At 41.1% G+C, this 288,358-nt stretch overlaps 8 protein-coding genes and 2 long non-coding RNA genes across 19 annotated transcripts in view; 8 read left to right on the top strand and 2 right to left on the bottom strand.

Annotated features, from left to right (window-relative positions):
* Window positions 1-9,954, bottom strand: part of sar1b (secretion associated, Ras related GTPase 1B) — a 15,108-nt gene extending 5,154 nt beyond the window's left edge. The window contains exons 1-5 of the mRNA XM_034683795.1: window positions 9,654-9,954; window positions 5,993-6,068; window positions 4,323-4,442; window positions 3,891-3,956; window positions 3,531-3,634 (exon numbers count right to left, since the gene is read on the bottom strand). Of these exons, the coding sequence (XP_034539686.1) occupies window positions 3,531-3,634; window positions 3,891-3,956; window positions 4,323-4,442; window positions 5,993-6,050 (348 nt within the window). The 5' untranslated portion in view covers window positions 6,051-6,068; window positions 9,654-9,954. The remainder of the gene's footprint in view (window positions 1-3,530; window positions 3,635-3,890; window positions 3,957-4,322; window positions 4,443-5,992; window positions 6,069-9,653) is intronic.
* Window positions 9,955-10,973: 1,019 nt separating this feature from the next.
* On the top strand, window positions 10,974-40,555 carry sec24a (SEC24 homolog A, COPII coat complex component). 2 transcript variants are annotated; one of them, XM_034683343.1, is made up of 23 exons: window positions 10,974-11,373; window positions 13,897-14,511; window positions 18,632-18,787; window positions 19,865-19,927; window positions 20,777-20,943; window positions 21,863-22,050; window positions 22,282-22,384; window positions 23,816-23,939; window positions 25,599-25,708; window positions 26,022-26,134; window positions 26,382-26,500; window positions 26,734-26,789; window positions 27,071-27,277; window positions 27,723-27,846; window positions 28,111-28,269; window positions 31,133-31,306; window positions 31,396-31,506; window positions 35,336-35,511; window positions 35,866-36,003; window positions 36,229-36,333; window positions 36,582-36,674; window positions 36,891-36,994; window positions 38,931-39,275. In XM_034683343.1, exons 1-23 carry the CDS (start codon window positions 11,313-11,315, stop codon window positions 39,043-39,045), a joined length of 3,381 nt encoding a protein of 1,126 aa, XP_034539234.1. In that variant the 5' UTR covers window positions 10,974-11,312; the 3' UTR covers window positions 39,046-39,275. The 2 variants fall into 2 exon arrangements, with proteins under 2 accessions (XP_034539234.1, XP_034539233.1); XM_034683342.1 differs by having other exon boundaries at window positions 10,975-11,373; window positions 23,813-23,939; window positions 38,931-40,555.
* Window positions 40,556-53,704: 13,149 nt separating this feature from the next.
* Window positions 53,705-60,096, top strand: camlg (calcium modulating ligand). Its single transcript, XM_034684138.1, has 4 exons — window positions 53,705-54,027; window positions 56,330-56,793; window positions 57,270-57,335; window positions 58,890-60,096. The coding sequence occupies exons 1-4, from the start codon at window positions 53,877-53,879 to the stop codon at window positions 59,079-59,081; spliced, it is 873 nt and encodes a 290-aa protein (XP_034540029.1). The 5' UTR covers window positions 53,705-53,876; the 3' UTR covers window positions 59,082-60,096.
* A 4,902-nt stretch (window positions 60,097-64,998) lies between these two features.
* ddx46 (DEAD (Asp-Glu-Ala-Asp) box polypeptide 46) lies at window positions 64,999-87,807 on the top strand. The gene is made up of 23 exons (XM_034683318.1): window positions 64,999-65,173; window positions 65,417-65,581; window positions 66,166-66,288; window positions 67,273-67,360; window positions 67,451-67,619; window positions 67,753-67,991; window positions 69,228-69,338; window positions 69,475-69,640; window positions 73,315-73,435; window positions 74,959-75,134; window positions 75,225-75,346; window positions 77,401-77,479; window positions 78,540-78,622; window positions 79,720-79,884; window positions 80,097-80,259; window positions 83,556-83,749; window positions 83,846-83,983; window positions 84,352-84,501; window positions 84,706-84,933; window positions 85,868-86,086; window positions 86,792-86,936; window positions 87,078-87,151; window positions 87,353-87,807. Exons 1-23 carry the CDS (start codon window positions 65,157-65,159, stop codon window positions 87,398-87,400), a joined length of 3,183 nt encoding a protein of 1,060 aa, XP_034539209.1. The 5' UTR covers window positions 64,999-65,156; the 3' UTR covers window positions 87,401-87,807.
* A 320-nt stretch (window positions 87,808-88,127) lies between these two features.
* c5h5orf24 (chromosome 5 C5orf24 homolog) lies at window positions 88,128-96,462 on the top strand. 4 transcript variants are annotated; one of them, XR_004631230.1, is made up of 4 exons: window positions 88,128-88,378; window positions 91,424-93,371; window positions 94,943-95,045; window positions 95,698-96,462. XR_004631230.1 is itself a non-coding variant. In XM_034683320.1 (2 exons), exon 2 carries the CDS (start codon window positions 91,430-91,432, stop codon window positions 92,048-92,050), a length of 621 nt encoding a protein of 206 aa, XP_034539211.1. In that variant the 5' UTR covers window positions 88,174-88,378; window positions 91,427-91,429; the 3' UTR covers window positions 92,051-92,624. The 4 variants fall into 4 exon arrangements, 2 of the variants coding, with proteins under 2 accessions (XP_034539211.1, XP_034539210.1); XR_004631229.1 differs by having other exon boundaries at window positions 94,943-96,462; XM_034683320.1 differs by lacking the exons at window positions 94,943-95,045; window positions 95,698-96,462 and having other exon boundaries at window positions 88,174-88,378; window positions 91,427-92,624.
* Window positions 96,463-101,974: 5,512 nt separating this feature from the next.
* On the top strand, window positions 101,975-107,918 carry txndc15 (thioredoxin domain containing 15). Its single transcript, XM_034683834.1, has 6 exons — window positions 101,975-102,177; window positions 102,713-103,029; window positions 105,510-105,656; window positions 106,058-106,221; window positions 106,453-106,583; window positions 107,612-107,918. The coding sequence occupies exons 1-6, from the start codon at window positions 102,063-102,065 to the stop codon at window positions 107,806-107,808; spliced, it is 1,071 nt and encodes a 356-aa protein (XP_034539725.1). The 5' UTR covers window positions 101,975-102,062; the 3' UTR covers window positions 107,809-107,918.
* Window positions 107,919-108,529: 611 nt separating this feature from the next.
* Window positions 108,530-129,606, top strand: LOC117812862 (pterin-4-alpha-carbinolamine dehydratase 2-like). The gene is made up of 4 exons (XM_034683835.1): window positions 108,530-108,832; window positions 109,864-109,995; window positions 126,825-126,905; window positions 129,292-129,606. Exons 1-4 carry the CDS (start codon window positions 108,716-108,718, stop codon window positions 129,385-129,387), a joined length of 426 nt encoding a protein of 141 aa, XP_034539726.1. The 5' UTR covers window positions 108,530-108,715; the 3' UTR covers window positions 129,388-129,606.
* Window positions 129,607-148,147: 18,541 nt separating this feature from the next.
* pitx1 (paired-like homeodomain 1) lies at window positions 148,148-162,677 on the bottom strand. 6 transcript variants are annotated; one of them, XM_034682958.1, is made up of 4 exons: window positions 162,409-162,677; window positions 159,513-159,567; window positions 153,151-153,353; window positions 148,148-149,399 (listed from the first exon to the last, which is right to left on the bottom strand). In XM_034682958.1, exons 2-4 carry the CDS (start codon window positions 159,556-159,558, stop codon window positions 148,851-148,853), a joined length of 798 nt encoding a protein of 265 aa, XP_034538849.1. In that variant the 5' UTR covers window positions 159,559-159,567; window positions 162,409-162,677; the 3' UTR covers window positions 148,148-148,850. The 6 variants fall into 6 exon arrangements, with proteins under 6 accessions (XP_034538849.1, XP_034538850.1, XP_034538848.1 ...); XM_034682959.1 differs by having other exon boundaries at window positions 162,415-162,677; XM_034682957.1 differs by lacking the exon at window positions 162,409-162,677 and adding an exon at window positions 160,585-160,720.
* LOC117812283 lies at window positions 162,267-180,424 on the top strand. Its single transcript, XR_004631179.1, has 3 exons — window positions 162,267-162,584; window positions 162,667-162,762; window positions 180,287-180,424. It is a non-coding gene; the product is annotated as an uncharacterized LOC117812283 (long non-coding RNA).
* A 92,477-nt stretch (window positions 180,425-272,901) lies between these two features.
* On the top strand, window positions 272,902-274,344 carry LOC117813316. Its single transcript, XR_004631391.1, has 3 exons — window positions 272,902-273,133; window positions 273,554-273,708; window positions 274,270-274,344. It is a non-coding gene; the product is annotated as an uncharacterized LOC117813316 (long non-coding RNA).
* The last annotated feature ends 14,014 nt before the right edge of the window (window positions 274,345-288,358 follow it).

Below are 288,358 nucleotides of genomic sequence, written 5' to 3'. Positions count from 1 at the left end.
TTTACATTTTAGAGCACAGTTTACCAAGACAAATTCCTTGTGTGTTCAAGCATACCTGGCCAATAAAGCTGATTCTGATCTTACAGCCATGCAGTAAGTCTTTGCAATTTTCTCCTCTGAATCTCACACCTCTACACATGTATGTCTAACATATGTTGCTAATGGTTTCTTCTTCTTTTGCAATGTTATGCAGTTAGCATTCTTCTTTTGTTTTCAATGCTGTTAGCATTATCCTTTTTTTTATTTAATTCAGTTAACAGTTTTTTGGTGCGCTACAGCCACCGTCTGACTTTTTCATGTTTTATAAATGAATCAACTTCAAATCAGAGATGTACATTTCAAGTATTATTTGTGATTGATCTTTGGAAATGTTAACAATCAATTATTGATTAATGAGTTTTTTCCACTGGATCAAATTTTCCTTTACAACACAATGTATATAACTGACAGTATTAAATATCTACGGATCGTATTGAGGTGTTCAAAATGTTAAACACGCTGAATATCAACGTGTGGAGCAGGCTTATAATCTCTGCGGACATACAGTCATAAAAGTGAAGGCTCAGACTTCAACAAGGGAACTGAACAGAAACATATTTCAGACTCACAGTGTCCAGTTTTCTGTCTACTTGTTCTTATTGAGAAAAATAAGCATGTGAACGTGGTCAGGTGTCAGCCGGGAGCACAACCGGGTCAGAATCAGTCCGGTGACGAAGGAGAAAAAAAAGCGCTCGTGGAGACTGGTCACTCAGCTGCAGCCCCCAGCTGAGCGTTTCCGCTGTGAGCAACACCATCAGTCAGCTGGTTCACATCGAAGCATGCTTTAAACTTAAAACACCTCCCTGAATAGTGAACCAAATATAAGACCACATGATGTTTGTGCCTTGTGATAGAAAATCCAAACAAAAATATGTGTTTGAGTAAGTTCTTAACAATCATTTAATCCATACTTGATTAATTGTGGACATCCCTTGTTCAAATATTTGAAATAATAACCCATCGCTACCTAACAGATGTGCAAAACTATTACCAGACAGTGTATAGACTTCCATCAGCTACATAGAGAACAATGGCTTCAAGGAAAAGGTTGAGGCGTAAAAAGACGTTGCTCGATTTAAAAAAGGACCAATATCCACAGTGTCTGCCTTTCAATCACTCTCTATACTGAAAAAGTTTCATGCACCATATAAGTTGTTCATCTATACAACTGTCACATAAATATTGTGCTGAGGTTTTTTTCTGTTTGTCTTTCCTTCCAATTTAAAAAAAACATTTTTACACTATAAGATCCTTTTCTCTTCTTTGGCTGTTAAACAGAGAATGAACTGCACATTAGCTTTTACTTCAAATTTGCTTCTTAATAACCTTTAACAACCTGCTAATCCCACATTATCCAACATTCTGGATACAAGAAAAAAAAACAATCTGCCTGTGCTAACATTGGTTTTGCTCATTTTGATGTCATTTTTTGGAGTATCCTCTGACTTGTATCCCCAAATCTGTGGAATCTAAGGGGTGCAGCTCGCGCGGCTGGAAGTGAAGCTTTCACAAAAACTCCTCCCCCTGGTAACTGGCTGCAGTATCATTCAAAAACTCTGTCTCCCCCATTCATTTGACTGGGGCTGTGGTCAAACTTTAAAAAATAAATACACGTCATACGAATGTTTCTCCCATCCGTATGCTGTGGTGATATGTAGTTATTATTTGACTGTTTTGTGTTCAAGGCCTCTTTTTTCTGAAAAGACACTTTTTCGTAGTTATTAGAGGTTAAAAAACAGGGTTTTACTTTCGGGTTTGCTTTGATTGACAGCTGCCGTAGATGGAAACTCCATAGGATCTCGTGACGGTACGCTGAAGGGCAGAGCTAGTTTCTGTGGCAACACAGAAATTACCGTGGCAACCATGGTGGCAACACAGAAATTCTCTACAGCACAGACTCTGACTGCACAATGGCTGCGCATTGGAATGGGTTTTTTTTGGCTTCAAAACTGTACAACGGGAAAAGCAGAGCAAGGCTGTCTACTTTTTTTTTTACAGTCTATGGTTAAAACGCAAGTTATGGTCTGGCCACTCTTTTTCTTTTTTTTTTTAACTTATAGAACAATTTATACAGGATAGGCTCACAGCTGCCCCATGCAACAATACCAAGTGAGGATAACGTAAGGTAATGACGTCACCACTCAACATAAATCATGATGACCCAAGAGACAGAGATCCAACACTCAACTTTTGCTAGCACTGTAGACACAATGGGCCTCATTCATGTGTGTCGGGGCGCAGGGGTCACAGACAAACTTGCCATGTCCGATGCAGATGATGGCAAATATTTAATATCATAGACTGCACACTGATTAACCTGCCAACTGTTTTTAATTAACTCCAACTGTGTTCCAAAGTTACTATCGTTAACGAGAAATAATGAAAACGAGAGGTGAAAAAACATTTTCGTTAACTGAAATAAAAATAAAAATAGAAACGAGGCTTCACCAAAAAACAAAAACTAGCTGGAACTGTATTGTGAGTTTACAAAACTAACTAAAATGAACTAAAATTATAGAGAAAATGTGTTTAGTTTTCGTCTTTGCCAATCTATCTCATACATAAACTCAGTGTTTCGAGTGGATATAATAAAGTTTGAGACTGATCTGGTGAACGTCTCTGCTCTCTGCATCTGCAAGGGAGCGCAATAACTGCGAGGCAGAGCTGCAGGAGGAGTAAGTCGAGACAAACTCTCACTCTCTTAAGTTAATCAGCGTTCCTGTGTGTGTGAATGCCCAACAAGCAAGATGTGTTTCCTATAATTATAATGAGCGGAGAACTGACTTTTCCCGTCCATAGGCATTCACAAAGGCATTCATGCCAAAGGCATGAAAAATGTTAAAGTATAATAACCTTGCTGTGTTCATTTTGCAACCCGTAGCCTGGGTATGAAATCACACACACACACACACACACACACACACACACACACACACACACACACACACACACACACACACACACACACACACACACACACACACACACACACACACACACACACACACACACACACACACACACACACACGTAATAGGAAGAAATCAGCTGACAGCATTTTACAGGATCGATAGAGAGCGAAACTTAAAATTTCATTGTAGGTGTCATATCTAATTTAACGATCTAAATATGAATCTGTGAGCCTCGGTTTTTCTGCCTGAAAATGCACTGTACCTATACGAGCTAATTCTCCACCACAGACAGATTTACTTTGCTCCACACTGACATGAAAACTTGCGCACATGGACTGAGACCTGCCGTGGGGGTTTGAGTGTATTCTCTGCCTACGTTCAAATTAATAGATGCAGACCTTTGCGTGGAAATGGTCGTACACCCTGTTTTCGGTCGTACGCATGTTTGATAAATGAGGGCCCAGAACACCAAGCATTTGACTGACTTGAATTTGTTCGTTTTTCTAATTTTCTCCAGCTCTGAATGCAAAATACATGTTTTACAGTGTTGCAGTGACATGGCATGTAGCCGGCACTTACATCAAGTTCTGCTTTTGATTCAGCCAACCTGACATGGTCTGCACAGTCTACAAGGAAGACGATGCCGTTAATGGCAGGGAGGTAGTTTTTCCAAACTCGGCGGGCTGTGTAAACAAACAGACACAAAAACAAACAATTAAGTTTTACAGTCCTGTCCGTCTAAACATTTTGCACTAACAGCTGTGATATATCATATTACCGCAGCAAGTCAATGTGTTATTCCACACATGTAGATAATGTATGTGGCCTGAAGGAAACTTTCTTATATCACTGTACATTTATCTCTAGATCACAACAGAAGGTGGTATTGGACCTTAACTTACATGTGGCCACCATTCAAAAACATTCAAATACACACACCTTGTGCGTGGCCTCCAAGGTCAAAGGTGGTAAAAGTCATGCCAGCGATCGTCAGCTCTTCTGAGGCTGAAGGTAGAGAACAAAATGTAAAAGTCAGTAAGTAAAGAATAAACAGACAGATGTTATTGTTTCTCCCTTTCCTTTATTCCTTATATCACACATCGTTTTCCTCACAAATAAAGGAAATAAAACAAACACACAATCATATCAAGTATTTTAAAATCTGCAGCGTGAATAGCTCAATAATAAATGGTGTCTTTGCCAAAGTATACACAATATTTGACACAGTTTGGAGTACAGCTCATACCCATTCAAGAGTAGTTTAAAAGTTGCAAATATATACATGCATGTGAATAACCTGCTTGATATGTTCTTGCACGCATGGCTTTTAACAACTAAGAGAATGTGTGTGGGAGAGTGGCAACAACTCACTTGGATGTAAAGTTGGCACATGCTGTCCCAATCTGTCATCTTTGAGCATGTGCAGAAGCGTCGTTTTTCCAGCATTATCCAGGCCAAGAAATACTAACTTGCCGCATTTCTTGTACAGTCCTGAAACAGGGCCAGAAGCATTTAAGGATACAAACCTGGACACGAGAAATCAACCTTTTCAGATGTGCTGACTCTCAAATCACACAAACCTGGTGTTTCACATTTTCAAATAAGAAAACAACATTTGAACACTAACAACACAAGTTAAAACAGGCTCTTGTCTTAGATGTGAGTGAAGCTGGAATCTACTGAGGAATGGTCCTACTGATAAATGACACACTCAGGTCTCTCCTTCAAAGGCAGCCTGACGGGATCTCAGTCTTATCGGCAGCTGTGTTGGATTGGTGAATTGACTAACAGACATAATAGAGAGACGGTGTAAATAAAGCTTGTGACCAGATTACAAGGCTCTGTGTTCACCACTCTCTGAGTCAGCACAGTGATACCCGGTGAATTTATGATTTTTTTTCGGAGTCAGCTCTGACTAACGTCGCCATTACTCACAGCAGTACAATGCTACCTGTCTGACAGGTAGAACAGGACCGACGGCTTCACAGGACGAGCTCTGACACAGAAACTAGTGCAGCACACCTCTGGGAGAGGAGCAGCTGCTACATCTAACAAGACTTTCTACCAGACTTCAGTTGGATACAACAATGGGGTGTAAAATCATGTTATGCTTCTTTCAGAGGTTTTTTCTTTGTTTTATTTGTGCTCACGCAACATTTTATTACTTGTAACAGTCAGATTACCTCTGGTTAAGGTAGCATGTTATTAGTAATTTCACAAAACCTTAACATCTGACAACAAAACAAGAACAATATCTTGATGAGGACAACCACATCATGGCAGAGTTATGAGTGCTGTTCAGTGTCATTCATGCTACTCCACCAGAAACACTTAGAAATGAACATTAATATTAAGTCTACCTTCAAACGCCCAATAGCCTTCATAACCTATGCCAATAATAGGGATGGGCATTTCAATAATCACTGTTTTGAGCTACAGAAAAGCATTGAAGATTCATTGATTTTATTTGTTTCTCACGAGCTAAACCGCAGTAGAAACTGATAGAAAGGTGAACGGGCCTTGTGATGATACAGTTATGAAACAGAGTTAACTAACAAGGGCTTAAACTCAGGGGGTAACTAAACCTTAGGTGTCAAGTAGCATTTTTCAAGTTGCCTTCTCAACTAAACCACCAGAATATTTGAGTTTCAGATTTGACTCAGCAGGGCACAATGTAGACCAACACACGCAGAGAAACTCCTCCTCCTTTCAGCTCCTGTGACAGTGGGGAGGAACACAAGTCTGCTGTTGTGGACTTCTCTTTATGACCCCGCCCTTAACTTAAAAACTTCAGCAGAGGTGCAACACAGACCAGTACTAGGGACAGGTCTGAACCCAGAAGACATAAATGAGACTCTCACTACATTTTCATCTGTTGATCATAATACAGATGATTGTGAAAATAGCTTTATAGTTTACACTATGGCACCAACACTTTGATTTATAAGACTAACCTTTAACACTTAAGCATTCAAATATGTTACAGTAATGTTAAAAAGCATTCAACACTGAATTACAAGTGTCTGATCACCAATACTCACCTAAAAACTGTAGCATGCTATTGAAACTGCTATAAAGGTATTCAAAAACGAAGGACATATCTGGAGCTGTTGGGTCCTGAAAGAAAAGAACATCATGTTGTTTTGTCTGAAACACCAAAAACTGAAAAAACATCCTGTTAGCTCAGTTTCTTCTACTGCTTTCCTATTGGCTGTTCATATGCAAGTTGAGTTTATCTTATATTTTGGGTTGACCCATAGTTTCCTTTTCTTACTGATGGATGTTGAAGGAGAGCTTTTCAGGGGCTTCATCTGCTCGCCCTGACAGTATCTGATATCCTCAGCATGAACACAATACTTAAATGAAACTGCTGAAACAGCAAATCTGTGAATTGATCTTGCAGGTTGTATTTGTTTTCATTCACATTCTAAAGTCACAGGATGATATATGAATAAGATTTCACTTTTCACATAATGTTAGTTTTGACATTTGAAACCTTGCCAATAGGGACGAGCACCTTTAATCGACTTACCGATCAGATGTCAATGGTGTCACTAGGCGGTTAAAACTAAAACATTTGAAGCAACCAGCTGTCATCTGCCGGCTCTCTGGCTCAGTGAATTGCATGTGCCATAATGCCACAATAATTTACAACCCACACATAGACAAGCACAGATGACAGACAGCATATTGCAGCATGGCGCATTTTGGCAGTGTTTTGATGCAGAGCTTTCGTACCTTTAGACCATCGACTGTATAAAAAATGGACGTTGTCTCCGTTACATCACCCATCTGTTTCTGAAGTGCTGTTTTGAGGCCAATTGTCGACGGCAGCCATATTGCTGCTGTCGAGCGATTGTAACGTAAAGAGGCGTGGTTTGAGCCTCCTCACCAACAGCTGCAGTGTTCCCGCCTGTCAATCAAGTCAGCTGTGCCTCTCATTGGAAGACTCGTAATCTAAATATCTTCGAAATTACCGCGTTAGAAAAAATTCACCCCCATACAGTGTGTGCCGATCGAGAAATTAGCTATCCAGACTACACTCGTCTTTTGAACCAGACTGTAAACATGTTTATTTCTGCTGTAAAGATCGTCTTCTTTGAATTGGTGTGTCTGTGGTTTCCAGTACTTCTGGAGCCAGCCTCATGCGGATCCTCTGCGAATTGCAGTTTTTAGCACTTCCGCATTGGACTCATATTTTTAGACCGGAGGTTGCCGCTTGCTTTAGACCAGTCGGTTAATTTAAATACATCTGTGAAAAAGTCTACGACATGAGTGGCCTATGAACACACCTACTTGGTGAGACAGTGACGATGAGGATACACTGGCACATTTATGTTCATGTTTTCTGTTTCGCCAACACATTTTTTCCAGAAATATGTGGTCGTACTAAATGGTTTATTATTCATGTTCATTACATAGTGAGCTAGTTCAGAGGAAAATAGCTCAAAGGACAGATTAATCAATGTATCTCACAACAGGAGACTAACAGTGCAATCAATAGAAAACAACAAACACATAGTATCAGCACTGAGCTCCAGGAATCCGCAGATTGCCTCAATCTGTCTCTGTCAGTCTTTCTGATGATAAGAATAATGACTTGCATTCTATAGCCAATGATAAGCTTATTCCAGCAGGAGTCCCAGCTCCGTAACAGAACACATGCCACAGCTTGTTGCTAGCTTTGTTCATTTGTGGTTTTAGTTCACACAAGCTCCTTTTCCCCTCCATTAAGAGACATGTGATCAGCAGTTTCAGCGACAGCCACGGATATGAAAATGCAAAGTTCCTCTTACTGTTACCAAAGGATAAGCTTATAGTTATCTTCATTTGTTTTCTGAATCATAAAAGATGCTGTTTGTCAGATTGGACACACTGTTCTGGTTTCCATATTGTTGTCATTTCCTAAACTCGCTCTGTGACCGTCACAGAGGAAGGTAAGCTTGTGCTGACCTTTTGCCTTTGTTACGTAACATGCAAACAACACTGAGGCTAAAGTATATGGCAGGTATAAAGTTCAAGACCACGCAAATACAGCTGAACTACACGTCAGCTGTTGCTACACTCCAGTCGCATACGCTTACACGCCTGCCCCGGATGAAACCGGTGTTACAGATTGATCCTCCAGCATGTGGCAAGATGCAGCTGTGAGTGTGAAACAGTTTGACAGTGACTGAAAGCAGTTATAGAAGAGATGGGTGTTTGATTAGAAACTGGGATTATGTAAAGACTTTTTAAGGCAGCAAGGAGGAGTTTGTTTAGAAATGCCATCAAAGAGAAATTGAATGAGACTCCTGCCGTCAGTTGAAGCTCCCAGCTTTTTACTGCACGTTCAGGCTTTCACAACAAGGATTGTATTTGAAAGACTACGATTGTCCATACTCATGCTACAAAGTTACATTTGAAAGTTTACTATTACAACTCAACTCTCAAATTAGCTAACTAGCCAGCAGAAACCTGGTACAAACAAATGGTTGTGGTTCCTTCCGGCAGTGCAAACATGCAAGATATGAGATGAATTCATCATTATATTGGTCAAAGCAGCCATCTTATTCTAAATAGAGATCTCTAGATAATAATTGTAAATTAACTCTTTATCATGGGAGAACTAGCACAGTTATCTCACGGTAAAGAGATAAATAAGTCTCCACAAACAATTGAAATCAACTTGTTATCATGGGAGAACAGAGCTTTAGGCCTCTGTAAATTACACTCAAAATGATGTCCGATTTTAAAAAAGTTTAGGCACAGCACTGTTTAAGAAATGTGTTCTCTCGTTATTATTATTGTTGTTGTGCTTCTTATTTGTTTAGAAGTGTCTCTAAGGTTTGTTTGCTTTAGTGGTGCATATGTTACCTAAAGACAATTCGGTGACTGTTGTTCTACATTTTAAAAGAGCTTTTAGACAGATATCGTGAATTAAGCGTGTAGTCGATGTAAAAACCTTGAAAGCATGAAGCTGACTGTGGACAGAGTCCGACTGTGGACAGGGCACAGGGTCTGACTGTGGACAGGGTCTGACTGTGGACAGGGTCTGACTGTGGACAGGGTCTGACTGTGGACAGGGTCTGACAGGGTGACAGGGTCTGACTGTGGACAGGGCACAGGGTCTGACTGTGGACAGGGCACAGGGTCTGACTCTTCTGTCAGTCACAGCCGCTGTCAACGTAGCGGCGAATTAGCTCTCCTTTACCTTCACGGCTTAGTTACACAAATGGTTGGTCTTTGCCATTATTGAACACGATAGTGAATACCAACAGAACCCAGATAATAGAATAACACGTAGTCGAGCATGATTCGAACAACATGGTCCACTGAAAGCGTTTGTCTGAAGCTCTGGTGAGACTGGCTAGCAGGCTGGTTAGCAGGCAGCAACTAGCTACGTGTCATCTCGTCTAACGGGCGACGTTTCATCAAGGAGCTAGCAGCGAGTCAACAGTTAGCTCGACGCCTGACCGACGTCCTAAATAGAACGAAAGGTTGAGATTAGGGAAGTTCATCAATCCAGACAATGGACGTGAATTCCAGTATTAGATGTAATATCTGGATCAGATAACATCCAGGTCGAGTCTCTTTCATATTAACCAAGTTAGCCAACTTGGTGTTAGCAATGCTAACGTAGCCTCGTCAGGAGCCGAGATGCCGAGTCTTCACAAAGAGCCTTTTCTGCTCATTTATTCTAAAATGTTACAAAACACTTACCCGTTGTTCAGGTGTAGACTGATAAGCCGAATGTGTTCACTCTAATGGTCATATAAATGGGTCCCGTGGTCGGAAAAAGAGAGCCTGTGAACTGCCAGGTCTTCCTCTCCTGTTTCGTGTTTTGTTACTAAGCCACGACACTGCAATGGCTGTCCAACAACTCCCCAAACTCTGCCCAGACTCTGCCCTGCCGCTTCCTGTTTATGTTTCTCTCTCTTCTGTCCGGCTAGGGAACAGCTTTCAACCTCAACCTGCAGCCTGCTGTCTCTCTGTTTCCACTCTTTCCATTCAATGGAACACATGCAGGCTCTGCTAAGAGTTTAGAATACACGGACTATGAAAGTGATGAGCAAAGAACGTGCTTGAAATGGTCTTATATTTCATTCATACCTTTTGTAATATTTCCCTTTAGTTAGTTAGTCAATTGTAGACTATTAATTTTATTTTCATATTGTTCATTATATTTTATTTATATCTCGTAATGATTTTTTCCATTTATCCTTTTCAATTTTATGCCCTGTTATGCAAAGGGTGTTCACCTTATTATTTCAATAACACAAAGTTTGTTAATGCTTTGTGAGGAGCTTTTAGATGGTTATCAAACAGATTGAAAGTAATATCAATACCCCTATATGTAAAAAAAAAAGTTAAATAAAACAAGATCATCAGCATATACATTGATTATTTAGATTAGATTATGTCTGTGTGATATTTTTTTAAAGCCTGACTCAGTTGCCACAGGGTAGGTTTCAGGCAAAGTTATTGACACCGTGTTGCAGAAATAGCCTATTTTACATTTTGATAAAATCTTTAAGAATTTACTTTAAAAAAAAAAAATGTTTCTTGAAGACACTAAATTCACATGTATGGGAAAGAGTAGCAATAAGAAGTACCACTTTGTCAACACGGGTCGCCAAAATCAACAGAAAGTTTGTTACAGGAGCTTTAATGATTGTAGCATTAACAAAAAAGTAAGTTGAAACAAACCTGTTCATTGAATTTTCTGTTCAATATTACATTTTGTTAATTGTGACTGCTTCAAGCTTGGTATCTTGTATTTTTTCTATTAGCTGTGTAGTCATGAGACTCAACTTTTTAGGTTCCATTAATAGGGGTGGGAATCACAATGTAATTAAAAAAAAGAATACAATTTATAAGTAAAGCATAGCGTTGAAAGTTATCTAATTTATTGTCTTTTTTATTTTGAGTTGTCAATTTCATGCCATTTGCATTTTTGATCAATGAAAAGGGTCTCCTCAACTCTTGTTTCCAGTACATCGGAAAAACCTGAGCACCAGAGGAAATGCCACGTGTACACACTGCGCATGCCCGACGCTTTTGACGTTGATCCTGCTGGGTGATCCCAACTTCCGGTGAAAGAGGAGAAGTGTTTCACACGGTTACTCTCACAAGGCCTGTCGTTACTCACCCGCAGGTACTTGACGGGGTTTCGGTAGAAGCCATGGCCCTGTGATCACCATCGGGAAATCTAATTCACTTTGTAAAGATACTAGGCGACTTGTCTATTGGTGCCGACTTGACCAAACGCAACATCGTCAGAGCCACAGGTTTAAACGTTAGCTAGGAGGCTAGCTACAGACGCAGCTAGCTATTCGCCAACCAAGCACCTTTAAATTAGACTCTGGTGTCTGTTTCAAGATGTCAACGGCGGGGTTCAACTCTCAGAATGGGACGGGGACAGGACAGGCATACGCCAATGGTAAGTAGTGTAAAACATATTTAAAGTTCGTCCGGGGCGAATAGCGTATCATAAGTATCCTCGTTTAGACATCCATGAAGTATCAAGCTAACATTAGCAGCAGTTATTGGTTCATGACTCTGGAACTGTTTGCTAACCATTAGCCAGCTTGCTGTCTTGTTAACGTTAATACTGTGATTTAGGGTAGAAGACTCAGCTGTCAGGTAGCGTCACTGCGGGTAATCTTGAGCCTTATTTCCTGCTGTCTTAACATGACAAGATTAGCTGTTAGCCAAACGATACGCTAACACTATTTACCTGCCCTGGCAAACCAACAGGTGAGTAACACAGTAGTATTTCTTTAATAGGATTGTCCCCCATGTTAATGAGCATAACGGTAACTAAGCAGTGTCGTCGTCCCCCCCCCCCCCCCCCCCCCCCCCCGTCACTTTGCTCGGTTAGCTTCAGCTGTCCCCTCCGTATTTAAACAAGCTTTAACTCGTCCCTGAAGATCTTTCCAGTTCCTCTCCTTGTGAATCAACTCTTCTGCGTATTGTGTAGTTACATCACTGGAGTGCACTACAGGGTTTCAAGCAGGAGAAATGGCTCATTGATTGTTTTCGTGTATAATGCTACTGTACATGTGGCACATTGGGAATGATCCAGATAGATCACAGCATTGCTTTCTTCAGCCAGGCTTAGACAATCACTTCCATCTCTACCAGGTTCCCCAGAACACTGAAGAAACCAGTTTGAACACAATCGGGTTGAGATGACAAAAGTTACAAATAGCCACAATGATACACAAATAATCAAACCTAGTATGACCCAAATAATCAAACATAGTTGGCCTCACTGACTTTGTATCAGTGAGGCCACGTTATCATGGGCCCATACTAAAGACTGCAGTCATCCAGTTGTCTTTGGTTGTCTTCCAAATACTCACTTGTGAGGTACACTTTGTTTTGTCCTGAACAGCTTAACTGACTGAACAGGATTAAAATGATGTAGATTCTGTGGTAATAATTGCATTATGTCACTTCCCCTTAAGATCACACATTCAAACTGGAGTGATCAGTTAATCTCAAAACCAGTGCTAGATCAAATCACAGCAGTCCTCAAATTGACTTCAATTGTATGTGTTTTTTCTTTCAGCAGGTTTCCTCCCTGGAATTAGACATTTTACGTTCTTACATTTAAAGAAACACTGTGTTGATTTATGATTTACCAAGAGATTCTTTCTGATTGGACACGAGCTGTAACTGACTAGATATAAGCTTTAGTTCTTAAACATCCCTGCTCACAGGAAGGAAGGAGATTTGAGGTGGATTATGTTCCTTGCTCATTCAGAAGAGTTGTTTTCTAATCCCTTCTCACTCTGCTGAGTTGGCTCTGCTTTCGCTCAGGTAGTAAAGGACTAAATGGATATGAGTGAGGGAATCGGTTGAGGGTGCAGACTTCTACAAATAAAGCATGTTGTTATTTATGTAACACATTCTGTCTTTTATACCTACTGACTGCTAGAAACGTATCTGAGATCTGTTCTTAGTAGATCTTGCATCATGTACTATTTCAAAAAGATAATGTCTTGTATTAATAATTTTTCTGACACCATGTTTTTTTTTCATAATGGCATTTTGTTTTAAGGAAATTGAGACAAAAACATCCCACATCTTGGTCCAAAGATTTAGTGATGTTCAGATGCGGCTGTGCAGTGAGATCAGACTTTGCTCAGAGCCCAGCACTCATGGTCTCTCAGAGCAGCCTCTGGTGAATTAGATCCAGGCAAAGAGATTAGACTCTAGGCTGTTAGCTCATTGGTCATTTGGTGGATCTGAGTAGTTTTCACTCAGTGCTGTCACTGCCAATACTGTGCCATCTGTTTTTCATTTAACTTTTTGAACTGTGCTTCAGATTTAAACCCAAGGATTTACCTTCATTGAAAGGAAGACAGCGAAAATGCTTTGCAGACGTGGAAACTCCAACACTGCTTACTTTATCCATGTGGGAAGCTAATAGCTTGGCTGCTTAGCTTTTAAGCTAAGGCTGTTTGTACAGAAGAGTTCCTTAATGGTTCTGGTCAAGCATGATATGACAGTAGCCCAGAGAGGATCAGTCCTTGTGCAAAGTGATTTTCTAAAGTTTTTATTAAGTGTTTTTTGGGGGGCTTTTTTGCCTTTATTAGATAGGATAGCTGGAGATAAACAGGAAATGTAGGGAGGAGAGAGTGGGGGGAAGACGTGCAATAAATGGTAGAGGCTGGGAGTCGAACCTGCAACCCCTGCGATGTGGACTATAGCAGCCTCTGTATATGGGGCACGCTTAGACCGCAAGGCCAACAGTGCCCCGCAAATTTACATTTTTGTCAACCGATACAAAAAAAAGGAGTATAACAGCCTTTGTTCTTCTTCCCACTGTGACAGCAGTACTGATTTGATTGGTTAGCCATTATTAGGTTTTTCTTAAAGCAATATGTTATCACTAAACAAACATGGACCTGTTGGATCTCAAACATGCCTGTTGATTTTTCTTTCTCTCCTTCAGGTCCATCACAGAATCCAGTCGCCCTGCAGCAGCTGCCTGGGGTCAACTATGGCATGACTCACCAACCCACCTACAATCCAATGCAGGCCAAAGTTCCCGCACCCCCTGGCCCTGGACTGTATCCCACTGGGCCATACCAGCCTGTCCCCCCAGTCAGCTCTTACCAGTCTGGCCTACTACCTGCTTCCTACCCATCTCCCCCAGGCCAGCAACTGTTAACCAGACCTCCAATGGCAGGTCCGCCATCCCATACTCCTCCCCAGTCTGCCAGCCCAGGCCCTGGTCCAAGGCTGCCCCCTGCACAGGCCACACCTCCTCCACCTGCTGTGTCATCTAGTAGCTACTACCAAACCCCTCAGCAGCCACAGCCCATGGCCCCAACATGGAATTACAACACAGCTCCTCCACCAATGGGGCCACCTTCTTCAATGAACACACCTCCTCGCGGCCTTGCAGCTAATCACGTGAGCCCTGCTACAAGCTCAATAGCACCACCACCTCCAATGTCATCAGCAGCTTATAGCTCGGCACCACCAGCCCATGTGTCTCACAGTACCACTCAGCCCCCAGGTCCTGGGATGCCCCCCACATCTCTGCATGGATACATCCAGCCAGGTAGGACTGCAAGAGCTCCATCCAAGGCCAATTGTACCATCCAGATGCACAATATTGTTTGGCTTTTAAATGAAGGGTGAATTAATTACACAAGGAAGAGGGTACAGTTTACAGACATGATGCAGGCACTCCCTGGGTCACACCCAGAAAAAGATGAATCATCTGTTCAGTGCTACTAAAACCAGACCTCGGAACTTTAGCAAATTAATTCTAAGTCCCCCATCACTTAACTGTTGCAGTTAATGAGAAAAAAAAAAGTACAACACCCACCACTGTTCCCTTCCAACTACTTCTCCAAAACACATTTACTTTGCCCTGTCTCTTTACCCCATCATTGTCCTTTTCCAGCGGCATGTCCTGCAGATATGCATATCTAAACACTGATATGTTGAAGCTGGACATTGCCCTCTACTTCTGCACTGAACATGTGGGCTGGTGGCTGCCTCTGGCTCCCTCCCTGACACTGAAAGTTATCCACTGTGAATTTGTTCAAAGTTCAAATGAGATCTTTATTGTTTCTAATGTGAATCTTGAGTCAGAGTATGACACATCATTTAGATCAGAGTTGAATCCATTACTGGGGAAGTTTGTATCATTGAAATGGATTATTTTTCAGCATCCTGGTAATAGTTTAATAGAGTTCTAAAACAGTACCTTCCTTGTGTTTGGGACATTTTGAAAAATGTGGGTTTTCATGTTCCCTGTGATGATTTAGGGGTGTCATATGTAAATGTTGGGCCTTAGTTCAATCATAAAGTATCTATAACTTGGTATATCTAAAGCAATCCAACAGATCTTCTGTTGAGAAAGTTATAAGAGCATTATGAAAGTTTGTTGTATAAGGTTTGATTTGTCATAGCATTTCGTTAACCAGACTTTTTTTTCAAAGCAACTATACTTCTGCGTAAAAGCAGAGGTCACATGATCTCTCTGTTATCAACACGTCTCTCAATCCTATGGTCAGATTTGCTTGTAAATTGCCGTTTATACTCGCAGCCCCAACAAGAAGCGTATGTCTGTGTGGAGCTGACCTTTCCCCCAGCAGCACCATCAACTCCTATCTTCCCAGCACAATGCTGACAGTGAAAGCAGCAGCTAATCAAGACAAGTTATGAGATATTTCTGGAGATGTGAACCCTGTTGACTAGTTTCTTCTTTCAATTGCCCCTCAGGTCACAAGCAGCTCTAAATAAAATGTCACACATTGCACCACCAGACATAAAATATGTTGTGAACACATTTGGCTGTATTAAAGTTGTCTATGGTTTTGTCCCTGCTATCAAATGTAGTGTTTAGTAAGCAACATGTTTCAGAAGACATCTGACATTTTGCAGAGCCACTGAAATTCATTAATAAGTGCATTGGACACATATACTGTATAAAATATTGACGTAGTATCCATGAAGTCACCTATCTGTTTCTGAAGAGCTGTTTTGAGGCCAATCAGTGACGGCAGCCATATTGCTTCTGTCGAGCCAGTGTGATGTAAAGAGGCGGAGTTTGAGCCTCCTAGCCAACAGCTAGTGTTCCCGCAGGCAGCTGTGCCTCTCATTGGGAGACTTGTAATCTCAATATCTTCGAAATTGCCACGTTAGAAAAAAAATCACCCTCCTCACAGTGAGAGCATATCGAGAAATGAGCTATCCAGACTACACTTGTCTTTTGAACCAGGCTGTAAACAGGTTGCCGCTTGATTGGACAATGTGAATGAAGGAGTACGATCATTGGGGCCCGAGCACTGACATGCAGTGGCAGCGAAGCCCTATTGTATGTCGAAGAATCGCTAGGATTCTTCCACCGCTTCAAAGCCAAATTTGCATGCCTCAACGTGGCCCAGAACTCACCAAAATGTGTCCCAAAGTCAGTCATGGCGTAAAATTTAGGAATTCATTGCTTTTGGGCCAATATTGCTCCATAGAGCCCCCTAATGACTTAAAAGGCCAGACACTCAAAGCTACTTTCACCTACATGCCTGAATTATTTTTTGCATACCTACCATCCCAAGAGCTACAAAAAAGTCCCAGGGCGTCATTGTGAAATCCTAACAGGAAGCGCAGAAATCTGAGTTGAATGTCTGATTTTGGCGATTTGCAGGGCACGTACTAAAGAGATCTAGCCCTAGGGTTTTTCTCTAATCCAATCCCAACAAGGCATAATCCAAAGTAGACATATGGACGAGTTAAAGTTATCAGAAAACGTTTGCCAAATATGAAAAATGGGGGCATGGCAGGTACATCAAACTCTTATGTCTCCCCATAAGCAGGAAATTGATTTTTGGGGGCTTTAAAATGCTCACAATCTCACCAATGGTGATTGGGCTACAATCATCGGCCATGCATCCCCTTTAAACATTTTTGGGCTCTCGTCCAAAAAAAATAAAAAATCTGCTCCACAGCGCCCCCTAATGGGTTAAAAAAACGGGTAAAATACCCCTGCCCATAGAGTTTTTTTAAGCTACATGCACGATGTCAGACATGCTCATTCAGGGCATCAGGACGCACAAAAAAGCCTCTTGCACCCATTGCCTAAAACCAACAGGGAGCCTTATTAAGGCCCGAGCACTGACACTCAGTGGCGGCGAGGCCCTATTGTATCCCGAAGGATCGCTAGGATTCTTCCGCCGCTTGAAAGCCAAATTCGCATGCCTCAACGTGGCCCAAAACTCACCAAAATTTGTCCCAAAGTCATCCAATTCATAAATGTTTAGGCTTCTTTATACAGGAATTGTAAACATTTGAGGTATACCTCCCGTGCCCACAAGATATTGTGGGTAATCAGGGTTTTCACTGTTTTTGGCACCTTGCCAAATCTTTAAGGATATTAAAACCTTAATATCTCTTAGATACAATGTTAGATCAGGACCAAACATTACATGTGTGATAACTGTCCCATGCTTAATGCGTCTGTATGCAAATATTAATCTGTATCCTTTTTGGCCCCCTACTGGCAACAGGAAGTCACATTTCTTACTTTGTGATGAAACGCTTCTTCTGTTTTAAACAGTTCTTTTTCAAATGTGCTCAGAAATTACCTTTACACCTTCATGAAGCATAACAGGTCAGACTGTGACCTGTCGTTAAAGGGTGTGTCTCTGGCAACACCCCAAACTTAGATGTCTCGCCATGACACAGAGATACTTATAGCTCCTTCATACGGTGATCAATCTGTTTCAAATTGCATAAACATGATCAGGATCCAACCCTCAACACATCTATGGGCTCATTTATCTGCTACAGCCATAGCACCACAAACAGGAAATACATGGTACTGACATTTACATTCAATACCCGATCTCTTCCAATTTTTGCAAATGTCATCATGGTCCCAGCCTGAACTAACTTAAAGTTGACAGCAGCCCCATTCAAATGAATGGGGTAGAGATAGTTTTTGACCTATACTGCAGCCAGTCACTAGGGGGAGCAGTTTTTGTTGCGGCCTTACTTCGAGCCGAGCAAGATGACGTCCATTTTATATAGTCTATGGTTTTATCTCATTCCAGTAAGTTTTATTTTAAGAGAGAACATTATTTGTCTTTATAATTTGTGCCTTAATTCCGAACACAAAATTCCCAATGTAATCTGCATTTATTTCATTATTGTTTGAGTCAGGACTCATTTGGTTGGTCTGTCCTCAGAGAGGACATGTGTGACATGTGTCACTGTCACTGTTCTGACATGGTGGTTTAATAGTGCCATCAGCTGTTGTCACCTCTACTTAGAGCTTATAACGTTACACATCAGTGTTGCTTCATATCTCTTCTACATTATATGTGCTAACACCAGAGTCAGGTCTTGTTTCACATGCCACAGTAATGTTGACATAATTACTGATGTCATGACTCTGCCTCAAATATCGTCACAGATGTGTTGTAAGTGAAAGTTGATCATCAGTTGACACGAAATAAGAGCAAAACAAGAAACAAGCACTTTGATTTGTGATTGATCTCTATGTTTTTGTTTAGGAACAAATACAGTTTTGTGTTCAAGCCTTTGAAATCCAAGGGTTTGCTGTTTTCTCCCTGAGGTGTATTGTTGATTTGTTTAAGATGAATTGATAACTATATTTAAATGAACTAGTCAGTGCAATACCAACAAGAATCTGTTTATTGTTTCTTTTTCAGGCACTGCTCCTCCACCCATGAACCCCATGGCTCCTCAAACATACCAACCAAACAGAGTTCCCTATAGCACCCCACCTACAGGCCCACCAACAATGAAACCTGCACCACCTCCCACTGGACCCCCAATGGCAAACGCCACTTCTCCTCCCCCAGATGGTTAGTTTGTTGACAGTTTTTATCTCTGAGCAGTAGATTTTCTGGCTTTTTCCTCAGGCTGGGAAACCGGTACAGACAAAAGCTCATGAGTGTGTTCCAAATCTAAATGCTTTTATAACCATTGCCTCATTTGCACTGGTGATTTATTTTCAAGACCTTCAAATCAACACAGCAGGAAAATAAAGAATAGATGTTTTTTCCATAAAACAACATGAAGTGTTTGTACATCAGGGATCAGACAGGAATATGTTTTCGAAGTCATAACACAACGTTTTTCCAACAAGTATGGCAAGTATAGTGTGATGTTAAAGGGACATCTTTTCTTTCGGAGTCCGTGCTGATTGTAAAATAATGATATTGTATCACTTTGGCTCTTTAACTGTATGTCCTTGATCATAAGCCAGCCTTCTTTGTAATGATCACCTTCCAACGTTTCCCCCTCATGCCAGCTCAGTGTGGGGGGGCTGTTAACAGCTCTCTCTCCCCCACTGAGCCCGACAACCAGGAGGGAGATATTGAATGTCCAGGTGTGGCCAAAACTGCCAGTAGCTGTTAGATATTGTGTCAGTCCTGTCCTCACTGTGCTGTTGTTCATTGTATCCAGGGATGCACTGCTCTGATTTTTTCCTTTAATTAAAATAAAGGATGAAACCCAGCAGAACGAGCAGACTACTAGTTTGTAGTGTTTTGAAATCGATGCAGAAAATAGGAAAATTAGCCCAAATTCATGACTCTGATCTGGAATATTACATGCGCCCAAGTTTCTGTGTCTTCTTGAATGAAGCAACCTTATCAGTGCATTCCTGGAAACATATTCTTTCTTGTTGTTATTAGTACGCCTTCCGCTCTCAGACATCCCTTCCCATCTTTTCTCATATAACCTCAAATATTTCTTTGGAAAACCACATACAAATCACCATCATCCATGTCGCCTTTAGTGCTGTTGTTTTGCTTCAGTGGTCCTTTGTGTCCATATTTTTCTGTAGCTCCAACTGCTCCATATCCATCGCCTGTGGACATAAAGCTCAAAGTGTCTGAGAATATTTATTTCATACATGTATGTTTTCTTTCAAACAGGAACTGTGACTGACAATGGCCCACAAGCACCAAACAGCTACAATCATGTTGACAACAAACTGGGTAAGACCGTTTTCTGCCACATGTCAGATTCTTTCCACACTAGAGACATATGTACAATCTAGCCTCACAAAATATGGTTTCATTAAAGCAGCTATACACTTTTGCAGCAGTTTTTCTCTTTTTTTACCTTTTATTTCAGTCTTTCATAATGTAATTCCTTCTTACAAGCATTTGAGTAGATTGTGACCAATACGCTTCTTCTGTAGTGATTACCTGAAACACAACATCACAGTGATACAGTCTGCCCAAAGCCCTCAACAGGCTGTTTGTTGTGGTATATTACCATTAACAGATATTTAATTTGTATTGTTTTGAAGGATATTTCATGATTTCCATCTCATCAAAACTCCAGTGAATGAATGAAACAAGGAACCAATCCCACTAACAAATACTGTTCGTGTATCTCCAGCCTAACATATACTTTGTACCAGTGTCTTTGATGTCCACACACAAATATATGATCTAAATCAGAATTCAGCAACATGAATAGTGAATATCAAGTTACACGCGGTCATGCCTCTGTAGTAATGAGTAATACATGGCTGAATAGAGTCTTCACCAAAAGTCATATTTACTAACACTTTGCTACAACTGTTGGAATAAATTAGGGACTGTACCCCCCTGAAGTTGACCTCCATATTTATGACTTGTTTTTGTCAATAAAGTCATGTTTAAAAGCCTGAGGCACAGAATGTCCCAGAAAGAGCAAGGAAATAAAACCATGTGGAGAGATGAATTTAAACAATTTGATTTAATAAACGAAGAGACAGAAAATCCTTCATCCTTGCTTCCTTAGGACTGGCTTTCTCATATAAAGTGAACCCATGTCTGTTCTCTTTTCTCCTACAGCTGGCCCACCCCAGCCTGGATCACCTGGTCGGCACTTGGGCCACTACCCCTCTCTCCCCCCTGGGTACCAGAACACATCGGCCCCCCATAATGCTGCACCACCCATGCATCCTGCAATGCAGGCCGCCACACAGCCTTACACTCAAACACCTCAGCCATACCAGCAGGTAAGAAAGAGGTCACAGCCACGTGCTGCTGAGGTGTTTTAAATCATTTTGAACTAACTATTTGAAGGGTTAGGGCAGTGATTTTCAACCACTGTGCTGTGGAACACTTGTGTGCTGTGACAGATCATCACGTGTGCTATTGGACATTTTCCAATTTCACTAAATTAGTCCAAAAGAAATATTATTCATATACTGCAAACAATTTGCCATGAAGTACGTCTGTGCCTGCAGTGTAGTGACTGGTAGAGAAATTCAGTACTCGTCCATGTACTGACCTGCGCTACCCACCCACTGGGTGGCAATAAAGCACACTAATGACCTTGTTAGTTTAAAACAATAGAATTAATGATGCAAGAGGTGTATTTGATAAGACGTAGGTGTACAACAACGATGGATAAATAATATTAAAAAAGGAAAAAATGTAACTTCAAACTGGGCCCTGGACAAAATTCGAACCTGGATGAAGAGCGTAATATGGGTGGTGGAAAAGGCAACTTTTATGAGAAAAACTACATCAGTGTCTGCGAGAGCTCTCAAAGCTAGCTACTTAGTAGCTGAACTTGTAGCCAAATCAAAAAAGCCACACACTGTGGCAGATACATTAATACTACCTGCAAAAGCCATTGTAAACGAGATGCTTTCCCCTAACCCAGTTAAAGAAGTAGCCAAAGTCCCTCATTTGTTTTTTTTTGTAAACAAATGATGAAAAATATCCACTTTAGTTGTGGTTGTGCTTCAGCTGTGTTATGAAAAAATCTTTATAAAATGTTAAATTATCATAACCATTTGACACTAAATGGAGCAGGTTCAGAGACAGTGATTATCATCAAACCAGACTGCACCAGTATATCAGAACATAGATGGCTAAAGGTGCTTAATGATGCTAGCTGTTTACACTTGATATTGTCTGCCATCTCAGCCACCTGTTGGCCCAGGGCCGGCCCAGCTGAGCCCGTCCCTGGCGGCCATGAGCCTCCAGTCCAGCACCCCAGAAGCCCTGAGAGTGGTCAACCTGCTGCAGGAGAGGAACCTGCTGCCACCAAGCCCCATCCCTGCCCCAACACCCTGCCTTCCACAAGACCTACAGAAGATTAACTGCAACCCAGAGTAAGCCATGACCAATCACAATCTACAGATTACACCAATACATGAAATATTCTTTAAACTGATATTATTCTGATCTGATAAAACCTAACTTGATAGTTTCATGCAAATGAAGCTTATTCATTTACTGCATTGAATTTTAAACGATTGCTTTCAGTGAAGAACCAACTGAACAACTACCCTTGAATTCAGTTCCCGTATACAATGAACTTCTGTGCTTATTTTTCTTCACAGAGTTTTCCGTTGTACACTAACCAGCATCCCACAGACCCAGTCTCTGCTCAATAAAGCCAAGATGCCTATGGGCCTGCTGCTGCACCCATTCAAAGACCTCTCGGTAACACTTGAGTTCAATATTTCATGTGAACAAATTTATATATTACTACATGTACTCAAACTGAAATGTCCTTTTAATAGTCTGCTATCTGCTAACCCCTTATTTTATGGTTCATGCGCATGTGAAAACTGGTTTATTAGGTTGAGGAAAAGAATGGAGAGGAACGTTGTAAACACAACTAAACTTTTCCCTGAGGGAAAGCAAATTTGTGGTAGTTTGTGCTTAACAAGGTTTCTAACTGGTTTAAGGAAGTGACAGAGAAAGGGGTGTAGCCAGGGAACATTTTATTTAACATAATATGTGGCATTAGTGTGAAACGCATCCAAAAAATGCAAAATCAGTTGACCTTAAATCCCATTGTTCTCTGATTGTATCTCACTATTATGACTGACTTGTTCCAGAAAGTTGTTATATTTAAACCCTGCAACAGTCAAAATATAGAAAAGTTGGTAATTATGTTTCTTTTCTTCTCTTGACCATACCTGAGCGAGTGTTTGAACCTGCATGCTCCAGTCAGAGTGCTCAGGTCAACGCACCAGGTGCTTCTTGATGTCCCAAGAGCAAGGCTAAAAACATGAGTTGACAGAGCTTTCGCGGTGGCTGCTCCCACACTGTGGAACAGTCTGCCTCTGAATATAAGGACAGCTCAGACTACTGAGAGTTTTAAACTGTTACTTAAAACGCACCTCTTTGCATTGGCTTTTAATACCTGTTGAGCGAGACATCCAACTTTTTATTTTGCTTTTATTTATTGTGGCTTTTTCTTGTACCATCTATTGTTTTTTTTTTTAAATATCTACTCCTATAAATTATTTTAACTATTTGTTTTTATTGATTGTGTTTCTAAGCTAGTACAGCACTTTGGTCCAGCACTGCGGTTGTTTTAAAATGTGCTATATAAATTAAGTTTGACTTGACTTGACTGGGCAGCCAGGGATAACTTTAAGCAAGCACTCAGTGCTGCTTTTAATGTGGAGGGGGTCACTGTTAAAGCTCTTAGCAGAACATATGGTCATAGTTTCTGAATTTGTTTCATTGCATTAAAGTGAAGAAAGGTGTTGCTGGTAGAAATGATGCTTGTATATGCTCAACAGAACTCTGTCCTGAATGATTTGAAAGAACATCAACAGCCTCATTCTAATAATTATGTCACTTGGATAAAGATCAAATAACCACATAGGACTGTTAGCATCTAAACACTGAGAATCCCCTTAATGCCTCAGAGTAGTATTTGACTAAATAGGCCTCTGGGTAAAACCTGTCAGAACATTTTCATGTTTTTTCACTGTGTTACTTGAGGACACAGACGTTGTGCAACAAAAATGTCTTTATTGAAAGGCCAATGGTTGCAAACTGGAGAATGAGTTAGCCTGAGCCTGGAGGCACCTCTCACACAGTGCCTGTTTTGTTCTGTGGTTTTTCTTGCAGCAGCTTCCTGTGGTGACATCCAGCACCATCGTCAGGTGTCGATCCTGCAGAACATACATCAATCCCTTTGTCTCCTTCCTGGACCAGAGGAGGTGGAAGTGTAACCTGTGCTACCGGGTTAATGATGGTAAGGAAGAGGGGAGAAGCGAGGAAAGATGGATGATCAACTGAAAGGGCTTCAGTCAGGTAGAACAGTGGAGACGGTTAGCAAGCATCCAGTGTAGTATATCCCAGTCACAATGAAGTATCAGTGGTGTAGTAGCAGTTTTCTGTCAAGTAACAATGAAGATAATAAAGTGAAAAATCGGTTCATTCTGAAGCTGATTGTTAGAACTTCAGATTCCTATTTGAAGTTCCACCTCAATTTAGAAACACTCACCCTCAGTATACACAGGCTGCACTGCATCGCGTTACGTCAGTGCCGCACACTGTGCAGCCAATACGTTCTCATCCTAGTCCATGCTCATGTGTACACAGTGAGCGCAATCTGTGGTTGTTGTTTTAGCATCTTATCTGTGTTTTATAGGGATGTACGGATACACTCAACCCACAATTAATATTCATTCGCATCCCGATATTTGGTTCACGATACGATTAACTCACGATTCTCTAGGGTTTTTCAAGAAAACTGGATTGAAGTCAAAATTTAAATAAATATTATTTATTTCAATTCTCAGATATGGACAGTTGGGATATATATTTTCTCTTATATTTCTTTGTAAACAAAGTAATCTTTTTTCATTTTTAAGGTGTGTTTTAACTCAAATAAAACCACTGCGCACTTTTTTTTCGCAATTTGCAAAAAACTCAAATGACCATACAAAAATACCTTGTTCGAAAATTTCAGAACAATTATAGAGAAATGGAAAGTGAATGATTCCCAAATAAAAGTATGAAATATTAAAACAAATAAGGTCAATCTCTTTAAATCAGGGATTTAACTTTCAAGTATTTTCTGTGATCGACCTTTGGAAATGTTAACGATCAATTATCGTTTAATCATTTAAAAAACTTGAACGTCTGAACAGAAACATATTTCAGAGTCACAGTGTCCAGTTTTCTTCTTGAGAAAAATAAGTATGTGAACGTGGTCAGGTGTCAGCAGGGAGTGCAACCCGGTCATAATCAGTCCGGGCGTTAGAGAAAGAAAGCGCTCATGGAGACCTGTCACTCAGCTGCAGCCCCCAGCTGAAACATGCTTTAAACTTAAAACACCTCCACTCAGTGAGTGACGAGAGAGCAGACAAGAGACTTCGTGATGTTGAACAAGTGGAGTATAATGCAGATAGCGCCTTCTACTGTTTAAAAATAATATCCCGTTACTACTTTTGTTGAATTGATTTTAATCCATCCTTATTTGGATCTATTTTTTTTACCGTCTTGCGATATATCCTTACATCCCTAGTGTTTTATATGCAATATAACAACATTCTCATGCTGCTGCCCTCTGTTTTAAATCACATCTACATTTTACATGGTTGTATTAAAGAAAAAGAAAGAAGGCCGGTGATCTATTATGTTATGGTTTAGTTTGCTGGTTATGTACAGATTATAGGATACAAAGGAAATAAACTGATGCAGTACAAGTATCCCTCGTTTGGTGCACGTACTCCTCCACAAACCCTGTGATCTTCATCCATATGACAACCATTCTAGTCGCTGCATTAGTAACCATCCTGCCACTTACATTTGTTTTTACGCTCATGAATGTGAATTGAGTCAGAAAGTACATAGAGTACTATTCATTACTATGACCTCACTGCGTGTTTTGTGTGTCTGTATGTAGTTCCAGAGGAGTTTATGTACAACCCAGTCAGCAGATCATACGGAGAGCCACACAAAAGACCAGAAGTCCAGAACGCCACCATCGAATTTATTGCTCCTTCAGAATACATGGTGGGTTCATCGGCATGACTGTTTATTATCTGAGTTATCTACATGTGAAGTTTATTCTCAATGAATAAGTTATTTTTATTCAAGTGTAATGTGTACAGAAATGTGTGTGTGTGTGTGTGTGTGTGTGTGTGTGTGTGTGTGTGTGTGTGTGTGTGTGTGTGTGTGTGTGTGTGTGTGTGTGTGTGTGTGTGTGTGTGTGTGTGTGTGTGTGTGTGTGTGTGTGTGTGTGTGTGTGTGTGTGTGTGTGTGTGTGTGTGTGTTATTGTTTCTCTGACCTTTACTTAAGTTCAATGTGTTTCCCTTATCTCCCCAGCTGAGGCCACCGCAGCCTGCTGTTTACCTCTTTGTTCTGGATGTATCCCACAATGCAGTGGAGACGGGCTACCTGAATGTGTTCTGTCAGTCATTGCTCGACAACATTAATGCGTATGTGCTTTTCAACTTTCTTTAGGCTGGATGTCCAAAATCAATGTCAAAATGTATTCAGCCAGAGTTGGTCGCTATGTAAATATCTCTGCCAGTAACTTGTAAAATTATGTGTCACAATAACATTCATTAGAAACAGCCAAACCTCACTCTGCAGGGTTGAAATGAGGCTTTGTAAATAAGTTAAAAGAGCGCTCCGGTCACCAGAGTGCAAGCTACATTTTGAGCATGTGTTCGTGTCCTTCAGGCTTCCTGGAGACTCGCGGACAAAGGTAGGCTTCATCACCTTTGACAGTACCATCCACTTCTACAACCTCCAGGAGGGACTTTCCCAGCCGCAGATGCTCATCGTTTCCGACATTGAAGGTGAGACGCAGCTGACGGCAAAGACAACACGCTTATTACTGCTGCAGTTTCAGACCAGCTGTATGCAAAGCTCCTCAGACACTCAGATGTGATAAATACATGAGAAAATAAGCGTCAAGCAGATGATTTCATTGTAACTGCAGTTCTAAAACATATTCTGTTATTATAAGGGTAATAAGACTGTTTATGCAATGTTCTTTTTGTTTGAATTATGCTTTTTATGTGCTCCACAGATATCTTTTTACCAACACCAGACAGCCTTCTAGTAAACCTCAATGAATGCAAAGAGGTAAGAAGCAAAATTACAAAACCTCCTAATTTTGTCTTTTGAATTTTTAATCCCAGATTAAGACATTTATTTTCCTTTTTTAACAGTAGAGAAAAATAAATTGATAAAATCAGCATTTTAAAACCTTGAGGTCACACTGCTGAGTAACAGAACACTTGAACCACTCCGACTTTTGGCTCTGACTTCTGTATAAATTGAGGAAACTTTAAATGACAGCCAATTTTTTTCTTCAGGGACTAATTATTCTTTGCAAAAACGAGACTCACTCCTTGTGTTTTTAGCTTGTGCAAGATCTGCTTAAGAGCCTACCAACTTTATTTGAGAAGACCATGGAGACCCAGTCTGCGCTGGGTTCAGCTCTGCAAGCAGCCTTCAAGTTGCTGTCGCCAACCGGAGGGCGATTGTCTGTGTTCCAGACTCAGCTGCCTAACCTCGGTGCAGGGGCGCTCCAGTCCAGAGAGGACCCCAACCAGCGGGCATCTGCCAAGGTTGGAACTTTGGTGATGAGTTTGTTGGGCATAAGTGTGAAAAAAGATCTGTCAGCAGCATTATGTGACTAGAAAACAGCAAATGTCACTGCAGATGTTTCATAGTTTTGATTTATCTAAAGCTTGGATGGAACCTGTTGGCAACAGAATGATGATGAACCTCTGAGTGCTTCATGAAATATCCCATTAGAGGGTTTGACTGGTCACACATCATCAATAACTTGTTGAATTTGAGCCCGTATATAAGACATGGAAAGTCAGAATTCTCTTCCCAGGAAGTCATACAGTAACTAAGAGTGGTCATTTATGCCAACATCAAACTGCATGGAAGAACCTCTAACAAATGAGGCATAGTTTTCAAGTTCATGTTGTGTTACAGATTTAATATCAGAGTGATAGTCGTAAGTTCTGATTCTAGTTAAAGTTCCCGTCTGTTGGGTTTCAGGACATCCAGCACTTATCCCCAGCAACAGACTTCTACAAGAAGCTGGCTCTGGACTGCTCCGGCCAGCAGGTGGCGGTGGATCTGTTCCTGCTCAGCTCTCAGTACTGCGACCTGGCATCTCTTGGTAAGCTTGACAGAAGACTACGGCTAAATGGAAGCAAAGAAGGAGGAAAGGCTGACTGGAGCTTCTATTCAGTACAGCACAGACTACTTTTACTAGAAGAATCAAGAATTGAGTTTCTGTTTTTCACTTTGGTTTTACAACTAAAAACTAAATCATTTACACTTCAAGTTTGCCTATTGTGTTTTCTACAAACTTAAGTAATGTAACAGATTAAACAATCAGCATCTCATTGCTGCCTCAACTGTACTCTCATGTGTCTCCCAGGCTGCATATCCAGATACTCTGCAGGAAGCATTTACTACTACCCCTCGTACCACCACCAGCACAACCCTGCTCAGGTGGAGTGTTTCCAGAAGGATCTGAAGAGATACTTAACCAGGAAGATCGGCTTTGAGGCCGTCATGAGGATACGCTGCACGAAAGGTTGAGCATTGACATGAATGTGCTTCAGAAATTGTTTTCAGAGAAATAGTCACGGTTTCACGATTATCCCAATTATTATGCATTCAATTTACCAACAATTTTTGATGGTCCTTCCTCAGAACATTTAGAGTGAAAAACACGTTATCGTGTTCTGTAGTATTCTTCTGCACCAATGTGTCATGAAACTGTCTGAAATGGGGATGATTTCATTTAAAGGATTAGTGTCTGCTACTTCCTGAATGAATACCAAATGTCATATTCTAGAAGATTTAAAGTGTCATTATTCACATGTTAATCTGATGCTTGTAAAGACAGAGTGACGTTTGATGTTCAGCTGAACTTTACTCTCATTTTACAGAATCATGAATTATCCACATTTTAACTAGGGATGCACACCAAAAAATGAGGAAACCAAGGCCGAAAACCTAAAGAAATTATTATGCCAATTTTTAGTACCATTGCAGTTATAGCTGACTGTTTACTAACCTCACTAAAATCAAGGATCTCATTGAACATATCAGACAACGAGGGTGCATGCCCCTCATCTGGTTCAGAGAGACCAGTCCTTTTTTCTGCACTCTGTTCTTCTCCTTCTTGCGCTGTGCGCCTCTCCGTCTCCAAGCGGGTTCTCCGCATCCATTGCGGCCTGGATCATTTCTCGTGTACTGCTTCATTCCCACATCCAAGTAATGATCTTTATAACACGGATCAAGTACAGTTGCCATGGCCACTGTTTCGGCCATGTTGTTTCAGTGATAAGTCTTTCGGCACTTTTGGTCAATTTTCGGCTGAAAATTTTCGGTAGACGAATTTTCAGTGTATCCCTAATTTTAACATAATAGTCTGTTCCAGTTTATTCATTACAGACCTTTGTGTCTTTCAATACCATTCACAGGTCTGAAAACGGTTATTAATATGACGAGCTGTTTACATGAGCTGGGTGTAGCCTGTCAGGTTATTATGAGCTCTCACCTCTGTGTCTACCTCAGTCAGTATTAAGGCAATAACCAATTTAGGTTACTTTATTTTAAATGTGCTATTATCAATATATAATCCTCTTCAATACTCATGCATGTGGAAGCTTTTTGATAGCATGATGATGCACTCTTACCGAGGCGTGTGTGCAAGCTAAATATTTAATTAATAATTAAACGGACCATATTTACACTCCGACGTGTGGGAGAGAGAGAGGGAGAACGGACAGTGAATATAAATATGGACATAAGATGTGAATCAAAAATAAGACATCAGATCATGGAGTCAGTTGTTGCTCTGTATAACTAGTATAACTGTATGACTAACACCATCAGTGTATGAAATAAACTTCAGTCTGAAGTAGGTGTGTTCATTTTAAGTATTTTCCGTGATCGATTTATGGAAATGTTAACGATCAATTATTGATTAATCAATAAAAAAAAAACATTGAGTTTTCTTAAGTCAAAAACAATGCCAAATACTTTGTTTTCCCCCTAAATTATATTTTCCACAGCAACAAATTACTTAGAACTGACAGTATTGACTACAGGTACAACATGTTAACATGTTTAACACACTGAATATCAACGATCAGGCTCATAAAAATATTCTCCGCGGACATAGCCTCATAATGTGAAGGCTCATAATACTAAAAGAAAAGTACTTCAGACTCACAGTGTCCAGTTTTCTGTCTACTCGTTCTTATTGAGAAAAATAAACGTGTACGCGGTCAGGTGTCAGCCGGGAGTGCAACCAGATAATAATCAGTCCGGCTGCAGAAAAGCTCAGCCGGCTCTGATGTTGCTGCTCTGCAAACATAGCCTTCTCGCAATTCCCACTAGTCTGTTGGCTTTGTATCTAAAGGTGGGAAAATGTTCTGTTTAACGTTGTCAATCTTCGTGTCCGTGTCGTTGTTGGCAGCAGTTGCGTACTGATCCTCTTTAAAAAGCGCTCGTGGAGACCTGAGACTGTGAGCAACACCTTTAACAGCTGATTCACATGAAACATGCTTTAAACTTAAAACACTTCCCTGAAAACTGAATGTTATATGAGACCACATGTTGTTTGTTCCACGTGATAGAAAATCCAAACAAAAAAACGTGTTAGAATAATTTCTTAGCAATCAATTAATCGATACTTGATTAGTTGTTGACATCCCTAATCTGAAATCTCTGTCAGCAGACACAAACATTTACAGCTGGTTGAACGAGAACTCAGAGATCAGCGTGTTATGTTTTAATTTTCAGACACAGGTGTCATAGGGACGACCTCACCTGTAGAGAATAAAGGATAAGCACTCTGCAGAATGTTTCTTTAGCCCCTCTATCTTATTGTGCCGTTTTAGCAGCACCTTTTCAGCTTCACTGGACTGATTTGAATAAAACGCTGCCAACACGTCGATGTAATGTTGTTACAGTTAAAAATGTGACGGTTAATAATCTAGACATCCCTGAACAGGATTAGGTTGTTTTTCAGAGTTTTCTTGAAGCTTTCTTGTTATTGTTCCACTTGTTGTGATTCCTGAAAGAAAGGGAATGTACTGTATTTATTTGTATTTTTTTTATGTTAAGTGTTGTATCATTTTTAGTTAGAAACACTTGCTTTCTGCAAAGTTAAAAGTAACAGTCAAAGTTTAAAAATAAGACAAATGATAATACAACACATATGTAGCGGTTTTGAGTCGGCACATGGAGATACTCTTGATATTTGTACCCTTTATCTCATTTTGAACTTGTAAACCAAAGTCCTGGGTATTCTGAGGAAAACACGATATCTCTCGAGTTCAGGCAAATACATTTAGTTGATGGGATTTATTGTTTGTTTTAAGTATTAGAGTTTGTGTACATTGTCTTTTTTAATCGATTTCTCTACCTCTGCTTCTTCGTAGGTCTCTCCATCCACACGTTCCATGGAAACTTCTTTGTGCGATCTACAGACCTGCTATCCCTGCCCAACGTGAACCCTGATGCTGGCTTTGCAGTTCAGATGTCCATTGAGGAAAACTTGGATGACATGCAGGTTGTCTCCTTCCAGGCTGCCCTGTTGTACACATCCAGCAAAGGTGAACACGCAAACAAAAACAGGCAGCTTTTGCAAAAATTAGTTATCATTTCTGTCTCTTTTGTTGATTTAACATGTTTTCTCTTACAGGAGAGAGAAGGATCCGTGTCCACACTCTGTGTCTACCTGTGGTCAATTCTCTGTCAGACATCTTTGCCGGGGCTGACGTTCAAGCCATCAGCGGACTGCTGGCATGCATGGGTACATACTACACTCCAACATGATTTAAAAAGGTTCAAAAACAGGGTCAAGCCTTTATTTGCAGAGAGATTTTTTGGCAAAGATCCAAGTGGTGGTATGATAAATCATTTTCTGAGAGGGACATATCACATGAAATGACAGGGACATCAACGCTTGGACTTAAGGCTAAATATCTGATTTTATATAAAAAAAAAAAAAAAATGTTCCGGTGCATGCTGGATTTGCATATTGGATATTATGCATTTATTAACTTTAGGTAGGCATACACTACCAGTCTAAAGTTTGGACACACCTTCTCATTCAATGGTTTTTATTTATGTTAATTATTTTCAACATTGTAGATTAATACCGAAGACATCAAATCTATGAAATAATCTGGTTTAACCATAATCTGGATTACAACAGTAGTCAAATAGGGCTATCCATTGTGTACTAACCCTACCTCTGAACAACACAACTGATGGTCTCAAACACATTAAGAAGGCAAGTCATTCTACAGATGAACTCTTGACAAGGCTCATGTTAATTAGAAACCATTCCAGGAGACCACTTCATGAAGCAGACTGAGAGAATACCAAGAGTGTGCAAAGCTGTCGCGAAAGAAAAAGGGGGCTACTTTACAGAATCTGTTCTTTCATAGTTTTGATGTCTTCAGTATTAATCTAGTGTTTCAAATAATTACAATAAATACAAACTATGGAATGGGAAGGTGTTTCCTAACCTTTGACTGGTCGTGTACCTGCAAAAGCATCAAATCAAAATGTGCAACTAAAGTTCTTAGAGTGACAGAGAGATTGCAAACTGGCAGGTGTCGTTCTCTACCGTCATGTCAGGGCCCCGCCCTTAAGTGCAGTGTTGATGATTGTTTTCTGTCTAAAGTCTGTTTGAAAAGATGAGATTTCATTACAGTTGAAAAAGGATTTTTCAGAAGTGTATTTAAAAGACAATATTTGACGATTTTGGAGGCAAAATGATGATCAAACGTGAGAATGTGAGACGATTTGAAGACCGATTACAAGAAAGGTGGGCTGGGCCCTGACATGCTGGTAGAGAACGACACCTGCTGCTGTTTCAGGAGAGACACGCAGTGACATAGTGCTGCAGTCCACCAGCTACGGATCATGAAATGCGGTCCCCTACATTCTCTATTTCAGTGCTACTGATTTGCTCTTAATGAGATCAGATAAAGAATAATTACTACAGAGGAACCAGTTTGGACCTTTGCTGTCAGTGTCCTTAGACTCTGAAATGATTCCTCATTGTTCATCTTAACAGTATTTTTAATGGCTCCATACAAAGTGACTGTAAGCTTTTCTCCCACTCTGCTATTATTAGCACTGACAGATGGAGATGAGTGGTGACAGCTGTGGTTGCGAAGTAACCATTGAATTTTGAGCAGTCAGATCGGTCTTCGCTCATTTCAAATTCAGTCAGGGAACAGACGCTGATATCTCAATTCCTTCAAAATAAAGCTCAGAAAAGGCTGTCACTGTTGTAACGCATCTGAAGAGTCACATCTGTTTCAACCCTTCATTATGAACTCCACATCAGTAGTCTTAAAGCCTCAGAGAAATAAAACATGAAAACATGTACATTTAAATTCCACACTCAAAAGGACATTTATTTAATAAAGTGTTATCATTCGACTAGGGATGACCACAATTAATCGATTATCGATTAATTGATTGTTAAGAAATTACTCGAAACACAAACATCATGTGGTCTCATATTACACTCAGCTATCAGGGAGGTGTTTTAAGTTTAAAGCATGTTTCGATGTGAATCAGCTGTTAAAGGTGTTGCGCACAGCGGAGACGCTCAGCTGGCGGCTGCTGCTGTGCGTCAGGTCTCCACGTGCGCTTTTTAAAAGAGGATCAATACAAAACTGCTGCAAACAACAACATGGACACAAAGGTTGACAGCTTTAAACAGGATATTTCCACCTTTGGATACAAAGGCAACAGACAGGTGGGAAATTCTGGTACGCTACGTTTACAGACCAACAACATCAGAGCCGTCTGGGCTTTTCTCCAGCGGGACTGATTATGACCTGACGTTCAGAAAACTGAACACTGTGAGTCTGAAGTACTTTTCCGTTTGTATAATGAGCCTTCACTTTATAAGATTATGTCCACGGAGAATATTTTAATGAGACTGATCGTTGATATTCTGCGTGTCAAACATATACCCGTATTCAATACAGTCAGTTATATGCATTTTGTTGCTGTAGAAAATAAAATTTAGGGAGAAAACAACGTATTTGGCATTGTTTTTGACGTAAGAATAATAAAGTTTTTTTTTTATCAATTAATCGATAATTGATCGTTAACATTTCCAAAAATCGATCACGGAAAATACTTAAAATGTACATCCCTACATTCGACACATGATGAGACAGCTTTCTTGTTTTGAGGTAAAGATGCAGGGCGTAAAATTAACTTTTTACCTCATCAGCCATTGGCTAGTGATCTCCAAAAATTTACCGGCCAAAAATATTTTTCACTGGCAAAATTAAAAAATAATGCATACATTTTTATTATGAAAATCCAATTAAGAATCACTTAAAGAATGCAGTTAGGTGCAGATAAAATAAGATTATTGCTATTTTATTAGGTTACACTTAATTTCAAGGTGATTACTGCATCATCATGTATTAGAAATATTCAAAAGTGCAACCTTTTACATTGACTGAGTGAGCCAAATGTCTGTCTCACAGCTTTACATTCCTTTTAACCCGCAGGAAAAGGGAAAATAATTTTAAAAAACATCAACTGGGATTGAGTCTAAATGAAATGAACTCCATTTAGCTGTCAGTTCCTCTTCTTGATCGTCTCCTGCCTCTTTGTTTATCCTTTTTGTTTGTGGTGGTTTCATGCTGGGAATGTGTCGCCACATCTTCCTCGAAACGCTCTTCCCGCCGGGCTTCTTCGAGCAAAGGGAATGAATAGAACTCCAGTAGCTGACGTCACACCGTTCCCAACGTACCAAATCACAACACAAGCACAGCTCGTCGCGAGGGTCAAAATAGCATGACAGTTGGCAGAAATGGGCGAAAGTATGAAAACAAAACCTCACATGCAATACAACATTTTCCATCTGCCTCAGGCGGGTGTGTGTTTTTGTTTTACATGCCAAACTAATTTTTTACCCACTATTGGCGCTTGGAGGATGTTCATTTTACACCCTGTACAGATGTATGCAAAGTCTAAGCCTTTATATCAACACTGTTTTGCTTTCCAATCTTCATTTCTTAAATGCATTATTTGTTTTAAAATATTCTTAATTTTCAGTGTCATAAGTTCATGCACAGAGCAGTTACATTTTTAGATTTTTTTCTGTCTCGCCTTTAGACACTTGTGATGTGGGATTTATACGAAACTAATGCTTCTCTCAGATTAAGGCAAGGCAGCTTTATTTGTATAGCACATTTCATACACGAGGGCAACTCAATGTGCTTTACATTAGAACATTAAAAGCATTGGAAACATTCAGACAGGCATAAAAGAACATAATTAAAATGACAAATATAATAAAACAGAAAAGAAAAGGAAAATTTGAAATATATTAAAATACAATTAAAATGTGCATTTAAAGTGAGTTAAAATGAGCTAAGATAGGAAGGCAGTGGCAAATAAAAAAGCCTTAGTCTTTGATTTAAAAGAGGTGAGAGTTGGAGCGGACCTACAGCTTTCAACCAACCATGAGAGGTTTTTGTTTACAGATAAACTAGACAAATATAAAACCACAGCAAGGACTGTTGAAGTTTTTCATTCAATAATCCTTGTATGATTCCTTCTCCTGAAAACTGCACATGTCCCCCTCCCTGCAGCCGTGGACCGCTCTGTGACAGCAAGTCTGAGTGACGCCAGAGACGCCATGACCAACGCTTCCATTGACTCTCTGTCGTCATACCGACAGTCTGTGTTGACAATCCAGCAGCCCGGTTTGCTGGCGCCGGTCTGCCTTAGACTCTTCCCCCTCTACATCCTCGCCCTGCTCAAACAGGTGAGCCTTTGTTTATGCATAGATAGTCGGTTTATTTTTCAAATGAACACAGAACATCAATTATCAAACTATGCAGCCTTTTCTGGCGTGTGGACACTTTTTACTCCCAGGATCATTTATCTGTTCCACCTTTATTGGCCTTTTTTTCATTTGCCTTCAATGGATAGGACAGCTGAAGAGAGACAGGAAATGTGGAGAGTAGATGGTGGGGGATGACATGCAGCAAATGGTCAAGGCTGGGAGTTGAACCTGCAACCTCTGCGACGAGGACTCTGTATATGGGGTGAACAGGCCAATGGCGCCCCTCTATGACCTTTAATGATCCAGCATCATGTGTTTTTTGTTAACCTGCAGAAAGCCTTCAGGACGGGCACCAGCACCAGGCTCGATGACCGCGTGTTTGCAATGTGTCAGCTGAAATACCAGCCACTGGCCTACGCCATGCTGATGATCCACCCTGCTCTGTACCGCATCGATGATCTGACAGACGAGGTAAGGAGGATGATATTTGCCCTTAGCATCCTCACTCCAGCTGATAAGGAGAGAGTTGTTTGAATGCAGAGATAAAAGAGGCATTCTTTTTCCTTTTCAGCCAAAAGATATGTTTTCTTTCTTCCTTCTGGAGGGCTGAAGTGAAACAGTTGTCCTAATGATTTGTTGAACTCTTCATATTTGACTGTGTAATCTTCTCTTTTCTGCTGTTTCCTGCGTCCTCAGGGAGCTCTGAACATCAACGAGCGGACCATCCCTCAGCCCAGGCTGCTGCAGCTGTCCGTAGAGAAGCTGAGCAGGGAAGCTGCTTTCCTCATGGATGCTGGAACAGTATGAAACTTTACACCATTATACAAAAATCTGCACTTTGAACAAGCTTAGAGAAATACAAACCCAATGTCTCCTGAGGAAAAGCGTCAGATGTTTCCTGATGACATTGATGAATCTTGATTATGTTAGAAGATTACCTCCCAATATAGCAGTGGATTGGTATGTGAACTAAGTGTGAATATTATCTTGTTGAGTGTGTAAAAAATATGTTAACCTGTCATTTAACATCATTTATTCTGTCCCAAAAGGTGATGTATTTATGGATTGGACGAAACTGCAACCCCACCTTCCTCACACAAGTCCTGGGAGTTCCCAGCTACACTGCTGTGCCTGATAACCTGGTATGAAGCCTCAGAGGCTTAATGAACCACTGTTTCTACCTGAACTGCTCAGATTTCACTCCTCCACTTTCCCTTCAATTTGCATCTGTGCACCAGGATTTACCTACAGCGCCTCTGAGGATGGCACAATAGTCACATCTGTAAAGATCTGTGTTTTGATTATGTCCCCCTCCTGGTGGAAAATAATAACCTGGCTGTCGTTCTCTCCTCTCTTAGTATCTGCTCCCAGAGCTGGACACTGCCGAGTCACAGAGAACCAGAGCTTTCATTGGCTGGCTGAGGGATCAGAAGCCATTCTTCCCCTCCCTGCAAATCATTAGGTGGGCATCACACAACATCCTGTACAAGAGAATACATATGCAAGACTATTTGTATTGCAGCAGATACTCTGCTTTGTTGTTATTATCCAAAGAGTGATCCTCACTCAGAAGAAAAGTCACATTTTTATCGGCCAGACACGTCCTTTATTCCAAACCTTTTCATGAACTCTGATATACTAGATGTTTGCCGCACATTGTATGGGTGAATGCCATGTCGGCAAGAGCTAGAGCCATCACCTGCAGCCATCATGCTGCAAACATGCTGCCACAGCACTAAAACAAATTACACTACTGACAAAAAAGTTAGGGAAAGCGAACTTTGGGGTGAAATATATGTAAAATGTGAAAAGTTCATGATACAATGATATCATGAAAACAGGGCATTTAAGTAGAAGCATGTCATGGTCTTTCTTCATTTCAAGCAATTGATTAAAAAAAAAGCTAACAACAGTGGAGGGTATACCACAACAACAAAGTCAGTGTCTCAGTAAATCATTATGTGACCTTGAGATCAATCACAGCTTGAAGTGATCTTATGCTGTTCACTCCTGAGGTGCTCCTCTCTTCTTGAAGGTCATTCAGGTCCTGGGGTTACAACCCTCTACACAGAGCGTGATGAAGAATACGGTTTAAATACAAACCAGAACATTTAGTGGATTCATGGATCAGACACTTGTTAGAGAACAGCATGTTAAACGATAAGTACTGAAGCGTTGAACAGTTGGACGTGTGCATTCAAAAGTTTAGAGAAGGTCTAACTAAGTTCACCTGTAAAGGTCAAAGTGCATTAAGGGTGCATTCTGAAATTGTATCTAATAGCTGTATATCCTGATCTTTGTGTGAGTAGTGTGTAGGGTTTTCCGGTAAATTTCCATGGGAAGTTAAGCTGGGGAATTTTGGAAATATTCCAAATTGGAAACTTTGCATAGGAATGGGAATGAACTGGGAATTTAGAGTAATTTAATGGAAAGGTATCATATCCAAGCATAAATATTTGTTTTCTTATAACAGACATCCATCCAAAATAATACGATTAAAATACATTTATTCGTAAGTAGAACTTTATCAAGTGTTAAATATTTTATTGAACAATCAATTCAGATCAGAACAAAAACATGAATGTTAAGTTAAATATTACTTATCCCCCCGACCCAACCCATTCAAAAGTTAACAACAATACAATCCCAACAAAGTCCCATTCAACATGCAAATGAAAAAGCATATTCCCTCAAGCTTCTTAAGCCTAGCCTCTGCAGGATTCTAAACATCATCTGTGCATATGATGGAGGAATGCATAGTGCATGTAGGCATTGTCTCAAAAGCCCTGCAGAAAGCAGTGTGCTATGTGCGTGTGATTGAGGAATGGTTGTTTTTGTCAGGATTATGCTAAAATGTATTTTCCACAACTATATTTAAGTTCCTGATTAAGAGCTGACCTTCAATTTAGTCAATTCCTGGTTTATTACCGTTCATTCCCATGGAAAGTTCCCAACTTTGAAAATTCCTGGCATTGTGTCTCTTATACAGGTGATGTAATGTAAAAACCATTACCCCGGTAAAATTATATATATTCATTTTTAGTGTTCTCTTCTTTAAGTCTACAACTATCTCATGACCCGCAGAAATGATAGTGAGGCCCACATTGGGGTCGATACCCCAAGGTTGATAATCACTGATATGAATGAAATTTAAAATATGAAAAATAGAGCAGAAAAATATGAAAAACAATTGTATTGGATGTTGTGATTTTTGAAGTATGGTAAGCATAGTCTACTTGTATTGTGCATCATAAACAGAACCCCAAATCCAAAGATAGTGAAAGGTACAGTCTACTAAAAACACCTTGTTTTTCTTTTGGCAACACTTTCTAAAATCTGGCAACTAAATCTGACGTTTGCTGTACTGATGTACTGCCTCTGTACCTGTACTCTCTCAGGGACGAGAGTCAACGGAAAGCCAGCTTTATGCAGAACATGATCGAGGACCGAACAGAGTCGGCCCTGTCCTACTACGAGTTCCTGCTTCACATCCAACAGCAAATCTCCAAATAACCTTCAGTGGAACTGTGCAAAGAAGGGGACACTGAAGTGAGGACGTGCATTGGTTTGTGTGGCCTGTACGTATGTATGAATGTTGTGTGAAAGCAGTGGGAGACAGGCTGAAGGATGCCTCTTGCTCAGTCTTCAGCGGGGGGGCACCATGTCTGAGCCGAACTGATGCCACGAGTCACCCAAAATAAACGCTGTGATGGACAGTCCAAGACAAACTGTCAAAGAATCCACTCTGATGCTTACTCATCTCTTTTTACCCCATCCAAACAACACATCTGAAGACAGCAAAAACAAAAAACCCATGATGATGAAGAGGAGGATGATGATTATATTGTCAATGATGGAATGAATCAGTGTTTATTCTCATAGAACAATGCTATCTTACTGAGGTATGGTTCAGATACTGTTCAGGCTAACAGATGTATGATGTGTTGTTTTGTTCAAAAAGCACGGTCGTGTGTGCGTGTGTGTGTGTGCATGTGTGTGTGCGTGCGTGCGTGCGTGCGTGCGCGTGTGTGCGCGTGTGTGTGTGTGCGCGCGTGTGTGTGTGTGTGTGTGTGTGTGTGTGTGTGTGTGTGTGTGTGTGTGTGTGTGTGTGTGTGTGTGTGTGTGTGTGTGTGTGTGTGTGTGTGTGTGTGTGTGAGAATAGGTCTATGAGGATGTTTAATACGTTTGTGCTCAAAGACTGTTAGTGGGTGTCACCAGGAGTATTTGTACACAGAACACCTGAGCTCTAACAACACTCTGTTGTCCCTGAATGACAGAACATGTGCTTTTTTATTTCTCAGTCATTATAATTGTGTGTCGAACAAATCCGTAAACTCTGTCCCCAAAAGGCCGAAATGTTAAAGTGGTTTGAAGGTGGATCTACCTTGCCGTCGTCACTGCCTTGAATGTGTGGATTCAGCCGCGGGATGTTGTTTCCATTAGTCTGATCTGTCCTTTCAAACTCTCATCTCTTCAGAACTTCTCTGATGACGTCCCTGTTCTGTCCGTTTGTTTCCTTTCTTTTCTTTCTGATAATTAATAATTTATGAGACTCCCAATCTGATTAAATTCTATAATTGCCTTGTTTGGGAACTCACTTTTTATTATTAAACCTCTGTTCAAATACAGACTCTATATATGAAATATTTTAATATAATAGGATATGGGAAATTCTTTAACAGACATAACAAAGCCATTGTGATCTTTTAATCATGCTTATTGATACTTGTATATTGAAAAGACTGCATTATATAAAGGTGAAGACATGCTGATGATTTTAGTATAAACGTTAAGGTGAAATGACGCTAAGAAAATAAAATGTTTGGGACTTTTTAAATGTAGTTTTGTGTTTTGGTGGATGAACAGCGGCTGATTTTTCAATGAAAAAGAAGACTTCAAAGAGAATACGGACAGTTAAAGTCAATGTTTCCTCCTGACTGGGCTGAAAATAATGACGGAAAATTTGCTCTGATTTCATACAGTTTGTAATCTATGTAAAATATAAAGAAGATGTACTTAAGAAGACACTTGATTAAGTCTTTATACTCAAGATTGTTTTGTTTTTTTTCATAAAAAAGTGATTAACTTAAGAATAGTCTGTTTTTTTATATAGTCATCACAGAGGTGGAGACTTGGGTCAAATGACTTGAACTTGGGCCACGAATGGAAAATGTATGCAAATAAGCAAGATGGTCCCTCTGCTCTTCAGAGTTGAGGAGACGTCATCTATGATCCCAAAAAGAATGTCGTATTTGAATTTGTCAGACCACAGGAAAGTTTTTGGTGATATAAAAAAGGCTCAGAGGTTATTTTCATTCGAAGCTTCTATGAAATGACACTGAGACAATATTTTGATGCATTTTGTCTTCGGGGGGATATTTTTTTGATCAAATTTCTTGAATTGTTCATTTGATTCAAATGCACTTTTTAATACTTAGTAAGTTTAACATGAATAAAATGACAGTCGCTTGTTCCGTCATCTGTCTGCCAAAAAGTTTAGGGTTAAAACATTTTGACTGAACATAATAATAACTGGAATTTATAAAGCGCCTTTCAGGAAACCCAAGGTGGCTTTACAGGGTCAGGTAGGGGGTCTGGGGGGTAGGTGGGGATATCTAATGGGGGAAGGCCTTGAAGAAAAGGTGCGCTTTGACTGCTTTTTTAAAACTGTCCAGGGTTGGGGCGCTGCGTGTGTTGGGAGGGAGAGGGAGAGTTCCACAGAGTAGGGGCTGCCACACTGAAGGCTCTGTCCCCAAAAATCCTCAGCTCAGTCCGAGGAATGGAGAGGAGACCCGGGTCCGAAGACCGTAGGTTCCGGGATGGAGTGTGTTGGTAGAGGAGGTTAGCCAGGTATTGGGGGGGGGAAGGGCATGCAGGGATTTGTAAGTGAGGAGAGGGAGTTTATATGTGATGGGGTACTTAACAGGGAGCCAGTGGAGGTGAATGAGACTGAGGGTTATGTGCTGCCTGGCCTTAGTGTGCATGAGAACCCTGGCAGCTGAGTTCTGCACATATTGGAGCCTGTCCAGGGCATTGCTGGGTACCCCGAACAGGACTTCATTGCAGTAATCCAGCCGGGAGGTTATGAAAGCATGGACGAGGGTCTCGGCAGCTGACTCGGAGAGAGATGGACGCAGACTTGATGTGTGACTGGAAGTGGGTGGAGTCAAGAAGACAACCATGTTGAGGACTTCAGGAGATGGAACAGCCATCCACATGGAGGAGGAGATCTCCAATCTTCTTGAGCAGTGGCTTGGGGGCCACAACCATGAGCTCCGTCTTTTTACTGTTGAGTTTGAGAAGTTTAGTTGTCAACCATATAGGCCTAGACTACCGGGGGAAGTGGCGCACTAACACACTGGGATCCTAGCTCACCCCCTTCCCCCCAACCCCCTCATCACTTACTTTAACTCTCCCTGTCCCATTAAAGTTACTAACCATAGACCTTTCTGGAGTCCCTGAGCTCCCTTGTCTCGTAGGTTCCTCTGAGCTGCCGTAGACGTCCTCCTGCTGTGGACGTTCCAGACTCCAGCTGATACGGACGTGCTGGACTCCAGCGGCAACAGCTTCTACTACTCGTCTCATCACTATCACCGCTCCCTCTCTCTCTCTTATTCTCCTCTATCCCTCTTTCCAGACCAAACTGGGTCAAAGCAGATGGCTGTCTAACATGAGTCTGGTTCTGCTCGAGGTTTCTGCCTGTTAAAGGAAGTTTGTCCTCTCCGCTGTAACTAGCTAAATACTGTGAGGTGTAATGCTCATGGTGGATTAAGGTGGGGTCAGACTGAGTCTTATCCTGTCTTGGTGCTGGGTCTCTTCATAATTTGACATAGAGTGGTCTAGACCTGCTATGTTTGTAAAAGCGTCTTGGGATAATGTTTGCTTTGATTTGGCGCGATACGAATAAAGATTGATTGATTTAAAAAAAAGAGCTTAAAATGGCCAAGAGGAGAGTTAATGAAATGTCAGCAGTAAAAATACTTAAACAATCAGATGCTTTGTTTTAAAACTGATGTCAAAGGTGTTGCTTTTTGCACTCATTGACCCAGTCACATGTTCATTATGAACTTTGCTTATATATCCAAGAGGCAGTATTAAATCAGGTTATGTTCTTTACAGAAAAGGGAAGTATCTTGAATCAAACAGTGACCAGCAGCCAGCAATGTGAAGTGTCTCCATGCAGAGGTGCTAAATCCAAAAACAGTAACGCATGAGTTCCTGGTTTTATACACTATCTCCATTATACTCTCTGAGACTTCTGCACAAAACACAACGGGTTGCTGAGATTGAAGGCAGATCCAGTTCTGCAGGGAGTTAACATGTCAACCTCTGTATCAATCTTATCAGTACACTGTTTGATTTTAAAGCTCTTTGCCCCTTTGACTGTGAAGGCTTTTGACTTCACTTTTTTTGTTGTTCAGGCACAACGGGTTATGATTTAATTCAGACCTTTACAGTTCTGGATTGTGTCACAATTTTGTACTCCAGCATTCATGCCATACTACATTATAGGTTATTTTAATCCATTATTAGTTTTAAAATCATCACAAATAAAAAATCAAACATTTTAATTTAGAATAAAATCTATTACTTTGACCTCACACATCTGACAGCAGACTTATTTTTTGTGCTCTATCAGTCCAAAAAAGATAAACTAACACATTTGGTAGATAAAAGCTGACAATGCACTTGTTACTGCACAATTTTGCACGCTCAGTACATAGGTGTTATCGTGACTGTTTATGGTTGTTGTGAATCTTAGCAGCACCGCAGCGCTGATGGTAATGTACCTAAAGCTGTGGAACCCTAAATAAAATCTGCAAAATTGAGTAATGGATAGCCCTAGATAAACACACATCTATACTTGGGATGAAAATTTTAGGTATTCTCCATAGTCAATCTTGAGAAATGTTAATGAACAATTATAAATGACTTGTTCATAATAGATATAATTATTTATGGAGAAAACAATACTAAAGTAAATGCATTGTTTTTTCAACTATCCTACAATCTTTATATTTAAAAAAGGTGTTTTTCTTGGATCATTTTCAGGGGATTCTTTTACTCGAATAACTTTGGGAATAAAAGTTATGGTTGTCTAACACGAAGGAAAGATCTGCAGAAACATGTAACTAACTTATCTTCTTGAAAAAGAAAACAACACTTGCAGCTTCAATCAGAGAAAATAGAAATATAAGAGGTTTCCAAACACCTACAACAGAACATAAAATAATTCTTTACACAGATGACATATTACTCCTATTAAAAGACCCCCAATCCTCCCTCCCAAAATGCTTTAATATGATCGCATCATTTTCAAAAAAATCTGGATAATCTGTTAACTGGTCCAAGTACACAATCTTACCAAACAAATTAGAAGAAAAAAAAGTAGCAGCACTAGCTTCCAATCACCAACTCAGAACAGGGAATATCAAATACTTGGGCATTAATATCTCCCCCAAACTGTCTGATTTGTTTAATCTAAACTTCTCACCTCTCCTACTAACAGTCGAACAGGACCTACGCCGCTGGTCTAACCTCCCTTTATCACTATTAGAAAGAATATCATCAGTAAAAATGTCTATCCTTCCTAAAATCAATTATTTATTCACAATGATTCCAGTCACACCAAATAACTCCTGGTTCAAATCAATTAACTCGGCAATAACCAAATTCTACTGGAAAAATAAAACACCAAGAATAAAACTTACTACTCTACAAAAACCCAAAGCTCAAGGCGGACTTGAATCTCCTGACTTTGAGCTTTACCATCTATCAAGCCAATTGAAATATTTGATACAATGGCACAGAAAATGTAATTCCTCCTGGCTTGATACAGAACAAGCACTCTGTGGGAACCTTCAACTAGCCGACCTTCCATTTATCACACAAAATATAAAACAACACCAGTGTTTCAAAAGTATAACAATAGCAACGACCGTCAAAGCTTGGTGGAAAGCTGTTAAAATCACCAAGTCTCAACAAATTGCCCCATCCCTCCGCTCTCCCATCTGGAAAAACCCTGATTTCTCTTTTAAAAAGAAACCACTCCACTTCCCCAACTGGGTGAAAAAGGGCATCACACACCTTCAGCACATTACGGAGGAAAACACTCTCATCAGCCTCACCAAACTAGTCCAGAAATTTAGTATCACCCCAAACTTCTTAGAATACATACAACTACAATCTATAGGGACCCCAATCCTAAATAGCATTGTTAACTCGCCGGATGACTCCATTCCAATTGACAGAATCTTAAATATCTTAAGCAAAAAAAAGAGCATGTCAAAAATATACGCAATCTTAAACCAGTCCGACACCTCTGTGTCATTACCGATATCAAAATGGGAGTCAGAGCTCTCAATAACAACAAACTGTGACTTCTGGAATCAAATCTGTATATACAACTTCAATAAAAGCATTAGCAAAAACTTACAACTTATCCAGTATAAAACCATCCATAGGACACACTACACTGTGGCAAAACTACACAAAATGGGATTATCAGAAACAGACAAATGCACCAACTGTATTCAAGATACAACAGACACATATCCCCATGCATTTTGGACCTGCACACCGGTCCGCCAATTCTAGCAACAAGTCATCAACAGATTGTCAACCATGCTCAACTGCAACATCCAGCTGTGCCCAACCGCTCGGCTGATCTGACCCAAGTGGTTTCATCTGCACCAGTGGTGGTCTTGTTACACAAATAGAACACAGCACGGCGGCAACCCTCTGCGACCCAAGCTTCAGTAATGATTGTGGACACTAAGGGTTGCTTAATCATTAGTATCACCCCACGGATTTTTTTTTTGGCATCATGGTGAGATGGTCCCTCTCCATCTAAGTGTGTTAGGTCTCTCTCTCCTTCTCTCTCCCTGTCCCTTTGTATATTCTTATGTAATCTTTCTTTCACTTTCTCTTATTTTTTTTTTATTTTTTTTTGGCCCACCTAGGTGTGCACGCCCTCTTTTACAGAACATGATATTAGCTGCCAATAAAAGATAGGCCATGGTGATGGTTGCATGCACACAGTCACAAGCACAATATGCTGCAAGAATAAATTGCATGAATATTTGACAGTTTGTGACAAACATGACACAAACCAGAAATATATATGCAGACAAGAGAAAAGAAGAAAAAAAAGAGAAAAAAAAGACATATGGTTGGGGGTGCAGGTTGGGTGGGCGGGTTTTATATGGGGGGGGGGGGGGGGCAGTTTGTGGTGCAATAGTGCACTATGGCTCTCCCCCCTCTCTCCCGCCTCCCTTCCTGTGTGCAGCTGTGGGGGTGTTATTACGGCAGCCATTGGGGTGTCCCTCCATGCCCCCGCGGCCTGGTCCCTCAGTCCCCCTCGGCCCTGGTGGATCCTTTGGCTCTGTCTTGGGGGGCTGTGGAGGCGGTGTTGTGGAGATGTTCCCTGGGGGGGCTATGGGATCTCTCCCCCCTCGCCGCCCTTTCCTCCTGCCGGGTGACCTGGGGGTCGCCCTGGGTATCCCGGCGGCACCTGTTTGCTTCCGGTCTGGGTCCCTAGCTTGTCCCCTGGCCTGGGTCACCCGCAGCGCGTTGGGTCCTTTGGTCTGACTGCTCTCTCGGCCCGGGTGCCGGGCTGAACCACTCGGCTGATCTGACCCAAGCAGTACCATCTGCACCAGTGGTGGTCTTGTTACACAAATAGAACACAGCACTGCGGCAACCCTCTGCCACCCAAGCTTCAGTAATGATTGTGGACACTAAGGGTTGCTTAATCATTAGTATCACCGCACGGTGTTTTTGGCGTCATGGTGAGATGGTCCCTCTCCATCTAAGTGTCTTAGGTCTCTCTCTCCTTCTCCTTTTGTATATCTTTGTGTATTCCTTTTTTAATTTTATTTTATTTTTTTGGTCCACCGAGGTGTTCACGCCCTCTTTTACAGAACATGATATTAGCTGTCAATAAAAGATAGGCCAGAGTTCTAAGAGGGATGGTGATGGTTGCATGCACACAGTCACAAGCACAGAAGAAAAATGTTTTCTTCCTTTTCTTTTGCTGCAAGAATAAATTGCATTAATATTTGACAGTTTGTGACAAAATGACGCAAAACAGAAATATATATGCAGACAGGAGAAGAAGAGAAAGGGGAAAAAAAGGAAAAGAAAACAAAATTTAGTAAGAGGCGAGAGGCTTCCATACAGTAAAGAAGATCTAGTGGAGCAGAAAATGTACAATATTCTAAAACACTGACACACAAAATAATGTTCATTGTTACTCTTCTGTCACTGCTTCCTTCACACCTTTGCTTTTTTTTTTTTTACTTCAAAGTGCTGCTTACCAAGGGTCCTAATGGGGCACCCTGTAAGGCAGGAGTTCCCAAACTTTTTGGCCCACGACCCCCAAAGTATAGGTGCCAAAGACCCCACTGTCCCTCGTAGTGATTAAATGTAGCTTCATACTTAATCTAGCTAGTCTGCAGAAAAGTAGTCCCCTTAGGGTGTAGTACCTGCTTCCTGTCAGGAACAGGATGAGGCCTTTCTGAGTGTGACATTGTCAAGACGTACTGTATTATGGATCTATAAATATATGTCATTTGATGCTTATAATATGTGCACTTCCACACAAGAGGCATGGGAGCGTGACCTTAAAACCACTTTTACCACCCCAGATTGGGCCTCTATATGGAGGTCTGGCATTCAGTCTTCCAAATGTGTTAAATACAAGATCTTATGCAGAGCCTATGTTACACCGGTAAGACTCTCAAAGATGTCTAACAATGCCTCTGCTTTATGTTGGCATAACTGTGGCCATAGTGGCTCATTAATACATTTGCTATGGGAGTGTCTAAGGACTGTTAAGTCCTTGTGGTCAGAAATGCATGCCGTCATGACAGGAATTTTGTATACTGTTCTTCCCTTCTCCCCTTCAGTTTGCATTTTGGGCTATAAGCCCCAGACTAACACTAGCCCTGCTGTCCCACGCCTGTGGGCCCTTGGGTGCCTTTCAATTAAAAGACTGATTCTTCTTAACTGGAAGGAGCGAAAGCCAGCATGCTTCATGAAGGACTCATGGCTGGAGGACTACCTTGTCCTGCTAAATATGGAGAGAGCTGCTGGTCTCTTAAAAGACTTTGATCGAGGTCTGAGTGGGCTCTGGGACATTTTCAGGAGAGGTCTGGGTTAAGAGTTTTGTACTGTAACTATGTGTGTTCCTGGTCCTCTGCAAGGTGACTGTTCCTTATTTTTATTTACCTGCTGCTGTTATAACTGCTATTCAGCCTCCTAGGTGTTTTGTTATGTACCTGAACTCACCCTTCATGAATTGGTTATGAATTATCATGTACCCCCCCCCCCTCCCAACCCCCACCAGTGTCATGTTCAGTGTCATGGTGTCTTCTATTATATATTATTTTTTCTTTCCGTTTATGTTTTGCCTTATGACTCTGCGTACTTGCACTTTTGAAAAATCTAAATTAAAGAAAAAAAAAAGAAAAATAGTCCCCAACATGCACATGTGTCTGTGTTTCCTGTACTGTAATGAATTAACCGGCTGTTACTGATGCTTTTGATAATTAACTGTAAACTAACCCTAACTCTAACCCAAGCAGCAACCTCCGGTCTCAAAATTTGAAGCCCATGCGGAAGTGTTATAAACTGCAGTTCATCGAGCGTCCACATGAGGCTGGCTGCAAAAACACCAGAAACCACATAAACACCCATTCAAAGAAGACGATCTTTACAGCAGAAATAAACATGTTTACAGCCTGGTTCAAAAAATGGCTTGGGTCTAAGTAGATCATTTCTCTATCAGCAACCACTGTATGGGGGGGATTTTTTCCTTACACAACGGTTCAGAAGATATTAAGATTGGGAGTTTTTGCCCAAATAAGGACATGACTGACTTGACTGACAGGCGGGAACACATAGCTGTTGGCTAGGAGGCTCAAACCCTGCCTCTTTACCTCACATTTCGGCTGGTTGAGTTCCTCATTCCCAATATGGCTGCCGCCGCCGATTGGCTTCAGAACAGCGCTCAGGAACAGATGGGTGACGTTATGGAGACTACGTCCATTATTTATACAGTCTAACCCTAACCTTAGGAGTCATCTAAAGAAAGTCAAATCTCATGAAAAAAAATGTATTTGCAAGGTTTATTGCTTTAACACTTTTATCCCCTCTAAATTAATCACCAAACTCACAGATCTAGGCATCAGTTCTTCCATCTGCAACTGGTTACTGGATTTTCTGACCAACAGGCCCCAACATGTTCAGAATCAGAATCAGCTTTATTCGCCAAGTATGCTTGAACACACAAGGAATTTGACTTTAGTAAACTGTGCTCTCTTTGTACAAGGCATAAGAATAGGAATAAGAATAAGAACTACAATAAAAAATAAAATAAAAATATAATAACAATAACCTTAGCTATAAATACAAAGAAACAACAAATAGGCTTGACTAATATGTACAGGCTAAAATAATATGATAAAGTGCAGTGGTGAGTAGCAGAGGTAGTTTTACATTATAAAAATAGAAGTTAAATAGTACAAAAAAATAGAAATATGGAATTCTGCTTGGAGAATTGTTGCATTGTGTATCTACATGTATATTTACAGAGAGTATTTATCTGACAGGTATGACACTGTTATGGTTTAGTGTTCATCAGAGTGACAGCCTGGGGGAAGAAACTGTTCTTATGGCGGGTTGTTTTGGCGCACAGTGATCTGTAGCGCCTGCCGGAGGGGAGGAGTTTGAAGAATTTGCGTCCAGGGTGTGAGGGGTCAGCGGTGATGCTACCTGTCCGTTTCCTGGCCCGGGACCGGTACAAGTCCTGGATGGGGGGCAGGTCGACACCGATGATTTTTTCTGCAGTCCTTATAGTCCGCTGCAGTCTGTGTTTGTCTAGTTTGGTTGCAGAGCCAAACCAGACAGTGATGGAGGTACACAGAACAGACTGGATGATGGAGGTGTAGAACATGATCAGCAGCTCCTGGGGCAGGTTGAACTTCCTGAGCTGATGCAGGAAGTACATCCTCTGCTGGGCCTTTTTTCTGATTGTGTCTATGTGGGAGGTCCACCTCAGGTCCCGGGAAATAGTGGATCCCAGGAACCTGAAAGAGTCCACAGTAGACACAGTGCTGTTCAGGATGGTGAGGGGGGGGGGCTTCTCCTGAAGTCCACTGTCATCTCTACCGTCTTGAGCGGGTTCAGCTCCAGATGGTTCTGACTACACCAGAGAGCCAGCTGTTCCACCTCCTGTCTGCAAGCAGACTCGTCTCCGTCCTGGATGAGACCGATGACGGTGGTGTCGTCTGCGAACTTCAGTAGTTTCACAGAGGGGTCTCCTGAGGTGCAGTCATGTAGTGTGGTGTAGAGGGAGAAGAGCAGTGGGGAGATAACACATCCCTGTGGGGCGCCAGTGCTGATGGTCCGGGTGCTGGATTTGATGCTCCCCAGCCTCACCTGCTGTCTCCTGTCCGTCAGGAAGTTGGTGATCCACTGACAGATGGAGGCCGGCACTGTGAGCTGGGTGAGTTTCTGGTGCAGGATGTCTGGTATGATGGTGTTGAACGCAGAGCTGAAGTCCACAAACAGGATCCTAGCGTAGGTCCTGGGAGAGTCCAGGTGATGCAGGATGTAGTTCAGACCCATGTTGACTGCATCCTCCACCGACCTGTTTGCCCGGTAGGCCAACTGCAGGGGGTCCAGCAGGGGGCCTGTGATGTCCTTCAGGTGGCTCAACACTAGTCTCTCGAAGGACTTCATGACCACAGACGTCAGGGCGACGGGCCTGTAGTCATTGAGTCCTGTGATGGTGGGTTTCTTTGGGACTGGGATGATGGTGGAGCTTTTGAAGCATGAGGGCACTTCACACAGCTCCAGCGATGTGTTGAAGATCTTTGTGAAGATGGGGGCCAGCTGCTCAGCACAGACTCTCAGGCAGGAGGGGGACACGCCGTCTGGTCCTGGAGCCTTCTTGGTCTTTTGTCTCTGGAAGAGCTGGATTACCTCATCTTCACAGATCGTCAGCGCAGGTGGGGGGTCAGAGGGGGGTGGGGAGGGGCTTGTGGGGGGGCCAGGTAAATCAGAGTGTTCGGGTGTGGGGTGTGAAAACCTGCAGTAGAAGCTGTTCAGGTCGTCAGCTAGTCTTTTGTTACCTTCAGGGTGGGGGGAGGGTCTCCTGTAGCTTGTAACTTCACGCAGGCCTCTCCAAACTTCTGAGGGGTCGTTGGCAGAGAAGTTCTGTTTTAACTTCTCAGTGTAGCTCCTCTTAGCTACACTGATTTCCCTCGTCAGTTTGTTTCTGGCCTGCTTGAACAGGTCCCGGTCCCCACTCCTGTAGGCCTCTTCTTTGGCCTGACGCAGCTTCCTCAGTTGAGGTGTGAACCAGGGCTTGTTGTTGTTGTATGTGCGGAAGGTCCTGGTCTGCACACACATGTTCTCACAGAAGCTGATGTATGAAGTCACAGTGTCAGTGAGTTCATTGAGGTTTCCTGATGCAGCTTCAAAAACACTCCAATCAGTGCAATCAAAGCAGGCTTGTAACTCCTGCTTTGACTCCTCCGTCCACTTCTTCACAGTCCTAACTACAGGCTTAGCCGTTTTTAACTTCTGCCTGTCGGTCGGGATGAGATGAATCAGACAGTGATCAGATAGTCCTAAAGCTGCACGGGGGACAGAGCGATATGAGTCCTTCGGTTAGACAATCACTGCTCCTCCACCCTCACACTAAACACTGGAGTACCACAATGCCGTGTGATGAGTCCATTTCTGTACCCCCTCTTCACCCATGACTGCAGGCCTGTACATGGTTCTAACACCATTGTTAAGTTTGCAGATGACACCACAGTGATTGGCCTCATTAAGAAAAATGATGAGTCAGCCTACAGGGAGGAAGTGGATCGCCTGGCTGTGTGCTGCACCGAGAACAACCTGCTGCTCAACAGTAAGAAGACTAAGGAACTCATCATGGACTTCAGGAAGATTGCAGACACACACTCATCCATCCACATCAACGCTGCTGCGGGGGAGCGTGTGACCGGCTTCAAATTTCTTGGGATCCACATCTCACAGGACCTCACCTGGACAACCAACTGCTCCAATCTGGTCAAAAAGGCTCACCAGCGTCTCTTTTTCCTGAGGACTCTGAGGAAAGACCACCTCTCTTCAGAAATCCTGGTGAACTTCTACTGCTGCACCATCGAGAGCATCCAAAACAACTGCATTACAGTTTGGTATACAGGAACTGCTCTGTCTTGGACCGAAAGGCGTTGCAGAAGGTGGTGAAAACCGCCCAATGCATCACTGGAGCCTCACTTTCTGCCATTGGGGACACCTACAGGGAGTGCTGTCTCAGGAGAGCTGGGAACATCATAAAAGACTCCTGTTACCCAGCTGATGGTCTGTTTAACCTTCTGCCCTCTGGGAGGCGCTACAGGAGCCTAAGAACCAAAACCACTAGGTTCAGGAACAGCTTCTTCCCCACATCTGACTCTCTGTTGAACTGTGTCCCCCGACGCCCCACCCCCCTTCACTCACATATACACAAAAACACACTCACTAACGACCTCAGGACTGAACCACCACTGCACCACTAACTGCACTTTCCATCCTGTACATTAATTCATTCATCTATACCTCACACACTGTGAAATGTATATACTGTAAAAATAATGTTAGAAAAATAATGTGAATCTCCTATAACACTTTGCACTACTCTACTGTATAGTCTAATGTATATCATAACCATAGTAACAGCCTGTTCATAGCCTGTACTGTACATACCTGTAGCAATAGTCAATACACTGTAAGACATTTCAAGCTGGTTTAACTTGGAAATGTAAGTTCCCCTGCTTCCTTGAAAATGTAAGTTCATTCAACTTCAAAACTAGCTTTGTCTTAAATCCAAAATTAAAGTTCAAAAAGTTGATAATGTAACTATTATAGTAACTATTAGTAACTATAAAGTACTAGTTGTCACAATATTGTATTTTAAGTTATGTATGTTAATTAACTTTCATATTTCATTGATTGAACTTTATACTGCAAGTTAAAACAATGAATTATATAGTTTAATTGCAGTTATAACACTTGTCTTATTTAGTTGAACAAACACACATTTCTCTGTTGTTTCAATGTATATTTCAAGTTTTTCTTGAGGTAAAACAACTTGACTATTTTGTTTTTATTTCTGTTTCTATTTTTCTTAACTTAGCTGCATCAGTTATTTTGACAAATGATTGTAAGTATGTATACCAGTAGGCTATGTTAAAATCCACGAACCACCAACATCGTGGTTTTCAAGCTAGCATTATTGACCATGCAAACTAGCTAGTATCAGGTAAAACAGAGATAGCTTCAGAAAGAAAATACGTTTTTTACGATTTTTTTTGTCATATGATACAAATGTTAAAGGAACCAAACCAAAAAGGTTTCTGGGCAGGATGGTGGACGAAGAAGAATTGGCTTAACCTAATAGTCTCCAACCTTTCCATTCACTAAACTATCAACAACACTACATGCATACTCCAACAGCAGGTTGCCAGCCTATCACAGAGCTAACACAGAGAGACAGACAACCATTCACGCACACACTCACACCTACGGGCAGTTTAAAGTGATCAATCAACCTGGTGAGCATGTTTTTGGACTGTGGGAGGAAGCTGGAGTGCCCGGAGAGAACCAACGCATGCACAGGGAGAACATGCAAACTCCACACAGAAAGGCTACTGCCCGGCCAGGGATTTGAACCACGAACCTTCTAGCTTGGGGCAACAGCACTACCAATTATTATTATCTATATTATGTAGATACATATTATATTATATTTATTATTTATTCATAACTCTGTATATTCTGTATTATTTAATTTACTGCTAAAGCACTTCTGGTTAGATGCTATCTATATTTCATTGCTTGTACCTGTGACATGCCCAATGACAATAAATCTAATCTAGTCTAATCTAATCTAATCTAATCTAATCTAGATGAGTAGCTTTTTAAAAAATATATTTACAGTAATGGCATTATACGGAATTTTAGATTACTTAAAAAAATGAACAAATCTCGTAACCCCAAGTCAGTATCTGGCGACCCCCCAGGGGTCCCGGCCCCCACTTTGGAAGCCCCTGCTGTAAGGGACATGCGCTTGTTTTTTGGAGCCAGTGTGAGGTCACTTTAAATATATCACACTGTGGGGTGACGTCATCATTGTGCGTCCTCTTTTCTGACAACGCTCAGTCATGTTTACCATTTAATTCAGTGGGTTGGGGCTTTTGTATCACCGACAGCGAGCTGTAGAATCTGTTTGATGTGCTGTGAGTTGAATTTGTAGCACTTCTAGTTAACGCGGAATTTTTCTCAACATGGAGTCTGTAGAGGCCAGCGAGGAGAAGGCAGCTTCTCTGTCAGCGGCGCAGAGGAGGGCAGAGATCCGGAGGAAGAAGCTGCTCATGAATTCAGAGGACCGCATGAAGAGAATAGTGGGCTTCACTAAGACCGAGTCTGAGATGAACGGTATGTCGTGATGAAATCCGCATTTTACACCACAGTGCTGTGGAAAGGTCCTCACTATCATCTGCTCCTGTTTGAGCTGAGTCAGCACACTGCCTTTGTCCACCAGCCGTGTCACTTAGATAGAGCCAGCTGAGGCTGACCAGGAATCAAACCAGCAACTACCCATGTCTCACTGGAGCTCTACTGGCCTAGGACTGTATTATTAATCTGAAAAAAAAAACCAAACAATATTTCAGTAAAGGTGAAGGCGTAACTGTTAATAATAGGCGGTTTCTCAGTCATAATAGCAACTTAAATGTCTTTGGGGTTTCCTCAAACCAGCAAATACGATATGCTACCCACAGGGGCGTCGCCAGGAATTCTGGGCCCCCTGTAAAGATATCTCAGTGGGCCCCATCACCACAGCCAACCCTACAAAATATAACACTGATGCTATAATACTGGTTTATTTACATTAAACACAAATATATGCTATCCTGGTTAACTGACTCAATCTAAGCTACATATCATTATTATTATTATTATTTTTTTTTTTACAATTTCTCCAAATGTAACTGCACAATATTGACCTTCAGACTGTCCACCTCTGTAAACAAGATTATTTGAAGCCAAGTTAATTGTTGAATAACAACAAAGGGGCATTATTTGGTATAATCTAAGTCAAATGAAAACCTCAAAACCTACAGTTTACTTTCAATCAGATTCAGCCACACTTGATGCTGTGAAAATATGACAATTCCCCACTTTAAGCATGAGACGCGCATCTCATGGAGCTGGAAAGATATTCCAAAAAGGAATTCTTAATGTTTGTTCATTTATTCAGAAAATTTTAGTTATCTTATTGCAGTTATAACAAAACAAAAGAAAAGCGTAGTAGAAAACACATTTCATTTCAGGCCCATTAGGCGCCCCCCTCCCCACTTGGGCCCTAGGTAGTCAGTCCCACTTTTCCCCCCAACTACAACGCCCCTGGCTACCCAGGATCCTGCATGACTGTGATGATCATGTTTCATCATTACAGGCTTCAAGACTCTCAACTAATTCTGTTTACAAGCTTCTATTGGAAGAAAACCACGATACACCTGCTCCTGAGGTGCAGGAATCTTTGGACCCTTTTTAATAAGTCCAAACTAGTCTGAAAGCTCCTGTGAGGAGCCAAGGGACCAAACTCTAAACTCTCCTCCTCTGTTTTAACCATCTCATGTCTCTCTCACTGTTAATCTGCTGGTGATTGTACACAGACAAACTCCCCGTGTGGGGGCTGTATGCTTGGGCAGGCACTCAGTGAGTGGTAAAAATTAGTGATGGCGAGATGAAGCTTCTTGAAGTATTCAGGCTTTCCATCCAATTGGTTCACTCATGGGCCGAAGCTTCATGGTGCTCCATTTGCTCTACTGCGCCATCAAGTGGACAATAAATTTAAAATAAGCGCAGTGATTATAATGACACCATCCCTTTGGTGTGTGAAGCTTTGAATTGAATAAGTGAATGATGTTTGTGATGCCAACACATAAATAATGAACTTCTTAATATGGTGTCTGTCTTTATGATACAATGGCCGGGTCAAAAGGGAAAGTGGAAACAAATTGGGGATAAGGTTGTGACTGTGCGCTGCCCCTTATATTTCGAATTGCGCACCAAACCCGCAAACTGGTTCCTGAATCAGTCACGTGGTACAGGCGGCTCGCGAGGCTTCGAACGTCATCATTTTTCGGCCCCTCCCCTCAATGAAGTATGCCTCGATACCTTTTTATATACAGTCTATGCTCGATACGCGCTTCACGGAAACGCCCCTTCATATACTCGACACACGCTTCGAAGCTTCGGCACATCTCTAACATCACTAGTAAAAATAACTGCAAAGAAATCCATCACCTCTGTCCTGATGGGCTCAGTGGCCTCTGTAGGTCAAATAGAGGCATCAGTAATCATGTCTGTTTCATACCTGAACAAAAAAACCCTCACAAGCTCCCCCCATTTCTAAAACACATGATTACTCAATTTTGGCATTTTAGAAATCTTTAGTTCCGGTTCTTGTCTCCATGTCAGAGTTTCAAACACGATGTAAAAGCTTTTCCAGATCCCACAAATACTTTCTTTAAATATCTTGGTTGATTGAGAATCTCCACTCGGACGGAAAGGTTGAATCTTTTTCTAGGTCTTCCACAGAGATTATTGAACTGTTCTGAGACTTTATCAGGAACTTTTTCTTGAAAATATTTTCCTTCTGAAATAACTTAGACATCCATTGCATTGTACTATAATGTGACGTCATCAATGTTTTTGTTGTGGACATTCTCAGCTGGAGCTCCCCGGCATCCCGCAGAGCCTCGCTTTCACCTTGATCTCAACAGGACAGAGCCGTGGGCCTCATCTTCATCTTCCCCGAGACCGCCTTCCTTCCTGCCAGAGGTTTCGGGGGCCAGGAGTCGTTCCCGCAGTGCCACCCCAGAGAGGAGGGGCTCACCCCTACCAGGCTGCAGTGAGCCACACGCAGGCTCCCTAGAAGATGATATCGGAGGAGTCCGACAGAGACAGAGAGGAGAGCGGGCATCAGAGGATATCAGTAACTCCCCACGACGAGGCCTCCAGAAGTACCTGTCTCGTTTTGATGATGCCATGAAACTGCGAGGTCAGCTGGCCAATGAAAAGTCGGCCCAGGACGGAGGGTCTGAACCTGAGGAGTTTGATCCTTTCAGAGCCTTCAGGCTCACCGGCAGCATCCTCCTCGCTCTGTTTGTCAGGGTGTTTGTCTGCAAGTATCTGGTGAGTCTGCTGTGAAGCTGTTCGGACCCTAAAGTAATTCCTCTTTAATATCAGAGAGTATGAAACGTCACCACTGACAGGAGTCATCTTTTTATCTACTCTTGTATCGAAATCCAAACTTATTTAAAGCCCTTGTGTTGAGTTTGATTCTTATTTTGTAACTGGTGACTTTCAGTTTGATGCATTTGATGCTGTAGAAAAATCAGCAGCAGGGTTTGTTCATATTCTGCTCTTTGGTGTAAACCAACAAACTCCTACATTAACATGATGTATTCAACTTTTTCCTCTTCCCTTGAATTAAACTTTCTTTAAAGCATCAGTCGTCATAACATAACGATAAGTACTCCTACAAAGTGGCATGTCTCATGTTCTGCATGAGTTCATTGTTGTTGCCTCATCCCAGGGTGCTTCTCATAACAGATACTCTGCTCCCTGTAGTATGATGTCATTGTAACGTGCCTCTCCTTTTCTTCCAGTCAATATTTGCTCCATTCCTGACCCTGGAACTGGCCTACATGGGGTTGTCCAAATATTTTCCAAAGGTGAGTTTTTGAAATATGTGTTGTATTTCCTTCCCCCTCGTAATAGACCTCATGTATGTATTATGGTGATAGTGTTATCTGGATGCAGATGTCCATATTTCAGCCAAGATGACAGAGAAGTGCTGTCCTCCTGCAGAGGTAATACGGAGCTGTCAGTGTTGATGTTTCAAAGTTCAGGGGGAATTTTACGATTTTTGGTCAGTTAAAGGTTGCTCACAGGTTTTGGTAAAAACTGATGCCAACATGGTTCACGTTGCTCTGATCAATCAATCACTCAGTCTTTATTTGTATAGCACCAAATCACAACAAACGTTATCTCATGATCCTTTTATAAACAGAGCAGGTCTAGACCACTCTATGTCAAATTATGAACAGAGACCCAACACCAAGACAGGATAAGACTCAGTCTGACCCCACCTTAATCCACCATGAGCATTACACCTCACAGTATTTAGCTAGTTACAGCGGAGAGGAAAAACTTCCTCTAACAGGCAGAAACCTCGAGCAGAACCAGACTCTTGTTAGACAGACATCTGCCTCGACCGAGTTGGTTCTGGAAAGAGGGTCCAAAGGCTCTGCAGGCGGCTGTCAGTGACTTCCTGTCTGCCAACTCCAACTTTCAGTAAACAACTTTTTACATTGCTCCTGTTATTTGAATAAGACAACAGAGATTTAACATTTTAATATCTTTAATTCAAGAGCTCTGTTTTGGTGTATTTTAAACTTCGGACAAACCCGAGGCAAGCTGCTTGAAACGTTTTCCTCTCTCCAGCTGTTCAGATCAGACCTTCGTGAGGACTCTTTAACGGTGCTGCAGAATGAAAGGATTAGTGATATCTGGACTTTAAAAAGGCAGACGACACCGTCAGTGACAAATCTGATGATTTCTGACATGTCTGACACTGGATGGGACAATTTTCAACATGCTAATGAAACAAACTTTATTGCGTTTTCTACAGTAAATGTATTAAATGGTTGTCAGATCGGTGCTAAGAGACAAACAGAATGAGATGTGTCATCAGAATACACTACCTGTACTTGTGCCGGACATGATATGTACAGAGATAGAAGGTACCGATTTGTCTAAAGCAGGGGTTCCCAAACTTTTCAGACTGGGACCCCCAAAGTATAGGTGCCAAAGTTAACTTTTGTCATTCAGCTTTTTATTGCATTTTCTTTCAGTATTTCTTTGTTCACCACAAGTTAACAAATGATGTAGAAGTAACACAAAACCAACAAAGAGAAAAACAAAATTAATGAATACAAAAAATATAATAATAAGAATAATAAGAATAATAAGAATAATAAGAATAATAAGAATAATAATAAATAACAGTTCAAACAAAAAGGAAGATAAACATAAGAAAACATTCTGGAAAACATTTCACAACCCCCCATTTGTGTCTCCTGACCCCCCAGGGGGTCCCGACTTACACTTTAGGAACCCCTGGTCTACAGTGTGCCAAAACCCGCACAAACCAAACTTCCTCTCAGTTGCAGCAGAGTTGAATTAAAGCAAACATACAATAAGAAAACGATGGTTTCTTCCTCCAGGTGGAAAAGAAGGCCCAGACCACTGTGCTGACTGCCGCCCTGCTGCTGTCCGGCATCCCCGCTGAGGTCATCAACCGCTCCATGGACACCTACAGACGGATGGGAGACGTCTTTGCCGACCTCTGCGTTTACTTCTTCACCTTCATCCTTTCACATGAGATCCTGCTTCTCGTTGGCTCAGAGACTCCCTGATGGTCCAGAGGGATGTCAGTAGCTCTGCCTCTTCCTTATTTCTAGCCCTTTCTCTGTCTCCCATAGCAACAAGGCATGGTCATTTACATTGGCTGATGTGAGCTTGTTGTTGTTGACGGTCTGGAAACGTCCCGGCTGCCTTACGATCGGGGCAGTGCATCAGATTGGACGATTGTTCATTAATCATGATCCTGATAAGGCTATGCTACGTGTAATTGTGGACTTTCTGCTATTTGTTACAGATTTCAGCTCCTGCTCTTTATTTTATTTTGTGTGACAAATGTGCAGTTGCACCTATCATACTAGGTCGTATTTATTTTCAGATTTAGCATGGAACAAAGTAAATGTCTTATTAAAGAGAACTAAATAGTTCTTCATTCACTACTTTCAAACAGATTTAACATGAGACAATGGAGCGTGAGAATCCAGAGGGGCGTGCAGTAGTATGATCACTCATTAGCTGCAGTTGGACTTACTTTAGCACTCGTCTTCTCTTTCACTTCATTTCAATGCTCAAAGAAAGCAGGATTTGTTTTCAATTACTCACTCATGTGCGGGGCACAATTAGCAAATAGATACGAGGTCTTTGTGTCAACAGGGGTCACCAAAGTTCAATCAAATCCAGGAGCTTTAAATTTTTTATTTTGAAATATCGCCAAATGACCCTCTGGACTTTTACTAGTCCTTGTCTTCTGTGTCTGAAGAATGAGGAAGATTAAAACGGTAATGAGTGTCCCTTGGTTCATGTGACTTACAGCCTTAAGCACAATAGTACCACATCATAGTCCTTTCTGTTAGCTTCTTAGAGCTCACACATTAGCCGCCCGGACCTTTCCTCCTTCTGTTGCTCTCTGTCATCCAGTGCGCCGAAGGGTCCACCCTGTTAGAAAGTAGTTCCCTTCTTTCATTGGAGCTTTGGAGACGCTAAAAGCATTTATCCCTGAATGTGAAGTGTATGACTTTGCACGGCTATTAGCTGAGATCTGCAGTAAACTGAAATAAATGATTGATGGAGTGTTTGGTTTGTACTGGAATGCATTGTCACTGCAGACTAACATGAGGCAGTGAGAGTTTGTATGCGTATTTGTGATGAGTAACTCTGCTGTTGTGTCTTGTTATAGTTTGTTGAAGCCTTGATCATGCATACTTTATATTTATTGTTATATATATATATATATATATATATATATATATATATATATATATATATATATATATATATATATATATATATGTATATATACTCTGTTCTGTGCTGTGAAGTCCTCTCTCCAGACTTTTAATATCATCCGAATTAATTTAATGGTGTGAATCTTTCTTTCCTCATACATGAGTTGGCGTGGTTTATCTTCTGACCTGTCTGGCCTACTTGGTTGTTTTTAATGATGTTTACAGAATACCTGTTTTTAATGGCTCCTACAGTAACCTAATATTTCAACTTGAGTAACAAAATGTGTGGACATGATAGTAGTATCTGCTTATAAACATACAGAGGGATTAGCAACCAGAAACTTCATACCAAATAAATACTACCCGTGTGAATGAAAAGAGCTTATTTGGCCTCTTCCTTTTTAACAACTCAATTACTATAAATGTCTCAATAGGGGCAAAATAGAAATACCTGCATGCCCCCTGTGTTCCCAAACAGGGACACTGGAACACATCCTGAGGTGCTGGGCGAGGGTCGGTATCGATGGAGGCACATCTAGGTCCTGAAATCCATTGCAGAGGCAATCAGCAAGGGGATCAAGGACAGCCGATACAACCAAGCTACAGCCAAGGCCATTCACTTTGTTAAGGAAGGACAGAGGCCACGGAGAACATCAAGGAACTGCTCTTCTGGTTTGCTCTTCGCGGCCCGACACTGGGTGATGACAGTTGAGCTGGAGAGGCAGCTGAAAATTCCACCACACATCACCCAGTCCAGACTGACATCATCTTGGTCTCGGAAGACACAAGACAACTGATCCTACTGGAGCTAACAGTGCCCTTGAGGGAAAGTATGGAGGAGGCTCATGAGAGGAAGAGGGAGAAGTACCAGGAGCTGGTGGAGGACTGTCGGAGGAATGGGTGGAAGACCAGGTGCATGCAAGTGGAAGAGGGCAGTCTGGGATTTGCCAGTCAATCCCTGAGCAAGGCCTACAGCACACTGGGCATTACAGGAGCCAACTGGAGAAGAGCCATCAACAACACCGTGGAAGCAGCAGAAAAAGCATCCAGATGGCTCTGGTTAAAGAGGGGAGAGCAGTGGGGACAGTAGAACGCCACTTGGACACAGGCCGGGGTCTGACCAGCCTCGGTTGGGTTGCCTGGAGGAGAGTGTGTGTTGCAAGACCCGAAACACCCAGTGATTCCAGGAAACAACACTGACGATGTGTCCAAGGTCGTGCATCAGAAGATGTTTCTTAAACTCTGACATGGATAGTCTGAAATTGTAAAGACTTTAAATTTAGGTATGAATTATATTGATATGTGAAAACATTGTGAAAAACATACAACAGTAATAATAGAAATTGTTTACTTTTATAGCACTTTTTAAAATAGGTGACAGTGTTTCACAACAGACAATAAGAGCAAAGCAGCAATGACAGCAAATGGCAAAACGCCAAGAGTAAAATCAAGTGGAATATTAAAATAAATCTGCCTCCCCTGAAGGGTTCTATCATAGGCCAGTGGCTTTGATGTTTTTTTTCATAGTACATGTGAAAACAAAAACCGGCTCCTCTTTCTGCCTCCAGTACATTTTAGACCAGTATTCGGTTCTGCTACCAAATCAGACATGAGAAGACTGCAACAAACAGACTGCAGAGAGGATATTCGGCGCCCCCCTGCCCTCCCTCTAGGATCTGTACTCCTCCAGAATGAAGAAAAGGGCAGGAAAATCCTGACAGACCCCTCTCACCCGGGTCACCACCTCTTTGACCTGCTGTCCTCTGGCCGGCGCTTCAGAACTCTGAGAACCAGAACATCCCGGCACCTTCAGCTTCCTCCCTCAAACTGTATCCCTCATAAACAATCACACTGTGGATCAGGGGTTCCCAAAGTGTGGGTCGGGACCCCCTGGGGGGTTGCGAGACACAAATGGGGGGTCGTGAGATGTCTTCCAGAATGTTTTTTTTAAGTTATCTAAAAATAGTACATTTTACCCATTAAAGTAGAAAATATCCACAAAAAAGGTAATTAACTTAAAATAAAACCTTGCAAATAGAAATGTAGTGAGTTTTCTGCCTTTCTTTTTGCCAGATGACTCCTAAGTTTAGGGTTAGTGAACAGTTAATTGTCAAAAGCATCAGTAGCAGCAGGTTAATTCATAACAGCACAGGAAACACAGACACATGCTCATATACAGTGGATAGCAAAAGTCTACACACCCCTGTTAAAATGCCAGGTTTTGTGATGTAAAAAAATGAAACCAAGATAAATGATGTCAGAACTTTTTCCACCTTTAATGTGACCTATAACGTGCACATTTTAAAAAATCTTTTAGGGGGAAGAATAGAAAATAAAAAGCTAAAATAATGTGGTTCCATAAGTGTTCACACCCTCTTATAACTGAGGATGTGGCTGTGTTCAGAACTAACCAATCACATTCAAACTCATGACAAATAGTAGTCAGTATACACCTGTCATAATTTAAAGTGACTTTGATTAATCCCAATAAAGATCAGCTGTTCTAAGAGGAGTTTCATGACATGTCCTCAGTTCATCTTACAGCAAAAGCCATGGTCCACAGAGAGCTTCCAAAGCATCAGAGGGATCTCATTGTTGAAAGGTATCAGTCAGGAGAAGGGTACAAACATGTTCCAAGGCATTAGATATACCATGGACCACAGTGAAGACCGTCATCATCAAGTGGACAAAATATGGAACAACAGTGACATTACCAAGAACTGGACCTCCCTCCAAAACTGATGAAAAGACCAGAAGAAAACTTACGGTGGCCCTGAGAGCTCACAGCACTGCAACTTAAGAAAACACATGCAAAAAGACAAAACACAAGCAAATTAAGAAAACATCTTCATCAATTTGACAACACATGCATAGCATTTAGAAAAACGCGCTGCAAAGACCACAACACAACACATTAGAAAAACACGCTGCAAAACGCGTTCCAAAGAGCGTGTTTTTCTAATGTGTTGTGTTGTGGTCTTTGCAGCGCGTTTTCTAATGTGTTGTGTTGTGGTCTTCGCAGTGCTTTTATCTAAATGCTGCGCATATGTTGTCAAATTGATGAAGATGTTTTTTTAATTTGCTTGTGTTTTGTCTTTTGGCATGTGTTTTCTTATGTTGCCTCTGTGAGCTCTCAGGGCCACCGTAAAAACTGGTCAGGGAGGCTTCCAAGAGGCCTACAGCAACATTAAAGGAGCTGCTGGGATTTCTGACTAGAACTGTTTAGGGAAGTTTGAACAGTTACAAAAACCAGTCAGTTTTAACACAAAACCTCCAGGCCGCCATTGCAAAGATGAAGATGAAGAGGAATTTCCTCTTTCACAACGAAACCAAAGCATACATCAAAATCAACGAAAGCATGGCTTTACCAGAAGAAGATTAAAGTTTTGGAATGGCCCAGCCAGAGTCCAGACCTGAATCCATTTGAATATCTGTGGGGTGGTCTGAAGAGGGCTGTGCACAGGAGATGCCCTCACTATCTGATGGATTTGGAGCTTTTTTGTAAAGAAGAATGAGCAAATATCACCACATCAAGATGTGCCATGCTAACTCCTACAAAAGAACAGAGTGCTGAAATGAAATCAAAAGGTGCTTCAACAATTATTAGTTAAAGGGTGTGTACACTTATGCAACCACATTATTTTAGTTTTTCATTTTTTTATTCTTCCCTTTAAAAGATAAAAAAGAAATTCTGTGAAATTGTTCATGTTATAGGTCACATTAAAGGTGGAAAAAGTTCTGACATGATTTATCTTGGTCTCATTTTTTTTACATCACAAAACCTGACATTTTAACAGGGGTGTGTAGACTTTTGCTATCCGCTGTAGGTAGGTTCATTTTCTGCAAACCAGCTAAATGAAGCCGTATTAAATCACTTTGAGGGACAGTGGGGATCGCAAGTTTTTGGTACCTCCATTTTTGGGGTCCTGGGCTGAAAAGTTTGGGAACCCCTGCTGTAAACCACTAAAGACTCCTGTTACAGATCACATACATGTGCAATACTTGATTTCTGGTGCAATATCTCAATAACCACGTGCAATATTGTAATTATTCCATAACATATTTTATTATTATATTCATCCACTAAAATGTGCACTCTGGCTGAGGCTAAGTTAACTTATTCATGTCTTAAGTACTTCTATACCTTTCTTTACACAGATAGTATTTTTTATTTTTACTTAGAATTTTTAAGGTTAGTTTTTTGGTTTCTATATTTATTGACCTTACTGTCTTGTTGTGTCCTTACTGTATTGTTGTTAAGTACCAGTGTTCCAATAATCATGATAAATTCCTTGTGTGTGCGAGCTCACTTGGCAATAAAGATTTCTTGATTCTTGATTGACGTGTGAAATTATTTATTTAGTTATTTCATCAATTGATTCATTTTGATAAGTTATTGTTTTAGTTTTATTTTTGTTGTATATTTGTGTATTTTTATTTTATCTATTATGTATTATTATTATTATTATAATTATTATAATTATTATTATTATATATTTTTTATTGTCATTATTAGTATCAGTCATTTATTTGTTACTATTATATACATATCTTACTTAGTTGCCTAATTTCAGTTTACTGTTTTGTTATTTGTTTTCATGTTTGCATGATGTGAATGTTACCTGAAGTAAAACACCCGGTGCAGTAGGTGGCGGTATGCACCTTTTTAATTCGGTTGTGATCCGCCAGTAAATCGAGAGAAGAAGAATAATAATTGATTGTTATTCCGACCTCCCGCCATGGGGGGCGCCCCTCACTGTTTCCACCCTGAGTGTATGTGTGTTGAAGTGTCGCGGCTTTCTTACGTGGAGTTTCAAAGACACAAACAAGTGTTCAGCACACGGAGGGCTGCTGCTATCTGGAACCTTAAGAAGACTTTTACAATACGTGACTTCTCACAAAGCAATGGGACGCGAGTCAAGGTATATCAGGAAATTTACAACGACGTGGTTCATTTAGCTTTCAGTCAAACTGACCGTGACGAACTAATGTGGCGGCTAACCGGGCTACCTTCAGTTAGCATGCTCGCTACGATAATGTGAACGCACACAGCCAACATGTCACATCCAGCTATAGTCACATCACACAGCACCACAGTATCACCCACAGGTGTGTAGTGTCCTGTTTAATGAGCTGTAATGATGATTGTCCTGTTTGAACCTCAGACACTACAGGAAGCGCTCTGCGTCACGGGGACGCTCAGGGACCAGATCCAAGAGTCGCTCTCCGGACAAACGCTCCAAAAAGGACGACCGAGACCGGAACAGGAGGGAGCGCTCCAGGAGCCGGGAACGCCGCAGGTCCCGGTCCAGAGACAGAAAAAGAGCCAGGTGGGGGTTTAAGTAATTTCGTATGTACAGCCTGTGAGTGCCAAATACATAGACTACAGCAGAACCAAACGGTGGAATCCAAAGACTGCCAGCTTCATGTGGACTGGTTTACACTGAACAATAGCACTGAAGGGGGTTTGGCTCTTTGTGTTCCAGCTGAGCTCTCAGGAGAACACCAACCATATTCTGTTCCTAGTAATGTCAGCTGTACGCAGACAACATCAGGGTATCTTTAGACTCTGAGATGTCCTGCAGGTTAACTGAGTATTGTTGTGTTTCTGCAGCAACATCAGAACCAGATCATGCGGCATGTTTAAGCTTTGGCACCATGGCACCATGATCACACCAGACATCAACAGATTTACTGTTGGATGTCATTATATGGCATCCAACAATAAATCTGTTGATGGTGTCATGGTGCCAAAGCATAATAATCCAAAGGCGGAACTCGAAGTGGATTGGTCTAAAAATCTCACTGAAGAAAAGCGCTTACTTCAGTTCATCGTGGAGGGAAACTGTGAACTGTTTGCAGAATGAAATATCCATGATTTTAGTGTTCTGTAACCCATTCCTTTGCCGTCCAGGCGCTCCAGGAGCAGAGACAGGAGGAGGACAAGGAGCCGAGAGAGGAGGAGGTCAGGCAGCAGGAGCCGAGCCCGGAGGTCCCGATCTGCTAGCCCCAGCAAGAGCAGGAGGCCAGATGAAAAGTAACGCCACTGAGATTTATTTTTTATAATCCAAACTCCTGGTGGCATCGTGTTTGATTCCTTAAGAAATGCACCCCCTTTTGTGCTACTTTAAAAATTTTTTTTTTATCTAAATCAATAATTAATAGAGACCAAACATTAAATATAGATTAATCAATTAATAATAATAATAATAATAATAATAGTAATAGTAATAGATAAATAAAAAGGAAGAAAAATAGAATTAAGAAAAAACGATATAAAGGTGATACTGCTATTTCTACTAATATTAACAATCATCACGAATAGTATTAATAATGAAAATCATTAACATTAACACCATCATATACAAATTACATAAAAAAGAAATACATAAATAAAATAGTGATAATAATAATAATAGTAAATCAAGAAAAAATAAAAAAAGGGGAGGAGTTCAGTTGGCAAGCAAGAAATTGAGCATATATAAATAAAGAGATACAATACTAATGATACTATTAATAATAATAGTAATAAAAACAAGTGTAGTAATAATAATAATAATAATAATAGTAGTTAGTTTGATATATAGAAAAATGTAAAATAAGTAAATAAAAAGTATTATAACCAAGTACTAAATAATTACAATAGTAACAATAATAACGACACTAATAGCAACGTTTACTTTGTTTTTATCTACACAGACTGACACAGTGTCACACACACTTTACGTAAAGAAAACAAACACAGCGGACTAAGACAGTGTTCTATTAAGAATACCTTGTATCTTAGCTGCACATTGTTTTGAGAGGGAGACATTCGGTTTTTTTTTTTACCTCTATGAAAACTTATCTCAAATGTTTGGACTGAAACATCATAAGCCAACATCAAGGAAGAGTGGGAAATATGATTTTTAACCTGGTTTTGAAGTTCTTCCAAACACTTTGTTCTCAGAGCTACTGAAGAAACAACAACAATAATCTTAGCATGCTGAATTCTCTGTCCTCTCTGTTTCCTTCTCTACAGGCCAAGGAGCAAAGAGAAAGACAACGTTGATCCTGTGTCCGACAAGAAGAAGGTTAAAGAAGAGAAAGAGGATGAGAAGGTTGAGGATGTAAGTTCAGTTCATTAAGTTACTCTGAATTATAAGAAGTGTTAAATAAAGAGAGGCATTTTTTCACACCTTCCCTCTCTATCCATGCAGCAAGACTTTGACCAGAACAAGCTGGAGGAGGAGATGAGGAAGAGGAAGGAGCGTGTTGAGAAATGGAGGGAAGAGCAGAGGAAGAAAGCTATTGAAAACATCGGAGAGATCAAGAAGGAACTGGAGGAGATGAAGCAGGGCAAGAAGTGGAGTCTGGAGGATGACGATGGTGAAGGAGCAAAAAATCAATATTTACATTCAACATATGTGCCTGATAATAATTAAATCATCCAATTCAAGTTTTTATATCATCGAACCCATCAGTTCTCCTGAGAAGTATAACAATAGTGTCTTCATTTCAGATGATGAAGAGGACGTTTCAGCTCCAATGGAAGCTGATGATGACGAAGACGGCGAGGGTAAAGGTGAGAAGATGGAGAAGGACATAAAGGAGGAGAAGCTGGAGGAAGGGGAGAAGAATGAGACTCCCATGGAGCAGCAGGCTGAGGAGGATGATGTGGATCCTCTGGACGCTTACATGGAGGAGGTGAAACAGGAGGTGAAGAAGTTCAACATGGGAGGCGTCAAAGGAAATGACAAGGTGACTTTGAGGACAAATACTGCATCACTTAAGCTCTTTAGTCTTTTCTTTGTTACTACATGTCATTTTCACCAACGGCCTTAAGGCTGCTGCTTATTGTCCAAAGCTTTACATAATAACACATCATAACTTCTAGCTTCTATTTAAATCCTATTCAAAATGACCCAATCCTGTCACCATCATGAACTGATTACAGGAGAGTTTGTATTGTTTAGTTGTTTGTACTGCAGGGCTGTAGGAGCCCAGTTACTTTCCACACTCCTTAGACCAAGCATCAGTAAAAACTAGTGGTGCAACGGATCATCGTTGATCCGTGATCTGTATGGATGCCTCTCCACGGTTCGGCACGGACGTGGTCTGCAGATTGGTTGATGGAAAAAAAAAAAAAAGTTGCACACTCGCTCGTCAAGCACAGCAGTAGTCATAGCAAGTGAAGGAGCAGAAGAACTTGAAAACCCCCCTGCATATTGTAAGTCACAAGCATTTTGGTTTCCCTGCAAATTACAGCGAATGCTGAATGTGCTTGAGCCACGTTCTGAAATTCCGTCACGCACCCACTTCAGCAAGACGATTGTGCCAAGTCTGTATGAGCAGGAGAAGACAAAATTGTGGAGGAATTATCCCGGTTATCGTCTGTTGCGCTCACCACAGACGGGTGGACTTCCAGGGCAACAGAAAGCTACATTATTATGAGTGCTCATTTCATCACAGCAGAGTGGGAGATGAGGAGCCCTGTGCTGCAGACACGCCCCCCTCTATGAAAGTCATACAAGCACAAATCTGGCGCAGGTACTGACTGAAGCAGTGGCTGAGTGGAAGCTAGAGAGACCCAATAATAATATCCCAGTCACAACAGATAATGCTAAAAACCAAACAAATGCAGTGAATGATGCAGGATGGGGCCCACAGATAGGGTGCTTTGCACATGTAGTTAATTTTGAGTTGAATGTTGTTTTTATTTAATGGGCAAAAGTTTACAAGTGTTTTACAAAATAAATGGAGGACAAGGTTATATTTGTCTTGTCATCTCTCTTTTTTTTTTTTTTTTTTTTGCTGATCCGAAAAATGATCCGATCTGTGACTCAAAAACGTGATACGATCCACACCGTAGGTTTTTTGATCCGTTGCACCCCTAGTAAAAACTGCATTTTTATCATCCAGAATAAGTGCATTTGAAGTTGCTCTACAAATGTAGATGCTATCTTTGTTGAAGTCTTATTCTAATGTCTTCAACAGAAAGGAGCAATGACAGTTACCAAAGTGGTGACGGTTGTTAAAACCAAGAAGGGGCCTAACACCCATAAGAAGAAGGGGGAGCTGATGGAGAATGACCAGGATGCCATGGAAGTACGTTCCTGTGATTTGATTGAATTATTATGTTTGTGAGATTCTGATTCACCTGCAATTCCACATGTTGGGCTTTTCTTTCAACCCTTGAATAGTTTCACTCCACACGTTGCTTTCTACCAAATTTGTTCAACAGTACTCGTCAGAAGAGGAGGAGGTGGATCTGCAGACGGCACTGACCGGCTTCCAGACCAAACAGAGGAAGATCCTAGAGCCTGTGGATCACGGGAAGATCCAGTATGAGTCATATCGCAAAAACTTCTATGTAGAGGTCCCTGAGCTCGCCAGGATGTCACAGGAGGGTCAGTAAACCAAACACATGAAAATGAAATTCAATGTTTTGATTTGTTATGAGCTTTTTTGGGGGGATATTCTACAAAACATGCTGTAAAACTCTATTTGCTTACAGGATATCTATGGATAGACACAGCATTTCAGAACAACAGCTCTTGTTTATTTTTTATAAGTGCTTCATACATCCTCTGCAAAACTTTGCCCAGCAATATTCTAGTGCAATATTTAACATTGACCAATTTCAAGTTATGTTCAAGCTAGGGATGTACATTTTAAGTATTTTCTTTGATTGATCAATTATCGATTAATCAATAAAAAAAAACATTATTATTCTTATGTCAAAAACAAAGCCAAATACGTTTGTTCCCCCTAAATTATATTTTCTACAGCAACAAAATGCATATAACTGACAGTATTGCATACGGGTACAACATGTTGACATGTTTAACACTGATTATCAACGATCAGGCTCATAGAAATATTCTCTGGGTCAGTGTTGTAGTCGAGTCCCCAAATCCGAGTCCGAGTCGAGTCCTAAGTCCTCTGTGTTTGAGTCCGAGTCCAAGTCACCAGAGAAAAATCCGAGTCCGAGTCCTCATGACTTGACTCCAAGTCCAAGTCGAGTCCTCACCAAAAATATTATATATTACAAGGAGGGCAGCCGTTTGAATCCAAACTACTGACTGTTAGACTGGCTGTGTGGACCTGGTCTGGCTGTGTGGGACCTTTTGGATGTGTAGGAAACACATTTCTTTCATTAACATTAGTGTTGGAGCTATTTCCATCATTTTCTGCCATAAATATAAATTATTCTAATATATGCATTATTATTTTACTTTATGTCATTTATTAGTTGTTGTTTATATTAAGGGCAATGTCATGTGCATTATTAATATTTTATTTTAGTAAGCATTTTGATAGTGTGATTGTTTTCACCTTGATGGGCAGGTAAGATAGGAGGGGCAGACACAGGGAGAGGTGAATGTTATTTATTTATTTTTTTTACCAGAAGACATTAGAGCACGAGGACGCTACAAACTGTTTGATATCATATTAAACAAGATCGTTTTATCATCAGAGAATCTGCAGTTTTTCCTGGACATTTGAAATGTGTCTGATCCTGTACGATCCGCTCTCCCCCAGCGCTGTGGCCGGTTTGATTTTCAGTTTTGATTTTAGTAAATTGACGAGGTCTAACTGCCACTGCAGTGAGATTCTGATGAAATCCGGCCGGTGTGTGTGGAGATTAATTTATGAATGAAGTCACAGCGCCGTGTGTCGCGCTTCAGTTGATGAGAGGACGCGCTCAGAGATTCTGCTGCACTGGGATCACGGCTGGTGTCCAATAAACTAACAATAAATCAAACAACTTAATAACATTGGTTTAGTTGTTTTAGTCGCTTATATTACCGTTATACTAACATAGTAAAGTAATGAACGGTCTCAAGAAACTTAAGCATCTCTCTCACTTTTGGGTTCATCCTGGACAGATGTCTGTTAAAGTTTGAGCTGGTCTCTTTCCTTGATGGGTCTCTTAAATCTCCAACATGTCTCTCTGCTCTCGCTGCATTTACTGTGAAATCTTTGAGTGAAAAATGAACGGCTGGTAGCGTCTTTTAATCCTGGCAGACGTCACGTAAATGCGCAGGCAGGCGAACTCTGGTGCCAGCCCTCACTCTGAACGGAATACATTTTATGAAACATACAAAATCTAACATGAACATTAAAACAGTCTGGATCAATATAGAAGCCCGAGTCCTCCTCTCTATCATCCGGGTCCTTTTGCAGTCAATGCTCGAGTCCGACCCCAAGTCCGAGTCCTGCAAAACGTGACTCGACTCGGACTCGAGTCCGAGTCCAGTCATGAGTCATCAGTGCTCGAGTCCAAGTCCAAGTCACGAGTCCTGCAAAACGTGACTCGACTCGGACTCGAGTCCGAGTCCTGTACTCGAGTATTACAACACTGCTCTGGGTACATAATATTATAATGTGAAGGCTCATAATACTAACAGAAAAGTACTTCAGACTCACGGTGTCCAGTTTCCTGTCTACTCGCTCTTGTTGAGAAAAATAAACGTGTGTATTCGGTCAGGTGTCAGCCCGGAGCGCAACCGGGTCGTAATCAGTCCAGCGGCAGAAAAATGTAAAGGTGGGGAAATGTTCTGTTTAAAGTCTTTGTGTCGTTGTTGGCAGCAGTTGCGTATTGATCCTCTTTAATAAGCGGAGACCTGACGCACAGCCGCAGCCGCAGCCGCCAGCTGAGCGTCTCCTCTGTGCAACACCTAAACAACTGATTCACATCGAAACATGCATCAAACTTAAACCAAATAGACAAAAAATACCAAGTATTGTCACTTTTCAGCATATCTTACACACAGCGTTTTTTTGACCGACGTCTGCCTTGTCAAAACCGAACCATTTTTAGGCTAAGGACGTGGACCCACGTCTCGCTATTAAATCATCTGCTGAGACGCGAGACTCCCGCATATTTCCTCCATGTGAGGCCATGTTGTGTTTTAGTTGCCACTGATTCATGTGACTGAATCCTGTCTGCTGATTGGCTTCTGAGTAGGGATGGCCACAATTAATCGACTATCGATTAATTGATTAAGATATTAATCGAAACACGCATTTATGTTATCAATTTTCCGTCACGTGGAACAAACATCACGTGGTCTCATATTACACTCATCTATCAGGGAGGTGTTTTAAGTTTAAAGCATGTTTGGATGTGAATCAGCTGTTAAAGGTGTTGCGTACAGTGGAGACGCTCAGCTGGCGGCTGCGGCTGTGCGTCAGGTCTGCACGTACGCTTTTTAAAAGAGGATCAATACAAGACTGCTGCCAACAACGACACGGACACAAATGTTGACAACTTTAAACAGGACATTTCCCACCTTTGGATACAAAAGCAACAGACAGGTGGGGAATTCAGGTACGCTATGTTTGCAGACCAGCAACATCAGATCCATCTGGGCTTTTCTGCAGCTGGACTGATTCTGACCCGGTTGCGCTCCCGGCTGACACCTGATCAAATACACGTTTATTTTTCTCAATAAGAACGAGTAGACAGAAAACTGGACACTGAGTCTGAAGTACTTTTCTGTTAGTAGTCTCAGCCTTCACTTAAAAAGATTATGTCCGCATAAAATGTTTTAATGAGCCTGATCGTTGATATTCTGCGTGTCAAACGTGTGCCCGTATTCAATCCCGTCAGTTATATGCATTTTGTTGCTGTAGAAAATACAATTTAGGGGGAAAACAACCTATTTGGCATTGTTTTTTAAGTAAGAATAATAATGTTTTTTTTATCAATTAATCGATAATTGATCATTAACTTTTCCAAAAATCGATCATGGAAAATACTTAAAATGTACATACCTACTTCTGAGGCATGCATTCGGCGAATGAGGACTTTCAGAGAGGGGGAGATGGGTGTCTTTGGGACTTTCATGCAGCTCTCATTTGCCGTCTATGCACTGCACGTTTGTTTTCTTTCGAGACAGTAGTACTCGATGATTTAAAATTGCACATCATTGGCAACATTTACGATACTATCTTAGGCGATATGTATCACCCACCGCTACTCTCAGCAGTTTAAAGCAACAAATGCAGCTTTCTGTAAGCAAACACTCTCATTAATCATCTTACATCTTTCTTTTGTTGGTTTTAACCAACACAGACGTGAACGCATTCAGACTGGAACTGGAAGGCATTACTGTCAAAGGAAAGGGCTGTCCAAAACCAATCAAGACCTGGGTGCAGTGTGGGGTGTCCATGAAGATCCTCAGTGCAATGAAAAGGTGAGTCTGACTGCCTTTTGATTCTAGTAATTTAGGATCGAAGGCGTTTTTCAACTAGAGGAACTTTACCCCTGAACTACTTCCGTTTCGACGGGTGGATCCAGGATCAAAATTTTCCTGGGAATGCAAACTAGTTTAATTTTTATTAAGATTTCAAAATATCCTCATCAGATATTTAATGATCGTCTAAAGACGTTTATGAGGGATGCATCCGGCTGAAAGTTGGCAGTTAGCAGGGTCACTGTTTAAACCAAAACACCGGTCGATCTCTGCCACGGCTTTTTGAGTTCAAAAGGATTTTAAAGCCGTGTTGAAACGTCTTTGCTACTCGCGCTTATCTCCTCTCACGTGTTGATTCAGTGAATCCATCTGTGATGAAATATAGCACCATCTAAAACAGACCAGCTGAGTCTCTTCATGCTAACAGGCTAACTGTTGTGTTGCTCATAATGATACCTGCCTGTCCGTCTGCTTCTATGGTGTCATCTGTGATGAATGGCATTCGTCTTTGTTTAACTGCCCTCTACTGGTCTGGTGGTGTAGTGCATTTTACCATACATCACTGGTAAATGGTAAATGGACTTGTACTTATATAGCACTTTCCTAGTCTTTCTGACCACTCAAAGTGCTTTTACACTACTCTTCACATTCAACCATTCAAACCCATTCACTCACTGATGGTAGAGGCTGCTATGTAGTGAAGGACCATCAGTGTTAACTAATCTCATTCGTTCACTTTCACACACCTCTGACAACAGAGGGAGCAATTTGGGGTTCAGTGTCTTGCTCAAGGACACTTCGGCATGTCACTGCCGGAGCTGGGATTGAACCACCAACCTTCCAATTGATAGACGACCGACTCTACCCACTGAGCCACATCCGCCCACCGACTCTACCCACTGAGCCACAGCCGCCCACCGACTCTACCCACTGAGCCACAGCCGCCCACTGGCCTGAATTACACAATCTACCCGAGACTTCAGCCCGCGGTCGAAACACAGACAACAATGGGGGCACAGGAACCGTTTAGTTCAGGGGAAAGTAGTTCTGCAGGGCTAAAAGACCCCAGAACTCTTGGTCCAAATGCACCTAATGCTGCTGTGAAGAAAGCAGTTTAATAAAACAGTACTGATTTGGTTTTGTTACATATTTAGCTGAAGTTTCATGTGAGGAGAAACAATCGTACCAAGTCTTGCTTTACTCATTTCTTTTCTATATATATTCTTGTTGAAATTCTTGTACTGAACACCTTCTTGTTTGCTGCTGTAATTTCCCCATTGGGGGATGAATAAAGGAGTATCTTATCTTATATTATCTTTATTAAGACTTTAATAATCTGGTGGCCAACTGTGTCCGTTCAATGACAAGAATAAAATCTTAAAAACTGTAATCATATATATTCTTTTAAGCTGCCCCTTGAAAATTTGACAGCATTTTTAAATTAAGTCCAGCAGGAGACCTGAGCTGTTCATAACACACCTGCGTCTTCTCAGAGTTGATTGTCTTCTTCCATACGTACCCAGGCACAGCTATGACAAGCCCACACCCATCCAGGCCCAGGCCATCCCTGCTGTCATGTCAGGCAGAGACCTCATCGGTATCGCTAAAACCGGCAGTGGGAAAACCATAGCCTTCCTGCTGCCCATGTTTAGACACATCATGGACCAGAGACCACTGGAGGAGTCTGAGGGACCCATCTGTAAGGATTTCTACCTGTGTTGGGCATCATTCTTTTTACCTGCCTTGATGCTCAGAATAAGAGATCATGTTTTCCCTTCCTCTCCCACAGCTGTCATCATGACTCCGACCAGGGAATTGGCTCTGCAGATCACCAAGGAGTGCAAGAAGTTCTCCAAACCTCTCGGGCTCAGAGTGGTGTGTGTTTATGGAGGCACAGGTATCAGCGAACAGGTAAACACACTCTAATGTCCCCAGCTCATTGTATGGCACAAAGCGATTTAATGATGCGACCTTAAAGCCTGCTTAGAGGTAAATACATCACATTCATTGAATGGCATTGTCATAGTGGATAGCAGACCAGAAGGCCTTTGTAGATCACTGTGCATGTGATATTCGTGTATTAAAGTTTTAAAATGACACAGCTGGACTTCGGGTATGTTTGCCCTCCTGAACACAGCGTGCCAGGCTCTTCTGAGAATAACAGTATCCTCTGAATCTCACTTTAAACACAGCGTACTGTATTTGTGTAATACTTCAGAAACATAAAAACAACAGATTGACAGTTTCTGTCCCTCCAGTAAAATGACAGACAACAGTTCTGACACTTTGTAACACAGACTTTTGGAAGAATTGCTCTGCTGTTACCTTTCATGTTGAGATTGTCTATGACCCTGGAAGCTGAGCAGCTGAACAGTTTAAAAACGCATCCATTTGATTTGGGTGTTTAAATTGAAGTTTAACATTTGGAAAGAAGCTTTTTAGTTAGCTTCTCATCTTTTTAAAGGTGTGCAGGTTGACCTTATTCTAGAGCTGGGCGATATTGAAAATGATGTTATCACGATAAAATGTTTCATATCAGTCGATATAGATAATTATCACTATAAATATCAAATCATTATCTCATTTAAACTTAAAGTCAGATTTTTGCTCCTGAGTGAAAGTTGAAGAAACCAGACAGTTTGTTAGTTTGTATCTGGATTTAGCTTTCTGCTGAACTTCTTGAATCCATCATTTCTGATGGTACTAACAGGAAGCAGGTCTTTAGTGTAAGATGAGATTTTGGTGGAGTTTTAGTTTGTAGATAATTTTTCTCAGGTTGAGGTTATTTCCATAATTTGATTTAAATTTACAACAACATTTTTGTTTATTTTTATTTATTTAACCTTTATTTTGCCAGGTAAGTCAATTGAGCCAGGTAAGTCAATTGAGCCAATTCTCATTTATATAATGGGCGAATAATAAATATATATATATATATATATATATATATATATGTGTGTGTGTAAAATTGTATACTGTGCATCAGCTTATAGTGTTGTTTTGAGTAGTGCACGCCCCTTTAAGATCACTCAGGGTTACAGGCGGAGTGATAATTTCCCACTGTACGGTACGATTGTTCTTGAGTCTGTTGGGACAGTTGAGGTTTTTTTTTTAATCTTTTCTGACCATTGTGGATCTGTGGTGGAGGGAGGAGGGAGGCAGGCAGAGGATTCAAGAGGTTACAGGATACTGTGGACCAAGGCACCAAAAAAAATACATAAAGAAATAAAGAGGTAAATAAATGAAGAGAAAGTAAAAGAAAAGACAGCAAAAAGAAAGAATAAGGAAGATTAAATAAACTAAAGTAGTGAATGCATCACGGTTATTCAGTGTTCAGTTGTCCTACGGTCACGGTGGACATTAAACGTGTTCACAGCAGAAGTTGTCTCTGTGCTCTTCCTTTACCCACATCCTGAAAGTAGATTTAATGAAGTGGATGAAGTTAATAGTTAACACAGAGTCGACTCAGTGTCAGACTAACGACTCTGCATTGAGCTGCTAGGTTTTCAGTTTTCTTCAGTGTCGCTGTCGCTCGTTTCAGCTGTGTTTATGCTCCGCTCCAAACGTCTTTAAATCCCGCTTACCTCTCACCCTGCAACATGATTGGCTGTTCAATGCAGTCTTCCTCTTCTGTCTAATGTTGGGTGGCAACTAGTGTTTAAGGCTCATCAGTGCCCCTCCTTTTTAAGTGGCTGGGGGTGTAATTACAGGTTTATTTATATCCAATTTTTATTGAACATTTTTTATATTTATATCGAGAAAGATTATATCATGATAATTATCATTATCGAATTATCGCCCAGCACTACCTTATTCTACCCTGAGAGTCCCACATCTCTGACCCAGCTGTAATATTTTGTTCAGATTTGAATGAGGAAAGGGAATGTGTTGAACAAAAATAAATCCTTCTGTTTATTCTGATTTATTTTGCACTCACCCCGTCAGATGTTTTCGTCTTCTTCCAGATAGCTGAGCTGAAGAGAGGAGCTGAGATCATCGTGTGCACACCCGGCAGAATGATCGACATGTTGGGGGCCAACAGCGGTGAGTTCACACACCATGACCAGCTCACCTTATTCTGCTCATGAGCATTTTTCATGCCTTGAAAGCGTTGATTACCATGCATGGGATTAATGTAACAATGTGATAAAAGCACAATGAACCAAGTCAGTACCACTTACTAAACTGTCCACATTATTTGACCACCTTTGGGATCAGTCATTTCTACAAGGCAGCGATGTGTTTCCTGAAGATCAGGGGGAGTGCAGGTAGGTGGACCTGGTGCTGCCTCTGTGGTTCCTCAAACTCCAAGCAAGAGATGATTTCATTGTTGTATCACAGGCGCATCGTGTATTCAGTGCAGTCAATGATTATATCCTGCATGCTCAGGTGTTGTTTCAGTACGTCTGCCATAATAAATAAAAGTAACCTGCTTAAAGATGTAAAATACTCAGATGCATCCTGTATTTAAAGCACAAAGAGTTATTTTCCTGTTATTCAAACTGGTAACAAATCTATCATTTATGTCAGTCAACCTTTGTATTTCTTATTTGTGGCTTGTATGACTTCCAGGAATAAATATCTTTTAAGAGTCGAGTAAACTTCTGAGCAAGGAAAACTGGAGCTATGTTTTGAATATGGTTGTTTAATTTGCTCCATTCAGTAAATATTTAATGAAAAGTTATTGTGATAGAAGGTTTTCTTGTGGTTCCACACATGCGAGGTAATCTGTAATATGTTTCCCTTGTAGGTGAAAAGGCGCTTGGTCAGATAATGCTTGATGGGGCTCCATCTCTTGTTTTGTATCTAGAGGCTGTTTTCTGACTTTTACAGGTCCCTCGTGCCCCTGAGATGGTACGCAAGACCAAAGACGACCAAAGAAATATATATTTTAAAGTGTAGATGAATTAAAAACTCTGGACACTTGAAAGTAGTGCTAATGTGCAAAAGTCAGAAAGCCTTTTCTTGTCAAGTAATGTCAAGTAGTCCTAAGAAAGGTTTTGTGTTTGGTAGATTGCTCTAATGTTTTCTAAGAAGGCAGGATGTGTTTGAGAACTAACTTTTCTTAACTCCACTTATCATGCTCCTCTCCCTCGGTGTTTAGGTCGAGTCACCAACCTGCGCAGAGTTACGTATGTGGTTCTGGATGAAGCAGACAGGATGTTTGACATGGGCTTTGAGCCACAGGTGGGTGTCACCCCCAGTTATACTTCATTTTCATTTATTTACTGACTTTATTCTTTATTCTGTTCTTAAGCCACAGCTGTTAATCAGGGAAGCTGAATGTGTTATCTTACTGGCATCAAGAACAATCTTCATGTCAACAGTTACTTATTCAAAAACTGAAGTCAGTGACATTTCTTTTTTTTTATCAATCTTTATTTGTATAGCGCCAAATCCCAACAAATGTTCTCCTCAGACTCTTTCCAAACAGAGCAGGTCTAGACTGTACTTTATGTTCTATTATTAACAAAGACCCAACATCAAGACAGAATAAGATCCAGTCCCATCTTACAGGCAGGACTCAGTCTGACCTCATCTTAATCCACCATGAGCAGAGCACTTTGCAGCTTTTAGCAAGTTACAGTGGCAAGGACAAACTTCCTTTAACAGGCAGAAACCTCCAGCAGGACCAGGCTCATGTTAGACACACATCTGCTGAGACCGTGTTGGAGAGAGGGATAGAGGGAGATGAGAGAGAGAGAGAGAGACGATAGTGGGGAGAAGGATAGTAGTAGCTGGAGTCTGGCACCTCCACAGCAGCAGAGATCCAGAGGAACCTACGAGACAAGGGAGCTCAGGGACTCCAGAAAGGTCTATGGTTAGTACCTTTTAATGGGACAGGAAGAGTTCAAGTAAGTGACAGGCAGTCAGAGGAGAGAGAGGGAAAGACAGGATCCCAGTATGTCAGTTCCCCTGGCAGTCTAAGCCTATAGCAGCATAACTAAGAGCTGGTCCAAGCCTGATCCAGTTCTAACTATGAGCTTTACCAAAAAGGAAAGTTTGAAGCCTACTCTTAAAAGTAGAGAGGGTGTACGCCTCCCGGATCCTGACTGGTAGATGATTCCAAAGGAGAGTGGCCTGATAACTGAAGGTTCTACCTCCCATACTACTTTTAGAGACTTTAGGTACGACCAGCAGGCCTGCATGTTGGGAGCGTAGTGTTCTAGAGGGTTAATAGGGCACAGAGCTTTCTGGTGCCCAGTAAAACAGAGAAACACAACAATAAACCCGTAAGTCGCACTTTCACTAACCCCCAAGCCACATATGGTTCCTCCCACCAGGTGATGCGTATTGTGGACAATGTGCGTCCAGATCGTCAGACAGTCATGTTTTCAGCCACCTTCCCCAGAGCGATGGAGGCCCTGGCTCGGAGGATTCTGGCCAAGCCCATTGAGGTCCAAGTAGGAGGCCGCAGTGTGGTCTGCTCAGATGTAGAACAGCACGTGGTAAATCATCTACATTTAAACTCTGTCTCATTGAAGTACTTAGATGAGGTTTCACTCTGCTTTTTCTTTGTAAATTGATTCCAGTACAAACTTTTACTTAGCCTCTCTTCTATTGTTTCATTTAATGTTGTACTTGAAACCCTGTCCAGATCTGACATCGCTCACTGTCTCAACCTCCTATCGTTCCCTGGTCTTTTGCTTTCTTTCGTTAGCTGGTGATCGATGAGGACAAGAAGTTCCTGAAGCTGCTGGAGATTCTGGGTCACTACCAGGAGAAGGGCTCAGTCATCATCTTTGTGGACAAACAGGAGCATGCAGACGCACTGCTGAAAGACCTGATGAAAGCCTCGTATCCCTGCATGTCCCTGCATGGAGGTAAGGGGCCACATTGATTGCACAGATTTGATCTGAGTGACACTTAAATACATCTAAAAGTTTCCTTTGGTAATGCAGAGTCCAAAAATCCCTAAAGAACTGAGGATAATCTGTTTAAAGAAGCAACACGTCTACTCAGCAGCCTGAATCAGAGACGATTCATTTTGAGCGTTTGATCCTGGTTGACCCAATTAAGAAAAATCTTATCGCTGCTGTGTCAAGCCAGGAAAACTGGCTTGACACATTTATTTTCAGTAGTGGTGTCTTGTTACTTGTTCAGACTTTTGGAGAGCATTCTTCAAAATCTGAAAGCTCATTAATTTATTTGATTTATCTAAAAAGGGGCCATGTACAATATTTTTCACCACTTGATGCATTGTACCAGAGTTAGCTTAAAGCTAATTTACATCTGCAGTCCCTTGGCAGGTCACAATTAAAACATCACATTGTTAAAGCACTAATGTATTTCAAGTTAAAAGTATTAAATGCAGTGTTGAGCGCCCTCTTGCTGACTTTTCAGTTTGGGTTTAAAGCTGTTGAGAGAATTACAGTTCTTAAAGGTGACATATCATGCAAAATCGACTTTTTAATGGTTCTCCACCTGAAATATGTGTCCCTGGCATGTCTACAAACCCCCCGAGAATGAAAAAAATCCATTCTGCCCCTGTTCTGATTTCTCCACCTTTCTGTAAATGTGTGCTGAAACGAGCCGTTTCAGTTTTCGGAAATAACGGAAGTCAGAGCTCGGAGCTTGTGCAGCCCATAGACTGTATAAAATACTACTCAAGTCAGTTTTTCATTCCCTGCACACGTGTGTGCTAACAAGGAGCTTAGGAGGGAGGCATGCTAGTTGTAGGCTGTCTTAATAAACACAAAGGTCGGTTTTACTCCCCACGTCTGCAGATTTGAAGATCTAGATAGATAGATAGATCTTTATTTGTCCTTAAAAAGGAGATTTGTTGCCACCGTCTGTACAGGAATACATGTATGAACACAATAACCATAAAATAGTGGGTTATTTTTATTTTTCATGGAATAGTGCTAGCGCTAGTTAGCATAGCCACATAGCTACATGTTCGTAACTGTGTACCAAGACACACGTCAACATACTGACAAATAAAACAACAAGAAACACTAAATCTGAGACCAATGGTTCAGAAAGGTCCTGCTGCAGGCGCCTCTCCGTCAGGACCAGATTCAGAGGGTTGAAGTAACGCAGGTCTGTAAGCAGCCGTGTATATTCAGCCAACATGTAAACATTAGATCAACGTGCTGGACAGCCGAGGCCACATCCACTTCCTGAGGGGGCGTGGTCAGAGAGCTCATTCTCATTTAAAGGCACAGACACAGAAAACAGCCTGTTCTGAGCAGGACTGAAAAAGAGGGGTTTACAGGCAGACCAAAATCTGATTTCAAAATGTTTTTTTGAGCATAAACTTTAAAGACATGTTTTGGGGACCTCTTATACCAATATATATTGATGAAAAGGAGCATAATATGTCACCTTTGATATCCTCAGGTAAGGTGTTCCACTGAGTTGTGGCTTTCACAGGAAAAGCTGAGCAGTACTTGGGCAGTATGGCGAAAGGGTAAATAGCAATTTCTAAAAGAAGATATCCTGGTGGATTTAATGGAGTCGACTGAGCGGAAGTTGATAAACTGATGCAATGGAGGCGGGGCCAAACCATTTAAAATCTTATACACGAGACACAAATTTGAAAACAATCTAAAATTCTCTAAGCCCAATTGCTGTTTCTCCAGGATCCTACTGTGGCTCACTAACTATTTCAATCTTCTCAGCCTTAATAACAATGTCAGCGTCTATGGGCTGCATACTGGTTTAAGAGAAAAAGATGCTCATGTTTAATATTTTGTAACAAACATTGAGGTATTATAACGACAAACGCTATATAGATTTAAAGTTCACATTTTTACGCAGACAAATAGTCAGTTGATTCCTGATTGAAGTCAAAAGTATGAATGTTTCAGTCCCGTCAAACTGCAAAGATAAGATAAGATAAGATACTCCTTTATTTGTCCCACAACGGGGAAATTCATGGAGTTACAGCAGCAAACAAGAAGGTGTACAGAACAAGAATTTCAACAAGAATATATATAGAAAAGAAATGTCCATCAGAGACGACAGCTTGGCCATAATCCTCCTGTCAGTAACCACCTCCACAGGGTCCAAGACTGAGCTGGCCTTCTTTACCAGTTAGTTTAATCTTGCTCTCCTGTATCCTGTCCACCCACAGCAGGTGAAATCCTTCCACTGTGGCGTTTGTGTCCGGTGTTAGCTCTGTTAGCATGATGCTACTCTGCCAGTATTCCCTCTGGTGCTGGGTTAGCTAGTCCACCTTATCGTAGATAGATATTACAGAATATATATATCTATATATGGTATTAAAAAACAGAGTTTCTGTGGATCCTTAGAAAGTCTTAAATCAGGTTTTCAAAATTAAAGTCCTTTACACGTCTTTAAAAGTCTTATATTCAGTTTCAGATGGTACCTTTGATGCCTGAATACTTAATCAGATCTACATCGTCTAGTATGATAAAAGGTTGTTTTGTGGATTTTCTTGTCCACGTGACTAAATGTATTGAATTCAATTAAATTGAGCTCAAAGTTTTTAATATCAAAAACAATGAAGTAGGACTAGTTAAACCCAAATGCATAAAAAAAAATGCTATTTCATAGTGTAATAAATGTCCTGAAGTGAGCCAACCTGCATATTATTTATTTTTGGAGTCTACTGTAGCTGGTTAATCTGTAGAGTCCTGATGTGGACTTCACTGTAAGCTGTGTTTTCAGCCACCCATCAGTCAAAGCTTTACAGTGCTGTTGTTTCAGTTGATCTAGATCTTGAACTTCCAAAATTGAAAATAGATCAATAAATAATTCTAGGATCGTAAAATACCAAATTTAAAGCATATCTGGGGACCCTGCTGAGACTGCTGCCCCTGCGACCCAGATAAGCGATGGAAGATAGACAGATGGATTGTTGAAAATGTTCAGTGTAAATATATATTTTTTCTGACTAATCCCTGGGGGTGGGGCCAAACAAAGATCATGATGTGACTTACAAAGTATTTCAAATCGCTTTTGAACTTTGGATTTAGAGTTAAATATACCACCCCTGTGTTCTTTGGTCGTGCAAAAACACTGACTTTTTCTTCTGTTCGGTCTTAAAGCCTTAAAAATGATCCTGCCATAGCACTGACCCAATATGAATGTTTCCACCGAGGATGTGTGGAGCATTTTGTCTGTAATGAACCCTTTTCTTTTGTCTTCTTAGGAATCGACCAGTACGACAGAGACAGCATCATCAATGACTTTAAGAATGGAGCTTGTCGCCTGATGGTGGCCACCTCTGTGGCAGCCAGAGGCCTGGATGTCAAGCAGCTGATTCTTGTCATCAATTACAACTGTCCTAACCACTACGAAGACTACGTGCACAGGGCGGGGCGCACAGGCCGAGCAGGCAACAAGGTGGGTTACTGAAACTAGATTTTTGTTGTGCAGAGTGAGACTGCTCTACTTTGTTTGAGCTTTCTATTGTCTGATGTGTCCTGCTGTGTTTTCCAGGGCTACGCCTACACCTTTATTACAGAGGATCAGGTTCGTTATGCTGGGGATATCCTCAAAGCCTTGGAGCTGTCTGGCGCTTCTGTCCCACCTGAACTGGAGCAGCTTTGGGCTTCTTTCAAAGACCAGCAGAAAGCGGTCTGTATTAAAGCTTCTGGTTTAAGAGCTTAGTTGCATTAAGGGTTAATTTCTTTAATTCCTGAAATTTCCCAAAATGTTGTTCTCCAGAATTTGTGCTTTGTGGTGCCAGGAAGTGAGGCTGTTCTTTGACTTGATAGTTACTTATTTATGATGTATATGTACACTTTTATCAGTTTCACTTTTCTTGTGTTATGAATAATTATTTAAAAAAAAAAAGTCTATATCTCAAATAAATCACAGAGATTTGAGCAGTGTGTAAATAAATAGCTTAATGATCGATAAAACCATGGGGACATACGAACACCCTCGCACTGCTTTGAGAATGATCCATTCTTCTCTTTTCTCTTCTCACCATCGTCCTGCAGGAAGGAAAGGTCATAAAGAGCAGCAGCGGCTTCTCAGGAAAAGGCTTCAAGTTTGATGAGACTGAGCATGCCTTGGCCAACGAGAGGAAGAAGTTGCAGAAAGCTGCTCTTGGACTTCAGGACTCTGATGATGAGGACGGAGCTCTGGATGTGAGGAACAATTTTATTAAATATCTCATTACAGAAATAAAAAAGTCTCAAACTGGAGAAATGTTTGTTGGACTTTGTGATCACAACTGTTCCTCTGCATTATTTTAAAGATGTATTTTTTGTTGTCTTACCTTCAGAACAACTAAAAACCTTCCTCATCAGTTCAGAGGTATTATTAAAAACTCATCATGTGTCCCTCTTCAGATTGAGGAGCAGATCGAGAGCATGTTCAACTCCAAGAAGAGGGTGAAGGATCTGTCTGCACCGGGGGCAACCCCAGGCGCTACAGGAGTAGTTGCAGCGGCAACATCAGTTCCTGGAGGGCTGCCAGGCCTCGGACCAACATCTGCCGGAAACATCCAGAAACTGGAGATGGCTAAGAGGCTGGCGCTCAAGATCAACGCTCAGAAGAACCTGGGTGCTGAGGCTCAGGTTGGTCAGACGGGTGAAATGTGTTGTGCAGAAGAGGAAAGACCATGGGGGGAGTCAATCACTCTTAGACATGAACCAAAATAGAAGCAGTTGTATAATTGAGTCATTCATTTATTTATTTGTAGCATTTTTCATACAAGTCTCTCAAAAGTTACAGTTTTAAAGATGCAAGTTAAAACGTATTCTATTATTTTACACAGAGCAGTGTAGGAGCAGTACGGCAGGCATGTCAGCTCTACGTTACAAAGTGTTCAGTGTTCTTAATCTCAGAGGTTTGTACCTTCAAATGATCTACAGTCTCCTGCTCTCCAAAACAAAACAAAAATTAGTTAGGAAGTGCAAACACTACATGAAGACTATTTTTTAAATAAGTAAAACACACCAGAGGAATACAAGCTGATTCAATCCTCTCTCTAATAAGACCTGTGGCTTTCAGATACCTTTCATTTGGGCTATAGGGACAAGAGATGAGCTAACACTAACTTGGCCTCAACTTTTTTGTCTGTTCACATCAGAAGCTTTAAGTCTGTTATTTGCATAACTTAAAAAAGGATGTGACGTGATCAGCTCCCAGTGTCGAGCTGACAACTTGTGCTAATGGAGAGCTACATATGATGTGCATGTAAAGCGTGAGTCGCGTGTGGGCCTGTGGTCTGGCACTGAGCTGAAAAAAAAACAGAGCAAACGTTCAGATCTTCTCACTGAGCAGCCACATTGTTCTGACTGACTAAATGTTGAGTTGGGTTCATCCTCAGAGACCATCAATTCCATTTAGAGTCTTTGAGTTAAGATCTCTCTCCCTTTTTCTGACTTGCACTTTAAAGTTTTTGTCTTATCTGCTTTCTTTGATCATCTTTTCATGCATTTCAAGTGTTCCATCCTTTTTTCTACACATCTTCAAATGAAGACTGACTGGTCATGTCACTTTGTTCAGGATGTGATGCAGCAGGCCACCAATGCCATCCTGCGAGGCGGGACCATCATGACACCCTCTGTATCAGCAAAAACCATTGCAGAGCAGCTGGCGGAGAAGATCAATGCCAAACTGAACTACACACCTGTGGAGAAGCTGGAAGAAGAGCGGCAGGCGGCTGAGCAGGCCGAGACCGTTAAGAGATACGAAGAGGAGCTGGAGATCAATGACTTCCCTCAGGTGAGCAGAGCACAGTGGACAGCTGTACAGTCCTGTTTGGCATTCTCTCTTCTCTGAGCTTCAGAAAGATTATCACGCTGCCCTGTTCTCTGTCAGGATGGATCTGCTCATGTGGGGGCTTGGGAGAACAGGAAGATTGTATTTGAATGTATTTGTGCTTTGCATTAAAGGAAGCATGAAATAACCGATCTGCTTCATCAGGACTGTGGAAGTGGTCAGATCACATGTATAAACAACACAAGTAAACAATCTCAGAAGTCATCAGACAAACTTTTCCTTATTTAGAAGAGAGGTCAAAAGAATGAGACGTGACCGTGTTCTGGCTGAGCCCCTCTTCATACTAAAAACATGCAAACAGCAGTTTCAGCTCCAGGTCTTGTTTGTTTCATTTGGAGTGATAAGGTGCATTTCGACCAAGATTTCCGGGGTCTTTTTGCCCCCAGAACTACTTTCCCTTGAACTAAAAGGTTCCTTTACCCACATTGTTGTCTGCATTTCGACCGTGGGCTGAAGTCCCGGGTAGATTGTGTAAATCAGGCCAGTGACATATGGAGAAAAAAAAATGCACTACATCACCAGACCAGTAGAGGGCAGTAAAAACAAAGAGGAATGCTATTAACCACAGATGACACCATAGAAGCAGATGGACAGGCAGGTATTATTATTGTGTTCAGAGAGACCTTTAAAATGATTGTCAATCCTCAGACTGCCAGGTGGAAGGTGACATCTAAAGAAGCTCTGCAGAGGATCGGTGAATACTCGGAGGCTGCCATCACCATCAGAGGAACATATTTCCCTCCAGGCAAAGAGCCCAAAGAGGGAGAGCGCAAGATCTACCTCGCTATCGAGAGTATGTTTCAGGAGAGCTCCTACTTTCCTTTTTATTTCTGTATTTTTCTTCTTCTTAGCTGTGAATTCACTTTGATAAAGTTCTGTTTCCTTGTGTCTGATGGTACCGCTTCACTTTGTATTAATGCTGTTTATTTCATAGGTGCAAATGAACTGGCTGTGCAGAAAGCCAAAACAGAAATTACGCGCCTGATCAAGGAGGAGCTCATCAGATTAGTAAGTATCATCTGCAATTCGATTCATGAACCAGAACTAGAAACCTGATCAAATCCAGCTCAAATAGGGGCCTCTCCCAGGTTTCTCTGGCACTAGATTTTTCCACTGGTTACATAAATACTTTGCAGATTTGTTACTAAGAAAATGTCAATCATTTAAAATGTTGCTCATTGCTTTCCTCCCTTCTTTGTTCCTTTCCAGCAAAATTCCTACCAGCCAACGAGCAAAGGTCGATACAAGGTGTTGTAAAGGAAGCAGAAGAAGAAGAAGCAAGGCTCGCTGGAAGAGTATCCATTGCTCAACAGTCTCCTCCCCAGTTTCAACAAATTGGCTTAATATTTTAATCCATATTTTTATAGTGTTTCCTTCAATGACACAAGTGAAGTCAGTCTATTTTTCATAGTGTCCCCTATTCTTTTTTTTTGTTTTTACAGATTATAAGAATGAAAATGTGGATTTAGACTCCCAGTATCTTTATAACCACCACAGTTCCACACTGAGCAATCGGCTTTATGTTTTTACATCTGTTTTCTTTCATGGTGTTTTTGTGTGGTCAGATTTCATCCTGTAAATCTAAGAGTAACGACAGAAGAGAAGAGATCTTCAATTTAAAGATGTTTTCACTTTTCCTCACAATAAAATGGAAATGGACTTAATTGTTTATCTGTTTCTTTTAACAAATGAACAGATACTGTGTTCCCTCAATGACTGCTTTAATAATTGAACAGCTTTCGATTGTATATTATTCATCAGTGCGGGTAAGTGCTGTGTGCTGAACATTCAGACAGGATGAAGTCTAATTTAAGAGATGAATTCAGAACAAAGCAGCTCTCTGCTCTTTGCATTAAAATACATAGTTGCTCTAGCTTAAAGTGAAGAGGCATTGCTGAATGTGAAATAGGCTGAGCAGTGAAAGAAGAACAACCTCTTCTCATCCCCTGTGTGGTGCACTGCGCATGCTCAGACTGGGCTCCTGTCTTATTAATTTTTAATGGAAAATGGCTGCGTTTCTAATCCAAACCTCTGGAGCTGAGGGATAAAACCTGGTCCAGCCGAGCAGTCACCGTCTACCTGCCGGTCCCATCGGAGCCGCCGGGTGCGCGGGGAGACCTTCGCGAGCCGAGCATCTGGATCTCTTTGGAAGAAATGGATCGACTCACGCTTTGAGGGATGAAAGATCATTTTTCTCCTTAACCCTTTCCACTCTGAGATCTGCGAACAATCGAGGTACAGTAACCTTAGTGCTTGTGTTGGCGGCAGTAGGGTGGATTTGGATGTGTAATACGCTTCTTTTTGTGCGCTCTGTCATCTTTTATCTGCGTACTTTTCCGCTCTTTGGTCTTTCTGCAGATCCATTATTCACGCAGAAACCTGATCCATTCAGCAGTTTGTGTTACAAATGTACAAAGGAGAAAAGTGACACGGTGATTGTTGTCTAATGTCTTCACGCTGAGATGCGGGATCCATGTGCATGTCATTTTGTGAATGAGTGTTTCTGCAGACTGTGTAGTGGAATAGTAAGTAACACACCTCACATCCAGCCTCATGTTGGGTATGAGCACTGTACAGATGAATGTAACAGCAGTGATCATGTTACACTTACAGATGGGGATGTACTGTGTATATAAAACTATGACAGAGAAGCCATCCTTTCACTGCCTCAGGTCAGAGGTCAGTGTGAGCTGCACACCATCAGCTGATTCAGGATCTCGTTCAAAGGCACATGGTATGGAAGTCCTCAACATAAGTGCATCCATACATGTTACTTTCTCTGTATTCCCTCGATAAGGAGTTGGTTTCTGCTGTCTTGATGTCAGACAATCATAGCACCTATCCTCTAAGCCGGGGTTCCCAAAGTGTGGGTCGGGACCCCCTGGGGAGTCGCGAGACACAAATGGGGGATCGTGAAATGTCTTCCATAATTTTTTTTTAAAGTTATCTAAAAATAGTACATTTTACCCATTACAGTAAATAATAATAATAATAATAATAATAATAATAATATTAATAATATTAATATTAATGTATTATTATTAATAATAATAATAATAATAATAATAATACAGACAAAAATAGTAGCTAAACTTGAAATAAAACCTTGAAAATATAAAGTGTAATGAGTTTTCTGCCTCTCTTTGTTTCCAGATGACTCCTAAGTTTAGAGTTAGTGAACAGTTCATTATCAAAAGCATCAGTAGCAGCAGGTTTACTCATAACATCACAGGAAACACAGACACATGCTCATATAGGTAGGGTCATTTTCTGCAGACCAGCTAAATGAAGCCACATTAAATCACTTTTAGGGGCAGTGGGGGTCACAAGTCTTTGGCACCAATATTTTGGGGGTCACAGGCTGAAAAGTTTGGGAACCCCTGCTCTAAGTTACAGAAGCACAAAACAAACACAGAGGGTTTTAAATCTCTTCTTTGGTGTGAGCAATGGCAGCGTGGCATGTTGTAGTCTAGTCAGAAAATAGTCCAACATGGATGCATGTCTGTTATGTGCTTCCATATTCCTTCAATGATTTTATGTCACTGATTGTTTTTATTCAACCTTTATTTTACAAAATCTGTTTTAAAAAGAAGTCCTGGAGGAGACTCACACATAAAACCACAACACATTGTAACAAGCAGGAGCTGCATCGATCAACAACACAGCATTAAAAGGTGCAGACACCGGTCAGATGAGCCTTTTCTTTTACAATCTTTCAAGTTAAGATTATAATCTAGGTTATGGTTTCACTGTAGCTCAGACCAAGATGAAGGAGCAAAACACACACAGGAGTGCAGTCCGTGAAGTATGGACCTGCAGTCTCAGACCTCATACAAGACACAATGATATGTGCAGAGACCCAAAGCAGAGACAAACCATAAGGCAGCAGGTACGGGGCGGCTGTGGCTCAGTGGGTAGAGATGGTCTTCTCTCAATCAGGTTGGTGGTTCGACCCCTGCTGAAGTGTCCTTGAGCAAGACACTGAAGCTCCTCTTGGAGCTTTGCAGTTGATGCAACTTTCAAGAATATAAATGAATAAATAAAAAAATGAATAGATAAATAAATAAATAAATAAATACATAAATAAATAAATAAATGAATGAATAAACAAATAGATGAATACATAAATACACAAATAGATAAATAAATAAATAAATAAATACATAGATGGATAGATTAATAAATAAATTAATAATAATAGTAATAATAATTTGAATAATGATAAATAATTGAGTCAAGTGTAATAGCTTTTAACATTGTTTTATCACTACCCCTCATAGTACTTGGCAGCTTAGAGATGCACTCAGCAGCTCTGCTCCTGTCGCCCTGATTGGAGGACAGGATGTCGTTCTTCTTCTCCCTCCCAGTGATAGTTTTGGCGCAGTAGCTTCTCAGGCTGCTCTCAAATGTGTGCACTGTAACGGTCATTGTTTACCGACTCTCAAGCCAGCCTGAGACGGGAACTGATGTTTTTGCCACACTGTCAACAGGCAGAGGGGGAATGTGCTTGGTTGAAATCGATTGATTCTATATGTGTGATCAGGTTGTCTCTAGCATTGCTTTGGCTACTGAAAATGAACGACCGATATCGGGAGGTGTTTACAGATCAGAATCTAGTATTTAACACAGCTGGATGATAACAGAAAACACATGAATACATGACAGAAGGTCAAATCATCTCATTGTGAGAGAAGACTTGAACTTTCTCATGGAGATCATGAACACAATACAGGAGAATATTTCCTGATATAGAACCTTAAAGGGAAAGGTTGGATGTTTTAATAGACTTCTAAACTTCTTTTTGCAACCATTGGATTGAAGGCACTTTTACATTGGCTTCACTGCAGGTGTTGTCACTTCTTCTCTCACAGTTTATCTGTGAAACTCAAAAATACTGCACTTCAAAATATCTAAGATCTAAACTCCTGTGTCACTAACTGAAATATAGCGGAACCATCTGGGACTGTCTCCACACAATGGATGAGACCACCTGTGAAGTGCCAGACCTGGGCTTTCTCTAAACTGGGTTTCTGGTTAGCCTGAAGCTTGTAAAATGAAGACATCCTCTAACTTCTCCTGTGGATTCAGTAATGAGGTCTTTACTTGCATTTAATGAGACCTGGCAGAGCTCTAGTCAGAGGCATCAGAGGCGTGTGTGTGTGTGTGTGTGTGTGTGTGTGTGTGTGTGTGTGTGTGTGTGTGTGTGTGTGTGTGTGTGTGTGTGTGTGTGTGTGTGTGTGTGTAATAATAACACAGTTGTGACTTGTTTCTGTTTTCCAGCAGAAGATGATGCGCCAGGTGACGAGCAGTGACTTCTGCATGAGCAGCAGGCCGTCGTGCCTTGCAGAGGACGGCCACCATCCCGCCGCCCACTATGAGCTGTGCACCTCCCAGCCCAACAAGTTCTACTCCCCCCCTCCATCTGCCCTCCAGATGACGCTGGCTCCCATGGCCTTGCCAACACAGAGCCACAAGCCAATGGTGTGCCAGAGACAGGAAGTGCTCGGGGGTGGTGTCCGCTCATCTGGAAAAATACCCGGAATTAAAGGCACAGATCAAGCACTAGAAGAAAGCAAGAAGAAGAGCAAGGCTGTCGGGAAGACTGGCAGACGTGGGAGACCTTTGGGAACCACCAAGCTGGCCGGGTACAGAACCAGCACAGGGAGGCCACTTGGCACCACCAGAGCTGCCGGGTTCAAGACGAGCCCTGGAAGGCCTCTGGGTACAACCAGAGCGGCTGGGTACAAAGTGAGCCCCGGGCGGCCTCCTGGCAGCATCAAGGGTCTCTCTCGCCTCAACAAACTGACATGTGGAAGTATCTGCAGTGGAGCGGCTTTCCCCTACCCGATAGCACACAAGGAAATCCTCTGTGAACCCTCCTGTAAAGAGAAGACAGCTAATGAGTGAAAGCTGCACTCATCCTCCAATCAGAGACTCCAGTGGACAGGTTTTCTGACATACTCTGGGCTGATTGTGTGATTTGTGCCAGTCAGCTGCGAGACCATGAGGAGGAGGTTTTCTATTATTCATCTCTGTGTCTTCTGAGCGCCTGCCACCTGATATGATACTGTTAGTTTTCAGTGCTGAAGATCTAAAGTGATATTCATTTCACTTTTCTGTGTCTGTATACCAAGAACCAAGAAACAGAGGTTCACTGAGTTTATATCTCACCATGAGCGTGTTTGTTCATGACACATGTGTTTCAGTGTGCTTTATGTAGCATTTTAACGCTGTTGAATGATTGGGAAGATGTTTTATTTCACCATAAACGAAGGAGACCATCATCAGACGATTTTTAGCCGAGATTTGTGAAATCCACAGGGTTGCTTTGCAGCGTTAAAAACCAACACACTACTTGAATTTCATACAATCTGACATTGCTGACCATATTTTGCTCTTCAATCAAACATATCCAAAGCGATAGAAGAGGACGAGGGGGAACAATAAACAGTCCCTCCAGGATTTCGCGGGATTTCTTTGTGATTGTCGCGGCCCAAAAAGCCTGAATTTGCGACAGCTTTTTGAAAAAATTGCGGTGAAAGTTGCGATTATTTTTTTTTGCTTTTTTCCCCCAATAACATCTCAGGGGCAAGTAAATATGCTAAATTACAGTTGTTTTTAGAAAGCATTCTTGATGTGGCCACTGACTGTATTTTGATTCTCTTGATTCACAGAAAAATGCCATGAAAGGACTGTGTGCACATTTACGACGGTCCCTGAATCGCAGCGACTGATGCACAGTCAGTTCACGCACTCTGAAATTAATCTACATCTTTGATGACAAGGAGTTGATCCAAACTTACTGAATGTGTCTGATGTTTCACCAAACTGGATTAAATCAAGCTGTAGATGCCGAGCTTTCTACGGTAACCACGGCAACAACGTCAAACATCAAATAGTAAACAGACGTCCCCCGGTTGTGTCTTTGTCACTAACGCACACCCGGGGTAAAAATCATCAATGAAGATGAGACAGATGCATGTAGGTGAGGAGAGCTGGTTCATAAAGCACACCTGCTGCAGGTAGAGACCAAGCTAACACTGAGCCCCTCAATCTATAAATAATAACGTTGTCATGGTCACTTGTCCTGCCTGCTGTCCTCTCTCTTCACCCGTTCTCTGTGCGTGTTTTGTTGTTGAAAAGTGCCGATCAAGTGAGGACTTACGTTTATGTTCCAAGGATGTCAAGTTGATGACAAAACCGATGACGTGCAGGGGCTGAGATTGAGGTAATTGGTCAAATTTGCGGGAAAGTTGCGGTGATTGTAAAAAATTGCAGGGCCGCGAAAAAATCGCGCTGATTGGTTGAATTTGGGTCCCTGGAGGGACTGAATAACAATTGATGGAAACAGAATGCTATATGTAGCACCTTTTACGTGTCACATTTGTAAAATAAGAGACATCTCATGTCGGGTTGAAACTTTTCATTTAAGGATCCTGCTTTGGGGCAGGGTTGGGGTGGGGGCGGGTCTAGTGCCTTGCTTAGTGGCACTTGGAAGATGGATGTACAGATAATCCTGCAGGCGTACGTCAGCTACAAAACTGAAATTCAATGAATCCAACTTTTTCCACTCAGTTCAAGATTCAACACGAAACTCTGAATGTCACCTTGCATAATCATGTCTTCATGTTATTTGCATGCAAATGTCATCAAAGCGACTAAGTCAACTTGCAGATTGTTGTGACTAATGACACTGTTATACAAGTCTGAAGCATTTTATTTGTCTTTTTACTAAAGATAAAAAACGTACAAAAATGCATAAACATCACCAGCAACTCAGTCCAGCTCTCGCTTCCTTCAAACTTCAAAAGTCTGACCGCTGTGGGCCGTGGTGGCCCGGTTTACTCTGAACACTGCTTGTGCTCTGCTGCTCTGCTGCGTCCTGAAGCTCTCTGCTGCAGACCAATCATTCACATCTCAAAACTGTACTTCTCGCTGATGGTGTCCCCATGGACACATGAAATTCGTCGCCTTTCTTTTCTTTGATTTGTGCGCTTTTGAAGGCCTTCATCAGTCAGCAGCTGAAAAACTTTGCTAAACCAAATGTGTTCTTCGATCTGATCTGAGGTCACGTTTAAACGAGGGAGATTAAAGTGAAAACAAATGTAAAAACAAACATTGAAATTATGACCAAGCAGCATTTATTCCAGCTTTTGACATGTGACTGTTGTTGATCCTTGGTGCTCCACATGTTGTTCAGCTCACTCAGAGATTGAATCCCGAGACCCAGCCGTACTTTAACGTGTTCTTTAAACAGGCAGATTTCACGACAGTTAATAAACAAATCAAAATGTGACATTTCAAAAACGAAACCCTGCCTGATGAGTTCAGTCTTCTACTTTGTGAATGTGTTAATGAACATATAATACAGAGAGAGGCAATAATATTGCCCTTCTTGTAGATTTGTCCCATTGTGGGGAAAGTCTGCTCCTTAAAGTAAAACAGTGAATTTAATGTGCAGTTCATCAAAACCCGCTGTTGGAGGGTTTGCTGATAGCAGGGCCCAAACGTTTTTCTATAATGTCACATCTTCCTCATGAAAACGAGCAGATTGGTATTAATGTGATCTTATTTGTAACATGAATGTGTTGCTGAATGCTCTTACAGGAACTGATGAGACCGTTTGTTTTGCACTGATACTGTAAGTCTTTAAGGAAGCGTTGATTTGTCTAATACGACAGAAGCTCAAAAACATGTTTGGATTTTCACTTTGAGGCTGAAAATGGGACCAAAGGGGACCAAATGGGACCATCACCATCAGGACTGTCGCTCACTGAAGGCCCCTGTTTTATCTTGCAGGTCATGTGTGGTGGAAAACCTTCAGACAGGGGGCGCTGTTTCTCCAACAAAAGCTGTAAGAGTCCCATGCTGAGCCGAGGGAATCAGTGGGACATACTGCGATGTAAGAGCTGATGCTTAGATTTGTTTTGTTCCTACATTTAAGATGAATGACTTCAGACTCTCAAGGGTTCTTCACTCAACACAGAGTCTCATTAGGTCTGTCTTTATGTTGCTGTTTATTATTGATACACTACCACAGATCAGAACTCTTCTGTTTGAGGAGCATGTTTGTGAAATGTTACATGATGTTGTTAAAGACGGTTGCAGAGAGATGAAAGACAGCACAGAGACAGAGGTCAGTTCTCAACACGCTCCAGCACCTCACAAACTGTGGATCGGTGAATGTCAGATCTCCTGTACATCCTTCACTGAGAGTCTCTGAGACGCTGTGTCACTGTATCGTTTTTATTATTCAAAGTTTGGATCTGAAACTAGCTCCTGATAAACTCTGAGTGTTTGACTCATCACACACAGACACTTCAAACTCTGTGAGGACAGACAGAGTGAAGCTTCACTGAGTTGCTCTCTCATGACTCAATCTGAATCTAGTTTAATTTGGTGCAATAATCTGTGGTTTGTGTCGTACTGTGAACACTTTGATACCTTCACTTTTTATCATGGTTGTATTTTTATACTTGTGTACGAGGCCCTCTGCCTCTTGTTGTGTTGATGTGTGTGTGGTGTTAACAGAGCTTACTCATCATCTGTCACAGAGAAACATGGCCGTCACCCTCCTTTACCAAAGAACATCACATTATCTAACTGTACCAGCTACTATGCTGTTTGATTTCTGAGATTCACAAAAACAACTCAAACATGGAGGTGATTGAAGATGTGGGTGAAGAAGCACCTGGAGACCACGACCCTCTGAAAGATGGTATGATTGTTTGCATATGAAGAAAGTAAACTGTCTCCTCAAAGGGATTCAAATGTCAGTGTCTTGAATGAATTTTAAACATTGATGATGTAAACATGGTTGATTATATTTCATCATATTTATGTCTGTCTGTTTCTCTACTTTGAAAGTAGATCTCTTCTTTGTATGAGACTCTCCTGTCACCGTCTTTGATATTTTGCTGTTTTCATTAATGAGGGTTAGCTCACGTGAAGTCTGGCTGTGACTCACTCTGAAGCCTGATGGGTAAACCCTCCCTCATTGATGTCTCTGTTATTCTTTTGCTGCGATATCTGAAGTCAGCGCTGACATAAGGCACAGGACGTGTTCGATTATTATGGGTTTGCTTCTTTATCTCCATGGAGTCTTTTCTTTCCTCTGCCATCTTCAGCTTTGAGTCAACACATGGTCTGTTGTCTGTAGGTAATGATTTCAAATATTACCTCACATTTGGAGTGTTTTTAAGAAGCCCAGTTATTGGCCAAGCCTGTAAAGCTTTGTATTATCACGTTTTATTCCTGCATGATTGTTGTGGAATGTTGAAAAGTTGTGTAATAAAACTCAAAGTAATGCGTTCTGCTGACTCATGGTCCTGAGAGGTTTTTCTTTGAGAGAACAGCAGGTAAAGGATGACATGGTGTTATTATTCAGGGAAAGAGAGATGAGGAGCACATTTTCAAAGATAATGTGTTAGACTGTTAAAAGATGACAAGTCAGCTGCATTCAGTTATCATTGAGGTATTATTTTACACAGACTTTTTCAAGAGCTTGTTTAAAATGACTCTATGTAAAGATGGAATCTAAAGAAAGATGAGACCTAGAATAGTTTCCATGAGGTAGTGTATTACCTCTCTCATAGCAGTTCATTTTACATTTCTTCATGGAGTTTGTTCAAACGTAAAAGGTTTGTGTGATTTAGTAATAATACATACAGTACAACACAAAGAGGTGCAGTAAAGACAGCAGCATGTACTAAAGAGTAAATTAAAGCTATACACAAAGCCAGCCCTAACCAACTTGATGCCCTAGGCAAGATTTCAACTAGTGCCCCTTATATTGTAGCCAACTCCACCAACAATCACATCACATATACAGTGGATATCAAAGTCTACACCCCCCTGTTAGAATGTCAGGTTTTGTGATGTAAAAAACTGAGACCAAGATAAATCATGTCAGAACTTTTTCCACCTTTAATGTGACCTATAACATGAACAATTCAACTGAAAACAAAAAATCATTTAGGGGGAAAAATAAAAGTAAAAATCTAAAATAATGTGGTTGCATAAGTGTACACACCCTTTAACTAATAATTGTTTGAAGCACCTTTTGATTTTATTACAGCACTGTTTCTTTTGTAGGAGTCTATTAGCATGGCACATCTTGACGTGGTGATATTTGCCCATTCTTCTGTATAAAAATGCTCCAAATCCATCAGATAGTGAGGGCATCTCCTGTGCACAGCCCTCTTCAGACCACCCCACAGATATTCAACTGGATTCAGGTCTGGACTCAGGTCTGGACTCTGGCTGGGCCATTCTAAAACTTGAATCTTCTTCTGGTGAAGCCATGCTTTTGTTGATTTGGATGTATGCTTTGGTTTGTTGTCGTGTTGAAAGGTGAAATTCCTCTTCATCTTCATCTTTCTAACGGAGGCCTGGAGGTTTTGTGTTAAACTGACTAGTGTTTGGAACTGTTCATACTTCCCTCCACCTTGACTAAGGCCCTGGTTCCAGCTGAAGAAAAACAGGCCCAAAGCATGATGCTGCCCCCACTATGCTTCTCTGTGGGTCTGGTGTTCTTTATGTGATGTGCAGTGTTGTTTTTATGACAAACATACCTTTTGGTGGGCTTGGATGTTTTTCTTCATAAAGGCTTCCGTCTTGCCACCCTGCCCATAGCAGAAACATATGAAGAATAGGAGAGATGTTATCACATGTAGCCAGTATTAGTCAGAAATCCCTGCAGCTCCTTTAATGTTGCTGTAGACCTCTTGGAAGCCCCCCGGAACAGTTTTCTTCTGGTCTTTTCATCAGTTTTGGGGGGAGGTCCAGTTCTTGGTAATGTCACTGTTGTTCCATATTTTCTCCACTTGATGGTGACGGTCTTCACTGTGGTCCATGGTATATCTAATGCCTTGGAACATGTTTGTACCCTTCTCCTGACTGATACCTTTCAACAATGAGATCCCTCTGCTGCTTTGGAAGCTCTCTGTGGACCATGGCTTTTGCTGTAAGATGAACTGAGGACATGTCATGAAACTCCTCCTAGAACAGCTGATCTTTATTGGGATTAATCAAAGTCACTTTAAATTATGACAGGTGTATACTGACTACTATTTGTCATGAGTTTGAATGTGATTGTTTATTCTGAACACAGCCACATCCCCAGTTATAAGACAGTGTGTATACTTATGCAACCACATTATTTGAGTTATTTATTTTTTATTCTTCCCCCTAAAATATTATAATTTTTTGTTCAGTTGAATTGTTCATGTTATAGGTCACATAAAAGGTGGAAAAAGTTCTGACATGATTTATCTTGGTCTCATTTTTACATCATAAAACCTGGAATTTTGACAGGGGTGTGTAGACTTTTGATATCCATTGTATATAATCATATGCAAGTCACAATGGACATCTTTTTGGTGCAGTTTATACATCTAGTACTTTTCCTTATGTTTCTGTACTTTCACATGAGCTGAATGAAGGACTAACTTTCAGCTGAGAATTTTACACTATTAAATGAACTGTATATACTTCATAACAGCTGATCTGACTACAAATAAGTGAAAAGAAAAATGCATAGTGGGTCAGTTTTAGAGCCTGTTATTCATTGAAAACATTTATTACATTTTTATGATGCAAACAACAGCAAGTCCCACTCTTGTTGGAACAGCTCATCACATAGTCATGAGGGAACGAAATAGACACAGAGGGACAGGGACAGAAAAAACGTGTATTAAGCGCAATTCCGTTGTTTCTGTTAAAAAAGAAAAGAAATACATGACAATCAGCTTTTATTGTAAATTTTGGCATCTTTCCCACTCCTGTGGTTCTCTCTGGAGTATCAGTCATCAAAAATCAAAAGAACAAGGCATGCATAATAGTTTCTCATAATGCACATAGATCAAAGGATACCACTTATTAAAACAAAATCCATGTTTAGGTTCCATTTTAGCTTTTTAGTTTCTATTCTTCCCCCTAAAATATTTTAATTTTTTGTTCAGTTGAATTGTTCATGTTATAGGTCACATTAAAGGTGGAAAAAGTTCTGACATAATTCATCTTGGTCACATTTTTTTACATCACAAAACCTGACATTTTAACAGGGGTGTGTAGACTTTTGAGATCCACTGTACATTTAAAAGCAGAAGCAAAATTCTTATTGACACTTTCTATCTAATTAAGCTAACAGCTTTCAAAGTGTAAAGAAAACAACAAAAACAAAACGAAAACAAATAAATCATAAACACTTATAACCTTCAAAAACTGCTTTGGAAATCTATTTTTTTTTTAAACCAAAATTGAATCACAAGCTTTTAAATGTATACTGTTATCACTCCTCAATTTAACCCCAAATTGTCTTTTTCCTTTAGCTTCAAATTTTCTTCTTCTGTCATTCAGGCTGCATACGGCGCCCTCAATGGATGGCATTTGCCTATACTGCCTATGCCACAAGCCGGCCCTGGCTATACAAATAGTCATTATGTAGATATGGTTTTATTAAAAGTCACCATTTTTTTTACTTCAGTTGACACACATCTCTGTTCTAAACAAACCTACACATAAACAGACGTTTAATCAAACATGCTGCGTGTGATAACTCTAAATCAAACCTCACCAAATAGATGGATGAGCTCTCAATACACAGAATATGTCATTATGTCAATGACTTCCTGCGATACGAACAGAACAAAATTAAACTCTAAAATAAACGAAAGCCACCGTGTTTCATTTCTGCAGTGTAGAAACACTCCAACATGTGCTGCAGAGCACTCAGGAGTCACTCTGAACCCTCCTATCTGCTGGGCCTGAGATAGAAGCATCAAAAACATTATGTCTGAATATGTGTCCACGACTGACCAAGATTTCTCATTGTACCCATATCCACATTAGTCCATGGTCCCTGTTCTGCTTATATCCTTGAATGCAACTGCTATAATAACACATCCATCCACTTCAGCTCTGATACCACCGTCCAGTCAGACTCTCTTTACTGAGAGCCTGTCAACAATGTTTAAATCTGTCTGATAGATCTGCATGTACCTGCTCCACTGCCATAAGTGTTGCTCTTTTGTTCCTGTTTTATGTGTTGTATTCTGATCCAGTCTGACTTGACGACAGTCTCAGATATTCAGCTCTGGTTGTGGACTCTGCTTGAGGAGATCTTCACCAGCTCCTTACCCAGAACAGCCTGATGTTTATCCTTCACCTCTGACACAGCTGCTGCCACCTCCTTAAAAGAGCTCAGAGGACAAACATTATCTTTGGAAGTGGCTGTAGATTCAGACATGACAAGGAGGGGTAGTTGTTGAGGAAATGGAGATGATCTTCTGAGTGTGACAGCTTCTCCAGCTCAGTCTCTTTCCTCCGCCGATCAGTGGTCTCCTGCTGCAGCTTCTCCTCCAGCTCTGAGGCTTGATTCACTTGAGCTCTGGAGGTGTTGCTCACAGTAAGAGGCCATACACACCAGACTGGACTTTAGGGCTTTCAGCATCTTTCTGAAACAGTAATCACAGGCCACGTGGTGGTCCTTCAGAAGAACCAGATGGATTGAACCACTCCATCTTTCTTGGTCCAGATGAATCATTTGCTGTGCCGTTTGTCCTCTGAAATAGATGGTGAATATCAAAAAGTTTCACTTTCTGCTCCACATAAAAGAAGAAAGAAAGAAAGAAAGAAAGAAAGAAAGAAAGAAAGAAAGAAAGAAAGAAAGAAAGAAAGAAAGAAAGAAAAACAACAATCCTTGTAATAGGGCCTTACCGTCACTGCGTGTTGGTGCAGGCCCTAATAACACATACCAGTTTAATTGCAGCCTAAAAGTCAACATAATGAACTTAATATTATTTAGTGAGAACTGTAAAGTAATCAAACGTATCTACAAATACAGAAGAAAAGGGATTTTTAACATCTCTGATGGAACATGATAATCCATAAATATTCATCCAAAAAAAAAATGATGAAGAGATTTACTATCCATCCCCCTTTCTTCTGTCTTAAGATTAAATTCTCTTTATATCCTGTAGCCAGTTAGCATTTAAGAAATTTTAAAATCATCAACATAACATTATGTTTTTCCATTGATCAATAATACCTATACTAACAAGATAATAATAATAATAATAATAATAATAATAATAATAATAATAATAATAATAATAATAATAATAATAATGCATTGTATTTATAGGCGCCTTTCTTGACACTCAAGGTCACCTTACATCATTAAAACAAACAAAGTTTAAGTAACAAACAGTAAATAAAATACAATTTAAAAAGTTTTAAGTGAATGGACAGTGGAGTTGTGGTCAGATGCAGTAAGCCAGTTTAAAGAAATGAGTTTTGAGTTTGGATTTGAAATGTTGGAGTGAGTCAGTGTTATGGAGGTCAGGTGGGAGAGAGTTCATGGTAACAAGGCGAGCAGGGGGGACAGTGAGGTGGATGGAGGAGGAAGATCTGAGGGTGCGGACGGGTGTGGCAGTCTGGAGAAGGTCAGAGAGATATGGAGGGGTGAGGTTGTGTATGGCTTTAAAGGTGAGGAGATAGCATTGACAGCTAAAAAGAAGTACAGATGCAAGGCTGCAGGCGAAGGAACATTTAAAAATCAGGCATTTTTAATATTATTAAAAATAAATAAAAAGAGAGCCAGGGCCTTTCTTGTAAATGTATTATTTTATTCCTCCTCCTAGACGCTCTTTTCTGGTCATATTTTACATGACGTCACGGCGCCTCTGTGTAACTAAACGTACATTTTATTTCTCTGGATAATTCCATTACATAAAAAATAACTCAGCACAAAATGATTTCAATAAAAAGCCAATAAAATTAACTCAATAGATCCAACCGGAAGCATAATTGTGATGTGTTACATTTATATTCCTCCGCCACTCTGTAGGTCGGAACGTTGTTTCCTGTGAGCCGGAACGAAGCTCACATCTCAACATGTCGTGAAAAGTGTTATTGAATGTTCCCAGCTTTACTTAAAAATATGACGGAGATTCTGATTAGACTCTATATTCCGTATTCTTTATTATTTTTGTCGTATCACTCTGAGCTGGTGAGGTTTTCATCCGCACAAGGTAAGGGGCTGACTTAGCTGAGCAGCGCTAACTGACAGGTAGCCATCAGGCTTATCAAGAGCTAGCAGGTTAGCATAGTGACTGATTCTATTTCATGTTAATATATAATCATTCTTATGTTGTGTTAACGTTTCCAGGTGAACCTTGTTTATTGCTCAAAGTATTACCGGTTGTTGTACAGCAATAGAGATGTGGTGACAACACCTCCGTAGTGAGTTTATGATGCATTGGAACCTGAAGCAGGCTCTAAAGTGGGCTGCTAATGATGCACTGAACATAAAGCAGCATCAGAACGACCTTTAAAACGCAGTGAGGACGACCAACGTGTGATTTAAAACACGTTAAGACATCTCAGTGCTACCTCCTTGAGACTCAACCAGCTGTTTTCATGATGGGCGACTGTAAGCTCTTTTAAATGAGATTACAACAGCCTCAACATGTCTGTAGTGCACTGCAGCTGTCACTATCACAATGAAAGGTTCAGGTAGCTGTGGGGGAAATGTCTTGTGTCCTGAGCTTTTGACTTTTCCTTCAGATTACGATGAGTCCCTGGAGCTCACCCTGTCACACAGTGCTGTGTCTGACTTGGAGAACAGTCCCAAGTTTGTGGAGTCAGAGGACCTGGACTCTCTGCCAAAGAGGCAGTTCAAAACAGCTGAGATTGCAGATGCTGTGATGGGGACTGAAGCTCCCATTGATCCATCTGACATTGAGTCCCTCTTTCCCAAGAATGTGAAAGACTTCGAGTCAGGGTTCTCCCCACCTTGTGATGAGAGCAGTGCACAGTGTGGTTCCCCTGCTCTGGCTGCTGGAGCATCACAGGAGGAGAGGAGCGCTGAGTCAACACAGCAGGTCAGTCACTGTAACATAGATACCAGTAATTATCCCTCCTAGGCGGATAAACATTTATTTACTATGTGGAGTTTTTGTTAAATGCCCCGTTAACCATTGAAAAGCTAAAAACAAACAGGACAGTCTGATGTGTGAAAAAGTTTTACAGTTAGAAGTAGCGAGTGACCGTATGACCATCACAGAGACCACCACTCGTTTTGGAAATCTGACATTAGTTTTTAGCTCCAAACTCCAAACAGACCCTAAAGATGGACACTCTTGTTTCTGTTTTCACTGAGCAATCAATCAATCAATCAATCAATCAATCAATCAATCAATCAATCAATCAATTAATCAATCAATCAATCAATCAATCTTTATTTGTATAGCGCCGAATCACAACAAACGTTATCTCAAGACTCTTTTACAAACAGAGCAGGTCTAGACCACTCTATGTCAAATTATGAACAGAGACCCAACACCAAGACAGGATAAGACTCAGTCTGACCCCACCTTAATCCACCATGAGCATTGCACCTCACAGTATTTAGCTAGTTACAGTGGAGAGGACAAACTTCCTTTAACAGGCAGAAACCTCGAGCTGAACCAGACTCATGTTAGACAGCCATCTGCCTCGACCAAGTTGGGTCTGGAAAGAGGGATAGAGGAGAATAAGAGAGAGAGGGAGCGTTGATAGTAATGAGACAAGTAGTAGTAGCTGTTGCCTCTGGAGTCCAGCACGTCCGTATCAGCTGGAGTCTGGTACGTCCACAGCAGGAGGACGTCTACGGCAGCTCAGAGGAATCTACGAGACAATGGAGCTCAGGGACTCCAGAAAGGTCTATGGTTAGTAACTTTAATGGGACAGGGAGAGTTAAAGTAAGTGATGAGGGGGTTGGGGGAAGGGGTTGAGATAGGATCCCAGTGTGTCAGTTGCCAGGGGGGCAGTCTAAAGGCTGATTTATACTTCTGCGTTGAATCAACGGCGTAGCTTACGCCGTAGGTCCGCGTAGCTCCCGTACCTACGCAGAGGCCTACGCACATAGCCGACATGCACCTCCTCCAAAATGTAACTACGCGTAGAGCCGACACGGACCGCAAGCTCTGTGATTGGTCCGCTCGACGGCTTTGTCTTTCCCGCATTCACAGCACTTCCGGGATCGGCCACACATCGGCCGTGTATTTCATCTCCTCCTCTCTATTCTTCATGTAATCATGTCTGTATGATAAACAGCAACATGTATCAGCTGTAGATTAACAGAACACGCTCTGAATCTCTGTGGAAAAGTAAACAGAGATCGTAGCAGGACCGGAAGAAGGCGACCGGCTATCAGAGAGACCGCACTGCCCTCAGGCGTTTCGGCGGAGAATTGCTGCGCGACACGAACACACCGACGCACAAGTATGTGGGGCTCATGTCCGCGTCAGCCCCTGCTGCGTAGGGGCTACGCAGAAGTATAAATCAGCCTTAAGCCTATAGCAGCATAACTAAGAGCTGGTCCAAGCCTGATCCAGCTCTAACTATGAGCTTTATCAAAAAGGAAAGTTTGAAGCCTACTCTTAAAAGTAGAGAGGGTGTCTGCCTCCCGGACCCTGACTGGTAGATGATTCCAAAGGAGAGGGGCCTGATAACTGAAGGTTCTACCTCCCATACTACTTTTAGAGACTTTAGGTAGGACCAGCAGGCCTGCATGTTGGGAGCGTAGTGTTCTAGATGGTAATAGGGCACAATGAGCTCTTTAAGATATGAAGGTGTCTGATCATTAAGAGCTTTGTAGGTCAGAAGAAGGATTTTAAATTCTAGTCTAGATTTTATGGGGAGTCAGTGTAGAGAAGCTAAAACTGGAGAGATGTGCTCTCTCTCTTCTAGTCAGTACTCGAGCTGCAGCATTTTGAACCAGCTGAAGAGTCTTTAGAGACTTCTTAGGGGAGCCTGATGAAAGGGCATTACAGCGTTACTGTTTCTGTTTTTATTTAATCAGTTTTGTCAAAGAGACATTTCAGGGTAGGAAGAAAATAAATAAATGAAGAATAGTTTTGTGCTTCTTTGTTCTTTTTCAGAAAATAGTGTTATAGAGTGTTTTGTCATGGTCTGAAAATATATTTTCTTTTTCTACCGTCAAAATAAAGTCAAAGGCTAAAATCATTGAAAATGTCCAAACACAACCTTAAGTCTGCATTTAGATCACACTAAATGTCTCAGTCATTCTCTGGTCACAGCTGTTCTCATATAATACCTCATTTAGTATGTGTTAAGGTTTTGTCTAAATGTTTGGCAAACCAAGACGTTTTAAGAAGTCGCCATGTTAGAATAATGATCATGATGATGTGCTGCTGAGATATCAGAAACCAAATCACTGATAGAGTCATTGAAGCAGGTTTGATGTTTCCATGCTTGGTTGTATACGTCCCAGCTCTTCCTGTAAAACAAACAAAGAGCTGAGTGCAGGATTAGCAACAGCAGTGCAGAAGCTGACTTCTTCTTCAATGTTCACTTTCAGCTCACTCTTGAGATGGTTCATGCAGAAGTCACACAAACAGAGGAGCAGAACACGACAGAGGCCGCCAAGACGTACAAGGTGAACTGTGACAAGAGGAACACCACAGGAATGGACATGTTCACTGTGCAGGTCCTCAATGCTTCACAGGTAATCATGCTGCCTTCTGAGACTTTCTCAGATGTATTCAAACCTTTGGAATGATGTGTTGTAGATTTGTTACAATAACCTGAGACAGAAACAGAAAAAGGCAAATCCATAAAATCACAAATAAGGCTGGACAAACAGAAGATGTGCACATGTTCTTATTCTGTGTTTCTTCTTTAGATCTTAAGTTGTTGTGTTTTGAATGAATTTGGAGTTTATGGTTCCAGTATTTGTTGAATTTGAGCCTTAGTGTAATCCTTAATACCTTCTCTATAAATGCAACAGAGTTTTAAGGCATCTTTCTTTTTAAACGTTGGATCTGATAACTCCTGTTTGTTTTTTCTGTATTATTTTGGGAAAGCTGACTCCGTCCCTCAGTTTGTATTTTCTCTTCTCTCTCTCAGGATCTGATGGAGTTCCTGAATGCTAACAGCACAGAGTGCTCTGTGGTGCTGTTCTTCACTACCTGGTGCCAGTTTTCAGCCAGCCTGGCACCTCACTTCAACGCCCTGCCCAGAGTCTTTCCCAGCATGCACTTCCTGGCGCTGGATGCTTCACAGCACAGCAGGTGAATGGTCATTTTGACTTGCACTATGATGTGTGTGTTACTCCACTAAAAGGACATTAAGTTTCCTGTTTTTTAAACCTTTTGGAGTCTTTTGTTTTGTTATCATTAGCATGTGTCTGGTGGAATTGAACCTGCATATAAATACAGTCTATAAAGATATATAATTAACTGTAAAAATTAATCATCAAGTTTTTGTTTCCTGCCCTTCTCAATCTATCCACCTTCCACCAGCCTGTCCACGCGGTTCGGGACTGTGGCAGTACCCAACATCCTGCTTTTCCAGGGGGCCAAACCCATGGCTCGCTTCAACCACACTGACAGAACACTGGACACACTCACCTCCTTCATCGCCAACCAAACAGGTAGAAACAGAGGAAACAGGACTTTTTCAAAGACATCATAAATGTGTTCAATCATTTATTGATGGTCCGAGACCAAGGGCTCACACTGCTGCTGGCCAACTTTAGATTTATCTATCCCGTTAAAGCTAGGGTTGGTAGTCACAGAAAACTAGCATGAATTTGAATGTAGCATTTCCTCAGGACTCCGTCTAACCCCTCCCCCCCTCCCCTCGGAGCTCCTCGGAGCTCCTCCTCCGCTCACATGCACTAGTGCCACTGATTGGCGACCATATGATGGTGACTGATTCAAAACCGGTCCTCAGCACATGGTTTGTGTTTTGCACTACGTCAACTCATGTCTCACTCAGTGGTAAGAAAACACCAAAACATTCTCATAGTGAAAGTTAAAAACACAAACAAACATGAAATGTACACTCTGCAGGAGGCGGGCAGAACGGCAGGACAGGATTTGATTGGTTTCATCATTTGGCTCCTGATGGCAGGGATTGGTTAGTGTTTTCCCAGGTTTACTCCGGCTGTAGATAGCAGCTTTTTTTACCTCTTTTTTAAGAACACATTATGTATTGATTACCATCGGGACAGAGAGATCATTTTAACCAGTATAACAAAAAGTGGATCTAAATCTGACTACCAACCCCAGCTTTAATATCTGCAGGTGTTGACTTAATCGTGATCATTCTGACAAGAGTAGAAATGTACCTTATTTCAGAGATAACTCCTGTTTACTGGTTTTGCGTCCTTTACCTCCAAACTCAGTAGTTCTTGGTCCATACCTCCCATGTGGTTCTAGATAGCTCTTGAGGTCTAAAGACATATTTCTGGTCTGGGTAAAAACAGATCCTTGGCCTGTTTATCTGAGTTACTGTCATGTTTTTCTTGTAGCATGTAAAGTTGTGTGTAGCCTCCTGGCTTTCATATGGAAACACTCTAAATTGAAACAGAATACCAGTTTAGAAGTTAAAGTCTATTGCTCTAAACCACACTTCAACACTGCTCATCACATTGCTTGTTTGCTTTACGTGGTCCAGGATTTGAAGCCGGCCCTGAAGGAAGCGTGCTGGATGCAGACCTTCTCGGCCCCCTCCCCAGCGTCCCAGTGACCAGCATTGACTGGCTGCTGGTCTTCTCTATCCTCTTCATCACTGGCTTCACCCTGTATGCCATCCTGCGGACGGACAGCATCCGCTGGCTCATACCGGGACAGGAGCACGAGCATCAGGACTGAAAGCACACATGGACTGCTAACAGCTGGACGTATTGATTTTATTTGTCATTAAAATTAACAGTTGCTTATTTGCTTTTGTTTCTAATGTTTGATTAAAAAATGATAACTTATGTGGGCTTGTGTGATTTACAATAAATAATATAATTATTTGTAACCATTAACATTGGAGGGACCTTTTCCATGTGTGTAGTTTGACTCCTCTCTGTACACACACTCCCCTCAGCCATAATCCTCAAAGACAAGCAGAGCCGGAGGAGAGGTTATCACTCATTCAAAGAGTATTCCTAGTCTTCAGCTGACAGAAAATACTACACGCAAAAATAAACACAAATATAACTTTGTTATCAGGTCAACAAGGATACATTTATGAATCGTATTTATCAATTTAGTCACACAGCCAAAAGGGCTTTACATAGGAACAAACTGATTTAAAATACAAACAAAAATTGAAACCAATACTTAAAAAAATAAACTTGTATGTGTGTGAAATCAAACCTTTTTTTATTTGGTCTTTGTGGATGGACCTGGTTTGCAAGGCTTCCGTTAAAGTGAATGAAACTCAAGAGTATGATGGACATCAATCAATCGTTATTTGTATTGTACCAAATCACAACAATTATGAACAGAGACCCAACACCAAGACCGGATAAGACTCAGTCTTACCCATAGACTGTAGGTCTTACCCCACCCCAGAAAAAAACTTCCTATAACAGGCAGAAACCTCGAGCAGAACCAGACTCATGTTAGACAGCCATCTGCCTCGACATGGATAGGCTCCCGTCGAAAACAGCATTTTAATCAGGCACTGAGCTAAACAGCTACAGTACACTCTGAGAGAACAGAGGTAGTTCACGGGTCACAGAGCAGAGGTGGTGGCGGTTGTAGGGCAGGCGACAGAGGGCTGGTTATGTCGGGGTTAATGTTTAGCCTGAGGACGGGCAGGTCGTGGCCCTGCAGCCGTCTCTCAGGGCTCAGGAGTCTGCTGCTGCTGCCTCCTCTCTCCGGGAACAACTCGTCCAACATGGTGAGTGCTGGCTGACAATGCATTATAGCATTAGCATTGATTTACTCAAACGTATTAGCATTAGCACCTTATCTGTTTCTTTCTGGGGTTCGGTCTATATGATCATACTCTCATGCCAGAAACAACTGTGCTACCAGTGTGTCCTCAAACAGCGCAGACGCGCTGCGCTCATGTCGGGAATAACGTGCACCAAACTCCCTCTGAGGGACGCTGAATTAAAAGCTTAACTTTATAATGCTCTAAAGATACACCCTTTAGTCACAACTTGTTCAATGTCCCTGAACGTTTCTGAGCTGGTCTTTAATTCGGCGTTCGTAGTTTGACAGATAAACTCTACTAAACAACTCCTCGGCCTTTGGGACTTTTTTTCTCTAAGCTGCATAAAGTGATAAAAAGTAGGCTTAACATGAATGACGTGCAGCTAGAGATGTCCTGTTGAAAACACATGAGTTTTCACATTTCAGACAATTGTTTATAATAATTACATCACATATGAGTTATAGTAAATAGCAACAAGTATTGAAATGAATGCATGTAAGTGTTGTTTGTTGTTTGAACGTGCTGCTGGTGGATTGATCATTACACCGTTTTAAAGATTATTGAAGCCATATAACTTAAACTTGTGAGGACTCATTGCCAGCTGGTAACTTATTATGTGTGTCAGTGGTCAGTGTATGGCTGGTGCCAGGCTGCCACCATGCGGACTCAGCAATAACGGCACCTTTTGCTGCTGCTGAAGGTACCATACGAATATACGAAGCACATCTGAAGCTTCATTGTGCTTTCATTTATAAGCAGAACCAGCACATTTAAATCAAATTCATATTAAAAAAAAGAATAAAATCAGGAAATGAACATGCTGAAGTAATGATAATACAAAGAAAGAGGTTGAAATGTGTTTGATGGATCACAGCAGGAGAACAAGTTCTGATTCATCCAGTGTAATGATGGGGATAAGAAAATACAGACACGGGTAGTAAAAAGGGGAAAACAAGGTTCAAGTCGAAATGATTTTTTTTGTGTGTCTTCAGTCTTCAGATGCACACTGGCTCGCTCCTGCAGACCGGGATCAGATGGTGATGGAGCTCAGGGCCACAGGCTGGGTGGAGGTGGAGGATCGTGATGCCATCTTCAAAGAGCTGCACTTTAAAACCTTTAATCAGGTATGTGTGTGTGTATTTATATAAAAAAATATTCATTCATAAGAATTGCATTTGCTCACTTCAGTGTTTGACAACACAACATATACGATACACTTATTCATAAAATAGAGTACACTCTTTCCATGAACAAACAGGAGCAGGAAGAAGAAGAACGTATAATACCTGCCCCTCCCCTTTATCATAACATGATCTACCACTAAACCAGAAGGCTGACCCTTCAGTAATCACCTTCTCTTTTCACTAAACATCAAACGTAACAATGAACACTGAAACAATCAAATACAGATTTACTGGATGAGTTTGTAGTTTCTCATTATTTCACCTTTTAACATTCTTTTAACTGTAAAATATTAGAGCAGCATTTTATATCATCATCCAGACATTTCCAAAGTTTAACTCTTCAAACTGAAACACACATTTGCTTTAAAGCTGGGGTTGGTAGTCTCGGAAAACTAGCATGAATTTGAAAGTAGCATTTCCTCAGGACTCCGTCTAACCCAAGCGGCAAACTCCGGTCTCAAACGATGAAGCCAATGCGGAAGTGCTATAAACTGCAGTACATCGAGAATCCGCTTGAGGCTGGCTGCAGAAACACCGGAAACTACATAGATATGAATGGGAAAAAGACGATCTTTGCAGCATTAATAAACATGTTTACAGCCTGGTTCAAAAAACGGCTTGGCCCTATGAAGCTAATCTGTGAATTTTTTTCTAACGTGACGGTTCAGAAGATATTAGGATTACGAGTTTTGCCCAAATAAGGACATGACTGACGTGACTCCCGGTCGGGAACACACAGCCATTGGCTAAGAGGCTCACACTACGTCACACTCTGCCTGGTTGAGTTCCGCATTACCAATATGGCTGCTGCCGTCGATTTGCTTCAAAACAGCTCTCAGGAGCAGATGGGTGACGTCACGGATACTACGTCCATATTTTATACAGTCTATGGTCTAACCCCTCCCCTCCTCCCCTCTGAGCTCCTCCAAAACGACGCCCCCCCGCTCACATGCACGAGTGCCGCTGATTTGCGACCATATGATGGTGACTGATTCAAAACCGGTCTTCACCAAAACATTCTCATAGTGAAAGTTAAAAACACAAACAAACATGGCTGCTGTTAGCCCTCACAACTGTCATGCTAACATTATCCAGTTGTCCTGGTGACACGATATCAGGAGAAAGTTATAAGACATATAAAACTGTAACAGCTCTACTGTTTGTTACACATGTTCAGTGTAGAGGTTCTTAATTCCTACAGTGTTGACAGTCAGTGAAGGCATCAGGAGAGGTGTAGAGTGTGCAAGCTGGAGAGAGGAGAGACAAGAGGAGAAGTTCTTCATTCATTCAAACATTGATTGTTGTTTTGTTGGTTGGCATGGTTACGGCCGACAGTGACCGGTTATTAAAGATCAACGTGTTCACGAATCGGCTCGTCATCCCTACAGCGTCCACACGGACGCTACAACATTTTCTGTAGGACTTACTGAATGTCATTAATTCTTTTGCTTGTCAGAGCCCCCGTGGTGAGAGCTTTTTAGACTCTGATCCGAACTACAGTACTGAGCAAAGCACCTCATCGGGTCAGAGGGGACAGGCCCGAGGTCGAGCGAGAGGGGCGGTCAGTAGAGTCAGGGGAAGCAGAGGCAGGGGACGGGGATGGGGAGTGAGCGCCGGGGAAATGTACGCGCAGGAGGCTGGCAGAACGGCAGGACAGGATTTGAATGGTTTAAAATTTGGGGACCCAAAAAACGGTGATTGGTTGGTGTTTTCCCAGGTTTACTCCGGCTGTAGATAGCAGTTTTTTTTACCTCTTTTTTAAGAACACATTATGTATTGATTGCCATCAGGACATGAAGATCATTTTAACCAGTATAACAAAAAGTGGATCCAAATCTGACCACCAACCCCAGCTTTAATGTCGTGCGTGTGTATGAACTTTTAAATTTGCGTCTATGATCGTCCTCATGAGATGTAAACACTAAGAGCTTCTGTAAGTTTTCAGGTACTAATTTGTTTCTGGCTTTAAACATAAATAATAATGTTTTAAAGGGAACAAAATCTTTACATTTCAACTCATGTGAGCTGATATCAAACTGTTCTCTGACATTCACCTTATTTATAAGTCTGATAGCTCTTTTCTGTAACACACACAAAGGGTTAATATTACTCATAAAAGTGTTGCCCCACACCTCCGAGCAATAACTGAAATATGGAAGAACAAGTGAACAGTACAAAATATGAAGATAAGCAGAATCCAAACTGTCCTTGGCCCTGCCTAAAACACCAACACATTTACACACTTTCCTCTACATATAATCTATATGTGGTTTCCAAGTCAGTTTATTATCTATTATCACTCCCAGAAATTTAGCTTCTGACACTATTATGCTATCAAAGTTACACCCTAACACACAAGTAGGTGGGGATGTGGTATCAGGTCCTTGGTTTGGTGTAGGGGTTCAGACCGGGGTTATAGGCATAGATTTGATGGGGGCAAGGCTTACAGTTAGGATAATCAGTTAAGAGTGGAAATACTCAATCTTTCTTCTTTGTGAGCATATGTACTATGTATGCATAGTCTTGGTATTAGAACATTGTGCAAATTTAAACATTCTCTCAGTGATCTGGCTGCCAGTTAAACACCGGAGAACAGGGGAGATTAAGACGCAGAGATCAAAGCACAGTCGGAAGGATTTTTAAGTGTTGAATAATATTTGATGTTTTAAAAGCTTAATATAATAAGCAAAAAGGGTAAATAATGTAACTTTATTATTATGTTTTAATTGTATCTTTATTTGGAATGGACAGGTAGATACAAAAGTATAACAACATTAGTATAAGTAAAAATAAATGTCTTTCCAGTTTTGTTTGTTTTGTGTCCATAAAAAACTCAACATCAGCCATCCTTGAATAAGAGTCCAAGGAAGGTAAGGTCATAGACCATGGATCAGATTTTGTTCATCCATTATGGTGTCCACACTTCACTGATAACTTTATATCTTAAATTCTTGAATCAAACAATAAGTGATCACTGGAATCCCAATAAGGACCAGTTCAGCCTCATGCAGCTCGTCAGAGTGTGTGTTACAGTGTGTTTTACAGAGTGTGTCCAGCTGCTTCAGATGGCTGGATCGAGTCTTAAAAAAACAAACCTGTAGACTCTTTCTGTTCTGTAGAAATCTGAATGTGGGGTGTGTGCTGACTGGAGGTATATTTGATTGGGTTCAGGATACAGACCAGCAGGCTGACAGCCTCTTCTCTAACCATAGGAAACACATTCATCTGTGTTTATGAGCTGAGTGGTTGCAGGTGTAGCACGAAGCAGGTTTCCTTCCAGTTGTTTTATTATGATTGTGGAATTAACTCATGCCTTCATAGAATGAGACTGATGACTATTGAAAGGTATTATTCACTCTCTATATGTGGCCACCTGTTAAAGCCGTGTCATGTGATTGAAAACTTAAAATAAGTATATGTATTTCATCCCTGCTGCCCCTACAGACATGTTTATTTGTGGCAGAGGTCGATGGAGCTGATGTTTTGATTTACAGATGATGGAAAAAATCAATTAATTATATAGTGCGCTCCTTTGGTTCTGCTGCAGGTGTCTTCCCTCTGGGTCTGTCCCTCTCTAAGGTCCTGCCTACAGCATGTTCTCATTGGCAAGCTTCTTTTTTATTGGCTGAGTTGCCCTTGTGTATGAAATGTGCTATACAAATAAAGTTGCCTTGCCTTGCCTTGCCTAGACGTCTCAGGACTGTGTGATGTAACTGTGATGAAAGTATAACTGGTTAATATGGGCGCCGTTTGTAAAGTTGTTTCTCCACATTTAGCTCCAAATCATCATAAAAATGTAGAGATATTTTAAAAGTCACTTTTTTAAAAAAAAATCACATTTAGAGGAATATTTGTGATCTTCTTCACATTTAACTTTGTTGTGAAAAATATATTAAGCTAAAATCATTGTTAAATCTTAATATTAAATCTAAATCTAAATGTTAGATATAAATGTTAAATCTAAATCTTAAATATAAATATAAATATGAAAATTAAATGTTGCTCTGTGATCCTAAATATTTAGCTAATATGCAAATTCAAACTGCCGCCTAGCAGATCTATCAAAATAAAAGCTTCATAAAGCGATACAGACTTAGCAATAGCAACTTAGCTTGTCCGTACCATAGACTGGGTCAGTCCTGTCTCTGAGCATTGTGAATTCTCTTTATAGCCTACAAAACTGCCTATCCAGCTTATATACGACAGGCAGTCCGGCTATAACCTGTAGGAGTCAGTACTAACAGACTGTGGTTAAGATATCTGTATCACTTTATGATGCTTTTATTTTGGTACCCATAGCGCCCAATACAAATTCACACTGCCGCCGAGCGAAAATACCAAAATAAAAGCATCATGAAGTGATACAGATATCCCAACCATAGCCGGTCAGTACTGATTCCTACGGGTTATAGCCGGTCTGCCCGCTGTAATAATGCTGGATAGGCAGTTTTGTTTCACAACAAAATTAAATATTTAGAATGCCAAACATAGACTGTATAGATAATGGACGTAGTCTCCGTGACGTCACCCATCTGTTCCTGAGCGCTGTTTTGAAACCATTCGTCGCCGGCCGCCATATTGGAAATGTTGAACTCATCCAGACTTAGTGTGAGGTAAAGAGTTTGAGCCTCCTAGCCAACAGCTATGTGGTCCCGCCTGTTGATCAAGTCAGTCATGTCCTTATTTGGGCAAAAACTGGCAATCTTAATATCTTCTGAACCGTTGCTTTAGAAAAAAAATCCTGTTACAGTGTGTGCTGACAGAGATGTTTATTTCTGCTGTAAAGATCATCTTCTTTGAATGGGTGTGTATGTGGTTTTGGTGTTTCTGCAGCCAGCCTCATGTGGACGCTTGATGAACTGCAGTTTATAACACTTACGCATGGGCTTCATATTTAATATATTTTCACAACAAAATTAAATGTGAAGAAGATCAAAAATATTCCTCTAAATTTGATAAAAAAGTGACTTTAAAAAATGCACTCTGTTTTGATGAAGTTTTGGAGCTAAATGTGGAGAAATGTTGCTGTTATTTTCAGTGTGCACAACTTTACAAACGGTGACCCCTAGGTTAAGTGTTAACCTCTGGTTTGATTAAACATTTGTTGAAGCTATTTAAACAAAGTCTTGTTTTAGAGTTTGAAATATTCCAAATTATAAATTTAGACAGAACATTTTTCACTTTTTTTTACTGTTGATACGTATCACTTCCACATATCAGTTATTGATCTCATGATTTCCTGATAATCACTGTCAGTTTTTTCCCAAAAAACAATATCAGCCAACTCGTACTTTGTAGAGTTGTTTTGGTGGTAAAGACTACATAAGTGTTTATTTCCATTTCTACATGAGTGTAACACAAGCTCATCAGGATTGTTGTTTCCACTAACACGGAGGATGGATCACTGAGGTGCAGATTTGATGATAGAATAAGGCATGTTCAGTGACCTTCCTAACAGTATCACACTGAGACTTATTTGACACTTCACATTACGTCTGCGTCTTCTAAGGGAAACAGAAACACTCACATGCAGGCACGCAGCTCTCCATTTTTCTCAGCACTGTCTCTGTGAAGTAAACTGCAGCATCTCAAGGCCACTTAGCGGACTTCTTCTAATCCCGTCGTTAGTTGTTTTAGCCCGTAAAATAGTCTGTTTTTACACATCCCCGCATTTGAAGTCAGGGGGCGGGTGCTGACCTCCCCCATCTGCTCCTTCTGGCTCTAAAGCCTCTCCTCTTACTCTGACACGTCAGGCTGCATTACCCTGAGACACACCAGGCCTCCAGTTGGCATTAATTGGGGTTTCGATCAGAATGATTTCTTTCACAAACAATCAAATTGGTTAAAATGTTTCATCTGGTTCACAAACCACTAACAACCCCATCTTTCCTTCTGGTGGATGTTTTTTTTTTTTTTTGAGCTCTTTGCCACCCTCTTTTCCCCATCGCTCTCTCTCTCTCTTCTCTCTCTCTCTTCTCTCTCTCTCTCTCTCTCTCTCTCTCTCTCTCTGTCTGTCTCTCTGTCTCTCTGTCTCTCTCTGTCTCTCTCTGTCTCTCTCTGTCTCTGTCTGTCTCTCATTCCCACTCTGTGCCCCATGTTATTGGGGAATGAGCTCATGTTGTTCCAATTTGACATGCTGGCAATCCTCTCTGCTGTCTTTTCACCATCTTTGACTCTTTGTCCTCTTTGGTGCATGAAAAACAAACTCCAGCTTGTTTTTCATCGCTCTTCTTAAAGAGCTTTTACTGGGAAGGGTCGGGGGAGAAGGGGAGACATGCTGGCTGATCTCCATTCGCCACTTATCTCTCCATGATGGGCTCCAGGAAATCAGATCCCTGAGAGTTTTATAATGACATTTTGAAAATCATTTCTATGCGAGTTAAAACACTTCCTCACTGTGGCCTCTAGGGGGCGGTAGAGTCGTGTCTATTACTGTGAATGCACAGTGGCAGTCTGTTGAAGTGGAGCTGAATACAAGAGGCACTGAGCCTCTGCTAGCTTTAGATTAACGTAAAAGAAAAGGACAGCTGGATTTGCTTTTTTGGTTTGATTACAGCAAGTGGAAAGTGTTGTGATGCTGCTGTGACCCGCTCTGTAATTTATCTGCGGCATGTGGGTAAACCATCGTCAGCTGGAGTTATTTTCCTCATCTAAGCCAGTAATATTTGATCGAATTTGAGAGGTTAAATCCTCTCCTTGGACTCTCTTCGGCCAGTGCGAATCACTGCAATCATGTGGAAACGTGTGTGTGTGTGTGTGTGTGTGTGTGTGTGTGTGTGTGTGTGTGTGTGTGTGTGTGTGTGTGTGTGTGTGTGTGTGTGTGTGTGTGTGTGTGTGTGTGTGTGTGTCTGTGTGTCTGTGTGTGTCTGTGTGTCTGTGTGTCTTTAATACTGTAAATTTGGTTCTGAGTTGTACTTGTTTTGTAGGTTGCAGTCACTGATACTGTTGACCAGCTTCATGCTCTGTATGTTTACAGATGACCATCTGCTTTACATTTCAGCGGATGCAGTGGAATCATACATGCAACATATTTGAAATGGGTGGCTTGAAGATGCAGTTTGTGAAGGGGAAGTGAGCTGTGCATGCTCAACTGTTGTGTCTAGTTAGCTGAAAGTGACAAGAATGGCATTCCCTCTTTCCCCACAAATATTCTCTCATGCAGCGATTGGGAGAAAATCCCTCAGAGGCTGCTCGAGGGATGGAGACATTGCGGGTTGCTGTACAGTGAATAAGCCACTCCTTTACTAATTGAGGTAAATGTCTGTGTATTCAGTGCAATATTTTTTTTTATTGATAGTTAAAGGGAAGTCCACCAGAGTAGCTTTCATCAGGTTTTGCAGATGTGGATAGGTGATGTTGTTTTTTGTGAAGTGTTGGAATGATGAGTGTGTTGACTGAAAGTGGAGCGACAGAAACACTGACGTTCATTGAAATGCCAAACATGAAGATCTGCTGCTTTTCTCTGCTTCATGTGACAACATGTTACATTTTTAGGACCAGAAAAAGACATCATAAAGAATCATGGGGAATTGTCATGGATACCAACTTGCTCCTTTTAAAACTTAAAATATTAGATTATTTTACTAATTGTTCAACAGATCAGCAGGTATAATACTAACAAGTAAAATAACTATAATCACCTTTTTAGGATTACTGATCTACTGAGTGAACCTGGTTTACTTTCCAAAATTTCAAGTACAGGAAATATTTGTGCTGTGCAGAAACTTTGTCTCTAGTGGTTTAGCTAATATATTACTATGGCAACAAAATGTCATCAGAGTTAATTTGACACAGTGTTTACAAAGAAAATGATTAGGTAATTAAAACCAAGTGTTCAACATCAATCCCCCCACTGTCTGCTAAACGTGTAATGCATTAAACTCAGTCATGTTAAGTGAATTAAGACCCAGGTGGTGTTCTCTTGGTAAAGACTTTATTGCTGTGTCAACATTTTGTGCTTATAAAAAAGTGAGTAGATGTCAATTCACAATGACTTGAAATGAAAGGCACTCTTGTTAATATTAAAAGGACAGGGAGGTGTTTTAGTCGGCATCGCCAAACTCAACAGGAGCGCACAAATACCACAGACAGATGGTGATGGGAGGTAGCTAACCCCACACACTCGCTTCAGGAACTGTTTTTAGTGACCCTACAAACCTGACAGTAATTAGTGTCAAATACACCTGTCCAAAAAATAAATAACAAACAAGGCTGTTTGAAGAAAAAAAAAAAGCACATTTAAAGTCATAACTGAGCATGAAAGTAAAGACAAAAACGAATTTGACACAAACAATGAGCTTCAGCTGGAGTTCCCCACAGACAACAAAACACATTACAAAAAAAAGCTGCAGCGTCCACTCAGCTCCTGGACTTAAGTTCCAATTTAGAGCCTGAGGACAGTGCTGCTGTGTTTCCGCAGCCCCCTCTGCTCCCGGCGCTTCGCTCTCTGAGTTTGATCCCCCTTTTTATATTCAGTGAGGGGCTCCCTCTCCTCCAAAGCTCCCTCAAGCCTCGGCCTCTCGTTACGGGCCTCGCTCTGCTTGTGTTCAATAAGTTGTCCTACAACTAAACCTGAGCCCTTGGGTAAACCCAAGTCTCAGAGCCGTCCCCCTCCTGCTTTACACACACACACACACACACACACACACACACACACACACACACACACACACACACACACACACACACACACACACACACACACACACACACACACATACCTACCTATAAGCCCTTGTCTTGTCAAAACTCTAACAAAAAACTGTGACTGCTGATACCTGGATTTTTTGGGTGTAATACTATCATTAAATAAAAAGAATAATATGGAAAATTCTACTTTAAAGAATTAATAAACACATTTGTACTGACATAAATACAAAGCATCAGCCTAAATATTTGTGAGGTTGTAGAAGGTCAAGTGGTTTTTAAAGAACTGCCAAAGAATGTCATCAGCTGACAGTGTTGGTGTTGTAAAAAATGCTGCTTCAGTGTCAGTTTGATATCAAGTTTTGGCAGGAACACAGAAAACGGGTTATTTTCCAGCATGAAGATGTTGAAACTTGTTGAAGATAATTCATGTCACTTGTATTTACACACACACACACGTATACGTAACAACCCTACACAAACACTCACACTGTATCTCTTACTCTCAGCGAGAGGTTAATCGGCTCAGCGGTGTTCAGTTCCCACCTCCATCTCCAAACTGGAACTTTCCCTGGGAACTGGAGGCGTCCTGCATTGATCTGGTCATGTGAAAAATGGCTGGAGGGAAGCGGCGAGGTGTGGCGCCTGAACGGAGGTGGTTGGATAATCTGGCTATCAGTCGGTGGGTAAGCTAAGACGGCTCTGACGTCTGCTGCCTTTTGACGAGCTCGCTGTCTTTTTAAGCCCTGCCTGGTTACGCTGCAGTTAATGACAGGGTCTGCATAAGTCGGCCTTAACACCATGCTCGAGCATTACATGACACGCTTTACATAAATAGAAGCTGACTTGCATGAACATTGCTAACACAGGATATTAGTCACTTAATGAGTGCTCACAACGTGCATGGCCTTAGTCAGAGTATCAAATGGAAGCTCCTCCGTGTTAACTTGAGAAGATTATGATCTTACACACACACAGCAGAGCTCTCGACATGGAATCACTTGGCTGCTTCTCTTCATCATTTTCAATATTTTGCTTTAAGTTACACGTCAACTTAGCGGGCAGCCTTGTCCGACCAACTGGAAGCCTGTGGAGAGCAGTTTTGGAAAGAAGAGTATTGAGACATAAGAGGTGTGGTCATCATCATCATCATCTTCACAACCACCACCACTGCTGTGCAATTCACAGCGTTCTCGAGGAGTGAAGGTTTCATCGCGGGGTAATCATCGGGTAGTCCTGGTGGTGTGTAATGGAGGAGAGTCTTCATGTGTGTGTCGGCACATAGCTGAATATATCCCAAGTGTGCGATATGTGCACTCATACATGGATGAGCGTACATGTGTGAGTCTGTCGGAGGCTAGTTAAGAGTAGGCACAATCTGCATGCACTTAGTGCTGGCAGAGCAGAGCAGGCGTTTCTAAGCCCCTGGACCAGGCGGTGGTGGAAAACCGATCTGTAAATAACAGACACATGTGTTTGAAACCGAGTCCTGTACTCCAGCCCATGGCCGCAAAGAGAGAGAGAAACACTACTCTGGTCGGACGTCAAATTGTCTCATCCAGTGTTGTATGACAATCACGCTGTAATAGCACCAAACCGGCCCCTCAGAAGCGGGTATGTGGAGAAAGGGGCATAGTGGGAGTCTGCCGACGGGTGTTTCTGATTATTTAAGATTGAGGCCTGGGTAATGTCATGTCAAATTAGCAGAGTCTGACAGCTACAGCTTGTTGGTCCAGTTGGCGAGAATGCTCAGCTGGATGGAAGGATGGATGGATGGATGGATGAATGGATGGATGGATGGATGGATGGATGGATGGGTGGATGACTGACTGACCTTGTGGCTGGAGAACTGTGGCCCGTTCATTACAAATGGTGTATACAAAGCCCTCTGAGAGGCAGAGTCCTTGACCTCTGTTGACATAAGACCTCAGCGTGGGGTTTCCTTGTTTGGCCCAAGTGGAGGCTGTTGAGTTGACCTACGAGTGACTGACAGGCGTAGCACCTCCACTTCGCTAGCATTGTCTCCCACTGCTCTCTTTACTGCCCCCCAGGGACCTCCACCTGTGGGAGTGGGCCAATGTAGGGCATCAATATTCAGGCTTTTAAAGGATTTCAAGCCTTTTGGACATCCAACTCCAATTCATTGGCAGAGGGAGATTACTGCTTCTCTCATGTTGTCGCTCCCCACAAAGATTCTTTTCTAAGGGTTCATGTTGCATCAGGCTAAACTTCACATCTTCTGTTTCACATTCTGCTTTCCTACAAATCATATTTTACTCTCTGGTCCATTTGCACATCAGTTTGAGTCTGCTTTATTGTCTTACTTTGTTCCCTGTAATAAAAGTTCCATTGTTAAAAGTATAATTCTGCAAACATTTGGAATTTTTTGAAACAAATGTTACTGCAGCGGTGTGGATTACAGACCCTTCAAAACATGACAGGTAGCAGGATCCCCTGTGTGTTAAGAGGGAAATAAGTCCACAAGTCCCACATGCTGGTCAAGGTAAGGAGCCTGAAAACAGTTTCCTTCTCCAGTGGGAATAAATATATTTTTTTACAGCAATATGCAACCTTATTTTCTGGCAGACATATGGCCCAGCCATAATTTGGGCAACATTGGGTCTGCTGACATATCCTTACTCTGCCAATAACTTCATGAAGAACCTGACAGATCTGTATTTTCCTTATACAGAGCTTCACTTGGTGTTCAGTAGTCGACATAAACACATAACATAACCAGACACAACTCAAACAGAACTGTTTCATAAATGATTCCTCTTATTTAGGTATTTTGATAATTATAATGGAATATTTTACGTCCATGCAGATATATCTTCCGTGAGTCAAAGCTGATCCTTTCATATTGGTCTGGCTCAAGAGTCAAATATTCTATCCTCTGCAGAGTGCCCTCTAATGGAGAAACAAGGTTCAGTTTTCCAACATACATGATAACATATCAAGGATGAAAACGTATAAAAGTAAACAGCAGCAACATATGACAACAATACCAATCAAAGTCACCACAAAAAGCAGCTCTGGAATTACATCATCATTTTATGGGGACCATTTTATGGTGCTGGCATTGGCTAGAACTGAATACCTCATGGTTTAGCAGATATCTTTAACATCACTATGTGAACAGAAACACACTGCCTGTCATCATCATCATGGTCCAACTCTGTGACCTGAGTGGACTGTGTTCCCCTGCAAAGTCTCTTAACAATAAGAATACAAATACTAATGTTAGCTCCAGGTCCACTGCACCACAGTATTAGCCCCTGTTTCCAGCATGCTAACTAACATCATGTGTTCTGAGGGTATCTCTGCCTGTCCTCTGTATTTTGTTGTACAACAGTAGAGAGGTCCGTAATGAGCCAATTAGCTTTAATATACTTAAGCCATTGACGGTATACTAATTTGGATAACATGCCTCCATCTTCTCCCGCTTTAAGATGTGAAGCTGAAACACGACCTTGATCAGAATCAGAGTTCCCGGGGAGGAAAATTCAGTCATTACAGAGCTCTTATAAACAGTATGTAAGAGAGTCAAAATATGAATAGAAGAAGGAATAAAACAAGATATAAATACAAATAAAATAAGATCAAATAAAAATAGAATACAGATCAAATAAAATAGAATACAAAAAAATTAAGTATATATAGAAGCGCAGAATAGTTAGAGTAACCTATGTACAAGAGTGCTGGGAATGAATGAGGTATATACAAGGATGTTAAGGTGGCAGGGATATTGCACAGTGTATTGCAGGGTTATTGTACAGTTATTGCACAGAGTACAGGTTATTGTAAGGTTATGGTAAGGTTATTGTACAGTTATTGCACAGAGTACAGGTTATTGTAAGGTTATTGTAAGGTTATTGTACAGTTATTGCACAGTTATTGCAAAGGGTACAGGTTATTGTAAGGTTATTGTACAGTAATTGCAAAGGGTTCAGGTTATTGTAAGGTTATTGTACAGTTTTTGCACAGAGTATAGGTTATGGTAAGGTTATTGTAAGGTTATTGTACAGTTATTGCACAGAGTACAGGTTATTGTAAGGTTATTGTACAGTTATTGCACAGAGTACAGGTTATGGTAAGGTTATTGTAAGGTTATTGTACAGTTATTGCACAGAGTACAGGTTATTGTAAGGTTATTGTACAGTTATTGCACAGAGTATAGGTTATGGTAAGGTTATTGTAAAGTTATTGTACAGTTATTGCACAGAGTACAGGTTATTGTAAGGTTATTGTACAGTTAATGTACAGTTATTGCACAGAGTATAGGTTATTGTTCAGTGATCAGAGGGTGGAGTTGTCTGATGGCCACAGTCAGGAATGACCTTCTGTGGCGTTCTGTGGTGCATTTAGGAAAAATGGTGATGGGCGCTGACACATTAAACTGGTGGAGCCAAGGCGCGTACAGAAGCGATCTGGCTGGTGGACTAATGAAACTGAAGTCCCACCCCTTCTGCTAACCAGAGCACACGTTAACCTCACTGGTCAAAGGTTGAAAACCCTTCATGTCCGTGCAGAGAGGAGCAGAATAGATTTCTGCAATGATTTGAGGCAGACACTCATGGCTATGTAAAGTTTGATGTTTGATGTTTATTACGGGCTCTCGCTGGTATCTTGAAAGAAAGCTGCGGTTTTCTGTATTCGTCAACAGAGCTGTCAATCAGTCAACTTTTTAACATCAAATGACAGATTAAAACTAAACTCAGAAAAAAGATTGTTTTCCCCCTAAATACTATTTTCCACAGCAACAAAATGCATAGAACTGACGGGATTGAATACGGGTATATGTTTGACACGCAGATTATCAACGATCAGGCTCATAAAAATATTATCCGCGGACATAATCTTATAAAGTGAAGGTTGAGACTACTAATAGAAAATTACTTCAGACTCGCAGTGTCCAGTTTTCTGTCTACTCGTTCTTATTGAGAAAAATAAACGTGTGTATTTGATCAGGTGTCAACTGGGAGCGCAACTGGGTCATAATCAGTCCCGCTGCAGAAAAGCCCAGACGGCTCTGAAGTTGCTGATCTGTAAACGTAGTGTACCTGAATTTCCCACCTGTCTGTTGCCTTCGTATCCAAAGGTGGGAAATGTCCTGTTTATAGTAGTGAACCTTCGTGTCTGTGTCGTTGTTGGCGGCAGTTTTGTATTGATCCTCTTTTTAAAAAGCGCACGGGGAGACCTGACGCGCAGCCGCAGCCCCCAGCAGAGCATCTCCGCTGTGCACAACACCTTTAACAGCTGATTCACATCCAAACATGCTTTAAACTTAAAACACCTCCCTGATAGCTGAGTGTAATATGAGACCACGTGATGTTTGTTCCACGTGACGGAAAATTGATAACAAAAATGTGTGTTTCGAGTAATTTCTTAACAATCAATGAATCGATAATCGATTAATTGTGGTCATCCCTAGAACCAACCAATCAAATTAAAGCACAAGTATTAAAGGGAGGTCACTATGTAAAACCTGCAGGTTCCATGTCTTTGTATGCATAAAATACACTTTTCTTCAGCATATCTGAAATATAGGACGGTGAGCTTAGGTTCTGTTTCAGAGGCCAGGCTGAAAAGAGACATTTGGAGGGAATATTGTATGTTTGTAACCTAGAGATCTGCAGGAATCCTCCTGAATCCCTCTACCTGTCACCCAGTGTACCTCAGCTGAGGATTATCCAGAGCTAAGAGAGAAAAGGAGAGGTAGAGACAAAACAGAGAACGCAGAGAGAACGAGGGTGGGGGGCATGTTCAAACAACACCTGACATGACAGGCTGCTTAGCCATCTCCATTAGAGCCAATGAGAAGTGAGAAAAAGCAGACCGCCTCAGACTCCAAATTGGTGCCAGTGGGGTCAAGTTGCAGGAATATGCCAATTACTTAAATTGATCAGGCGACTGTTTCCTTGATAACCAATTTGATCAAGCTGCTGCTCGTGTTACAGCCGCCACGCTGCACGGCCACTGAACAGGACAAACGCTAAAAAGGCTTAACGCAATTTCTCCAGCAGAGTAATTCTGTTTCGTCATGTCGGGTGATGGACGTGTCCAAAGCCCCGGCCTGTAAACAATGGCTGTTCAGTTGATTTAATTAGACAGGGAGGAAGTATTTAGGGGCTTAATTGAGATTGCTGAGGGAAATTGCTCTAAAATAGCTCTCCCTGATTATTTTCCCCTCTTCACTGTGGGCATGACGAGGGATTTCACTCTCGTCTTTGTAGATAATTAGAATAACTATAATCACTCCCTGGATGGCCTGTGATTGGAGAGAGACACATGTCAAAGTCCAAATATGAAGAGTGTGTGTGTGTCTGCATGCTGTGGGCTGAGGGGGTGTGGAAATATGAACATACATGCCTTCATGAGTGGGTCTGTGTGCACATAAAGGCCGTCTCGTAGTCCCTGTGCTGCACACTGTGTGTCTGTGGCTCAGAAACTGCTGTTCAGTCGTTCGTAAGGCTGCAGAAATAAGTCCAGTAATCCAGAACTCAAGTAACAGATAATTGGCAAATATTTAGCATATCATTTAATCTTCTTGATTCATTTTGTAATTATAATTTATGATGATATTGAGATTCATTTTCAGACGAAACAAAGACACGTGATCATTACATTTTTGATGAGCACTTTCCTCTTATCTTTCATGTTGTAGAACCAATAAGTCATTGATTTGTGTTTTATAAACTCTGACCTCATCAGTAAAAGTTGACATAATGGGAACAGTATAACTTTGTTTCCGTTTTCTACATCAACATATTGCTCCTGGAGATGCCATGTGTCAGCTGGGCTTGTTTATATCCAGGTAGTAGAGCATTGTAGCATTACAGCAGCAGACATTAACGGACCTACAGCTGCAGCTGCTGGCAGGTGGCAGCCCTACAGCTCAGGCACAATATATTACCAGCGTTTCAGGCCTATTGTAATAAAAACATGACTCAGTTATTTGACTGACTAGTAATTCTGGTAAAGACTAGCAAGAGTGACGACGTTAAATAAGAATAATAAGAATAATAAGAAGAAGAATAATAAGAATAATAAGAATAATGATGATAATAATAATGTTAAGTGGGACACTCAAAGGCACTTTATAGATCATAAAAGCAGATATTAAAGGACCCAATAGAAACAAACAAGAAACAGTGAATAAAGCAACATTAAAGCTGTAAAGGTGAGTTTTGAGCCAGGATTTGAAGGTGGGTAGGTAGACCTGGGTAGGTCAGTACAGTCACAGATCTGTTTGGGGAGGGAGTTCCAGAGGGAGGGGGCAGCTATAGAGTACACTCTGTCACCCCCGGTTTGGTGCTTGGTCCGGAGGTTTTCATGGGAGGAGCAGAGACCACGGGGGGAGGGTGTGAGGGTGAAGCAGGGCAGTGAGAGAGTAGAGGGCCAGGTGATGGAGGGCTTTGTAAGTCAGGAAGAGTAGTTTGGGGGGCAGGGAGTCAGTGGAGGTTTCGGAGGACAGGGGTGATGTGATGTTTAATCAGTTAGTCACCTATCATTGGTTAAACTCTCTGTGGCAACATTTCACCTCATATCTAATATTCATAGAGACTATATGCTATTATACAGTGGTGATCATTATCTTTATTAAGTGTGTGTGTGTGTGTGTGTGTGTGTGTGTGTGTGTGTGTGTGTGTGTGTGTGTGTTTATGTGTATGTGTCTGACTATTTCCCTATACTGTAAAAGTTTCTTTTGTCATTGCAGACAAAGCTTAAGGAGCCTTTAGATGACCTTACTGTTTTTGCAAATAGCACTTTACATGTACACAGAAATGATGTCCAATGAAACTGTTACTGTCAAATGTAAAATGAAGATATAATGCACATCATGAGAGGATCTTATCTTGTAAAGCGTACTTTACTGTCCCACACAGGTCATAAAAATGACCCTAAAATGGGAGGTGGTTTGCTGTCTTTTTTAAAACGTTTTTGCACTATGATGAAACTTCTCTTTTTCCCCATCCATGTGTTATAAATGAGGTCAGAATAGACTCGAGAGTCACTCAAACAAATCCATAATGAAGCTTTGGTCATAGACGTGCTGGTTTTTAGCTGAAACCAGAATCTTCCTGATTTGTTTTGACGTTTGCTGGTTTGTGTCTCTGCAGGCATTTGGCTTCATGTCCCGTGTGGCTCTGCAGGCAGAGAAGATGAACCACCACCCAGAATGGTTCAATGTTTATAATAAGGTAATAACTTGCTCCAAATTGTGGTGATAAAAAAAGACATGTTTGTTGCTGCATTATTTTAGTATCTGTTACAGAAATCACAACTTGAAGAATGGAGCGGTGTAATTATGGCTATGTGATTGAGTTCCTGTTATATATCTGCAATGCCACACTGGATTTATGACAAATTATAGACACACCTAAATCCATCGACCGTGGATGAAGTCCGATTTTTTCATGTCAAACTATCATTGCTGGTTCTGGAGAGCTTTGTTACACACTCAGTTTGTCACATACAGAAAAATGTAGCTTCATGCTATAATCCCGCCGTTTCTCTTGTGGAAAGCTCTGCAAATATCTCTACCTCCACAAAGCCCCCCACAACCCCAACACTCGAGCACTCTCTCACTTTCTCTGACTCAGAACTAAAGTAGCGGTTGATATGACAAACTGAGTCCCTGAAAATCTCTCCGCATTAGGCTGCAGCCACTGAGTTAGTGTGTGGTGGACCGGGCCGCTCTAACAGGAATGCTGCTCCTAATCCACTCTTTATTAAAGTGGCTGCAGCACTGTGCTACAGGTCTCTGGGCCCCCGCAGCACTTTCCACCAGACACTTTCTCACAAATCCCACTCTGAGTGGGCTTCAGCCTCACTAAATACATGATCTATGCTGAGCTTCTGCTAATATTCTATTAATTTGTCTGCATGCTCGGATCTGTTGTCTTGGCTCTCAGTTTTTAGATGTGAGTTTACAAACATTCAGCTGGACTCCAGAGTGGCTCTGCAGGGAGTTAGCTCATTGGCTGAATCAAACGTCAGTGGATGGAGCCAGACAACATCCACTCATTATTTCAATTACCTCTGAACGCAGCCTGTGGGAGAGAGATTCTGAGTCTGAGAGTTTATCAAGAATTATCTTTTTTTAAATTGATCTTTTAGAAATTAGCATTTTTATTTTTTTAGGCAAAAAAATTAAAAAGCTGGTGACAGCGGAAAATGTGGGGGAGATGGAGAGGGGAAAACCTGCTGAAATTGAGATAAAAATATTGATTGAAATCTTATTGTATACATGAAGTACAGACAGGAAGTCAGAATAAGCCTAGTTTACCATAAAACTGGACTACATAGGGAACTGCGAGCTTGTGCTTCCTGAAGAAAATCAAACAGAAAATAAACAAACAAAAGAAAAACTGTCAGAACTTTTGTGCCTTCATGCATCGTGTTCACTGGCTGAGTCTGACTTGAAGTGTGTCACAGAAACAGCCACAACAAGAACAACTCAACATGTAAAGCTTTATTTTTTTTGTAAAATATGTTGTCCTAAGGCGTTTCCTAACATGAATAGCCCCAAATCTGCTCAAATATAAAGATGAAATGAAGCTGAAAATCACTCCAACAAACAGATTTTACAAAGTCAGATTTACAAAACATACAAAACATGGCAACCTTACGACTCCTGAGAAACAGACCTGACAGTGGTTTGAAAGAAGAGGGAAAAAGGAGAAGTAACTCACAAGTCTTTCTGTTCCTTTAGAGTCTCTCTGTGAAAGTGTTCTTCGGAGCATCTTTCACAGACTAAAGTGATGCTGCTTGCCTATTTATCTCAGTCAGCTTGCTCCAAGGTACGGGCCCCAAAGAAAAAACTCCACCCTCTAACTCCACGTACATTTATATTTGATGTTCATTACAGAAAAATGTGTTCTTTTTAACCTCTTTTAATATAAAGGGATGTTAGCTACTGCTCCCACAGGCACATGTATTTGCTTCTACTGAAAACAACAGATGTGATACTCCAGAGAATATTATCTTGGATGACTTGATCTTCATGATGGAAAGCTGAAGTTGTATTTTGGAGAACAGCAGCTGTAGTCAGATTTAGAAGGTATCCCAGCAATAGTCTGCAGTCACGGCACAACAGAAACCTGAAACAGAGATTTGTGTATGAAACAATGTTGACAGAAATGTCTCCTTCAGTGATATCTGCTTCTGATACTGATGAACACACTCTTCACTTAGAGGAACATATACGATACGATGTACTTTATTGTCCCTGTAGGGAAATTTGTCTTTGACATCAGTGCTGCACATGTTACCTGCTCCTTCAAAAATCACCACAATGACACAAGAACACATAAATAAATCAGAAACAATACAATGAATAGTCCACATTAATACAACACACAGCATACTCTTAAAGAGAGAACACCATAACACTGTCCCAACCCTAACAGTGTTATGGTGTTGTACATTTATGAGAGTCTGACTGACTGCACCAACATTCAGTTTTAGATCTCCCTGAACTTTTGAACTCTGTTGTATTTTTTGAGTCAAAGATGTGTGAAGCACTGATAATCATCATCAAGCTGTTTTGTTTCTTATTGTAATAATGTGTGCGTGTTCTCACAGGTCCAGATTACACTGACGACCCACGACTGTGGAGGGCTTTCTAAACGGGACATCAAACTGGCCAAGTTTATCGACAAAATTTCACTGTCCATGTAATGTTCCTGTCATTATTCAGAGAGTTTCTTCTGTTAAATGAACAACCTTTGACTGTCATAATTATTCCTTTACAGAATCTGTTTATTACTGATCCATCAAACTCTTGTCTAGAACACAATCTGTTAAAAGTAATCATATTTTTCTGTAATGTATGAATGTTGTTTGTGCTTTATTTTGTACAAACGTTCAGTAAGAATAAAACTGATTTTGTCAAACAGAGTTGGATCTGTAATTGATTTATAATGACGTAGAACTCTGCTCGTCCTCCTCATGTCCAGGTTTGTAGTAATCCCTGCTGTGTTTTCCCTTCAGGGCTCCATCACTGAGAGACTCTCAGAGGTCTATTTAAGTGTTTATTTTCACACCGGGAATTAAGATGGTCTGTCTTTAGTGATCCAGAGGACACGTTCAGTCCTGGATCACACCACATTTCCTCCTCTCAGACACGGAGAGTGGAGTGAAATGAAGAAGAGTTTACGGTCAGAAAGAAGGGATTCATTTGATGTAGGTTGGATGAGGCTGACAGGCTGCCGTGTTTTCCTGACATCAGGAGATGTTCAGCAAAGAGAACAGAGTGATAAAAGCTGGTCCAGAGGGAACGCTCTGCTAGTCTGTGTTACTACACGTCTCTCTCTTCATCTTCTCTTGTTCTTTTTGCTTTGAACCTGGAGATGAAAACTAAAGTTTGTCTCTTCTTCAGTGGCGGCTCTGGGGAGGGGCCAACAGGGGCCAGTGCCCCTGTAAAACTAAACCTGGACCCCCCTGTGGCCCCCCCTTCACACCAAAATAATATTATACAATAAAAAAAGCTTCGGTATTGCGCCGATGTTACAGGCGGAACACATGCGTGTGGCACCTGGTTCCAGTCTCTTAGAGCACTAAGGGACTCATGTTCAGTGTAAACAGCCAAACAGCTGCTGTCAGTCTGCATTTTGATATAGTACACAGTATTAGGGCTGAACTATTTTGGACTTCTGTTAAGATAAAGGCAAGGTCTCTTTTTTTCTCTGCTGCCGGACTGATTATGACCCGCGTGCGTTCCTCGCTGACACCTGACCACGTAAACATGCTTTTTTTTCTCGATAAAAACAAGCAGACAGAAAACTGGACACTGTGAGTCTTAAATATGATTCTGTTCAGTTGTCCTGTTGCAGTAAATCCACATGTTGTCTGGGTCTTCACTAACTCTGCCTCTGCAGAGATTATTTATAAGCCAGCTCCACATGTTGTCTGGGTCTTCACTGACTGAGATTATTTATAAGCCTGCTCCACATGTTGATATTCAGCGTGTTGATTATTTTGTACGCCTCAATATGATGGGTTCTTCTGCTGAGGCCATTTTTAAAGATGTCAACAACAAAACAACAAATCAAAACTCAGCGTGGCTGAAGTTGTTTTCTTCATCCCCCGCTCGCATGTGTCTCGTTCTTCAGAGATTTTTGGCCGTCGGCAAACCAGCTGAAAGGTGCATTACGGCCACCTTACTGCATGGTTGTGTCTGTGTACATGAAACTTTTTTTTTTTCTTCAATCACAGCCTTTGCGATTTTTAAAATTGCATTCTATTACATTGCGATGTCGGTTTGAATTCGATTAATTGTTCAGCCCTAGTACACAGTAGTATATTTGTCTAGTATATAGGGATGCACTGATGTTTTGCCAGTTTGTTCTCAGCCAGTCCTCGCCCTTCTCAGTCTCTTTTGTCTGGGTTGAATGTGTCCCTCTGACGACACCCTTGGCCCAGTAAAATTGGTCTAGAACCGCCACTGCTCTTCTTTCCCTTATTGATTAATTAATTTAGATTTTTAAGGTTAAAATAAATCATAAGATCCACCTGTGGAGATATCCAAATGATTCATCTGGAAACAGTTTGGAGAAATAAATGTGGCCAGAAAGTTTGGAAACATCATGTAAATGTCTTTTATACTGGTATCATGGATTATATAATAATGATAATAATAATTATACCTGGAATTTATATAGCGCCTTTCAAGAAACCCAAGGTGGCTTCACAGGGTCAGGTAGGGGGTCTGGGGGGTAGGTGGGGATATCTATTGGGGAAAGGCCTTGAGGAAAAGGTGCATTTTGCCTGCCTTCTTAAAAGTGTCCAGGGTTGGGGCGCTGCGGATGTCGGGAGGAAGAGAGAGTTCCACAGAGTAGGGGCTGCCACACTGAAGGCTCTGTCCCCAAAAGTCCTCAGCTCAGTCCGGGGGATAGAGACCATAGGTTCTGGGATGGAGTGTGTTGGTGGAGGAGGTCAGCCAGGTATTGGGGGGGAAAGGGCATGCAGGGATTTGTAAGTGTGGAAGAAGAGCTTATAGGTGATGCAGTACTTAACAGGGAGCCAGTGGAGGTGCATGAGAGTGGGGGTGATGTGCTGCTAGGCCTTAGTGTGCATGAAAACCCTGGCAGCTGAGTTCTGCACATATTGGAGCCTGTCCAGGGCATTGCTGGGAACCCGAACAGGACTTCATTGCAGCAATCCAACCGGGAGGTTATGAATGCATGGACGAGGGTCTCGGCAGCTGAATCGGAGAGAGATGGACACAGACGGGAGATGTTCTTCAGGTGGTAGAAGGCAGACTTGGTGACTGATTTGATGTGTGACTGGAAGGAGAGGGTGGAGTCAAGAATGACACCCAGACTTCAGGAGATGGGGAGATGGAACAGCCATCCACGTGGAGGAGGAGATCTCCAACCTTCCTGAGCAGTGGCTCCAGGTTTTTATGGCGTGGAGGCAGTTGACCAGAGACTGAGGGGGAAGCTGGGTGGATGGTGAGATGCTGAGATAGAGCAGAGTATTATCTCTTTCAATATATTTATTCTTAAATAAAGATTTCACAATACACAAAAACCCCACAAAGAAAATAAACCCATAATGCTCCCACAGAAAACATTATCAAAGCTGGGTGGATGGTGAGGTGCTGAGATAGAGCAGAGTATCATCAGCGCAACAGTGGAAATTAAGATCGAAGTGCTGAATGATCTGATTAAGTGGGAGCATGGAGATGGTGAAGAGTAGGGGACCGAGCACAGAGCCTTGGGGGACACCTTGGTTGACAGGGGCCGGGGGGGAGGATGAGCCGCTGATGCTGACAACCCCCCCCCCACACACACACATGAAAAGATCCATACCATCCCTGCTCTGTCACACCCCATCATCTCATCCCGAACTCTCTCTCTTGACTGCTGCTGGCATTATAATGCATAATATACTGTATTATAATAATAATATAATGTAATAAATAATAATTATCTTGCTATATTATATTATGTTATATTACATTATTATTCTAACTACAACTCATGGTCATATTACATACCCATAATATTTTTATTTATTGCTTAATTTGTCATTAACAACCATAATCACACCATGTCAACCTGTCACTACTGAAATGTTTTAACACTGCCTGTAAGTACTTCTGTTTAATTTAAATTCCACTGTAACATTGTATATATCTAAATTGTATTCTAGCTTTATTTATCTATTTTTATTTTACTTATTTTATTTCATTTTATTTTTATTTTTACTTATTTTTACTTATTGAAACTTCTTCTTGATTGTACTTATGTCTGGGTTGCTGTAACAACTGAATTTCCCCCCCGGGGGATCAATAAAGTAATATCTTATCTTATCTTAAATACTGCAAAGTGCTCTGCTCATGGTGGATTAAGATGAGATCAGACTGAGTTCTGTCTGTAAGATGGGACTGGATCTGATCCTGTCTTGATGTTGGGTCTTTGTTAATGATAGAACATAGAGTACATACAGTCTAGACCTGCTCTGATTGGAAAGAGTCTGAGGAGAACATTGTTTGGTCTTCAAGGTTTTATCAGTAAGTTTAATTTGTGTTTTGGTTAATGTCTCAGGTGTGATGTCAGTGTGCGAATGACTTGGCTACAAAGGCACATTGTTGCTCTCTAAATTTGTTGGTTGTGATTTTTAGATAACTTCCAGTGATGGGCAGAGAAATCCTTCTTTAATTTGCTTTATCCTATTAAAAACTCAAGATGCATGATCACCAGACTAGATACAGTTTCTTTAAGATCAGGGGGGTTGACGTAATGGATGTGTGCATGCAGGCCCATCTCTGTTTCTGATACTTTCCTCTGAAATCAACATGACAACCATTACAGTGATCCCTCATATCCTAGAGAAAATGTGTTTTCCTTTTCACAAAAAAAACCCTCGACTGACAACTTGTCTCTGTAATAGAAGAAGACAGCGTGAAACAGCCATTTATCTGCAAAACAGACAACAATGTGTTTCTGCTCACCCAGATGAGAAGAGGCTGGCTTCGTCCAGCAGTTAGCGGGTGTATTTGATCAAATAACTAAAGTCATACAAACGTCTCTGCTAATGTTAAGCTCCTCGCTGCTTTCTGGCATTGACCGCACACTGTGATTACTATCAGCGGTGTGTCTGTAGAGAATCCCACAACAGACGAGCCCACATGCTAAACGCTGGCCTGTGCACTCCCCCCTCCAAAAACTCCAAAAGCAGACTTAAGTTAAGATTGACTTTCTAAGACCTTGTTATCTTTATTTGGCAGTATCACATTACAACTACTGGTCTGCACATCAACCCATCCCCACACGGCCAGGGAGTGTGTTTAACGCTCTAGATGGAAATATGGGCTGCTATCACGAACTGAGGCTACTTGGAAAAAGTCCACAGAGCGTCTCTGCTGCTCAAGGGTTCTTCATGAAACCTTCTCTGTGCCTTTTTCTTCCCCCTCTGTTGCTCAATGTCGGTCAGAAGACATTTATTTGAGATAATTATTTTTTCCATCTCAAGGTCTGCACAAAAAAGGAAAGGATCCCTCACTCTGTTCCTTTCCACTCCTCTCTTAGTTTGTCTGTTCCCTCTGTAATCTCTCACCCCCTCCCTGCTCTCTCTCTCTTCTTTCTTCTCCATTCCCTCCCCTGACTGCCTGTCTCCCTCTGGTTCTCCAGCTTTTGTGTGTGTGTGTGTGTGTGTGTGTGTGTGTGTGTGTGTGTGTGTGTGTGTGTGTGTGTGTGTGTGTGTGTGTGTGTGTGTGTGTGTGTGTGTGTGTGTGTGTGTGTGCTGGACTGCTGGCAGTGCAGAATTAGTAGGTGAAGCTGAGAGCGGATTAAGGAGTCAGGATCCAGGGAGCTCACTAATGGGAGGTGCTGGCCTGGTTGCCTGCTGCTTCTGTCCATCAGCTGAGGCCAATTACCTGAAGGGGGCCACATCTGGCCTGGTTTGGCCTGACTCTGCCTTTGCAGGAACGGCTGTCTGGTCACTTGAAAGTCCCCCCCTCTTCTTCTCTTCATAATAAAGATGAGAGTGGGCTTGCAGTTTGAGAGGCCTGCAGGCCTGGAAACAACCATTTAATCTAGGACATGATTGTATGAAAGTAATCAACAGTGAGCGCATCATTTCATACCATTTCATCTTTCTGCAGCAGCTTGCAGATCCTCTTCCTATCCTTTAAGGCTTTTACATGAAAGCTCTCGTGATGAGTTTTTAGCTGGCTACAAAACAGACTGAATTAACACTAGTGCCTCTATATGACCTACAGAAGCCAACCAGACCATGAACAAGAACAGGGATTATTTGTATTAGGTTCAATGTAACGCCTGTAAACGCTGCAAAAGCCAGTTTGATTTCCAGACTTCCTGGAATGCATCAGAAATGAGAATCTGATCTCCATTCAGCAAACAAACATTACAAAAGTTGTTTCTTCTCCTCTTGAGGACAGACCTGACAAAGCTCCACTTTTTACTTTTCACAAATCTTCATAATGATGATATTTCAGCAAACTTAAGACCGGTACATTTTAAATGAATCCACTCCCAACGACGTTTCTTTTACAGGTTCAAACGGCTTAAGTAAGCAGGATAAAAGCATCTTTGTGTCCTCTGTTGAACTGAGACCTACTGCTTACAGATGAAGAGGCGCTCCTCCATGGGATGTAATGGACTAAGAGATTAGAGCATTTATGTTGCAGATGTTAACGCAGCACAAAAAAGGAAGTCTTGGCTGGAAGTTGCTGGCTACACCAGAATGATTGAAAGGTTAGCATCCATTGCCCCATACATTCATCGCCTTCTGTCGATGATAGACTACGGTTGCCAACAAGTTCAGAGATTTCAGAAACAGCAAAATATGGTAATGCAATGATTGGACAAACATTCATATTAATACCTAGAATGACAATGGCATTTATTGAATGGACAGCGTCACTTAATTTCTGTCCATTGTGAGCTCTGTAGCCACAGTCTGCCTCCATGGGCGCTGACATAGTGCACTGGTGCAGCCAAGGCATGAGCTGAAGCAACCTGGCTGGTAGCGTTATGGGACTGATGTCACACCCATGATGCTAACTAATGCATGCACTAAACTTACTGATAAAACCTCAAAGATCCCTCAGGTGGGTACAGTCCATGGCAGCACAGATTCATGTGATGATGTGAAGCAGACACAGGAAAATGATCTTGTGGTAGAGTTCTCATTTATGATCATAGCTGTGAATTATGACTCCGATCCATTCTTTGTGTCAGGGCATGACTGACTTGATCGACAGGCAGGCAAACTGTAGCTGTTAGCGAGGAGGCTCAAGGCCCACCTCTTTACCTCACACTCGCTCAGCAGAAGTTAGGTTGAGGTCAGCATTTCCAATATGGCACCCACTGACGATTGGCTTCAAAACAGCGCTTTGGGAACAGATGGGTGACATCACGGAGACTACGTCCATTATTTACACAGTCTATGGTTTAGACACATTAAATACAAGAAAAGGGAAAACAAAAAACAAAAATCACAATTATTATTATTTCACATTTATCAGAGAAGCAGTTCTGCCTTTATCCAAGTTCCCTCATTTGATCATTCTCTGTTTTCTCCTTCAATAACTCAGGTGTGTTCTCATCATGTTTGATTAGAGACACGGAGATAATGTCTTAACAAAATTGTTTGAACTGATCTTTTCTAACTTCTTGAGTAATATGCACCTGCAAAGAGTTCCACCCAACCATGGCTCTGCACTGTTCTCTGTATCATACCTGGATGAACCTTTGGTAGCATGAACCTTGTTTCTGTTGCACATCTGGTTTGATACTTATGTTGAGCAAACTGAGAGAATAATGTTTCATACAATAACTTTGGTGTCTGTGTCTCAACTAGCCACCACGGACCGCTTTATTTTGCGCTATTTGTTATTTTTTAAAATCTTACATTGAGACATTTAACCAAATTATAAACCAGTAATCAAGCTGCGACAGTTGTCTGATGGCATCTGGAGGCAAAGGTTTTAAAGCCCTTCTCACAGCTGACACACTTCTGCCCATTTGACTTAAAGCATGATCAATTTGTTTCAACCATGCCAGGTAGTTGTCTCCTGTACTTGTGCAATGGGAGTGTAGTATACATTTAATTTCAGTGTTGGTTCAGATCCTTCACACAGAAAGCATTATTCTTCACTGTGCCACCCAGGCACAGACACACACAGACAAACTTGGCCGCCAAGTCACTTTAGTTCAGCGCAGCACAGCCACTAATCCCAAAATGACTGTCATGTGTCATCTTTGTCAGAATTACAGCGGTACTGAAACACAGTGTTGGCAGTAAATAGATCATTTTCTTAGGACTCGTATAATTATGATAATTGATGCTGTTGTACTTTGGCTTGCAACAGCATGCAGTTATTGGCCTTTAAGATATGTGATCTACTATTTGGTAATAAATCTTCTGCTCCATAAATCAAAGCACATCTCTCTGTAGCACTGAGTGGAGTATGCTTGTCACAGTGGTTTAAATGAAAACAGTCACTTGTCCTTGACCTAATTTCATATAAAATGTATTCATAAAAGAGGATCATTAGTGACAGCGGGTATGCACAGCTCATGTGATTTGAATTACTTTGTTCAATAATGTCATAAGATACTTGGAGATGTTATTATGTTTTCTAATAGTCAACAGTTTCCATCAAAAAAGATCAAAACAAACAATGTTTGTTCATTTTCATCTCTTTCTCACTTCAGTGCTGAGACTATGGTTCAAGATGTAAGTCATGATCACAAGGACATACTTTCCCTCCCTGCATTAAGGCCAATTTACTTCCTTAAAATGTTGGGAACTGTAGCTTTAGCAACATTTACTGAAACTGGGATCAACAGCCTCTTTGTTGGGAACTGTTTTAAGCCTTTGATATACATTTTACAACTGAACACTGCAGCATCATTTAATACTAGTGTCTACCCTTGTATTAGTAAATATGTCTGCTGCTTCTTCACCTGCAGATTACAGATTTTATATACCTGCTTAACAAAGCACACAATAAAACCCCACAAATGTTCATTTCACTGAACACTAAATCAGTTCTTTAAATAGTGGAGGCCCTCCAACACCCCACACAACCACACCCTCCTTTCCCACCACACTTCTAATTGGGCCGTACAACATCAATAGTGGAGGACCCAACAACAAACACATATATAAAGAGACAACACAGCTATCATTCTGTTGACATTTTTTCACAGTTATGTTCACTAATCACCAAAAAGTTACAATGCGCTTCTTTTATAAACATAGAAAGACCTTTCACTAAAAACAAACATATCCCTCCCCCACACTTAGAGATGGTACAACCAGGAAGTATAAAAAGGAATGAGAACTAGGTCAGGAGCTATTGCCAAAACACCAGAGAGGAGATTAGCAACAGTGCTAAATTGTGTGTGTCAGCACCTATGGTCAGAACTAGCTACCTAGCTTTCTTTCCACACAGCACACACAGGTTATGGTGCTGGCTCACCTATTGGTTAGTGAGTCAGAACCATCATTAAAATACATGTAACACATTTTAGAGGAAATCTCCCTCTGCTCTGAAGAAGTGTTCATAGCAGCCTTTTCTGAAGTAGTCATTGATTAGTATAACTTCAGCTAGCTATTAGCATAGCACTGAACAGTGGGCATACAATGCTGGTAACGGCTCACAGACAGTTCCTTCTGTCTTTCCTCTTATATACTCACCTCAGCTTATTTGAACCGGCATAACCTGCTCACCATGTGACATTGTTTTAGTGACACGTGATTGTGTTGCTAAAATATTCAGTGAATGAGAAGGTTATGGAAAATCATCATTAGTCAACACAGTGACCGCCTCTATTAAACTGAAGGGGGAAACTGTTGTGCCCTCAGATGGCTTGAAGGCTGTGACTCTCACCGCTCACTCTTTCTCCCTGACTCTGTCAGTGGGCATGAAAACATGCTCTGATGAGGGACGCTATGCTACAATGGCTACATTTCCATGAGACTTTTAATTCCTCCTTAATTCAGAATTAAAATTAAATCCTCTTTAAAAAGATTAAAAATGGGGTTGCTGGTGGCTTAGCGGTCTAAGCACCCCATGTACAGAGGCTGCAGTCCTAGTCGCAGGGGTCGCCGGTTCGATTCCCAGCCAGTCGACCATTTCCTGCATGTCTTCCCCCACTCTCTACTCCCCACATTTCCTGTCTCTCTTCAGCTGTACTATCTAATAAAGGCAAAAAGGCCAAAAACATAACTTTAAAAAAAAAAAAAAAAAAAAAAAAAAGATTAAAAATGACTTTGTAAACACCTAATTCAGAATGAAAATGACCATTCTGAATTAAACTTAAATCTGAAGTAAGTGTCTGGTTTATTCTGATTTTAAATCTGAATTGAATAATTCCTCGATCATGTATACGTTCATTCCACTTTAAATTGATTCCGGTCGTTCTGAGCGTGCTTGTTCCCTTGTCCTGTCGCGATGACGCACATATTCTGCGCTGGCGGGCTCATATTTCAGGCTGAGGTAGCGCAGCCGTTGCACTAACCAGCTTTGATTTGCCAAAGTACAGTCTTCCGCCTCCCTTCTCCGGTCCTCTATCTCTCTTCTCCTCCTCAGCTGACGAAAGTGAAGCAGTATGTTTGTGTCCAGCTGCTTATTTAAAACTCTAATCAAAATCAAAGTGAAAATTGTACTTATGGTGTGGTCTTCCATGTTGTAACCGAAAATGAAAGAAGCAGGAACTGGAGTCTGTTTTCTTCCGGTAGACGTAAATACGTCACGCCCGCCCCTGTCGGTTCAACACGTTTTTCATGTAAACCTCAATTCGGAATTACTATTTGCATGTAAACACGAAGGAGAATAATTGAATTCCGAATTACTTAATTCTGAATAATTAACTCTGAATTAAAAAACATCATGTAACCATGGCCACTGTTATTATGTTTGTTGACATACTGTAGCTGTAAAAAATACTGAAGTTTGGCTCAGTGAACTATATCCTAAAGATTTACGTGTGTATCTTTATGTATTCAGTGTAATACTTGCATGACTTTTGTTTTGCACCACAAACAAATGATAATAAGGAAGATGTTTCATTTCAATGATCAAGTTCACTTCATGACTTCACGTAACAGTAAAGACTCCAACTGGAAAGGACGTCTATTTACTGCTGAAAAGTCTTCTTTTATGAAAGCTTGAAGGCTTGTGTCTGCCAGTAAAACACTGTACAGTTCTAAGATTTGAAATGGAGTTTGCTGGAGATGTCGTTTTGTCACATTTACCTAGTTTTAACTCATGAAAGTTGAGTATAAATGTATAAGTCTAAGGGCTAAGACTTGAATGAATTAATCTGTGTTCACAGGAGAGGTTAAAAACTGCAGAAATAGTCTCAGGTGTGAGACTGAAGTTTCCAGTAGTATCCAGTAAAAAAGGATTGGGCCTCGAGGTCGATGGGAGACATGAGCCAGCCCAGTTTCACTCGTCAGTGAGGATTGGAAATGGAGTGTTCTGCTGCTGGACAGGTAACACTGATGACCCTGTTGCAGAATTGTATCATTTGTCCATGTGAACATGCCACAGACACCACTGCCAGCTGTTTAAATCCTCAGATATGAGGCTCCCAAAAAGGTGCCTGAAGGTTGAGACAGTGTTATCTGAAATGTAAAAGAGCAGCAATATATGAAAATATCACAAAGACTGTAAAACAAAGCTGAAATGACTCCTCCGCTATGTGTCTATCTGTTGTGTATCTGTTCTTTGTACAACTCGTTTATATCCATAATTTTTTACAGACACATTTCTTTATTGCTTTGTATTTTTGTAATGTATTTGAATTTAAATGATATTTAGATTTTCCTTTTTTGTCTCACCACGTCCTTGACAAATAAACTTAACAAGTTAAGGCTGATTTATACTTCTGCATCGAATTGATGGCGTAGCCTACGCTGGAGGTCCGCGTAGCTCCCTTACCTACGCACATAGCTGACGTGCACCTCCTCCAAAATGTAACTACCTGTATAATCAACACGGACCGCCAGCCCTGTGATTGGTCCACTTGGCGGCATTGTATTTCCCACATTTACAGCACTTCTGGGATCCCCGGTCATCGGCTGTGTATTTCATCTCCTCCTCTCTATTCTTCATGTCATCATGTCTGTATGATAAACAGCAACATGTATCAGCTGTAGATTAACATAACACGCTCTGAATCTCTGTGGAAAAGTAAACAGAGATCAGATTCAGGGGCTGAAGCTCTGATTAATGGCTTCTGCTATAACGCTCTATTCGACCGGGACGTAAACCAGCACAGATGACACACGGAATCTTGCAGCGTTGTGCGGTTTGTCAGGATTTTGGTTTAGAAAATGGAGATGAAGTTGTGTGTATCTGGTTAAACTGGTATATAACCTCAGCCTGAGTGATGTGTTACAAGCAAAGGCATGTGGCTGTTAACCTGCAAGGAGGACTGAAGGCTAGTTCTGCTAATGTTAGCCCCTCTTGGAAAACCATTGTTTACCTTCTGACTCTGAGATCCCGTGTTTAGCCGTGTTAAGAACATTCTGCTCAATTTTGACTGTTGCCTGAGTTTTTTTCAATCTTTCAACCCGTTAGTCAGAATTAAACATCCGTTTAAACTTTAAATTACTAGGAGTCAGAACTAGTTTACACACAAATAACAAAAGTAAAATGTGATGTTTAATATCACATTACAAAACCAGCATCACTAACATACTACTGAAGTCACCTATGCTTCTCCTGGAAGACTCTCCCCTACATACCTGGAGAATAATTAGACTTTTTGTCCTCTTGAAAGAGGAGAAGGTCTGATCAGTTTCTTGATTTCCATGTTTGGAATCAGTAGCCTAGCCTGAAATATGTATATGGACATACTTTAGTAAAATAGTCAGTGACTCTAAAAAGTTGCTATTGAAGCTTCTTAGATTCCTGCCTCCCAATATTGAAAGTGCTAATCGGTGTCTTTATTCATTGTAAGAATACAAGGTGACCCTCTCAGATATAAATAAAAGCATATATGTTCTGTAATCAGAAGTCTTTTGGTGCTTGGATCAGTGTTGTATCATTCACCTGTTGCCATTGTCAAACATTTGTAACCCATAATAGTCTGTCTGAACCACCGTGGCTCTTGACGCATGACCCAAAAACATGAGCAGTGTCTTCATGGTGTGAGCTGTTTGGTCACCTCTGTTCAGTTACAAACTGGAGAGGGTGGATGCAATAACCCAAAGAGTGTTTTCAATGACAAAAAGCCAAACATGCAACATCTTGAGTCACTGTTTGTGATGTTGAGTGTCATGGCAACAGTAATCCAAAAGCAATCAAATATGAGCAGGAGTTCAGGATTCAGCTTGTTGGTCCACTTCAGTGTGAAGGTGGTTTTGTTCTCTGCAGGTTTGAGAATTTAAAAACCTCCAAACTAAAAGAGCTCATTTTCCCACCCAGGACTTCATCTTGCAGCTGCTGGGGACCAACATTTAATACAAATAGAACATTTTTATAGCATGCTGAATTATTTGGGACTTTTTTTCCCTCTGCTCTTAGCAACCATTACAGTAATTGATTGAGGGCTGCATTAAAGTTGGCCTGCTGAGACTTGAAACACACATGAAGTAGATATACTTGTATGTAAAAGTCATCTATCAGAGTGAGTCTGCTCTTATTCATTCAAAGGTCTGCACTCAGTTAGAATTAAAGCAGACAAGATGTTCAAGAGCAATGGTTTCCTGGAAGACTAAAAATTCATCCATGATGCTGCAAACTTGTAGCAAAGTACTGTTGAGTACCTGATGTCTTTATATAGTGATGTGAGTTTGGAAGCTGCCTTAACACAGAGATGCAATCATAGAGACTGATGCTGCTCTAATAGACCCCAGAAGCTACTGTTTGATTGCAGACTCAGTCTTTTTATATTACAGAGTCTAGGTAGTGCTTCTGAATAAACTACAGGTTAAGATCTAAAAATAGGGCCTTGCTGTGTTTACAGGATGGAGCAGGTGCAAGGCGGGCTTAAGGATCACCTGTTGAGACCTGGTGGTGGCAGCAGCAGCAGAAAACACAGAGAATGAGCAGCATTGTTTTCATGGTGGAGGAAAGGCCTCGGTTTAACAGTGCTTGTTTTCTCAATATGGTACACCAGAGGGGTGGGGTTGTCTAGTCAGCAGCCTGGACTGTTGACAATGCAGTTCCATCACCTCCCATTGTGAGATGTGAAGCCAAGATACCGCCGAGGCTTGCACAGAAGTGATGGTGGGCTGGTGGAGCCGGGGGATTCACTAACCAACACACACACATTTAACTTCCAGATCAAACATCCGAGATCCCTCAGGTCAGGACGGTCCACAGCCAAACAGATTCCTGTGTTTACTGGAAATAGACACTCACAGTCGTGGAGAGTTCAACAACTCGTAATGTTTTGTCTCGCTGTTCCTCCTCTGCTCTGTAAATGCTGCAGAAACTGCGTTTGTCTGAACAGCTGTCCATCTTTTTATTATTTGACACATTGTCCATCTGTTTCAGTGGAGGAGGCGGGACTTAAGAATTGTACTGCAGCCAGTCACCTGGGGGAGCTCTAGACGTTCTGGCCAAGCGGAAAACTCCGGTCTCAAACGATGAAGCCAATGCGGAAGTGATATAAACTGCAATACATCGAAAATCCGCTTGAGGCTGGCTGCAGAAACACCGGAAACCACATAGATATGAATGGGAAAAAGACGATCTTTGCAGCATTAATAAACATGTTTACAGCCTGGTTCAAAAAACAGCTTGGCCCTATGAAGCTAATCTCTCTAATGGCACACACTGTACGGGGAGTGAATTTTTTTCTAACGTGACGGTTCAGAAGATATTAGGATTACGAGTTTTGCCCAAATAAGGACATGACTGACGTGACTCCCGGTCGGGAACACACAGCCATTGGCTAAGAGGCTCACACTACGTCACACTCTGCCTGGTTGAGTTCCGCATTACCAATATGGCTGCTGCCGTCGATTTGCTTCAAAACAGCTCTCAGGAACAGATGGGTGACGTCACGGATACTACGTCCATATTTTATACAGTCTATGGTGACATATCATGCAAAATCAACTTTTTAATGGTTCTCTACCTGAAATATGTTTCCCTGGCATGTCTGCAAACCCCCTGAAAATGAAAAGAATCCATTCTGCCCCTGATTTGATTTCTCCACCTTTCTATAAATGTGTGCTGAAACCAGCCGTTTCAGTTTTCAGTGTTTTTGTTACGTCACAACAATATCTTTAACGGAAGTCAGAGCTCGGAGCTTGTTCAGCCCATAGACTGTATAAAATGAAACTCAATCCCTCCTCAGTTTTTCATTCCCTGCACACATGTGTGCTAACAAGGAGCTTAGGAGGGAGGCATGCTAGTTGTAGGCTGTCTTAATAAACACAAAGGTCGGTTTTACTCCCCACGTCTGCAGATTTGAAGATGTGTGGATGATTTTTATTTTCCATGGAAAAGTGCTAGCGCTAGTTAGCATAGCCACATAGCTACATGTTCGTTGCTGTGTACTAAGACACACGTCAACATACTGACAAATAAAACAACAAGAAACACTAAATCAGTGACCAATGGTTCAGAAAGGTCCTGCTGCAGGCGCCTCACCGTCAGGATCAGATTCTGGATCAGATTCAGAGGGTTGAAGTAACGCGGGTCTGTAAGCAGCTGTGTATATTCAGCCAACATGTAAACATTAGATCAACGTGCTGGACAGCCGAGGCCACATCCACTTCCTGAGGGGGCGTGGTCAGAGAGCTCATTCTCATTTAAAGGCACAGACACAGAAAACAGCGTGTTCTGAGCAGGGCTGAAAAAGAGGGGTTTACAGGCAGACCAAAATCTGATTTCAAAGTGTTTTTTGAGCAATAAACTTTAAAGACATGTTTTGGGGACCTCTATAAATTGCTGAATAAGAGCGTAATATGTCACCTTTAATATCTTCGCGTTAGAAAAAAAATCACCCAGTGTGTGCCGATCGAGAAATTAGCTATCCAGACTACACTCGTCTTTTGAACCAGGCTGTAAACATGTTCATTTCTGCTGTACAGATCGTCTTTTTTGAATTTGTGTATATGTGGTTTCTGGTACTTCCAGAGCCAGTCTCAAGTGGATCCTCGATGAACTGCAGATTTTAGCACTTCCGCATTGGACTCTGCCGCCTGGATCTCTCCCAACTTCCTGTCATGGCTCTTCTTTGCCAGAAGCTCGAACCTTGGCTGATGAATAGGGCCTGTCGCACGTTTACTGCCACCTTCTGCTCTGGAGAGGTACTGCAGATGGGATTCCTACCTAAACCCTTTAGGTTGTGTTAACATAAAGCAATCTTGTAGTTTTAAGGATTTTGCATGTCATGTTAAAACTACATGATTTAAAAATGATTAACCACTAAACATGAATTAATGTAATAGAAGCTACATGTTATACTTATGTTGATAAAACAGACACCCATTTTTTGACCTTCTGCAGCTTGATGTCCTTCTCTGAAACAGTTTTTTCCCTGTGAAGTTTGCCCCTCTCTCTCCTACTCTCTCTGCCCCCTTCTCTCTCTCTCTCTCTCTCTCTCTCTCTCTCTCTCTCTCTTTCTCTCACAACCACAAGCTCGCCTTTAATTGTTTTCAGTTAATAACTTTAAGAAGAGAAGTGTTTCTGACTTGTTGAACACACCAGCAGCAAAGCATACGTGTTACACAATGGTTCCCTTTTCCACTCTCATAATTCCGTGGAGGGGGAAGAGAAAAGCTGGTTCAAATATTTACCTTTAAAGCAACGTGTTGAACTTTGCCCCCCAGCAACAGGCGCGTGCACGTTGCTGCGCGCTCCTATTTAGAACTGGAGACTGGAATTATGGGAAACATTTACGACGCGCTTTATTTTTGTTCCCTATCACCACGCGCCTCCAGTGCGGTTTGGCCCCTCGTCAAACATTTCCAAATCAAAGCGCAGTTACAGTACAGACAGTGCGCATGCCCGCGTTGAGTAAACGTCTTCTATGAACGCGGGCGTGCCCAAGGAAAGAATTTGAGGCCGCGCGCGGTGTTGGTGTGACTGTTGTGACTTGTTATGAATGAAGAACCTCAGCGACAAGAGCTTCAGCAGACCAGTGACAGCCGGAGAGGGAACTGAGAAAATATGTCTAATATCTTTTTAATGATAGTTTGAACTGCAATATTTATATTTACATATAAATATGTAAATATTTACATATAAATAAATAAATAAACGTAGAGCCTATCATATGTAGCTGTTGGCCTACATAAAAACTCACCGTCACAGGCACACTAAAGTTAAATATTTGATCGATATCGTTTTGCCATTAAAAACATTCTCGGAGTTGCAGACAAACATGTAAACTAACATTTAAAAACTGAATTTCAACATTTAAAAAATGACAACGTGTGACTGACTCACTGTGAGCTTAAGTTATATTTGAGATATTTTATAGAAACATAAAACATATAACATATAAATACATTCATAGAACACCCGCAGCGCTTAGTTTGCGCTGAGTGTTACAGTGAAATAGGTTGTACTACAGTAAAGTTGAAGCCACTCATTTAGAGTCTGAATGATCTGTGTCAAAATAACTCACTGTTGCCTACCAATACACAACAATGATAATTCAATGAGAAGGTCTATAATGTTAAGGTACATTATTTCTGTTAGAGGGACTTTTGTAGATTCACTGTTAGAAACGAGAATAAAAACAGAATGTCCAATCAAAACCTGTAGAGACTGGAATTGAAAATTATTATATTATAAGAAATATTTCAAAGCCACTGAAGGACTTCTCCAGAAGGAACCTCAAATTGGACATGCTTCGTTTCCAGTGAAATATCTAGGAATATTTCAGAACCATTGTAAAAAAATAAATGCACCAAAAACACCCAAACAAGGGTGAACTCAGCATCAGAGTAGACCAACACTGGATCATAGAGTATAATATTATTAATCATCATCTTAGCATCTTAACTCCTAAGAATCCCAATCAACCTTTGATAGTCAGACATATGATGGAGCGGTAGAGGTGAATGTTTCAAACAGCCATTTTTAGGTTTCACATACACACTTCAGACTATTGAGGTAAAATAATAATAATAATAATAATAATAATAATAATAATAATAATAATAATAATAATAATAATATGACTTTAACAGGTATATTCTAAAAGATATATTGCACGGCTGTGCTAAGTATTTAATTCTGATTGGAGATTGAACAGTCTGTTATTGTTCGAGAGCAGATATTCATTTTACATTACCCCTGATAACTATTTGTTACAAACAAATCGCCATGCCATCAAAAGAAACTAACTGTTACCAGCCCTGCATATAGCAGTTATGTCATCGCGATGAATTTTGAAAATGAAGTAACCTGTGAACAGTTTCTAAATGAAAATCAAAAAGAACTAACGTTTCTATTAATCACAGGTTTGGAAATGTAAGAAATGCATTAACTGAGTCACTGTAAGGAACACAAAGCATTCTAACTTGAGGAAATGACGTTTTGAATTAATATCTTATGATACAAATAATAATTCTGCTGGAGTCATGAACTGATGCATTTTTCATAACGTATTTTTTATGTTGTGTTTCGTGTAAATGGTCCAAAGTGTGATCTTAACACCCAGCTGCTCCGTCAGAGAGCACTATCAGTCCAAACATCACCTCCGCTGCATTCTGCTGCGCGCTAATATCAGCGGAACGGTGGGTAATATAGATATGGGGATTTCTGCAGGTGTCAGGGAACAAGATATGGTATTGATTTAATTCCCGGTGTTTGCACTGACAACGAAGCACGAGATTTTTAGAAGCAGTTAAGTTTAAGGTGTTTTACCCATTTTGCGACAATAAATCCATAACTTCAAAGCATAAAAAAACCAACACAGCTGCCATAAATGTAGGTACAGCTCCCCTTTCCGCTGGATTCAGGAGATCCACGCTTACACCTGCACCTGCGCTTACAGCGTGTTCACGCGTGAATGTAGACCAATTAAGATGTCATGTTTGTAAATGAGAACATTTTTACCTGGTGAACCTTCAGACTGTGGGACTCCGCATGTAACTGCATACTGCAGTTTTTTGACAATAAAGAATACTTTGTATACTTTGAAGACTGTTAGTGTGCTGCTATGATTTTAGGTGAATGTTGATCAAATAAAATCTCCATAAACCTGCTTGAATATGCAACATAAAAACATACATAAAACACACCAGGGGTACACGTGGTGTGTTTTAGCGTTGAAACAGCGTTTACAATTATTCATAAACACAATTCTAAAATAAAATAAGGCAACAGACAAGGACTACGTGGAGTCTCATAAATTAAAGGTTGAGTTTTTGAAGTTTGATGAATATATCTGAACAGTCTGCAGATGAATGATCTATTTTGCCCCTCTTCTTGAGGAACATGAACACAGCGCCACTCCGTAACATATACCGAAAATAAAGGTCTCTTTTCCTGGAGTTTATTCAAACAAACATGTTACCATAAACACATGAGGACTTTGAATCACCTTTCTGTATACAGTTTAGTCTGACAAAGTCTTACATTATCGTACAAAACACGATGCACTCAAGTTAAACATGCGGGCTGTTCTAATTCAAACAAGAAACATTTCAAAATAAAAGTCTCTGAGTGGGAGGGGGCAGAGGGGGCAGAGGGGCCGCTGGCACCCCGCATAGACGGTAAATAGAAAGCACACAGAAGCAATATAACACATTTACAGAATGGACTAAATATTTTTTCCTCCTATGAGTCTGGATTCGTGATATGCTCGACAATTATATTTTTTAATCATTGATTTGGTCGAGGGATGCCCCGCCCCCTCCTTCCGGGCTGGTCTTCAAAAGTAAGCAAGCACATAAAGAGCAAAAAAACATCCCATTAAGCCTGTATATATTTACATTATATATTTACAATGCAGCAATGTAACACGTCTTCATCATTAGAAAATCCAAAAATCTGGACATTTGAATTGCTGTGCAAGTTCACTGGTAAACACATAAAACCCGCATAATCCATTTAAGATGTTTGCAACTGATCCAGTTCGTTGTCTCTGAATCTTTCCCCAATCCGCAGGTCGCCTTGAGCTCTGTCACGTGTCCGTGTCTCACATAGATTTATTCAGATCTGTTGAATTACAGCCGGCCCGTCAGCTGTTGTACTGACACGCGTTCAGGCTCGATCCCGGACTCTGCAGGCCGCTGTATCCAAAGGTCGGGTGCTGTTTGGATTTGAGTCTGAGCGTGGCCAGGCTCGAGTTGCATGTGTCCCGGTAAACGCTGTACGGGGAGCCGGGAGGCCCGTACGGACACGCGGAGGACGACATAGCAGAGTTGATCCCGGAAGTGCCGATCCCGTTCAGGTTGCTGATGTTGTTGAGGCCCGGGGTGGGCATACCAGGCACGGCTGAGTGTCCCATCCCGGACGCCATAGTCATGGAGGAGATGGAGTTCGGAGCGGAGAACATGGACTGCGAGGTGAGGGGGCTCATGGAGTTGAAGAAGGTGAAGTTCTTGGTGGAGAGGGGCGCGGGGGTGAGGCCTTTGTTGGTCCAGTTGTTGTAGGTGTAGGCCGGATACATGTCGTCGTAGGGCTGCATGAGGCCGCTGAACTGCGGCAGGTAGCTGTTCTTGCACAGGTCCATCTGCTGGTTCCGCTCGCGCTTCCTCCATTTGGCCCGCCGGTTTTTGAACCAGACCTGCAGGAGACAGGCACAGTTAGGGATCAGGACTGAGGAGGTACGGTGCACCAAAATACACCAAACGTGTCCCTAATTATTTGGTTGACTTGTGGTTATGAAATAAGAGACACTAAATGGTAACAGAGTGTCGCACTATGACTGTTATATCTATATTATAATGTAGTCATATACACAGTTTCATTTCGCGTAACGCAGGGACAGTCAACTGCATTAAATAGAACATTCTGGACCTTCTGGACCTTCTGGCCGAAAGCTGTGCAGAAATAAAGGTGGTGTTGGTGCCTGCAGGGTGTGCTGCTGTTATACCGCAGAACACTTCAGATATGACATCATGTACGCTTTTAAAAACGAACAAACATCTAAATAAGTGATCATTAGTTTTCAGTCCAAGTTCCGTTTACACTGTGTTAACACTTGAATTGAAATCACGTCGAGGCGCCTTTAAAACCCTGAACAGAACATTTAATATATAAAGGTGAAGTTTGCATTATTGATGGACAGCTCTTTGATACCACATCTGTTTAATGTTCTCAGATGTCTAAAGGTTTGTTTACAGCAGTCTGTAAAACACACATCACTGTTTATTTACCTCATGGTCAAATTGAAATATTTCTATTTATAAATGCTAAAAAAACAGTTTCTTTTGAAAAGAGAAAATAACACTTTCTCAGAGGGAGTCCTATCCCCTGTTTGACAGCTCCTAATCCTTCAGTGTTGTGCAGGAGATTCATCCTGCCTCTTCTCTTTCTTTAATGAACCCATGAAACTAGCTTGGTCTAAATTGTTTTTGCCTTCAGTAATCTGGATGCAGATTTGAAGTTCTGAAATAAAATGAAAATAACAACAGTCATCAAAAATCTAAACTTCTGCCACCCTCTTCTTTTCATTTCCTCAAGATCAGGAATAGATTGGAAAATGAACAATTCAGCTGAAGATGAAATTAAACTACTAGTCTCTTTCTTTCTTTCTTTCTTTCTTTCTTTCTTTCTTTCTTTCTTTCTTTCTTTCTTTCTTTCTTTCTTTCTTATTTCTGTCTGTCCGTCTGTCTGCTCTTTAGGCCCTTTATGGGGGAACATCTGGAGGATTCTTGTGGTCTGTATTTGAAGTACAGAGTGTTTCCCAGTGCTGGGTGTTTGTCGTTTATAGACTGTATAACTGTTAAATTAAGATGTGTGAAATTTGCTCTGTCAGAACAGAAACATGAATTATATTATTATATTAGAATATATTATAAGGACAAATATTTAGAGAAAAATAAAACATAAAGTTAAATTAAAATATATATATATATTTCATAAAATATTGATGTTTTTAATTTAATATTTCACAAGACATTCAAAACTGTTGAAGAAAAAACGTTGCAGTTTAATTACTGTAAGTTAGAGAGATAATAAACAGTGTGAAATGAATTCTCTTTGATTCAAACGGTTTAAAATGACTGAAATAATGAGAGAATATTTTCTTATATATTTGTTTCTAACTAACTTGTTAACGTCGATCATTTTTTCCTCATGTGGAATGAACAAATAATTGTGTGTGAAATATTTCACAGTTTCAGAACAGAAATCTTAAATTAAAAGGAACGGATTCAAAGCTTGATTCAGCCTCACAGAGAAGAACGAATCCTCGAGTTCCTCTCCTCTTATTTAAAAGCTCCACCAGTCTGCACTCTGCGGGTCATTTTTAATTCATAGTAAAAACAGTTTACAAGTGCTCTCATCCGCCGGTTCCCGCAGCCTATTTATAGCCGAGCAGAGAGCAGGGGGCTGCGGACGCACCGTCCACAGAGACATGAGTGATGTGAAGGAGCTGAAACACACGGGCTGCGTTTCAGGCAAAGCACCGCCTCTGCTCGTGTGATCTTTAGCTTCCTGTGGCGAGCATAAATACAACTGAATAGTCCGGACCAGTTGTCATATTAGTTTACAATAAAATAAAAACTAAATGAATAAACAAACACTATCCCGGCTGACTCATCAGAATCAGAATCAGAATCAGAATCAGCTTTATTCGCCAAGTATGCTTGAGCACACAAGGAATTTGACTTTAGTAAACTGTGCTCTCTTTGTACAAGGCATAAGAATAGGAATAAGAATAAGAACTACAATAAAAAATAAAATAAAAATATAATAACAATAACCTTAGCTATAAATACAAAGAAACAACAAATAGGCTTGAGGCAAATGGGCTCCATCTAAAGTCATATTCAAAATAAGTGGACACGTCTGATTACGGGCTCTCTGTCAGCTTGATTAAACACAGGGGACATCTGAGGGTCAACTCCAAACACTTCACAATGTCAAACATGTTACTGAAAACTCAGAAAAATGACATCAATCAAAAAGACTTCTCTGTGCCATGGAGCGCGCGTAAAAACGTTTCACACAACTACTCACAAAACTCTTTTTGGATGCTATACGGTTTAGTTCCAAAAACAGAATCCTCCTTATTCTCAGACTTTCCCCTTTTCTCTGTTCTCTAAATAACTTCCTGCATTTTTATATGATAGGATTTAACATGACAGGCCGCAGGGCGCCACTCGCCGTTGATGAAAACCTATGTGTGTGTTTGTGTGTGTGTGTGTGTGTGTGTGTGTGTGTGTGTGTGTGTGTGTGTGTGTGTGTGTGTGTGTGTGTGGTGATGTATCCATAATCTATACTCACTTGGTGTAAAAATCAGCTTAATGCGTCAGCTGCGTCTCAGCCCTCTTACAATCATAACGTCTCTTCTGACTACAAATTAAATCACATACTCTCATCTACGCTCCCTGAATAAATACAAAACTGTACTGTTGTTCCTTTTTCAATGATCCAGCTACATTTGTCTGCATGAACAGTCTCCTCCGCGGGGACAAATAAGGGTCCAGAATAGTGATGATGTCATCAACAGATGAATCCCCCATTGGCTCCATTAGCAGCGCGGATACACCCTTAACAAGGATGTCAGTTCCAACAAATACAGTTGCAGACAGCTCCCCTCTGCTAGGTTCTTATAAAATATTACCTGCTTCAAATGTGCAGTTTTGATAGACTCAGAGTTGTTCGCTGTGTTGAAGATTACACATATTTATAAATGGGGGGATTTGGGAAACACAGTAGCTGTCAGTCAGGGATGACTGCAACTTCATATCTGTTAACGACAGAGTGTTGTCCCTCTGCATCGTGTCTGAATTTGATCAAACTCTTTGCTGAATTGTTTCAGGTCACCGCAGACATTCACCTCCACCATGTTGGAGTGAAACGTTTGAGAAAAAGTGACACGTAGGAAAATATATTTAATCTGCTTCAAATATTAAAATGTAGCCTAGATGAAGGATAAAGTATTCAGACAGATTTGGTGTTTGAATCCTGGTTGTCTAATAAAGATACCCCTGTAGGTAAATCAGTGTCAGTTTTGCATTGAAATCAGTGGACGTTATGACATAAATCTAGTTCACGTATCATACTCAATGTGACCGTAACATTCAGCAGTTGATTCCAATTTGTGAGTTATAATATTAATTTTACATTTTCATGATATAGTTCAGAATTCACGAGTGCGATATTTTGTATTTTCATTTTTTCTACCACATTGTTTAAAATAACATTACTAATTAGGTTGATACCTCTTGTAATTACTTTATTCATTTGGGGAAATTGCTAATCAATTTTACCACACAGGATTGTTCTATTTTTTTGAAAACTCCTTCTTTACGCACGCATTGCGCACTCTTTCCGCTCACTTCACGCACGGCCTGTTGGCCTCTTACCCGGACTCTGGCCTCGGTCAGGTTCGTCCACACGGCTATTTCCTCCCTGGTGCTCATGTCCGGGTAGCGGTTCCTCTGGAAAGTTGCTTCAAGCTCCTGCAGCTGCTGGCTGGTAAAGTGAGTCCGCTGCCGCCTCTGCTTCTTCTTCTTGGGATCGTCCGCATTCCCGTCATCGCTCCTTTGTTCAGCGCTCCTCTCCTTCTCTGTGGATCATATGTCAGAAGGAAATGACTCTATGTTAGGGCAATAATATTATCCTGGTTTATAAACAAATAGTAGACTTTATTTTCATGGAAGAAGTTCGTTATTTTGCTGGCTTTTGCATTTTATTTTAAAGGTTAGCACTAATTAATTTGGTCCACAGCAGCAGAAAGGCCTACCTTCTTAAAATAAGCAAAGTCAGAGCCATAAATAACTCGGGTAAAAAACTTTTTTTCCCCATAAACAATAAGCACCAGAGGAGGAGTGACAGATTAAGCCAAATATTTACAAACATGTCCGGGACATTACATGGATTCTTTCAAACACACTTAGATCTGCCTCGCAGTGCGCTAACAGATCAATATGACTGTCTTTACGACGAGGCCTGCCGACTCTTATCTGCTAACTGCTATCTTGTATTCTTCTTGTCCTAACAAGATTGCCTCGTTAAACTGAAGGGTCAGCACGTGCAAAGGTTAATCACGAAATGGGGAAAAGTCTCCTGAGTGTTTGCCAAAATAAAACCTAACTTAAAGCCATAAAACAGCTTCTAATACTGGCCACATACACACACACACACACACACACACACACACACACACACACACACACACACACACACACACACACACACACACACACACACACACACACGGAGACAAAGTGACAGAGTGCCTCTTTTCTTTTTCGTGTGAGATGGTTCAGAGAAAGGTGTTCAATGAGAGCACTAATGTGGCAAAGTTAAAGAACAAACATCCTTCACAGGAATTGTAAATACCGACCTTGTGTCTCTAAGTTTAGATTAGTGCACGCGGGCCAAATATTTATGGTTTTGTTTTAATGCATCCACTGACAGCAGGCCGGGCTGCTCTGCACATTTTCTCCTGACAGACCTCAGTATCCTGCCAAGTGTTTGCTTCAGCAGCGTAATAAAATATTGGGTGTAACTGCAACAACGCGGGACTATTTTCCTCTACTTTTAATAAATGCGCTTTCAGCTTCAAGCTGATGTCGATCCACATTACAGCATTTCAGCAGGTTTGATGCGTTTCGTCCGTGCACAGCTGGCACCAAAATACACGCAATGAAATGACTTCTGGTATGAGAATAAGCGAGCACTGACTTTGAAATAACAAAAAGATGACTCCTTTTCCTGCCTCTGGTAACCCTCCCGTACACTCATAGAGACGTAAAATAAAGTGCACCCGAAAGAAAGTCGAGCTACTAAAAGCATTCTGACTGTGTACCTGCCAGCTCTGTGTCTGAAGACTCGCTGCTTGAGTTCTCTAAAGTTTCTCGGCTGCTGTTGGAAGTTCTCGGTAAATGAAACGCGGGGCCCACGTCTCGGGGCTGCGGTGCTCTCACGGCCTCTGCGACTCTGTCCAAATTCATCCCACCTTGAAGAGAAGGATGCGTACAATGAGGAATCGGGGTGAATCCTGGTGTGCACAAAACCTTTTTTCCTCAACAACAAAAAAAAATCACCCGTTGCCAGACACACACCGCGACATGGGAGCATGAGCCACGCAGGGAGAGTTTTCACCACAACTTGCTCGTCCACACTCAATGAAGATTTTGAAAAATGAGTAAAGAGCTCCTTGTTCCTCCTCAGTGACAAGCCTGTGCGCGCTCTCCTTCTCTGCGCTGCAGGGAACAGCCTCTGCCCGCTGTGACCGAGAGGGAGCTTCGGCTCACACAACAGACCCACCCATCTAACCTCCCCAAAATGAGCGAGTCCCACCCACTGAGCCTGCCCGCTGCAAGAAAAGATCCACCCAGACAAGATAGTTTGACGTCAAGCTCAAACAAGTGCAAAACCGTGCTGTTACTCATTGGTTCGCTGGCTTTGACTCAAGAAAATCATCAAAGTTCTTACATTTATTTGCAAAGATCGCGTAAAAAGCGACCGAGCTGAGAACAATGGCCTGTTCGTACAACAGAGCAAACGGTCGTAGAGTGGATTTCCATCGAAGGAAGACTTTTAAAGACTCGGGATCAGCCTGGAAAATTCAACACAGACATTTTTTTACAGTGTCCATTTATTTTTTCAGTCCTCGGGGGCGCGCAATGCAGCGCTGTGCTGCCTGGAAGTAAAATGGGCCATTTATTCCTGCAGGCATGTTTGAAATTCACTTGTACAGTGCCACTAGGTGCACTTACACACACAGCGTGCGTGCGCACACACACTCACACACAGACTACCCCACACAATGTATATCTCGGATATGTACTGAGCTGAATAAACATTTGCCATCTAACGCGGGCCTGCCCAGTTTCTGTGTTCTCTCGGTGAAAAGTGCCCGATGATGTGGAGATTATTGTGTGTATGAATGACCCGCACTGTAAACTGTCGCTCTATCAGCTCATTGTTTCACCACAAATAAACAGCCAGGGCTAATAAAAACAGGCAGGTCACAGCTTTCGTTACTTAACAAATACTGTACCTGAACTGTTTTCTGAAGCAGAGCAAACACTGTGAAGGTTTCCTCTCAATACATTAGTGAACATTAATCTGCAGTAAATCTGTCTGCCCTCACAGCCACCGGGTTAGAATCAAAGTAGATACAAGATTATCTAACCTTCCTCTACATGGCTCAGGGGTCAGACTGAACTGCAGCATCCAAACCTTTCAGCACAAATCCCTTTATTTTTGATCTGACCACAGATAACTTCAGTGCAGCTGCTGAAGGTTGGCGCTGACGGACGCACAAATGTCAGCCAGGGGTAGACAGAGCGGCCGTGCACCGAGTCAGACAGTATCAAGGCTATTTTCAGATCAACCAATTAAACTTTGTGGTGTCTTTCAGATGCAACTCAAATAAAAAAAAATCTGGGCAGATCAAAGTTTTCTGCGCAGATTATAATCTGTCATTTCTGATTGCCTGACGCACAGCGCAGATCAAGGAACGGGTTCTCCGTTTGTGTGGAGAGCTGCAGAGCTTCCTCCAGATGTTGATTTGTTAATCTGAGTGCATGCTGCACTGGGGTAATGGAATCTTGTAGTGATGCAGGAACTGCTACATCAATTATTTTCTTTTTTCTTTTTGTCTAAAAACGTGTAATAGTCTTTGAGTCGCACCAGGTGAGGCCGATTTGTTCATCATTATGCTTTAATCTAAAACCAGTTTTTATTCTTTGATTAAAAAGATACATCTTTCTTTGTCTTCAAGTTATCAACTCCATTTGGGCACATCTGCTCATTAGGTCTTACGGTTTGTCCAAAAGGATCTCTGTGTGGTCCAAGGTGTGTTTTCAGTGCGCATGTTTTTAGTCAACTTCATAAAACAAGTTTAAAGTCGTCTGTTGTACAAGTTAAAAGACTGAACTCGCTTGTATACTTAACACGCTGTTTCGTAAACGAGGCATATTTTCTTTGAATATATATTTTTTGTGGTTAAAATTGTATTGAATAGTGCTTAATAAATAAGAGCATAATTATTATAGAATGAGAGAAGTCCATTAACAACGACAAAATAAATCCGTCGAGATCGAGGAAAACCAGATCTGGGCGCCAGTTAGAAAATAAAAAGTGAAGTTTTTAACTTTAAAAGAAAGTCCAAAACATAGCTGAGGTCAAATTCAGAAAGAGTTGAAGTACAGCTAACTGGCTTCGAGTCTCTCCTGCAACCTGAGCCCAGCTGACCTGCCTGCTCGCGGTGCCTAGGCTACATGTGTGTCAGGTAAAACGCGCACCAGCTCAGACCTCTCCGTCTGGGCCCCGGCCTGTCAGCGGCGCCAGTCTCGAGCGTCTTGGGCCTTTGTGTGTCAGAGACTTCTGTCATGAGATCCCCGTCCGACCGGAAAACTCCCCTGAAGGCCTTTTCAACAGACATGTGTCCCAGAAACCGCGTTGACTGTTTCCATCTTTATCTTTGGGGCCTTTTTCTGCGTTCACGTGTTGGGGTTTACAGGAGGCTCTTTAATATTCGCTACACATAAGTGAGTCCGTGTTCACTCTGCATAATGAAGCGATCGGAGCAGCTAGAATTTGAATGCAGTTGTTTAATGCAAAGTCGTGTCCCTATTAGACTCTCCAGCTCCAGTGCGCATCATGGTGGCCTGTTGCAGACATGTGAGACCTGTAACAAGTTTGACCCTCTATTAAAGTTCTCTGAAGTGACACTACGCAGGACACCGCTCTCCAAAACCACCCCACGGCCTTCCTTCTGAGCGCGTAAAATGGCTTGAGGGAGAGGTTTTGCGCATAAAACGCACACATTCACCTGCAGCAGGAGACCTAGACACTCGTGATGTGCGGGAGTGACCTCGAGGACCTACTCATAACATCCTGTTAGCAGGTGGTATTTACTATGCAGATTGTGAAACTGGAAATCAGTCTCTTCTGCTTTGGGGTTAGTGGGTATCAGGAGTGCGCTGATCTGGGCTACTTATTAACGTCAAGTCAAGATTTGGAAGAGAGATGTTACCCCAAAAACATGGAGGCCGATGTTGAAAAAAGAGCCTTTCCAAACTTAATATGAACATGAAATCAGCATCAAATCAACATAAGACACCACTATCAGGAATCTGGCCCTTGACTAGCAGACAGGAATATTACAGGGTTTCCAGCACATGGAGACCTTCCTGTGTCAGTTCTCCGGCTGATATTCTGGGCTGATAGATGGTGGTAATCTAAATACCCAGCCTCCTCAGCCTGCATCCCGGCCCACGTCCCGCTCCTCCTCCGCTCTTGGAGGGCACTTGCGTGTGATGGATGACTTAAAAAGCCTTTCCATCCGGCAGGACAGGTTAAAGGCTAGCTGCAGTGCAAACATTCATATTTTTCCGCCAAGAAGTGAAAATAAACTCCGTGAACGCCGTCAATCACACACCAAACACGCAGAAATCCGGCCCCGCTGTGTGTTTTTCTCTCTCTCATACATGTAAAGCAACAGAGCAAAGTCAAGCTAGTCCACCCAGGGACCCAGAAACAAAGCATTCAGAAAATTAAAGGGTGGCAGAGCGGCAGCGGAGATGTAACAGGACACGGATGGTAACCGGAGTCGGACGGAGCTGATTGTTTCCATGGTGACGGATTCTCTGCTCGGTCCAAGGCCTGTTTGTCCTGCGCGTGACAACCAACGGACGACCCTCCAGAGGGGCCGGGTGTAAATAAAACAACAACAGCCTTTAAAACACAGGGAGACTGTTTTAGACTATTGCGTAACAAAACCAAAAACGGTCCCGTTTCCTTCAATGAGCCTCATCATACTGCAGATTCACAGGCCGGCGATGTGATGAGGACACACACATTTAGAAACAAATAAAGGACTTATATCTGAGGAGGAATGATCCTTAAAGGTACATTTGATAAACACTGGATTTATTCCTGAAGGATAAACGTCACACACATGCTGATTTAAATGCGTCCATATAAAGTAAACAACTTGATCACACGTGTGGGTAATAAATAAACTCTAACAGCTTGAATGTTCTCATACATTTTGTCTTTCTATCATTTGACCTTTCAAGTTTATCTGAACTGTTTGAATAATCTGACATTTGAACTGAAGCTGTTCTTTCATCAGCTGATTATAATTTTTCGTTCGTTTAAAATTCATTTTAACTTTTTTTCCACCTCTCGTGCATGGCAGCCATTCAGACGAATATTTCTCTAACTTTCTCCACTCCAGTTCACCATCTCTCTTCGGTCCCTGATTAGATCCAGGTTTTAAAAAGCCGTCGTTATTTTGTGTTATGCAAAAAAACCAAAGACATAAATTCGACTTGTTGGATATTTTTTAGGTCTTTTAAGCAGAGCATATCATCGCTCAGTTTGTTGTTTACCGCTCTTTGTTTTTAAAACTAGAAAACAACCCAGCAGCAGGAAATAATGACCAGAAAACAGACAGGACCAAGCAGAGTCCTCATGTGCAGCTGTAACTGCCACCGAGCTCTGCTTTCATTTGGTTTCCGCACGGTTATATTTGCTTTACATCTCCTGATATTTCCCCATGTCAGTATATACTAAATGTCACGCGCATTAATAAACACTAGTCCACACAAATGTGCGTAATAAAGCAGAATTTGAACACGCAGTCCTGACATTGCGCAAGATGGAGATCAATCGCTCTTTACATAGTTTCTAGTTTTGCAAATCAGACAATGAAAAACTGGATTTGACATTTTCTCAAAGGCAGTATGAATATAATAAGACTCACCTGGGTCCCCACATGAAATCCCGTTCTTCGACAGATTCAGTTCCATTCCAGTTTTCTGGAAAACAGAAGATACTTTCATAAAACATGAGAAAACAATTTAAATGTTATCTTTTTAACTAACTGTTGTGAGAATTAAATTCAACGATTCTGACTGATACATGACGAGATGCAAAGTTTATTCAAATACAATACTCCCGTTATAATTTGCACCCTAAAATGTCTTATACGTATCTGCAGTTATTTTTTCAATGTTTTCTAAATTGCTGATTTTTATTTGTATGAAGATTAAGAATAAGAGATGATTATGCTTGGTAATTCCAATAAAGCCCAAACTATGAATAACTGTCTCAGCGTGCTGAGCTTCCCCTGTATGAGTCTTCATTTTTGAGCCGTCATGTTGTTTTCATATGAAACGCTTTTACGCAGCTCTGCATGATTTAGGCCCTCTGTATCTTTAACACAACTTCAGAGGTTACCTTTGCCATGACAGTATGTGTAAACACACACACACACACACACACACACACACACACACACACACACACACACACACACACACACACACACAGTTTCTCTTATCTACAGGAATCTCTTTGCTGTTCTCTGTCCTCACTAAATTTCCTCTCTGCTCTCCGTGTTCTCACGCTTCATGCTGCAGTCCTGCACTTCAGGCTCATTTTGGTGCATTAAAGCTTCAGTCAGGGATTAATGCACGACTAACACTGAAATATTGTGGTAGGCTGCCTCTGTCCGACAAAGATGTTTTCCAGATTAGCTCTGACTCAGTTATTTTCCCTTCAAAAGCTGCTGCAGTTGTGCGTAAAACTGCATCCACTCTCCGGCCTCCACGGTCACTGCACCTCTGTTAGCTCACAACACGCACTGCTTAATACACTACGCGCTTGTCAACATTAATTTTCTCTATCATATAAAATACAGGCTTATGTGATTAGATTCTGCATCAGCTAACGCGTAAAAGGCTCAAAGCCCGATGCCAGCCAGCCTTCAGACGGTGTCCCTGACCTGAAAGCTAAAATCCAGCTACCTGACACGAGCTGCGTGTTTGACTCACCAGTTGCTTCCCAGCGGAGGAAGACGACAGGAGAAAAAAAGAATAAAGCCTCAGAGTTTCTCCATGCAGGTGTTCAGTAAATCCACTTTACACGTCGGCTGCGCGTAAACTCTGCGTCCGCGGTAATCAGCGCATTGGTCGCGTCTCTGCGGCTGCCTTGGTTTTCTTCGCAGACGCTCTGCAGCACGCCTCGCGGTGACGTCACTACACCGCCCCTCTCCCCCATCACCACCGTCGCTATCCATCTCCCACCGCCCCAGTTGTCATCCTCTTTATCCCCATGCATCTTCAGTCTCCTCTTCATCACTCTGCTCCAGAAAAATCAACCGTAATCATTTTTAATCCACATCATATTCTCCTACCATGACGTCATTTACATACATAATGTTTTTTCTTTCGGTTTTCCATCTAAAAAAATAAATGTAACTCACGCCGCGGCAGTGACGAGCAGAATAACTATCTAAAAACATAATAACGCATTCTGGAGCTCAGATTATAATTTAAAAACCTTTCTCATGGAAACCTATTCGTACTTCCTCCTCTATATAAAAACAAAAGAGGCTCCTTGTTACACGTTTGAGCTTCAAAGTAATTATAAGTCATCTTTTGTGTGTGCAATTTAAGAAAATAAAAGCCCTTTAGTAAAAGCTCCACAGGTCAGTAAACTGTACCGGGCTTAAGAATGGTTCAGTGTCAGTCCTGGTCTGACGTCTTACTCAGTCCGTTGTGTGAAACAGATTCGTCTGATACATACTAAAAAATGTTACTAATGTATGTAAACATTTTAAATGTTATTCATCACCCTTGTCACAGAGTTTAACGTCGGGTTCATTTTGTTTTTCGCCACAGGAAACATCCCCCTCTGATCCCCAGTCTGCTGTACATTTCTTTATTGCGCCTGTATTTCTCTCACAGAAAGCCTTTACGCATTATTCTATCAGATTCACCAGAAAATTAATGTATGACTTTTCTAAAATGAATTGATTCAGAATAAAATATTACATAGGCCGATATAATTTGATCCTGTAGTACTTGTTAATGTATGGTTAATACAATAATGAATTGTTCAACTTCTTATAATCATAGCAGTTCCAAGGAGCGCTTTTTTCTTGCTATTTGTGTAATATGAATTGAAATTATTTTACTGTAATTATTATATTTGTGCTGTGACTTAAATTCATATTGCTAAATCAGTTTGAACGTATTAACAATAATATAAAATATCATAAACCCTAGAAAAGAATGAATATATTCGTCAAAACACAAAACGGAGCAGAGATGAAAACCTCGAGGTTTGTGTGTGTATGTGTGTGTGTTTGAGCCGCTGTGGCGCAGAAGCGGATAAAGAAACAAATACACAAAATACACCGACACAAAACATTTCTTTAAACCTTTGAGCCAGAGCAAATAAACTGATGATCGGGGTCAGCTCTTCAGCCAGCAGTGCGCGGGGTGCTGTTCCACCTAAGGCCTAAAAAGGCGAAGTAGCAGAGCGGCAGGCCGCCCGAGCTGATTAAAGATTTAAACCTGAAGGCTGAGAGGATCACTGAAGAAGATAAATAACTGACACGGAGAAAACACAAATTATGCACCAAATATTCATATGGAATTAATATTGCTTCAAATACATTTCAAAGCATCTGGAGGTGTAGTGTTCATGTTATCAGCGTCAGTGCTGCAGACTGGATCTTTAAAAACAGAAACTACAGGCCTGATGTGAAAACTGCTCTGTGGCAGAGCTGACTCTTCCAGCCACACATACTTCAGACTACGAGCTCCTTCTTTTGGCCTGAGACTTTGGAGAAAGTGTGAAATGTGTCCCACCCTTACACTTTTCCTTTTGAGCTCGGCAAAGAGTCGCGCACGAGGCAAAGCCCGGCTCTGAGAGAGGGATCCTGGAGGGATTACAGCGGAGCTGCGGGCCTCCCTCCAGGACACGGACAGACCTCCTTCCCATGGTGCATCACGCAGACAGAGAGGGTTCTCTTCCCCAGGCTCAGGTCAGCTTTTACATTTTTTTTAGATCGCACCGGGTCACCTCTATACCAAAGTGAACATGTCGATGAATGTTTGCACATACAGGTGATCCGCCATAACCAGGCCTGACTGCACAAAACTCAGATCCTGACTCTGTTTGGATTTTTCTTCAAGTCGGCTGCTGGATTTGATTCCGAGCAGGTAACATTGAGATTCATTTGTCTAAAATATGCATCAATATTTAGCTAAAACCTCTTTACTCAAACTATATTCTGAACCACTCTTTATTGCACTCATTTAATTAAGTTGTGTGGCTCTTATGATAATTAGAAACAGTTCTGCTCTTGAAGTTTCTGTAGGAATAATTTAGTTTAATCTTTTCTTAAAATTGCACATTACTAATCAAACTGGACAATAAAGTTAGAATTTGTGATGTGAAGGCAACTAGTCTGCAGCATCGGCTCAATGAGAGCGAGGCCTCATCTTACAGCATGCAACTGTGTCCACACAAAGTTATAATAATAGTTAATACTGGCCTCTGTAATGGTCTACCTGGGAGGCCTGCATTGCTAAATCATGACACACACACACACACACACACACACACACACACACACACACACACACACACACACACACACACACACACACACACACACTGCCTGTCTGTGTAATTAGGCAGTAGGCAGGCAGGCGGGCAGGTAGGAGAATGCTGTGATTACTCAACGAGTGACTCGAGGAGTTAAGTAGTGCCCTCAAGGTGAGGCCTCATCTCTCCTGTGCAAATAGGTGGAGGGATTATTTAGCCCGTTTGGAGTGTGTGTGTCTGTGTGAAGGGCGAGGAGGTGTGTGTCTGTGGCCAGGGCCTGTCTGATGGTCACCCCGCAGCGTAAATAGTCATTCCAACATAACAGGAGGGCTGATGCTCTCCGGGAGGACAGAGGTGGAAAACAACATCACACCCTTTTGGTGGAGAGGGCTTCGGCTGGATGGGCAAGTGTGGGGACATATTTCACTCACAGTATGTGGAGTCATGTGCTGATTTAAAACAAGGTCTCAACAATCCTGTAACCTATTGGCTCTCATCACAGTTGTCGGTGCTGTTGTTGACATGCATTTCAGATGCCTGCCAGACTGAGACGATATTTGTAAAACCTGCTATGGATTATCTTCTATATTTGTCTTTGATGTGTTTTTATTATTTTTGCATGTCTGTGCTGTTCCAGAGTTTGCCTCTTTGAGGATGTCAACGTTTTTGAAGTCTTAGTCTTTCACAGTGGTATAGACTACAGACTCTGGGAGCTACAGACAAAGTTTGGGTGGCTTCCAATGTAACTAACGGTCAGCAGCAAAGGACTTCCTGCAATGACTTCCTTTTCCGTGTGCTGCTCATGGCTAAATCCCAAACTCCACACTCACAAACTCCAGCACGTCCTTGGTAGGTGTGTGAGTGCTTTTCATGCTGTCCCACTGTTACATCATCAAGTGTGTGAGCTCTCCTAAGTGGACTCTAGATGTGGGCTGCAGTGTGGTGCAGTGGTTAGAGCTGGGTTCCCTAAGGGCACTCTGGCTTCCCCTGCAGTCAGAAGACATGCCCTTTAGGTTAATTGGTCACTCTTGATTGCTGGAAGGTCGGAGTGTGTTTGGTTGTCAAAGGTTTGCCCTGTGATAGGCTGGCAACTTGTCCTGCTCAGGAATCTCAAGTCTCTAAACAATGTCCTTTATCGTATGGGCTGCTTACTGCTAACAAACTGATCCTCCTATTTGGAAGAAGAAAGAAGCACCTACTCTCAAACTGTGGTTAACAGAGATGACGGAAACACTTGATTTAGAGAGAATTAGATTTATTCTTAAAAACATTATCAGGAATTTGAAAACATTTGGCACCCACTGATCTCCTTTTTTGCTGATATAATCAACTTGATGTCTACATTGTCAGGTAGCACTGATTGGGAGGGTTGAGGGAGGGGTGAGGATGGGATAAGTTCTTGTTCAACAGTTAACTTGATGCTCTGATGCAGACAGTTTTGCCTGATGAAAAGGAATGAATAATCCAAATCAGTGATACTGTAGATTGTGAGATCAGGCCTTTGAATTGTACCGTTATATGAAAATTTAATGCATTGTGGAGATCTTGTTTTCCTTAATAAACATATTGAAACACAGAGTGTACACGGCCTCTCGCCCAGTGACAGCTGGGAGAGGCTCCAGCCCCCTGTGGCCCCATGCTGGATAAGCGATATAAGTAATGGATGGATGAACAAACAAACACTGTGATGTAAGACTCTTAACTGGAGATTGACTCTTTTTTGGTTATTTAATAGCACATCACGTTTCCAACATCATGTGATTAATGACAGTGTGTCCCATCCTCCATTTGACTCTGACTCCAGCTCTAACAGACTAACACACAGAATGCACTGCATGCTCACTGAAGTGCTTGAGCGTTCAGTGCTGGGGCCTTAGGTGGATTGTACTGATGTTTACGGTCTGAGAAGCGACCTGAGAAACCAGAATGGAGCTGGAGTATAGAGATGAGATCAAAGAGGGGAGTGTTAGCTCTACTTTGGTGTGGTGGTCCTTTTTGTAAAGATAATAAAGCATATGACAGGACAGCTGATACAGTCCAGCTTTTTTAATCTCCACACGGACTGTCTTCCTGCATACAACCAATGTCCACCGGAAGACCAGGTGATACTCACACAAATAGAAACATGTCACATTCCAAAGAATCTGTGTTCATATACAGAGAGAGTTTACAGACACAAGATTCTCCGCTGCTTGGACCTGTTTAACAGACATTTAAAGAGGCTCATCTTTTTCTCTTTAACCAGTGACAATCCAGTGCAGTACGGGCACAATCAAGCCGAGCTAGTGGCGTTAGCATGTGAGGCCTGTTTTTGCTGAGTGAGGAGCAGAGCAGTGCTTTTGAACTGTGCGTGGTCCAGACTCTGTCGAATCAATCAGGAGGGTTTTTTTGAGCTTGACACTGGGCAGCTCCACAGGATGGAGAGAAAGCCTTCTGTGACTTTGCTGCCACTTTTCTAACTTGTAGCAGAACCAGAGAGTCCTCGAGCCAAACAGCCAACCAGAGTTCAGACTGAAACACAACAGCCATGATATTTACTGCAGAAAGTTTCCACTACTATGGATATTCATCTTCAAAACATGCGAGTGCACCAGGATGAAGTCACCCTCTCATCACAGGAGCGATTATGAGGAGTGGATGCTTCCCAGTTGTAGTTTTTCTCTTTAAGCAGCTCTCCCCCTTGAAGTGTGTTAGAAACACAGATGTCACAGTTTCCAATCAGCAGTGAAATTAGTGATGTTTTGATTGCACCGGGCTCGGAGATTACCAGCGTAAACAGGTCTGCTGCATAGATCATCGTTTCAAGAGGAGGCATCATCCTTTTTTCCACTTTATACAAACTCGGCGGGGCTCTGCAGCTTAGTGCTGATGAGAAACGGACGTCCAGCTTCCACATTTTTATTTAAGCATCAACATAGTGTGGGCTGAAGTGAGGTTTCTCTTTGGTAGAACATTTTAACGGACGACCACCGAAACCGACCGCTTTGGCGTGTCACACGGTCTTCACAGGGCCTCAAACTTCTGGTAATCACTTTCTTTGACTTAATAGTAAAAACAGAGGACACATTCTCGGATTTCTCAGACTGAACTTTACACTTCATTTCATTATTTTAAACTGATTTACCAAAACATTAATACTCACTGGATTGTTTTTGTTCTCTAGAGTTGAAATGCAGAACTCTAAAGTTTAGAGTCATCTGAAGACACCAGATGCAAAAATAATTTCATTTTTAACTCTTGTTTTACTTTAACCCGTCTCCATTCATTCATCTTCCATAATGTTTTTGGAGGATGTTTCTGGGCGTGTTGCGGGTGATCTACTATGATTGCGTGCGCAAATGATAACAAGTGCAAAAGTGGAACGGACCGCCCTTAAATGAAGATTTTGCATGTGCTAAATCGGCTGTCACCATGGATAGTTTTGGAGAGCAGAGTGGCCGTAAATGAAAAATGAAGTTTGAAGCCATGGAGTTGGAGGTTTTAGTGGAGGACGCAAATAAACACATCGGTGAACTCCATCAGAGACATCTCAGCGTTTTTGGGAGGCCTGTGAAAAGGTGAATGCTGTGAGAAAAAACAAAAGATCTGCCGATGAAATAAAAAGAAGATGGCAAGATATCTGCAGAAGAAAAAAATTCCCTTAATAAAATCTCTTATATTGGACACATTTAATTAGTTCAAAACCAGGGCCAGAAAAGTTAGGCGTCACTTTGATGAAGACTGTCGTCTCACTGACGCAGAGAGCAACTTTCAGGTGAACGTTTTTAATGCCTGTCTTGATATCATCATCCAGCAACTGTCCCAAAGATTCACCAGCTTAAATGGAACTATGAACATGTTTGAGGCAATTCACCCCAACACACTGCTGCAAGCACGAGATGAGGAGTTACACCAAGCTGCCTGGAGACTTAATGAGCACTACAGTCGGGACATCGCCCCCAGCTTTCCTGGCCTACTGCTTTCTTTTAGAACCTCTTTCAGGGACCAGATACCAAAGCAAAAGTCTGTTAGGGATCTGGCAAAAATGTTCACTGTCAACCTGCCAGCAGTGAGGTTTGCGCCCTCCTGTTATTTTTTACTCTTCCCGTCACAGTTGCACCTTCTGAGCGCTCATTGTCCAAGTTAAAACTAATTCAAAACCCCTTGATGAGCACGGTGGGACAGGAGACACTGAGTGGACATGTCATGTTATCTATTGAGAATGAGAGAGCAAAGAAAATGGACATACAGCGCATCATGGACAAGTCCGCGGAGCTTAAGGCTCGTCCAAACAGTGGTGAGATGGCCGAGTACTCCATATTGATTTTCTGGTTGTATGTGAAGATGTGGGCCACTGTGCCAATTTGACTAAACTTTATAGCTGTTGATACAGTGGCCTCATTAGTTGAAAAAGTTAAAGTGGGTGTCAGAATGATGCAGTCGCTATCCGTGGTGCTGAACTGCTTTGAATTTGTGTTGTTTTATTATTTTTTTATTACAAGAAAATGCAGTGTTGCAAGGAGTTTCTCCATGGGTGATATGGCATGGCTCCTCTTTGTGACAGCCATTTGTGCGTAACGCTGTGCCAGTTTGCACCTGCCTTTCAAACGTGCTAAATATAGACGCAAAAACACCGCCCGCTATCTGCTTCAGGTTTGATAAACACACGTGTGCTAAATGATTACATTTGCATCTCCTCCTCCCAGTATTTTGCCGGTTCTGATGATCTACATGTATTCTGAATATTCATGAAGGCAAACACACTAAATGGATAGCGAGTGCTATTTTGCTCATTGGCAGACCTAATCCTGGGTGCTCCCGGTTAGTACGTCAGCTTTGCGTGCGCTATCAAGTTTGCACATGCTTTTATACACGCAAACCTTTAGTAGATTGGGCCCAAAGTGTTTAAAGACTTTTTAAAAATGCCTGACAGCAGATGAAGAGACGAGCCCAGGTTCTGCTTCTTAAGAATCCATCCATGAAAGAAAACCCTGAGAGGAGGAGATGTGGATTAATTTATCAGACGCTCTGCTGTCCCTGCTGAGGGAACAAAACAAGGATCAAAGACCACACGTCTTTGAGCTTTGAACATTTCATCAATGGTAAGTTGAAGCAAACACAGAGTATTTTAATTCATGTATGTATAGTGGATGTCGTTCTGACATGATTGGTGTGCGTGGACCGATGTAAACAACTCCAGCAGTAACTTGTTGACACCGCTAGCTAACCAGGTAATGCTAGCTTAGTAATAACGTCTGTTTTCACAGCCCGATATTTTTATCCTGACAGTCTGGAGATAAAGTGGTCTGAGGTAAGGTGAAGAGAAGGTTCATCGTGTGGAGGCTTGACGGTGAACCTTAGCCAGGGAGAGATGGTTTAACACGTCTGCATGAATGATATCAGTCACCTTTGCTCTAATGAGGAAGAATTTCTCACCCTACAGCCCTCAAACTGCAACGTCACTGACCCGGCCTGAACCAAACACATTTATCTGTCGGTACATTTATTGGATTTCACCCTGGTGGCAATATAAAGGGAAGGATTCTTGTTTAGATGTAAACATTACCAACTTAAGGTTCTGCTGATATACATATGCCCTATTCTGAAGAGACGGACGATTAACAAGCTGCAGCTCCACAGAGCATTCAATGGAAGCTTCTTTTTACTCTTTATGACCTCCATGCTGCTCACATGACTGAAAACCACAAATTGGGAAGAAGTTTGACTGGTTGTGCAGTTTTTAAATCATGCTAAGACAAGCAGATTTATTGTCATATAAATACACACCACAGTGGCTTTTCCTCTAAAGATAGAAATGTAAAACCTTAAATATAAAAATGTTTTGCAGGTGTTTGTGCAGCCTGCTCTCTGTCATATCATATTCAGCCAACTTAAAGCTCAGAGACGACAGCAGCAGCAGCAGTAGCAGCAGCAGCAGCAGGGACAGAGGATACAGATGAGTCCTCATGGATTCATTCCAGCAGGAGTTCAAGTCCAGAGGCAGAGGTCTTAACCAATAAACCATCTCTACTCTCTGTACAGTGAGATTTAAGCTGTGGATATTTCTCCCACAATGAGGTTTCCATATCTGTTTATCCCTTCAATCCACCTGCTTCTATAAATGATAAAGACTAATCCAGAATTCAGAAGCACCTTGAGCTACATAAAGCACTTGGTGTTAAAATATCTGTGACATCCCAAATGAGATTAAAGTTTTGATCTTCACTCGCCGAGGGAGTTTGTGGGATATGATGTCTGGTTGTTGCTGTATTCCTCACACATCCTCAGTGGTACTCACTTAAGAGACGTTTTCAATATTGGTTTCTTTAAAATGAGCCTTTAAAGAAATCTACCCAGGTTTTTTTGCGGTCCTTGAATTTGATCGATTGTTTTATTTACCGTCTCTCTCCAACATCTGGATTCTGGCCTCTGGAGCGACACCGCACTGAACAAGCTTGGCTGTGGTTCGCCGAGCTCGGAGATTTATGGCAGAGGCTTATAGTACTCGGCTGTGTTTGGGATAGCTTTGCCCCGAGCTGTCCCACTAAGATCACTATGCTCTCTCCTCCCCTGACTCCCCTTTTGGTCCAACCTCTGGCTCACCGAGGAACACTGTCTCCCCCTCCTTCCCCCTCAGTCTGCTTCTGTCACCAGTGAGGGACAATAAATCTGCAAGGTCATGTGGCTGCTCTGATTACAAGATAATGTTGACTGTTTGGTTTTGAGCTCAACTTGGCTGTGTGGTTTTTCACATTTCGGTGATTTAAGTGATCTATAAGTGATACAAACAGATGAGTTTCTCACCATAGCTGAAAATGATTATCTACGAACAGATTAAACTTATTTTGTGCATATGTCTAGAGCTCTACATCCTAAAAGAAATCAAGAAACCAAACCCAAATGTCCTCAGATGTTAATTGTAACGGCTTCTTTTATATTTCCCTGTAAAGGATAACTTGTCGCTGCACATGGCCTCTGTCGAAGAAGCAAAAGCTGAGGCTGAGATTTCATTCATGTTATAAACGTTGGTTTCTTCTAACACTGACAACGATCTTTTTCTAAAACTGGAAGAAATAAATAGGAAGAAAATAAAATGGTGAAAATAAGATAAAGATAGGGATACCACTCAGGTAAAATATACGTCTGCAACAAGCAGTTCATTAGCTTAGTATTGAGGCAGGATGAAAGAATCTGCCAATAGCAATTTGAAAGCTACAAATGGAAGCATTATAATTTATTTGATTGACATGAACAAAATGCAAAATTAGAAGAATTCAATTGTATTTCAGAGGGTTGCTGGTTTAGCTTAGCATTTCAAGCTTGTAGCCTATATACAGAGGCTATTCTACCTGTCTCAGCAGCTACAGGATTGAGTCCAAACATGGCCCTTAGTCACTGGTCATCCTTCACTCGCTCCTCCTAGAATTTCCTGTCTCTCTTCGGATGTCCAGTCAAATAAAGTCAAATTACCCCAAAAGATGTCTTTCAAAAAGCTCATCAAAGCGCAGCAAGCAACCGGGTTGGCTTCTGATTCAACAAAGTTTCCCTATGGAGAAAGAAGTACTTAATCACGGAAGTCCTTCTATGAATCAAACATTCTCTATTCTGACGATTCTGTAACAGACAAAAGGGTGAGGATTTGTGAGAGATTGTGATGCAAACATGGAGATCTTGTTTCCTCTGGACAGAACCAGGTCAGCAGCTTTCTCCAGTATCTAGTCCTTATGATAAGCTAACCTGTGCTGACTGGATCCTGGCTTTTAAATCCAAGCAGAAGGGGGCACGGTTAATCAAAAATGTAATGTCAAAACCTGTTATAGTCCAACGTTCCACTTCCCTGCTGCAACGGTAAGGGTCCCTAAGTCCAGTTGTAGGAGAGAAAGTGTGGATCTATGGTGTGGCAGCAATCACCTCAGGGTGTCGATCAATCAATCAATCAATCAATCAATCAATCAATCAATCAATCAATCAATCAATCAATCAATCAATCAATCTTTATTTGTATAGCGCCAAATCACAACAAACGTTATCTCAAGACTCTTTTACAAACATAGGAGGTCTAGACCACTCTATGTCAAATTATGAACAGAGACCCAACTTCAAGACAGGGTAAGACTCAGTCTGACCCCACCTTAATCCATCATGAGCATTGCACATCGCAGTATTTAGCTAGTTACAGTGGTGAGGAAAACTTCCTTTTAACAGGCAGAAACCTTGAGCTGAACCAGACTCATGTTAGACAGCCATCTGCCTCGACCGAGTTGGGTCTGGAAAGACAGATAGATGGGAGTAAGAGAGAGAGGTGATAGTGATGAGACGAGTCGTAGAAGCTGTTGCCGCTGGAGTCCAGCACATCCGTATCAGCTGGAGTCCAGATTGTCCACAGCAGGAGGACGTCTACGGCAGCTCAGAGGAATCTACGAGACAAGGGAGCTCAGGGACTCCAGAAAGGTCTATGGTTAGTAACTTTAATGGGACAGGGAGAGTTAAAGTAAGTGATGAGGGGGTTGGGGGGAAGCGGGTGAGCTAGGATCCCAGTGTGTCAGTGTGCCAGTTCCCCCGGCAGTCTAGGCCTATAGCAGCATGACAAAAGCTGGTCCAAGCCTGATCCAGCTCTAACTATAAGCTTTATCAAAAAGGAAAGTTTTAAGTCTACTCTTAAAAGTGGAGAGGGTGTCTGCCTCCCGGACCCTGACTGGTAGATGATTCCAAAGGAGAGGGGCCTGATAACTGAAGGTTCTACCTCCCACACTACTTTTAGAGATTTTAGGTACAACTAACAAGCCTGCATGTTGGGAGTGTAGAGTTCTAGAGGGGTAATAGGGCACTATGAGCTCTTTAAGATACAAGGGTGCCTGATTTTTTTTTAAAAACACAATTATGATGTTCAGGTGAGAGTGGGGAATAAACATGCTGAGTCCAGGGCTTAGTTTGTATCTTTATCCAAGTTGACTGGCATACAAATTAGAGCTGAACTTCTTTACACTGTTGCCTGAAGGTGTGTGGTTCTAAATAGAAAGTAACAAAACATACTATTTAGCAACTCTGGCATATATATATATCTCACACAGCAGCTAGTAAAACACAGAGCTTATTCTCTAACGTACAGCACGTTAGCTATTAGCTTTAAACAACACGAAATTAACAATAAGACTGTATCAATCAATCAATCAATCAATCAATCAATCAATCAATCAATCAATCAGTCAACCAGTCAACCAATCAATCAATCAATCAATCAATCAATCAATCAATCAATCAATCAATCAATCAATCTTTATTTGTATAGCGCCAAATCACAACAAACGTTATCTCAAGACTCTTTTACAAACAGAGCAGGTCTAGACCACTCTATGTCAAATTATGAACAGAGACCCAACACCAAGACAGGATAAGACTCAGTCTGAGTAAGAGAAAGAGGTGAGAGTGATGAGACGAGTAGTAGAAGCTGTTGCCACTGGAGTCCAGTACGTCCGTATCAGCTGGAGTCCAGATCGTCCGCAGGACGAGGACGTCAGGAGGACGTCTACGGAAGCTCAGAGGAATCTACAAGACAATGGAGCTCAGGGACTCCAGAAAGGTCTATGGTTAGTAACTTTAATGGGACAGGAAGAGTTAAAGTAAGTGATGGGGGGGTTGGGGGGAAGTGGGTGAGATAGGATCCCAGTGTGTCAGTTCCCCCGGCAGTCTAAGCCTATAGCAGCATAACTAAGAGCTGGTCCAAGCCTGACCCAGCTCTAACTATAAGCTTTATCAAAAAGGAAAGTTTGAAGCCTACTCTTAAAAGTGGAGAGGGTGTCTGCCTCCCGGACCCTGACTGGTAGATGATTCCAAAGGAGAGGGGCCTGATAACTGAAGGTTCTACCTCCCATACTACTTTTAGAGATTTTAGGTACAACTAGCAAGCCTGCATGTTGGGAGCGTAGAGTTGCTGAGTTAGCTGAGTTAGCTGAAGAAACTGTTGAAACCAGTTCAGGAAGATCAATGGGTGAAAAACAGTCTAGGTATACATCTGGCTTTAACGCCATTTCAATGATCCCGCTGTTGGTAAAGGGTCCTACACTAGTTAAAGGTAAGAGGTTACTAATTTGATCTCTAATGTTTAAGATTTTATCATTAAAGAAGCTCATAAAGTCATCGCTGCTGAGGGCTAAAGGAATACATGGCTCAGTGGAGCTATGACTGTCTGTCAGCCTGGCTACAGTGCTGAAGAGGAACCTAGGGTTGTTTTTATTCTCTTCTATTAGAGAGGAGTAATAGGCAGCTCGAGCATGCCTGTACATCGATGTAATTGAATCATCGTGTAATTCAATGCAGAATGTCTACAGAAATAAATGGCAAGTACATAAGTACGAAAGAAATGCAGTATTCTGGCTGAAATAAACTGTTATGCTATCAATTAGCGATTAGCTCAAATCACGTTAGATGCATATAACCAAAACATCAAACACACAAAATTGCACATAGTTAGCATGAACAATGCAAAACATGAAACTCCAATAATTACTTACTTACGTGTATCATGGACATACACACGGTAGAAAAAGTCCGTCACTGACAGCTTTAGTCTAAATGCTGCATCTAAACTTGTCCAAGCATGTCTCCCTGCCATAGACTGTATAAAATATGGACGTAGTATCCGTGACGTCACCCATCTGCTCCTGAGAGCTGTTTGGAAGCCAATCGACGGCAGCAGCCATATTGGAAATGTTGAACTCAACCAGGCAGAGTGTGACGTAATGTGAGCCTCCGAGCCAACAGCTATGTGTTCCCGACCGGGAGTCACGTCAGTCATGTCCTTATTTGGGCAAAAACTCGTAATCTTAATATCTTCTGAACCATCACGTTGGAAAAAACATTCACCCCTCGTACAGTGTGTGCCATTAGAGAGATTAGCTTCATAGGGCCAAGCTGTTTTTTGAACCAGGCTGTAAACATGTTTATTAATGCTGCAAAGATCGTCATTTTCCAATTCATGTCTATGTGGTTTCCGGTGTTTCTGCGGCCAGCCTCAAAAGGATTCTTGATGTATTGCAGTTTATAACACTTTCGCATTGGCTTCATCGTTTGAGACCGGAGGTTGCCGCTTGCTCCCTTCCTGCGGTGCTCCAGGGATATGTTGTGAGATGCTGCATTCACTGCGCAGCTGGTTGTTCGCTTCATTGTATTTCCTCTTGTTTTTTTTGTTCTTCCATAAACTAACATTGAAGGCGGTGCTGCTTTGGGTGTTTATCCCACAGGACAGGGCAGCAACATATTCTTTGCCAAGAAGGCAAAGGGCGAGTATGTCCCTCCATACCCTATCTCTGATTGGTTACTGGTATCCTTACCAAACCAATCAATGAAGTCAAGAACAAGTACTAGCTAATAAGAGAGAGTTGGGCAGGCCATGCCTTCGTCATCCTTGAAAAAAGGCAGCGTACTGCTGAGTGAAAGGATTTAGAAGTAGGCATACATGACATAGTCTGTCAAAGAATTGAGTATACGCGGTATACCTGCATATGCCCTCCTCTACACCACTGGCGGAGATGCAGTTGAAGCAGGTTTTTAGCCTCTAGGCTCACAGCTACACGGTACCCACCTGTTAGACAAGCCTCTGATTGTGCAAATGTATGGATGACTGTTACTCTTTCTACGATCTCAATGGACGTGCTATAGAAAATTCAACCTCTTTGCAGTGTGTACAAATAAAGAAATGAACTCTACACCACGAGGAGGGATTTTGAACCAGGCTGTAAACATGTTTCACTATGCTGTAGAAAAGGACGTTTTAACATGACCCTTCATAAGGAGCCTCAAGTGGACACTCAAGGAACTGCAGTTCTGTGCACTTCTGCATTCGCTTATTTTTTCCAACCCAGAAGTTGCTGCAAGCTTATTCGTTGATCATTGATAATTTCACATGCAGAGCACAAAATATGTCTGCAAAGCATTTAAATACATATGAGAATAATTGAACCTTCGTTCAGACAGAATCTGATGAGACACAGGGTCTTATTCTCAAGAGAGATCAGATTCTGAGACACGTTGAAAAGCTTTTTCAGTAGAGTTAATGATAAAGTGGAGTAATGTTTGTATTGGTACCGGAGGTCAGGGTGACTTTTTGAGCATCACAATGAGTATCTTGTACTCACTCTCTGTTTCTTCAGTCTCTGTCCACCACTGCTCCTCTTCCTCACCTCCCTCCCCTCTTTGCTACTGCCTGTCTGCCGCTCTGTAACGGTTCTTAGGATCAGTTTGAATAAAATAAAGATGTAGGTAGGTTTGGCTCATGACCTCCACCTACCTGACATTAGCAGGCTTTTAAACATTTTGAAGCACGTGACAACATTCAGTCGGTGCATGCTCTGTGTGGCATGTTGTATAGCTCTGCAGATTCTCAGCACCATGCTCTGACTGAACAGGCAGCAAAACATAGGGCATGAGAACTGCTAAAGGTTACTTAAGGAGGAAGGCTGCTCCAGCGTCTGCACAGGGCCTGCCTGATACATGTGTATATAAACCTACTGACAGCAGGATGGAAAAACAACTTGGCAGAGAGAGAGAGAATGGAAAGTAGAGTAAAGAGTAAACCAGGAAAAGACAGAGAGAGTGTCCAATCGGACCCGCCCAGGTTTCGACCTGTAGCTCTCTTTGTATTCCCCTGCCACAAAGATTTATTATGCAAACATTACCATTCCCAAAAATACATATTGAAACAAATTTTGGACAAACAAGGCAGACAAAGTGAGCGTCCTACGCTGTCACGGGAGTTTGGAACTCAGGGCGAGGCGGCGAAGCAGCCAGGAGAGCAGCAAGTGCATTAATAGTCTCGCTTCAGGAGCCGTGAAAAGGTGAGCAGGCTGGGGCGGCGATATGGGCCGTCACACAAGAGTGAAGGACTGTCAGAGGAGAAACAAAACGGAGGGAGGAATGATTAAGAGGCTGCCACGGCCTCCCTGCCTGTCAGTGTACCTGCCTGCTCCGTGGAACCAGGCTGAGAAAAGGCCTGAACCCAGAGAGTGTAAACAGTTGTAAACGCACTCCCATGTTCAACTCAGATATACACACATATCTGTACACTCATACAGCTGTTTGTCCTCACAGAGCATGCCCTCACTGCAGGTTTCAGGTCAGTCACTGTCTGGGCTGTTTGGAGCTACAGGTCTACACTGACAGATACTTTGATCATGACTGATCTTGTCCTCCGGTCTTCTGGTGCACGTGGTTGCACTTCAGGTTTACTGTGATCTGCATTTTCACAAATACAGGTTGTTCAAGCTCTGAAAACACTGGAACAATTGTGGTTGGACTGCTTCTACTTTTTATACAACCCGCTCCAGTGGTCCAAACCCGTCCTCTGGTGATTTGGAAGTGACATTAAACGGTAAAATAAAATCCCTGCATGGATTTGAAATGCTGTTGTTTTCCTGTTGGAGAGCATGAGTTGTGTTTTTTCTGGAAGAATATCTGACGCCTTTCACATGAACAACAGGTGACATGGTATAAAAATCAATAAAGTAAATTCAGAGGGCTCTCAGTGGCGATGTACTTGGCGAATAAAAATGACAGGAGCGGCTGTGGCTCAGTTGTAACGTTGGTTGGTCTCCCCATTGGATGGTTGGTGGTTGATATCCCTGCAGACTACATGATGAGGTGTCCTTGAGAAAGACCCTGAACCCAGAATTGCTCCCTGCAGCATAGCCATCAGCTTGTGAATGGGTGTGTGTAGGATTGTATATTGCTCATGGGCACTTTGTGTAGCAGCCTCTCCCATCCGTGTGAGTGAGTGACTGTGATATGTAATGTAATACGTTTTTTCAGAGGTCTGAAAAAATGTATTACAGACTGAAGAATTCAGTATTAGTGCATTTCATTTTACCATTTAAACTCTTTCACTCAGGAGGGAAGAGTTTGAGACCAACAGTTGAGGGTAATTATTTTAACTGATCTAATTTTCAAAGTAAGGGATGATGTGAAAATGATAGGTGGTTCTGCCGATTAGAAACCCTGATATGAAGAAAAGAGCCTCTGCATCTTGCTCACCCTGTACAGATTCAAAGGCTTTGTTCATACCTGTGCAGGTATTTTTTTACACTTTATTTTTTCATTTTCTTGTACAGACGTTAACAAAGATTTAACACGATTAAAATTAAGGTTTCAAGATGGAGCATTTAAAAAAATCTGTTTGTTTGTATTAATTTGGACAGGAAAAAAAATAGATTTTGGAAAACTGGCTTCTTTACCTCAACCTGCACAAGGCAGTTCTCTATATGCATTACACATTCATGTTTACAAGTAAACCTCCCTGTTCTTTATCATTATACTACGGCGTGCGGCGAATGAATTAATCACACTGAATAGTTTATAATTCGCCACTCCTTGCACAGTTTAAAAAACCTTGTTTTCATTTGCCCCCCCTCAAGAACCTGCTCAATACCAGAGACTGTATAAATAATAGACGTAGTATCCCTGACGTCACCCATCTGTTACTGAAGCGCTGTTTTGAGGCCAATCGTCAGTGGGAGCCATATTGGAAATGTTGAACTCAACCTAACTGCTGTTGAGCGAGTGTGAGGTAAAGAGGCGGACTTTGAGCCTCCTCGCTAACAGCTACAGTGTTCTCGCCTGTCAGTGAAGTCAGTCATGTCCTTAAAAGGGCACAAGTCGTAATCTTAATATCTGTTGAACTGTTGCGTTATAAAATAAATCACCCCGTACAGTGTGAGCGGATAGAGAAATGAGCTCTTCAGACTGAAGCCGTTTTTTTGTACCAGGCTGTAAACATGTTTATTTCTGCTGTAAAGATCGTCTTCTTTGAATGGGTGTGTATGTGGTTTCCGGTGTTTCTGCAGCCAGCATCAAGTGGACGCTCGATGAACTGCAGTTTATAACACTTCCGCATGGGCTTCATATTTTGAGACCAGAGGTTGCCACTTGCTCAATACACATACTGTTCTTCTATGGGGTTTGATGTACGAACTGATAACACATTATCACCCCTTACTGGCCTGCTATGCTTTTGTGGGTGTTTTCAGCTGTTCCTGCGTTGTTGTGTGGACGGAGATATTTATAAACACCTGGTTTATAAAGTTTTTGCCACAGTGTCAACAAGCAGAGGTAAAACGTGTCAGAACTGCTCTGATTGATTGGATATGATGTGGTGATCAGGTTTTCCTGAGAATTAATTCACGTTTGGTCCAGTCAGAATGACTTATTCCCAAGCGGCAACCTCCAGTCTCAAAATATGAAGCCCATGCGGAAGTGTTATAAACTGCAATTCATGGAGCATCCACTTGAGGCTGGCTGCAGAAACACCAGAAACCACATACACACCCATTCAAAGAAGACGATCTTTACAGCAGAAATAAACATGTTTACAGCCTGGTTCAAAAACCGTTTAGGTCTGAAGAGCTCATGTCTCTATCGGCACACACTGTACAAGGTTGAGTTTTTTCTGGCACTACGGTTCAGAAGACATTAAGATTACGAGTTTTTGGCCACACAAGGACATGACTGACTTGACTGACAGGCTTCACAACAGCGCTCAGGCTAAGAAGGGTGACGTCAATGATATTATGTCCATTATTTATACAGTTTATGCTTTTCTACACCGCCTTGTAATGAAAGCTGGATAATATCAAACAGAATGTGATTAATATCTATGTTTTACAATGTTTTGATTAAAAGCACATACTGAAGCGATATCTTTAAGCAGCAGAAAGAAAGAAGAAACATACTTTATTAATCCCCATGGGGGAAATTACATTTTTTCACTCATGTTATTTTTTTGGACATGCTACACAGTTTTTGGTATATACATACAATCATGCACACACATGCAGTGGACATGTACTTAGGGAGAGATGTCAGAGTGAGGATGCTGCCATCAACCAGCGCACCCCAAGCAGTTCAGTGCCTTGCTCAAGGGCACCTTGGCAGTGCCCAGGCAAGTGAACAGGCACCTGTCCAGCCACCAGTCCACTTGCCAAGCTTCGTTCATACTGGGACTCAAACCGACGACCCTTCGGTTCCCAAGCCAAGTCCCTATGGACTGAGCTACTGCCGCCCCCCAAGAACTAATTTGCAATGTAATATAGGATCCATCACAACTTGGTTAGGATTGGGAAAAGTATGGTTTATGCTCGAATGAAACGGTAACATTGACTCCAGACAGTCTTCTGGGTGAAATAACTTTCTGTCAGGGAGCTCTGAGATGTGCCAGGTAAACGTTGACTGACACAAGAATGCTTTCGTGTTACTGGCTCTAAGACACATTTTAGTTATGGTTCTTGGAAATTCGTGCCACCTGGAAAAAAGTGAACTAGTTTAACAATACTGCACATATTCTTAGGGTTTGACCTCAACCCCACCTCTTTGTCTCAATGTTTGCTCTAGATTAGATGGACGCTAGTTGGTTTCCAATCTTTGGGCTTCATGATGTCTCCTCAGAAGCCAGTGTGTGATGCCACTGAGAGTACATTACACAGTCTGTGGTCAAAACAGTATCCTGCATTTTAGTCAACTGGGTTCACATGTCCTTTGCAGGGTTTAAATATTTGTTTCCAATCCAGTTGAATACCTGGTGGTCTGAAGAGGGCTGTGCACAGGAGATGCCCTCGCTATCTGATGGATTAGGAGCTTTTTGTAAAGAAGAATGGACAAATATTGCCACTTTAAGATGTGTTACAATTATTAGTCAAGGGGTGTGTACACTTGCATATGCAACCATATTCTTTTATTTTTGAATTTTTTATTCTTCCCCCTAAAAGATTTTATTTGTTTTGAATTGAATTGTTCATGTTATAGGTCACATTAAAGGTGGAAAAAGTTCTGACATGATTTATCTTGGTCTCAATTGTTTACATCACAAAATCTGGAATTTTAACAGGGCTGTGTAGACTTTTGATATCCACTGTATGTATTATGTAGCTTGTTTGTCTATCAATAAAAAGACAACCACATTATTGAATTTATCTCAAAGCATTGCGCTTCCAATTCAATACATATGCTCGAAGCTGAACATGATTTAAACTCATATTTATACACACACGTACACACACACTCTGCTCCACCCCAGGCTCACATCCTCCCTCAGAAAAAAGTGATGTATGTGTTTTTCAGAAAGGACACGCTGGTGAAACTTAACATGCCTCCTCTCTTGTCTTTCTTTCTCAGACTGAAGGTATTCAGGAGGGAGAGGACAACGTCGCCCCGCCGGACAATTTACTGCCCTTCTCTGGGAATTCCACATGATCCAGGTATGGGAGAGTGGGGAAGAAAGCCGGAGCAGTGAACTCACTCTGGCAGTTTTATCTTGATCGGCAGATAAAACACTATCTACTGCTTTAAAGACGAACAGGAGAGTCTTTAGCGAGAAGCACTTTAGCTCCTTCTCACGTTCTGGCTTCTGATAGAAAAATCGTACAAACACTGCGTCATTAAAAAGGCCAATAAAAGTGCACTGAGGTCTGCAGCTTCTTCTGAAGACTTCTCTTTACTACAGTGACACACTTGTGGGGAAATAAAAACCTTTATTTCAAGCTCATCAATCATAATGTCTCAAATACCAAACTTCTGCTCTGTGAGGGGGATATCAGGAAGTCAAAATAAGAGTTATAACTTATATGAGGATTAACCTCTTCATGAAGATGAAGGACCAACCTATTAATGACTGTATTTTATGAAGCATATTTAGTATGACTGTTTACATAAAGTGTAAAGATATTTGATAAAATTAAATATTTCTTCATAACCTCTGTGACAAAATCCATAAAAGTAATTTCAACCCTCTTTAAACAAACAGGATGCCATGATCAATGTGAAAAACAAAGCACTGGGGAGTGTATTTTGTATTTACTCAAGCATTTCCACATTTATCCAAGATATTCAAATTTAACAAAAAACAAAAAAGAAAATCTGACAGAGGCAGCTAGTTTCATCCTGTCTCTTTCTTCTCTTTCTTTCCCATGCTGTTCTCTTTCACTGAGCCAGACACGCAGACACAGGTATGGATTGACACAGGTATATACACTGTTCAAACACACACACACACACACACACACACACACACACACACACACACACACACACACACACACACACACACACACACACACACACACACACACACACAGTAGCCTGACCCAGCAGACCCGGTTCATGAGGAGTCAGGGAGGAGGAGGAGGAGGACGATGAACTGCTGGGACTCTGGTTATCCTCAGTCAGGAAATCGAGTTTTCCCACAGCAGCGCACGCAAGCGTCTTCACATGACTCCCCGTGTAACTCAGCATTCAGCTCCCCCGTCTCTGCTGCTCTGTCAGTCTTATCTGATGATGGAGTTTTCAGTTCAAAGTGACGATCATCGTAAAGTACAATCACTGTCCACAAACAGGGGAACAGAAAGTGTCTGACTTTACAGTTTTCTCTTGATGCTTTACAATAAATCAGATCAACAGCTATAAAGGCACAAAAAGCTGATCATATGACCTGAGTCTCTTTATTGGTGTCCAGTGCAATACAGTGATCACTTCTTAATTCCATTTTGTAGTCTTTTGAAAAACATAACATGCCGCCTCCTTATTTCTGAACTCCTTGCTGATTTAAAGTAATTTTTAGGGCAAGTTCACCTTCAATAGATCGGTCAGCTGACGAAAGACAGCAAAAGAGGGAGTAGAGAGTGGGGGATGACATGCAGCAAACGAGTCGAACCAGCGACCGCTGTAACCTCAGTGCATGGGGCGCTATAATATCATAATGATGATGTCAATGTCAAGGGAAAGGGCAGACCAAGAAAAAATGTCAGCACTTGCAATAGGTTCTAAACTTTTATGGCAAAATTGACAGCAGCTCAAAGAAACAAACGCGCTTTAGCCCTAGACTTTCATCAGCTTCTCACCAACAAGGGTGTGTGTCTCATTTATAAGCGTTTATCACCAGGTGCTAAACCCAAAAAAAAAACACAACATAACATAATAACACAAAATTATATAAAGTAGCAACTTGTGTAAACAGGAAGTAACAAACAGTGTTAAAGCTAGGGTTGGTAGTCTCGGAAAACTAGCATGAATTTGAATTTAGCATGTCTTCAGGACTCCGTCTAACCCCTCCCCCCTCCCCTCAGAGCTCCTCCAAAACGACGCCCCCCCGCTCACATGCACGAGTGCCACTGACTTGCGACCATATGATGGTGACTGATTCAAAACCGGTCCTCACCAAAACATTCTCATAGTGAAAGTTAAAATCACAAACAAACATGGCTGCTGTTAGTACTCACAACTGTCATTCTAGCATTATCCAGTTGTACCAGTGACACGATATCAGGAGAAAAGTTATAACACATATATAATACTGTAACAGCTCTACTGTTTGTTAAACGTGTTCAGTGTAGATGTTCTTAATTCCTACAGTGTTGACGGTCAGTGAAGGCATCAGGAGAGGTGTAGAGTGTGTGAGCGGGAGAGAGGAGAGACAAGAGGAGAAGTTCTTCATTCATTGAAACATTGATTGTTGTTTTGTTTGTTGGCGTGGTTACGGCCGACAGTGACCGGTTATTAAGATCAACGTGTTCACGAATCGGCTCGTCATCCCTACAGCGTCCGGACAGACGCTACAATACATCTACATTTCAGAACGGCAGGACAGGATTTGATTGGTTTAAAATTTGGGGACCCAAAAAACGGTGATTGGTTGGTGTTTTCCCAGGTTTACTCCGGCTGTAGAAAGCAGCTTTTTTTTTTCCTCTTTTTTAAGAACACATTATGTATTGATTGCCATCGGGACAGAAAAATCATTTTAACCAGTATAACAAAAAGTGGATCTAAATCTGATTACCACCCCAGCTTTAAATCATAATCAGCATCATAACAACACTGGAGCTGGAAGTAAAGAAATACATAAATGAAACAGTTAGTCAAAGTACAAGCCTCTGTGGTCACTGTAGACTGCACAAAGAAAAATAGTGAAAAAAATGGTCAAACTAAAAAACAGTTTGTTATAAAACCAACCGGATCCATAAAACCAAAAACATATGACCAAGAAATATCAAAATCAGGTCAATAAAACACCTTATTGCTGTTCCAGACTCAAGAATGCACAAAACACACAACGATCACCAAAAAATCCCAACCCCACAACCTCTCCAATGTGAGTCATCAAAATACAAATAAATAAATATTACAAGAAACAGGAGAAAGAAACCTCCTCATTTAAGTCTATAGGAGACTCTGTCTGCAGGTAGACCCAGGGGGTGTCCACCTAGTTATGTTTCTGCTCTTGACTCCCCTGTATATATTTCAGTCAGACAACTCACGTTTACTTAAGATAAAGTTTATTGCAGCATACAGTATTGTGTTTGGCGTATGGGTTCCAAACCTCATTACTCAGCATAGATAATTTAAATGCAGACATTTAGGAGCAATGAGATAGGACTAACCCCCTCGGAGCCTGGAGGTGGATGCCGGGGAGGAGGTGGGTACAAAGTTTGCACACAGCACTGAGCAGGACAGCAGGAGCACTTGCAAAGCAGAGGCAGAGACAAGGAGACTTGCAGCTTAAATAGACTGCCAATGAGAGGATGTTGAGATCAGCTGATAGAGCGGGTGATGACGTGTCAGTATGAATGAGCGCAGCTCGAGTTGTCTGCCTGAGCTAGCTTGCAGGCGGCGCTCCATATAATCAAAGCAGATATGAGAAGAGATAAAAGGTTAATAAATGTTATTCATTCGTGTGTGTGCACAGTCATTCTTCATGCGACCCCTGCAAAAGTCTGCCTCAGTTTGGGCACCCCAGACAAAAAGTCTTGCTCCGCCCCGGGTTCTGTTTCAGAGCTTCACTTGCATAGGTTTGTGTCCAGTTAATGTGACGTCAAAGATGCCGTGAAGAACTTTTAGTTTTGTTGGTTCTGGCTGGGATGTGCCTCTTTTTTCTGCTGACCTTGTCCCGTAAATGCCATGGTAGTTATTTTGGTGAAAAATCTCACCCTACTTCCTTATAACAGTCTTCTATATCGCTCATTGTGAAGGTTTGCTATTGGAAATGTTAAGAAAAGATGGTTTTCAGCTTGCAGTCAAGCCGCCTGTCTGACACCAGCCCTTCGTAGTGGTTTCAGGCGTGAAAATGACCACATAGAAAGTGTCAGTCCTTTTGCTGATGGTCTTGTTTGCTTTACTATGGCATCACTGTTTACATCAGTCAGTTTCACAGTCAGATAAAAACTCCTCAAAGGAGCTTTAAAGCTGCAGTAGGACATCCTGAGAGAGACTATGACTATGATGGTCAGGGATTTCTCTGTATGTATGCTGACCTTGTAAGTACCCCAGAACAATAAAGCCATATCCAACCCAAATATACAAACATGTTTATGATTTATTTTAAGGGCCAGAATACCATCATTAAACTTGAAAAATCACAGCTACTCCTGGTTCAAGGCAGATGAATTCAGCAGGTTCTTTTCCACCAGTTTGCCAAGATTTCAGAGACCACAGACAAGGAAAATAAGTTCTTGGGGCAACATCAGGACTCCTGTGTGTCAATGCTGCCACATGTGAAGGTACACATCCTGCAGGAGGGGGTCCTACACCTTGAAGACCACATGGACCATGTACAGTTTTCATTTCAGAGTGAATACAACTATGACATCACATGTAGTACTTTTTAAGGGTTATACATTATGTAAGTGACACTCAAGTTCATTCGTATTCCATCATATTTCTCTTCTACAGCTTGTATAAAATACAAGATGTTGTGTCCATCCATCCATTCCTTTTCCTCCGCTTATCCGGGGTTGGGTCTCGGGGGTAGCAGTCCAAGCAAATTGACCCAGACATCCCTCTCCCCAGCAACACTTTCCAGCTCCTCCTGGGGAATCCCGTGGCAATCCCAGACCAGGCGGGAGATCCTCCAGAGACCAAAGAAGTTTTTTTTGTGGATGCATTGGAAGACCAAACTGAACCATAAACATGAGGATAAGTAAGGGATAACGTCTTTTTCCCATAACGACCTGCTAACCATACATTATCCCTCTTACTACCCTGCTACTAACTTCAGATACAAACACGTTGTTAAAATCATTGATTAAAGATGATTTTATTGATTTAAATGATTTCTGTTTACAGTTTTTAAAAATAGTCCCAGTGATTCCTCGTCAGTGATCGTTCCATGGTGATGGATTCTTCTCTGCCTGTTGCGGTGGATTGAACATGAAACTGTCCTCATTCAGCTCTCCTTCTTCTCTGAGCTCTGTGGTTCACACACCTTTAAAAAGAAACTAATGTCACAACTTTGAACCCTGCTGCTATCATCACCACCGCTCATGGTTTAACTTTCTTTGTAGAGATCGCTAACCTAAAGTTTCTCTCACCTGCTCCGCTCCTTCATCATATTGATGGACAGGATCCAATATGAAAACGTCCGTAGCTTGCTGATTTAGCATGCTAACTGAAGCTAATGTTTTAGCCACATTGTTTAACAATATGATGCTAACGTTTTTTACCTCACCTTACGGTCTATGGTGTCAACAAGCAGAAGCTAAATGTGTCTGAACTCTTTTCTGTGAATTGATTTGACATGACGTGTGATCAGTTTGTCTCCGTTGTTGCTCATGTTAGTGAAAGTTAATAACCGTTGTCAAGGAGTTTTGACCAATCAGAATTAAGCATCTTACACAACTGGAAGATCAGTAAGACAGCAGGGTAATAACACCAAATAACACACTTCAAACCCAAGTAAAGAGCTGTCACATCATGAAACAGATTTCTCCTCCAGTAGTGATTTTTGCTCACTTGAACGTCGAGCAGGGCTTCAGATCAGAAAATGCTTGTATGTTTTGTTGAAGGTGGTGTAGATAAACGATGGATAAACAACACAATAATTCAGTTGGCTGAGTTGTTGAGACGGCACGGTGGCAAATGCTAGAAAAATACACAGAATAAGGTACGAGTCCTAAAGTCAGTGAACTTCATGAGTGATGGCATTTTGACGCTAACATCTAGTTTTCTGATGTTAGCTAAGATTAGCCAACATGGTGTATTGGTTACAGCAGACCTGTATGGATTTGACTGATCATGGAGGCGTGTGTTGTTGCTTATGAATGAATCTTTTGTCAGAGAAAGATTGAGTTACTCCATTTGTCTAGCTTTAAATATAATTACTCTTCCTTACCCAAATAAAATAAAAAGCCATTTAAGCCTCATAATTACACATAAACATGGGTAAACAACATTACTGAAGGCAAATAAACAAATTAAAGTAACCTGTGTTTACTCTGCACTACATTCCCCGATCGTCCCACCTCTCAGTGTCTCTATCCACAAGTTCTTTTCGTCCCTGCACTTCATGCATTTGTTATTTGGGATTGTCTTTTAGTTCTGTCCTCCCTGTCTCTGTCTCTGTCTCTGTCTCTGTGGTCAGGATCATCCAACATCTGATATCTGTGTCCCAATGTTTAGTGACAGTGAAACACTAAAGATACTCTCAGTAAAGCAGGCGGTGGTGGCTTGTTTTTAGACTTTACATCCTTGTGTTTTGAACTGCTCTGAAGTTAGAATTTATCCGCTGATTCAGTGAGGGTATGCACCTGCCTCCGTTACAAACAGTCAGTGTCTTCCAGGTAAAAACAGTCATTGATCAGTGTCGAACTATAGAGAGCTTCTATTTTTGGACTGACGCTGCTGGCAAAAACCCCACATATTCAGCAGAGCAGGCTCACAACATATAAAGTAGCATTAAAACACCATGCTCTGCGGTTTGGAGGTGCATTAAAACCTTAAATATGACAAATAGAACCTGATTTTAAAAGCACAATTAAGTCATATCTGAATTGTAATAACCCCTGTGTCCTCCATGTTGGTCACGTTATATGAGGTCATGCACTGACACTTTCTCTCTGCCGATCGTCATGTCTTTCTCTCTTTTCCTGTCCTCTGAAATGTCTTCCCACTTAATGCGGAGCAGCCTGAGATAGTGAATTACCTAAAGCTGAGCCTCAGGCTTTAAAACAGCAGGTAAAATGTCAGGACACTGACTTGTTTTTCATGACACTACTGTAGTGGCTATTTGACTTGGTCAACTTAACATAACTCAAAACTTAAATCAAAAAAGCATCCATGGGGCACGGGGAGTGTGGATCGTACACAGTGTCCAAAAAATTGTCCAATGTCCAGCCAAGCATTCAGTATTTTGGTGGTTTATTGTACAGCTCAAAAAAGGCTTCTCTCACACAAAAGGGAACGTCTCTAAGCCTTCAAATCTCCCAGTAAAAAAACATTCGCCTCCCCCGGTGCCTGTCCTATCTTACCTGCTCATCTATTTACACGTCACCCAGTGCAAAAACTATCAACCTATAAAAGTGAGTTACGAAATATGCTAATCACCCCTATGACGTCAAACTTAATCCTATAAATACCTTAAATGAAATAACAATACATTTATTGATTTATAATAAAAATAATCAAATATACGAAACAATGTAAATAGTTCCAACAACTACCTTTAATGCAGCAGTGGAAAGTTACATCCTCTCATTTACTGTTCAGGCAAATCAGTTCACCTGTGCAGTATTTTTCTGCAGCTTTAATCACCTGTACAAGTGAAGTACTGTTTTTCTGTGTGGCACTGAATTAAAATCCTATTATTTAAAAAAAAATGACATATCATGCAAAATCGACTTTTTAATGGTTCTCTACCTGAAATATGTTTCCCTGGCATGTCTACAAACCCCCCGGAAATGAAAAGAATCCATTCTGCCCCTGTTCTGATTTCTCCACCTTTCTGTAAATGTGTGCTGAAATGAGCCGTTACAGATCTCAGTGTTTTTGTTACGTCACAACGACATCCGGTCTGTAACAGGAAGTCAGAGCTCGGAGCTTGTTCAGCCCATAGACTGTATAAAATACAACTCAACCCCTCCTCTGTTTTTCATTCCCTGCACACATGTGTGCTAACAAGGAGCTTAGGAGGGAGGCATGCTAGTTGTAGGCTGTCTTAATAAACACAAAGGTCGGTTTTACTCCCCACGTCTGCAGATTTGAAGATCTAGTGGATGATTTTTATTTATCATGGAAAAGTGCTAGCGCTAGTTAGCATATCCACATAGCTACATGTTTGTAGCTGTGTACCAAGACACACGTCAACATACTGACAAATAAAACAACAAGAAACACTAAATCTGTGACCAATGGTTCAGAAAGGTCCTGCTGCAGGCGCCTCTCCGTCAGGACCAGATTCAGAGGGTTGAAGTAACGCAGGTCTGTAAGCAGCCGTGTATATTCAGCCAACATGTAAACATTAGATCAACGTGCTGGACAGCCGAGGCCACATCCACTTTCTGAGGGGGCGTGGTCAGAGGGAAAACAGAGTGTTCTGAACAGGGCTGAAGAAGGGGGTTTTTCAGGCATGCCAAAATCTGATTTCAAATTGCTTTTTTGAGCATAAACTTTAAAGACATGTTTTGGGGACCTTTTAGACCAATATATATTGATGAAAAAAGCGTAATATGTCACCTTTAACAGACAAAGTGGTTGTTACGTCCACTGGTTCCTAACTCTCCAAAGATCAAAAGATAAATTAGAAGAGTTTTTATAACTTTAATGGGACATGAACCAAGGATGCAGCAGGGTTTTGATATAAGATTTATTGTTAAATATTTTTGTTAGATATACAGAGTCACAGCAAATCTTTGCTATTTGTAAGCGTTGGATAATTGGACCTTTTTAAGCGTCTGTTTTTATATGAAACTACCTTACAAGTTCCGAAGGAAACTCGGTTTCTGATCAAGACATTTGAAATGTGTTTAAAGCTAGAGTTGGTATTCATGGAAAACTAGCATGAATTTGAATGTAGCATTTCCTCAGGACTCCGTCTAACCCCCCCCCTCCCCCCTTCCCCTCGGAGCTCCTCCAAAACAACTCTCCCACTCACATGCACAAGCGCCGCTGATTCTCGACCATATGATGGTGACTGATTCAAAACCGGTCCTCAGCACATGGTTTGTGTTTTGCACTATGTCAACTCATGTCTCACTCAGCGGTAAGAAAACACCAAAACACTCTCATAGTGAAAGTTAAAAACACAAACAAACATGAAATGTACGCTCTGCAGGAGGCGGGCAGAACGGCAGGACGGGATTTGATTGGTTTCATCATTTGGCTCCTGATGGCAGGGATTGGTTGGTGTTTTCCCAGGTTTACTCCGGCTGTAGATAGCAGCATTTTTTACCTCTTTTTTTAAGAACACATTATGTATTGATAAAAATAATTTCAACCAGTACAACAAAAAGTGGATCTAAACTCACTCCCAACCCTAGCTATAAGGACCAAAACAGTTTTAATATGAGCAAGTCATGAGCCACAAGGGTTTGTAATCACTTCTTTAATTTATAACCTTTACACTTGTAAGCTTTTGTGTGTTTTTCAAAGTTGATTTAAAAGTTGCCTTTTTAGAAAGCACAGCTGGAGAGAGACAGGAACCATGGGGAGTAAAGAGTGGGCCATGACGCGCAGCGGTTGAGGCTGGGAGTTGAACCAGCGGTGGCTGCAAAGACGATTATAGCCTCTAAAAATGAGGCAAATGCTTCAACGCTGAGATACACTGCCAGCCAAACGTTACACTATGAAGAACCTCATACAGCTGTAAGTTCAGGAGAAAACAACAATGTAACGTATAGAGCTGCAGAAAAACCACAGCACAAATAACCTGATGTTCATGAACAGTGCAAGAGAACGTAACTTTCCACTAACGTTAGTTTGTTCAAGCCGGTGATTATCCTGAGAACTTCGCTGTAATGAGTGAACGAGGACCAGATTTACTGTAAAATAACAGATATGCTCTCACATCTTTGGAATCTTTTTACAGTCACACCCACGGAATTATTACACCATGTTCCTAATTACTGTGTGGGGACATCCAACATGGCCGCCACATTAATATCACCTGTCAGGCCTCTAAATGACCCCCAGTTTTTCAAAGAGAGCTCAAAGTTTGTTTTCGGGTCCACAGAGAAAAATTCATCTCTGAATAATCAAGGATAAAACCTGGAACATGGGGAAGGTAAAAGTTGCAGACTAGAGACGCTGACGGTGGGAGAGCGGTGGGAGAGCGGTGGGAGGAGGAGGGTGTGTCAGGTGAGAGCCTTTCTCAGGTAGGTCTGCCCAAACATGACGGCTTGTTTACCTGTCAGGTTGTTGCTTTTGTCTGGGCCTCCCACGAGAGACAAAAGAGACAAGGCTTTAGCTCCTCTGCAAGACGGACCACCAGTGTAGTGTGTGTCTTTTTGTGTGTGTGTGTGTGTGTGTGTGTGTGCGTGTGCGTGTGTGTGTGTCTTTGTGTGGGTGTGTGTGTGTCTTCACATCTCACGACCCTCACGTGTTTCTGTATGTGTGTGTGAGTTGTGTTGTACACATGCGTACTTTGCAATTGTGCTCTTCCATGCATGCGCAGGTGTTTGCACATGCGTGTGTGTGACCATGAGCGCCTGTTGTGTTTGTTTCTGGGCGGGTTTGTGTACAAATGCAAACATGTGTGACTAATTCGTTTTCGGGAGCAGCCGGCAATGTTCACAGTAGACGTCTGAGGAATTGGGTTGAGGGTGAGAGGTGTGTGTATGTTTGTGTGTATGGGTGTGTGTTTCTTTGTGTCTGTCTAAATATGTGAGGGTATTTGTGTGTTGTAATTTGAGTGCTGTCATTCAAAGAGGTGCATTCATTATGGAGTCTTCCCATTGACTTACTGTAGAGGACAGTATACAGTGTCAAACCTGATGGACGTAATGTTCAGACGGTTCATTCAGAAACTGTTTGACATGAGAGCAGAAAATTCCCTTCACAGGCTCCAAATGATTTCCATGTCTGAGCTTTCCCCCACACTGTAAGGAACAGAAAACAAACAAGATGAACTCTTAACAGTTTATAAGATTAGGTCAGACACACTCCAATGTCACCGAAGGGAAATTTGTCTGGACTTAGTAATAAAAATCATGCATACACTCCATCATACTCCATCAAAACACAGCAGCAATCTAAGGTTAACAATGCTGAAACACCATCTGACAGTAGAAACATATTGACATGTTGTATGACCTCCTGGCACGTCCTTCATTACCTGTTATTCAGAGTCTTAACAGACGTGGGCTCAAATGAATGTTGATAGTGGATCAGCCCGGTCTGAGGGACCCTGAATCTTCTCCCAGATGGTAAAATCTGAAAATCTGGGTGAACTATGCGTCAGATGCTATTTTCTGTGCCTGTCTAACAGACTGCTCATAGGTTGTTTGGAGGTATGGGTGTTTTGGAGCTGTGTGAACAACATGGGTTATCTGTGAACAGGAGTGCAACAGGAGTGCAGCGCCACCAGAAGCAGAAGTCTGAAACTCACATCAGCCCAAAAATTTACCCATAATTTATATTTAAAGAAGCAAACACTCTATTGACCTGAATTAAAGACAGGTTCTTTTCCTCAAAGCACATCAGAGAGAAAGTGGGCTTGTCATATATTCAGTGTTTAGTCGTTAAATGTCTGTTTTTTTTTTAGAACAGACGGCCCCACTTATCGGAACAAGGATCAAGGTTCACTTTATTGTCATTCAGTCATGTTAAAAACACGAAGGAACGAAAACACATCACTCAGGTCCAGCAGCATACAGAATAGATAACAAGCTAAAAAAAAATAGACTCTATGAATAAATAAATACATAACCTAAAAGCCTACAGTAAGTAAATATAAAAACATAGTTTAAAAAAACAGCGAGAAAGTGCAGTAATATGTGCATGAAGTCACAGCAGTGAAGTGGAGAGATCAGACCTAGAGAGAAAGAGAGTTCACAAGTCTCACAGCGACTGTAACCCTCTTGACTGAGCCCAGCTGTCGCTCACCAATACGATGCCAGAGGGATGAAAGACAAAGAGACACGGCACAGAAGTGCTCAACAAGTTAACTGTTAACTGTTATCAATGCAGCAGAGACGTCAAACAACCCTCAAACCAGTTGTTACAGCAACCCAGACATAAGTACAATCAAGAACAAGTTTTAATAAGTAAAATTAAATTAAATTAAATTGATAAATCAAGTTAAAATAAAACTTAGATATATACAATGTGACAAGTGGAATTTCGATTAAATAGCAGTAAGTACAGGCAGTATTAAAAATGGTTCAGTAGTGATGGGTTGACATGGTGTGATTATAGCTGGTGATGACAGATAAGCAATAAATAAAAATAAATAAATATGGGTATGTAATATGACCGTGAGATGTAGTGAACAATAATAATGTAATATAAAATAATATAATATAGCAAGATAATTATATAATATAGTATATTATGTTACGTTTATTCTATTTTAATATTATTTTTCCTGTTTTTTTATCATCATTATTGTTTTATTTTATTATTTATTTATGTATGTATGTATGTATGTATGTATGTATGTATGTATGTATGTATGTATGTATGTATGTATGTATGTATGTATGTATGTATGTATACATACATACATACATATATAAATTATTATTATTGATTTTATTTAGATTTTTTTTGTAGTTGTTGAATGGCCTTGTAATGGATGGTGGTTTGGAAAGGGAGTTGACATTCAGATGTGACAACTGATGTTTATTCTATATTTTTATACCTTATCTTGTATATCACACTGTCTGTCTAAAATGTTTAAAATCTTCTATGGATAAAGTTCGTATGAACAACAAGAACAAAAAAACTTCCACTTAACCCAGATAGTTTTGGATGGCATACTTACACTGACTCCAGAGGGTTTAACTATCATAGAGAGATTAAAGTATGTGTCACTGTGTGCAATTTAGATGAAAGAAAAACAAGATTTATTACATTTCGTAATACTGGAAAATTATTTCATTTCATTTCAGTTTAATTTGTAGAGCATGTTTCATACAAGTGATCACTGAGTGTGCTTTACAGGGATTACAAGGGATAAAAACAAATGAACAATCAATAAGGAACCATAAATAAATGAAAAGAGAAATAAATTCAAAACACGTTTACAAAATGACCTTTCACCAAACCATTCAGCGCACACACACACACACACACACACACACACACACACACACACACACACACACACACACACACACACACACAAACACACACACACTAAGACTAAATACCAAAAGCACAAGGGAAAAGCAGCTGTAAAGACCGGTCTTGAAAGTAAGTTTCCACAGACCTCAGATCAGCAGGCAGCCGAGTGACTAAATGCACGTTCACCTGCTTTAGTTTTTGACTTCATTCAGGAGGCCGTGTGACCTGAGGGATCTGGTCAGCTTGCAGTCAGTGAGCATGTCAGATAGTGAGGTGTCGTAGCATTCAGAGCGTTATTTATTTATTTAAACATTAATCCAGTTTTCATATTCAGACATTAAATTGGATTTTCATATAATCAGAGTCTTTTAAAACATTTTTTTTAAATTCACATCCATTTAAGACAAGCAGGTATTAAGGATACAAGTATTTATTTAATTTTAACGCAGAAGCACACATACAGTAAAACAGTTCTGGAAGTAAAACAAGACTATAATTCCCCCACCCCCCAGCACATCCTGGAACACAGGGTACCACTCCTCTGCCTTTGATTTTCTCTTCTATGTAGTATTCAGTAAAGTTTGAAGTTTACCTAAATACATCAATGCTGGATCCAAGACGCAGAAATTTGTTCCTAGACCCTCTGAGTGACTATTTAATTTTTTCTAAATGTAAGAAGTGCAATAAGTCACACAGGCACAGGGATGCCGGTGGGCTCGATGACTTCCAATGCAGTAGTATTCTTCTGCGTACATGCAGTGTTATAAAAGCAATAATGTCTTTATGTCTTCTTCTCAATGTGCAGTTATCTTCATCTGTAATACTAAATATAGCTGCAGCTGCACTTGGTCGAAGTTCAATATCAAGAGTATTGAAGATCACACCCCAGTAAGATGAAAAAGCAGGACAAAACATGTGAGTTAAATTCATAATCAGAGTCTTAACATGAAAATCCTCATGTACACAGAGGCGCAAAGCACAAAAGAATAAATAAAATAGGGTGAGACTTTAAAACAGACAAACAAACCAACCAAAATAAACAACATGCTTTTCTTTTTTTCTGTCCATTATTAAAAATACATTTAAAAAGTCGACTTCTAAGTTACAGTCACAGCAGCCAGTTTGTATAAGGCCCCCATGTTAACATGTGGGTCAACAGAGAACATGTCACCCTCTCAGCAGCAGCGAGTGGAGCCGCAGCTCTTCATAAGGATGTGGGCGTCTCAGTAGTATCCGTCTGCCTGTTGGACCTTCATCCATTGAATCAAACAGCACAGTGGCACAGTGTTGCCTTCAAATGAAGGAGAAATTACAAAACTTTACTCAGGGTTTTAAAGAATGATGTAAATGTGCTGCATGACACGATGTCAGGCGGGTTTTTAAAACTGTAATGAAGGAATGACTGACACATATTAGCTTTCAGGAAAAAAAAAGCCCATGATTGAATCAACTTTTATCAGCATTTTGAATTCTCTCTTGATCCAAATAATCCAGGCTATTCCCCCCCAAAAAAGAACATGTTGCTAACTAGTAATAACTTAACTTGCGAGGAAGTCTTGGCTCAAACCTTGCTAATATGTGGAGCTCTGGACATCTTTTTCTTTTTTTGGGGAGTTTCAGAGAAATATATCCCATCTCTGTTAGCTCATCGCTCTTTGTCCTGTCCTTGTCTAAAGTTAAAACTCCCTGAAATCAATCTGTCTCTTTTAAAATGGACTAGAACGCACATTTTGAAAGAAACAGCTTTTACTTAAGCTTCAAATGCTTTAGAAATCTGCAAAATTCTCCAAGGCGAAGCTTCATTTGTCATCTTCAAACAAACGTTTAACTCTGAACTGATAAGAAGAAGTGTTTTTAAATGAACAGTGACTGAGTTTGGTCCATTTTCAAGCCTCTCTGTTTGAGTGTGTGTACCTTACAGCTTTACCTCCTGTCTGCTGCTCTCTCTCTCTCTCTCTTTCTCTGTGTGTGTGTTCTTGTGTGTAATGCCAGTGTGTTTGACAGAGTGTCTACCTGTGTGGCAGAAGGTAAGCCAGGTAATCTCTGTTTGTCTCAGTCTGAGGACTATAATGCTGTGACTCATTCCTCCAACGGGTGAGCTTAGACCAAAAGCACTCCATCTATCACAGAACCCAACAGTCGCCACTGTCATTTACCCAACTAATCCCTGAATGCCAAATTAATATGTTAAGTATAGTGTGATTAAATGATGTGAAAGATGGACTGTAGACTCTGAATGTTTAGTCAGTGTTCTCATCTGTGGCGAGTGAGGCCGACTTTATCGCCGTAATCCTGCAGACTCGGGTTCTTTCTTTCATGCCGGGCTGTGTGGGCGATGCTGCGGTGTCTCTGTTCTCTTGGTATTTGTTGATGAGATGTGGCACTTTATTCTTTCAGTCCTGATAGTTGTTGTTGGCAACTCTAACAATGTAGTTTGTCTTCTGTTTAATCTTAACAAAGTGCTTGTTGTGCGGCACAGAGTTTAACCCTATGCCGGTTTGGATCTGCATATTTTAGTCTCTTACCCTCTTTGGCTTTCAGAGTTTGTGCCTCACAATCTTCTGCTGAGTGTTTTCAGTCATATCTTTGGAGACTCAAACTGGAGTGAAACTGTAAAGTATAAAACCACAAATACCAAACAGACAGACACATAAACTATCACTATCACCGCACCCTCTCTCTCTTATTCTGCTCTATCCCTCTTTCCAGACCCAACTGGGTCAAGGCAGATGGCTGTCTAACATGAGTCTGGTCCTGCTCGAGGTTTCTGCCTGTTAAAGGAAGTTTTTCCCTCTCTGCTGTAACTAGTTAAATACTGTGAGGTGCAATGCTCATGGTGGATTAAGGTGGGGTCAGATAAGATAAGATAAGATTTTGCTTTATTGAAATTCGGTTGTTGCAGCAACCCAGACATAAGTACAATCAAGAATACGTTTAAATATGTAATAATAAAAATAGATAAATAAAGAGAATAAAAATGTAAGATATATACAAATGTTACAAGTTAATTAAACAGTGGTAATTACAGGCCGTATTAAAAACAGTTTAAGTAGTAACAGGTTGACATGGTGAGATTATGGTTTGGTTATGACAGATTAAGCAATCTAATAAATAAATAAATACATATGGGTATATAATATGATTGTTAGTTGCAGTAAACAATAATAATGTAATATGACATAATATAATATTAATCATTATATAATATAATGTAATATGCAAGACTTTAAGAGTGAGTCTTACCTTGTTTGGTGTTGGGTCTCTGTTCATGTCATAATTTGACATAGAGTGGTCTAGACCTGCTCTGTTTGTAAAAGAGTCTTCAGATAACGTTTGCTGCGATTTGGTGTTATACAAATAAAGATAGATAGATAGATAGATAGATAGATAGATAGATAGATAGAAAGATAGATAGATAGATAGATAGATAGATAGATAGATAGATAGATAGATAGATAGATAGATAGATAGATAGATAGATAGATAGATAGATAGATAGATAGATAGAAAGAAAGATAGATAGATAGATAGATAGATAGATAGATAGATAGATAGATAGATAGATAGATAGATAGATAGATAGATAGATATTTTATAGTGTAGTTTTTGATGATATCTCTGTCTCCCACAAATGATTTACAATGTCAAATACAGTTCGTTGGGATGGCGTGATGGCCTGGTTTATGTTTTGAATCAGTTTTTGTTGTTTTTTTCTGAAATGACAGATTGAATCATCACTCTTAATTAAATTATCTACAAACAGCCAATATTAATATTGATTGACAATTGACGATTGAAAATGTTTTTTTTTAAAAGCGGAGCACGGACTGTGTTTGGAATTATCTGCTCTAAATATTGTGTCAGCATGTTGAAATTTAAACATTAGGACGTCAAACGATACTTCTTGAAATCCTGATTAATCGCTGGATTTCATTAGTTAAAGCTGGGGTTGGTAGTCAGATTTAGATCCACTTTTTGTTATACTGGTTAAAATGATCTTTATGTCCTGATAGTAATCAATACATAATGTGTTCTTAACAAAGAGGTAAAAAAAGCTGCTATCTACAGCCGGAGTAAACCTGGGAAAACACCAACCAATCCCTGCCATCAGGAGCCAAATGATGAAACCAATCAAATCCTGTCCTGCCGTTCTGCCCGCCTCCTGCAGAGCGTACATTTCATGTTTGTTTGTGTTTTTAACTTTCACTATGAGAATGTTTTGGTGTTTTCTTACTGCCGAGTGAGACATGAGTTGACGTAGTGCAACCCATCATTATCATTTGTTTGCACTTGGGCACTGACAAGGTCTCTGTTCAGGAAGAACTTCTTTAAATACAGTTAACGGGTCTCTCTCTCACCTTCAAGTTCTTATGATGTAGAAACTAGGGCTGCAACTAACGATTATTTTTGGTGTCGACTAATCTCTCAATTATTTTTTCGATTAGTCACGATTATTTGGCTCAAGTATTTTGGATTGCTTCAGTCTGCACACCTATCAATTCAACATGTTGTCAGTCTCTGACAACATAATTTCCAAACAAAATCTAAACAATGACACGTGAAACATGTAAATACCTTATTGAATTAATAGTAATCTGCTTCAAAACAGACAAATTGGACGGATTTATACTACACAGAATGCACGCTAGTATTAACAGGAACAGACAAGAGACGAGTAAAGACAAGCTACTCTAGCTTCCTCTTAGTATGCAACAGCTCCGGTATTCCAACAGATAAACGTACGACACAAACGTCATAGTTACGTTAAGTATTTATATTTGAAGGTGACATATCACGCTTTTTTCATCAATATATATTGGTCTAAGAGGTCCCCAAAACATGTCTTTAAAGTTTATGCTCAAAAAAACACTTTGAAATCAGATTTTGGCATGCCTGAAAAACCCTCGGTAACACTTTATATTAACTACACACTTTTAAGCATTAGTTAAGCATTAATTAAGCATTAATTAATACTTAACTCATCATCTGTAAAGCATTGTTCATACATTAATACTCATTTATATATCATGTACAAACACAGTTACAAATGTTTTATTATTCATGAATATGACTCTATAATGTGTTAACTAACTCTTTGTTCATACTTTATAAATGATGGATTCACCAATTACAAATGAGCTATTATGGTCATTATAAACCAGTTATAAGCACATTTACAGGTTATGATTTTAACATTCAGTAAGGGTTAGTGAACACCTTATTACATAGCAAATTATGATTAATTAAGGTAGTTACAAAGGACTTATAAGCTGCTTGTTCATGGTTTTGTGAGCTGATCAAAAGTGAGGACTTTTTATGCTTTACAAAGAATTCATTAATGAGATTTAAGACCAGCAGCACCTTAAAACACAGAAGTCACAGATATTCAACAGAATAAGGAAACCGACACACACATGGACTTAAACTTGTATTTATGTATTAAAACAACCTCTGTATAAAACGGTGTTTATCAAAATAACTCTTCATATGAACTTTAAATACTCTCCAACTGAAAAAGAAAATCTCTCAAACTTAAAGTGCTCACAGTGGAAAAACTCAAATAAAATATAACATATTAAATATATAAAAAGACAGTAACATTTAAACTCTGGCTGTATAAAACCATTTGTAAACACAAGTTAAAATGCATCTGCAAAACTGAACAATAACTTGACTTCTGTGTTTTAAGGTGCTGCTGGTCTTAAATCTCATTAATGAATTCTTTGTAAAGCATAAAAAGTCCTCACTTTTGATCAGCTCACAAAACCATGAACAAGCAGCTTATAAGTCCTTTGTGACTACCTTAATTAATCATAATTTGCTATGTAATAAGGTGTTCACTAACCCTTACTGAATGTTAGAATCATAACCTGTAAATGTGCTTATAACTGGTTTATAATGACCATAATAGCTCATTTGTATTTGGTGAATCCATCATTTATAAAGTATGAACAAAGAGTTAGTTAACACATTATAGAGAGTCATATTCATGAATATTAAAACATTTATAACTGTGTTTGTACATGATATATAAATGAGTATTAATGTATGAACAATGCTTTACAGATGATGAGTTAAGTATTAATTAATGCTTAACTAATGCTTAAAAGTGTGTAGTTAAAATAAAGTGTTACCAAACCCCCTTCTTCAGCCCTGCTCAGAACAGGCTGTTTTCTCACTGACCACGCCCCCTTAGAAAGTGGATGAGGCCTCGGCTCTCCGGCACGTTGATCTAATGTTTACATGTTGGCTGAATATACACGGCTGCTCACAGATAGTGTTACTTCAACCCTCTGAATCTGATCCAGAATCTGATCCTGAAGGAGTGGCGCCTGCAGCAGGACCTTTCTGAAGGATTGGTCACAGATTTAGTGTTTCTTGTTGTTGTATTTGTCAGTATGTTGACGTGTGTCTTGGTACACAGCTACGAACATGTAGCTATGTGGCTATGCTAACTAGTGCTAGCACTTTTCCATGACAAATAAAAATCATCCACTAGATCTTCAAATCTGCAGACGTGGGGAGTAAAACCGACCTTTGTGTTTATTAAGACAGCCTACAACTAGCATGCCTCCTTCCTAAGCTCCTTGTTAGCACACACGTGTGCAGGGAATGAAAAACAGAGGAGGGGTTGAGTTGTATTTTATACAGTCTATGGGCTGAACAAGCTCCGAGCTCTGACTCCGTTACAGACCGGATGTTGTTGTGACGTAACAAAAACACGGAAGTCTGAAACGGCTCGTTTCACACACATTTACAGAAAGGTGGAGAAATCAGAACAGGGGCAGAATGGATTCTTTTCATTTTCGGGGGGTTTGTAGACATGCCAGGGACACATATTTCAGGTAGAGAACCATTAAAAAGTCGATTTTGCATGATATGTCACCTTTAAGGCGGCTGACTAAAGCACAAAGTAAACAGTGATTGAAAATGAAAGATGTACGAGCTATAACTCGTGAACTCATCCATTAGCGGTATTTTGAAGACACCACGGCTCCAGGATGTTTGTGTTGAAGGTGTTGATGTGTTGCCGTAGTGCTGCCGTGGAATGAGAGATGCACTTCACCTGTTTCTCTGCTTTGATTTGGATCATACTTTCACAAACTTTGGACATTTTGGGTCAGGTTTTTCAAGTCTCATCGTCTGTGCGTTCCACCATAGTTCATGTTTTCTTCTTCTCTCTGTGTCCATGCAGAATGTAAACAGTGGGAGCGATACACCCCCCTGTACTTTTGGTTATGCACTGCAGCTACAAATGAGCATGTGATTTTAACATACAACAATAACAATTAACAACAATACTATGACGCGTAAACGCTACATTTACCGCGTCTACCACTTTTTATAGTCGACGTAGTCGAATATGTCAACTAATCGTTGCAGCCCTAGTATAAACCATATGAATTGAAGACTCAGGCCATAAATCCAATACCCCGGTGTCTAGCTGCAATCCACCCTGATCACTTCCTGGAACAATTATCATTCCTTCACTTAAAATATCTTGCGCCTGAATATAATTCTTGTTATGTTTGACATCAGAGATGAACTGGAAAACAAATAAGTTGGACATACCTGTGAGGTGTTTCCTGTTTCCTAAAAGCTTGGCTGTGTTTATACCCTGATATGTAATTCACACAGCACAGCAGGTGCTTTGATGGCTCTCTTATATTCAGCTGGTGCAGTCTGACAGAGAATCGGCAGGACATCAGGACCCTGATACTGAAGTAGGAAAAGATGGTAGTCTTAGTTCCTTATGTACTGTAGTTGAATTTATAAGCAGGTGGCTTGGTTTGTGTATAAATATAATATTGTGAAGTATTTTTTACAATAAACAGAGTCTTAGATTCTCGTACATTTATATCCCATCTCCAGACGAGAATATCAATGTTAGACAGTTTTGCAAAACCATGACCCTAATGTTCTTAAGTCTCAATTTTAAATCTGAACTCTCCTCAAACTGAGCTACAAATCCTAACTTTGTAAGTTTTAATATTCATTTCCTGAATTTTCCCCTTCGGGATGAATAAAGTACATTCTATTAAATAAGATATAAATATGAATAAATTAAAAAAAATAAAGATCAAATAAAGATCAAATAAAATACAGTAAAATGAAATGAAATTAAAAAAAATAATAAAATAATAGTAATTAAGTATATACAGAAGCGCAAAATATACTTCTTGTTATTAAAACCAGAAACATAAATTATGAATCACACTGACACAACAAAACCTGACCTGCAGTACAACCCTGTCAAATATCCTTATCTCTTTACTTTCCACCCTGTTTTTTAACAGAGCACTGCATTAGCAGAGACTGTTAGCATTAGATCAACAGTGTGTGGTGTATCTTTATCCAGTATAAATGTCCTTCTTGCAGGAGGATGTGGGGATGAAATCAGCCTGAATGACCCACCATCTGAGAATGTTTCACATTAAGTTTCCTTATTTCTTTTACCCGCTGTGTCTATTGACTCTCTCCATCTTCCCCTTCTCCTCAGTCACCTTCTCCCATATTTCTCTGTCTCACTCCTCATATCTCTTCTTCCATCTACCTCCTTCCCCCCCGTCTAACCCTCCATCCCCTCCTTTTGTTTTATAAAACCAGCTGCTGCTCCCTCTCTCTCTTGGGTTGTTGAGCTGAGTGCTGAGGATGAAGAAGCTCAATCCAGCTGGACATATTTCACAGGGACAGTTAGAGATAGTCGAGAGGGAGATAATATAGACATTTGGGGAGAGAGGATATTAGAGTGAGAGGGTAAGAAACGTGGTAAAAATTAAAGATGAGTATAATAATGGGTAAAAATCAGGAAAAGTGGCGAGGCATGGAGGCCTAGAGACGTATTTCAGGCTGTAGTGGGGGTCTGTGGAGGCGGCTTTGATCTGGCCTACACATTGTGTGTAAGTGTGTGTTTGTGTGTGACTGGCCTGTGAGCGGGGCTCATCGCCAGAGGCCAGGGCTGCAGGATTAGGGAGCAGCTCTCTTCAGGCACCGAAAGCAGAAAAACTTCCCTTCCTTAGGTTGTCTCTTTAACAAAAGGAAATGTAAAATGTAAAAAAAAGACTTTAAAATCTTTAAACTAATCCATCCTAAAGTCAAAGACAGTGTTTTATTTGGGCATATAAACCTCAATTTCATTTATGTATTTGTAGTGTTGACGTGACTCACTTATTTTGACTGAATATGTTTTACAGCTACTTTTAAACAAGTCTTTTATAACAAAGAAAATATTAAATAGACACTCAGTTTTTAATCACAATTCCAGAAACTGATGCTCCATGTCTCAACACTGCACACACAGAGAGTTAACTACTTCTGCAAAACTCCACAGACCTCTTACAAAATGAAAACAGTGCTCACTCTTCTCAAAACTGATTCCTGTATGTGTGTTGTTATGGAGAACCTTAACACATCACAGTAGTATATGTCTACAGAGCATCACATGAAAACTGGTGGGAAAAATTGAAAACACTACCATCAGAAGTGTTCATATGTTTTAGCTTCATGAGGCCATGTTGAATATTCAAATGCATAAAAGTGTGTGGAAATCTTTTCTTGTTTTCGTGCTTTGTAACAGTTAGTGTCATGGAACAGCATTTACTGAATCATACCACATGTGTGCAACACAAATTTGACCCATTATATGTAGTATGTTAATTTCACCTGTGGAAGTTCAAAGAGATACACTGCAAAGGAAATCAGATACAAAAAAGAAATGAAAGAAATATGTATTTGTACTGTGATCCAAAATATTCAGCTGAACTGACAAACAACAAAAGTGCCAAATTCATGACTCAGATCTGTAACCTCTGATCCGAGTCAGGTAAGAGGACATCCTTCACATTGGCTGGGACGTCCAGCCTGACCAAGCAGCAGCGGTAAAGACGCCTTGCTTGGCATCCATCCTTGTGTGGACGCCATCACATGCCTCCTCCACAAGTGCGGATGTTGCATTTTGAAGGCCATTGCTTCCAGGTGAACAAAATGTGCAACAGGATGCAATATATGCTCAGCTTGCAACACTGAATCAGACTGATGTTTAATTCTTAAAGACCTAGACCATCTTTGGGGGTGCCAGACTCTCCTGAGTTTATTTTGAATATGCTGAATGAGATAAATGTGGTGTCAATGGAAAGCTGGGGATGTCTGCTGTAACTGAGTTTTTAAAGCTTGTTGACAGCATTAGCGGTTCAACAGTTATCAAACATTTAAGAACAAGTAGCCGCCCCCGGCTGTCTCGGTCTTTGAGGGCTGCGTGAGACTTTCAAGTTTTCAGAACTGTGTGCATATAGTTCCATGTTTGTGTGAATAAAACAGGAATAAACTGTAAATACTTAACCTGCTTAATGCTAAATCCTAGAATCTGTCGAGTCACATGTCTTTCACCTTTGGAGGAGCTTGATTAAGTCTGAGAAATAATCCTGATGTCATTAAAGTCTGGGGTTTGATTTGCAAAGGTGTAGTCATTCAGTTGGAATGTAGAGCAGCTTAATTGAACAAATGCTCTTGGTTGCATCGTGGGGAATGTAGGATTCAATGATTCTGAGAACTTGACCAGTGATGGGAAGTTAAAGCCAGGATATTAAAGCTCTGCTGCAACCGTTTTTCTATTCCTGTTTAAAATCCTTTCCCTTCCAAATGAAAGAAATACATTTTTGTACGATACTTACATTACTGTACTGACATTACAATTACCACATTTGTTTCTGTACACTTGGGAAGCTGGTAGCTTTATTTAAGAAAATGTAGGCTAGGCTTAAATAAGCATTGTGCTTCTGCCAAGGCCTTTTCAGTCATCACTAGATGCACTACTGGTGCTTTATTGAAAGTGTCTGTACTGTAACAAATATTGTGTTTTGCATGATGACTGAATAGAACAATACTACTACTACTACTACACTGTAAACATGCCTCGCTAACATGCTGCTATGCATGGCTGTGTCCAGAGAGAAAGCTCTGCAGACCCCCACTGACTACCTGACTGTCAGCCTGGTGGTCGCTGACCTCCTGGTGGCCACACTGGTCATTTTGCGAGGTGTAAAGAGCAGGTGTGATGTAGTGTTAGGTGGATGGCATCACTCCATCATGAAGTGGTAATGGAGTTCATGAGAGGGAAGGACAATTGTAAAAAAGATCAAATTCATCCCTAATAACTTGATCCCTGAAGAGGATATCTACCTTTTTAAAATCCTGATTCTTGCCTGTAAAAAGGCCATCACAAGAAACTGGTTAAAAAGTGATCCTCCAAGTCCAGCACAGTGGTTGGCCATGGAAGAATTATAATCCATGGAAGAACTGACTCATTACCTGCGGACTAAAGCACGGACCCATGATCAGTGCTGGAATAAATGGACTGATTACCAGAATAAAAAGACAGGTGGTGATAACTGCGGTGCGGAAAAGACTTCATAAAAAAACTCAACATAGATATTGAGAAGGAGCCCCTTACTATAATTATGTTTGTCTGTGTATAATTTGTTGTGCCTTATGTTTATTAATATTGGAAAAAAGCAAATAAAAGTAAAGAAAAAAGATCAAATCCAATATGGTCTAGATTAGAACGTAAAAACACGAACTACAGAGATGTTATCATCTCAGTAGTTTGTGTTTTTACACGAACGTTACACAATAAGATGATGTTTGCATGATGATGACTCGCTCTACTACACATACACTTTAATCTTTTTGCTGGTGTTCATTTTTTTGTCTGAGTCCACAGCAGTCATTCAAATGTTATCTATAAATATAATCTCTAAAAAGAGTTAAACTCAGTGATTTCAGTGAAATAGTACTCACTGTAGTTCTGGGGACTACTTTCAGAGGCAGATTGATAGAAGTGTGTTGACGCTGTGACTTTTCTATAGAAGTGTATTGCATTCACATGAGAAAAAATGCTCTGTTTTTCTGGAATAATGACATACTGCTATAATAAAATCCCACTAACACCTGAACGCCACACAAAAAGTAAACATGCCCGGGTGTTCAGTTTAATCCAGTTTTATTTTGGTTTGGGTTTAAGACATCGGGAGATACGAGTGTCTCTAAGTAACATACACTACCAGTCAAAAGTGTGGACACACCTTCTTATTCAATGGTTTTTATTATTTTTATTATTTTCAACATTGTAGATTAATACTGAAGACATCAAAACTATGGAATAATCTGGTTTTGCCATAATCTGGATTACAACAGTAGTCAAATAGGGCTATCCATTGTGTACTAACCCTACCTCTGAACAACACAACTGATGGTCTCAAACACATTAAGAAGGCAAGTCATTCTACAAATGAACTCTTGACAAGGCTCATGTTCATTAGAAACCATTCCAGGAGACCACTTCATGAAGCAGACTGAGAGAATACCAAGAGTGTGCAAAGCTGTCATGAAGGAAAAAGGGGGCTACTTTACAGAATCTAAAATCTAAAACAGATTCTGCTTTGTTTAACACTTTTTGGTTCATTCAATAATTCCATATATGTTCTTTCATAGTTTTGATGTCTTCAGTATTAATCTACATTGTTTACAATCATTACAATAAATACAAACCCTTGAGAAGGTGTTTCCAAACTTTGGACTGGTAGTGTAGATGGTTATGTTATTAGCTTGTCAACATTGCGCAGGCACCTGAGGACTTTGCAGATGCCGATTTTCAGGTAGGCCTCCCGATAACGCGTTCATTAAGAAAAACAAAACACCTTTCTCATAATTTAGAGATAATTAACTAGAATTATTTAATTTTTTTGTCTTTTTGCCACATTTTTCTAACTCTGAAGATTGAAGTGTCCAGGTTGATAAACTAAACTGATGCCTAAAATAAAGTGTAAATGACAGATAAAGACCTGGGAGGGAGTTTTCCTCCCCTCACACAGGTCTGGTGTTTCCTGGCCGCCCGGTGGTTCTAACCTCTGCTCTGTTTAATCAGGTAGAGTAGTGCTGCACTAATCCACCGTGTGCATCCTTGCTGTGGTGATTCTGTGTGTGTGTGTCTGCCTGCAAGTCAGACTGAGGTCTTGTCGAGATTGAAGTGGCCTTGAGGTCAAAGGTCAGATAAACACAGCTGGCACTCTCCTCCTGGCTGGCTCAGAAAAGCTGTTTTCTCCTTTTTTCTCCTCCCTGCTCTTTTTCTTCTTTATCTCCCCCTCCCTCGTTTTTCTGTGTCAGTTCCATTTGGTCTCACCTCTGTGTGTCTTGTGATCTTTTGCTCTCCCTCTGTCTCGTCTTTCCTTCTGTTACGCAACTTTTTGCCCTTTTCCTCTCTCCTTCTCTAATCCCTTCTTTCTATTATCTGTCATCTGTCTCTTCCCAGTTTTCTATCCCCCTTTCTTCTACCTTTTGTACTCTCTACTCTCGTTTCTTTGCCATTTATCTGATCCATCATCAATTGACTTGTTGGTCTTCCTTCCATTCTTCTGTCATTTTCAAACATCTGACTTCTTTTCTCTTCAGCCTGTCCCTCCTGTTGCCTTTCTTGTTGCACTGTTTGCCACCTCTCTCTGTCTGTCTGTCTGTCTGTGTCTGTCTGTCTGTCTCTCTCTCTCTCTCTCTGTCTGTCTGTCTGTCTCTCTCTCTCTCTCTCTCTCTATCTATGTCTATCTCTCTCTCTCTCTCCCTCCCTGTGTCTCTCTCTCCCTCTCTCGCTCTCTCTCTCTCTCTCCCTCTCCTTCACGTCTGCTTTGGGAGGAATGCTCCCTTGGTGCCCAGATCCATCACGTCACCACGTTGTTGTCAATAAATCAGCCTCTTCTGTCTTTTGTGTTTCTGCCTTACCTTTTGACCTTTGACCTCCTCTAAAGTTTGTCTATATAGTTAAAATATCTGAACTTTACACACATTTGTTTTTGTTAACATCTTAATTAAAGATTGATGTAATAAAATAGCCTCCACCTCTCCAGAGGAGTGAATGCTCTAACATCTTAATGAATTAATATATCCAGCGTACTCTCCGAGCATCACAAAAAAAACAGTGCTATACCAGAATTTGAACCATAATGGACACATGAATTCTCATCCAGGCTTGTAAGTTAATGATCTTCATGCTGTAGATAGTAATATGAAGCCATTAAGAGCTCTGTTGCATCAGCCAGAGAAGGACTTTGAGGCACACTCCATGAGAATCAAAATTGTGGAAGCCTGAAAACACTATGAGTGTGAGCCTGTGACCTTTAGTGTGGTACCATCTCTGAACACTGTTTACAATTTACAACTAATAAACATCTATGTCATCAGGACTTATTCACTTGGAAGCAGAGAGGACATTCCCTTAACTGTTGTTACTGCCCATATATATATACATACATATCAGAACTGCCTTAATTCTTCTTGGCATACTTTCAACAAGGTGTTGGAAACATCCCTCAGAGATGTTGGTCCATATTGACATGACAGCACCACACAGTTGCTGCAGATTTGTCGGTTGCACATCTATGACGTGAATCTCCCGTTCCACCACATCCCAAACTGTAAATTTCATTGCAACTTTCATGCTTCTTTTTTACTGTCGCACTTTTTAAAATTTACGCCATTCGTTACCCTTCCATGCTTGCGGGATTCTCCTGGGAACCCCTTGGTTCAAAATGCTATGAACTATGGGTAATTCCCTTATGCTAAATCTGCAAAAATGCCCACTTATGGAAATGGGGCATAAAGGGCTCAAAAAGTCTGAGAGAGATCCCTTGATGATTTGACAGTGGGACAGCCTTAAACCCTCACGGACTTCGCGGGAACGCTCCCCAAAGTCAGTGAGTGCTTGAGGGTGGACATTGAGATTGGGCCAAAGTCTTTTTCAACATACAGATGCTCATCAGGCATTTTATCACCTTATTTTCACATGTAAGTAAGCTAATATTTGAACATTAGCTCAAAAATTTAAGTACAGTTAGCGCTAATGTCATTCATTTTTTGGGGCAAATTGACCTGAGGGTGGCACTCAATGTAAACATCAGGGGACATCTCAAGTTTATAGGATTTATCCTGAAGAGGTTATAAATGGGTGTAAAAAATTTCACTGTAATAGACACATTATTTATTTCGATATTTCACCCAACACCAGAGGTGTAGAAGGACTGGCCCACTCCTGTAAATCTAAGTCTTTAGCAGTATCCCTGCTGGTTCGCTGCTAGAATGGATAAACAGTATGTGTTCCTCAAGTGTTTCTGTGAATAGCAGATCCTTTACCCGTCGCCTCAAATTGAAAAAGCCAGAATGTTGAAGCAGCCAAAAAAGGTTCACTACATTGACTAAAGGAGGCTCCAGTTCTTGCAAAGAGTCATGGTGGATGTTTAACCTTCCTCAGTGCTGGCCTTTCTTTAACCCTTAGTCCAAGGTTACCCTGACACTGTTCCACTTTGAAACAAACACAGTGTCATTCCTTAAAATAGACCCTACACACTCTATTTCAATAAGTCTCTTTCCTTAAGTATAGATCATGCACTACTTAGGTAGTAGAAGATCTGCATTACTGGAAGTAAACACCTAGGACAGCCTATCAAAGTCTTCTTTTGAAGGTTTCCACTTCAGTCAGGAAGATTAGGATGTCACTGGAGAAGATTTATGGGTGTCTGAGCGTTGCAGTTTCTACATGAGCATTAAGAATACTCGCCCTTCCATGTGTCTGTTCATGTGTGCGAGTTTCTTTTATCATCTGACCCACGCGGGGGAGTATGAGCCCTGATGGTGTTTATGGGGGTGAATCCAGTTATCCCCTCCTGTATCTTCTTGCACCATCCTTCAGACACCTCCTCCAGCTGATGCTTCCACAATAATATGAGAAAGTGTCTTCCTCAGTTTTGTCAGTTGCTCGGACTCAATCCATCACTGCTCTCCTCTTGAGGTGTCAGGTTTAAGTTTTACATCAACGAATATCATGTAGAAGCCCCAGCTGGCAGATGAAATGAGGTGTTACGTCAGGATATTCAGGCTGTTTTTACAGCTCAACATGAGGATCAGAGGGTTTGAGGATTGAGTTTGGATTGGAAGTTGGGGTGAGGATCCTTGTACCTATCTAGAAAATCATGGCAGGAAGAGGGAAAGTGTAAATCTCTCTCCTCCTTTTGTAAATAGCATGGAGCTACCCTTGAATAAAACACGTTCCCAGCTGCTCAGTGGTCAAGGGTGTACAATTGTGGTTTTACTGATGTGAGAACATAGTGTGTGTGAATCAGGCCAAACGTGTGTGTAGTTTCACTGTGTTATACTAGTCTAACTGTAGTCTAATTGACCTAAACACATGAGGATGTGTTGATTGTCTTCAGACATTGCTACAGTAGGTGTGCACTTGTTCCTCCGCGGGGCGTATTCATCTGTCGGTGTAATAACTTGCTCTTCTTTTATCAGCTCTCCAAACCTTTTTGTTGTTTTTAACGCATACAGGATGTCACCTTGATGCTGTTTTTATTTCCTCTCCTACCTCCTCTTTGTCTGTGCTGAAGTGCATTTCTCCAACGCACATTCTTGCCGTACCGCCTCCTCGTCTTGGCTGCTGCTCATGTCTGATTGCATTGTCGTATGCAGATGTCAACACTGTCCAGAAACACAGTTGGAATAATTCATGCTTCACCCCTCCCCTTCCACAGCTACAACTAGTTTCACACCTCCATCACTGATTGTCTCCACCCAGTTCTACATGCTTAATACGAAGACTGGTCTGCTGCAAGGTAGGCTGGGACGTTTCGCATCGCATGCAAAGGAGTTGGTCGGCTCCTGACAAGAGGCCACAGCTGCCAAACAAGAGACGGCTTCATCATTGTGTTCATGTTACAGATGGATGGCAGTGCTGACAGACAGGCAGAATAAATTGGCAGGCATATCAAGGACAGACAAGCTTACATTTCAGGGCTCCTCTTTTTTTCTTTTTGCTCTTGTTCTTTCAGCGTCGAGGTGCATTTTTATTCAAATGCAGAGGATGAGAGACCGTTGGCAGGCTGCACGTGTTTAGTTAAGGTGATTTAATGCAAAGCATCTGCGTGTATCAGTTGCCTTTGTATACAAAAGGTCGTCCTCTGCATAACTGGGCTGTGGTATGGGTGTAGAGTTGATGTGCACAAAGGACACAGTTTGGATTAAAATAGGTGTTTATTTTGTGATTGTGAGCCATTAATGCATGACTAAGTATAACTCCCATGTCCACTGCAAACCCAACCCCAAATCTTTGGGGTTAATTGCACATAAAGGACTTGTTATGAACTAAACACACTCCTGTGTGTAAAATTGTGCTTATTGGTATGGAGGTTAAACACAACATGAGCTCAAAGTTCAGGGAAATTTCCTTCTTAGGGGTCATCAACGCTTAAAGCTAGGGTTGGTAGTCATGGAAAACTAGCATGAGTTTGAATGTAGCATTTCCTCAGGACTCTGTCTAACCCCTCCCCCCTCCCCTCGGAGCTCCTCCAAAACGATGCCCCCGCGATGATGGTGACTGATTCAAAACCGGTCCTCACCAAAACATTATCATAGTGAAAGTTAAAAACACAAATAAACATGGCTGCTGTTAGTACTCACAACTGTCATGCTAGCATTATCCAGTTGTCATGGTGACACGATATCAGGAGAACAGTTAGAACACATATATAATACTGTAACAGCTCTACTGTTTGTTAAACCTGTTCAGTGTAGAGGTTCTTAATTCCTACAGTGTTGACGGTCAGTGAAGGCATCAGGAGAGGTGTAGAGTGTGTGAGCGGGAGAGAAGAGAGACAAGAGGAGAAGTTCTTCATTCATTCAAACATTGATTGTTGCTTTGTTTGTTGGCATGGTTACGGCCGACAGTGACCGGTTATTAAAGATCAACGTTTTCACGAATCGGCTCGTCATCACTACAGCGTCCGGGCGGACGCTACAGTACAGCTACATTTCCTGTAGGACTTACTGAATGTCATTAACTCTTCTGCTTGTCAGAGCCCCCGTGGTGAGAGCTTTTTAGATCGGGTCAGAGGGGACAGGCCCGAGGTCGAGCGAGAGGGGCAGTAAATAGAGTCAGGGGAAGCAGAGGCAGGGGAAGGGGACGGGGAGTGAACGGGAAATGTACGCGCAGGAGGCGGGCAGAACAGCAGGACGAGATTTCATTGGTTTTATAAATTGGACCCTAATGACAGTGATTGGTTGGTGTTTTTCCAGGTTTACTCCGGCTGTAGATAGCAGCTATTTTTAACCTCTTTTGAAGAACACATTATGTATTGATTGCCATCGGGACAGAAAGATCATTTTAACCGGTGTAACAAAAAGTGGATCTAAATCTGACTACCAACCCCAGCTTTAAGCTTGGGGAAGCAGTAATAAGGTCGTGTTCAATGTTACAATTAAGCTTGCAAAGGGGTGGAACGTTTCCGGTAAATTTCCATGGGAAGTTAAGCTGTGGAATTTTGGAAATATTCCAAATTGGAAACTTTCCTTGGAAATCAACTGTGAATTGAGGGTAATTTAATGGAAAGGTATCATGTCCAAACATAAATATTTGTTTTGTTATAAGCAGACATCCATCCAAAATAATACAATTAAAACAGATTTATTTGTAAGTAGAACTTTATCAAGTGTTAAATATTTTATTGAACAATCAGTTCTTTCATTAAAGAACAAAAACATGAAGTTGAGTTAAATATTACTCAATATCAAATATGGCAATACTAAATATTACCCCCCGACCCAAACCATTCAAAAATTAACAAAAATGCAATCCCAACAAAGTCCCATTCAACATACAAATGAAAAAGCATCTACCCTCAAGCTTCTCAAGCCTAGCCTCTGCAGGATTCTAGAAATCATCTGTGCTTCATGTGATGAAGGAATGCACAGTGCATGTAGGGGGCGTGGTCTCAATAGCCCTGCAGTAAGCAGTGTGCTATGTGCATGTGATTGAAGAATAGCAGAGATATTCAACTGGACTTGCATGAAATCTGGTTGTTTTAGTCAGGATTATGCTCAAATATATTTTCCCCAACTATATTTAAGTTCCCTATTAAGAGCCAACCTTCAATTTAGTCAATTCCTGTTTTTTTCCCCGTTCATTCACATGGAAAGTTTCCAACTTTGAAAATTTTGCAACCCTAGTTACAATTATGACAATCATCATATAAATGTGCCATGAAGTCAAGTACAGTTGCATAAAATGTTATACTAGATTTCTAAACTTTATAGGACCAGGTGAGGTTTTAATTTTTGGTGACAATGGTGCCCCCCAAAACTAACCCTAAACCTGTGCAAACACTTTTAAAGGATCATACCTGTGGCTTTATGATTTTAAGCTCATTTCCTCTAAAGAATCTATTGTATATCTAAAAACCTTCTAATTTAAGTTTTCTTTCAGAGTTTACTGTTTAACATTCAGAACTTCACATTTCTCTGCAAACTTGAGCTGAAACATCCCCTCACACCTCTTCTCTTCTCACATCAGTCAGTGATATTCCTCAGCTTTCACGTTTTAACTTTAGATGAAGCTTGTGCAGACCTTGTTGGCACAATGTTAGCTTTAATATACTTTCTTCTCCTGACTGTCTGCTCGGGGGACTGTGGCTGCTGGTGTCAACTTGATAACCTAAAGCAGCTGCACACATTGTAACAGATGCAAACCCACTATGTTTAATTATTGTCCTGCAAAGAACATGTCACTAGATGCACTTTTGCATGTTTTACACCAAGTCCAATCTGTTCTGTCTTTAAATTTGAACCTGTGTTTTGATCCATGAAACCAAAATGGTTTAATTGAAATCTGATATCTGTATCCAATTTATAAAAATGAAACCATGTATGCTTAAACTCCCTTCTCTCTTAGAAGATTTTAGGGATGTGAAAAACCTTTATTCCTAAGTTTGTAAATTTCACATGCATCCTCATTTGTAAAGGAACCAGACGTCACATCAAATATGTGTTTCAGCTCATGTTTTTCCGTCCTGTGGTTTATGCCAAACACCTTTGTTGATGAATTATGTTCCCGATCTCCAAGGGGCTGTTAAGGTACACCGAAAAAAAGGGGCATGCAGTATATTAAGTCCAATTTCCATAAGCCTGGCCCCAAATAAGACGTTTGGTGGTGCTTTAAGTAAAACCTGAAGGGAGGGAAGGCCAGAGTGGAGCCAGAGAGATCAGGAAGATATATGGTGACATCAAAGCTTTTCTTTCACCCCACAAAACCTCCACAGATTTAGAGAAAAATCCACTCCATGTAGAAGTGGACGAGAGCACGTGAAATCTGTTTCTGCTCTGTCTGCATGTGTGTTGGTGATATGAATACTTCCATCCGTGCGTGCGTTATGTAAGATGAATAGGGACAGTTTAGTGCATGTTGGCATACAGGCACTTTTACATTGTGTGTCCAGAGCCGTAGAACGAAGCACTTATTTTTGCTGATCTTGTTGTATCTGTTTCTCATTTGTTTCTATAATAAAGGAATGCATGAAGAAACTTTTGACATCCCTGTATTCATTAGAGAGATTGAGTATTCACATGTTTTAAAATATAAACAACAAACAAATAAGGTATTTAGTCAGCCACAAAGCATGATGGGCCATGGCTTCAATAATTCTGACAGTGCATTTCTCTGGGACTTTAAGTTTGTGTCAATGTTGGCGCCCCCTGTGGACAAACAGTCTTTTCTGATCCGGCCCTGTAAATGTGAAAGTTATGCCATTTTTAACACATCCAGATTTTCCATCATCAGTTAAATGTGTTGCTCATTAAGAATCTTTGCAATGTAAAATGTAAAACACGGATCACTAATCACTTCTTATTTTATAATATCCAGTGGTGGACAGTAACAGAGTAAATGTACTTGAGGACAGTACTTAAGTACATTTTTTGAGTATCTGTACTTTACTTGAGTATTGTATTTTTGGGGGTTCCTTATTACTTTTACTCCACTACATTCTGAAGACAATTATTGTACTTTTGACTCCTCTACATTTCTATCAGTGTTCTAGTTACTCACTACTTTATCTTTGAAGTCAGCTCATGAATGTCCTTCTCTTTTCTGAAATCTGATCCTAAGACAGTAAACTGTGTTTGTGTAGTTCTGTTTGTCTCAGTGGTTTAGTCGTACCTGTATATCGTGAGTCTCCATGGTTGAATGTGGAGGAAACACAGAGAATCACTCAGATCAGACAGTTCATGTAGAGGTGGTAATGATGGTTATAATTCTCCACCTGAGCACCCATGGTCATATCTTCAGCCCGTGTTAGAGGTTTTTGAAATGAAGAATGATATGTATGGTTTGAAATGTTCTCCCTGTTTCCCACTCTGTCCAAACAAACAAACATTCACTGTCCAACCTGAGAGAGCGTGTTGAGCTACGTAACGTTTGTTTCATTCCAGATGAACATTTCAAGCTAAGGTGTCTGTGCTTGGAGTAACTTAGTGTCTGTTTTTATTCCATGGTAAGGTTTTTAGAGATTTCAAGTAATGGTTTCTAAATAAACATTATTAAGTCTTCATTCCCACAGTGAGAACACTGAGCTAGCCTCTGCTTAGCTAGCTGATGACCCTGCATGACATGCAGCTTTAATGTGTCTTTTTAGGAGATCATATCGAGCGGCAACTTCCGGTCTCAAAATATGAAGCCCATCAGGAAGTGTTATAAACTGCAGTTCATCAAGCATCCACTAGAGGCTGGCTGCAGAAACCACACCCATTCAAAGAAGACGATCTTTACAGCAGAAATAAACATGTTTACAGCCTGGTTCAAAAAACAGCTTGGCTCTACGTTGCTCATTTCTCTATCGGCACAGGGTCTCATTCATGAAGCGTGAGTAAATCTGTGTGTAGATTTGCTCATAAAAGCTCACGCTACTAAAAACTCAACTCCGGATTCATGAACGGCACGGGAAACTCAAATTTGAACGTAAACACGTGTGTAAGATCATAAATCCCAACCCATCGTAAACTGACAGCACGCTCCCTGTGATCATCAATTAGCATAAATCCCCGCCCATGAATATCAAATAACCACCATATAAGGACACAGACCTGTGCGTCTGGTCGGCCTGCCCTGCAATCAATGCACAAGGAAAGAAGGATAGAGACTGAAAAAAGAACTTCTCCGAGGCGGAGATTGAAACCATTTTGGTCACTAGCCTCCTCACTCTGATATCTCTCCACACACAACTTTTAATACAAGATTTTTTACGATGTACTTTCTTCTTTAAATACATGATAATACATTGAAGCCCCTTGCAACTTGCTTCTAGACATTAGAGACCTTCAGATTGTTTTTTAATAAAGAATAATAATAATATGTAATGTTGATAATAAATGTATTTCTGTTACATAAACTTTCTTCTTCTTTTGCGTGTTATCTCTTAAAAGTTCTGAGATGTTGTGACAGAATGATTGTGGGGTAAGTCCAGGAGGGGAACCAGGTTGACAGTGATACCATTGTTTTGACAGCATTTAAAGGCAAAGCCCCCCCTGAATTATTCAGATGAGGCCACTGAACTCATTGCACACCAGACCCTGTATGAGCCCTTTGTAAGCCCTAACTGGAGAGAGGGAAAAAGAGAGAGGGAAACCAAAAGTTCAAGAAAGACTTCAAGACTTCAAGACCTCTATACAAAATAAAGGAAAAGAGTGAAGGCAAAAAGACGACAAAATGTGGAAGAAAAATGGGAAAAAACTGTAAAGTACCAAAAGACAAAAGAGAGGAAGCAAGGGACGAGGCTAGAGAGCGAAGACTTACTGATGACTTACTGTAAGTCTCAGCTCTCCTCCTCTGCTATCTAAGCCTAATGCTGACACCTAAGTGGCCCTCATTAGCCTGGTGGAGCGGCCGCAGTCAGCACATGTGAGTTAGACAGAGGAAGATACATGAGAGAGGGGGATGTGATGGGGGTTAAAGTGGGGATCGACTGGATTTGGTGCAGAAGATGGCAGATGTAATCCTGCGTCTCCACTGCTTGAGATTTGACCTGTTTACTCACCCATGTGCAGAGATTTTGTACTCTTGGAGAAGCTGCTTGTTTGAATATCTTTGAACAGTCTGTGCCTCATATTTTACAGAACAGAGAAAAAGTGTGTTGTGAAGACAGCGTTTAGATTGATGTCCTTTTTGGTTGCTTTCTTGTTCAGTATAAGGTCCTGTTTGTGTGTTTAAAGCAATACTAGATGTAGCCTCTGTGATGTTACCCATTCATTTCTTGATGCAAATATGGAGGCTTTCATTTGGAATATGGTAAATGCCATGTTGTTTTTCTGGAGCCAAAGATTCCTTATCAGTAGAAGAGGAGCCACAAATTAAAAATGCACTTCTGATTCATAGCTCATGAAAGTACTGGTTTACCCTTGTGTTTACCTCATGGTGACAGTGTGTCATACATCTCTGACCACAGATTATTCACACAAAAACACCAAGAGAGTCAAGAGCTTGTGGAAAAAATGCAGCAGTCCCGCTGCCGGCTAACTCTCCGTAGTTCTTCTGGCTGGCTCACCAGAATCTCAAGTGAGAGAGCTGTCAGGTGATCAACATGAAACACCTAAAATTAAATAATTGGTGTTCTCTGGAGGAGCTAACAAAACAGGTAATAGAATCCACAGTCTACCTGTGACTTAGTAAGATCAAATCAAACAATTATATGGACATTTTAGTCGCAGAAAAAGCAACAGCAACAAACCTGTCTGGTATCTGGACCAAAAAAGTCTCCAAAGACATCAACAACACAGCTCAGCAGGAGAATTAGTGGTGTTGATGTTAGCAGCACCCAAATCTCAGCAAGCTGGCCATGTCCCTACTTATGTTTAACTTTAAGGGTTAAGGAAATTAAAATGGATGCGTTATAAAAAAATGTAACCCCAATTTCCTCATTTTTCGTGTAAAGAAAAATAACGTGACAAATTAAGCCAAAACATTTTTTTTAAATCAGGTTATAAACATGTTTATTTTTCCTGGGAATGCTCTGGGTTTTTTGAGCCAGCCTCCAGATCCCCGAGGAACTGCGTTTGCACTTCCCCATTGGCTTCTATTTTCAACATCAGAGGTTGTCACCTGGTGTAAAGCAGCATACGTGAACACAGAATGTCACTGTATTGGCAGCTGTCTCACAGGCTACACACACACACACACATACACACACACACACACACACACACACACACACACACACACACACACACACACACACACACACACACACACACACACACACACACACACACACACACACACAAAGTGCAGACAAAGACCTGGGCTTACACCTGTAAATGTGCCTCAGTGTCATAATCCTGTGAGCCTCCACAATCCACCACTACAAAGAGCATTGATGATGGGGTATTATGGCAGTATACTAAATATGGCCCACCCTTAGAAGTGTCTAAAATGAGATATTAATGCTGCTTCCCGAACTGCAACTGTTCCAACACTTAGCTGCCTTTTAGTTTGTAATTAGATGATGGATTTTAGGATGAGTTGCTGGTTGAAACTATGTGGAATTATGGTTCTTTGTCTCTATTTGAACTGCTAAAAGAATAATGAGTGTTTAGGCAACATTTTTCTGTTTCGGTTCTATCACACGATGTCATTAAGATAATGATGTTCTGCAAAATCTGAATGATTAAAAAAGTACAATAATTATGCCAGTATTATACTATAATACCTGCTCATTATGTCCCGGGGTTTTCAAAATATAGGTCACAACAGGATAATTATAACAATAATCAGTTATGGTGAAGCATGGTGCTAGCTCACAAATAAGCTGTCCTATCACAGGCAGTCTGCTTAACTATGAGGGGACTTAATAAATCCTATCTATTAAAGAAAACTGTGTTTTTGTTTAATATATTGTTTCTCTGCTTAAAAATATTATATTTTATATTTATACACTACCAGTCAAAGGTTTGGACACACCTTCTCATTCAATCTTTTTTATTTATTTTAATTATTTTCAACATTGTAGATTAATACTGAAGACATCAAAACTATGAAATAATCTGGTTTTGCCATAATCTGGATTACAACAGTAGTCAAATAGGACTATCCATTGTGTACTAACCCTACCTCTGAACAACACAACTGATGGTCTCAAACACATTAAGAAGGCAAGTCATTCTACAAATGAACTCTTGACAAGGCTCATGTTCATTAGAAACCATTCCAGGAGACCACTTCATGAAGCAGACTGAGAGAATACCAAGAGTGTGCAAAGCTGTCATGAAGGAAAAAGGGGGCTACTTTACAGAATCTAAAATATAAAACATATTCTGCTTTGTTTAACACTTTTTGGTTCATTCAATAATTCCATATATGTTCTTTCATAGTGTTGATGTCTTCAGTATTAATCTACAGTGTTTACAATCATTACAATAAATACAAACCCCTGAATGAGAAGGTGTTTCCAAATCTTTGACTGGTAGTGTATATTGGCTTAATGCTTGAAGTGAAGGCTAGGGAGTCTCACGGGTAGCATAAACTGGTCGTGTAGCATTTAATGTCTGTCAAACAAGTGCACCTATTTTAAGCCCACACCTTTATTCCTGTCATCAGCTCATGCAGGTATCACCTCTGGGCTCACTGCTCATTAACCTTTTATTTTTTTGATCGAACCGCCAACCTTCCAATTGATAGACAACCGACTCTACCCACTGAGCCACAGCCGCCCCTTCAGGTCAAATGTTTCATCATTTTAATTTGTACCCATTAGTTTGTGTTTTTTCTGAAAGATATATTTGCAACCTTGACGTTGCAGAGTTAGGGCTCTCTGTTTCCCTGCATGAACCGAATTTACTGTCCTGAAGCAAAGCAGCAATTTTCTGCACCCTGGTTTGGTTGCTTTTCACACCTCAAGCTATTCCAAGTGTTCACTTTGTGCTTTGGCCTTCAGATGGCACAATGCTGCAAGTAACACTTGAATTAGATTTAAATGTTTGAAATATTCAGATCCAATTATGACCATTCTATGTAAGCTAAGGGCTGATTCAGGATCTTGCTTCCCATACAACATCATCTTTGCTTTGTGGTTGCATAATAGCAGATTTTCATCTCATGATTATCGTGGTGATAATGATTCAATCACAATCTATGGAAAACTTAAAAAACAAGATCAACACTATCGGTCAAATTAAAGAAAAGCAAAGGGTAGAGTCACTTGATACGTGATAAAATGTATTATTAAGCATATTTGACTTACTCGTGTCATCATCATTTCTGTTGATATTCAAAGTAATGTTTTATCTCCATCACCAGCCTGCAGTAGTAGCCACATGCTACAGTTATGCTGGCTATCTAACTTCTTCTGTTGCTGCTGCTTTTTCTTTGAATTCTATCCATTTTATGGTGAATTGCAACAAGAATCAAAAAACACTACCTCCACCTGTGAACCATCAGTTACATGATATTTCCATAAGTATATTTTTAGCAGCAATATCAATAATTTACTCCTCCATGGGTCGCCACCTTAACGTGGTGGAGGGGTTTGAGTGCCTTAATGATCCTAGGAGCTATGTTGTCGGGGGCAATTGCCCCTGGTAGGGTCTCCCAAGGCAAACAGGTCCTAGGTGAGGGGACAGACAAAGTGCGGCCCAAAGACACCTGATGAAGAAAAAGAACAGGACTAAGTGTACCCTGTCCGGAGGGCCACCGGAGCCTCACCCTGGAGCCAGGCCTGGGGTTGGGGCCCGCAGGCGAGCGCCTGGTGGCCGGGCCTTCAACCATGGGGCCCGGTCGGGCTCAGCCCGAATGGGATACATGGATCCGTCCTCCCGTGGACTCACCACCTGCAGGGGGACTCGCAGGGGTCCGGTGCGAAGAGGATTGGGCGGCGGCCAAAGGTCCGACTGGGAGGAGGCCACGGGGAAGGCCCAGGACACGCTGGCGAGACTATGTCTCTCAGCTGGCCTGGGAGCGCCTCGGTATCCTCCCAGAAGAGCTGGTGGAAGTGGCCGGGGAGAGGAGTGTCTGGGCTTCCCTGCTGAGACTGCTGCCCCCGCGACCCGGACCCGGATAAGCGGAAGAAGATGGATGGATGGATGGATCAATAATTAATTTTTTTAAAAGATGCTGATCATCAATACTGGTGTATTTGTGCCAGCCCTACTTTGCCCTACTTTAACCACATTTATTGCACTCTAAAGGCTGATTTATACTTCTGCATCGAATCGACGGCGTAGCCTACGCCGTAGGTCCGCGTAGCTCCCGTACCTACGCAGAGGCCTACGCACATAGCCGACGTGCACCTCCTCCAAAATGTAACTACGCGTAGAGCCGACGCAGACCGCAAGCTCTTTGATTGGTCCGCTCGACGGCTTTGTCTTTCCCGCATTCACAGCACTTCCGGGATCCCGGACATCGGCCACACATCGTCCGTGTATTTCATCTCCTCCTCTCTATTCTTCATGCAATCATGTCTGTATGATAAACAGCAACATGTATCAGCTGTAGATTAACATAACACGCTCTGAATCGATGTGGAAAAGTAAACAGAGATCGTAGCAGGACCGGAAGCAGGCGACCGGCTATCAGAGAGACCGCACTGCCCTCAAGCGTTTCAGAGGAGAATTGCTGCGCGACACGGACACATCGACGCACAAGTATGTGGGGCTCATGTCCGCGTCAGCCCCTGCTGCGTAGGGGAGACGCAGAAGTATAAATCAGCCTTAAATCACCAGGAAAACAAATGTGTCTGGTTGACCTCACATGGCCCCGCCCACATTCAGAACGTCAACAAACATGGACTGACAAGGCACTTCTAAAATGAACAGAAACTCATTAAAGCAACTTCAACGTGAAACAATCCTGTTAGCTTTTGTTTGATTCAGCAAAAAGCAACAGGACTCATTGCAGTAATAACTTCCCTTCTATTCAGTCTGAGTCCAGGCCTTCCAATGGAGACTCAAACCCTGTTCAACAGACACAATGGAGACTTCACTCAGTGACACTGCAGCCTGGAGTCAAAATGTTTCGCCTGTTTGTCACAGAGTCACACTGACACACCACAATCATACAGGTAGGAAGGCATGTGCATACAAAGAAGTGGACCTAGAATGCACACACTACACGCCTACACACACTCTCTTTTCTCTCTCTCTCCAGCACAATTGGAGTGTCAAAGTGTCAGAGCAGCAGTTTGAATAGCTGTAGTAATAACAGTTAAGGCAGGGCATCAGTGAGATGCAACACTGAAACTCTTAACCTGCCTCCATCAACACACATGTGCTGCCTCACTGGCAGAGCAACAATTCTCTCACGGCGCTAGTCAAAACAAAGTGCAGCGTTCACACACTACACACAAAGCTTTATGTTGTATCCACACAGAGAGCACAAAAACAACACACTGTTCTCATGGAATCAAAAGACCCCAGAATCCACATGAAAGCCCTTATTTCCTCTTGATTTCACCTGTTAAATCCCCTTCAGGACGAGGGAAGGAGGCACAAAATGAAGTTTACAAAAGGATTTTAAAACTCTAGAAAGATTAGGACCAGGACGAAGGTGAAGAGGCTGAACATTAATAATGCAACGACTGCCTTCATAGTTTAAAAACTCCCTCTGAAGCGAGGGCTAGCGCTAAACTAAGCCATGTTGCAATTTAAGCCTTCAGTTAAACACATTGCAAAAATACTAAAAAATGCAGTTCCATGAGTGCCCACTTAAGGCTGGCTCCAAAAGGCCCTGGAAGCCACATACACACTCATTCTTAAATGTTCAACTAAAACTAAACGTTTTACTTTGTGTCCTGTTTTCATTCCAATATTTCATTTCCATGTTAACCTGTGTGCACTGAAGACTCTAAGACATACTACTGGGCTTACTTTATTTCTAATCCTCTGCAACACATCAGGATTCTAATTCAAATTTACTGAAAGTGTTTAAAACTCTAGATAAAACAAGGACGTGTAAATCAGGATGAAAAACTAGTACACTTGGAGAATAAATTCAACGACGAATCCTTTAAGTTCTTAAAAAAGAATTCTTGATGACTACAACACAGCAGACAGTCTGAGGTTAGGTCAATTACTCCCTGTTTCCAAACAGTGGATTTATGACCTGTAATCATTTCACTGACTTGCTTGTGGTTTTGCCTCAATCATCCTCTATCTTGTTTTCTCGCCCTCCACAAGTGAAAACAAAACCAAGCTCCTTAACAGACAACTTTTGAAGAAGTCTGCCCCCAAAGCAGCCCGCATAATTTCCCCTCTGAAAGATTCAGGGGTATTTTACACCCTCATTGTGTTTACACAGGTGGGTGTAAATGTCGCGTACTGGTGAATGTTTAATGGATCCAGATCCCTTCGGTGAGCTTCACGTGCTAAACTACAAGCTGTGAGGATGTAATGAGGGACGATGATAGCCTGGACAAGTCAGAGGAAGGTAATGAGGGCTGGTTGGGCTGGGAGAGCTTTGTCTGCAGATTTGGCATAATTAAAATGGGCGTGCACTTGGGTTTTTAAAATTGATGCTGAAAGGCTTCAGTGTCAGAGCTGCTGTATGTAGGAATGTGTCAGTGGTTTGATCTGTTTTGATCTGCTTGCTGCTGTTGAGCTGCTGTTTGTGTCAAATGTAACTTACAGACATTATCTGGAAACTAGTTGTAGCACCTTTAACAAGATGAGCTACACTGACCTTTAAAAACTTCAGGTTCAAGTATGCTCTGCAACTCTCATCACATCACATGATCTGCATTAACGCATTCACCAGCTGGATTCTTATTATCTGGCCGTCTTGAGCATTTCCATCTGATCGGTTCATCATGACACTGTGATCTTTGATTTCTGCTTCTAATAACAGACTTTTGCATGCACTTGCATCTCATCATCGATTCTGAAGAACTCTCTCCAGTTATTTCTGCGTTCAGAATGGAGACTGGTACATGTAATGTCAGCCTGTTGACTGTAGCCAAGAAAGGAGGCTAAATAAGTAGATGAGTGAAGTATGTGCTATGTGTTAAGAGAGCTCATTTAAAAGAAAATTCAAACTTTGGTGAGGAAAGGCAACAAATCTTAATCAGGCTATGATCAATCACGCAGCCCTTTAACAGGACCGTACGTAATAAATACAAATGTTCAGTTTAATGTGAATCACATCAGTCCAACAGGATAACTCTAAGATGTTTCTAAGTTTACCTTTTCATGGACACATTTACAACTGAGTGAGGAACAGACTGTTCTTTTAGGGTAAGAAATAAGACATTTGAAATCAAGGCAAACATTTGCATGTAATATTTGCATATATACTGTATACATACAGTTGTGTTCAAAATAATAGCAGTGTGAGTAAAAAGGTGAGTAAACATCAAAATCCCTCAAATAAATTGTAATTTAATGAACACAAATGCATTGAGGACACAGCACTTTCTATTTCAAAGCAAGAAAATTGGAATAAGTAAATGAATTTGATAATATTTTACAGAAAGTCAAGAAATATAATGTTAAAAAAAATAGCAGTGTTGACATCTGTCTTTACAAACTCAAAAATGTACAGTATAAACTAAGAAATGCTTGAAGATTCAACTTTCCTGAGAATCATAAACTAATATTTAGTTGCATACCCACGGTTTCTGATAACTGCTTCACATCTGTGGTGCATGGAGTCGAACAACTTCTGGCACCGGTCAACAGGTATTGCAGCCCAGGACAATTGTACTACGTTCAAAAATTCCTCTGAATTTCATGGTTTTGTCTCATGAAAAGCATTTTTCATGTCAGTCCACAAGTTTTCTATGGGATTAAGGTCCGGGGGATTGTGCTGGCCACTCTATAACTTGAATGCTGTTTGTCTGGAACCATGATTTTGCTCGCTTGCTGGTGTGTTTGGGGTCATTGTCTTGTTGAAACACCCATTTCAAGGGCATTTCCTCTTCAGCATACAGCAACATGCCTTCTTCCAGTATTCTGATGTACTCAAACTGATCCATGATCCCTGGTATGCGATAAATAGGACCAACACCATAGTACGAGAAACATCCCAATATCATGATGCTTGCACCACCATGCTTCACCGTCTTCACTGTGTACTGTGGCTTGAATTCAGTGTTTGCAGGACGTCTGACAAACTGTCTGTGGCCCTTAGACCCAAAAAGAACAATCTTACTCTCATCAGTCCACAAAATATTACGCCATTTCTTTTTAGGCCAGTCAATGTGTTCTTTGGCAAATTGTAACTTTGGGGGGGGGGGGGGGGGGGGGGGGGGGGGGGCTTCTTGCTGGTCGCTTGGCTTCACATAGACGTCATCTGATTGTTACAGTACTCACAGGCAACCTTAGATCTTCTTTGATCCTCCTGGAGCTGATCATTGGCTGAGCCTTTGCCATTCTGGTTATTCTCCGATCCATTTGAATAGTCCTTTCTCTTTTTCTTCCTCGCCTTTCTGGTTTTGGTTGCCATGTTAAAGCTTTTGATATCATTTTAGCTGAACAGCCTATCAGTTTCTGCACTTCTTTATAGGTTTTCCCTTCTTTGATTAATTTCTTAATCAAAGAACGCTCTTCTTCTGAACAGTGTCTTGAACGACCCATTTTACTCTGTTTTTCAAGGACAAATGCACAGCCAGCATATGCGGTGTCAGTTGCCTTGATCCTTAAATAAGGGCCACCTGTTTAACACCTGTTTTTTTCACATTATCAATTACCTCACTTATTGAACTCAGCACTGCTATTTTTTTGAACACGCCACTTTCAGTTAATGATTCAGTTCCACAGAATCAACAGCATGCACGCCATGCCTGTTGGGTCCATTGGTTTTCTATACCTTTACTAAACCTTCTAGAAACTATATATAACTATATATATATATATATATATATATATATATATATATATATATATATATATATATATACACAGCGGGAATGCCACAAACACTTCACTATGCATTTGCCGACAGTGCAGTCCCATCCTGCTGTCTCTGAAGATACAAATCACCACCGTCTTCCCCCTATTTTGCCTCCGTTACTACCCCAGAGCCCCACCGTTATGCCTCAGTGTGTTACACATTGTAAACTAGGCATTAAAAGGGCATAAATATCATGACATAGCAGTATGTAAGAGCATTCAGATGCTCAATTTACTTCTTCTTCAAAGTTCTATCAGAAGAATTTAAAGTTGTTAATTGTAGAAAACACCAGAAGGTCTGAAGAGATCTTCTCTTGAGTTTGGCCAGAAGAGGCACTCACAGAAAAAAATGTAAGTTTTGCTTCATGTGAAATCTTCTTTGTTTTTATCTTCATAACTTCAAGATAAAAACACAATATCGCACAGCATAAAGAGATGAACAAAGGGGTCAAATCCACTTTAAGGCACGAGTGTGTCCAGAGTTAGTGTTACTGTGAAACAGTTGGCGAGATAAATCCGTTTTAACAAACATTACCTCTGAGAAAATGCTTCCTGTGGAGCAAAAGGAGCGATTTCGATCTACGTCTTGTAAAGGTTAAGTGGAGGAGGTGAAGGACGGTGTAATTATCACCGCGTAGGTTTCCCCTCCAGTCCTCCTCACTGTCTCTCTCACTGTCTGTTTCTCAACCTGACAGAATGCCCTGCAGGGTGACCTGTCAATCAACGCTGTCATAGTAGCACGTCCACACACTCACACACACAAGGAGACAGATGTACACACGTGAGTACAATTGTTCAGCATGAAATAAAAAGCCACCAACACATGCAAATATGTGAGAAATCCCTGCTCATATAAACAGTAATAGTCTGTTGTATTTCTTCTAGTCAAAGTTATGCACAGTCACAAGAAAGTGTGCAAGAATTTGCATGTGCATGCATAAAGATCAACATGTGACTTAATACTCCTTCTTTTGTGGAAGAAACGGATATATTAACACACCCCAATGACTCATCATGACTCCGCCATTTGGAAAAACTACAAATGATCTTTTGTTGGATGTTGCCGGAGGTGATCACAATCCTGGCAGGAAATGAAATGTTCTTAGAAAGAGTGTGAAGCCTGCAAGGCCACACTGAGGGTTTAACGGTCCTCGGAGGTCTGCCAGACCCCACATACTGTATGTAGCATGTCAATCTGAAAACTGTAAAAAGTTGGAAGTATAAGGATGCAGTGATGCATTGAAACACTACTAACATAAAGAACCAATTAAGATGGCAGCTGGACAGAGGAAGGCATTTTGATTGATGGGAGGAGCAGGAAGGGTGGGACTGTTCAAGCTGCAGCATGAAGTCATCTTTGTTGTAAGTGACAATTTTCCAAAAATGTATAGTTCCTATTTCAGGGATCATGAGAAAACTCATTCAATGCACGTTGATGCAATAATCCATTAACAACCTAGTAATTACCTCTGACAGCTTTCCTGCCATCATGCAGCCAATGCAGCCAATCCAACCTGTACGGACCTGATGCTTTATACAGGTAATCACAGGTAGTATCACTGTCAACAATTAGTTTGCTGTAGTTTTGATCAGTCAGGCGTTATCATATTTTCTTGTCACCTTGATGCTGCAAGCAGAATGGACAAAGTTTTACTCTTTGTCTTCTTCAGAAAAATTCAAGGAGCATCTTGGAAGACATATGGATGTGTATTTTTTTAATGAAGGCAAGTGTTCATTTCCTGACATCGTTCATAAGAGCGTCATGGTGGTGCAGCTGAGGGAAACGATTCTTAGATCAAATTTTCTGCTGGATGGAGCCTTTCTGTGTGTGGTTTGCATGTTCCCCCTCTGCATGCATGAGTACTTCAGCTTCCTGCAGTCCAAAGTCATGCCGGGTAATTTAATTAGTGATTTCAAATTACTTGGAGATGCATGCTGTAAGGCTCTATGGGCCTAATCTACTAAGATCCCAAATAACGAGCGCTAATTTGCGTGTGCAAATAATAATTGTACACGTGTTATTTCTGGGCGTGTTGCAAGTGATCTACTATGACTGCAAATGATGACAAGTGCAAAAGTGGTGAGGACCGCCCTATTTTACAAGGATTTTGTGTGTGCTATCGGCTGTCTCCATGGAGAATTTGAGAGAGCAGAGTGGCCTTAAGCGATAAATGAAGTTTGAAGCCATGGAGTTGGAGGTCTTTATGGAGGAGGGAAATAAACACATCGGTGAACTCCAGCAGAGATCTGCCAATGAAATAAACGCATCTACTCTACTCCAAAACGCAGTCAGTGTTTTGATGGAGTTTAGAGAGCAATTTGATGAGGCTAAGTCTGCCACTCTTGCTCTAGCTACTGGGAAGTCAATCGCAACCAGGGCCAGAAAAGTTAGGCGTCCCTTTGATGAAGACAGCCGCCTCACTGACGCAGAGAGCAACTTTCGGGTGAACGTTTTTAATGCCTGATATCATCATCCAGCAACTGTCCCAAAGATTCACCAGCTTAAATGGAACTGTGAACATGTTTGAGGACATGTCATGTTATCTATTGAGAATGACAGAGCAATATATGTCGGCCCTGTGGCTGATCGGTGGTCATAGACTGTATGAAACATGGATGTAGTCTCAGTGATATCACCCACTGCTTTATGAAGAGGCGTCATGAAGCCCAAAGACTGTTGCTGCAATGTTGAAAATGCTGACTCCAACAAACTTCAGGGAAATACAGAGACTGGCAAAGAGGTGAAAGAGAGGCCACAGCTCTGTTGCTACAAACTCACCTGTCACTCAAATGAGCCACGCCTCCAATTATGTCTAATTATGCTTAACTATAGCCTTGACAAAATCAAAACTGATGATGAGTAAAAATAATCACCCAGTGGTTAGCGTGTTGTAGTAAGTATGTTTAATTCTGCTGTAGGATGGGAATGTTATATGGACTCAGAGAAGTTTCGTTAGCTTTTGGAGCCAGCCTCAAGTGGACACTCTGGGGACTGCAGTGTGTTACACTCCTGCATCACAGACCCTAACCAGAACAAGCAGTGGAGACAATGGATGCATGACTTTGTGTGACTGCTAGGTGTTTCATTTTTTTTGCAAGCAAATCAGTCTGAGTGCATCAAAAGTCTTTCTGCTTTCTAATTTCAGTTTTTAAACACCACAACATATATTTCAAGCACTCTTAGCCTGACCCCAAATAACCCTTTACTGACGCTGTAGCTTTACAACTAAAGTATTTGTCCTGTTTCATAACTCATTCAGTTTAAACCTCATTCATAACCTCTGAAACATCAGCAATGAAAGAACTAAACTCTCCTCAAGCTCTGTGTCACTTTATATATCTGTGCACACAGACAGTGTTCCTCTGGGGCCAGTGCTGAGGTCTTGTTTTGATATTCCAATAAGATAGATATGAATATATGACATTTTTCTCTGAGTGTGTCAACAGTGACGGTGTTAGGACTTAAATTAATAATGAAATCTGACTACATGATTCAGAGACCAAAATAGACGACAGTATTTTCATACCAGCTGTCATAAAGCCTTGGCTGCTGTGGAAGTAAATATGCAAAGATTGGCCTTTCGGTGTGGTCCTTTGGGAACTACCCCAGAGTGTGACGAACTTGATTGGTGAAGAAATCCAGCTTTAAAATAATCTCAGTGGCTTTTAATCAATATAAACACACGATCCTCCAACAGTCTGCCCTGCAGGTTCTCCACTGGTTTAACTTGCTCATGTTTTCAGTCAGCTACATGGACAGTAGGCTGTCAGCTTTTCACAGATGCCATCTGCACTTCATCAGACAGACAGATTCTTGTAATAACCCCTCTCAAATATCAACCCCCCTGCCCCCCTTTTTTTTTTTTTACATAACACAGTGCTGCTCTTTCACAGGGGAGGCAGTAGAAATTGACGTGAATGTGCAGCTTAGAAAACTCTTTTTACAGTTTAAGCTGCTTGAGGACACAGGTGATTGGAGGTTACACTGTCAGGTCAAAATCAGAGACATAAAAATACAAATAATCACTAGTTCTATTTTAAGCTTCACCTCTTTGGAGGGATGGAAAGAAAAAATTCTACTGAAGTAAAAGTATGCTTACTTCAATAATTTATACTCAAGTAGACTATACAAAACATTTGTTATTACCCCTCTAGAACACTACGCTCCCAACATGCAGGCCTGCTCATCATACATCCTCCTGCTGTGGACGTTCCAGACTCCAGCTGATATGGACGTGCTGGACTCCAGCGGCGACAGCTACTAACATCTACCAGTCAGGGTCCGGGAAGCAGACACCCTCTCTACTTTTTGATAAAGCTTATAGTTAGAGCTGGATCAGGCTTGGACCAGCTCTTAGTTATGCTGCTATAGGCTTAGACTGTTTCTATGCATAGCTCTTTTACCCCTGCCTATTTCATAGTGAGTTTTGAAACTTGTTCCTGTGAGCCACACCTGTTCTCGGCACTTACTGTATATTTAAAAAAACAAACAAGACTGCATCACTTACTTTAACTCTCCCTGTCCCGTTAAAGTTACTAACCATAGACCTTTCTGGAGTCCCTGAGCTCCCTTGTCTCGTAGGTTCCTCTGAGCTGTCGTAGACGTCCTCCTGCTGTTGACGTTCCAGACTCCAGTTGATACAGACGTGCTGGACTCCAGCGGCAACAGCTACTACTACCCGTCTCTTCGCTATCACCACTCCTTCTCTCTCTTATTCTCCTCTATCCCTCTTTCCAACGTTCAGCTCTGCAGGACGAGCCCGGTCCAGGTCTGCCTATTAAACTACTTTATGAGTCGTCTGTCACTGTCTGTCAATACAAAAATGTTGCAGCTTTAAAGTGCACATAACTTGCACTAAGCATTTTATATAAAGGTCATAGCTTGACTGTTCATGCTGAACCTACAGTGTGTTTTCATGCGGATGTTGTGTCATACTGCTTTTCAGGAACTTGAAGTACCTGTGTTGCCTTTGAACTGAACGGTGGTGAACAACAGTTTGTGTGTTTTTGTCTTGTACACTCCTCCCAATCAAAAATTCATTGATTCCCATGAGATGGTGTAACATGACAGATTGCTCAACTGCTGCTCACAACTGTGCCTGACACAGGGTCCTTGTCTCCCTCCTGTAGAGTCAATGTTGTAGCTTAATGCTACCTAATCTGAGCAGCTACACACACATTTCAAGTTCACAGTATTAATCAGGAGAGCAGTAAATGTAAAATGTCCTCTGCATACAGAGGAACATAAAGAGATACATCTATGACATAGACTCAGATGAATTTGACGTCCTTGGAGATGCTTTTGTGTGGTGTTAACCTGTCTTGAATGAATGTGTGGATTTACACTAGCTTAGACCACAAAGTCTGAGAGCATATAAAATACCAGCTGTGGATTATTGTCATAGAGCCTTGACATAAAATCATTTCTATGTAACACATGAGGTGAGAGGAGGGCCACGTTATGACATTCATGTCTGTCAGTGTCACATTGTGGCTCATAATCTTTACACATCGAGATTGTCACTCAATAGCATTTCAAGTAAAGTAGCCTGAGGCCAATCAGGCATTAAACACCAACTGGTGCAGTCTTCACGTGTGGGTTTTCAGATATCAAAACATTTACAGTCTGGGGCACGGCTGCCTCGGGACACGAGAAGTTTGTTTTGATTTCATCGACGGCACCCATCTGCATATTTTCTTTTTTGTCTTCCCAGCTGTTGTTTATCTGTTTTGACCTGCGTCGAATGCCAAGGACAAATGCCAAGCAAATGACAAGTATCACATCATACTGTGACATTTAAAGACACATCTCATGTCCTGAGATTCCAGTTTAGCTGCTAACATGAATCAAATCAGACTGGTGGTGTTTGTCAGAGAGAAAAGTTACAGTTTGCCAGCTTTGTTTTCCCTGGGCTGGGCTTTTAAAGGGACAATGCAACAAAACAACAGTCACTTTGAGAGGAATGAAACATGCTTCACACCGCAGGCCTGTCTGTCATCTTTCCTGATAAGTCAAAAGATTTGATCAGAAGAACAATGACATGATCAGAATCTGGAAAAGTATGAAGATCAATGTGTTGTTTCAACAGACAGATTAAAGCTGGAGTAGGATGTGTGGTTTGGAGACATTTTTGTCAATAATTGTTATAAATCCATTTATAAATCGATAGCAAGTTATACGCATAATGCTATAACACAGAGAAGGGAAAACTCTGTGTCAGCAGCAAGGCTGCAATAAGTCCATCCAGTCATTACATTTGGACCGAGTGCAATGATTGGACGACCTGCCAGATGACCCACCTACCTGTTTACCGATGTGCACGTGACTGGAGACCTTCACCTTGCAGGGCGTACACAACATCTGGAAGAGCAGCCAAAGTGTTTAGCCCCACATCCGCCCTCACGTTCTGCTACACAGACCAAGAAGAAGACGCTATGGTTTCTGTTTTTCTGCTGGCCATGTAATCATATTATTTGATTTGTCTTTATGTAAATTTGTTTTCTTCTTTCATGCGATAACTAGCGATACATCCGGCTAATGCTAGCGGCCGCTAACGGTTTGTAACTATGTTTACACCAAGCAGCAACCTCCACCCTCAAGAATTGAAGCCAATTGTTATCAACTTCAGTTCATTGAGGATCGACTTGAGGTTGGCTCTGGAAGTACCAGAAACCACATACACAGCAATTCAAAGAAGACGATCTTTACAGCAGAAATAAACATGTGTACAGCCTGGTTCAAAAAACGAGTGTAGTCTGGATAGATCATTTCTCTATCAGCACACACTGTACGGGGGGGGGGGGGGGGGGTAAAGTGGTAATTTAAAAGATATTAAGATTACGAGTCTTCCATTATGAGAGGCACAGCTGACTTGATTGCCAGGTGGGAACACTGTAGCTGTTAGTGAGGAGGCTCAAAGCCCGCCTTTTAAGGTCACTCTCGCTCGACAGCAGTTATGTTGAATTCAACATTTCCATATGGCTGACGGCGATGATTGGCTTCAGAAACAGATGGGTGACGTCACAGATACTACGTCCATTATTGATACAGTCTATGGTTTACACAGACATTTATACAGTCTGTTAGTGGCTAGCTCTTCTGTTGCTTTTTAGCAGCATGAATGGGACGTTGCACAAAGTCTGCGTGTTGTCTTTTGTGTGTTTTCACAGCTCCGTGCGATATAGAAACATCAACCTTATAGTTCAGCAGGTCCATCAAAGCAGGCGGTCGAGGATCAAGGATATGTTAATTTTCTCTGAGGAGCCAGCAAGCACAAACCATCACAAAAACAATAGAAAGGAGCATTAAGAAAACTACATGAGACTTAAAATAACACACAGCTGATTACACTGATAGAGTATCAGAAGTAAAAACATGTCACAGTCCTTCAGAGAATCAAAGGAGGACTGTGAAAACTTCTTTCACACTTTAATTTGTCTGCTCTGCAGAACTTCAGTAACAAATGTCAAGGTCTCTGTTTAACAAGTGCTATTCAACTTAGGGTTCACATTCAGGTCTCTGGTGTCAAACTTGTCCTTTAATTCCTGCAAACATATATGTCTATGCATCTTTCACCCTTAAAAAAGTTCTGCTCTCATTTAATTGACTCGTCCAGGAGACAAGCTGTCACGTCCGTCTCTCTTAACAACCACATCCACGGTTTACCCCGTGGAGGATAATGGCCGGGAGGAAAGGTGCCTTTAGGTGCCTCCGAGCCCTCTTCCCTGCTACCTTGCCCTGATTAAAACAATTGAGGGGGAACACGCAGGGGTACTTGACCCAAACGGTGTATCGTACCAAATTGCTTTTGTTAGGTGAACCCGGCGCTTCGTCTGGCCTGCCTGTCTGCCCGTGTCCAGGGGGGATTTGAGATGCATATACATGAGCGCTGTAGGCTGGGAGGGGAGTCAGGTGGGGTTCTGGAGGCCAATTTAGGCCTGGTGGGAGAGGTGAGGAGGACAAAGGAGAACGGAGAAGAAGGCAGGAGGCGAACCTAATAGAGCTTCCTGCTAACAAGCTCCATCTCTGGGCTTTAAGTCTGATGTCACCACATCTTCTTCACCTCCTCATCTTCCTGCAGCACTCACTGTTTGCCTCTGCATAATTTCCCACGCTCATTTCAGCATGCTGCTCTCTCTCTTTCCTGCTCACACACCAATTTGTATGGGCAGCAGTGAGTAAAAGACTTTTTCTCTTTCTGCCTCATTTGTGGAGGCATAGAAGAGGACAGGTTCTGGCGTCTGTTTGCATGTTTGTCTGAGTGTTGTCTATCCGTCTTTGTCAGACAGGTACTTTGTTAAGCTGCTGCCAATCATTGTCTGGGTTGTCTTTCTCTCCTGAGGGGCGTTCTTTTCTTCCATGCACTGTTTGTTTGTTTGCGAGTGCAACCAGAAAGCAGCAGACAGATTTAGGTGAGGAGATTACATCTCTAACTTTTATTTACTTTTTCACATTTGTCATGCATCCCTCCTTTCGCTCCAGACAGGCAGAGGTGTTCATTGAGACAGAGTTCCTCATAGTAGTGGTTCAGGGCTGGTGGATGACAGGTCAAAAAGTTTCCCTCAGGCAGTGTCTACCTGTTAAAACGTCCCAGGGACTAAGTGTTTACAGGGGAGTTTGCATGATTTCGTTATGGTGAGCAAAGCCATAGCAAAGCTTTTGTTTATTGGCAACAAAGAACTAGTTTGTGAAAACTTATATCTGAAGTGTTTAACGTGTGTCCTGTGCCATATCTTTCAGGATATGTTTAAAAAATGTAAGCGAAACTTATCATGTGGCATTCAGCCCACAAAACTGACATCTATGTTGATTCAAGCTGTTTTTAGGGCCTGTGTCCACTAACAGTGTTTGTACATTGGCATTCTATACCATATACATTTATACAAAACCATTGCAATTCAGCATTTTCAGCGTTTAGTGTCCTCGGCACAAAAACACCCACACCATCAGGCATTTCTTCTCCTTTTCTTTCTGTGACTGTGATCACAGCGCTCTCAGACAGAGTTCAGCTTTTAGAAGACTGACACACTTTTTTATTGTCAATTATAATAATAATGATAACACATTTTATTTATAGGCGCCTTTCTGGACACTCAAGGTCACCTTACAACATGCCAACAGTAAAAACAACACTCAACAGTAATGAATACATAAATACAGCAGAATAACAATACAATACTAGAAAAATGAAAGTGAAGTCATAATGAAAGTGAAGGTGAAGTCATTCCAGTACCATAGAGACAGATTAAAGTGAGTAGGCTTCGTGGAAAAGGTGAGTTTTGAGGCGGGACTTGAAGGTGGTAGGAGAGGTGGGATTTTGTAAGTCCTGGGGGAGAGAGTTCCAGAAGCGGGAGGCCAAGCATCTGAAGGCTCTCCACCCCATGGTGGTGAAGCGAGCAGGTGGGAGGGTGAGTTGGGTGGAAGAGGAGGACCTGAGACTACGGGTGGGTATTTTGGTATGGAGGAGCTCAATGAGGTCCTGAGGAGCTCGGTTGTTGATGGTCTTGAAAGTGAGAAACAGAATCTTAAAGATGATGCAGTATTTGATGGGAAGCCAGTGGAGCTGCTGCAGGACAGGTGTGATGTGGCTGGTGGACGGGGTTCTGGTGAGGTTGCGGGCAGCAGGATTTTGAACCAGTTGAAGTTTATGGATGGATCTATCCTCCACCAAGCAATCAAAACCAGAAAAGGCAGACCTCTGACATCAATTCAAAATACAACAATGGCAGAGGAAGTGCCAGTACAAAAAACATCATAAGTGGTCACAGGCCCTAAATCTTTTCAGCTGTCACACTACTGTTTTATTGTGAGGACACTATTACCTTTGATTTCCTGGAAGTCATGATGAGCATTCAGAACTTGGAGTCTTTATGCTCATAACTGATACAGACTGAATACTTTGTCGAACAAGTATAGCAATCCTCTCTGCTCCGCGAGGCTCGACTTTCTGATCCATTTTTTACCAGATTACTTTATTATGTTAGCATACGTTATATTTGTGGAAGTATGACAGGAAAGCAATGACATTTACAGCTGTTTGGTCATAAACTTCAAAATTTGAGGATTGAGGATAGACAAGTGTTTATTATCTAACGACAGGATATTTCAGTTATTACAAAAGTGCTGGATTGATCAACCTGCAGATGCTGATAGTTACACTTCTTGCAATGCTAGGAATTCCCAGCATGCACCCCAACCTGTCAAGCCAAACAGACACCAAAAATCATGGCAAATTCAAATGCAAAACCCCCTTTGACCCCCTAAAACCTCTTGAACGGGACCAGCTGCTTAAATTGAGTCGTGTTACCACTTGATCATTCAGCAGACGTTCTGTCAGACATGGAGGGTTAAACTGAAGGCTTGTCTCCCTGTCAGTCAAAGCAGAGTGAGGTGAACATCTCTGTCAGAAACCAGCTTCATCCTCCTCCTGTCTTGCCGCAGCGCTCTCATTTTGACATCTGTGTTAAACAAGGTCTCTGACAAATCCTCCCTCTGCAGGCTTAGAGCGGCTACCTGGGGAAATCACAGCTTTCTGGGAGTGTGATTGTGTGCATGTATGTGTCATACATATCCATGATGCCACCTCTCCTCCACCAGCTTGCAAGAATGTGAATGTGTATGTTAACACCATGCAATATGCTTTGGTGTGTCTGGTCCTGAGTGTAATTGACGGGCTCAGGCTCCTTGTTTAGGCCGGTCTCAGGGGGGGCAGTTAGGCTGCCTGCGCTCAGAGCTGCAGACCTCCACTCATGGAGAATGCATGGAGGGATCTCTGGTGTATCTGAGGATTAGCTGTGCTGTAAAGGGAAAGGGGCAAATAAGGCCACAACAGGTGAAGTTTTTTTGACGTTATAAATGTGTCTGTTTCCAAGAATTAATTAAGAAAGTCTGAGCAGATCTAAAGAAAGTAGTTGAAAGATAAATAGTAACAGTGATAGCATGTGGGGATAATTAAAGGAATAAAAAAACAAAAATGCACATTTGTACGGTGGCCCCAAGGGTCAAAACACAATAAGATTTCACTAAACAACGAGAGTCCAGAAAAGATGACACTGCACAAAAGCTCAGGAACATTTCAGAAAACTCAATGATGTTTCACTTAACACAAAATCTAAATACATCTCTGGACAATTATTGAAACAGGTGATATTTCATAAAACTGCATCTTTTCAAAACCCTATATTCACCAGACACGACACTTCACAAACCTTACAGGCTTTTAAAAAACGCCATTGTTGCTCTTTCAGTGTCATATTCCTCAACATTTTATCTAAAGGTTGGTGACATTGTACCAAAGAAATTGTCATGAGTTGATGTTTACTTTTGTTTATTTCTTGTGTTTCAATCAATCAATCAATCAATCAATCAATCAATCAATCAATCAATCAATCAATCAATCAATCAATCAATCAATCAATCAATCAATCAACAAACATTATCTCAAGATTCTTTAACAAACATAGCAGGTCTAGACCACTCTAGGTCAAATTATGAACAGAGACCCAACACCAAGACAGGATAAGACTCAGTCTGACCCCACCTTAATCCACCATGAGCATTACACCTCACAGTATTTAACTAGTTACAGCGGAGAGGACAAACTTCCTTTAACAGGCAGAAACCTCGAGCAGAACCAGACTCATGTTAGACACACATCTGCCTCGACCGAGTTAGGTCTGGAAAGAGGGATAGAGGAGAATAAGAGAGAGAGGGAGCGGTGATAGTGATGAGACGGGTAGTAGTAGCTGTTGCTGCTGGAGTCCAGCACGTCAGTGTCAGCTGGAGTCTGGAACGTCCACAGCAGGAGGACGTCTACGGCAGCTCAGAGGAACCTACGAGACAAGGGAGCTCAGCGACTCCAGAAAGGTCTATGGTTAGTAACTTTAATGGGACAGGGAGAGTTAAAGTAAGTGATGAGGGGGTTGGGGGGAAGGGGGTGAGATAGGATCCCAGTGTGTCAGTGTGTCAGTTCCCCCGGCAGTCTAAGCCTATAGCAGCATAACTAAGAGCTGGTCCAAGCCTGATCCTTTATCAAAAATTGCAAATTTAATGCCTTGGTTCCTCTCTGCGTTTATTCTGTATCAATTATCCTTTGTCTCTCTTGTGTTTAGTGATCCAAGTCTCTTAAGGTATGTTTTGTAGTTTTGTAGTTTTTGATCCCTATGTGTCCAGTTTATGTTTAATTTATATGCACAATTAAAAAAATACACAAAAAAAGAACCAAGATAAATAAAATACAGAGTAGGAAGAACACTCAGAGGGCTTATTTGAAGCCTCCACCCAAATAATGTTCTAATATCAAAAAATGTATTAAAAAATACTAAATAGACACATAAACATAAAAGGTGGTACTAAAAATAAAATATAAAAAAATAACAATTAATATAAATACAGTTATTCCATCAACAGAATTCAACAAAATATGATTAGGATATGTATGGACGCCTGTCTATGAGGATTTTGAACATAATGAGTATAATTAAATAACAGTGGATAAAAGTTTTTTCCAGCATCATTTATAACTTTTGAGAACAATTTTTAGCCACGTTGGAATGAATATTCCAAAATCTGGTTCCCCTGAAATGTACAGAGAATTGACTTCTACAAGTAAAACATTTAGGAGGAAGGAGAAATAAAGTTTGACTGTGAGTTGAATAAGTACATGTACTTCCTGTCCTTGTGTGTTTCCCTCCTTTTGTGATTGCCCTCATTAGTTTCACCTGTGTCCTGTGTTCTCACCTGTGTTGATGACTCTGTATTTCGTTCCTCTGTCCCCTGTCCTGTGTTGGATCTTTGTATGTCTTCCTTTTGTTTCACTGTGTGTCTTTATGCCAGTGTTTCCAGTGTTTTCTTTTGGATGTTGTTCTTGGACATTGTAGTATGTTTTGTTTATACATTTTTGTTCTTTTGTTTATTAAATTATTTCATTTTAAATCTGTCAGCAATTTTGCGAGACTACACAATCAGTAAATTCCACATGAAAACCAGTGTTTACACGTCCAATATTTCATCTAAAATCCTGCTGATGGTAGATTCCAACTCACTTTTACATTGACGCCACATAAAGCCATTTTACCTTGACGGGCATACTCATGCATCAGGAATTTGATCAGAATAAGACAATTTGTTAAGTGCAGAGTTGTCCTGCCAGCGTTATCTGTCAGAAACAGCAGAAGAAGAAAAATCTGTTCTTGTTTGGTTGGTGGTTCAGTGGAAGCAGGTTGTTCAGCTGAAAAGTTCAACCTATCAAGGAGTCCTACTGATTGCCTCTGTGCATGCAATGGAAGCATTACTCAGGGTATTCCACTAATAAGATATGTTCCCCTGAAATCCTGAGTAAAAGATTCATAATGTAGCATCAAAACATGCTTCTTTTAAACCTCTAATGATAAAAACGTCCCCTCTTGATCTGAATTAAACTTTCCCCAAACTGACTGGATTGGACCACCTCCAGCTGAGGTGTTAGAATGAAGCAGTTTTATTCTGGTGAGGCTGATAATCTGATCATTAGTGGTCCATGTGTACTGATTGCAAGGCCTTAGTTTTGATGGGGCAGCGCTAATGTTGCCATACAAGGCAATAAGTGTTAGCAAACAGCAATTATGATGTTACAGTGATAATGCTCTTTTCATTAATGATGCACAGGAATCGGATTAGACCTCAGTTCTGTGCGCACTCAGGTCCAGGGGTGGTCAACTGGAAATCTCAATTGGAAAAGCTCCATGCGCAAAGTCAAAGAAAGAAGATAACAGCACCACACAGAGGATATCTGTTGTTCCTTTCCTCTCCTTCGTCTCAGTGCAGGTATTTCCTCTCTGATATTTCCCACCCACAGTTGTTTAGACATGATCAAACCTGCGGCAGAGCTGACTCGCACCCTCCGCCTGCGTTGGCAGCATTAACAAACACTTCCTCTCATGCAGAACATCAAACAGGGCGTCCACGACCAGCCATGGGAGAGGTTGGCAAGTATTACCAATGTTGCGTTTAATAATGTTAGAATGAACATTTGGTAAGCAGTTGTACCCACAGTGACTAGCAACATGACAGTTTTATTTTCATAACTTGCTGATTTGCTCATTGACGCATGTCACTAATTCATACAGACTTGATTCCAGTTTGAGAGATTTAGCAAAGACAATGTCCTTAATACTTATACAGAGTCTACAAATGATTCAAACACAACAGGTTTTATTTCTAAAGCCCCTCAAACTTGAGTTCAAAACCAGCTGAATACAGAAACTGTCAGACAGGTTAAAACAGCAAACACTGAGAGAGGAACAGACAAATGCATTATAAGATGTTGTGACATGTTGTCACTCAGTTGTGATGATTATTGTTTATTCCATTTAACAGTAAAGTAACGTGTTCTAGCTGCAGCAGTATAATCATGCTGCAGTGATACACATGCCACAGGCTCAGTGGGATGTAGTTTATTATATTAAAATGACTACATTCTTTATCAAACACTTCTGCACCTCACTGTACATTCAATGCTAATGTTTACGAAGTGGCGTGTCCTTACACAGCAAGGTGGAAAGTAAGGGTGTGGTGGTCAAGACATTCAAGTGCACGCCACGTGGCACATCAGGTCTCTCTTCAAGGCATCAGATCAGCTGTCAGAGGATTCCAGTGAGCTTCACTGTTTCACTGACTGTGATTACTTTGTGACACTTCTTCGGTTTGTTACTGAACAAGTGTCTCAGTTAGGAGGTGAAAGGTTTCGTAAACTTTGACCAAGTCCTGTTGGCTTTTGAATTAAACCTAAAAATACTGGATAAAGAACCTTCACAGACAACTGTGAGGATATTACTCTTAATGTAACAATGTGATGTTCAAATAACAGAGCGATGAATAGAAATGATATGTAAAATCATTTTGGAAGGCATTTTCCATAAGTACCACATGGTAAGCTAAGAAAATAAGAGTTTTACTATATCTAGAGTTTGCAGCCAATAGTGCCGCACTTTTTAAGAGCTGGCAAGGTACCTGAATATTAAAAAGGTACACTACTGGTCAAAAGTTTACCCTTCTCATTCAAGGGTTTGTATTTATTGTAATGATGTAAACACTGTAGATTAATACTGAAGACATCTAAACTATGAAAGAACATATATGGAATTATTGAATGAACCAAAAAGTGTTAAACAAAGCAGAATCTGTTTTATATTTTAGATTCTGTAAAGTAGCCCCCTTTTTCCTTCATGACAGCTTTGCACACTCTTGGTATTCTCTCAGTCTGCTTCATGAAGTGGTCTCCTGGAATGGTTTCTAATGAACATGAGCCTTGTCAAGAGTTCATTTGTAGAATGACTTGCCTTCTTAATGTGTTTGAGACCATCAGTTGTGTTGTTCAGAGGTAGGGTTAGTACCATAGACTGTATAAGATATGGATGTAGTATCCGTGACGTCACCCATCTGTTTCTGAAGAGCTGTTTTGAGACCAATCGTCAGCGGCAGCCATATTGCTTCTGTCGAGCCAGTGTGATGTAAAGAGGCGGAGTTTGAGCCTCCTAGCTGCAGTGTTCCTGCAGGCAGCTGTGCCTCTCATTGGAAGACTAGTAATCTCAATATCTTTGAATTTGCCTTGTTAGAAAAAAATTCACCCCCCTCACAGTGAGAGCACATCAAGAAATGATCTATCCAGACTACACTTGTCTTTTGTACCAGGCTGTAAACAGGTTTATTTCTGCTGGACTTCCGGTACTTCCGTAGCTAGCCTCAAGCGGATGAGGCTCCATGAACTGCAGCTTTTAACACTTCCGCATTGGACAATATTTTAGTACACAATGGATAGCCCTATTTGACTACTGTTGTAATCCAGATTATGGTAAAACCAGATTATTTCATAGTTTTGATGTCTTCAGTATTAATCTACAATGTTGAAAATAATTAACATAAATAAAAACCATTGAATGAGAAGGTGTGTCCAAACTTTTGACTGGTAGTGTATATTTCAGCTGAGATGATTTGTAATAATCACACTCAGTAGAGTTCAATTTCCATTCCTACTCCATAAATCAGTAGCAAGTGTAAATGAGAAATTATGTTGAGGAATCTAAATAAATGACTAAAACATTATACCGGAAGTGAACACCTGATTTTATTTTGAAACTTTTTCAGGTGTTTCCGGCCTTGACTGTGGAGGTGCTTAAGGGGAATGTCTGCAGAGGTAGGGGCCTGACTGTGGAGGTCTGCAGCTGGACTGTCTTGGGATGCGTTGTGTGTTTGGGTTGTCTGTTTACATTAGATATGAAGTAACGGGTTGATTTCTTCAGCACTCACTTAGTTAATCTTCATTTTTCCTGATCAGACCTCACACAGCTCCAAGCTCCCTAAAACATTACCACACAGACAAGTTAACCATTCATCAAAACAAGAACCGAGCCCATAAAACCTCACCTGACCCCCTGACAGAGCCGGAAAGGAACACATCATCACCATCATCATTATCATCATCATCATCATCATCATCATCATCATCATCATCATCATCATCATCATCAGAAACGTTGGGTCTCATGCTCTGCTGGGTTCTCGGTCTGCTCTGAGACAGGAGCGTGTGGTGATTGTGTGAAATGTAACGTGTTGTCAGTGATGTTAAACCAGGCGTAGGAGATCACACAGGAGGTGTTTATTTTCAGTATGTGAGCCTGGCGGTCACGCCTGGCTTTACTGACTCCTCATGCAGAACGCGTTCTCATCAGAGCGCAGTGATAAATTGATTATGATGTGTCGGTGCATTGATGCACAGAGACGGCTGACAGATGAGTGAGTCATCATTTGGAGGGAGATGCTGAAGGAGCTGCAGCTTGTTAAGACATTTTTGGCTATCGTGATCCAAACGGTGTTTTACAAGTAGATTGCTTGAGGGACACGTTGTTAGAGATGTTCAGATTCTATATCGTCCCTCAAGAGACTATTTCTGATACCTATAAACTACAGAAACATCAAGTATCAATAAACATGAAACACGTTTTCAGACTGCTTTCAAGACAAACTTGATCCAAAAGGAAGCACTGAAAAAGCTTTTAGTCCTCTGCTTTAGAGGTGAGTCATTCTGTAAGCTACAGTACCTGCCTGTTTGTCAGATACCTCACGTAACATTTATGTCTTGTCAGATAACATGTAAGGCTGTAGGAGGTCAAAGTTCTTCACTGAGCAGCCTCTACTGTTTGGACTCGGCTTTGCGCTTGATGGACGGCTGGAGTAAACAAAGTTGTGATCTCTGCCCGTCGTTCATCTCTGTCATGTGATTGGACGCTGCTGCTCTGTAGTGACAGACGGGGGTGGATGTTTGGATGTTTGGTCCGTGGTGTGTATGTATGACAGTCTGATGGCCGATTGGTGGATTCCTTTCATTGTCGAGTTGATTAGCTTTATATGTCTTGCTTCAGGAGTTGGTGGCTGGGTTATTTGGTGTGTTGGCTGGGTTAGTGGCTGGGTTAGTTGTTGTGTTGGCTGGGTTAGTGGCTGGGTTAGTTGGTGTGTTGGCTGGGTTAGTTGGTGTGTTGGCTGGGTTAGTGGCTGGGTTAGTTTGTGTGTTGGCTGGGTTAGTGGCTGGGTTAGTTGGTGCGTTGGCTGGGTTAGTGGCTGGGTTAGTTTGTGTGTTGGCTGGGTTAGTGGCTGGGTTAGTTGGTGTGTTGGCTGGGTTAGTGGCTGGGTTAGTTAGTGTGTTGGCTGGGTTAGTGGCTGGGTTAGTTTGTGCGTTGGCTGGGTTAGTGGCAAGGTTAGTTGCTGTGCTGGCTGGGTTAGTTGGTGTGCTGGCTGGGTTAGTGGCTGGGTTACTTGGTGTGTTGGCTGGGTTAGTTGGTGCGTTGGCTGGGTTAGTGGCTGGGTTAGTTGGTGTGCTGGCTGGGTTAGTTGGTGCGTTGGCTGGGTTAGTGGCTGGGTTAGTGGCTGGGTTAGTTTGTGTGTTGGCTGGGTTAGTTGGCTGGCTTAGTGGCTGGGTTAGTTTGTGTGTTGGCTGGGTTAGTGGCTGGGTTAGTTGGTGTGCTGGCTGGGTTAGTGACTGGGTTAGTTTGTGTGTTGGCTGGGTTGGTTGGCTGGGTTAGTTTGTGTGCTGGCTGGGTTAGTGGCTGGGTTAGTTGGTGTGTTGGCTGGGTTAGTGGCTGGTTCAGTTGGTGTGTTGGCTGGGTTAGTTGGTGTGTTGGCTGGGTTAGTGGCTGGGTTAGTTGGTGTGCTGGCTGGGTTAGTGGCTGGGTTAGTTGGTGTGTTGGCTGGGTTAGTGGCTGGGTTAGTTGGTGTGCTGGCTGGGTTAGTGGCTGGGTTAGTTGGTGTGTTGGCTGGGTTAGTGGCTGGGTTAGTTTGTGTGTTGGCTGGGTTAGTGGCTGGGTTAGTTTGTGTGTTGGCTGGGTTAGTTGGCTGGGTTAGTTTGTGTGCTGGCTGGGTTAGTTGGTGTGCTGGCTGGGTTAGTGGCTGGGTTAGTTGGTGTGTTGGCTGGGTTAGTTGGTGTGCTGGCTGGGTTAGTTGGTGTGCTGGCTGGGTTAGTGGCTGGGTTAGTTTGTGCGTTGGCTGGGTTAGTGGCTGGGTTAGTTGCTGTGCTGGCTGGGTTAGTTGGTGTGCTGGCTGGGTTAGTGGCTGGGTTAGTTGTTGTGTTGGCTGGGTTAGTGGCTGGGTTAGTTGGTGTGTTGGCTGGGTTAGTGGCTGGGTTAGTGGCTGGGTTAGTTGGGTTAGTGGCTGGGTTAGTTGGTGTGTTGGCTGGGTTAGTGGCTGGGTTAGTTTGTGTGTTGGCTGGGTTAGTGGCTGGGTTAGTTTGTGTGTTGGCTGGGTTAGTGGCTGGGTTAGTTGGTGTGTTGGCTGGGTTAGTGGCTGGGTTAGTTGGTGTGCTGGCTGGGTTAGTGGCTGGGTTAGTTTGTGCGTTGGCTGGGTTAGTGGCAAGGTTAGTTGCTGTGCTGGCTGGGTTAGTTGGTGTGCTGGCTGGGTTAGTGGCTGGGTTACTTGGTGTGTTGGCTGGGTTAGTTGGTGCGTTGGCTGGGTTAGTGGCTGGGTTAGTTGGTGTGCTGGCTGGGTTAGTTGGTGCGTTGGCTGGGTTAGTGGCTGGGTTAGTGGCTGGGTTAGTTTGTGTGTTGGCTGGGTTAGTTGGCTGGCTTAGTGGCTGGGTTAGTTTGTGTGTTGGCTGGGTTAGTGGCTGGGTTAGTTGGTGTGCTGGCTGGGTTAGTTGGTGCGTTGGCTGGGTTAGTGGCTGGGTTAGTGGCTGGGTTAGTTTGTGTGTTGGCTGGGTTAGTTGGCTGGCTTAGTGGCTGGGTTAGTTTGTGTGCTGGCTGGGTTAGTGACTGGGTTAGTTTGTGTGTTGGCTGGGTTGGTTGGCTGGGTTAGTTTGTGTGCTGGCTGGGTTAGTGGCTGGGTTAGTTGGTGTGTTGGCTGGGTTAGTGGCTGGTTCAGTTGGTGTGTTGGCTGGGTTAGTTGGTGCGTTGGCTGGGTTAGTGGCTGGGTTAGTTGGTGTGCTGGCTGGGTTAGTGGCTGGGTTAGTTGGTGTGTTGGCTGGGTTAGTGGCTGGGTTAGTTGGTGTGCTGGCTGGGTTAGTGGCTGGGTTAGTTGGTGTGTTGGCTGGGTTAGTGGCTGGGTTAGTTTGTGTGTTGGCTGGGTTAGTGGCTGGGTTACTTTGTGTGTTGGCTGGGTTAGTTGGCTGGGTTAGTTTGTGTGCTGGCTGGGTTAGTTGGTGTGCTGGCTGGGTTAGTGGCTGGGTTAGTTGGTGTGTTGGCTGGGTTAGTTGGTGTGCTGGCTGGGTTAGTTGGTGTGCTGGCTGGGTTAGTGGCTGGGTTAGTTTGTGCGTTGGCTGGGTTAGTGGCTGGGTTAGTTGCTGTGCTGGCTGGGTTAGTTGGTGTGCTGGCTGGGTTAGTGGCTGGGTTAGTTGGTGTGCTGGCTGGGTTAGTGGCTGGGTTAGTTGGTGTGCTGGCTGGGTTAGTGGCTGGGTTAGTTGGTGTGTTGGCTGGGTTAGTTGGTGCGTTGGCTGGGTTAGTGGCTGGGTTAGTTGGTGTGCTGGCTGGGTTAGTTGGTGTGCTGGCTGGGTTAGTTGGTGTGCTGGCTGGGTTAGTGGCTGGGTTAGTTTGTGCGTTGGCTGGGTTAGTGGCTGGGTTAGTTGCTGTGCTGGCTGGGTTAGTTGGTGTGCTGGCTGGGTTAGTGGCTGGGTTAGTTGGTGTGCTGGCTGGGTTAGTGGCTGGGTTAGTTGGTGTGCTGGCTGGGTTAGTGGCTGGGTTAGTTGGTGTGTTGGCTGGGTTAGTTGGTGCGTTGGCTGGGTTAGTGGCTGGGTTAGTTGGTGTGCTGGCTGGGTTAGTGGCTGGGTTAGTTTGTGTGCTGGCTGGGTTAGTTGGCTGGATTAGTGGCTGGGTTAGTTTGTGTGCTGGCTGGGTTAGTTTGTGTGCTGGCTGGGTTAGTGGCTGGGTTAGTTTGTGTGTTGGCTGGATTAGTGGCTGGGTTAGTTGGTGTGTTGGCTGGGTTAGTTGGTGTGTTGGCTGGGTTAGTGGCTGGGTTAGTTGGTGTGCTGGCTGGGTTAGTTGCTGGGTTAGTTGGTGTGTTGGCTGGGTTAGTTGGTGTGTTGGCTGGGTTAGTGGCTGGGTTAGTTGGTGTGCTGGCTGGGTTAGTGGCTGGGTTAGTTTGTGTGTTGGCTGGGTTAGTTGGCTGGGTTAGTTTGTGTGTTGGCTGGGTTAGTGGCTGGGTTAGTTGCTGTGCTGGCTGGGTTAGTTGCTGTGCTGGCTGGGTTAGTTTGTGCGTTGGCTGGGTTAGTGGCTGGGTTAGTGGCTGGGTTAGTTGGTGTGCTGGCTGGGTTAGTGGCTGGGTTAGTTGGTGTGTTGGCTGGGTTAGTTGGTGCGTTGGCTGGGTTAGTGGCTGGGTTAGTTGGTGTGTTGGCTGGGTTAGTGGCTGGGTTAGTTGGTGTGTTGGCTGGGTTAGTTGGTGTGCTGGCTGGGTTAGTGGCTGGGTTGGTTGCTGTGCTGGCTGGGTTAGTTGGTGTGTTGGCTGGGTTAGTGGCTGGGTTAGTTGGTGTGTTGGCTGGGTTAGTTGGTGTGCTGGCTGGGTTAGTGGCTGGGTTAGTTGCTGTGCTGGCTGGGTTAGTTGGTGTGTTGGCTGGGTTAGTGGCTGGGTTAGTTGGTGTGTTGGCTGGGTTAGTTGGTGTGCTGGCTGGGTTAGTGGCTGGGTTGGTTGGTGTGTTGTCTGGTTGGTTGGATACGTTTTGCCTATAGATTAATCTCAAAGGGTTCCTGTGCGGACTGGTTATCTGCCTTATTGTGTGTCCCTCCTCAGCAGTTAACTTTGTGTGTGAAAGAGCTCTCATAACCACTGATTAAATAAACACATTTAAAGTTTGAGTTGTGTTCTCTTATGTGTTTCCTGGTTCCTGCAGGATTAACGTGAGGGGAAAAACACTCTGATTGAATACAATGGGAAAACCCCTTTTCTCTTCACTAACACAAAGTCAACAGACTTGTCTTCCTACGTGTTCAGATCTTAATAACTGTTTTAGTTTCCTCTAACTGATGACTTGGCGTTGGTTTTGGAAATAATTCAAGGGATATTATATTAAACCAGTTATTATTAAATATTAACTCATAATGCCTCCCTCAGCAGCTTTATCCACTCACAGGTCTGCGTCAACATGTTGGGGAAACATTTTCTTCATCATTTTACAAAGTTCATCAAAATTCAGGACAACATTTAAAATAGATTTGTTACTGTTGGGATTAAAACTGAGAATTAAAAATGGATGGACACTCAACTGATCCTAAACAGTGTTGGGCAAGTTACTTCTAAAATTTAATACATTATATATTACTAGTTATATTACTGTCATTTGAAAGTAATCAGTTACATTACAATATTACTGTCTCTGAATTGTAATGCGTTACACTAATTTTGAGTTACTTTCACATAAATAACGTAGTAGAAGTATGACTAGCATTCTATAAATGCTAAAATATGGTTTATTACAGCTGATTATAAATCCAGTGAAGGGTGATGTGGTATACCATGATGACTGTGTAGGCTCTAAGGCTACTAACAACTTAATATAATAGTTACAGTGAAGGCTCAATACAATAAGTAACAATGACCGTCAGAATCACAAAAGCAGAAAAGGTCAAAGTCTGGTAAGTTATGATAAAGATATCAGAAATATTTAATCTTAACTTCAGATTAAACCCTTTGAGGTCTAAGGCATTTTCTCTACTTTTGAACGTCTGGATTTTTTGTGTTACAAGGCATTTATAATCTCATAGTTTTTTTTTTTATTGTTTTCTCTTGAAGTTTGTTCTTATCTCTGTTTCTTATCTCCGTCTTCTCTCTCTCTCTCTCTCTCTCTCTCTCTCTCTCTCTCTCTCTCTCTCTCTCTCTCTCTCTCTCTCTCTCTCTCTCTCTCTTTCATTGCTCGCTCTACTTGTGTGCGACATTTTTTCCCCTCTCCTACGTATGAGTGGGCTGTAAAAGCCAGCCCATATCTCTAGGGGTCATCTAATCACAGACACAGCCATTTATTGGTTGACTGTCCAAAACAAACATGGCAGCCTTCTATTAGCTCTGTGAACTGTAGGAACAATCATATTTCAATCAGATTCATCCATAAATCATGGATTACCTTCAGTTTTGGACGGACGGGATCCAAGTAGTCTCTGAAAATACACTGATCTTCTCAGAGGCACAGAAAACCCTCTGGATGTCGCAGAAACACACTGAGAGTACCACTGGAAAGCTATGTTTCTCACAGGGGTCTGTTTTTTACAGTAAGTCTCCTGGTGTTACGGTTATGATTTTAGACTAACTGTTATAAAAGATTGCGTTTTCTGTCGATGGTGCTGGCGCCGACCTCAGAAATGCGTTGTAATGCACGTTACTGAGATTTGTATCGGGTATAATATTACCGAAATCATATTAGTAATGCATTACAAATCTGCCTTACAGCAAAACGTAATACATTACTGTAATTGTATTACTTTTGTAGCACGTTACTCCCAACACTGATCCTAAAGTATCCAGGAAATAAGAAGTATAGAGAGAAAGAAGGATGGAGTAGTACAATGGACAGAGGATGGATGAAAAGGTTGAAGGACATAAAGACAAAGGGATGGATTAATAAATAGAACAATAAAAGTACGGATGGAAGGATAGAATGATAAAGAAAAGATGGGTTGATAGAGAGACAAAAAGATAGATGGATGGATGGAGATAAAAATATGGATAGGAAGATAAAAAGATGGATGAGTAGATGGATGGATAAAGAAATGAAGAATGAATGGATATAAAGATGAATGGATAAATACATTGAAAAATGGATGGATGACAGTAAAAAGATTAATGTTGGATGGATTGAGAGAAGAAAAATATGGATATAGGGATGATCAACTTACAAAAAGACAAATGGAAATAAAAATGGATGGATTTGTACAAAGATGGATGGATAGAAAATGAGTGACAGCGAAAAGATGAATAGTTAGATGGATGAAAAGAAAGATGGATTGAGGATAGAGGGATGTATGGTGGATGTATGGAAGATGAATTGATGTTAGATGGATGATGAAAGATGTAGACAGATGGACAGATTGACGGATAGAAAGATGAATAGACTGATGATATGATAGATTGATGGGTGGATGACAGAACAGATGATGGCTGGATAGGAATAATAAAAAGAAAGTAACTGCACACTAACTTTGAAAAACAGAAAAACACAAGGTGCAAAAAGAAATGTAGAATAAAACTTGATGGACTGAAACTTACCATCAGAAATATGACGTCTGTAAAACACACACCATGAAACTGTACCAGATTACCCTCTGTATAAAATCTGTATAATACCTATAGCATACACACTACCATCTACGGGAGGAACAGACATTTTTACCCTCTGTTCTCACTGGTGTCCTCAAACCTCCGCCCTGATACGAGGAATTTAAAAATAAATAAACACGGGGTCACATTTTCAGCGGGTCAGCATTGGTGGGCCTGCTCGTTGATTGTTCTTTTGCTCTTTGGTCCAACTGCATCACCACATAACACCACACCACCCTCCAGGCACCCACTCTTTAAAACACAGACGACGGCTGGCCGTGCTGATGTGAACCACATCTGGATATACACAGGAAAACCAAACCATACGCAGCCAAACACAATAACACACAAACTTGGTAATTTGTAATCTCTGTCAGCGTACACAGGGGACTGACGGGGGATCAGGATAATGGTTTATGATGTGGATGTGTATTGGCTTGTTTATGCCGTCCTCCTGAACACAGAGCTGCACAGAATGAAGGAGAAGAAGGAAAGACAGATGTTGTTTAAAAAGTGTAATCCTGGGCTCTGTGATGGGGTATGTGGCTCTGCTGTGTGTCTCCGCTCAGGCTTTAACTAAGTGTGGCAGCTTCATCGACGTTCAGACACAGCAGGGATCTTTTTATTTGGTTTTATTCTTAGTTTTAAACTTTCTTCACATGTTTGTTCATGAAGAAGTACTGCCAGTAAAATAAATGTCTGAATACGATTTAAGCGAATGAAAGAAAACAAGAATTAACTGAAAAACAACACAATGTAGGAGTTTATTTTTACCAAAGTTGCCCAAGTCCTTTCTGGGTTTTTGTTCTTCAGTGTGAGGAAAAGTTTATTTACATTTGTTAATGCAACTATGAGGTAAGGTACTTTTATTTCCCACTAAATCATGGGTTCCAAAATATAGGTACCAAAGACTTGCGACCCCCCTCGAAGTGATTGAATGTTGTTTCATATTTCATTTAGCTGGTCTGCAGAAAATTAAGCACCTACATGCACACCTGGCTGTGTTTCCTGTGGTGCTGTGAATTAACTTGCTGCTACTGATGCTTCTATTAATCCATTGTTAATGTTACACACTTGGACACAAAAAGTGATTTTCCAGGCGTGCATGGGTTGTTTGTTGTAATTTATTCACTCACACAATTATTCAACAGGTACAAGTACAACAGCGCAGCTTAGCTGCGTACAGCATAACATTTCGGTCCGTTCTCTCAACTGCGCATGTCCACCTGGGCACCCCAAAAGACCCAAAACTGCTCCAAAGCTGCCCCAAACTGCCTGCTTGAGCCTTGCTCCTCCTTATTACACATTACACATAGGGATAACACGCAAATGCCTGTGTACCTGACTACTGCACAATTATTCATTAAGACAGATTATGTATACAATGACAAAATAACAAAAATAAACATTAGAGTGGGGGGGGTGTCAGTGTCCCTATCAATGCTTGACATTATTATAGGTCCCACATTAACTTACCCTGACCTTAAGAGTCATCAGGCAACAAAGAAAGACAGAAAACTACCGAAACATTTTTTATTTTGCAAGATTTTATTTGAAATTGAACTATTTTTGTAACTATTTTTTAGAATAATGGGTAAAATACGCAACTTTAGATCATTTAAAAAAAGAAAAACAATTCTGAGAGACATCTTGCGACCCCCCCAGGGGGTCCAAACCCACACTTTGGGAACCCCTGCACTAAATGATGGAGAAGTTGTTGAGAAGTCCAGTAGTGGAAAAAAGTTTTCTGACACCCTTAAAATGTAACACAATCTCAAATATTGTCATGAAATATTTGTGAAAAAATATTTTTTGTGTTTCAAGCATAAGGCAGACATAAACAAATACAAATGATATTTTTATATATATGATATATTTATATTTATTGTTTACAAGAAAAAACGCTTGTATCCGCGGATACAAGCGGCTGAAATGAGTTTCCTGCGAAGGGTGTCTGGGCTCGGCCTTAGAGATAGGGTCAGGAGCTCGGACATCCGGAGGGAGCTACGAGTAGAGCCGCTGCTCCTCCGCGTCGAAAGGAGTCAGCTGAGGTGGTTCGGGCATCTGATAAGGATGCCTCCCGGACGCATCCCTTTAGAGGTGTTCCGGGCACGTCCAACTGGGAGAAGGCCCTGGGGTAGACCCAGAACGCGGTGGAGGGATTATATCTCCCGCCTGGTCTGGGAACGCCTTGGGATTCCCCAGGAGGAGCTGGAAAGTGTCGCCGGGGAGAGGGATGTCTGGATCAACTTGCTTGGACTGCTACCCCCGCGACCCGACCCCGGATAAGCGGAAGAAAATGGATGGATGGATGGATGGATGGATGGATGGATGGATGGATGGATGGATGGATGGATGGATGGATGGATGGATGGATTACAAGAAAAACTAACCAACAGTTTCAATATGTCAGTTCTCAACATTGTCGGTATCAAAGTCAACAAATAACAGAGAATGTGTTCAAAACTGAACAAAAAATAAATAAACCTGGCTGTGACTGGACTAAAAGAAATTGCACTTGAAGACCTAAGAGTGCTTCACAATGCAATATTTCACAAATACATGGGGTAAAACCCTTAAAAACCTTTTCCACCACTGTAGTAGGAGTATCAATTAATAAGTGTACACCAACATGTACTCTTCACTTGTGATCAATTCTTCTGATGAAATAGTTGTTGTTGTTGTTGTTATTTGGTTATTAATCTACTTTAATTTCATTTGATTTTAATAGCTGATATCAATCAGTGAACAGAAATGTGTTGATTGATTTTTTAATTGTTTTTTCTTGACTAAAAGTCAATATGTGAAAAATAAGTCTATTTTTGTAAAACCCTTTCTGTGACTTATTTACACAGAGCTCATATTCTTCTGTATGATGAAATGCATCCACGTACACTCAGTCATGATGTCTACGCTGATGATGGATGGACTTAAATATGATATTTGCTGCTTGGGTAACGTCCTCGGCCCGTCTCCTCGGCTCAGGTGAGTGAAACATGTCACAGAGGAGAAAAGAGAAAAACAAGACTCATTATCAGTTCTGACTCAGACTCTTCCCAGTAAGCCCGACTTTCATGGATCATCAGCAGCCTCTTTAGTTGATCCAACATCAGTCATGACGTTCATGGGTGGGTTGCTGTCAATCGCCACCATGAAGCTTTAGCTGCTCCTGTTAGCACAACAAAACAGCTAACGCATTCACTGTACTACACACACACACACACACACACACACACACACACACACACACACACACACACCTACACACACACACACACATACACGCAGGTTGATGAGGAATATGAATCTGTGGTGAAACAGGAGAGGCTTCAGGTCTGAGGGTACGACAGTGAAGATTTACGACAGTTTTTATACATGACTTTTTATTTAAATATGAAAGACTTTGTTACTGTGATGATGCATTTTCTACGTAGTCCATGTTATGGAGACGTACCCAGTCTGAGGTGATATTTATAACAGCTGCTGTGGATGTTTTTGGATATGTGTCTCTGTCTTCATCTTTGAGTATTTCTGTGCTGTATCATAAATGGGCTCTTCTAGGGGATTACATTATTTTAGGTCAAAGTCTAAGTAACCCTAAATCCTTTAATTTATAAGAAAGATTTGGTAATTCACAATTTAGACACTGATAAGGTATGAAAAACTGTAAACCTGAAAAGTAACTTAAGTTTTCAGACAAATGAAGAGCGATGAAATATATAATTTTAGCCTCTAAAACGTCATAAAGATAAAATATGACGTTGAAAAACTGAATAATGAAGAAAGATATAAAAGGCTTTGTATTTGTGATTAAATATGATTTAGGAGAATAGCTGTGTGCCTTAAATCCTGGGGCTGCATCATTTCAAGGACACAGCCTTTGTAGACCGCTCTAGCTAAATTGAGACTGTCTGGTCTACAGAGCATCGTATATGGAGGGCATCACCAACTGTTCCTGCCCTTGCACTGGTGTCACAAAGCACTGCCTTTGACATCCAACAAAGGTTAGCTAGCTGGCTAACATAGCTAGCGTCATGTAACTAAGCCACCACCGTCAACAACATGTAAGATCATTAAAAGTGTGAAGGCATCTCTTGTTTTAAACTCTGTACAGCTCACTATTCAGTTAAAATCAGATACATTCATTTAACAGTGTCCTACAAATATCCTGAGATTCTTTGATTCTTTAGCCTCGCCAACAGCTATAGTGTTCCCGCCTGTCGATCAAGTCAGCTGTGCCTCTCATTGGAAGACTCGTAATCTTAATATCTTTAAAATTGCTGCGTTATGAAAAGATTCACCCCCCGTATAGTGTGTGCCGATCCAGAAATGAGCTACGTAGACCCAAGCCGTCTTTTGAACATGTTTATTTCTGCTGTTAAGATCGTCTATTTTGAATTGGTGTGTATGTGGTTCCTGGAACTTCCGGAGCCAGCCTCAAGTGGACTCCATGAACTGCAGATTTTAGCACTTCCGCATGGGCTTCAATTCTAGTGGCCAGAGGTTGCTGCATGGTGTGTGCACAACCACGGCACATTCCCCACACTTCTTTGTTAATTTGAACTTTAAATGTATATTTGTGGATATATGTATGTATGTTTCTGTGAACGTGATAATGTATATATTGCTTCTGTGCAGTTATTGACCTATAAATTTAGAGAGGAGATCTCAAAAGTGTTTCATTTCTGTCTCCTAGACAACAATGAGATCTGTTTGAAAGCAAAATGAGACTATAGCTTATGTCTCCTGTTTCTCATTCTTGCCTCCAGAAAAAAAGTTGTAAAAAGTCTCAGCTTTGACTCCCTTTCAGTTCAAAAGGAGACCTGGTCAGAATTTGAAATGATTCTCAGATATTTCTCAAGTGCTGTGACTCCTTTTGAGCTCAGGTGGAGAAATCAGGGAGCTCTCTCAATCTAACCTCATCCATGTGTTTTTGTCAGACTCAGTTTTTGTGTCTCAAGTTGAGCTCAGATGGAGCAAAGAAAGAGCCTGAGCTCATCTTTTCATGAACATTTATAGTGCCCTGCAAAATTAAGATTTCAATGTAATTGTCCACAAACTTACAATTCTCATTAAAACATTTGAACCACTTCAAGATCAGCTATTTAGATGTGAAATGATCTCTTCTTTGACTTCACAATATGGTCCTTCCTTTACAAGTCTGTTTGGAACAAAACAACTTCACAAAGATTTAGTGGATTTGAGAGAAATTGCAAAAGATAGAGATTTCATACAACAGGTATGACCGACCATTTATTTAAAATATGGGCCGCAAAAGGGCCGACCAGATTTAGCCAGATTGTTACAATTAAAGGGGTGGATTCTTTTGGGCGCTGGTGGCCTAGCGGTCTAAGCGTCCCACATACAGAGGCTACAATCCTCTCTCATGAGATCTCTCATTTAAGTCTCAAATAAGACTCATGTCATGGTCTCAACTATTTCTCCTAGTGAATTTTAGGAGAAACTAATGAGAAACCAATGAGAACAATTTGAAACTTGAATGAGGCTGAAGTGAGAATCTCAATTTTGTCTCTGGAGACTTAGAAGAGAAAGCCTTGAGCAGTAAAATTTTCCTCTGGGTAACCTTGTTTTATATACCACTGCTCTCTGGTCTTTTAATTGTCCTCCTGGGATAAATACAGTATTTTGAATTTGATTGAATTGGTTGGCACCTGATGCTTCCTTCAGCGCCCTGGAAAAGTAGGACTCATTTGTTGGGTCCATGGGAAAGTGCCTTTGAAAAGGGACAGCCTCAACATACCGCAGTGATGCAGTCTTCAGGTGCACCCTTTGAAGGATGCAGCCCCTGAACTGGGACATGGGTTATGTAGTGACATTCCTGTACAGTCGTTTTAAATGATGCTGTGTAGTTATCATTAAAGTACAGATTATGATGCACTTTACTAATAAAGAGGGGATTACTATTACAAATTAATCACACATTCATTATTAAACAAACTGATGGGTTTTTTTTCCCACAGTGTGTCTGTATAAACAATAATTAATAAATGCTGAGAGGCAGCTCAGGCCTGCAATCCCTAAAAACACAATCTATACAATTACAGTGTTTGTGCAACGTGTGTTTAATGATCCTGTGTCCTCATACCAGCCCACACTATTGTCAGATATTTCATTGTTATTGAGCAAACCATTCATCCATTAATCTGACTATTCTCCATCCAGTGTTTGCTCAGACAGAATACAGGATGAAGGTGTGTGTCGTCTGGCTGTTATTTCCTGTCCCATTGTGTGTTGTCATACAGCAATCTGGTGGGAACGTTTCAAAACGCAGCTCTTCTTTTCACAGGACTGTTTGTCTGTGTTTCTGTGTCTGTCTGCCCGCGGTTCCTCACTCAAACTAGTTCCTTCTTGCCCTGCGGCTACATCTGAGGTTAGGAGTGTGTGTGGGTGTGTGTGTGAAATGTGTACACGTGTATGTGTATGGTATTGAGTCTCAAAGCGTCAATCAAACTTAAATCCGGAGATGAAAGGAAGGGGATGCCCTTCCCTGCCTTTTAATTACAGTGTTTGTGGTGACAGAGGCAGGAAACTCAGATGCTAATGTAGTGTAGCACAGCCACTGTTCCGCTTACCTGGACAGGTAGAGGACTGACTCTCTCCCTGGGAACTGAACTCATATGTTTTATTACAGAGAGGAAGAATGAGAGCAGGGATGATGATAAAGACTGAAACTAGCACACTGAAAGAGAAGGTGACTTCATGCGTTGGAGCTTCTTTGTGTTTGTGGAGCAGCAGGTATGATGAAGAGTCAGGAGAAGGGGAGCGCTGCCATGGTAACTCAGATATATTGTATAAGGTAGAGGGGAGAGCCACACAAGTTAATCCTCTCCAGGCAACCAATTACAGTTCTCCATCTCCCATCTCCCCTCCCCTCTATAATCTCAGTGACTCCCGTCTCCCCTCTTCACCCAGAGCCCTGATCCACATCCCCTCGTCCTCCTCTCCTCTTCCTCTGCTGTACAATATTCTCAGGAATCATGTTTATACTGAGTCTGCACCTAAACACCAGTCTCATGGCAGATTGTGAATATTATCAGGGATTGGCTGTGATCCTGATTTCTGTCTAAAACAACCCTTTCTTTTTGTTTTTTTGGGGACAGAATGACACATGTCAAAGAGCTGTGCTTTAATCAGAAGTGTGTGTTCTGTCTGCACCAAAGAGAGAACGATCTGTCAACTGAACATTTAGAAAACTACAAAAGTCATTTTCAAATACAAATTCAAGCCCGGATGTTGTCTTGACTCCCAGAAAACAAACAGCACAGTTCTCTGTGTTGGAGGTGTTCACAGATCCTGAGCGTTGTGCTGCACTTGGTTCAGGTGAGGTGCACCTAATTAAGGAGGGCTCCATATGTATACATTGACTGTATATAGATCAGACATAGTGGCTTCATTTCTGCTCATTATGTGCTGTGAAGCTTAAAGAACGCCTGACATATTGAAGCAACCTGGATGGTAGAGTCGTGACACTGACAAGGGACTTCCACCAGATCCACTATGGTCCGGCTCTTTGCTCTCTCGTCCGTCAACACCCACCGGTTGCATTTTCGGAACGCAGCATGGAGCAGGACCGCCGGACAGCTTGAGTCATGTAACCCGCGGCAATCACTGAATCAAGTGTTCTCCTCCTCCTCTTATCATCCATGTTGTCTTTATCAGCCTCTGAAAACCTCTGACCTGTTGACTCCAGACATGGCTCTGTTCAAAATGACATTTTGTTGTCATACTTAAAGCTAGGGTACATAGCCACAGAAAACTAGCATAAATTTGGATGCAGCATTTCCTCAGGACTCCCTCTAACCCCTCCCCTTGGAGCTCCTCCAAAACGACACCCCACCTCACATGCACAAGCGCAGCTGATTCGCGACCATATGATGGTGACTGATCCAAAACCGGTCCTCAGCACATGGTTTGTGTTTTGCACTACGTCAACTAATGTCTCACTCAAGAAAACACCAAAACATTCTCATAGTGAAAGTTAAAAACACAAACAAACATGAAATGTACGCTCTGCAGGAGGCGGGCAGAACGGCAGGACGGGATTTGATTGGTTTCATCATTTGGCTCCTGATGGCAGGGATTGGTTGGTGTTTATCCCAGGTTTACTCCGGCTGTAGATAGCAGCTTTTTTTACCTCTTTTTTAAGAACACATTATGTATTGATTACCATCAGGACATAAAGATCATTTTAACCAGTATAACAAAAAGTGGATCTAAATCTGACTACCAACCCCAGCTTTAACTTAAAAATGATCTTACAATAACACAGAGTGTTTTATTCTGAAAATTAACCGGATGTTTTCATTTTGTTTTGGTGAAACCTGACTTCCTGTCCCGCTCCATCTGCTCTGTTGAGATTGATGCGTTGTTCTCCGGCATCCGGCAAAAATAGAAGTCTTGTGTATCTGATCCGGAGGACTCCAACCTGCCGGATCAGAGACGCAGCGGGAACGCAATGGAGCGGATCCAGTGGAAGTTAACACATTGACTAGAATAGGAACCTATCAGATCTGGTGCCGTGATGGATCCGAGAAGGACTGGACATGGATCTGGTGGAATTTGGCCCTAACATCACATCCTTTCTGCTAACCACATATTTACCTGACAGATAAACAGTGAAGATATCTCAGGTGGGTCCAGTCCACAGCAGAACAGATCCTTGAGATGATTTGAAGCAGACACTTTTAGCTATGGAGAGTTCAGTGACTGCAGAATGCTGCAGGAGTCAACAGAGCTGAAAATCAATAATCTTAAAATCAAATGACGAGTTAAAACTAAACTTCTCAGAAACATGAGCACTGTGACATAAACCAGCATGATAAGAACTAAGATGACAGAAACCATGTTTGAGGAAAATGTATTTATAAGTGTGTTTTAGTATTAAAGTTTGACCCTTGTTCCATCTGTTAACATGATGGAGATGGAGTTTATGAACAATACTGCTGCCAGTCCATAGGGGGAGCTCTAAAAGCTTTTGCTTCACAGTTGGTGAACATGCATGTCGTCCATTTAATAAACAGTTTATGATTGATTGGCTTTTTTATTTAGAGACAGATGGTACATATGCTTATTATGTGGATGTGAGTCATAGCAGGTTTCATCATTCTCTCACTCTGTTCATTTGACTTTATCACATTATTTAATCCTTTAATGGATTGATGCTGGGTCGCCTTGACGTTAGCTGCTATGGGTACAATCTTTGTCAAACACACACACACACACACACACACACACACACACACACACACACACACACACACACACACACACACACTGCAGGTTGTGAAATCAGGTCTGGAAAGAGAGGACAAAGACCAGATTTGTTTACCAACCCTGTGTTTATTATTTATCTGTTTATTTCATAATTAAAGCAACACGTGACTTAAACAGTATCATATTCCTTCCTGTGGCTTATGTTTTAAGTTTATAATTTTTTCATCTTATGTGAAAGTATTGAATAAGTATTTTGAGTGTCTTTCTATTGTTTGTCCGTCATGTGGATCTCATTTCCTCGGCTCTTCAGTTGATCAAACCCAGCTACCATGTCAAACCACACAGTCGTGATTCTGGGTCATTAATTAATGTGTTTCTGTTAAATGTTGGTGTTTGCTTTTGCACTGTTGAGGCGCTTAAAATGCACTTTTGATTTTTTGAACTCCTCGTGAAGTGCTGCCAAATGAGACGCAGTTTGAAAACACATGAAGCTCTCACTCTGTGCAGCTGCTCGGAGTCTTAAATGTGGTGATCAAACTTGCACTATTGTTATTAAAGTTTTTGTTTTTATTTCATGAAGACTTTGGTTTAATTTATTCTTCTTTTTAATTCTGTCTGGTTATTTTTTTTTTTAATCTTTAAGTTTGTTTGTATTAGTCTTGCCGTTGGTTCTAGCTCGCTTGTTATATAGGACTCTCTGGAAAAATGGTCTGGAAAAAGTAGTTTACAATAATAAAAATGATAAACATCATACATTTTTTAAAAATGTATTCAAATACAAATGACCAACAATCACAATCAAACACAACCTGATGGGTTTGTCGGTCACTGTGCTTGGGTGACATGTATGAAGTAAAGTGACATGAAAACATTTCCTCTGTAACTTCATTTTAATTCAGTGAGTTTCATAAACACACAATACAGTTTCATTAAGTTGTTATTTATTACTAAAATTATTTTGACAAACTAATTACTGCATTATTTTTTGGTAATATTCCCAATAATTACCCTGAGTGACACTAGCATTCAATCAATCAATCTTTATTTGTATAGCGCCAAATCACAACAAACGTTATCTCAAGACGCTTTTACAAACAGAGCAGGTCTAGACCACTCTATGTCAAATTATGAACAGAGACCCAACACCAAGACAGGATAAGACTCAGTCTGACCCCACCTTAATCCACCATGAGCATTGCACCTCACAGTATTTAGCTAGTTACAGCGGAGAGGAAAAACTTCCTTTAACAGGCAGAAACATCGAGCAGAACCAGACTCATGTTAGACAGCCATCTGCCTCGACGAGTTGGGTCTGGAAAGAGGGATAGAGGAGAATAAGAGAGAGAGGGAGCGGTGATAGTGATGAGACGAGTAGTAGTAGCTGTTGCCGCTGGAGTCCAGCACGTCCGTATCAGCTGGAGTCTGGAACGTCCACAGCAGGAGAACGTCTACGGCAGCTCAGAGGAACCTACGAGACAAGGGAGCTCAGGGACTCCAGAAAGGTCTATGGTTAGTAACTTTAATGGGACAGGGAGAGTTAAAGTAAGTGATGAGGGGGTTGGGGGGAAGGGGGTGAGATAGGATCCCAGTGTATCAGTGTGCCAGTTCCCCCGGCAGTCTAAGCCTATAGCAGCATAACTAAGAGCTAGTCCAAGCCTGATCCAGCTCTAACTATAAGCTTTATCAAAAAGGAAAGTTTGAAGCCTACTCTTAAAAGTAGAGAGGGTGTCTGCCTCCTGGACCCTGACTGGTAGATGATTCCAAAGGAGAGGGGCCTGAGCATTCAGATCAACCCTCCTGGCTCTAGTCTCTTCTGTTCTGGTCTGTGTGACTCTCATTTGTTTATACTTTGAATAATTTAAAGCTTTGGATTCAAAGTTTTTTCAATAGATTTGTTGTACAACTCTTATTATTTCATTAATGTTAATAATTTACATTTTATTACTGAAAGACACATATTCTGACTATTGTGCTTTATTGGAACCGTCACTTATTTTAATATCCTGTCATTTGCAGAAGAAAAGTGAGTTCGATCTGAATAGAACATTTCTCTGCATAAGGTTTCGATGAAAATAAAAAATGTGATAAAAGATTGTGTTCACAGAAAACAGCTTTAGGGCCTAAGAGGAATTTTAAAGTTAGCATGGTGTACTTTTTAGCAAAGCATGAGTTAATTTTATTGGAACATCAGGAAACAAACACGCTGGAAATGAATCAAACCAACATTTTGGAAAAGAAATCAAAGAAGGTCTGTCTCCTGATAATTTAGCAGACCCTCTCTGTGGCCATTGAGAGCACAAACAGTATCTACAAGGGCCCCAATTAGCCCCCTGCTTCTGGGATGAAAGAGCCCCAGAGAGGCCCTCACCCTGGAGACACCCGTCCTTCCCTCCCCCCCTCGCTGACTAAATCCCTGAGCAGGGATTAAAGATGGCTGCAGAGGAAGATGATTCACAAAGCTCCTAGTCTTTTTATGCTCTTGTAAGAGAGTAGGTGTGGGGTAAGTGAGGGAGGGATGGAGGTATTGTAGGTGTGTGCGCATGTGCATGAATGCATGTGTATCTGCTGGTATATTTCCATTCCTACATGTGGTAAGTGCGTGTTGCATTGAATAAACTGTAGTCTCTGAGAGTAGGGCGGCTAGTTTCAGTTCATCTCTGTCTGCTGACGTGTCGGGAGACTTCAACCTTTCTGTTTCGTCTGTGTGTGTGTGTGTGTGTGTGTGTGTGTGTGTGTGTGTGTGTGTGTGTGTGTGTGTGTGCGTGTGTGTGTGTGTGTGTGTGTGTGTGTGTGTGTGTGTGTGTGTGTGTGTGTGTGTGTGTGTGCGTGTGTGCGTGCATGCGTGTGTGTGTGTGAGTGTGTGTGTTTTATAACAATGTGATGTTTTAACTGTGACCTGCCAAGGGACCGCAGATGTAAATTAGTTTTAAGCTAACTCTGGTACAATGCATCAAATGGTGACATTTCTGCTCGTTATTCTACATGGTCCCTTTATAAATAAATATGATCAAATAAAAATTAATAATAATAATAATAATAATAATACATTTTATTTATAACGCACTTTTCATTTCCAGAAATCTCAAAGTGCTACAGTCAGGCACACAGTAAAAACAGACTTGCACATTTCTTAAAAGCAGTACTTAAGATAAGTTAAAAGCCTCTTTAAAGAGGAAGGTCTTTAAATGTTTTTTAAAAGCATCCACAGTCTGTGGGGTCCTGAGATGGCTGGGCAGGGAGTTCCACAGACGTGGTGCAGCAGCACAAAAGGCATGATCTCCCATGGTCCGAAACTTGGTTCTGGGAGGGTGGAGGAGGTTCTGAAGTGTAGTGCTTGAGTTCCAGGTTGGGGTTTGCTGGGTGAGGCGTTCTTTGAGGTAGAGTGGGGCGTTTCCATAGATGCATTGATGGGTGATGAGTGCGATTTTGTATGTGTGTGTGTGTGTGTGTGTGTGTGTGTGCGTGTGCGTGTGTGTGCATGTGTGTGTGTTGATCAGAGGGAAGCTTGGGTCCATATTACCGGGCTTTCCTACTTTTTACCTGGCTGTGCTAAATACTTGATTCTGATTGGTGTGAGCCCATAACTACTGTGATTACCAACAACAAAAGCAAGGCTAGGGACAACTTGATCACACTCATCAACCATGTACCAGCACATTTCACCTCTGCCTGCTGACACTGTGGCAAAAACAATCGTTGTTAGCATTCCAAATTGCTAAACTTGCTCACCGTTCTTTACCTGTTGACTATACATGATCCTTTACATGAAAACAGCAGCTCACTGCCCTGAACTCATTTATTCATCCTGGCTTGCCGTGCACAAAGTGTATCTAAAGTGGGCTGAGTGATGCTGATGCTTATAGACTGTAGTAGACTGTAAAACTGGTAGTCCGTTTATAAAGATCCACCTTCTCTTTAGGTTAGGGATGACACTGACAACTCCAGGATCAGCATTTCCCATGTATCCTTGTAACAGTGTTTGCATCACAGCATCCAACAACAGAATCATCACAGGTATCATGAAAGTCAAACCTGTGAAAGGTGAACATTGTCATATGTAGGGGTGAGCCCGACTAAGGATTTGCTTAGTGGAATCTGATTCATCAGATTTTGCCCATAGTCGATGAATAGTGGAATTTTTGTTGTTTTTCCTTATTGACCCAAAGTCTGCATGATGGTGACCGCATGACAATATTACACATAACCCTTTACAATTAAGAGACTCAGAGCTTAAAGTAAAAGGGACAACAGAATATTATAAGTATAAAACTTAGATTTTTTAAATCTATATTGTAAAAACAACGAGGTGATGAAGGAGAGAAAACTCAAATAAGGCCACCATCAGTTAAACATGGAACAACGCTCCACTATAGAGAAAGGAATCAGGAGATATTTAAACAGTGTTCACACCAAGCGGCAAACTCCGGTCTCAAACGATGAAGCCAATGCGGAAGTGATATAAACTGCAATACATCGAAAATCCGCTAGAGGCTGGCTGCAGAAACACCGGAAACCACATAGATATGAATGGGAAAAAGACGATCTTTGCAGCATTAATAAACATGTTTACAGCCTGGTTCAAAAAACGGCTTGGCCCTACAACGCTAATCTCTCTAATGGCACACACTGTACGGGGGGTGAATTTTTTTCTAACGTGACGGTTCAGAAGATATTAAGATTATGAGTTTTGCCCAAATAAGGACATGACTGACGTGACTCCCGGTCGGGAACACACAGCCATTGGCTAAGAGACTCACACTACGTCACACTCTGCCCAGTTGAGTTCCGCATTACCAATATGGCTGCCGCCGTCGATTTGCTTCAAAACAGCTCTCAGGAACAGATGGGTGACATCACGGATACTACGTCCATATTTTTTACAGTCTATGGTTCACACAGCAGAGAGCAGCACTGTGGAGGGTAGTTTGTCCAACTTAAGGCTAAACATTTGTATAATGTTCAAAATCAAACCTGAACCAGCTAAAGGGTTTTTAAATACCTTAGCAGAACCTTTTAAAACAGTCTTTCATCGCGTCTTTGTCCGCTTGAGTCTTTTCACATTGTACGTGAGGAAAACCATCGTGTGTACGGGCAGAAGTGCTCTCCTTGCTTTGTTGACTGTAAATCCTGTCTTTGAGAATATCCTCTCTGATGGTGTGGAGGTGGATGGGATGCGGTGGATTGTTTTTGAGACTTCGGACAGCTTTGGGTATCCCTCCTCGTTCTTTTGGCCCCGTACAGTTTTTGTGTGGTCCGGTAATCCTTGATCTCACAGCCCTCTTCATGAAGCTGCTCCTCATCTTCATCTCTAGTTTTTAGGATCATCTGAAGTTTTATTTCCTGACATTTTGAGCTACCATGAACGTAGAAAGATTTAAAGGCCAGCTGAGGTACGTCTGCTCCACAGCTCCCGCTAAATGGGAGAGTCCACCTTTAATTACCAGGGGAGATTTAATTACCACTTTGAGGAGATTTAACACTTCAAGAGCTGTTCTCAGAATTACATTAAATAAGTCTATATTTATATTAAAATAGGATATATGAGACACTATTTTTACGGGAAACAGGAATATAATGTAACATTAGACATTGAGCACCCCCATGGTTTGAATGGAATGATATCTTTTCTATATGCATGCATCAGCTCAATGCCTTCACTCTGGACACCGTTTTTCATGGAGCTCTGAGGTTCATGACAAGTTGTAAGTCTCTAACCCATCACTGCTCCCTGTATGCTCAAGTTGGCTGGTCTTCGTTGTCTACCCGTACACTATATCTCAGCATGTCTTTGTTTATAAGGCGATTCTTAACTTGCTTCCCTCGTATTTATGTGATTTTATTCATTTAAAAATAATGGAAGCTGCAGTCTCCACTCTGTGACCCAGTCACAAAACTTGTTTTTGCTTTCGGTCCCCAGAGTGCGTCTTGAAGTGAGTAAAAGAGTTTTAGGTCCTCTGCTCCTGCAGCCTGGAACCTGCTGCAGGAGAGCCTGGGTTTGAGTGAGCTTGTCTCTTTAAATGTTTTTAAAAGCAGACTGAAGGCTCTTGAGGAAGATGCATCAGCTTGTAGATGCTTTGACTGATGACTTTTGTTCTGAAATTCATATGTTGTCATCTTTTAGAATCCTGTGCTGTTTGTAACTTTGTTGGAACGTGCTGCTGCCGACCTCGGCCAGGACACATTTGTCATTTGTAAAGGCATCTCTCTCCATCTTCTTTTATGTTCATGACGTGTGACATTGTAAGCATCACAAACACATTAGTTGGAGTCTCATATCATTGCGTGCAGTCGTGTAAGTACGTGTGAAATAGAAACATGCTTTTTGTTCAAACACAGAAAAATATTCTGTTTTTTTACTGTGTTTCAACAAACACTCCCCTGTGGTTAAACGGTAAAAGGACTACTATCTCTCTATTCTTTCTAAGCACTCAAAGCACTTGGACACAACTTGTAACATTCACCCATTCACACCACATTCACTCACTTTTAACAGTTCTGCTTTAGAATATTGTCTCACTTGTGGTTTGAAACAAATCAGCCTCTTTATACCGGCACACTGTTGGAGCAGACTCAACACGAGACCAACACACACACACACTGACGCTGACGCTTGTTAGGCCCTGGCAGAGAAAAGGAAAAAAAAAGAAGTTTCACAAAGAAAGCAGAAACCCTCCCTGAGGTGGCTGTAAATTGTGTTGGAATGTCAAAGCAGCCAATCAAATCGCAACAGACAGACCCCGATGGGAGGGGCGGGCTCACAGCACTGATGATGCTAATGCAGCCAATTAGAGCCCGGCTAGCCACGCTCCATTCTCCCCCTCCACAATGTCAATGGCAACATTTATCCCCAATAAAACAGACATGATCTCAGGAGCCCGGGCTGCCAGGGCTTTCCGTTCCTGCAGATTCCTGTTGATTGTACAGTGCAGAGCCTGGAAGCACTCAGAGGGATGATTACTGAGCTCCTGTTACAGGTTTAAAGGGACATTCCTCACCAAACTCTCTTCTTTCTCTCTGCATGTTGGGATTTTTGACTGAAATATTACAGCAAAAACAGGATGATGTGTCATATTTGAGGCACACCCCAGTGTATGAAGTGTGTCTCTCTACACTCTCATAGACAGAAAAAGGGCCAGTCAGGAGGCAGGATTAACCTCCTAAGTAGCTGAAACAGTAGGAAGGACACAACAACCTCAAACAATGAACAACAATGGGCTGAGATCAGGAATCTAAATCTCTCTAAGTGTAACGAGATGAGATAAAATGCTTCATAATGCTGCGGGGGAAATGTAAGATCTCTCATTTAAAGAAACTGAAGTGTTTTTGTTTTACTTCACTGGATTGATTTTAACATTTAGTCAGAGTCTAATCAAGAAAAAGGGGCATATAAATACTCAGTCTTCATTTACAACATATACAATTTAAACATAACATCCCTACTAACAGTGACAACATGCTGTTTATGGTGTGGAGACTATCTCTCCACCCAGGTACGTATTCTACAGGGCAGCTCATGTGGATATTTAAGGCCTTGTTTAAAGGAGAATAGAAACATTAAAAACAGAAAAGTCTGGAAAACGACTGAAAGCGCTGGAGTATCCCTGCCAGACCAATAGTTGGCGGTAACATTGTGATGAGACTCCACTGAGGAACACCAAACGCCTACATGAATCTGCTCTGTTACAAACAAACCAGAAGATTATAGCGAATGCACTCACAAAAAACGTTATCTTTTTTTTAAAGCATTAATAAACTCAGTAGAGCAGTTGTCTGCCATTGTTGTTAATATTAAACTACTTGAGCATGGCTTTTTGACAAGGAATGAAACACCCATGTGAAAATGAGACCATTTCAGAGGCTGTATTGATCAATTACAAGGTGACAGAAGGGGAAAGAAATCCACTCCAGAACAAATGTTCAAAAGTGAGCAGTTCCAGACAGAAACGCTGTTTCAGTGTAAACGGCCAAACGTGACCAGTTTATCATTTTCCATTAAATACAGGTTCGCGTAAAAAGGGTCTAAAGACACACGACTGTGTGGTCCACGCAGGGATGTGTTGGGCCCTGATGACACACTGATTCATTGATTTCCATTTGTACCAGCAACATCTCATTTAAATACACAAGCCATGTGGTTCGTTGTGGACTCTTGGATGTGTTTTCCTCATGTTTTTTCTTACCACATCCGTACATATGGAAAATGAAACTGGGTGGAGAGATAATCTGAATACAAAAGAGAAGAGTCAGTTTGGATGGTAACCTTGGTTCTCTGAGTGAAGAGACTTTTTCTCCATGTCACAGCTAAGAAACCTGTTACAGTCAATGTAAACCAGTTAGTCCATACACACCTGGGCCTTAGATACCCACGCACATAGGGGTGTGTCTTAAAGAAATATCTTCGTCAGTCCCTGAACATATGGAATAGTCTCTCCTCTTAGAGAACTGAGGTTATGGTTACAACCAAACATTTGTCTTTGAAGAGATCAGTGTGTGCAGAATCATTCCAGAAACTTGGATAAGACAATATGTAAGATGTCTGTGATTAACTTTAAAAACATGACTGACATCCTTCATTCAGTCACTATCACTGTAGAAGGAGATATGTTTGAAAAATACTGTTTGAAGTCTGTAAATTCCCAGCATGTCTTTTTGGCTTTGCCCCAAACAACATTTTTTTAAGGCCCGTCCAAAGTAAAACTAACAAACCAAATCTTCCTTAATGAACGAGAAACTCACTTAATCCAGGAGCCTTAATATCTGATCACTTCCATTATTTCTATCTGTAGCTGTGCCAGCGTGTGGCTTCTTTTATATTGTCAGAATGGGTGTATGTATGATTATTGTCTCATATAAGGTCAGATTTTCGATGTCCTGTCAACCTCACATGACAAACATGTCTTCATAGTTTAGCTTTACCTCATTAAGCACAAGGGACTTCAATTAAAATGACATGAGTGATGTCTAGCTGCAAATTCAGGACACAGGTTGAATAATTTTTGTGCTGAGGATGGGAGAGGGAGGTGTTCATGGATGTGATGCTCACTGAGCCTCGTGCCGCTCGTGTAGAGGGTGTTAGTGCAGATCCTGGTTCCTGGGGGGAACGATGGAGCTGGTGAGCAACCTTCCTTCAGTGTTACACTTGAACACCAGCTTATCACTTTAGAAGGATTACAGTCTAGTTGTTTACAGATCATGTAGTTTAGTAGGATTAGCTGGAATAATATAATCTGGAGCTTGATAAATTATAATGAAATATGGGCGCACGTCCTCACATGGACTCTAGGAATCATTTCCTTCAGGTGGTTTTTGAACTTGTATAGACATACTTAAAAACTGATGTATTGATATGTTTTCTGCTGAACCAGAAGCAGGAGCGCCTACATTCCCCACAGGTGTTGTCTTGTACACATGGAGCTACACAGTCAGTTAAAACATTCGTAAATGTTGTGCAAATAAATCCTAAAAAAATCCCATACATTAGGAGACTCTTTTTACTTCATATGGTGTTGAGAGGGGTTTTTCTACTGCTGAAGCTGTTAACCATCTGGCACATAACGACCAAATTCCACCAGATCTTTGTCCGGTCCATCTCTGATCCGTCACAGCACTGGATCTAATATTCTAGTCAATGTGTTAACTTCCACTGGATCCGCTCTGTTGTGTTCCGGCTGCGTCTCTGATCCGGCAGGTCGGAGTCCTCCGGATCAGATACACAAGACTTCTATTTTTGCCGGATGCCGGAGCATGACGCATCAATCTCAACAGAGCAGATGGAGCGGGACAGGAAGTCAGGTTTCACCAAAACAAAATGAAAACATCCGGTTAATTTTCAGAATAAAACACTCTGTGTTATCACCAGATCGTATTTCACTTAACTACAACAACAAACCAAAGTCATGATGAGCGGAGCCAGGCCTGGAGTCAACAGGTCAGAGGTTTTCAGAGGACCAGAAAGACAACATGGATGAGGAGAGGAGGAGGAGAATCCTTGATTCAGTGGTTACAGCGGGAAAACCTGGGCCACATGACTCCAGCTGTCCGGCGGTCCTGCTCCATGCTGCGGAGCTGGACCGCAGCGGATCGGAGACGGACTGGACACAGATCTGGTGGAAGTCCCGTATTACACTCCTACCACCATGTCCTTCTCCTATCCACACTTATCTCATGAATGGTAAATGGTAAATGGTAAATAAAGCGCTTTTCTAGTCTTTCAAAGCACTCAAAGCTCTTTCACATTACTCGTCACATTCACCCATTCACACTACATCCACTCACTGATGGTAAAGGTTGCCATAGTAAGGGATCATCAGTATTAGCTAATGTCATTCATATACATTCACACACCGCTGAACAACAGCGGGAGCATTTTGGGGTTCAGTGTCTTGCTCAAGGACACTTCGGCATGTGACTGCCAGAGCTGTGATCGAACCGCCAACCTTCCAATTGATAGATGACCGACTCTACCCACTGAGCCACAGCTGCCCCACATCATAGCTCATGAACACATTAATGAGTCAGATGTTGCAGTGTGTAATTAGTTAGGACACCATGACAGAGGCGTCTTTGTTTTAGATCAGCACTGTGTCGCTGCCTGTCTGCTCTGGAGCAGCAGGAAGGTGTGGAAATGTTGCAGCTAATCTCGTCTCTGCGTCTAAACACCTTTCTGTTGTGATCCGCATGACAAAGGTCCTGTAAGCCTCATAAAGCCGGCTGAATTAGCAGCTGAGCATGTTTGTCTGGGTTGTGAGTGTTAAGTTCTGGATGAGGCATTTATGCTGGTGTGAAAACTGCATGGATACTTTTTGAACACAGTCTCAAGAAACTAGAATTACTTTTTCAAGGTGTTTCTGAATTAAAATGAATGTGTTGATGAAGAAGATATTCAGATGTGATGTCTTCTTTGGTTTAAAATAACACAGAGACAACACATCAGTATACTACACTTTACATCTTTGTTTATTTACACAAATATGTCAGTATGAGGAGTTACCTTCATACATGTTTATTTGGATTTCAAATTAATTCATTGTGCATGATTTAAATGTTGTAATATAGTATTTGTATTACGAAGCCCTAAAAGGACATGGTTAAATACATTTTATTTTCTCCGTGATCTTGAGATCTCGACTTATTTTGTGATAACGGGATCATTTATCTCTTTTTATTCAGAGAACGAAGCTCGTTTTGTGTTTTTGATCTTCAACCTGTAAGATAAATGTCCCATAATAAAATGTATTTTTATTCTTCAATAAGGCACACATTTTTGAAACAATGTTTGTTGAAAAAATAAATAAATAAATAAATAATTAAAGTAACAGGCCTTACCTGTTGCCTGAAGTTACTTTGTTACCATATGTACAAATGTGCTTTAGAACAGAAGCCCTAAAAGAACATGATTGTATCTTCTCAGTTTTCTTATTATCTGAAGAAAACAAAGTTTGTTATCTTGAGATCATGAGAAATATAAGTCGTGATCTTGATAAAACAAGTGAAATTAACTTTTAATCTCGAGATAACAGAGAACATAAAATGTATTTAATCATGTCCTTTTAGGGCTTCCATATTGTATACCTGCAAACTAGAAGAGGACCTTCTATTTGGCACTATGAAAGTAAAAATCGTAGACTTTGTTGACATTTTAACTTCTAAATAAGTCAAAATCTAACCAAAACACGACACAACTTTATACTTTAAGTTTTTTAACCTGACTTTGACTGCAATAAGTGAGCCAGCTATGGAGCGCTTTGTGGTAATGTTGTTGTCTTCAGGCAAAAACAGTAAAATATCATACTTTGAGAAAAAGTAAGCCTTGACTTTTTCCACTGTTCCTGTTTCTATCCTTTGTTTTCTCACATCACAACATCATCCTGCTTTCTTTCATTTCATCCTGCACATACGCTCCGTAGACTCAGGGTGTTCAGTGTCTCTGATCCCCAGCTCTCCCTCGTCATTAGCCGAGCTACTGAGCAGCTCCTGAGACAATGCTTCATCACTGGATTACACTTTAAATGCAGCATTAGCTGACTGCCCCCCAACCCCATCCTCAACCACATGCCCCTACCACTCAGCTTAAAATCCTCGTCTCAGGCTTACACACAAAGATGGAAGTGTTGGAAACGTGTGAGCCTCAATAATAGACTCCAACACTTTGCACAGTCATGCTGCTGTGGTAGTGTTCTTAATCTGTCTGTATTTGGACACGCTAGGTCTGAGAAGGGACAAAGGCTCTGATAGCTTGAGAGATTTGAGGACACATTACCTCCAAAACAAACTGAATATGTGTATTTTCTTTGGATACTTGTATACAAGTATTATAAAACAAGGTTCCTAATTTGTAATGGAGCTTAATTGTGCTGCTAAATCCCAAATGTTTTGTAATTACAGCCCTAAAAGGACCCGGCATGTCTTCAATTATCTGCTCTTTTGAAGCTGTGTTGGCTTTTGTTTTTTATCCCCTCACATAAAAAGGTGAGTGACTCAAAAAGCACAAACACACTTCCACTAACTCTTCCCCCTTTACATGTACGCTGCAGCTTTTCACACGGATTCCTGCGGCCTTTTTCCACACGGACAAACACGTCTGCTAATCTCTGAGATTTGTCCAGAAATCTCATTAAGACGACCCGGCTGAATGAAATTAATTTCTAATCCTCTTCTTAATCAATGACTAATTAAACAATATTAAAGGATCCTCTGTGAGGCTTTAAAGTTTCAGCTTGGCTCAGTCAAGGCCTTATGAAAGGCCCTGCAGCATTGACCCCACATCTGCTGCACAAACCTCTCTGTCAGATCGAGGAGGGCTGGAGTGTGAGAGAGTGTTTCAGAGAGAGATCTTATTGGTCTGCTGAACCTGAGCACTGCTATATAAGACAACAAGGACTCTACTGAAGCTCTACCTGCCTGTTTGGTGCTGTTCTCTCTCACATCAATTTAACTCCTGTACCTCATTGAATCTCTTCATTTCAATTGTTTTCTTTTGTGTCCTTTTCCTGTGAGAGAGATTTCTGCTGCGGGCTCAGAGGATGTTAGAGGGGCAGCTGCACCTCGTCGTCTGATAGCCTGAACATTTAAAGATTGATCTCACATTTTGGACTCTTCTTTTAGGTTCAAATTTTAAACTCAAAATAATTTCTTTTAATTATACAGAGATGTCATGTTTGAACACTGAAAAAGCACAATAGACAGGGAGAATGAAACATCAAAATTATAGATCAAATGTAATTTAAAATGTAATATTCTTTTTAACATTCTATTTATTGGTTTTGCTTTTAACAATTCAGGAACTGATTGTACAACCACATACACTACCAGTGAAAAGTTGGGAAACACCTACTCATTCAGGGGTTTGTATTTATTGTAATGATTGTAAACACTGTAGATTAATACTGAAGACATCAAAACTATGAAAGAACATATATGGAATTATTGAATGAACCAAAAAGTGTTAAACAAAGCAGAATCTGTTTTAGATTTTAGATTCTGTAAAGTAGCCCCCTTTTTCCTTCATGACAGCTTTGCACACTCTTGGTATTCTCTCAGTCTGCTTCATGAAGTGGTCTCCTGGAATGGTTTCTAATGAACATGAGCCTTGTCAAGAGCTCATTTGTAGAATGACTTGCCTTCTTAATGTGTTTGAGACCATCAGTTGTGTTGTTCAGAGGTAGGGTTAGTACACAATGGATAGTCCTATTTGACTACTGTTGTAATCCAGATTATGAAAAAAAAAACAGATTATTTCATAGTTTTGATGTCTTCAGTATTAATCTACAATGTGGAAAATAATTAACATAAATAAAAACCATTGAATGAGAAGGTGTGTCCAAACTTTTGACTGGTAGTGTAAATGTCCCAACAGACCCCCCTTCCCTCCAACTCACCTCCCAGAACTCAACCCTCCTCCCCGCTTCAGGTCCGCACCTCCACCTCTTCAGACAGAGTCTGATCCAGAAGAGTAAAATAAAAAAGGGAGTGAGTAAAAACACATCAGAGTATCTGAAGTAGAGGTTCATTCATACAACTAGGATATCAAGCTATTGTGCAAATTTGTTGGAAAGCTACAAAGCAAGTAGCAGTTACAAACTGAGTCTGAAGTCTGGAGAGTAATAAAATCAACATCAACCTTTTCACAGCAGTATTTGCACTTTGTAAATATATGTTCAGACACACAGTACAATCAATGATATGAACAGTGCAATTTATTTTATTTTATCAATTTATTTTAGCATTTAAGTGTGCCTTGTTTTTATTTCTATTGTAATATTGTGTTATTTGAAATGTCAAATTCTGTGCTGTGATTGAGAAGAGGTGCTAAACTGCTTTTCATTGTTTTACAACAATGACAATAAAGATCTATTCTAGTCTATGAGCTTGACTTACACATAATATACAGCGTCAGTGCTTCTGCAGAGGAGTATGAGTAGCAGACTGCCTTTAAAAACAACAGACCTTCACTAACTCTCCTGGTTCGCCCTTATCTCTAGCACGTATCAAAACTCATCTTTAAATGTGCACATGGTTTCTCTTTCATGGAACAATTTTCTCTCTAAAAGAATAGTGGATAATATCTGAGTTTGAGTGTTCTCCTGTGAAGTATTGTGGGTTTATTATCAATTCAAATATCAAATCTTTAACATGTAAAAATTGGAAGAATGTCGATTTTTATGTTTTTGGTATATATGTGAATACACACACCTTTTAATTCTGAAATAAGACCATCTCACAATGATCCAATTACTTTCAAATGCTGTGTCTGAAATAGTGACATGAGAGATTTTTAATATTTTCAAAACACAAACACACCAAGAATTTAGAGCCTCTAACACAAGCTTTTAAAAATCATTACAATGAAAGCTTCAGGTTAGATGTTTGATTTTAGATGACAACATGCAGTAACATGCAGTAACACACACACACACACACACACACACACACACACACACACACACACACACACACACACACACACACACACACACACACACACACATAGTGGGATGATTCATGTCTGTGCGTCCTCAGCTGGAGACAGGCGTCTGTGTGCTGAAATGGATCCTTGTCCATCAGATCAGGTGACATCCTCTCCTCCTCTGGCTCCTGTCACATGATCACTGCTGATATTTCTCTCTCTTTTTATCTCCCTCGTTCTTCTCCCCTCATGTTGTTCCACAGTAATCTCTCTCCTCTAGTTTCTGTGAGAACCAAACACATAAGAAGGTTCATCCGCGGAGGCTTCATGTGTCCGAGGCATTCAGGTGGATTCTGGAGACTCTTATCACATTTTACAGCTTTTCTAGTTTTTAAAACGTTTTATCACTTTAAGAACACATCAGGATGTCTCTCCGTGTGTGTGTGTGTGTGTGTGTGTGTGTGTGTGTGTGTGCTTCCTTTTATTATTATATTTATTTTAAATTAGATCCAGAGTTACTTGATTATTATTATTATTATTATTATTATTATTATTATTATTATTATTATTATTATTATTATTATTATTATTATTATTATATATTTGCTGATTGTAGGAGAACAATAGTGTCATTTCAAATATAAGTTTATGTTCATCAGACAGGAAGTCCCTTTCTTTCTGTTTCTCATTATTCCCTTGAGAAGAAGTGAAACATGGTTTTCGTCTGTTGTTGTTTTTCATTTGTGTATTTTGATGATCTCTACAGGCTGAGCTGAAGTAGCTGCAGCCGCTCAGAGGAACATCCGGAATATTCTTCTCTAAGAGACTCAAGTGTGGAACAATAAGAGGGATCAGTCCTCATCCTCAGGGGGGACGAAAAGAAAGAAAAAATCCCACCATCACAGATTTCCCGGGCTCCAGGTCTCTCTCAATTTATACTAATGTATGCCTGTTTGAGTATGAGGAGGGATTTATATAAAATACAACTTTTACTTCTTTAATAAAGATTCCTGAATATATTTGATCTATTTTCTATCTTTAAAAAGGTGAACCGTTTGGTTCATCAGTCATTTCAATAATCAGGTTAAAAGAAGAACATTTAAAACGTTAATAATAAAAGACAATAAATCAAATAAAAAGGAAAGAAAAACATTATTATAAAGATTATAAATAAAAAGAAACACGTGCAGACAGAAGGCCTAAATATAGCCTCTTTTTTACAATAAGCTGATCGGACGTTTGTGAACTAAATGTTTATTTCCTTGTTTGATTTGTGAAAGAAGGTTTATTAATTAAATGTATTCCTTTTTTAATTATAGGGTCTAACAGCAGTGTCGTGTTTTAATCATTCTATGGTCTGTTATGAAAGCTTTAATTCCGCTCCGATCCTTCTTTATCCTCTGACTCTGTTTTAACATTAAATCTCTAAATGTTTCCTGAACTCTTAGATCTTCTCTGATCAATCATAAACTCTCTCCTCAGAAACTTTGATCAGAAAGGCTCTGATTTGGTGTAACGAGCAGAGAATAAACGTCAGGAGGATCGTCTGCGTGTTGGTGTCTCAGCTCTCTGGACCCGTCCTGCTCTGATCCTCAGAGGAGCGCATCGCGGTTTCGGGTCTCAGGTCTCTGGACCCTTCATGTTCTGATCCTCATAGGAGCGCGTCAGCGTTTCAAGTCTCTGGACCCGTCCTGCTCTGGTCTTCAGCGCAGAGGAGCGCGTCAGGGTCTCAGGTCTCTGGACCCGTCCTGCTCTGATTCTCAGCGCAGAGGAGCACGTGAGGTGCTGCGGCTTTTAGGAGAAGCTCTTTATTATCATTGTAAAAGGAAATACAACAATACTTTGCTCGGCACTATTTCCATACAGCAGAATCTCAATCTGAAAAAAATGACTTAAAATATGATGTATATGTTCTATATATATATATATATGATGTATATATATATGTAAAAATATAAATATATGTACTTTTGTCGCTTTTATGTAGCCTACAGAGTGTGCGATTCATAAAGTGGCTGGAGTTTATTAACATGTATGAATCATAATAAATAAAAAGCAATGATGAGTCATTTAAAAAAAAAAAAAAAAAAGATACATTTTTAAAAGCAAACCGACCGACATTTTTAGTCTAGCTTTTAACTGAGTTTCATTCATTCTTATAACAGTTTTATTCATTTGTTTATTTATTTATTTATTCATTATCTAGTTCAGTAGATAGATAGTTCTACTTTATTTATTTATGTACTTATTTATTTTATTTTTTTTAATATTTCAGTGTTTTATTATCTTAGAAATGTATTTTATTTAGGTTTAATTTCCTGTGTTGAGTTTTAACATCTTGTGTTTCCTCCAGTGTTCCCTCGTTAAGATATCATGAGAGCGTTTCCTCAGTTCGTTCAGCAACTTCTTTTTTATTTTTCATTGTTATTATTGTTATTGTTATTATTATTATTATTATTATTATTATTATTATTATTATTATTATTATTATTTTTATTATTATTATTATTGTTGTTGTTGCATATATTGTGATCTATTTTAAGTTGTTTTTATGTAGCTACAGCACTTTGTGTTACAGTGTCATTGTTTGAAAAGCGCTTTATAAATAAAATCTGATTGATAGATTGATGATTGATAGATTACCAGCAGCTGTACTGTTTGTGACATTACAGGAATAAAACACAGTTAATAATAATAATAATAATAATAATAATAATAATAATAATAATAATAATAATAATAATAATAAATAATAAAGAATAAAACCGTCCAGATCAGCCGGTAATAACACCGTTATAACGAAGTGAGCCTCGGTGGTCTCTGTCTCTGTCACACACAGGAGCCGGATGAACAACGTGAACGTGATTTGAAGACACGATAGAAAATTGCTTTAAACAGCTTTGGTGTTTATTCTGAAAAGAATCGATTTGTATAGTACAAAATATTGTTTTCACTTCATGGCCTGCTAGCTATTATATTTAAAGTTTTTTCTTCAGAGGTCCAGTTCATATGTGATATTTTTATAATTATTATTATTATTTACATAATTTGGTGTATTTGAAGCTATTTTTGTAATTGTAAGGAGGTTTTACATGTTATATTGGTGTGTTTTTCATTATTTATATGTTAATTATTTTTACTAATATAAAAGATGTATTTTACCGTCTTTTATTTTGCTACCTCATCCATACACATGCTTTTATATTTCTGTCATGCTTTGGATTTTTTAAATGTATAGTGAAACAAAATAACTTCTTTATTGAGTATATTTGAACTTTAAGGAAAGCTTCAGTACTGAAAATGAACATCACTTCACTTTAGAGTTTTCAGTTAAATTATAATTTGAGGTAATTATTCAGAAGAAATATAAACTTTGTTATGGAGATAAAAAATGTCTTCCTGATCACCTGACTGTGTCTCAGCACAAACCTCACTATGTTCCTCCTCCAGAAACACAATTTTTGCCTTTTCTTCTCCTCCCATCATCCTCTCCATCTCACTTCCGCCATTTCTCTTACAGCCCGTCTGTTTTTGATTGCGGCCTAAAGGTCAGCTTTGGAGTTTTTCTTTTAAAGCATCTCTGACTTTCAGCTTTGCGGCCAAAAGCTAACAATAATGCCCTCCACTCCCCCTGAAATAACGGAGACTTTTTTTATCAAGCCTCTGAACACCCTTCTTCCCTCAGAGGGCTTAAGGTCTTTCATGTCTGTAATAACTTTGTATACAGAGCATGTATACACACTAAGCTACAACAAGGTGATAATAAAGAGGCTGCTAACTGCTCATGGGGAAGTTAAAGCCCTTCAGAATTAGCACTGCTCTGCCCAACGTTTTATTAAAATACAGAGAGAGGACTGCATGTCGATAGGTTTTTGATTTAACGTCATTGTGGTCAGTTGAGCAGAGTGGGTTATAAAACCAGACAATTTTAATCAAAAAGCTGCTCTTACAGGTTTTCATGCTGCAGCGTCACTGCAAGAGAGCTGTGTGGGATTTCACTGTCATCAGAGGGAGAGACTCTGATTGATGTAGGGGAAATTACCTTTTCAAAGCATCATAACCTCACCTACATTCTTTTTTCCCCCCGCTATACAGTTTCACTTGATTTTTAAATTCTAAAGGTCCTGAAAGGTTACTACGCAGCACTCTCTGGCCTGAAAGAAAAACATTTTAAAGCTGCATTTAAAAAGATGAAGATGGAAGTTCCTAGATTGCGTCATTAAGGAACTTTTTTTCTTTAGGACAAAAAATCATCAAATAAACAAAAGAGCTCTCTTACAAAGTTTAATACTTGAAGATGATCTTTTATTTATTTGATCCAGCAGAAGTTAGAAGTCTTCTCTTCTTCTGATTCAGAGGCTGCTTCTCAACACTCCTCTCCTCATCCTAAATGCTCTACTGCAAAGAAATAATGTATCTCTGATTTTCAGTGTCCTTTTGAAGTCTTTATGGAATATACATATTTCTTCAAGCTCTTTTTATGCCATCCAAAATAAAATGATAAATATGTAATAATAATAATAATAATAATAATAATAATAATAATAATACCAACACAGAGTGATAAAAGTCCAGAGCAGAGACCACATTGAAGTAGACCTTTTATGGACAGAACTCATTACTTGACCCCTTGTGGCTGCCGGATCCTTCTACTCCTAAATGAACGGCGAAAGTGCCCTCCATCAGGACTCAAGTGCTACTGTTAGAGAGTGTTACATGAAGTACTCACACACATACACATTCGATGAGTCTGATCTCTTTAAGGTCCCACACATGTTCACTACACTTTAAATAAATGTAGTTCAGACTCAAAACCAAATTAAAGCTCCTGTGAGTAGCTTTTCACCGTTAATGACTTCTTCCACAACAAGCACTCACGATGAACAGTGGTGAGTCTGGAGTCTGTTGGGGCCCCTCTGACCAGCATTCAGCGGTATTGTGTTATAAATAATCTAACACCAGCAGAACAGTCAGAAAATGTAAACATGTTTCTTTCCACAGACCAAGTGGACTGGTATTATGTATATGTGAACTCTCTGCCCAGTCAGGGCCCGCAGATCTGGACGCACGCTGCTCCACCAGCTGAGAAAACTGATGTTAGCTGTCAGAGAAGAAACACCATGATGTATGCTAGCAGGAGCTGTGTTATCCAAGTGTCTCCAAACGGCTAGACAAACAGCATGCAGTCCTTTATTGTTTTATCTATCATCATTATCTGCTCCACCTCCTTTCACTTCTCCTCTTTTTTCATCTCTCTGTATTTTTCATTGAGAAACGTTTGCATGCCTCACTTCGTAGTGCACAGAGAGTGAGTGCTGCCCCTAAAGAGGTTTCCAACAGACATTGCAAATTTGGCACATTTTTTGCCACTACTGTGAATTCAAGTTTGTCAGCCATCGTGGGCCCCCTACTGGCCTGGAGCCCCCAAACAGTTTTTAGGCTTGTCTGTTGATAAGCAGCGCCTCTGACAGTGAGTGATACATAGGAAAGTAGGCTGAGACTTTTTGTCAAAATATGTCATGGCAAATGTGCAGGACAAAATCAGATAAGATGTGAGAGGTATCACTTTGTCCAGAGGGGATGCCAAAAATCAACACAAGCTGAAAGTTCCTCACAGGAGCTTTAACTGAGAAATGTATCTGTTTTTAGACTTTGCACATATGCAGACTTTGTAATACTGAAGCTTTTCAATGATGTTTATGTTTACAAAGTGAAATCTCAAGAACCAGAATCAGAAGGCGTTTTTCAACTGGAGGAACTTTACCCCTGAACTACGTGCGTTTCGACCGATGGACCCAGGGTCTAAATTTATTTCAGGGGTAGATAATCTCCCCCCTAAGAAGCCCCTGCTAGGGGGGTAGTACTTTTCAAAGGTCCTGGGACTTTCGGGGAGCAGGGACTGCAATGCTGAACGTGTCTGATTGGTAGATTAACCTCAGTGTTTTTATTCCTCCCTCCGTCCACAATAACATCACACACATCTGTGATGGACTTGATTTCTCTTTCTTTCATTAGTTTTTATTTGTTCTATCTTTTTTGTATGTGTGTGTACTTTTCAAAAGAAGAAGCTGTGATTCTCTTGATTTAGCAGCTTGTAACAGTAGTCTTCTCTCAGTCCACTGTGAATGTGTCTCTCCCGGTGTTATGGTTTTAAAGGTGACCCTGTAAACTGGAGACCTTCAGCTGAAGGTGTCAGTGTTTGTGGAGTTTACACAGCTGTTGAAACACAGAGGGAGTTCCTGGGAATGCAAACTAGTTTAGTTTTTATTAAGATTTCAAAATATCCTCATCATATATTTAATGATCGTCTAAAGACGTTTATGAGGGATGCATCCGGCGGAAAGTCTCCAGTTAACAGGGTCGCTGTTTAAACCAAAACACCGGCCGATCTCTGCGATCACGGCTTTTTGAGTCCAAAAGGATTTTAAAGCCGTGTTGAAACGTCTTTGCTACTCGCGCTTATCTCCTCTCACGTGTTGATTCAGTGAATCCATCTGTGATGAAATATAGCACCATCTAAAACAGACCAGCTGAGTCTCTTCATGCTAACAGGCTAACTGTTGTGTTGCTCATAATGATACCTGCCTGTCCGTCTGCTTCTATGGTGTCATCTGTGATGAATGGCCTTCCTCTTTGTTTTACTGCCCTCTACTGGTCTGGTGGTGTAGTGCCTTTACTTTTTTTTCTCTATACATCACTGGCCTGATTTACACAATCAACCCGGGACTTCAGCCTGCGATCGAAACGCAGACAACAATGGGGGCACAGGAACCTTTTAGTTCAGGGGAAAGTAGTTCTGGGGGCTAAAAGACCCCAGAACTCTTGGTCCAAATGTACCTAGGAAGGTTTTCAAGAATGTCTTTCCTTTTGTCTCTTATCATAAAGACACACAAATATATTGTAAAGGACAGTCTGGGTGGAACATGTAATAGGCTAATTTCACTTTCAGGTGCCATTTTTTCCTCCATAAAACAAACATAAAGTCATGATACAGACAGATATCATTTATATGAAATCTAATCAGGAAAAGAAAGAATACATTCATATCAAGTACAAGTTTGTATTTGTTTATCTAACAGCTGATGAACTACAGTATGTCACATGTAAGGGAGTGAATTTCAGCTGAACTCACACGTAACAGCTTTAGAGCCATGTTGATCATTTTCAAAAAGGGTTTTCTACATACAGACATTTCGTGAATAAAGGGATTAATGAAGGGAAATGGCACATTCCTGAAGTGTATACAAATATCTCTGTAATTTATTGAGTCCGCTAACGACAGCTTGTTCCTCTAAAGTCGATTTTCCTTTAACACACTGAGAGGTGTTCATGTAATCTGTGTATCTGTGTATTTGTGTCCTTGCAGTAGTTCCTGCAGAGGCCTGGTGTGCTGCCTGCAGCTCTGCACAGACAGAGGCACTTTCTTTCTCAGGGCTGCAGCTCGGCTCTGCTGTTCCGTGATAATGATAAGGCCTTAAATCCCTCTGTGGATCTGACCTTTGTCCCCCCTCCTCTATTTTTAAACTGTCTTGTGCGTTGGAGAGCTGCGATCCGCTGCTGGGAGGATTAGGTGTATGTTTGGGCAGAGGTGACTCCAGGAGCCCCCCTGTGTTTGGTTTGGCAACCCCGCAACTGCCACACAGCTGCCGGCAAAACCCCCGCTTGATCTACCAGATACCCAAAATCATTACGTGCTGTTTGTTGTGGAGCGGGGGAAAAGTGAGGGAAAGAGAAAGAGAAGAAAAAAGAGAGGTTTACTTTTGTTTGAGGAGGACTTTGAGGGTTTGAAGTTGGGTCAATCAGACATGTTACAGACGTCCTTTCAAACCTGACCGAAATGTTTACGTTTGACTTCTCCTCTCAGACTGTTATCTGCAGCCTTTTGACTGAGATCAACTCATATTTAAACCCTATGAAGAATGATCAGTAACCTGCAGGGTATTCAATGGATCTGTCTGTAAAATGTGTTTGTTTGAGAATAACTACAATGCTAGTTCTGAAACATGTGAAGAAACAACCCTGCACTTCAGCTCATAAAGTCAAGTCAAGTCAAGTCAACTTTATTTATATAGCACATTTAAAAACAACCAGTGTTGGCCAAACTGCTTTACAAGGTAAAAAGTAAATAAAGGGTTTACTATAAATACGCTCACATGCTTTAAAGTCAAATGTGTTTTATATGGAGCGAGGCAGCAGGGGAAGAAGTATTCACAGCTTTTGTAGCATATATTTATATATATATATTTACCTGTCTAAATACTCCTGCAGTGAAAACTGACCCCAAGCAACAGTTTGGAGTAAAATGCTCTTACACTTCTAATCCAAACTCATTCTGCAGTACTAGCTCTACTAAATACTCTGTTACGATATTAGCTTATTGTCCTCAAAATGTTAGCTTCAGTATTGCAGCTGGAGATGGAGCTAATTTTTGTATTTATTCACATTTATTTACAGTTAAATGGATCCATCACAGTGCAGAACTATGACTGAGATTTCTTGTGCAGTGAAGGGTGAACAATTTCAAATGTAGTAAAAACAAAAATCCAGTTTGGGTCAAAATGTAGAATATTTCATCAATTCATGTTTCTAGTTTCTGGTACCTGAAGGTCGAGTTTGGAAATATTTCAACTGTAACGTTTGCAGCGTCTATTTTTAAAGGATGAATAAAAAGTGTAGAAATATTTAAACATGGACTGTTTCAAGCGTCTTGTCCCTCTGGGTTAACTTTAAAGGTCTCCATTTCTTTATGTCTTTCTTTAAAAAATAAAGATATTTCAACAACTAAAGTTTAAACATCTTTTCTCTGAAACTAAACTCGACTTTGGAAATGTATAAATATTAAAACATTTCTAACATCAGTTGAGTTCCACATTCAGAAATACTTTAAAATGAAATGTTTCCTGCATCTCTCCTCCTTGTTCATGTTCAAAACATATCAATATCCAATATATCACAGGTTTCTGCTGACTCAGCATCAATACTTCATTTCTACAGCTATAGTTAAAAATCTTGAGATATTTAATCTCCAACAGTTTAACATTTACATCCAATGTTTGAGTGTTTTATCTCTGGAGGAAATTTCAGAAATATTCAAACATTTAAGTATTCCAATAATTGATCTCTTTAAGGTTTGGTTCAGAAACTTAAGATATATCTAAAATCAAGGTTTAATACGATTTATTGAGGATTTATTTCAATTAATAAATGATGTCCCGATTTAATAATGTGTCCACATCAAAGGTTTGAGTGTCTCATCTCTATAAGTGAAGTTTAAAATGAATGAAAATCAAACATCTTAAATTCTTAATATGTGTAAGGGTTAGTTTATCTAACTCAAAATGAAATCATCACAGTGTATAAATGTTTGATCATGGAGTGTTTATTAATGTCATATTTCCAAAGTTTATGTTCAAATGTAAAATATATCAACACTGGAGGTTTCCTGCATATTAAGTTTAAGATGAATGAGTATTCTTAGATTAAAGGTTCAGTGTGTAGAAAGATTCAGGGTTATCGAGTGGTCGGGTTCTGGATGTAAACGCTCCCCTGCTCACCCCTCCTGTCGTAGAAGTGATGGTGGCCTTTGAGGAAAGAGGCTCCTATGATGCATTAAGTATGATACTCCATTTGTCAAGGTTTTTCAAAAACCTCTATCAGTATTAGTTCTTTTGAACACAAAGACCATTGTTCTCTTCTTCGTCTTCCGATTAATACATTTCGCCCAAACACCCACACGTGTTACTGGTTTGTCCGCTCTGTGCTGCTGTAGAAACATGGCAGTGCAGGATGGGAGCCCCTTATGGAAGGGGACCCAGTGCTAGATATAAAAGACTCTTTCTAAGTGAACAGAAACAAAATTAGGTGATTCAACATTAATTTAAACATACTTGTGAATATTGTAACTAATTTCTACTAAGTCTGTTCTGCTAAATGCCGCTGCCACTACACCTGCACCTTTAAATGATCCTAAAATCTCAGCCCAGAAGTTTCAGTTCAATATAACTTTAAAATATTGCCACTTCAAAGACGTGCAATTCTTTGGCCCTTTAGTTCAAAAACTAAAGATGTTTAAACAACAAAGGATTTAAACCTTTAATAGCTAAAGGTTTGTTCTAGAAATATTTGGACTTTTAAAGTTTGTAAAGTTTTTTCTCCAAAGGTTAAGTTCAAAGAGTAGAAACATTTCAACATGAGAGGTTCCTAGTGTCATACCTCCAAAGAAACCACACAGACGTATGACTGTGGTAGAGATGAATACAGTTCAGGCTCAGTCTTAACTTCAAAACCCACCAGAGCAGAGCCCAGATCTGAAACGAACACTCTGTTTCTTACCCCAGACCGTCTGATGTATCTGAGCAGTCGAGCAGTCCGTCATTCTTACGGAGACAAACTCGTCCCCAGTCTGACAGTTAATGGGTTTGGCCCTCTGATTAATTGTGATGAATGGGATCTCATTGTGAAGTTGGCCCTGTGTGCTGTCAGTGGTGTTGGATGCCAAAGCAGCAGAGACCAAGTCCACTCTGTGTTTCCACTGCTGAGAGAAGCAAACTTCTGCCCCCTGTTGGCCTGACACTCTCTGAGAAAACAACATGGAGGATGTGTTTTGGCAGCAAGTTTCCAAGAAACCAAATAAAAAGTAAAGTTTAGTACACGATGGTGATATGTGCAGGACGGACAAACAGGCAGACTCACTGAAAACAAACACACACAGACCCTGATTTAGAAATAAGATATTCATCTGTTGTGTCAATTCTTGTGGTAATATGAAAAACACATGAAAAATGTAGCTGCGAGCTGCGATCAGGGGGTTTAAGCCCATATGGGAATGTTAATAATTTAAGGCTGTCAGGGGTCAAGAGCTACATGGGAATGCTGGGAATGTTGAGAGCGGAGTCTCTGGCAATCACACACATAATGATATGGAAACCATCCTCACAGGAAAGGTTGTTTTTATTCTAATTCTTCAGACATTGATCCAGTTTGATAACAGCGATGTTGTCATGATGGGTTCCTGTTTTGGGAGTAAATCCGGTTTGTGATGTATGTTTCTGGAGGAGGGATTTGTGTGCACGACATGTTTGTCCAGGAGTGTATGAATCTACTCTGAGTTATTTTAAGACACACCCTAATGTACGGACAAGAATATACCATGGTACTCTGTCTCTAGATTTAAACATGCTCTGCTTTATTATATGGCATAGTACTTTAAAACATATAAGAGAGCAGAGTCCATCCACAACAAGACTTTCTTTAAAATGCTGCTGGATTTCAGAATAAAAGCATCTGTTTCCAATGAAGCATTTCAGGTAGCACTTGGAGCTCTTTCTCTTCTTCTGTTGGACTGACTATCAGGAAATTATGGACAATTGACGTTTCTTCATGGTCAATTTGTGAATTTATTTGGTGTTGAACAGTTAGGAAATGGTTGAAAAAGTCAAAGTAAATGTTATGTATCGCCACATTAAAAGTCCATCTCAGCCTTTGAACAACCAGTTGTTGAATTTGGACAGACACTGGATATGCTGTCCAAGTTTTGAGACATGAGACAAACTGCACCTGAACTGCTGCTTCGTATTGATCAGAATGCTGCTACTGTTGTCCGTTTGTTTTGTTGTATCTGAGCTCAGCAAAGTAACTCCTCTTCTGATCCTGTTTCGTGGGGTGTCTGTACTTCCCCTACGCTGACATCATCTGTCAACCAAATGGTGTGGGCTCTGTTGTTTAGTCTCAGTGGTCAGTGAGGTTAGAGTTTAAGAAAGTGCTCCTCTCCTCTGATGCAGCTCCCCTGCTCACGCTGATCTGTGTTTAGTGTTGTGAAATCAGTGTGTTTATATTAAAATTCAATCACATGTTCAGCGTCATGTGACAGAAGTAGTGAAATGGACATATCCACAGAGGGTTATCACCAGATTTTGCAGCGCCTCTTAATTCTACATACAATTTTAGCTTCTTTTAGCACGCTGTTTTAGTTCTTTTGACTTCCATCTTCACCTTCTTTACACACTACCAGTCAAATGTTTGGAAACACCTTCTCATCCAAGGGTTTGTACTTATTGTAATTATTGTAAACACTGTAGATTAATTAATACCAAAGACATCAAAACTATGAAAGAACATATATGAAATTATTGAATGAACCAAAAAGTGTTAAACAAAGCAGAATCTGTTTTATATTTTAGATTCTGTAAAGTAGCCCCCTTTTTCCTTCATGACAGCTTTGCACACTCTTGGTATTCTCTCAGTCTGCTTCATGAAGATGATAGATAGATAGATAGATAGATAGATAGATAGATAGATAGATAGATAGATAGATAGATAGATAGATAGATAGATAGATAGATAGATAGATAGATAGATAGATAGATAGATAGATAGATAGATAGATAGATAGATAGATAGATAGATAGATAGATAGATAGATAGATAGATAGATAGATAGATACTTTATTCATCCCCAACAGGGGAAATTTGGGTGTCCAGCAGCAGTGTGTACTATACACAACCAAGCACTCTTCAAGTCAGGCAGTACAGTAAAAACATCAACATGGTAAAGTGAATAAAACAGGTTAAAAGCTAATATCAGTAGTATTAATAAAGTGCACATTAGCGAGGTCCGTTGTAAAGTCTTATTGCAGCCGGGATGAACGACCTCCTGAACCTCTCAGTCCTGCAGCACATGGAGAGGAATTGGTCACTGCGGCTGCTTTGTTGAGCGACCACAGTGTCATAATGTTGCTGAGGATGGACTTCATCATGCTTCTCATTCTGCTCTTCACCAGTTCTCCAACAAACAGAGTCTACCCCATTCCCCATCACAAAGCACACAACAGCAAACAACAACTGACTGGTAAAGGTACAGCATCTCATTACAGACATCAAAAGATTTCAACTTCCTAAGAAAGAAGAGTCTGCTCTGTCCTTTTTTGTATGCTGTATTCGCATGCACCGATCAGTCCAGTTTGCAGATATCAGTTTTTAGTAGGATAAAACGAGTCTCCTCTGCTTGGGTCCTGCTCACCCTGTCATGGTGCCAATCTGCTTCAACAACCCTATCACTTGAACAGACCGTAGACCTATCCCTTACATATTCTACACTCTGTAACATTCCTTCTTTTTTTTTTAAGTTATATTTTTGGGGCTTTTTTGCCTTTATGGATAGGACAGCCGAAGACGGATACGAAGTGAGTGGAGCAGAGAGTGGGGGAAGACATGCAGCAAATGGCTGCGGCCGGGAGTCGAACCAGCTACCTCTGTGACGAGGACTGTAGCCTCTGTATGTGGGGTGCTTAGACCGCCAGGCCACCAGTGCCCTGTTCTGTAACATTTCTGTTCAAATGTTTCTTTTTCCTACATCAGACCTGTGACATCACAGCACAAGTAGGGTCATCTTACCAAAGGCTTATTAAACCATCACGAGCAGGACACAAAACTTCAGTTAGACCTGAAAGTCGTTCAAAAGCAAATGTAGAAACTCTCTCCGTAGGATTAAAGTTAAATCAGATACTTCTGTTAACTAAATGTGGGAGATATGTTTTATTTATTCTCTTTGTCTACTTTGTGTCTCTTCTTTGCACACTTTAAACTCTCATACTCTGTTAATTATCAGGCTCACAGAGCTCCTACCATGCGCTCTCTCTCTCTCTCTCTTTCTCTCTCTCTCTCTCTCTCTCTCTCTCTCTCTCTCTCACACACACACACACACACACACACACACACACACTGCACGGAGCAGCCGCACGAGATCTGAGGGCAGATATTTGATTTAGAGCGGTGGGGTCAAAGAGAATGCATTAGGGCCTTTTGCAGGAGAGGAACAGGGAACAGCCAAGAGTTATAAAGTGGTCGGATGGATGCTGACACACAGCCCTTCATAACAATCAGTGGAAGAGTTACATGCACTGGCCCTGACCCCTCCTCGCTAACACCATGATCTACACACTCCAAGTCCTATTCACTGCAACAGGCCAGATACACCCCCACCCTGTCCGCTGAAGGTCCGCTCAAACGCTACAGACTTTAGCCATTCTGAATTTTAAACACTTTTATGAGCATGTGTGCGTGTGTGTGTGTGTGTGTGTGTGTGTGTGTGTGTGTGTGTGTGTGTGTGTGTGTGTGCGTGTGTTTGTGTGTGTTAAATGTCTGGAAGAATAATTGGAATGAATTGGAATTCCGATTTTAATTTTTATCTCAGCAAATATTCACAGTGAGTGGAACATTTTTAACATTATTGTTATCAGTTTAAAGCTGGGGTTGGTAGTCAGATTTAGATCCACTTTTTGTTATACTGGTTAAAATGATCTTTATGTCCTGATGGTAATCAATACATAATGTGTTCTTAAAAAAGAGGTAAAAAAAAGCTGCTATCTACAGCCGGAGTAAACCTGGAAAAACACCAACCAATCACTGCCATCAGGAGCCAAATGATGAAACCAATCAAATCCTGTCCTGCCGTTCTGCCCGCCTCCTGCAGAGCGTACATTTCATGTTTGTTTGTGTTTTTAACTTTCACTATGAGAATGTTTTGGTGTTTTCTTACCGCTGACTGAGACATGAGTTGACGTAGCGCAAAACACAAACCATGTGCTGAGGACCGATTTTGAATCAGTCACCATCATATGGTCGGCAATCAGCGGCGCTCGTGAATGTGAACGGGGGCGTCGTTTTGGAGGAGCTCTGAGGGGAGTGGGGGAGGGGTTAGACGGAGTCCTGAGGAAATGCTACATTCAAATTCATGCTAGTTTTCTGTGACTACCAACACTAGTCCTCGTCACAGTGGTCGCTGGTTCAACTCCCAGCCTCAACCCTTTGCTGCATGTCTCCCCCCACTCTCAGCCGTCCTATCAATAAAGGCACAAATGCCCAAACACCTATCTTTAAAGCAAACACAACTTTAAAAATGAAAGCTCTCTTATATTATGTTGTTTTTTAATTATGGTCTATTTGAAGTTTTTACTCTTAATCATGTCGCTGTATGAGGAACTATTTCTCTGCAGTTGTTAAATAGCAAACAAAGAATTGGCAGCAGCAGCAGCTGTGGAGGCTAAACAGATGAATCCAACTATTACAGTTTGCACAAGGAAGAACGGTGACTACTGAAATACACAAAAGTTTATACAACAACAAAAAGTAATGATCTGCTGTATGACTGCCTCATATTCTCCTGCTCTCTCTCTCTCTCTCTCTCTCTCTCTCTCTCTCTCTCTCTCTCTCTCTCTCTCTCTCTCTCTCTCTCTCTCTCTCTCAATGTTTACATCACTTTTTATAACTCTGGCAGACACAAACCCTCTTCAGCCCCAAGCACCACACACACACACACACATGCACACATATCTGGACAGTGTCAGGCAACACTTCAAAGTGCAGATCCCCCCTTTTTACAAGCCATATTAGGCTGACATCAAAGAGCCTCAGAGCAGAGTTTCTCTGCTCAGACCTCGCAGCAGGGCTGTGATGAAGTACCAAAACACAGAGCGTCACTTTTGACCTGACACCAGAATACCTGTACGGAGATGCTACAGCGTGGACTCCTTGATCTTTGACATCTGCACGTGATATCAGTGCTACTGAAAAA

Source organism: Notolabrus celidotus, chromosome 5 (genome assembly GCF_009762535.1).
Source record: "Notolabrus celidotus isolate fNotCel1 chromosome 5, fNotCel1.pri, whole genome shotgun sequence".
Taxonomy (NCBI): Eukaryota; Metazoa; Chordata; class Actinopteri; order Labriformes; family Labridae; genus Notolabrus; species Notolabrus celidotus.
This window is presented reverse-complemented; position numbering and strand designations above follow the sequence as displayed.

Coding starts and splice junctions, on each gene's coding strand:
- sec24a (XM_034683342.1), top strand. CDS start 11,313: ATGTCAACGGCGGGGTTCAACTCTCAGAATGGGACGGGGACAGGACAG. Junction 20,944..21,862: donor CACCTCAGCCATACCAGCAG/GTAAGAAAGAGG, acceptor CTGCCATCTCAG/CCACCTGTTGGCCCAGGGCC. Junction 35,512..35,865: donor TCCTCGCCCTGCTCAAACAG/GTGAGCCTTTGT, acceptor GTTAACCTGCAG/AAAGCCTTCAGGACGGGCAC.
- camlg (XM_034684138.1), top strand. CDS start 53,877: ATGGAGTCTGTAGAGGCCAGCGAGGAGAAGGCAGCTTCTCTGTCAGCG. Junction 54,028..56,329: donor GACCGAGTCTGAGATGAACG/GTATGTCGTGAT, acceptor GGACATTCTCAG/CTGGAGCTCCCCGGCATCCC. Junction 56,794..57,269: donor TGTTTGTCTGCAAGTATCTG/GTGAGTCTGCTG, acceptor CTTTTCTTCCAG/TCAATATTTGCTCCATTCCT.
- ddx46 (XM_034683318.1), top strand. Junction 75,347..77,400: donor GCACAGGTATCAGCGAACAG/GTAAACACACTC, acceptor GTCTTCTTCCAG/ATAGCTGAGCTGAAGAGAGG. Junction 80,260..83,555: donor CTGCATGTCCCTGCATGGAG/GTAAGGGGCCAC, acceptor TTGTCTTCTTAG/GAATCGACCAGTACGACAGA.
- c5h5orf24 (XM_034683320.1), top strand. CDS start 91,430: ATGATGCGCCAGGTGACGAGCAGTGACTTCTGCATGAGCAGCAGGCCG.
- txndc15 (XM_034683834.1), top strand. CDS start 102,063: ATGTTCCCAGCTTTACTTAAAAATATGACGGAGATTCTGATTAGACTC. Junction 102,178..102,712: donor GAGGTTTTCATCCGCACAAG/GTAAGGGGCTGA, acceptor CTTTTCCTTCAG/ATTACGATGAGTCCCTGGAG. Junction 106,584..107,611: donor CTTCATCGCCAACCAAACAG/GTAGAAACAGAG, acceptor TACGTGGTCCAG/GATTTGAAGCCGGCCCTGAA.
- LOC117812862 (XM_034683835.1), top strand. CDS start 108,716: ATGTCGGGGTTAATGTTTAGCCTGAGGACGGGCAGGTCGTGGCCCTGC. Junction 108,833..109,863: donor GGAACAACTCGTCCAACATG/GTGAGTGCTGGC, acceptor GTGTGTCTTCAG/TCTTCAGATGCACACTGGCT. Junction 109,996..126,824: donor ACTTTAAAACCTTTAATCAG/GTATGTGTGTGT, acceptor GTGTCTCTGCAG/GCATTTGGCTTCATGTCCCG.
- pitx1 (XM_034682955.1), bottom strand. CDS start 154,870: ATGCTCCCATGTCGCGGTGTGTGTCTGGCAACGG. Junction 154,749..154,836: donor CGGTGTGTGTCTGGCAACGG/GTGATTTTTTTT, acceptor CTTCTCTTCAAG/GTGGGATGAATTTGGACAGA. Junction 153,354..154,598: donor TTCAGACACAGAGCTGGCAG/GTACACAGTCAG, acceptor TATGATCCACAG/AGAAGGAGAGGAGCGCTGAA.